Here is a 242,896-nt window from a genome sequence, read left to right as displayed (position 1 = left end):
TTTCATTAGGCTCCCATTTCTTCCTTTCTTTCCATCCCCTTCTTCTCCTCATTCTCCTAGCCAGCTCTTTAATCCACTCGATCCCCCCTTTTTATTCAATAATCTCATTTTGTCTTTCCCGCATGGGCGGAAATCTGTCCCCAGAGGTAGGGGGGGTGATGGGCTAAAAATTTTGACAATATCACCTATATCTAAAATATAAGGTCATTTTAACCTTTAAAAAAATGACAAGCGAAAAAAAAAGGTTTTCACCCAAATGTAAGGTCATTTAGTACAAAATGTATTTTTTCGACTGAATGTTTATTTTTTTTCTCCGTCATAAAAACAAATTTAGTAGGGGGACATTTTATAATGTGTCCTCCACTATTTTTTGGTGAGGGGCGCGCCCCCCTGGGATTTCCACCCATGGTCTTTCTTTTTTCTATTCTCCTTCATTTCTATATCTTTTTGTTTTCTTTTTCTTTTCCTCTTTTTATTATTTTTATCCAACGGCCACCGCTGTCGGGGAGCCGGGGGATCTCACTTCAGTCCCATGGATTTGTCTTTGTCCCTCTCCTTCCCCTACTCTCATCCCCTCTCTTGCTCTCTCTTGCTTCTTTTCTCTCAAAAGATCTCCTTCCTCGATCCCTCTTCTCCTCTTCCTCTCCCCTACCCTAGCTACCCGGCCCGTTCCTTTTCAATCTTTTTCTTTGCCTCTCACCCCTCTCCCTGTTCCGCTCGTTTTCGGAACCACCGCTGGTCTCGGAAATCTGCAAATGCTCACTTTTCACAAGATTCATTACTCATAAGGCTCAATATATTTACAAGACACATTATTCATAAGATTATTTATTCATAAGGCTAGTCATTATACATTCTGCCAAGGGATTTAAGATAAAATCAGATCGGCTGTGAATAGTGACCGGTCGAATATAAGATTTAGTTTTTAATAGCGATCCTCTTATTTTTATTACATTCCCCCCCCCTCATAATGACAGGGGCTGCGGAATGGTACGTTTTCAAAGTGGGGGGGGGGGGCTGACCATGCAAAAATCACAATCATGTGGTCATTTTTTTCCGTTTTTGTACATGGTTTTGGAAAAAAGTGGGGGGGGGGGGGGCTGAAGCCAACCCAGCCCCCCCCCACTTCCGCGGCCCCTGTATGAATAGTGGGCCTTCAGATCAGCAACTCTCAGTGTATATTGTGATTAGCAAGTATAGTGCCCCTTCTTTATATTTATGAATGACTACCCCTATATCGGATTATGAATAGTGGTCCTATTTTGATCAATGACTCTCTAAGTGAAATGTGAATAGTGACCATCATATCACTAGGGACACACCATTAGATATCCTGGGGGGTGGGGGCTGAAAGATTCCCCCCCCTAAAAAAAAACTTGACTTGCTGAATGAGCAAAAAAAAAAACTTGACTCGCCATCAACTTGACTTGCAATATGAGCAAAAAAAACTTGGTCCAATGACAAATCTGCTGAAAGGGGCCCCCCAAAAAATTGCATGAACACAGAATTTCAGCCCCCCTCCCCCTGGGTATCTAATGATGCATCCTTTATAGCAAACCTTTTTGAATAACTCATTTTGATTAGCAAGCTTGACCCTCTACCCTATAACCTTCTCTTATCTCTTGCATACATCTTGATATAAAAGTGAAACAATAACTCCAGTCTTTTCTAACACGTTTCATATCAACATGTCTTTATACAATGGAATCAAGTCTCCATTAAAGCACAAATCTATAATTATCCTAGTCATCAGATTTCGGCTTGCCCGACCACATAGTATGGACTTTCTCCACTCCCTGGGGAGCATTCGTGGAGCGTTGTGACCCAGTGGATTAGTCCTGTGACTTTGAAACAGAGAGTCGTGGGGTCGAATCCCAGCCATGGCATAATTTCCTTCTGCAAAAAATTCATCCACATTGTGCAGCACTCAACAGAGCCGAGGTGAATGGGTACCTGGCAGGAAATTATTCCTTGAAATGCCACCACGCTGTAAAAGGCTGCGAGGCTAGAGCTATAGGGTAATAATAATAATATAGGGTATTTATATTGCGCACATATCTACCTTGTTAGGTGCTCAAGGTGCTCCTATATTACCTGGCTAAGCTAGGCGTTCATAGCACATAGCATAATATCCAAGACATTACTTTGGAAGTGCATAGGGACGTTATGACATAATGCACTATGCAAGAACTGTGATATCATCATTATTCCAACAACATATTCAAATTTCCATTGCTAGGCATACTGCATTTTGTATCCTATTGTGTATCCATTTAATACCTGGGTGAAGAGTGGCAAAGTGTTCGTTGATATGCCATAATTACCAAAGTCCGCTAGTGGGAACGCATGACCCTCTGATTACAATGCTAAAGTCAGAACCACTACACCAGTGCTTTGTTTTAAGTGAAAAACAAAACTCCTTTCAAAACACCCATGACACACATAAATGACACCAATGCACTACACATGAGGTAAAATATTGATTAATTCTTTATTGTCAACACGTTTCAATACAATATCCAATAAAATAACAGAAATATAAAAATTGATCAGATTCCATATGAATTATAGACATTCAAATTAAAATCATCCTTTTGGTTGGATGATCAGGCTTGTATATAGAATCACATGAACCACGTGCAGCACCATTAAATGGCATTCCGACATCATTTCTTCAAAGAAAAATGATTTCAACTATCCGACTTTTGGTGACAATATAATGTTTTGTTTTGATGTGGTGTTTTATAAAATTGACAATTGGTTACACATTGGAAATGTTCTATGTTTTCATAAATTCTGTAGAATACTAGATATAACATGAATATGAAGAAATATGCTACATGGACCTACACCTATATAACATTGTACATAACATAAGATATAAAACAAAGTTATCAAGGTAATTGTTAATTCATAATATGATGAAATGAAATCATTTAGAAATAAAAATGAAAATTACAATAGCGGGAAAATGTTAATTAAGTCCCATAGTATATTACAAAGAAAGATGTACTAGTAAAGACAATGTTAAAAGTCAAAGATAAACTGATAAAATCTATATATATAAAGTTCTCGAACATGAATACATTTTGTTGCTCTTTTAGAGATCTTTCAAATGATACAGTTTTTTGTTCTACACTCTCATTCTTGTCAGATCTAAAATGCTGTATCCACAGAAAGGCCAGTTGACCCTGAAGTATATATATTATTGTGAGTCCATTGTGACACAAATCTCTAAAAAGTACCTGGGTTCAATTTATAAGCTCAATTTATAAGCTCAATTGACACTCAAATAATTCAGATGAGAAAGTAAAAGCTAAAAAAGAGTTTTCTTCATCACTAAACCATGACAAATGAGTACAGTAATCATCAGAAATATATAATGTAAACAAAGGTGTTGATATTTTGTTGTATTCCACTTATGATTATAAGAAAGATGATTCATCCCTTCCCATTCACTGGCTGTTCATGTGGGACCCGGTGTCCTCAGATGACTAGAGCTCCTGTGAGTTATGTACTGACTGGGTTTACCCCTTAAATTGTCAGTGAACGGGGCAGCTAGAGGGCACTGGGTTCCGCATGATGACGGGCCGATGGATGGGTTGGGGTGAATGAAGCAGATGTCAAATTATTATTCTTACATTGAACTTGTTCATGGTTCTTGTGTAGTATTCATATAAGTTTCTATAAAATCTAATTTTTCCATTGTAAAAGAGAACCGTTGCTCGGCTAGCGCCATGAGCGTCTACTGACGGCGTGCGCGCTCTACAAATATACACTATTATTATCATTATTTTTTGCTCCCCATAATTTCAGCCCAAGGTTATACCATGGTCTAAGTTACACCGTACTTCGGAATACCGGCCATAGACTCGCCATCCATTTGGTAGGAACTTGCCAATGTATGAATACAACACACAGAGGAATAGTAGAGCTTAAAGTTTATAACATAAGTAAATAAACACATACAAGTACACTTTGGGCACCATATTCAACAATATATATATATCATTCATAATTTACAACATTTCCCTGGAAATTTTTGTCATCAACAAAAACTAGTCATGAAAGACAACAAAATACACCAGCAGTTAATAACTTGAGCATTTTATTTTCCAATAAATAACCTTAGAAACGGTGTCTCTTCTCTCGTTTTTTGAAGTTCATAGCTCATCCAATTCCAGGTTCTCAATATCTGTAAGAGAAATGAGAACATGCTTTCAAAAATTATTTATTCTGGGCCAAAATAAAACTTGCAAGAAACATGCAATTGATCGCAAGTCAATTCAAGGGCCCGTATTCTGAAGTGGGGTGTAACTTAAACTCAGGTTTAAAGTTGTGGTTTAAGTATGGACAGCCAATTGTCACATAATCACTAACAGTAAAGATATCATACTTCAGCTCATTCGGTTCTCAAATCATTTATTAATTGTGTAGGAAGTATAAATAAATGATTGTCTTCATCATCGATGAATCAGGAAATAGCACATTAAACATAAGAAACATACAATTTGATGAAATTTTGATGCTTTTGGCCTTCCATACTTAAACCACAACTTTAAACCTGAGTATAAGTTAAACCAGACTTCAGAATACGGACCAATGGGTTTAACATCAATTGCAAGTCCCACAGTTCATTGCAAATTTGCAACTGATAGATGGTCTACCTCTAGCACTAACAAGTAGAAACTGATTTGTTTTAGTTAAAATTTATATATCACTTGTAAATTTTCATCTGAAATTTGCAACTGATTGCAAACATTTTATTGCAACTCCTCCTTAGACTCATTTAAACAAGCTCATGGTTGAACGGGAGAGGTGCCGATGAAAGGTTAGGGTGTCCCTCATTTCAAATTGAGAAAAACTAACAAGTGGAAAAAAAGAGTAAAAGATTTTGAATAAAAGTGTGATGTTACATATAACTACATCCGTAGTTTTTTTTTCAGGGGGAACAATGGAGGGAACCGTCAGTCCACCAAGAGCCCCCACCCCGCCCCCGATGCAAATCTTCCAAACATATTCAAACATGGGACTCAGAGTACATGCTCCACAAACATTCAACATGGCAGAGAGACCTTGTCAGTCAACACCTTTTCCCTACATAATACACGCCATGAGTGACAATAATAATAATAATAGGCATTTATATAGCGCCATCTATCTAGAAATAATCTATTCCAAGGCGCGTTGTTATCATTATTATTACCCCGGCTTTGGCTCGAGCTGCCTTTCAGCGCTCATGTATTCAAGGAATTAATCCTGCCGGGTAACCATTCACCTCGAGTGCAGCCCAATGTGGATAAACTTCTTGCTGAAGGAAATTACGCCATGGCTGGGATTCGAACCCACGACCCTCTGTTTCAAAGTCAAAAGACTTATCCACTGGGCCACAACGCTCCACACTACCAAAGAATTGAAAAAAGAATTAATTTCAAGGAAATGATGACCCTCAAGCAGTGGGAAGAATTAGGATGAATCAGAAGAACTGGGAGAGAGAGAGAGATCCCAGGCAAACTTATTTTCAAATGAGGTTTGTAATCATCTTGAAAGAGAAACACTGTGGCCCTTATTCTGAACTAGGGTTTAAATTGAGCCCTGGTTTAAAGTTGTGGTTTAACTATGGAGAGCCAATTGGGGCACAAATCCTTAACAGTGCACATTCAATTTATCAACTCATATCGCACCCAGAGGATTCATAATTTTCTGGGAATGATAACTGAAGTATGTTTATTCATTATGAAAGCAAAAGGAAACAAAATAGTAAACATAAGAAATACACAATATAAACAGAAATTTTGAAATATTGGCTCCCCATAGATCATGGTCAAAGTTAAACCTGACTTCAGAATACAGGCCTATGTGGCTACTAAGTGTAGACTCATGTCTCGCCAATGTACTTTGTGATGGTGTGAAGCACACTCTTGGAGACTAATCTCTCATGTTTTAACAGGTATGACTGACAGCACAATCAGGGCGCAACTTGCACGCATGTATTCTGAAACGCAAAAATTGGATAAAATATAAGAGAAGGCTTACCAAGTACTATTACGGTGCTATTGAAATAAACATGAACTCAGCAAAGTAGTATGGCGAGTTGCTTATATCACTATCGGTGATGTAGAGTAACGTGAGTGTGCTATCAGATGTGTAGGTCACACTGGCTGGTAATACTATGGTTGCGCCGCAGAACATTGTATCCCCTGCAACAGGAGCACTCAACTACAAGAATAAAAGTGAAAAATATTAGGGATTTCAAGCTGTGATTGGTCAATCCAAATCAAAGACTTATGCATATGAGACATTATGCCAAGTGCTAAGAAATCATATTGATAATGATGACATATAAAGTAACACAGTGCCTGCTAGTTTCATTAACCGATATGTATACACAAAATGTCATTATTACTGCATTTGTGTCGGATTCTAAGAAGAAACATATTTTAAACAAGTGGAAGGCCTCTGGCAGTCTCACCTGCATTATATGATTCGACATAGCAGCAGTGCTTTGACCATGATCATGTGACCTAAGACCTTTGACCATAATCATGTGACCCAAATTGTGTGCCAAGCAATCATTCATACTTGATTACCCTTATGTCTATGTTTCATGAACTACAACATGAAGATCCGTAAAGTTACTTTCTAAGTTATGATGCCAATACAACAAATACCCCTAACATGGCCAAAGTTCACTGACCTTTGTCTTGGTCATGTGAACACAGGATATTCAGGGATATATGGTTACTCCTATGTCCAATTTTCAACAACTTGATCCATAAATTTTCAAAGTTATGATGATAATTCCACAAATAACGCCAACATGGCCAAACTTCACAGGTCATGTGACCTAAAATGCACACAGGATATTCAGAGATATATGGTTAGTCTTATGTCCAAGTTTCATGAACTAGATTCATAAACTTTTAGAAGTTATGAAAATTACACAAATAAGAAAGTTCATTGACTCTCAATGACCTTTGACCTTGGTCACGTGACCTGAAACTCGCGCAGGATGTTAAGGAATACTTGATTGCTCTTATGTCTAAGTTTCATGAACTTGATCCATAAACTTCAAACTTATGATGACCATTCCACAAATACCCCAAACACGGCCAAAGTTCATTGGCCATAAGTGACCTTTGTTTGGTGATACCTGATTAACCTTATGTCCAAGTTTCATGAACTAGGTCCATATACTTTCTGAATTATGATGGCATTTAAAAAACTTAACTTTGGTTAAGATTTCGATATTGATTTCCCCAACATGGTCCAAGTTCATTGACCCTAAATTACTTTTGACCTTGGGCATGTGACCTGAAACTCACCCAGGATGTTAATTAATACTCATTAACCCTTAATCCCTTATTACCCTTACTTAATTACAATGCTGCCATTAATTCTGAAGAGAATTTAATGATATATTGAATGATTTCAATTATGCATTGTGTAAAATAGGGAGTTGGGAGAAATTAATTTCCAAACTTTTGTTCAGGGGTTGGGGAAAGATTTGGATGAGTAAAGTTTAAGGATAAGTTAAGATTGTTAAAGGACAAGTCCACCCCAAGAAAAATGTTGAACTGAATAAATAGAGAAAAATCAAACGAGCACAACGCTGAAAATTTCATCGAAATCGGATGTAAAATAAGAAAATTTAATCTTAAATTTTCACTTATTTTTCACATAACAGTGACATGCAAATGAAACAGTCAATGATGTCCTTCACCCACTTTTCTTTTGTTTTTATTGTTTGAATTATACAATATTTCATTTTTCACAGATTTGACAATAAGGAACAACTTGACTGAACCATATAGTATTAAACAATGCTAATTCCACATGTTCATGGAGAAATTAATCGTTAAGTTTCACTTGACAATGAGGAATAAATTAGAATATTTCATATTTCTCGCAATATAATACAAAAGAAACAGTGAGTGGATGATGTCATCAGTCTCCTCATTTGCATACCGACCAGGATGTGCATATAACTGTTTTGTGAATTTGAAAAATAAGCAAAACTTTAAAATGCCATAACTTTCTTATTTTACACCCGATTTTGATGAAATTTTCAGTGTTATGCTCATTGGATTTTTCTATTTTTATTCAAATCAACTTTTTGCTTAGGTGGACCTGTCCTTTAAGCATTGAGTGTGACGTAAATTTGGCCAACGCCGTGTGGTCTGGGATTAAATCGGTTTTGAAACCTGGATTACTTACAACTACATACATATATATGGAAATGGTTTTAAATGAAAGATAGTTACCGTAACAGACTCGGCTGAGCAATTTGAATTGAGGTTGAATTCAGTAAATCTGATGTTGAGAATGAACCCAGAAGGAATGATGAAATTCACTACACACATTTGATCAGCTGGTGAGGCATCAGGATAGTTGGGGCTTGTTAGATTTCCAGATACGGTTGTTGCTCCATCTATGGTATTGTTGCAAACTACACAAAGATTTAAAAAAATAATCAGGAAAAGTCTAATTACTTGAAAAAAAACCCAACTAACCATCCATTAAGAATAAAGAGCCTGTTTTCAGAATTCTTTCACATATATATTTATTTCTTACTCATGCAAACAAGCATTTGTGTGATACTTTTGTTGGATTCCATTCAAACTCACTTTATAAATGTTTCCAGCACTGGCAAGTGAGTTTAAATTAGCAATCTTGTTCATTAGCTTTCAAAACATTTTATATGATGATCAAAGAATTTAAAGAACAAATATAATGAATAGCAAACTTCTCTTTCACAAGCCAGAAAGATCATTTGAGCTTCTAAATAATGAGATTTAGACATTTATATAACTGATTCTTCCTCTTTCTTCTGTTAAAAATATCAGATCATCATCACCATCATATGAAATGCATATTCTGATTCAGCCCCCCCCCCCCCCCCGGGTCTTATCAATGTCATAATTGCCTGGTAAAAACGGAAATTAGGCCCCTCCCTTGCTATACAGGGTTAGGTCAACAGTTGTCTGGGAGAAATGGAAGTTGGGACTTTTCATGCTATTCTAGAACTCTGTATCCAAAGTTGTTTTAGTTGCTGTCTAGTTAAAAGTCAGAAACTAACCTGGTTCTGGACAGGCTTGTGTGTTACAAAATTGAGTCTCAGTTGATGGACCAGTACAGTCTGCACCACCATTTGAAGGTGGAGGATTGGTGCACGTTCTATTTCGTGTTTGGGTGCCATTTCCACATGATTCTGAGCAGCTACTCCATGAAGACCACTCAGTATAGTCACCATCAACTGTGTAAAGAAAGGGTAAAGGACACAAATTAAAATCAGAATTAGATCTGGAAGGAATATGTGGTATTACCCAAAGAATATATTTACCAAGTATGAACATAACTGATCGGGAAATAAAGAAATGAGAGCAAGATGAATAAAAACTTGACCTTTAACCCCATCACTCTCAAGGACACACATGTGGAAATACCCAAATATCATATGTACCAAGTATGAACATAATTGATATTGAAATGAAAAAATTAGAGCAATTTTTAACAAAAATAATTTTGTAACAGACCAACGAACTAACAGAAAACGGACCAATGGACTAACAGAACAGGAAAAGTGATCAATAGGTCTCTGCCGAACTTTGTTCGGGTGAGACAAAAATGAACTTTGATGTTATATTGTATTATGTTGCACAATTTTTGAAACCATGAGTGAAAAGTGTCAAGTGCCCTCCTCCTCCCCCCTCCTTCCTCTAATCTAATTAAGTTAACAAGTTGGAAGTCAGACACTTACCCGGTGGTGGGCAGGATTGTGCGTTACAGGGTCGATTCTGAAATATCGCACCCATACATCCAGCACCACCGTTAGACGGTGGAGGATTGGTACAAGATCTAGTTCTAAATTGGACACCGGTACCACATGTCAATGTGCAGGTAGTCCATATAGTCCACTGAGTAAAGTTACCATCAACTGTGTAAAGAATGACACGGGAATGAACATACCTCAATCAGAACTAAACCACTTTAACTTAGTGTCCAAATTCTCCAATAAGTAATATACATCCAGCATTAACCCCATCATTAAATTAAACTTGCCCCCACCCCCAAAGTTTCCCATAGTGAAAAATGCCCTTTTTCAAATGAAGTGTCTTTTTTTCAAATGAAAAGGGCTCCATTTTAAAGATGAAATGTATCTCTTTTCTTCAGGAACACACGCAATCTGATGTCTAAAATATATGTTTGTACAAAGATGCCCATTCAACATATATGTACCCTTTTTTGGCTTTGCCCCAAACGAAAATACATTCTGCTGACCCATGTAACTACCATGGCAACGATGATCAACAGCCTATGAAAATCAAGGATTCCATGCAAGTTACCATGAAGGTAACATTTATGCAACGGGGCCCTGGAATGGACCTAACATGAAAACATTGGTTCTAGCCCTTAAAGACTGGGCTATTGTGGTGACTAACAAGACTGGGATATACTGCAATGGAGCTTTTTTTTGTAATATCTTTAACCCTATCTAGGCCGGGGTATTTTGGGAGTTCATATGGCGGGGGGGGGGGGGGGCCTCCCAGGCCCCCCCTAAGATCTCGGCCGTCGACCGCGCGATCGCGCCGAAAATTGGCACGCGAGTTGCCTGGGACATAATCTACAAGATCGTATAGTAATTTATTTCATGCGAATTGCTATTACGTGATTATGCTAATTTATGCGTAATTAGTATGCGAAATCATACTTTTTCCTCTAACTCCCTAAATAAAGCTCCAAATGTACTAATTCTTGGTATAGAAACTCTTTGTGCTGTTCTTAGCAAGTGTACATGAAAAAAATTGCGATATCAAATCATTTTCTTATGTATTATATTGTTTTTTGCAATTTCTTATGTATTTCTTTGTTTTTTGACCTTTTGTTTTTCATTGTTTTTTCAATGAAATTTGTTGGGGACTCTTCTGTGATCATAAAAAGTATAAAATAATTACATTTAGACCAGCAAAACTAAAAATAATCATGCATTTATGAATTTTGGTTGAAAACACAATTTGCATTGACTTTGTACACGAAATCACGTTTTTTAGCAATTTTTGGTCTGACATGCACTTACATGTTGCGTAATTTCGGAATCACGTACCCGGGTGACGCAAAATTGATCTCAAAAGTTGCGCAAGACTTGAAAGTAAAAAGTCAGCGAGCGGCGCGGTAAAAAAATTTCGCACAGCGAAAATATCGCACAATTTGTTGAGGGGGGGGCCTCCGAGGCCCCCCGGCCTAGATAGGGTTAATATAATAATAATAATAGCCAATTTTTATAGAGCACTTTTCCCAGAATGGCTCAAAGTGCGTTACAGCAAATTATTACCCCGGTCATTGGATTCATTTCAATCCAACACAAAAAGTGCACAATATCCACTCCTTGGGGAGCATTCCTTGCCTTCCTCGCAGCCTCATTATGGCACTGGAAAAATCAAACATACAATATCTTTCACATCCTACCGGGTACCCATTTAGCACCTGGGTAGAGAGTGGCAAAGTGTGGATTAATGCCTTGCCAAAAGACGCTAGACCGCGGTGGGATTCAAACACATTACCCTCTGTTTACAAGGAGAGAGTTAGAACCACTACACCGTGGCTCTTATACAATATTTACACGAAAATTGTTTTAGTTGCTACCTAGTCAAATGCTATTCTAGAACTCTGTATCCAAAGTTGTTTTAGTTACTGTCTAGTTGAAAATCAGAAACTAACCTGGTTCTGGACAGGCTTGTGTGTTACAAACTCGAGTCTCAGTTGATGGACCAGTACAGTCTGCACCACCATTTGAAGGTGCAGGATTGGTGCATGTTCTATTTCGTGTTTGGGTGCCATTTCCACATGATTCTGAACAGCTACTCCATGAAGACCACTCAGTATAGTTACCATCAACTGTGTAAAGAAAGGAAGGGATATGGACATAATTGAATCAGAAGTAAATCATTCTTATCCTGGCATTTAATTCTATGTTCAGAGCCTGTACATCACATACTGCACTGTGTAAGATAGATCATCATCCCAATCATCCCAATCATCACCATCATAACCATCATCACCATCATCATCATCAACATCACCATCGTCATCACCGTTACCATCACCGTCACCATCACCATCATCATCAACACCATCATCACCATCAACATCATCATCACCATCATTATCATCATCACCATCATAATTATCATTATCCGTCATAAAAAATGTCAGGGGGCCAAATAAGCCCCCCTTCCTCTCCCTGGTTATAGAGGGTTAAGGTCAAAAGTTGTCCTGGAGAAATGAAAGGAGTGACTTTTCATGCTATTCTAGAAATCTGTATCAAAAGATGAGTAAATTGTTATCAAGTCAAAGTATCTGAAATATTAAACTAACCTGGTGGTGGACAAGGTGCTTGCATACAAACTTCATTCTGAAATAATGGACCTTCACAGAATTGACCACCATTCGATGGTGGAGGATTGGTGCATGTTCTATTTCGTGTTTGGGTTCCAATTCCACAGCTAACTGAACAACTCGTCCATGAAGTCCACTGAGTAAGATTACCATCAACTGTTTAAAGAGAGAATGGGATATGGATAAAATTGAATCAGAACTAAATCATTAATCCTGTCATTTAGTTCAATATAATTATAGAGACTGTACAACACATATTCCACTCCCCTGAGATAAAACAATCGTTGTTATAACTACGATCATCACCCGTCACTACCATAAAAAAATGGGCTTCCAAAATCAATATCAGCATCCAAACACTGACATTCGAATAATTATATGCACAATTCATTTAACTTATACATCTTGACACAATGTTTCTAAGTGCTGCAATCTATTAATGCATAAAACAAGGCAAGTGCTGAAATGAAAACTCCAGAGATTTATCCATTGAGACAACACATATTGGCCAGTTCCTTAAGTGTGATAACTTATCATGTATAACACTATTATCAACACTATGCATGCAGGAAGCATATAGATATAAAAGACCCTTTTCATCAGTTATGTATTTTTTTTTTTTTTGGGGGGGGCAAAGGAGGCATGCCTCATATAATTAGGATTATTTTTGCTTTTCAGCATTTTAACCCCCCCCCCATGGATCCAGTCTTTATTGACAGTGAATTCAAAGGAAGGTATACTCAGGTGATGGAGAGATATTCATAATTAACAAATGAATATTAAAGAAAAGTATCTTCCAAATGAAAAGTACCACTTACCAGGTGCAGGGCACTCGGTTAGATTGCACTGTCGCCTTGTGACATTCATTCCATCTATGTTGCAAAGACTAATGTTAACGGGATTACCAAAGTTGTCTACGCATGATACGTTTCGCTCCTGGACACCAGAACCGCAAGAAACTGAGCACTGTGAAAATAAAATGATAGGGGTCAGCATTATATGGTGGTGTTGGTGGCAAGGGTGGTCCTGTGGAGATGGTGGTTACAGCAGTGTTTGAGGTGGCAGGGGTGATGGTGGTGTTTGTGGTGGTGATGATAATGGTGGGTGTTGGTAGTAGGGGTGGTGGTGCTGGTGGTGGAGGTGGTGATGGTGGTGTTACAATAACGTTTACACCTGCCACAACACCGATCTTGAAACAATCATGATCTGCAATATTTTAGGCTATGTGCACTGACGTCACAATGGATGAACAGGTGATTAATCAGCTATCAACTGATTTTTTCACATGATCTGCATATTAACTGCAGATACTATGTGTTATTTCATAAACCCAATTGGCTGAAAATAATCCATGGACCACTTTTATTGAAATACCACAACAACAATTTCTAAATAGTTTACTCTGAAGTAGAGCAAAGTAGTGCAAATATGACCTTGAGTTCAAATAAATGGGAGAGTGGTCAGGAATTTGTTCCTCACATACATGAAGATACAAAGCCTTTGGCGCATTTTGACACACTTGCTCGAAAAATAGTGGTGATAAAAAACAAGGTAATGGACCCCTACTTAGTTTAGAAGTATTTTATAAGGTGTTATAACCATCATTAAATTTACATATACAAAATCTTTATGAAAACCTGTGAAACTCTCGGAGAATTCTGTGGATTACTGGTATTTTACTCTCAGTATCAGGAATATGCTACTGTATAATACACAATCCTCCAAGGAATTAGCTGGAACCTTGCAATTCTGACGGTTTCACACATTTGAATATTTGAGGCAAATTTAAAGATCCTGATGTTGAATGCATATTTGAATGTTAAAGACACACAATAAGGAATGTTCAAAACAGACAAAACAATAAATAAATCTTTTAAAGTTGAAGAGAATTCCACCCCCAAACCAAAACTATATATACATATTACTTACTGGTGACCACTCTTCCCTGACATTGTAAGTGCAGTTCATTCCGCAAGGTTCTGATGATAGAGGGCGCTGTCCCCAGCAAGAAGAGTCTGGGAGTATACGGCCCATGCTGTCCTCACATGTTACATTACGCGTCCTCTCTCCCGAACGACAAGTGGCTGAACACTGCAAAGATCGAATAAATCAATCCAGACGTTAGATTAACTGGATAAAAACATGCACAAAGAACATTCACAGACCGACTCAACATGATTATGTGTGTTTTTATCTAACCTCAATGGGTCGAGAAATAAATAAATAGATTTGCTCGTTTCACCTGAGTTATAAACATTAATATAACGAACACCAGGCTCAGAACAAGGAGACTCTTCTGCAATATGGCTGTGAACATTCAGATATTCTTGATTTATTTGTCCTTTTATCAAACATCAGAAATACATGGTGAATTTCTGCTTTTTTATCATATGATGGTCATCTGATATCTATTGAAAATCAAGAATGCCTTTTAGCACACTGAAAGATATATAATTTCTTGGTAAATGAATGTTTGAAAACATTGGAGAGAAATTATTCATCATGGTGGAGGGTATATATTATGAATAGTATAGATCAAAATAATGCATTCTTGGTTGTCATGAGATAGCTTAGGGGCTTGAGATGACATTGTTCTGAGTAGATGTGGCATATCACCGTGTCACACACGTAATTGCAACAAGCATACACTCGACCCACTCCCATGACTTGATAAAGCAGACTAACAAAAGCATTGAAATTTGAATTGAAAGCATATGCATATGATTGACTATCTAACACTGATCCTAGGGAGGGCAACTTCTGATCTTCCTTTGCCAAAATAGACAAAAAAAAACATCACTTAGCTTTAGAAACTATATGACTGGGGGAACAATTAGGGCTATTTCATTGTTTCAGAAGATGAATGAGATCTCATCACAAGATCTTTTCACATATGTTGATTTTATTTTCCATAATAAAGCTGTAAGCTTGTGTGCATCACCGATCTGACCAATCAAACTGATCCTCCTATGATAATGTACAAAACGTATGGATGTTGAACGAGATCTTGCTTGCCTTCCATTGTTGAGACTGATTTGTATCAAAATGAATTCAGGGCCCTGTCTTACAAAGAGTTACGATTGATCCAATCAATTGTAAATCTATGAAAATCCACCAGTGTCATAATTTTTTCTACAGGAAATTTGCAAAATGTCCTTTGTAAACAAAAGAGAACACACCAAAATGGCGAAAGTCAATGAATTTATGAATATACATCATATCTGGCAAAAATTTTGCACAAACATGCATAATAGATGTTGACGTTGCTGGCCGTCCATAGTTGTGATTGATCGGATCAATCACAACTCTAAAGTGTTTGTCTCCAAACAAGAGAAAACTGATTATCTAATAGAATTGCCCTTGTGCCAATCAAGTTTTATCCAGTTAAGTCTACCACTTCTACCAAAGTATATTTCATATTTTCAGGATCATGGCCTCACCTCACCAAACTCGCCAACAGTAAATCCTTGCATGGGGCACGGCACGTAGCTGAGGGACAGGTTATATCCACCGTAATTACCACTCTCGTCTGAGGTGAATCGAATGAAGAAAGGAGTCGCACGGCCAACCCAGAGATTGTTTTCAGGAAGCTCGTTTCCACAAAGGCGGATCCTGGTCTCGCTCATGTCAACAGTAGAATCGAATATCTGCAGATAATAATAATATTTTTAGCGTGCTCTACACAGATGCTTCAAAGCGCACAGGTGACAACACTCATGAAGAGAACAAATACATTCAATAAAATGATATAATATCATACTAATAATGAAAAGGCGAGTTTTAAGCAACAAACACAAATAAGGAGCAGAAACAAAGGCATGCATTCTCTATTGGACTTTCAATAAACATGTTGAGATAAATGTGATTAATTCATATGTGCGTAAACAAATAGATCATACCACAGATTCAAAATAATGATCTTGAATTCAGGCCCTAGTTTGTAGTTATTTATAAGATAAAATTGTGAATTTCTTTGAATGTATCCTTTATCCAATAAATTTATATATCCTTACTTCAATATAATCATTCTGGCAGTTGTCTGCTGGTCCAAGATCGATATCTGCAACAACCACAGCCAAGCAAGTCATGATGGATACGTATGTATTTGGACAGACTGTATCGTTCTCGTAAGGGCCTGGGTAGCCAGGTGACGTCAACTCGGTTTCTCCTTCACCGATAAACACTTGATTACAAGCTGCAACAAAGAAAAATCTATGGTCACACAAACTGTTCCAAGAATACATGTATATGCAATTTATGTTCAGATATAGCTGATTTTGTGGGATTTTCGCTTTTATTGTCCACCTTTCCTCTAATTCTTTCCACTTTATCCCCTTTTCCTCCATTTTTATTCCATTCCATCCTTCATTCTTTTTCCTTTTCCTCATTCTTTTCTTTTCAATCTTTTCCTCATTCCTACTTCCTACACTCAATTTATCAGCTCAGCTTTAATCCTTGTTCCCTTCTTTACTCATTCTTCCTTTCCTCCTTTCTTTCTTCCTTCTGTCTTTCTTCTTTCCTTCCTTCTCTCTTCCTTCACCCTGTCCCTTCCCCCTCATTCTATTTCTCCCTTCTTCCCTCCTCTCTATCTTTCTCTCCTTTCCCAGCTCTTACAACTACCTCTCTCTCTCTCTCTCTCCCTTTCCCTTCAGTCTCTAACTCCTTCATCCATCCTTCCATCATTTCTTCTTTCTACCTTCACCAAACCCCTTCATTTCTTCCTTCTCATTCTCTCGTTCTCTTTCACCCTCTCACTGCCCACCTCCCTTGCTCTCCCTCCATTTCATCTCCCCCTCTCCTTCATCCTCCCTTCCAACATCTCATCCTCTTCTTTCCATCTTTCTTCATTCTGTTCCATCTTACCTTGAGGGCAGTCACCCATATCACATGGTACCTCGTCCGCTGGTCGTTCTCCTGTGCAACTTTCTTCTTGCAAGAACCGTCTTCCATTCAGGTTGTTCATACAAAACACGTTCCTCGACTGTACTCCTACTCCACACGTCACAGAGCACTGAAATTTAACAAGTATAAGGAAATACATTTTGCTAAAATCAAATCTAAAGATGATACACTCTACATACAACATGGCAGTGCCCTCTATCCAAATTGGGTTCAATTACAGAAAGATGTCATTATTATAAGCTGCATGTTAATGCCTAATTGCAGAATATTTTTTTTATTTGATGAACATGATACATAGACACATGAAAATCATCCTGGGTAGAATGTGTACATTGAACAAGTACATGCACATCAAAATATCGCAAGAAAGACAGAAGGATGGGTCTAACAATTTAGCCTTCTCTTGTATTAAGTGTAGTACCATTCAATCAAATGAAAATAAGATGGTACCACCTTGCTAATCAATAAAATAATATCTGATGACTGATTGATAAAGACTGTATGCAAGAAGTAGTCTGAACATGGTACATGAATATATATAAACATCTCAATTGTAATGACCATTACCAACATCATCTTTAACATCATCATCATCATCATCATCATTACAATCATCATTATTAACATCATTATCATATTTGTCATCATCATCATCATCATCATCGGCAGCAGCAGCTGCACCACCACCACCATCATTATCACCATTATCACTATCATCATCATCCTCATTTCTTCCATCAAATCCGCATTATATTCAACACTATTTTCATCCTCATCATCATCATCATAACCACCATTGTCATCCTGACTTACTGAGCCGACATTAGTGGTAGACCAGACAACATCCGGGCAGTCAATCCTGTTGGCAATGGCAGCATACCCCATTCCTTCTATGGCTCCGTTGGTAGAGAGTGTCATAGTCAACATGTTGCTAGTACTGAAGATAGGTTGCACAGTACCGCTACCACACACACTGAAATTGATGGCAGTGTTGCTGGGATCAAGCACCTAGGAAAAAAGCACATCACTCATGATTAATAATGATAGTAATAATGGAGGAGGAGGAGGGAGGAGGAAGGAGGAGGATTATAATGTTGTTGATGACGATGACGGTAATGGTGGTAATGATGGTAATGATGATGACGATGATGGTAATGATGGTAATGATGATGGTAATGATGGTAATGATGATGGTAATGATGATGGTAATGATGGTAATGATGATGGTAATGATGGTAAAGATGATGGTAATGATGGTAATGATGATGGTAATGATGGTAAAGATGATGATGATGATGGTAATGATGATGGTAATGATGGTAAAGATGATGGTAATGATGATGGTAATGATGGTAATGATGATGGTGATGATGACGGTAATGGTGGTAATGATGACGATGACGGTAATGATGATGATGATGACGATGACGGTAATGGTGGTAATGATGATGGTAATGATGGTAAAGATGATGACGATGATGGTAATGATGATGGTAATGATGATGACGATGATGGTAATGATGGTAATGATGATGGTAATGATGGTAAAGATGATGACGATAATGGTAATGATGATGATGGTGATAATGATGATGATGGTGATAACAATAATGATAATGACGATGAGAGCAAATCATAACATCTTTAATGATTTTACAGATATATTATTACCCAGGTCATCACTCCCTGGCAAGCATTCCGACAAGAGTTTTGAAAATCAAATTGCTATAAAGCATACTAAATTGGCTTCCTAACCCCACATGTGTGGTGAGTGATAATGCATAATTTATCATCAAGTCCTACAAGCAGAAATCCCATGTGATCATAATAAAGATGACATACTTTTTCATGAATGCTATTTAATGCTAATTATTACAAGATTTCAGAGCAATTTCAAAACATGCTTTTGAGACTCTTCCTTTGTATTTTTGCATTCAAAAGCCAATTTTCAAGATAGAATGCTATACCTACATTTTTTTGTAAACAATGCAAGTTATTTTCATGAATTTTATTCTGTGTGTTAAATAACATCGTTATTTTTCAATTACTTTAAAAGGAAAATCAAATTTGGATCAGCCCTGGAGAAAAGAGGAACGAAAGAACAAATGGCAATGATAATTTACCAAAACTACAATCAGAATATGAGTGAAGCTGACAATACTCACAAGTAATGAATCATTGACGCAATCTTCTGAATCCTCAATATCAAGAGAAGCAAAGTTGACACGGATACACATGCCATCATCAGCCGTTATAGTATTAGTACACATCGACAGGCGGGAATAAGGTCTATCACTGTTTACTATGATAGAACTTGTGGAACTTGACAATGTGTAGTTACGGTCACAACCTGTTCAGAAAAGAAAAACAAGATTGGTCAGGGTTTTTTTTTTTGGGGGGGGGGGAGTTGGGGGGAGAGCAAATGATGCTTGTTTTCATATGCAGTTTGATCTAAATTCATTCCATTTGATAATAGAACAAAGTAATCAATTTTCCTTCAGCAATATGCAAGAACAACTGAAATCGCCCATTCTCCTGTTGTTTCAATACAGTAATAATGGAAAGAAATATCTGCCAAAAATGAGATAATGCAAATTTCACTCTACACTGAGGTCAATCTTTATTCTTTTACATGTTTTCTTGACCATTCATTTACTTACTTTCGTGTCTCCTCCCCTCTTTTTAACAAGGGGAGGGGTATTTCTTTGATTTTATAATTAAGCTCTTGTAAACAAAATTTGTTTCAATTTAACAGTGGTTGTAATAAACCATTGTTGCAAAATGTGGAAAAATCGAAATATCAACTCGATATATTAACAGATTATAAATACAAAATATACATAAAAATAAGAGTAATAATCTCACAATTAAAATGTAAGACTCTTTCATCACAGTAAAAAAAAAGAAGAAATGTTCAGTGCTTTTTGTAATCATCTACATGATTTGTCTGGAAACACGACATGGAATGGCATAGATGATTACGAGAAATACATACTTGGACATTGTTCCAGTTCACATTCCACAGTTGAATCTGGACGTGGGTCATTGCACTGGCTATCTGATGTTACATTGCCTGGTACACCATTGTCAAGCTCTACACAAGAAACATCCCTGGTCTGAACACCCTCTCCGCAGGTTACCGAACACTGTTAAAACAAGACACCAAAAGATGGTGAGGATTCAGTTAATTTTCAATTCACTAACAATTAATCATGAAATACTTCACAAGGATGGTGATAATGAATGATTTCAACACCTACAAACTTTATCATAATTCTTAAAATCTCTTTAATCAATTCTTCAAATGAAATTCCAAACAGAAATAAATCATTACATAACGTTTATTGGTCATAAAATTCAGATTCCACTCTGGGCGATGTCCGAAAACCTGTTAAACTGATATTCTATTATATCAGATTCCCCATTAAAACTGAATAGCCTTTATCTAAAATTGAAATTATTCTTACCCTCAAAAAGAGGTTACTCTTTCACAGCTTCATGACCATAGTTACAATAGCATAGTTTATCAAACAAATCATCTTTTAGGACGCTTTTTTTAAAACTAAACATGCTAACCTCAGAATAATTGCCGTAGATAAACCCATATTGAGGGCATGGTAAAACCCTGACAAAGAGATTATAGTCGGCTCCTTGTTGACCAGCGGAATCATATCTGATCTGAACTTGACCGCTACGGGAGAACCACTGATAGCCGAAAGGAGGACCATCACCACAGAATGTTTCGTCCAACTCGTCTGTGTAAGGAGCAAGGTCTCTGATCTGAAGAAGAAAGCAAAGTATATACACAGTGCTTGGTTAAAGATTAATAAATGAAAATCCATAATTGAAAATCCGTAATTTATTGTTCGAAATAGACATGAAATGAAATACTCCGAAAATTTGCTTTGTCCAATTGATCATGGGCCAGGCAGCCGCTGTGCAGCGCCAGATCAACGAGGCTCTATCCCTTTAATCGTTTGAACGCCGAACAGGGTAGCTGCAACTCCCATCTTTTAACGTCTTTTGGTCTGACACCTGCCAGTTGTGAGACGTACACTCTACCAACTGAGCCAACACACCGGTAGATATATCATCAATTTATTACGTAATTTTTATGTTGAAAGCTTTTAAAGGGTCACTGCCTACGTACATTTAATTAAGATAGAAAGCGTACTTTACATATCTTTTAAATTACCTTTATTTTATTACTAGCGATCAATTATTAACGATCAATATATTATGAATTTAGGTTTTGAAAATACAATGGTCATTTAATTTTTGAAAAGGGAATGCTTGGAAGCATACTAAAATCATTTCATTTCTAGGGCAGCATTAATCAGACTGCCTAACGAACATCTGTTTCATGAAGAATCTAGTCAAAGAAATTTAAATTTGCTCTGAGCTAATCAGATACAAGGATTTCAGTAGCTTGTAACAGTTGTCACTGAAAATTACTGACTGTGAAATACTCCTCTGTTCTCTTTCCAGGGGAGTTTTTCATAAACATCTTGACAGTGATTTCTGAATTTTGCTCCGAGCCAATCAGGTTCAAGGATTTCAGTAGCTTATAACAGATAGTGGGTGAGAATCACAATTTGCCGTGTACAAACATGAATGAGTAGTTGGAAAACTTACATGCACGTTCTCTGAGCATTCTCCATCCATTTCATCTTGCAGGGAAAAGGCTAAGAAACTAACTGCAATACAACTATCCCCAACATCAACGGTATAGACACATTCGTCATTAGATTCAGATGACCTTTGACGAATGATTCCAGTGGCGTTGATATACCGATCACAGGCTAAAGGAGAAAAAAATACCACTTTTCAATAAATCTTGTTTTAATGCACCGCTTGAAATTAAAAAAAAAGGCAAGCTATCAGTAACATTATTAAGTTGTATAAATAATGCAAGAAATCTTATGCTATGTTACAATGGAAAACACTCCGTCCCTCGGATAGGACGTTAAATGGAGGCCCTGTGTAGAGGAGAGTCACCACCTTTGCACGTTAAGAACCCATTGCACTATTCGTATAAGAGTAGGGGGAAACCCCGGTGTAGTGGTCCACCTGCATTCCCACCAATCAGTTATATCGGGAGGAGAGACCTGCGGGTCACAGTGATTCAGTTCGCTTTTTGCCTCCCAGGCACAGGTGACGCCAAACAAATAATAATAATAATAATCATTTAATGTGAACAATCAAAATCTATTTCATTTAAACTTCAGCATGCTTTTTTATATGTGTCTGTCCACTCCAATTCCACAGGGTTAACAGCCTACCTGATCATGTAATCTATTCAATATTGCTCCGATGACATCCTTATATAGCACATCTTTAATTTTGGTATAAGGAAGGTCATATTTAGTCACATGACCAACCACTGAACAAGATCAAAATTAAATATCTTTTTTTTGTCACGTGTAGATGCAGAGAACATGCAAAAGGGCCACAAAAAAAAAAGGGGGAATGACACTCCAAGGATGGTATTAACCTGGTTTTGTTTGTCAAAAAATGGTCTTCTGGGACATGACTCCCCATGAATGGTGATAACTTTTTTTTTAATGTAAACATTTCCCCCTTTTGGTAAATCCTGGATCCGCCCCAATTGCGGCATTTCATGCGTTAGCCGAGAAGGATTAAATACTTACTTGGACAAGGATTCTCATTACATGGTCTGGTATCCTCTGGGCGCTCATCTTCACAGAATGAATCATTAACCACCGTTCCACTAGCTAGCTCAATGCAGCTCACATTCCTCATCTGGAAGCCACCGTCGCAGCTTTCAGAACACTGCAGACAGGGTTACAAAGACAATCCATTTTTATGTCGGTGCAAGTACGCCCTTCACAAAACAATTTTGCACACCCCATCGGTGCAGAAACATCCTAACGCAAAAATGCAGCTAAGGGTATTTTTGTGCGTAAGCCAATCTTGCATTGACATGATAAGCTAGCAGAGGGACCATTGAATAAAATGATCAACATTTTTGAACATCCAATTCCCATTCTTTTATAAAGAGTTTTTTTTTACTTTATAAATTGTTATGAGCCATGAAAGCATAATACTCATTCATACAAACCAGGAAACAGAGAAAATCATTCCAGGAAGATTCCAGAAATAAGCAACCAGAAGCACAAATTGTATGGAATCGCTCCGAGGTGAGTAAAAAAAGTCTTCTCAAACAGGAATCAATTTAAACAGTATATCTGTAAAATACAGTTCTGGTTCAACTTATTTGTCTGAAATAAAATGTTGACCGTTAATCAGCAAACAATAAAACGAGTAATAAGAGACACTAAGATAAAGATTAATCAAATAAAGCTCACTAAAGATAGTGACAATGTTGAATGTAGCTGTAAAGCAGTTGTCGAGGCCTAGATATATACTACGCAACACGGTGAGAGATAAGTAGGCTTACCTCATCATACTCTTCACCTGCGATGAAGCCATACAATGGGCATTCAACGAAGGTATTGATCACTGACACACTGGAAGATCCCTCGCCGCTTGAGAAAAGCGTCAAGAGAGTATTGTTGGATCGCGACGTCAAGCTAAACGACGTGTTTCCGCAGATGATCATCTCCCGTCCATATTCGGCATCCTCAATGTACTGTAACATGAATATCATTGGAAAGCATAGGAATAATACAAGTTTCATGTTTATTTCATACCCGATATGACAAAAATCATACAAACATCTAACAGATATACAAGATTACATCAATATTGTTATTAAACTTTAATTTGAATATCGTTGAATATCAAAGGGATTAATCAAAATCATTTTTAACCTATAATCCTATAGAAACATTTTGAAAAAAAATGCAATCTTACCAAATGATACCTAACATTCAAAATGTGCACAAAAATAAAACATCAATATTGCTTAATGTTGTTGGATAAAATGATTGAATTTTGTTTACAGAGACCCAAATTTGTGGGGTTGTGTGTGCAGCACTATGCAATCGTAAAAACTTGTACATCACTTATCTTCTAAATTTTATTAAACTTTATATCTCTGAATATTGAGAGCATATGATATGATATTCATCATTGAATATTATTTAATACTATGGAATATAACTGAGTAATATACAAGGCTTTGATAGAGGATGGTGGGAATTATTCATCTGAAGTTGGACTGACAATGACCGTTTTCAGATGGAAAAAAAAAACCCTGAGGAAAATAGTAGCATTCCAAGTCCACCAAAGGATAAAAGCTTTCAAAAGAAGCAGATTTGCATCATATTCCTTCTTCAAATTTTGAAAATAAATTTTTGTAATCTTGTTGTAGTTGGTTTGCATGGACATTCTAGACCAGTTTTGTTCAGCTACTGCAATCAGCAGAATAATATTAGCCTCTGCGCTGTTATTTCACAAGGGTTTTCAGTGTCAAATGCTCAGTGAGAGCGTCAATACCCCCCCCCATGTATTACCCAAGTCGAACATAATCCATGATATATGCACAATTTGGTCCAAGGAAACAAGAGTGAAAAAATATCTATTATCACAAGAGCACTAACTGGCCAATGATGCATTTAAAATACTCATGATATTCATGTAAAGGGATATACAACTTAAAATATAATTGAAAACAATTCAATATCATAAAAATAAAACACATAGTAATATGAAATGGCTGCTAAGTTCAATACATCAATCAGAATTTTCTTTTGACACTGGTAGATCCTAACAAAGGTTTTTATTGAAAAAAAAAACAGCTTTTGAAAAATGGGGACTAATTTCCAGCCCCCCCCCCCGCCTACCACACATCAGCCAGCCCCCTACCACACAGCAGCCAGCCCCCCCCCCCCCACACAGCATCCAGCTCCCCCCACACAGCAGCCAGCCCTCCCCTCCCACAAAGCAGCCAGCCCCCCCTCCCACAAAGCAGCCAGCCCCCCCCCACACAGCAACATCAATCGTCATATTACTAACCGCGACATATGAACCATCTTCACATTCTCCTTCTTCATCAGGCTCCGGTAAGTCAAGAACAATATCAAATCTGATACAACCATCTTCAGGATTGAGATAGCTGACCTCACAGATTTGTTCTACAGAATCATCAGTTGCAACTGTTTGATTGTTATCAGTCACAAATAAATCACAACCTTTTGAAAGAAAAAAAGAAAGTATGATGATAGTTTTTAATAATGAAAAAGTTCATTGCCAAATATAATAGAACTGATGTTATACAGGACCCCCTGGGAGAATAGTTCATACATTCATAATGCAAATTTTAATATTACTTGAGATGTGTATATAGACAATTATTACAGGTATCAGACATCTGAGCTGGTCATTTACAAAACCGTATTGCCCTAGATTTTCTGAATATCGGGAAGGGATAGGTATATTATTGTATTTTGCTTGGTCTCTTTGCGTAATGACTTTGCATGCAGAGACGACACAAAAGATACCTTTTATTTCACATCAGGAAAGAGATACCCTTCATTGTTATCCGTGCACCAACAATATACATCACGATAAAGACAATGCTGGATCTAGGCACTTACAAGTGCGTCATAATGGTAAAGTGCAGAGCCTAGACCCTGATATAAACATGACACAATAGACCTCTATTCTTAAATGAAACATTTCGTACCCGATCATCAGCAAAAATTATCGTCTTTTTGACTTACCCATGAATGGAAAGATATATAAGATTACAATACACCACTTGTGAATTCTTTAACATATTGATTCCCGATTCGTTTTTATCTATAGTTATCTTTTCTTATCCAGGCCACCGCGACTGCAGGCCTTTAGGTGTGCCTTACGAGCCCTGTATTTTAGAACACATTGTTGTTTTGTTTTTTTTTTACACTGTAATGTTAAGTTTACATACATCTTGTTTTATCTCTATACATTATGGAACATGTATATTCTGTAATGAGCTACAGTACAATATCAGTTATGTTAGAAAAGTTCATATTGTATTGATGTTGTTTTAAGGAGCCCTATTAGTCGGCTTGTGAAATACAGATGAAATGAAAAATGGTCAGATACTTACCTATTGGACAATCACCAGGATAGCATGGAACAGTTTCTACAGGTCGTATATCCGATGCACAAAATGAATCATTTACAATGCTGTAATTGGCGTTCCGATCCACGCAAAAGATTTCACGGCTCAATTCCCCAAGGCCGCACGTCACGGAGCACTGCAAATCAAAACGAAACAAAAGCTGAATATGCAGCGCAGATCCAAGAAGTATCAACACCTATGAATACACTGGTGATATTCTACTTGTAAAGCCCTTTATGAAGAGTTTTCGTTGCATTAGAAATCCACTGTTTGGGACATTCATACTGTGTGATGTATATAATTACCTGTTTCATATTCAGCAGTGTACATTTTATTTGATGTTGATTTTAAACATTAATAAAGGTAATTAAGTTTGTTCTAACTTCCTCCTTTGTTGCTTAATTTCACTTTCCTCTGCAATAACTTTATCCACACTGTGCTGCACTCGACCCAGGTGAGGTGAATGGGAACTAGTAGGAAGCAAAGCTATGAGCCCCGGAATCAATAGCCTATCTTATATGTAGCTGGGGTAAAACAGGAGCGCCTTGAGCACCTTACAAGATGGATATGTGCGACACATAAATACCTTAATATATTAACATTTTCATTCATTGTAATTTGCCTTCAGCTATACCTTTTTCTGATTTTTTTATCTCTTTCAAAATAATTCTACACAAATCAATGATTTCAAAATGTCTCTTCCTGTATACTTTGTAAAATTCAACTAAAGAACAAAATTCTTGCAATCAGGAGAAAAGGGGTGACAAAGTGGGATCTGTAAACTAATGTTGAAACAGTGGATGGTTTCAAGTACGGTGTTGAAATCTGGTGTTGGTGTTGTGACAACACCAACACCAGCCTCAACACCGTACTTGAAATCAGTCTTGACCTCGGAAAATATGACGTATTTCCGTCGGTTCGTGTTGAAGGATGGTGTTGAATGTCGTCTGCTGAACTCAGCACTGCGGCTGGTGCTGACGATCTACTTGCAATTTTCCCACTCACCAACACCAACCCCCAGGGATTGGTCATGATTTCAAGTTCGGTGTTGGTGTTGGCAATCTCAAGTTCGTGAACAGGCGGCGAACACGAAACATCTCTGTAAAAGTAGCTTTTACAGTTAAGATGAGTACAAATCACTTGAGCTTTATATATTTAGATGAAACATAATATTCACTCTTTGGAATGCTTGAATTAAATAAATAATTGGTATTCTATACGATGAGAATTTAATGCATTTCTCTCCCATTTAATTTTTGTTGTCGAAACTTCTTGCGTAAAGTTGAGATGATTTAGCAGCGCAGCGCAGTGGCGTGACGTCATGTGCTATTGATAACGCAATCGGTATCGTTCGTCTGAACTCAGCTCGGTGTTGGAGCTAGTTTCAGCGGCCTTTTTAAACTCTCAACCCTAACACCAACACCGAACACCATACTTGAAATCACTCAATGTTTTACAATCATAAAGAAGTGTGTTACCTCTCCAAATGGCGTGACAGCATAGAAGTACTGCTGACAATCAACAAAGGAAGAATAGATCTGGTATCCTGGGAATCCACCCTCGGTAGTAAAGAAGGTAAGAAAAGCAATGTTTTGAGCCGAGTACCAGAGAACGGTTTCTTCACTTCCACAGTACACCTGGTCCAAGGCAAAGTATGGAGCTTCGGATGAGATGGCATCAATAAACTAAGAAAGAAAAGGAGATAAAGAATATCAGACCTAGTAGACCAATATACTAGCTTAAGTTTGGTAGATAACCTTCATACTTTTTAAAGCAGTCGATAGTAGCATTATATCCCAGTCTAGCTTGAAAAGTCGCATCCAAAGTTGTTCTTTAAAGAAGCTGATAGTACTAATACATCACAACCTTGCTTAAAGAACTATCTTCCTATTTTCTTAAGCAGTTTATTGCAGCATTATAGACAACTCCAATATGGTATTTATGTCATATTTTCTTTAAAGTAATTCAGAGTAGTCCACTCTAGCATGGAGAATCAGTTACATTTTTTTTCAGGTAGTTGATAGTATATATATTACACCCCAGTCTAGCTTGAAGGAGTAGTTATGTACCAATGTATGCTATTGATAGTACCTACCAGAAGATAATCTGATCCAAAGCAACCCGCATACATGTCAGGTTCAGGAAGCTCCAAAGAGATGATGAAAAGATTAATACACATTCCCGCTGGTGCTGTGATGATGGTAGTACAATTTAGATCACCCTCATATGTATCTGGAAAGTTGGGACTATTGATGTACTGAGCATCCTCATATATGAATGCATCACAAGCTGAAAAAAAAAATATATATATATATGTATGTATATACTTAACAAAGATACAAACAATTAAATGCGGAGTAAACAAAGAAAAAGACTATATGACCATATACATAATTACACCAACAGAAGTAGAGTGGCCATTATAGGCAAGTGAGCTTTAAAGAAGGGTAATTTTAGGCCGTCGATTTTTAGCTGTTTCATTAGATTGCATATTTTTTTTTATAATGAAGGAAAGTAATAACACATGTTTTGTTCCATCAAACCAATAATAAATAAGATGCAGAATTTGTTTCAAACTTTCTTTTGTAACTTTTAAAGTCAGGATAATATAAAGAAAATAATAATTAATAATTTCATGTAATATGTACTTCTGGAGAGTAGAGTGTTTCATCAACATGTTTGTCTGACAAGTTGTCAGATCCGACAACTTTCCTTGATTTTGATTGGCTGTGAACAATGTTGCTACGTTAACTGTTGGATAAAATGGGACTTGTCGGATTAAACATCTGACAAGTCTGACAAATTAAAATAGATAAATAAAGAAGTCCTTTCATGAAATTTTTAGGACTTCCTTGGACTGAATTCCCAAGTTGCTCTCTAATTATTTTGGCTTGTGACGGATGTACATTAATTTATGGAATTTCTGATAATCCTAATAAAAGCTCCATGAATTAGGCCATGTATTCAATCAAACTTACTTGGGCAAGGTCCACGATAGCAAGGCCTGGCATCATCAGGCTTTATATCTTCACATAGAGATTCGTTGACGGTCTCTCTCGTATCTAAGTCCTGGCATGTTACATTTCTGAATGACAATCCTTCACCACAGGTGACTGAACACTAAAAAATATCAAGAAAATTGTCTTGTATGTATTATTTCTTAATAGTACTTTTAATATACAATCAACTTCATCAAAGGTGGACATTTGTAAATCAAGAAGTCAAAAGGGTGAAAAGTACTGATTTTCTTCCATGTCACACACATATCTTATTTCTAGGTCAATGTTTCTTTGACTAATCTATGTTTCCAGAATGAAAAAAAAATGGGTAAGTCAATCATTTTTGTTCTATCCTGAGAAATCTACTTCAGGCAAAGTTCATTATACATTGGGTAGTCATTTCTTACAAGCCTTTTAAAGTTGACTTGCCCATGTGGATGCTCTAAATATATTATCTCAGTGCTCACAGCATACCTTAATTGATACCTTGAAAATCTTGACAAAATAAAAATTTGCACCCACACACTAGCACACAAAGCAGAAGCCATTTACTTTGATTTTGTTACTTTAATGATAATTTTGAAATAAAAACTTGAATTAAAAAAAAAAATTAATTCTGCTTTGTTCATCAGAACTTTGATATCTGCAATCATTCCCTAAATTTGTAAGAAAAATAGTTAGCTTTTCTACTTTGTATAGTACAAAGATTAAAGGGAAAATAATCATTAGAATTGTGCAATTGTGTAACTCATAAAGAATTAAAACAAAGATGGAACCCTTTCAGAATAATGACCCTTAAAAAAATGAGACAAAAATTCTTCTTACCTCTTCATACGGTCCTGCCAGGTATCCATATTGAGGGCATGGAACACTGTTGATACTGACATTGAATCCTCTGCTTTCACCTTCATCATTAGTGTAGAAGGTTATCTGTAATTCCGAGGAGAAGGTCACTAGACCAGGAAGATCGCTACCACATGCTGGGTAAGGTTCACGTTCTGGGAAGCCCACGTCTCTAACCTACAACATTGAATGAAATACCACAGGCAGGTGAATAGAATAGCATTGACATGTGAAAGATATTGAATAGAAGGTTAAACATTGAATGAAATACCACAGGCAGGTGGAGCATATTGAATGGAATAGAAAATAGGCATAGGAAATCGAGGAGAAATGAATGCAATAGCATTGACATGTGAGAGATACTGACTAGGAGACGTTAAATAGAAGGTTTAACATTGAACGACAAAAAAATGATATGTGACAACTCCATTGAATCAAAGACACTGATACCAAAAAGATAAAATATTGAATGAACGCATATTGAAGATTTTACACTGAATGCAAATCAATTAAGATTTAGCAGAGTAAATAAAAAAAAGTCAATGGTTTCTAAAACCATAATATTTTCTTTTGAAGAAGTAAAACTTTTTTTCAAGGATTTTTTGGGGCAAGTGAAATAGATTTCAGGCAAGTATATTCAAAATATTTAAAAATTTACTTGCCCAACAGGGCAAGTTCATCTAAAAAGTTATGTAGCACCCTGTCTGTAAAAGAGATATTCTAAATTAAGATAAAAACAGTACTAAGAGAGGTCCCCTAGATGCAAAACTTACCATTGAAAACACATTCAATGTAACAACACTTTTAACCGAGTCCAATTTACCAAATCTATAGACAGGCTTTACAGGTACATCATCACAAAGAATTAAAGCATAATCAAAGATGCAGCTTTGAATTGAAAAACTTCAAAAGTTTGAAAATTGAAGTCAATATTTCCAAGAAAATCACTTACATAGAAACCATCGCTACAAGTGCTATTATACCCATCATACAGGTCGAAGTCATTAGGAACGATCTCCCAGCATTGACCTTCAGCAGGGTTAGCAAAGGAATAGTTGCAAACTAGGTCTGATGAGTAGCTTTCAGGGTAACCAGGAGATACAATGGTTGCAGACTCATTTGAACGTAAGTTGCAATCTGGCAAAAGAAATGGATTGAAATCATTGTTTCATTATGACATCAAAGGAGAGCATAACTTCAGTGCTTTCATGGGACAAAATAAAATCACGAAAAGAAAAAGATAGGATACTGTTTGCTGTTATAATTTGAAATGGCCCCATTTTATGAAAATGTTCTAAAATCAATTCATTAATAACTATGGACAGCTTGCATTGCCATAATTCACATTTTACTAAGTGGACACACTATCTGATTGGCCAAATCAATGCACAAACAAACATCAACTTTTGAAAGTAAGATACTCAGATAAATGACAGCCCTTGCTTTCCATAATCAAACTCTATGGCCCGTATTCTGAAGACTGGTTTAACTTAGACCACGGTCTAAAATACTGGGAAGCCAGTAATTAAAAAAAATGTTTATATTGTATATTTCTTATGTTTCCTATTTTGTTTCCTTTTGCTTTCATAATAAGGAAAAATACTTCAGATATCTTTCCCAAAAAAATTATGAACAATTTGGGTGTCATATGAGTTAATTAATTGAATGTGTACTGTCAGGGATTTGTGCCCTGATTGGCTCTCCATAGTTAAACCACAACTTTAAACCAGGGTTTAATTTAAACCCAAGTTCAGAATACGGGCCTATGAATCAATTTCTGATTTCTTACCAAAACATGGTTCTAAGATACATGGTTCACGAGCAGGTGGAGGGTCTTCTGTGCAGTTCCCTTCGCCAACCATTTCCCCAGTCTCAAGAAGCGTACAGAACACATCACGGGATCTATACCCCAATCCGCATGTTTCAGAACACTGGTAAAAAATTGATCATAAAAATGATGGCATTTATTCAATTAAATCTTGTAGTATCAGATGATTAGCCAAATTCATTTGAAAGATAATGAAACACAAAAACTTAATATAGAATAATACTACAATCATATGGGTTTTTTTTTTCAAAGAAAGACGGTATTCAAATTTTCTCCACAAATCATATAATAAAATACAAAATGCATGAAATGCATAACAAATAAATTATACATGTAAACCAAAAACCGTTTAACTTGTGTTGATACTCTGATTTCTTTTGAAATGAGGAAAACAATAAATAACCTTTTAAACATTGAGTAAATAATTCATAATATTTAGCACATAAAATATCAAAATTAAATGAATTATTTCCGCCTGGAATGCCAAATGCAAAATCATTAAAAGATAACTTACATGTAATTGCATTTTCAAGGTGCATTTTTCAAAATCAACTAAAATTGATGATTAAAGGGGCATTCCCAAAATAAATTAACAATAGTTTCAGTGTATTCTGAAGAAAAGGAAAACAATTGAAATATTGTTATATTCCAACAGCGTTCAAATATTTGTTGACTACATAGAAAACAGAATACATGATTGATAATATAATGAAGTGTAAATGAAAATCATGAAAATATCAACATCATTGATCAAATTCATCTACAAACTTTTAAAATCTACATGTCAAAGTTGGCTTACAGATATTTTACAACAAAGATTATGACAACTTCTTAAATGCATTTTGGCTATTTTCATTGCCATATACAAGGAAAAATAAATGGTGCTCACCTCTGAGTAGTTGGTAACTGCATAGCCATATTCGGAGCATTCTTCAAATTGGGCGAATATTTGGAAATTTCCTCCATTGTCTACATCATCTGATTCAAAGTAGATCAAACCGGTTGAACCATAGGTGACAGTCTCTAGTAGCTGATCGCTTTCACCGCACACGGTAGCGGATCGATATGGGTAAGCCGCATCAGTAAACTACAAATTCAGAGAATCAGTTAAGAGATCAGATGAAACTGCACGTTCGTCCCACAAAATTCAGAGGGAAAAAAAGAAAGCTTTGAGCTGTCTACAATAATCAATCGAAAGAATGTGAAACATTCGGATGGGAACGTTCAAACATTGCAGCGGCAGATCCAGTCCGGTTATGCCCGGCTCAAACTATGCGATTCGTTGAGACACAATTTTTCATGAAATCACGTTTTGTATTAAATATGAAAGTTCCAAGAAGTAAAATTCTTTTAATTTAAAGTTTGGCATAATGTTAGGAATACAAAAATCATATTTTTACTTGGTGGCAAGCCATGTGGTCGGAGTAAAGTCCAAATCGGCTTCAAGTCCCAGCCTATGATGACCTCATTACCATTTGACTTTGTTTAATTCTATCGGGGAGGCTCAAAATTGGACTGAATTTCAATTTCAGTAGTCCTACCACTATCATGAACTCTAAGCCATAAGATTTTATTAGTTGGAATGTCCATATAAAATGTTATCACAATATATTAGAAATTCGGATTGCAACGAATAGCATAGTGTGAGCCGGGCTTTAGATACAATATAATTTCACAGCCTGTAATGTTAACAATGCTATCCGGCTTGACCCACCCCTGACAAGTTGTTAATACCAATAAAAAAACACTTTTTTCTCTATGCGGATGGTGGTCATGATGGCAACATCAAAATGGTAAATGATAAATTCTCTTAGAAAGGACAGATGAAGTTAATAAAGGGCTGTCATTAACTATATACATGTACATGCATATTACAATGATTGCTGCATACATTTATCTGTTGACACAAACTATTGCCCAGCTTTAAAGTTGAATAAGTTTTAATCAAATTTTCATTGCTTTACTCAAAGAATTTTATTCTAACTATTCAGATATTATCATGTTCAGCCTGGAGTATCCCGTTTGGAGGGGAGGAAACGGAGAAGGGAAAAGAGGGTGAGAAGGGGAGAGGGAAGGGGAGAAAAGGAGAAGTAGAGGAGGAGAAGGGGAGGGGAGAAAGGGAGGGGGAGAAAGGGAAAATGAGAAGGGGAAGGGGAGGAGAAAGGAGGGGGAGAAAGGGAAGGGGAGAGAGGGAAAATGAGAAGGGGAAGGGGAGGAGAAAGGAGGGGGAGAAAGGGAAGGGGAGAAGGGGAAGGGGAGGAGAAAGGAGGGGGAGAAAGGGAAGGGGAGAAAGGGAAATGAGAAGGGGAAGGGGAAGAAAGGGAAGGGGAGAAGGGGAAGGGGAGGAGAAAGGAGGGGGAGAAAGGGAAGGGGAGAAAGGGAAGGGGAGGAGAAAGGAGGGGGAGAAAGGGAAGGGGAGAGAGGGAAAATGAGAAGGGGAAGGGGAGGAGAAAGGAGGGGGAGAAAGGGAAGGGGAGAAAGGGAAATGAGAAGGGGAGGGGGAGAAAGGGAAGGGGACAAAGGGAAAATGAGAAGGGGTGGGGGAGAATGGGAGGGGGAGGAGAAAGGAAGGGAGAAAGGGAGGAGGACAAAGAGAAGATGAGAAGGGGAGGAGGAGAAGGGAGGGGGAGGAGGGAGGGGGAGGAGGAGAAAAGGAGGTGTTGGACTGATACATACCGTCAGAGAATCCCCTGCACATTGGAATTCTCTATTAGGTGGTGGTGATAGATTCCATGTGATAAGATACACCCTCACACAGAGCCCTTCTAACGATGTGATGTTGTAGACACAGTATTCATCCTCCATGAAATCCTCCCTTGTAATACTAACGCCATTAGTTGTGAATGTCTCACTGCAAGCTGTAATCATAATAATAGGCATTTGCATAGCACCACCTACCTAGAAACAATCTATTCCGAGGCGCATTGTTATCATTAATATTACCCCTGCTTTAGATCGAGCTGCCTATCAGCGCTCGTGCATTCAAGAATTGATCCTGCCGGGTAACCATTCACCTCATCTAGGTTGAGTGCAGCACAGTGTGGATTAATTTCTTGCAGAAGGAAAACACGCCATGGCTAGGATTTGAAGCTACTATCCTCTGTTTGAAGGGGGAGAGCCAGAACCACTAGACCACGAACGTGCCCACACAGCTGTTTGGCATGAACAGAAACTTATTCTGGACTTTGTTTAATCTAAACTCCGGGACTGAACTGTAAGTCCCGTAACACAAAGTTTAGCAATCAATCGTACATGTCTTTCCTGATTGATTGTACAGTCAATGCAATCAATCATTTTTAAGATATGTTGTATTATATAACTCAAAAGAAGATTCTTGCCATCTGATTGGTTGAAAGGTGTTCAATATTTGGTCCATTCTTTACTGCATGCATTTTGTAATTTCCACTGCACGGTGACCGTGCATTTTTTATTTTTCCATTGCACGGTAAGCGCGCTAGCGCTCCCTCATTATAATCATGTGTATGTCTGTATGTGTGTGTTTGCGTGCATGAAGTTAGCGCAGATCAAACTGACTGTGCGCACTCGACTCATATCCATGAGGCAATGCGCGTCACAAAACAATGAAAGCAAAGGGCTGATGAGCTGTCGATACATGGTGTAATCCACCGACTAGCAATAATTTTTTATCAGAGAAAAGGGGTTGATGGAAATAGGCCAACCTAATCTCTATCTTTTTTATTCCTTTATTACATTTTTAAAAACTTTGTAATATGAGTTATATAAAACGAATAATGAATGTAGATATTTGTGCAATGGAAAGAATATTTACATTCGATGAAAGATTCTTCCCATTGCACGCATACACATTCATTATTTGTATACTATGATTGCTAAGTTTTGTGTTACAGTTCCCAGGTCTAAGGTCGTGGTTCAACTATGGATAGACAATTACAAAGCAAATCTCTGGAAACTGTACAGGTTTGATTTTTCAGTTTATCTCTCACTAAGATCAAGCATTAACGTCTGGGAATAATAATTGAATGACTTTTCTTCTCCACAATAGAGCGACAAAAGCACACATTCAACATAAGAACCTTAAATGTTAACAAATAACAAATTTTGACATTATCAACTTTCCGTAATTTTAGTTTATAGACCATGGCCTAAGCTAAACCAGATAGTGGTTTATGTAACTGGCATGGATAAATAAAGTCTATGTGAAACAAATATACTTATTTAATTAAATAATATTTCAACTGGGAAATATTGACTTGCTTACTTCCTAAATCTGTATAAATAAATGACAATTGAGTTCTTCCTGTTAACAATAATGATACAACATGTTTAGTTCTTGTTGACAATAATAATGCAATTATCACAAGTTACTTTACCTGTTCTCTACTGTTAAGACACAACTACAAGGGGCATGAGGTCGGTACATAAAAACTATTGAATGGCATTGACTTACTCGGACAAAATTTATTGTTACACTCTCTAGCAGTAAAGGCATTGGGTCAGTGTATAAAAACTACTATTGAATGGCATTGACTTACTCGGACAAAATTTATTGTTACACTCTCTAGCAGTAAAGGCATTGGGTCAGTGTATAAAAACTACTATTGAATGGCATTGACTTACTTGGACAAAATTTATTGTTACACTCTCTAGCAGTAGTGGGCATTGGGTCAGTGTATAAAAACTACTATTGAATGGCATTGACTTACTCGGACAAAATTTATTGTTACACTCTCTAGCAGTAGTGGGCATTGGGTCAGTGTATAAAAACTACTATTGAATGGCATTGACTTTCTCGGACAAAATTTATTGTTACACTCTCTAGCAGTAGTGGGCATTGGGTCAGTGTACAAGAACTACTATTGAATGGCATTGACTTACTCGGACATGGTTCGTCGTTACACTCCATGGCAGTAGGGGGCATTGGGTCAGTGTATAAAAACTACTATTGAATGGCATTGACTTACTCGGACATGGTTCGTCGTTACACTCCATGGCAGTAGGGGGCATTGGGTCAGTACACAAACCCATATTTACACGCTCTCCAGTCGTGAGATCAGAACATTGTACATCACGAGTCTGGATTCCTGATCCACAGGTCACGTCACACTGTCAAAAAAAAAAATAATAGTAATCATATGTTACAAAATATGTACTGTATGTACTTCCACATCTGTGGGTGCGTGCTCAGGGGGTTTCTACAGGCATTCATGAATGAAAGAATTATTTTCACTTTCACCTTGAAATGTCTCCATCCAAAAGATGTGAAAGAGCAATGTTTTGCTCACGGGCATAAGTACCATGGCCAGGTTTCGATACCCGAGTTTTCATGTATGTAGTCAGGCGCCTTGGACCTCTTGGCCAAGGCACTTTACCATGACGCTATAGTGATGGCAAATATTTGAAGCAATGAGTAAAGTCTTTTCCTACAAATATTAGTTTGTGATAGGGAGAACAAGCACCAGTGACTTCACCAACGGCCAAATGGCAAGATAAAATAAAATAAAAAGTGTGGTTATCCTACCCTATTCTTTGCTTCATATTAGCACAAAACTTACAATCGAAACCCTGTAATCTTTAACCATACACATCTTGATAATCTTCCATTGGCTTGAGAGGGACCTTAAAACTATAATTATGCACTCGATACACAAAAAATAGGAATCACTCTTTTTCTTTTTGTAGTCAGCTAATATAAAAAAATTGGACAAGGAGATACAAACACACACAAAAAAATTCTTTGAAATGGGAGAGTGTCTCCCATATGCCTCATGTACACACTGAGATAGTGTCTCCCATGTGCCATTGTAGCTTGATGAATCCTTGCCATAAGATCATTGCAATGCTCACCTCTCCATATTCTCCAACAGTAAACCCATACTGTGGGCATGGAACAAACGCCAGGAAAGCAGTGAAACCCTTGAAGTTATCGCGTTCATTGGAATAGAAAGTAAGAGAGGACTCGTTTGTCCTTGAGCGCCATATGGGCGGCAATCCTTCCCGGCAGTATGTAGCCTCGGTATACTCCCAATTCTCATCAGAAAGCTGGGAAAATAAGAGTGATGACAGGGTAAAACATAATCAAAAGAAAGCAAATCAAAATTTCATTTGAATGTACTTGTAAATGTAGCAAACAATTTTTTCATGGTAAAGTCTTCAAAATCAAGGTCAATGATCATCATGTCATCATAGATCAAGATCTGGTTCATTAAAATACACCAAACTCTGTTTAATAATGGCATCTATGTTGAAAACTGATCACCATGATCGATCACCAACACAGATTAGTGCATGTGGGACTGTGCAGTAATTATTGCTTGGAAATATTACTACACATGTGAACTATATTGTATTGGAGGACTGCCATTTTTGGCATGGTGACTGTCACAATGCAAATACATGTAAGAGCACACTATGTTTCCACATGATCTAAGCTCCGCCCAGATGATATAAGCTCCACCCATTTACGTCATTCAGATGGTCTCCCGATACGTTACTGAGATTATTTTCAAATAGACATAAATACACACCGTAACGTAGTCGCCATTTTCGCAGTCTTCTGTGTTTTCTCCGAGATCAAATGTTCCGATGAATGAGACTCGAACACATTGATCCTGAGGGGCTATTAGAGTGTATTCACATTCCTGGTTATCATCATAGTTGTCTGGGCTATTCGGACTGGTGAAGATCCCCCGATCAGTAAGTACCCTGTCACAAGCTGTTAGAACAAAATAAGATATTAATAGTTACCAGTCTCTTTGTACATTTTCTAACTATCTTTCCCTCTCTTTTACATGCCTTAAGTCAACTTGTCATCCTTTTCTTTTACATACATGTGTATTGGTTGAAAGTTTGATTTTTAACTAGTTTTGTACATCAAGAATTTAATTTGTAAACCTGTAAGTGGTACACAATTGAGATTACAGGGAGCAAGGTGCAATATCAAGAAAGAACTTTTCAATTCAATAATTCCCTCTCTCTCCATCTCTCTCTAGCACACTCTCAGTAAATAATTCATTTATCAATAAACTGATTAACTGTCCCTGAATAAAAAAACACTTACCCACCTTAACATCAAAATACATATGTACATGTCGGAGAGAGACCGTAAACACCTTTACAATCATAACCAAAATCCAGAGCATTTATGAAAACACAAAATTACATTTTTTTCTGTGATGATATTAAAGGTAATGACAGTTGAAATATTTCAATTACTCACTTGGGCATTTCAGACGTCTGAATGACTTCTACAATAGAGACCAAACCCTTTTAAAATCAGAGGACAGGTCAAGTCATTTAAAAACAACAAATCACACTTCATTCTGCTCTGATAATCGAGATGATATATTTAATAAACTCACATGGGCATTCAGGTCGGCTACATGGTCTAGATTCAGCCGGCTTCTGATCTCGACAGATCTCATCGACTACGACTATACCGTCAGAGAAACGGCGACATTCTACCGTACGGTATTCAAAACCTTCTCCACAGGTGACCGAACACTGTAAATACAATACACAAGGATCTATGATTGAACTAGATTTCTTGATAAGAAAAACAAAAGCATGAGGATTTAATCTCTTGTTTACCTGCATGAATCATAAGTTCTGGATGCAGATTATAAATAAAAATTTATATTAATTTGTGGTCTATTGGATATATTGCAATCATTTATAATAATAATAATATACAGTTCTTGTATAGCGCATATCACATTATGAATAATGTCTCTGTGTGCTTCCAAAGGACTTGGATATTATTACCCCAGCTGTAGCTTGGCAGCCGTAATTACTCAGATTACAGCGCACACGCATTTCAAGAAATAAATATCTGCCAGGTACCCATTCACCTCACCTGGGTTGAGTGCAGCACAATGTGGATGAATTACTTGCTAAAGGAAACTATGCCATGGCTGGGATTTGAACCCACGACCCTCTGTTTTAAAGTCCGGAGACTAATCCACTGGGCCACAATGCTCCACAGAATTTACAAGAAAAATGCAATATATATTTTATATTTCTCTCAATAGTTGTCAACATTGTATCACTATTGCATTGATATACAAAATGAGCAAATAATACGTTAAGTTTATATGGCACTAATATTATAAATCAATCTCTAGGTGCTTTAAAAAATGTAAGGCATAAATCAATATAACACAATACAAACACACATGCATGAATACAATAAATACACAAAAGGCATAAATGCACATTCTCAGCAAGGAGGGATAAAAAGCCTTTCGAGACGTCTCACCTCGCTGAAGTTTCCGGCAAAGAATCCAAATGATGGACAAGACGTGAAACCGACGAGGGCTTCAAATCCAGCGTTCCTGTCTTCCTCGTCAGTTATGAAGACAACCTCAACATAGGCAGAGCGAGAATAAAACACAGGAGCAGTGGCATTCTCCTCTAGACCACAATATAAGGCATCAACATCACCTGCCCTGTCGCTTATCTGATGGGAGGGAAAATGAAATGAAATTCCATATTTTATGGCTCGAAACAAAAATCAGAAATAGAAATCCTCCAGACATAAATTTTTCCCAATTGATTAAGCAGCGTCAGATCAATGTTGTTCCACCCCTTAAATCATTGAATGTCAAACAGGGTAGCAGCAACCCCATCTTTTATTCTGACGCAGTCAGGGCTTGAACTGACCTCCCGGTTGTTAGACGAGTGCTCTACAAACTGAGCCAAAAAGCATAACAAACCAATTTTTTTTTAGATTTAATGATGAATATGGAATAAATGTCATGCATGTTTGAATGCAAAATTGTTGGGATAAGAGCAGGAAACTGTTGAAACTATACAAGATTTTAATAAATATGTTTATGTCTTTTATTTGAGAAAATCAAAGAATCATACAAAAACTTCACAACAGTTATTGTCAATGGAATGTTGTTCATGCCCCAAAATCTGCCTGCCTCTTGTGAAATGAACATAGTGTTTGAAGAAAGCAATGAAAGAGAGTTGGTGGGCAATGAATTCTTAATTGGCAATGAGAAAAGGGAGAAGGAAGAAGGCAAGGAGAAAGAGAAAGCAAAAGAATGGGAAGAAAAGAAAAAAAATGAAATAATCTTGCCAGTAAACACTTAACAAGTGGTCGGACTCGTACACTGAAATTTACATCATGATAAACCATGATAAACCACTCCCAAACTGTGAATGAAATTTTTATGCCTAATGAATGACCATATTCACCCTTGCACGAGTTCATTATTTATTCAAACAGCTAATTTTGATATTCTAAGTTAAGATGAAGTGTTATCAAGTAGACCTATGTTATTTCATTCTATTATAATTGATGTTAAACCTTTTTGTTTATACTCACTCTTTTATCTGCTTCTGTTTTATGTAAGCCCCCTCTGGATAGGGTCAAATGGTCTTTATCGACTACAGTAATTCAGTTAACTTTATTTGACCCTGGCAGTCCAGTGGGTGCTTGATCTATACTCTGTTATGGTTATTATGTGTTGAACTATACTGTACCACTTTCTTATAATTTTCATTGCCGAAATAAATAATAATAATAAACAACTCCTCACCTGGATATAATCTGAGCAGTTATCGCTTGGATCACCAAGATCAAAGTTGATGAACGAGATGGTGATGCATTCATCACTATTGGGGTTGGTGATGTTGAACATACAATCCAGGTTGTTCTCATAACCTTCGGCATCCATTGAGAACCCAGGGCTGGTAATCACACCCGGAGTCATTACTTGCTGAAGACAGTCTGTAAAACAAACAAAACAAGATGGCCCGAATTCACAAAGGTGGTTTTGAAAACCCACGGTTGAGTCCATGGTTTATGCCTATTTCCTGTATAAATTACGCTCAATTTAGCGCGCATCGGGCGCGTTTATACAAAATGGCCAATGCTGATGCACGATTTTGTCACAGTGCGCCAAATGGACGCCTGTTGCCGTGGTTTTCCACACTTTTTATTCATGAGTCCATTGTTTTTATTCATGAGTCTACACTTCAAACAGTCTTTAAGCTTAAACATTCCAATGTATTTCTGATTCCTTTTTTTTTTTAAATACATGCACGTAAGTTGCGCTCATATTGTAAAGCACTTCTCCCTACTAATCCCGAGAGAAATATCAACCACTCTGTATTCAATTCAATCATGGTTTATTTTGTATAAAAACAATACATGTTAAACAGCCAAAAGGCTGAAATTAACATGTTTACAATAAAATGTTCACAGGTCATACATGGGTAAAAGCAACAATTACAATTTAAAACAGGTACATGTAGGGATTTGGGATGTACATGGATAATAATGTTTAAAGAGCAAGTGTAAATAAGAATTCATTAAATATGATAAAAAAGAATTTAAAAGATACTAAATTAAAAGGTGATGAATATTAAACAATCAAAAATTCAAATAGTAATTGGATTTAAATGGAGACTTCAACCTGAAAAAGAACATTTTAGTTCACATTTTTAAAGCTGAGAATCGGTATTTTGTTGAGGAAATCAGTATTTCCTCAGAAATACCATAGGACGACACATAAAACTGAAACTTTAGAAATCAGAATTTTGCATGAAACCATCATTTTTTCAGAACTAAATATGGAAAATCCTTTCTACTTGGTAGCGCTGCAACACCATCTATAAATCATGTTTCTCTGTTAAAGTGATTACGAAGCTCCTTCAAATGCTACACTTTGCCTGAGATGTCACTAATATTTTTACAAATCAATCCTTATTCTGTCCTGTGCTTGGGACTCATCGATCAGTTAAATATTTCTTTAAACAAGTGTTTAGTACTGCAAAATCGAGAAATAGCTTTAAAAACAGACATACTGAAGCTTTTTGACATCGGAGTAAAATGACTAAAACACTAGAGCAAACAATATATAATAGAACCGTAACCAGACAATGGATGCTAAATGGCGAGCTATGATTGGCTGTCAAGCAAACAAGTTAGGCTTGTTACCAGCCGTATATTGAAGCAAAGCAACTGAAATAACGCAAGGGTTCTTACGGACTCCTCCTGGCGGCACAGAATCGGGTCTGTTAGCTGGATATACGCTGCCTCGAGCATGCGCAAATGAGTGAAACTCCTTGCTCGGCTGAGCACCTTAAACCAAGATGAAATATTTCTTTCATTTTCAATCTCACTGGCAGCCTGAGTAAATAACTAATAAAAATACCAATTATGTCTTCACATACCCGGACACTCCTCAGTATTGCATTCTTCCTCTTCATCGTATTCCGGTCCGCCATTGCATTGTTCTGTTGACTCCGCCTCCTCCCGGGTTAAGACATTCAAGCAAAGAACTTCACGTGTCCTTGTACCACCCTCACAAGATGCAGAACACTGAAACAAAAAAAATCCCAATTTGACTTGCATGGCATTCAACATTTCAAGATTAAGTACAAGAAAACTTTATAGTGCAAATAAGTTTTTCTATCTATTTCAAATCAAGGCTCCAAAACATACAAATGATACAATTGTGCCAACAGGAAACTTTTCATTTTTTCATTTTGAACCATGTGAGTAAATTTGATATAGCTATTAGTTTTGCAGCACCTTTTTGCCTGCCCCCTCCTTACAATAGCCATGCACTGCCAAAGATCTGACATATTTTAACACTAAAGCCAGATCTGGTACCCTTAAAGGTCAAGTCCACCCCAGAAAATTGATTTGAATCGATAGAGAAAATCAAATAAACATAACGCTTCATTGAAATCAGATGTAAAATAAGAAAGTTATGACATTTAAAGTTTCTCTTATTTTTCACAAAACAGTTAAATGCACAACCTAGCAATTTCAAATGAGAGAGCTGATGATGTATTTCACTCACCATTTCTTTTGTTTTCTATTGTTTGAATTATACAATATTTAAATTTTTACAGATTTGACAATAAGGACTGCCTTGACTTGACCGTAAACTGTTAAAATAATCATATTCCACATGTTCAGGGAGGAATAAAATTCTGTTTCACATGACAATGAGGAGAAATTAAATTTTTTTCATATTTTATGTAATCAAATACAAAAAGAAATAGTGAGTGGGTGACATCTTCAGTCTGCCTGTTTGCATAACAACCAGGATGTGCATATGACTGTTTTGTGAAATTAATTGAAACTTTCAAATGTCCTAACTTTCTTATTTTACAACCGATTTTGATGAAATTTTCAGTGTTTTGCTTGTTGGATTTTCCTACTTTTGTTCAAATCAACCTTTTGTTGAGATGGACAGGACAGGAGTTCTGTTGTGATCCAAGGAGAAGTCTTTGTTATACTAATTTCCGCAACACATTGCTGATAATTACTTATTCTATATTATCCTAATCCGTTGGTATGATGCAAAGGTTATTTTTTTCAAAATGCTTTTTTTTTCTACAATGCCCTTGCTGAGTTTGAAATAGAATTTTTGTTTCTTCAACTTATTATCTTCACTTTCGTATATTTCTAAAAAAAGTTTTGCAGGGCCCTATTGTATCATAGGGCTACCATTCTGAAATAAGAGAAAAATAAATTCTTACCTCACTCCATGGTCCGGGTACGAAAGCAAATGGAGCACATGCGCTGAATGATGGGAAGACTCCTACGCTCTTGAAACGCTCCGAATCTGGAGTCCTGAGCCTCAGTTCTACGGTACTACCAAGACTCATATACGTCACAGTGTTGATACCAGGGGTGCCCATGAAACGACAATATGGTTCGTTGGCGTAAACGTTTTGGGGGTCATATATCTATTTAAGAAAAAACAAAGGAAGAAAATCAGTAATACCGCACAAACAAGGGAAACCTCGATAGATATGAAATCTGTGAAAGAACCTGTCTCCAAATTTCCATCCATTCTCTTTTCTCTCTCACTCACAATCTCTCCTTCCCTTCCCACTCGAATTCCCCTCTCCCCTTCATTTATAGCCAATCTTAAAAAAAAAGGATCTATAATAATAATAGCCAATTTTTATAAAGCGCTTTTCCCAGAATGGCCCAAAGCGTGTTACAGCAGTTATTACCCCGGTCGTCGGATTCATTTCAATCAAGCACGAAAAGTGCACAATTTCCACTCCCTGGGGAGCATTCCTTGCATTCATCGCAGCCACATTATGGCGCTGGCAAAATCAAACATACAATATCTTTCGCATCCTACCAGGTACCCATTTAGCACCTGGGTCGAGAGTGGCAAAGTGTGGATTAACGCCTTGCCAAAGGACGCTAGACCGCGGTGGGATTCGAACACACGACCCTCTGTTTACAAGGCGAGAGTCAGAACCACTACACCAAGGCTCTTCCACCACTACCATACCACTTTGTCGAAGTGTGTACTCTTCTACTTACTGAAAGATAATCACCGCACTCATCTCCAACGCTCTGATCGATGTCAAGAGATGTGAAGAACAGAGAGATGCATCCATCATTATTGGTGATAGTTAGAGTACATTCATCGTTGTACAAATAGTAGTCATTGTTGAATGGGAAATCAAACACTTGGTTTCCTTCAGTGATGGTGACATCACAGGCTGTGGGGGAAATGAAGTATTATCAGAATTAACCTTGTAAATTTAGATATAGACAATCCAGTGGTTGGACGAAATGTAATATAATTACTACATCTTCAACATTCTACTGGCTCATATGACATTACCTTTTCTTTTATATTGTGGCGTCACCTCGGCCCATATATATTGACTGTGTGAAGTCACCTTGGCCTATATATTTGAATGTGTGAAGTCACCTTGACCCATATTGACTGTGTGACGTCACCTTGGCCCATGTATATTGACTTTGTGACGTCACCTAGATATGCACCTAGATATGTTATATTGACCGATTTGACATCACTTCAGTCCATATATATTGACTTTGTGACATCACCTCAGCTCATATACATTGATTGCATGACGTCATCTTGGCCCATACATATTGACTGCGTAATGTCACCATGATCTATTATACTGACCAATATGACATAATATTTGACCATTCCCGCCCTCTATTGATAAGGTAATAATACTGCCCAAGATCACCTGCCCTCTACTTTGAATGATATGTACCCCTCCTAAAATGTCACATCTGTATCTTCTATATTGAATGATATTACATCATTTAGGTGCATTACATTGACCGATATAACTTCATCTCAATCTGTTATAATGGCCAATGTGTCACCTTGATCCATAATATTGACTGATATAAGGTCATCTTCACCTTTTATATTGAATTATATATGAAGGGTTGTATGAGGGAAAGCTTCTTATTGGTCAATTGCCCTCTTTTACCAATTACGTAATCCGGTATATGGCAACGATCGTGGCATATACCAACAATTTCTGCACGGTAACTTGTGTACAAAACCTCGTCATGGTGATGTATCAATGAAAACTTTGAAGAAAATGATTCTGCGATATTTTTTCAAACATCCTTGGAAAAAAGATTTGACGAACAATTTGAATTGGATTTATTTAACGACAGGGACACAAGGAAAGGAAATAAAATGAGAACTTAGAGGAGATTCAAATTCAATATAAGGCAAGAAAATTATTTATGTTCAATACACAATGTCAATTTGAGAAAAAATATAAGCAAGTGCCGACTGAGCGCTCATAAGATAGAAACAGGCAGGTAGAAAAGACTGGAGAAGATACCACCTAACCTGAGATTTTGTGAAGATAGTAATTTGAATTTGGTCGCGGATGAGTTCCACATTATAATGAAATGTAACAAATATAAAGACTTGCGTAAAGATTTTTTTGAAAAGATAATTACCTTCAATATTAGGTTTACTGACATGGAGTGCCAGGAAAAATTTACCTACCTCATGAAATTGGAAACTGAAGCCTTGATTAAATTGTTTTGTTCTTTTATCCAAAACATGATTGCTATTAGGGGTGATTTCTGAGTACTAAAAATATAAACCGGCAAACATTTTGTAATATATTCATAATATTTTTACACATTTTGTTTACATGTAATGCCATTCTTCCTCTCTTTCCTGCTCTCTCCATTCTCAAACTTCTTTTCTCTTTATTTCCCTTTCCTCTCTCACTTTCTTTATGTTTTTTTTATCTTTTCTTGGACATCAGTTTTTTTATATTATCATTGTCAAAATATCTATCCGAATGATTCCTATGTTGATTGTGTATATTTGTATAAATTATGCATATTGTGTATATATGTGTGTATGAATGTATATATGCATGTATATGTATATGTGTATGTATATATGTCCCCTGCATTTCTATCACTCTCTTCTATTATTTAATATTCATACGTAGACATAATTTGTTTCTCTTTTTGACAAAATACTATTTCGTTTTGTTTATCTGCTTATATTCCTTGCATTGTATATTTGTTTTGTATTATTTTGTACTTCTTGATTTGAACAAAATATTGGCAATAGTCAGTGAGGTTCTAATACATTCAATTCAATTCATTACAATAAATAAATACATATTGGCTATTTGTGTTTTACAACACCTGGGAATTTGGCAAAAATATGAAAAAATAGAGTATTTTTCCCTGTATTAATCTATGAAAAAGGAGCAAAAAATAACGAAAGTAAAATCCCTCAAGCACGCATGATATCTAGGGCAGCTGCAGTGCGCAGCTAACCAGCATGCCATATGTGTATACACCTGCATTTTTTATCTCCTAAGGCCGTGCAATTATACATTTTGTAGTTCAGGTAAGTTCAGATATATTTTGATACAATTTCAAGTTGTGTTTCCATGTTATATAACCATAGTACATGCTAATTGTTGTTGAATATACAATATCATTCGTATACCTAAATTTCTAATTTCTCTTGTGTGTTTATATTTCAACTCGGCCTACGGTCTCGTCGAAATATAAACGCACGCGAGAAATTTGAAATCTATGGACACTCATGTTATATATATATATATATATATATATATATATATACGACATCATCTTGTTCAATTACATTGACCAGAATTATATCATATCTGTATGAAATATTGGCCGATACAATGTTATCTCAGTCCATTATATTGACTGAAATGATGTCATCTTGGTTTATCTCCATCTATTATCATATTCACTGAAATAACATCACTAAGTCCATTATAGATACCAATATAATGTCACCTAGGTCCATTTCATTGACTGAACACACACCAGCAAAATATATTTTCTAGCATTGTCAAGTATGGGAAACCAACCAATGGCTACTTACATGGGCATTCTTCTAGGAAACAAGGCTCTGTTCTAGGGGGCTCTTCTTCTGGACATTCACTCGGATCGGTCAGTTCATTGGTCAGTGCGTTGCGACATTCCAACTCTCTAGTCCTGTTGCCGACGCCACAGATTGCTGAACACTGAATGATTGAAATCAATCTTAATTAGCATAGAGCCAAAACAGTTTAATATCAGTCCATGCCTGATGAATATTCCACATTAAATTGGTCAATTACTATATAAATCCATTGCATAGCACTTTTAATTTTCATGTTCATATGCTAGAAACAATAACCGATCAGATTTCAGACTGATATGCCTCAGTATCATCCATTAGACATAAAAGGTCAAAAGTGGCAAAGAAAAGGTGACGAGAAAGTAAACTTCTGATGAGTTCACCATTTATTCAAGGACACATAATGTTTTTGTCAAACTAACACAAAAATTAACATGTATTTATTGTTTTTAATCATTTGTAAATTGAACATTTTCAGCCTGTGAACTGACTATTTTATGTTGTTTTTAATAAAACAATTCAATTCGACTCAATATTCTATTACATGAAGAACAATCTAACATGATGAAATGACAGTAAGATCATTTTGATATCATTAAAATCATGATACATAAAATGTGATTGGAACTTTTTGAAAAAGATATATTTCTTAATATGAGGATTTCTCTATGTATACATGTAAATAATAATAAAGCAATGTCTACATTGAAGTTATTGTATATGCTAAAACAAACAAACTCACATTTCCGAACGGGAGTGGTATCCAAAAGGCTTGTGGACATTCAACAAATCTTGGGATAGCGATGTAACCACTGCTGGTGTTCACACTGTTACTTGTAAACGATACCTCAACGTTGCCTGATGCAGAAAGCCAACGTGATTCCCGAGAAATCTCGCTACAGTAAGTCTGGCTTAGGGACGGGTTGTTTTGATCTGAAATCTGCAAGAATTCAAGACAAAATTTAATTAAATTTTTAAAATTATTTTTCTGAGATGTTATTTACATGAATTCATGAATAATTGTGTGACTAACAATATAAATGATAAATTTCTACATAACAATTCAAATTTATATAGCAATTATAAACACTCATCAATTTTCCCATAATGAAATAAAATGAAGTAAAATGAACTAAAAAAGTGGATCACTTTTGGCGGTCTTACCTGCATTACACAATTCGATATAACAGCAATGCTGTTTTTGAAAACATTGACCCTAAATGGCCTTTGACCTTAATCATGTGACTGGAAAATTTGTACAAAGAGATCTGTGATACACGATTAACATGTCCAAGTGTCATGCAAAAGATCCATTAACTTTCAAACTTATGATACTGTTTCAGAACTTAACCTTGGTTAAGATTTCATTGTTGATACCACAATATAGTCAAAGTTCATTGACCCAAAACAACCTTTAACAATGATCATGTGACCTGAAACTTGTGCAAGATTATCAGTGATAATTGATTACCCTTATGTCCAAGTTTCATGAACTAGGTATGACATAAAAAATGTTAACGTTAGTTTCGTTGACGACGCTGCCATCACCGAAAAGGCGGTGCCTATAGTGTCACTCTGCTATGGAGGTGAAACACAAAATCATGAATAAAGAAAAAATTCACACAAACAGTTCTCTTTGTCTAATAATAGTAAAAATATCAAAAAATTAGTAGCACTTAAGGCAAGAATTATTGTGCACTTTCTAACCATCAGGTAAAAAAGTCCAACTTTCATTATGAAAGTGATATCCTCATATCAGGCCTACAATGCTATTAGAGAATGCAATTCAAAATAATTAAGAGGTACCAATGAGTTGAGGAGGTTAATTTTTTTAATCACTTACCGTAAGGGAATCCCCCCTGCAGATGCCATCAATGAAATCTCCATTGTCAATATCCATGACAAGAAATTCAATGCTGATGCATCCATCATCGTTAATGATCTCCGTAACACAGGTTGTATTATCATCGTAGTTATCAGGGTAGTTAGGAGAGTAGATTGGCTGTCTAGATGTTGTGACATTACTTCCGCAGATATCAACTATGACAATGCAAGCAAACAGAGATTAGTGTTATGATGATGTCTTTGTGTTTCATATCAATTCAAATTTTATGAGTCATTTGTTGAATGTTTCCTATGTGCTATTTTCTGAGTTGGGTTGAGGAGGAAAAGACATCTTACTACCTTTATATTCCATAGCATGATGTAAGGTTGATTATTCACATGATAAAATGTTTGACACAAGCAATAAAGTTTACTACTTTACCTAGTCTGTAAACATGTTAACCATAATTTAACTGTGTTTCATTAAAACATGAATTTATAAGGGGACCATTTCCACCATACCCCACCTCCTTGCCCCCCCCCCCTTACTTTAGTCCTCAGCTTATATTTTAAAGTGGGCACCAAGTAGCATGTGAAAGCCAATGTAGTATGCCAAGTTAAAAAGTTTGAATATTCTCATTGAAATACTCCCCACAGAGTGGAGATAGTGCACACATTGCATGGGGGCAAGCCATGATCTGATGACTGTGTAATTTATCCGGAAAGCACTTCATTCCGATGTATTAAAAACTATATCAAAGTGGATTATGCAATCATTGTCATCAATAAAGCTATGAAATGGAAGATATATACCGGTATTCTATATACATACCTTCAGGCTCAACGAACGTAAAGGAAAGGGAGAATCCAGTGCCACTAGGAGCTGGACTACTATCACTGAAAAACATCACAGAAACCTCATTGGTCAATGAGATTTTGTTTATTAAATCACTGCTTTGGCAAACGATAAGACTATCATCAGAACTTGAATCTTTGACCTGAAGAAACAAAATGAAATCAAAATATTTGTTTCGATGCAATCGTCACCCACAATCCTCTACTTAAAGTACAACACTTTATCAACATATTCTTGATGATATAAATAGTTTCCTTATTTTTATTTTTTTTAGATTGTTCTTTGGGCCTGATGTTGCCATCATAAAATAATAATTCCTTCTTATTAAGCGCTTTTTCAAAAGTTACAAAGCGCTGTACAAATGACAAAACAAATACAATCGGTAAAAACTTAAAACAAAACTACACAAAATGAAAAACTACTTGCAATATATTAAACATGTTAAAACAAATGAGATTGAAGCATCTTCTTAAACACATCAGTAGAAGAACATTGTCTAAGTTTATGGGGTAATCTATTCCAATATTTGGGGGCTTCTAACCTCCCCTTTTAATCATTATTGCATGGATGATATAACATTTAAAAAAAAACATAAAATATATATTTAAAAAAAAAATAGCTCCCAAAAATTTTAGCACACAGTAATGGACATAAGAAAAATGGTTGCAAAGTTTGAATCAAAGACTAATAATCTGTGTTTTTCATATTATGCACCACCAAATTTCATTATTTCCAGAGGCTGTGGGTCAAGCGAGAATTTAAAAATTTAAAGAATATTTAGCTAAACAACGAGTCCCACGTGCAGAGAAGAATATGGATTAATCAGTAAAACTACCCCTGAGATCTGAGGAAAGATTCGGTGTCAAAATAAACTTTGTAATAATTTTGAAAGAGAAACACTGATCAATAGTGCATGGTATTTAGAACCCAATCAATCTCTCAGCATGAACACAGGAGTCCCAGCTAAACATGCATACAGCATTCTAACCACAAATGAAGCATGATCTAACAATAAGAGTTCATGTATCTATAGCACCCTTTTCATCAGATACTAAGTGTTTGAGATGCAATCAATGATCAGTGTAAGAGATGAAATACATGCAAATTACCAAGCAGGGACAGTATTAAGTCCTGTGCATATATGATCAGGATGTTAGAAAAGATAGTTCTTCAAGTTTTGTTTATATTGATCAAATGTTGGTTGATGAAATGTTGGTGATAATTTAAGAAAAGGATGTAGCTTATTCCACAGGTTCGGAGGAGACAGCTTTATCGCCATTTGTATGGAGGTGATGGAATAGACGTCACCAACATAAAAAGACATAAAAAAGATAAAAGTGTGCCTAGAATGGGAATGATGCACATGGTATGCCTTTACATACTCTGGACCTACCTCAATATAATCACCCGACCCGCATGGTAATCCTTGGTTGATAAATAGAAGGAAATCAACAGTGATGTTAACAACCAAACCAGGCGGTGCACGGATGGTATTCCCACAGGTTACATTGTTGGGATAGACCGATGGGTAATTCGGGCTGGTGATAGAGCCTGGACCACGACGCAGGATATTCTCTCCGCACGCTGAAAAACAACGAAATAAAGAGATTTTTTTTTCAAGATTGGTGTTGGAATGTGGTGTTGGCATTTTCTTTGTGTACTTGGAAATAGGTGATAATCAATGCAATTTGATCTCATCAAATAGTACAATAACAAGGAGTTTCGCCTGTTTAAGTTTTCCTTCATCGGTAACTTAGTTATAGTTTTTTGCTATTGTTTTATGCTGGCATATGAATGGAGCCTTTTTCCCAAACCTACATTAAAAAAAAATGGTCAAATGATAGTATATAGTGATTGATGGAGTGTTATACATGTAGTTTGTTATACTACATTTATTTTCTAAACTTGGACATCATTTCACATATGTGAGATAATGGTTGATTCAAAATTCAAAGCTTCTTGGACACTGTAACAGTTAAAAAGCAGCCAGCAACCAAATACCTCATATGGCACCAGTGATTTATGTCTAACGTACCCATTTAAAAATACTAACCATTAGGAATGCAAGAATTTGTGATTTATTTATTACTGGAAAGAGTTGACCTTCATATGCACATTCATATCATGATTCAAAACCACTGAAAGTAGATCTTAAAAGTCCCCTACTTTCATATCCATGTCCAGTCAGTGAACATGACTTAAGACAAAGATACACAATAATAATGATAATACTAATAGTAATAATAATATTGATATTAATAATAACAATAATAACACTAATAATAATACTACTAATACTAATATTTATACTACTAACAATAATAACAATAATAATATTAATAAGAAAATAATAATAACAATAATAAACATTTATATAGCGCTTATATCCAATATCATTTCAGTAATTTATATAACTCCTGGCAGAGAATCAAACTTTTCCAATCACCTTAAAGATGATTTAAAATCCTGACTACAGCCCAGTAAAACAGAGTTTAGTTCTTGATCCATTCAAGCAAAATGTTCATATAGGCTAAAATAATTGACTGGTCACGTGGTTGATTTCAGCCGATCAGATTTGATTAGGATTCATACCATCATGTTATAGTACTTACCACCTGGTAGAGGGCATTCATCAAGCATACATGGTCGTTCAACCGATGGCATCGGTAGACCAACACATTCTGAATCATCTACTTCTTCACCGTCCTCAACGCACGTCAGCTCTCGCCTTTCTACTCCCATTCCACACGTTACCGAACACTAGAGAAACAAAAACATCAACAAAATTATCGTTCAATACATAATTCTAAAGAGCTCAGATTTATAGTTTTGGAATCATAGTGAAATCATAGCTTGTTCGTGGGGGCGCCTTTTTTCTGCTGAAATTCCCAAATCTTGTTAATATTAAATCTCAACAACATACATTCAAAAATATCCATGAATGTATGATATACTTTCAAAGGAGTTTAAACATTCTGCCACAATTATGAATGTCCTAAACTGAAATGTTCAGTTTTGAAAACAAAAATTCTACCAAATACCATCGCTGTAATTTGCTGAAGGAGAGACATGTAGAATGAATAGTAATGATATCACATCAACTCACCTGGCTCCATTCGCCAGTCCTGTACTCGATGATGGTGGCGGGAATGGCTTGATAGTTGGCGGTGAAACCTCGCCTGCTGACTGAGGCATCGGTTGTAAAGAGAACCTCAAGGGTTGAACCGGACGATTCATAAACATAGGGAAGATCAACCTCATCACAGAGACTGGTTACCTCGGAGGTTTCGGCATCAATAAGCTGGGGAGATAAAGATGAACACACATGATACATATGTCCCAATCATAATTTCATAATCATACATGATTCGTAAATAAACAAATCAATGAGGAATTTTCATTTTTAAGTAATATTGGGGAAATTTTTCATTTTAATGACAATAGAATTTCTTTTATGGATTGCACCAAAATTGTGATGAGTTTCTGTCTCAAATGAAGTCATGAAGATTGTAGTTAGGCAAATTATTAGTAGCTTGATCACGATCGATCTACAACTTTGGGTATAAAGTGATTTACAGCATAAAAAACATTGTTTTTTTTACCATTCTTTTTGATGATGCAATTTAATCTATGTGTGAAAAAGAATCAAATTGTTTCCAAAAGGAACAAAGTCTAGAAAGAAAGTTTATAAAAATAATCTGAATATTTCTTGGAAGCTTACCCTCACTGAATCATAAGCACAACCATCTTCAAGCTGAAGATCGGTGAATGTGATTCTGATAATACTCCCTTCTGGAGCAACCAAATTCTTACTACACTCCAGATCAGCTGGGTAGCCCATAGGGTATCCAGGACTCTCAAGAGTATATGTTATACTGCCCTCTGTTGGGTAGGATTGGTCACAGCCATAAGGTTCTGGGCACGCTTCCAAGTAGCAATCCCTGGTTTCAGCGGGACGGGTCATGTTGCCACACTCCATATCTGGAATCACAGTTCCGGATCCTTTGGTCAAGACGCAAGATACACTTCGGGTCTGGACACCTTGGGCACAGGTCACAGAGCACTGTAAATTGGTGAAGATATTTCAGAAGTTTAAATTCACATGTACACATCTTTTTTTTCTCTGTATCTTATTTTAAAAAATTCATGCCTCAAAAAACAAACGGACTGCTAAATAATTTCTTCAAAAGTTAGAAAATTGCTAAGTTGCATGAAAAAATAATTTTGCATCACATTGCCAATTTAACTATTTAGTGATTATTTTCTATAAAATATATTTAGTCTTAAAAGAAGCATACTGATGCAAGACAAATGGGCACATAATGCATTTTTTTTTGCTTTTACTTCCCGTGCACTAGTATTGTGTATCATTTCAGAGCTCTGTATCAAGGTTTCAGGCAAGCATGCAAACCACAAAATGTGACAAACTTGTTTGAACGTTTGTCTTACTTCACTCCAAGGAGTTGCTTCAAAGACTCCTCCACACTCCTCTAGAGCACAGATCTCTTCACTGGGTGGCTCCAACAAAGGGTCGCAACGTGAAGCATCAACAACCTCAAAGGTACCACCAGAGATGGCATAACAGAGGACATTACGAATTCTCACACCCTCACCGCAGGTTACAGAACATTCTCCAAAGTTCTCCGACACCCATGTGTACCTGTGAAAATAAACAAGATCAATAGATGATTATTTTTATAATCATTATTCATTTGGCATTCCAAAATTGCAAAGTAGGTGAAAAAGAATAACGCGCATCCAAACTTTGAAGAAAAAAAACCCTACAAGTACCCCCCTTATTCTTGATTTGGGGACCTCTATCACCAGAAATACTTCTGACATTTTGAAACCCTTATTGTGTCAAAACCAACATTAAAAAAATATATTCGACTTTGCATATGAATACAACATAGTTGAACGCTCTCAATGCTGCATCTTTTCTTGCTACTCATGAACTGAGCGCAAGGGAAGTAATTGATATTCTACTATTAAAGATATCCATACTTACGTGATGCAATCACCCTCATTACAGATATCAACACTGGCTGGTTCTTCAGTAGCATTACAGGAAGTAGAAGGTACAATCACGTTAGATTCCTCAGATTCCACACAAAATACAACTCTACTTCGTACACCGTTACCACAGGAAACAGAACACTGAAGAAACAAAGTAGACATGGAAGAAAAGTTATTGTATCATGACTGCACAAGGCTTGTGAGATTAAGAGAGAGAAGAGTTTATAATAATAAAAAAATAATAAAAATAAATTGATTAAAAGGATGGATGGATGGATAAATAAATATATATATACATATCCATCTTGCAAGGTGGTCAAGTCGCTCCTATATCACTCCAGCTAAACTAGTCTACCGATCCTGGTGCTCACAGCTTTCTGAGGAATTTCTTCTTGCCGGTACCCATTTACCTCTCCTGGGTTGAGTGCAGCATGATATTTCTGCCATGGCTCAGATTGAAAGAATGGGGTCTTAACCACTAGACCACAATGCCCCCAAAACTTGTGACTTATGAAAGCATCAAATCCACTCTGTAAAGTACTCAGTACATTAGGCAGTGAATAGGAAGGTTTTAAAGCCAAAATATATTCGTCTATTTATGCCCTAGATTATATATTTTTGAGCAAGCTTGAAATCTTTCTCATAGAAGTTTGCGGTTCTCATAGGTGTGAGATGTGTACACTGTGCCATCTCAATGAAACTTCCAAGGGATTTGTAAAAAAATAGTGTTGAAATCTTTATCATAGTATGCATTGTGGTGTCAGCAGGTAGCATTTTAAACATATACTTACATCGCTCCATTCACCGAACCTCCAGACCGGATTACAGGAGATTGGCACTTGGCAAGACTGTGAATCATTTAACCGCTCTATACCGGCGCGCTGACAGTCCACATCGCTGGCTGGTACGGGAGCTCCATTCACGAATGTTATACAGATCACAATACGAGTCTGGATTCCAGCACAGTTACAATCTGAGTACGGGGACGTGAGATAGGAGTACCTATACAACCAAAGAAAATAAATAGTACATAAACATAACTATACAAGATTTGAATATAAGTCATTATATTCACCAGGCTACATTGTAACATGTCTATAAAGCCCACCTTAGGAATACAAGAAAATTTTGTTGTGATACCTGGGAAAAGTTTCTTAAAATTTGTCAGCAGTAAAAAGCTGTCATTATCTGACAGTTACCATGGTGACAATCAGTGACATGCGCTTCTCAGCCAATAGAATTTATACATTGATGTCATCACGCCACAATCTTGAAGTCAGTGCCTTAGCCATTATGTGTTGGTGATCTTTAGCTGGAGGATCTCTAACAAGTCTACTTTACACATATTCCTATATCCTCTGAGGGAGGGTGCTATGAGGTTATGATGTCACATGCATAAGGTCTATTAAAACCATGAAACAGTCAGATCTCACAACTTGTCACATTGACAATTGTTGATGAAACTGAACCTGTATTGACTGCACATGACTTATTTGAGTATACGAGACATAAGAAGAATACTTACTCTGTTGGGCAGTCTCCTTGGTCACATAGGATAGCTGAGGTTGGTGCATTCTCAGAGCACAAATTGTTAGCAACTGTCGCATTGTCATTATCAAGATCAATACATGTCACTGAACGTTGCTGAATACCAACACCGCATGTAGCAGAACACTAGAGAAGGACAAAACAACAAATATTAAATCAATCCAGTTTATTTTTGCTTCTTCAGAGTAATGTATTTTAGCAAAATATCCTACTAGACTAGATTAACTATAAGCTGCCATACTCAGCTGTTTATCTTCTTATCAGTAACGAATACACCCTGTATTTCACGGCAGTAATACTTTAACAAAATCATCACCTTTTTTTAACGTTTATGTTAATCAGAGGTTGCAAACCATTGATATAACTGCTCAATGTTAACATATGGATCAAATTCAAGGGACATATACTATTCATGGTTATCCTTATCAACTTTTAAATAAAAGCATTATACGATCAAAAGAATGATTACAGTTTATGGATCATCGGTCCGGTTCAGACTGACAATGATGGTAACATTGCCATGCTCAAATGCCAGCACACACATGATATGTAACACACAATCTCATTGATTAATACATCGCATCCTCTTAGCATGATTTGACCAATATGGCGGTTCCTATAATACCGCATAGAAACTGGGAATTTAAATTTTTAACTCTTCGTCCCACTTTACTCTTTGTGAAACGCCAGGTCTTACCTCTCCATATTCTCCTACAGAGTAGACGTAGTTTCCGCAGGGTTCCAACTCACAATCAAAGGTAGTGGGAGGAGCCACCAGGCCAGCGTTCACACAGTTAACACTGCTGACAAGATCACCTTCTGAAGAACGGCATGACACAGTACGGGTAAATACTTGGTTACCACACGTCAGGGTGCACTGCATAAACAAATATAAAACAAATGATACACTGGTAGGACTCAAAATATTACATATTCAGATTTCATTTCATTTCATTCATTTCCACTTAAAAATGAAAGCATTTTATACATACACAAAATTATACACATGAAAAAAAGGTAATACAAATATATTGGTGGGATCAAAGAAAGCACATGAATGGCTTGTTGGAAATTATTATGGATATATACGCAGAAAAGTGAATTTTGTGCAGCTAAGCATAAACAGTCATAAAAAATTAAGACTTCATTACATCATACAAGATGAGTCTCAATCACAGACAAATGATATTCCATTTTAATACATTAGAATGATGATCCTTAGCAATTAACGGATATGTTGCCATTATTATTATCAATATTGATATTGACAGATAAATCAATGTAATGATTTATGTATGACAAGCAGTTCATATTGGCATATGCGTTAAAAATGATTTCTTGTCTTCAATCAAGTATGTCATATATATGTCCTGTCCTGTGTATTAGGCAAACACAGGGGCCAATGGGAAATGAGGTGGAAGGTAGGAGGCATGATAGCTCAGTCGATAAGAGCAGTGCTTTTTCATTCCGGATTCTCAAGCTCATTTCACACTTGATGCACAAGTGCCCTTTGGAAAGATATTTATCCTCATTTCCAGGTCCCTCAGAAAAGGACCATAAGTCTTTGGTCCTCTGGTCGATTCCTCGCAAGCAATTATGCTTTCTTAGCAATCGGGTAAAAAAATTATCCCAAACACCAGTGTAAAAAAAAAGGAATTGAAAATGTACAAAACAAAACAGAGAACTAAATTGATGTTTTGATTCATCCACGAAGAAGGACAAATCAGGAAGAAAAAATAAATCTGTCAAACAGAGTAATATTTTACCTCGGGAAAAGGTTCTGCTACATAAAAATAAGTGATTGAACATGCTTGCAGGGTACAGCTTTGCGATTCTGATGGCCTTTCAAGATTGGAGCAGAAAGCTTCATCTACGACTCTGTTTGCTTCGTTCAAACAATACACTGTACGAGTTTGCATTCCAGTTCCACAGGTCACTGAGCACTGCAGGAGACAAAACAAAGGAATATTGACTATCATAATAATCTAAAAAATGTGATTGGCCTAAACCCCATCAAGTGACCAAAAATAGTTCCAACCAATGTCACAAAATTGGCAAAATTACCATGAATTTCTTCAGCTGACATCACAACCCGGGGATAGTAAACAGAGCTGTGACAACAGATGCAAATATATCAAAACCATGTACAGCTATGGGCGGAGCTTAAACCAATTCAGGCCTATTGACTATAATGTGGTTGAAAGGATGAATAAATAGGTACATGGTTCAAGCCTAGGCATGGGCCCTGTGTCTTGGCTCTGATTGTTTTTTTATCCTGTGATCTTATCATATACCTCATTTCAAGACTCATTCTTGACAAAATCATTTAACTTTGCAAGACGAAGATACAAAATAGATGTCAATCCCTATCTAGAATGAAAGCATTTCATTTTCAAACAAACTGAATGTGAATTGAACAAATCATTTGGTTTTACTGAATTGCAACAAATCTAGGTATGTTCAAGAATTTAAGCAATCTGCCAAACTGAATTACAACATCCATTTCGATATCGCAAGTTGAATGGGTATATGTCAAAAGCTTAGTCCTAAATAACTGAAACCAATGACAAAGTAAAAAAATACTTACTACACTGAATGTGGTGGCTCCATATCTGTAAACTTCAGAGCAAGGCTCTCGCATGCAAACCTCAGATGAAGCAGGTCTTTGGAGACTAGCACAGTTAGCGTCATCAACGGTCATACCATCCAGGTTCTGGCATGTTACTGCCAACTGCTGGATACCGTCACCGCATGTTACTGAACACTGGAATAAAACATACACACAATTTAATGGGTGGGACTGGGCAACTTGAGATATTTTGTTGTTGTTTTTGTGTATGTATTTATAAAGCAATCATGTTCAGGAGCATAAACACTTATTGATGAAGATTCTTCTTCATTATCAATGGCAATATGCAATCAATGGTCTCCATATTAACGACAGCAGACCATGAAAAAAATAGTTGTGGAAATGGTTATTTCCAGCATTCATATTTTATGCATTGGGAATTGTGATGGATGTTAGAAATTTGAATTACTCTTAAATACATGCTTTCTTTACTGGTATTACATGAAAAAGGTCCAAAGCCCCTGAATAGCGGATAACAACATTTTTGAAGCAAAACCTTGTATCATAGTAACCCAATATGTAAATATAAAAATATAATATCCATGTTCAAGGATACAGTGGGATAGCTACAACAGAAGTTAAAACCTGGAAATTATCAAACTTACGTCTCCAACTGGATTCGTTACATAGAAGAATGTATCAACCACGGTTCCTGGACAGGTGCCCAGATTACAATCCCTCTCTGTAACGACCGATGGGAAGACAGATCGGCAGATCTCAATGGATTCTGTGGCTCCCTGAGAAGTGCTACAGAAGGCATCACGACTCTCGACTCCATCTCCGCACGTCACAGAACACTAAGGATGCAAATGGGTAGGATAGGATTGATTCAACAGGTCACACATTTTATGCGATATTCATCGTATGAATCCATGCTATGATCAATAACTAACCTTTGTGTTACATGGTAATTATTAAGTAATGAAAATCAAAATGAGATGTCTCTCCAGGGCCTCTTTACACAAAGCTCTGCAATCAGTTAAGAACCAGGGAAAAATAATGGGGGCTGGGGGAGATTTATGGCCCCAATTTATCAAAACAGCCCTGAAAACTAAAAAAAAAAAGGAGCCTTGGAAATCCCTATTCATCTCAATGTTAAAGCTTATCCGATGTTGCAGATCTAGGCAGTAAGTTGTGAAAACCCCCCCCCCAAAAAAAAAAAATAAAAAATAAAATAGAATAAATAAATGAAATTAATATTTGCCTAGAGGTGAGGGAGAAGGGAAGAAAGAAGAAAATAAACCTACCTCTCCATATGCCCCATAGAAGAGAATATAGGTGACCCCAGGGCAAGGTGTAGCACACTCCCCCATCTCAGATGGGCGCTCATCGGTACAGAATGTATCGTTGACCACTGTGCCCTCAGAATCTACACAAGCTACTACCCTTGTCTCTACACCGGTGCCGCACGTCACTGAACATGCCCTATTCAAGATCTGGTATCCGGTTCTGGAGATGAACAAAAACATTGTCATGAGAAATTGGGTAAAGTATGGATGTCCTATTTCCTGCAAATGAGACTTCCTGAAATCATTTTTCTCTGTTTTAGAGAGCATGTGAGAGACTGTAATGGTCTCAAATTATTATGGTTTGAGTCATGGAGAAAAATGGGGGATGGACCTGCACAAAAGGTTGATTATTTATGAAATCGCCCCATCGTTAAGATGTATTGCACATTTTCATGAATAAGTGAAGCCCTCAAGATATAATAGCAGATTGTGCCTTCTACAAAATGTGTTGTAATCTTCATTACGAGTTCGTTCCTCTCAGTTTTTTCAGAAATTGTCTTTGGTCTGGTGAGAAACACTGGAACATCACATATAAATTCATGAAATAAACAGTGATGTCCGGCCCAAACTTCCAGTTGATTTAGGCCATCATTGAATTGTAAGGGCATCTGAGTAGCAATCCTTGGCAGTGGACGTTTATAATACGATATTCTCCCGAAATTTGACGTGTCTAAAGGACACACAGTTGCCACTGCTTAACGCGATCAGAAATTCATTCATGTGATGGAACTTAATTATATCAAGCAGAAACCAATATGCATATATATATATATAATGAAAAAATTTTGACCTTCAGTAGCAGTCACCATTCTTTGACTACCTTTTTACCTGTTTCACCAGAGAACAATAGATTCAGTGGACCAAATCTATTGTTCTCTGGTGAAACAGGTAAACAGGTAGTCTACGATGGTCTAATGGTGACTGGTAGTGTTTGACCTAAAGACTCACCCTTTCCATAATAATCTCTGACAGAAGATATGACAGTCGGGTCGTTTGATGTGACCCGACTGTATTTTGGTGTCATCTACCCAGACACTAAATATTTTCAATGTTTGGTGAATATTTCTAAAGTTATGCGAAAAAAACTCGCATATATAATGAGCTGTGACATTTAACCTGCAGATTCCAAATTTGAACTTAGCCTATTTTTGGCAGTCATCTACCTTCATACCAATTTTTTTTTAATCCGTTGAATATTTCATCATAAGTTATCATGCGGAAACCAACTCGCATATTTAATGAGCTGTGACCATAAAAAAACAGGCTGTTAACAATTACATATTCTATCCAGCAGCAGGAGCTCACCTTCAAAGAAGAAAGATTTAATAGTACTTACTCTCCAACAACAGGTTGTGTTTGACAACAATATTCCCTTTCATCTGGTCTTTCCAAAGGACACAAGGACAAATCAGAAATTAGGACTGTGGTACCATCGTCACGACGCTCAACACAGAACACGTTACGGTAAGCAAAACAATCATCCTGACATTCACCAAATGATCCAGGCAGCCATCTGAAAGTAATAAAACATCCATAGGATTCAGGTCAGGTTTCTTGACGGTATAATTAATTATTTTCATACACAGATTTTAATAAAATTGTAGAATTTTCTTCTACACATTAATATTAAAATGTCAGGTATTGTGTATTGCTTCTATTTTTTTTTTCTAAACATCATGACAAAGTAATTTGTACAAATCTAGACCTGCAAACCTTCTACAACAAAAAAAGTATTCTTAGAAGGACAAAAAGGATTTTTTGACAAAAAGACTATTTTTAAAAATTTATTTCAACGTAACAATCTCCAGTCTGTTGTAGTGAGATCGGTGGAATAACATGTGAAATGACTCAACTTCAAAACTTGATAATTCGCCCATTTAAACATGCGCTCCTAGGCAAGAATTTACTTGTTTTTTTTATGCCACAAGCTACTGACCCGACACTGATTTTACCAGTCTGGGACTGTCAGACCGGTGCTAGTGTCACACACTGTGCATAATACATACTCCATGATCGGAAATTTCAAAACAAGTAACAAATCATACAAAAAAAGTATTGACGTATTCAGAGCAAAAAAGAGGAACAAATACTACGGTTGGTATGTCTGTACAATCATGAACCTACTACTATAGGTTCATGGTACAACTAATGGTTTTGAGCAGGGATCAACAACTTTAAAAATATGAAAACTAATTCCAACGTCTTATTTTCCTGATTATGGATGTTTATTCATTTATAAATGTATGAGAAGCATCATTTTTTAGTTTTAGGATTAAAAGAAAATTGTTATTGTCCTCCTTTGTATTCATTTGTGTGTATATCCTGTTGATAATGATAGGTCAGGGAACATAAATATTAGCAACTGACAATTGGACTTACTTTGCAATAGATTGTAATGGTGACCAGTCATGTACAATCATTCATAGACACAAAGGCCACCACACAACTATCGAATGGTCTGCGACACAATTTTGGAATCAACCGTAACAAAAATTGATCTAATAATATCGAGACATGAAACACCTCCTGTGTAAAGTTCTAAATTATCATACAAATACTTATGTTCAAACCTGTGACTATGCTATCATCTTTATTGAAATAAAAAAGCAAATTGATTATCTAGCCGTAATGATGTTATAGCAGTCGTAGGATTGGCTTTTATTCGAAACCAACTTGGCCTTTACTCTATAGGAATTGCTTGCAATCATTAAAAATTGTTATATATGTATTCTTACAACTAATTTGAACCCCAAATAAAAACATACATTTCATTCCCATTTTCAGAAAAAGAGCAAAATGTGACAAGTTCAAAAATTGGATCATGGACCAGTCCTACGGTGTGCAGTGAACGAAAGTTGTTGCGGTTGTTGTTTGGTTTTCTTTTAAAAAAGAATACAATTATGCACCACTGATATAATCATCTCATTTTACTTTACGCTAAGTTGTATGATCAATTACTATACTTTGTGTTACAAGACTCAATACAATTATAAAGTGGATGAAATTATTTTTTGATGACTCACTCTGGCACACATTGTCCGTCTGAATTGCCTTCACAGTCGTACATACTGACAACCTTCAAACACTGGCCATGAACACAAATCTGAAATAGAAAATAACAGAAATAAAATGTAAGTAATCTAGAAACTTTGAGATCTTGTATCTAAATGAAATAATCACTTCAAGCTGAGATGAACTAGTACATATATTGAATATCATATATAGTCGCACGCACCACGAACCGTCCTCTCTGCGCAGATACAGTGCGCTATCGCGCCTCACGATTTCACCACGGACCGTCCTCTCTGTTACGATGCCCACTGTGGCGTAAATAATTCACTTCAAGAAAACGTAAAGATATGGGATGAAACTTTGGAACCTGAACTATCGAACAAAGGCACCGGTAAATAACTTGCTCTCCTTGTAGGTGCACTTATTGCTGGTTTAAAAAACTTTTTTAAATGCATTCTCTGCAAAACTAACTTTCGCATCGAAGTGCGCAGAGAGGACGGTTTGTGGTGCGTGCGACGATATTTTAATTAATGATAAAATAAACGACTTAAACATTCAAATGATTGAATAAAGTTATCAATTCGTGTATTCACAAAATACTTCAACGATTAAATACTTGATAAATGAACAAAAAAAGGATCAATAATGAAATAATCTGTAAATAAAGTACATCTTTTTAATCAAAATTACTGTGCTTTTTCTCAAAGTTAACGTTCAATAAAAGCGGATAGCCAACTTTCTAGAAATGATCAACTTACTGCTCCTCTTGCAGTGCTACACTTAGTACCATCCAACGCTGGGATATGATTGGTGACTGACTCAGATTCACCTGGGAGGACACATTGAAGCTCCGCACACATATCCTGTACAATAGAAAAAAATATCTTGTAATCAACACTTATCATAGCATTCTTGAATATAATGCATACAAAACTTCACTGAAATTCATTGTATACTCTAATTTTTTATCTTCCCTCATTTCATAACAAAATGGTTTTATAGGTTTTCACTGCAGGATGGTCTATGAATTGGCAACAAGGTTGTCTCAAGATCACTCAATCCATGAGAACTGAGTTTTAAGGCCTATCTACCTTTGAATAGAGGTATCCATCGGAAACAGTAGCCTCAGGGCCAAAGGTCATCTGACATTGCTTGAGTGCATCGTAGAAATGACCAGGCATCAATACAGTCTCACTGTTGTAAGCAGGGAAGTCATCCACAACCTCATCAAGACATTGCGAGTCATCAGAACTTTATGAAGGAAATAAAACGATAAACATCAATGGATTTTGCATCATGAATGCTACTTGGAATACATCCATTTATACATTTATAGACTTTTCAATGCCGGTACTGGTACCGCACACACACTGTGATCATCCCAATCTAGTGTCTTGCAAATCCCACGATCTAAAAAATCCTGGGGCGATCGAGCCTTTGCTCATGCCAGACCAGCCCTGTGGAATTCACTACCACAGGAGCTAAAGAACTCAAACTCTGCAACATCCTTTAAGGGCAACCTAAAATTGCATTTGTTCACCAGCAGGTACTAGGTTTTAAGACAGTCATTTTTCCTCATTTTTAATTTACCCTTTTTGTACTTCTCTTAGTTCTCTTAATGTTTTGCTCTCTTCTAAGCGCCTTGAGCATTTAATCAAAATGGAATAGACGCTATATAAATCGTATGTATTATTATTATTATTAATATGAAAAAACAAATGGAATGCCATTGGCATTAACAAAGTTACTCAGTGCATTTCAATCATTATTAAGAAAAATTTTTTTTTTTAATATGAGACATATGATTGACTTTAATATGAAATTCATTAGTACCTCAAGAACTCAAGAAGATCATTATTGCTGCACCGAGACCACTTGAAAGCTTCACTTCCTCCTGAGTTCCCCGATGCCATGATGTTCTTGTTGTCGGTACACTCACTCTCCGAATCATCGTGGTACATTCCAAGACTATGACCAATCTCATGAGCCAATGTGAAGATGGTACCGCTTGGACCATGATCCTGGACAATGATGCATCGTCTGCTGGGATCACAGGCTCCCCCGATGTCCTTTGACTTTCCTGTGACCCCATCGTTGCCACCAATCTCCAAGTCACGCCTGGAGAATGGAAAAACATTAATATGAAAATCATTACATTATATTTCAACATGCCAAAAGGGTACTGGTCTTGTCATGGATTCAACAAAATTTTTATAACTATACGACCCCCAACAGTTAAAGGCTAAAATCAAACACAAACATATTTAAAATACCATCGGTACAAAAAAAAATCCTTCTCAATCATGAACATATCAGTCAGAGACAAACAACAAAAATAAAAATACATATCCAACTTCGTTCAAAGGACTTTAACGTTACAATTATGAAAATGTTAACTCATTGATCGTGATCCAACAAAATAATGTAGGTGTGGGACTGAACCCGACTTACCTTGTAAGAAGAATAGAGATATCTGAGTTTTCGCCCTTTTGCCATTTACAGAAGCTCTTCAAAGAGTGCGACAGTTCATCAGTCAGGTCTAGATTGATCTGTGGGATTAAACAAACATAGATGGGAGTGTAAAACTTTCTAAATTACACTGAATCTTTGCCGCGCACGATATCGACTGCCCATCGACTGAGACTGCGGTTTTGGTATATATAGCAGACGCTTTTTACGATTGTAGCGTCGATGCGCTATATATGCAGGACGCGACGGGCAAGAACCCGCAGGCGGCCCGCAGTGGGGCCACGAAAAGACGTTTTGAGATTGGGGCTTGTTCATAAAAAATGGGTTATTCGAAATTAGGGCCTATATCTCTTGCTAACGATGATGATAATTTGCAAACACTTTGATTTCACTAAATTGTATAACCCCCGTATAACCCTGAAATGTCATGAATGTGAAATATTTTTGTAGCTTTATTAATGAGCCCTTGAATATTAAATTATTAAATATCAAATAATAAGTTTCTATAAATTGCAATCAATGAAGAGATATAGGTATGGTATTATACCTACCTGGGGTTCCTCCATAATGGTGATACTGGTAATGAGTAGTCGGAGATCAGTTGACAAACTCCTATCACGGAACAGACCTGCAACCTATATAGGTATCATTGAGAGAAGAAATTGAAAAAGAGAGCGTATTTTAACCATAATTATAATTATATAAACCATTCAGTGGTGGATCCAGGGGGGGGTACATTCGGCTTGTGAGAGCCATGACCAATAATTTTAATGTGAATATGCCGTTCATACACAAGTTTGCCCCTCCCCCTTGATTGTGAAGACCATAGGTGAACACCGCGATCTCTTTGTGGGGCATGGGGGGGGGAGATTGTTAATCCCCCCGGCCCCCTTTGAAAATCCCGGATCCGCCCTTGTAGGCGTACTCATTCGACATGGTCAAATCGGCCTTTAATCATATATCATTATTTCAATGACAGTGTGCTTAGTTTTTCCGGTAATACCCCTTTGCTTTGCCCTTCCCAGTTTTCAATACGAGATTTTGGTTAAACATTATTAAAATTTTCAACCTGTACATAGTTTATACAATTGGCACCAACAGATTTCATCACAACAATCAAATTTTCTCATGTAAAAAAGGTGAAGATGTTCCATGCTCCATCGTATAGCAACTTCTATAAATTCCATGGTAGACAATATTTTCCACAATTGACATATCGTAATACCTGAAAAAGTAATAAGCACAGTAAATGAGGAAACTATTCTCACGATTATAGTGTCATCAATAATTAATGAATATTTCAACTTGTTAGAAAATAGAGACAACGTCCGACCAATTCAATAATATTATTTACCTGATTGAGGATCGTGAAAAGGTAGAACTCTGTATCATCACCATGGTAATCAAACATTTTACTGTCTGCAACCACCGAGGTTTCTAAGTATTTTGTTCCACTTGTTTCCCGCCTTTCTGACTTTGAGTCTTTCCGCCTTTCATCTAAAGAAGTAAATGAGTAATCATATTGAATTTCATATTATATTTATGTTTTTATATTGTATGTAAGGTTGACTGAACTAAAGGCTTCACAATTTTCCAGCGAATAAACAAAAAGCTTATTCAATAAATTGGTATTTACTTGACCGTATCATAGTCAATATTAATTCGACATTCTGCTTTCCAAATTAAAAATTTGCACAAATCATACCCACGCCTATACCTACCGATTTCCATATAACAAATATGAAGAAATATCATGTGATACTGTAAATTACATCATTCAGTTGGCTCTCATTATATTATCAAAGTTTACTTACAGCTTTGTATTAAAAACTGTTTGTTCTTTCTATAAATGCAATAGAAAATTGAAATATTCACAACGATAAATCGCGTCATTTACAAAAACTGCAATGCAAATCAAGTAAAAAAAATCAAACTTAGAATAATATAACATAATAGGAGGCAGATTTAGAAAGAATCATTATCATATCTACATTGAAATATTTTTAAAATGTTTTGTTTGCAAGAAAATGATAGGCAACCTACTTTCTGTGTTTACTTGCTGCGCTGCCATATCTGAAGGAGATAGTTTGTACATGATGTGGGACGGTACCTCATTGTCCTCTGATTTCATCTGCAAAATGTGTTCTTCTTTAAGTGGTTTTAAAGCGAAGTCAGCTTCCGGTGTTCTGATCATTCCAACCTGATTTTGAATTATAATCAACAATAATATAATAATCGTTCAAAATAGATCATGTCTATAGAATCACGGGAATATACTTATTCCATGTAAATTATTCTTAGGCCAGTTGTAGAAAAGTGTAATGGCACGTGAATAAAAAAAATCGAAGATATCCTTTCCAATCAGAAAGATAAATTTGAGGCATAACAATTCCAAAGTTTATTAAAAATATGAATCGCAGCTAAATGGTTGAATTTGTCATGTATACAAAGCTCATACAGTTAAAAGACTCATTACATATTTCAAACATTAAAAAGCAGCAGTAACCTTTTCAAAAGTTACTGACATAAGTGATTTATTTTCTGTTATTTCTTATCTGTTTAGTTACGTTTAAACCCACTCTTTATACTATGAGCCCAGCGCAACTATAATTGTTGAAAACTATATATACCAATGCATCATGATTAGGTTTTTAGATTTTCTTGTATTCACTATAGGCTAAATCAATCAATTAAACACTCGTCAAAATTTCCAAAAGTTGACAAACACGTCATAACGACACCACCAGGTTAATTGTACATGGGAATGATGTGACATGTATATACAAGATTGAAATGTAGTAACACAACCCAGGACTCTCTCTTGATATTTCTTTCTTCTATCTTCCCATATCATTTAATATTAGGTTTTTCGATTTTTTTGTATTCACTATAATTTTCCCTGAATTGAGTACACAAACATCAGGAATAAAGACACCACCATAAGTTGGAATAGTGTGACATGTCTATTCAACTTGTGACGTCGTTTTTTGCTCAATAAAATATAGGAACACAACTTTTTGAGATTTCTTTCTTCTATCTTCCCATTTCCCATTTATACTTCAAAATTCAAAGCCTAGGCCCCCCCCCTCCCTCCTCATAGCACCATCGCTCATCTGAATGGAACATTTTTAAATACCATGCATGCTTTTATACGCTTTGCAAAAAAAAAAATCAAAGTTGAACTTGAGATACGAAATTTAAACATACATTTTTTCAAAATGTATACGTTACTTTACAAAATTAGATGGTAAACATGAATATCAACTGATCGAAATATCAACCCATTTTGATCTGGTTTTCATTATTTAGTGACTACTTCGATAAGTACATATGTAGCTATATATCCTACAATTAAGTCACCAACATCTTTAGAATAACGATGCTACCATTATTTTTGATGAATTCTTTTGATTTTCATCGAGAAATAAATAATTGCACATGCGAAAATTGGTATTAAAATGTTACGATATATGAACCAAAATATTGGCCTTCTTGATATAGGAATACGTATCGAAAGTAACTTCACTTTTAATTATGAACAACATTTGAACTCACATTATTGTACCAAATTTATATAAATCAATTCTATTTGTGTGTGTGTTTTTTCAGTATAGAGTCTTGTACATCATGGTTCTACACTGTTAGAAAAAATAAAAGAAGTTCCTGCAGCAGAGTCTCGAGAACACCTGAAATCTTACCGAATTGCGTAATCTTACAGGAAATTGGTATTTGATGTATGGAATCTTACAAATTTCCTTGAATAAAAAACCCTTTTCCCCTTTTTAAACAGACCTATTCTGTTAAATTGCAGAAAAATTCTTGTTTTATGAATTTACAGAATGATTATTACGCAATTCGGTAAGATTACAGGTGGTCTCGAGACTCTGCTGCAGGAACTTCTTTTATTTTTTCTAACAGTGTAGGATATATACACGATACCAGTACGGAACATCGAGTGTGTGTATGTGTATTTGAGTTTTGTCAGACTTTTATCAGTCAGATATGATCATACGTCTGGGACCGACTTTTAACGTCACCATCCGAAAGACGTGACCGGGGCTCGAACCTCTGCATTAATTTGTAACTTCCCCACGATTTGGGATTACAGGCGTGCGCCACAACGCCCAGAGTAAAACCCGGATCAATTTCAACCTTGCGCCAACAACGGCGCCATCGATTTTCTATTCTCTGTGGTTTTATAACAGGAGCATAGAGTCAACCCGTTCAAGACCACACCCAACACTCAATATATTGTTAACTTCCATGAATCAGTTCGACAACTAACTGCTATAGATTCTAGGATACGAGGATGGTACAGGATGGCCGATCGATGATGCAAGGTATACTGACCTCAAATATTTCAGGACATTTTCAAATACTTTCGCCCAATGAAAAATGGGACGTTATCAAAAAGAGAAACTTGTTTCAATTTGTACCCAGCCGGAAAGGATCCGACCGAGAAGTGTAGCTCTTCATGGTGACTGTGGCGCAGTTGTTTGTTTTGAAAACTCTAAAGGACTAGAATCTTTTCTTCATGATTTCTTTTTGAAATTATCCAGAGTAAAAGGGAGACGACTTTTTCTTTTCAAACCATTTTTCATGGTCGTTCAAAGAGATTCAATTTCGGTTCAGTGATTCTAAATGAATACCAATAGTAATCGGATTATTGCTATATAACAATTCTGCCCGGTTTCACAAGACAGTCTCTTGAAATAATGGTCTATCAATGAATCATTTCTTTCATGTTGATTGATAATTTCTTGGCTACGCCCAGCCCTTTGTAAAAGACAATAACTTCCAAAACTGTTTGCCTGTTCAATGTACCACGTTCTTCCAAAAAAATTGTTTTTGTTGGGGTCACTTGGATTGGTGTTCTTTAAAACGAAAACTTGGAAATTATTGTATTACTGATGGTTGACGTATAGGCTAACACATGACTTTCATGAAGAAAGATATGGTAACAAGTTAATGGGTGTTACTATAATTATGTTTGCCTTGACATTGCATACATTCATTTAATTGTGTATTTCATCAAAAGCAAATGTTCTTTTACTTCAGTACTACTCGTTTGGTACATGTATATGCGTGGTTATCGGTATTCAATCATTTTTCAATCGTCAACATTTTAAAGCTCTCCTTTTGATTTACTCTCAATGTCTTTAGATGATCATTCTAAAACGGTCAGTAAGTACAAAACAAAAAAGTACATTTCATTTTTACAAAATAATAATAAATGACTGAGGATGATTTCTGACAGCATTTCTTGCAATTATTATTTTCACAGTTTCTTTTTAAAAATATAAGCTTGAAAAAATCCACATGCCGGTAAACAAAACGTGATTTATCTATTCAATAACAAAATAAATTCTTATCAAATCGTCATGATTTCAAGTCTTTAATTTTTGTTCTATCGCATTCGATTGAACATGTCACATTGAATAACTTCACGTGCATTAAGCGTTCTGCATGAACCAAATTGCAATATAATGCTTTACGGCACAATTTATAATGCTGTGAAATGTACACTCTAAAAATATTGGGTAAAAGTGCTCCATGAGGGTTATTATGTCTCCAACCAACCATGGGCATTTTATTTATCCAAAGTGATGAAAATTCAGCCCATTCTAAATTAATTGCTGCTTATTTTTTTGACCTTACTGGACAATATGCTTCCCGCATTGGATGAAATACTGCCCCAAATTGGTTGGACACATGATTACCCTCGTGATGGTAAATATTTTACCAAATATTTTTTACAGTGCAGCAGGCAAGGAATAACGGGTCATTCCTTTATCATCACCTGTTATCTACAGCTCAAACATCGTCGTGAGAGTCGACCAATCACCACTCATTATAAAGGAACGTTAAGACGACGTGTTATACAGTATATCAGAAATTATGATTGATAGCGCTATCCATCACAAGTGTTGACAACGTCTGAAAGGGGTGTTTTGAGGGTTAAACAGTTAACACAGGTGTTGTGTTTATTTCATTTGTCCGACAGTAACCATAATAATTGTGCTTCTCAAGAAATCAAAATCAAGGAAGGTTTTCAGATCCAACAACTTGTCTAACAAAATATGAAACACCCCCAGGTGTCGGTCAGACGCTCCAGTGATTGGGAGCGTTTCATCAATATTTTCATCCGACAAGTTGTCAGATCTGACATCTTTCCTTGATTCTGATTGGCTGAGAGGCACTGTTCCTATGGTTACTGTCGGATAAACTGGTACTTGTCGGATAAAATGCCTTTCATGAAACGCCCCCAGGTCTCAAAAAAACGAAATGTCAGGGATGACGAATGAACTCACCAAGTCACTGCAGGTACTCAGTGATACTGACGTGGTGTCCTCACTGTCCTTGAGATGACCTTGATGATAGCACCCTGTTTGTGGCTGTTCTATCCTCACATCACCCTCCCCACTGATCCGCCTGACTAGGAGACCAGCATTGAATAGATCCATGCTCTCTGAGAGCTGGATGTTGAACACCTGATCGAATCCCTCGACGGTGTATTCTGATGTCGACCTCACCGAACTCTCTTCGATCGATCTCTGATGTCTCGTCCCTAACCTAATAGGTTTGACGTAGGCATAGTCTGCGTTGGAAATAGAATTAAACATGTTTCTTAAAGACATATAGATGTTAAAACGGAGTACGCAGAAAAAAACACCTCAGTATATATTTATCAGGTTTATTAGGATCTTCAGAGCTTGGGTTTTTTTATTTGTACTTGACTGAAACTGACTATACAATACACAGGGCCCTGGAAACTATTTTTTCTTTACTGCGGGTGCTGACGTACAGAAATGGAGGTCAAATTGGTCTCGAGAAATTTGAAAAGCAAAAAACAAAAGTTTCACTACGAATGAAGGACATTTTGGTTACATGTTTTTTTTTTCATTTTTACACACCTTCCAGAATACCGGGGGTGCCTCGTATGGAGAATGATTCACGCAGCACCCCCAAAGAAATGTTTTGGGTGCTAAAGCAGCAACTCCACTTTCCAGGGCCATGATAATACAATTGAAAGCAAGGGACATGAGATGAGTGTGAAGATAGACGAGGGGGGTAAAAAGATATAGCGACGGAGAGTCAGGGACAGAAGTGAGAGGGAAAGAGAGACGAAGAGATTGATGATGATGAATAAAGAACAAAAGTACCATAAACATATCATATCAAATTGATACATACCAGTATTTTCTGTTACTGAATATTTTTCCATTTGAATTCGATAATAGTTTAATATCTTCATTAGATCGTAAAACGTTATATTTGATTACTGTGCATATTAGAAGGCCATCTCATTATTGGTCGTGGTAAATGCCCTCTAAGTATAAGAATCTTAGATATATCAATTGTTCTTTATAAGTATCCCACAAACAAGCCTCTTATGGAGCAGGTTTTGCGATGCTCATTACACGGTGTCTATTACCAACTTGGTCGTTACAAAAAGGATTGAACTATTTAGGGTTGGTTAATTATAGGCCTACCCTTTGTGATATACGAGGCTTAAGAATCGCAAATAGAATCAATTCACTGTTCACGTTTAAATCGAGATGGGGGGGGCACTTTCTCAATACTTCCCTCAGCCTCAATTCTTGCACAACCTTTTAGGATCGTGGTTACATAAAATTGTATCTATGATGAGATCTGCGAACGAATATTATGTGATGATTCTGTGAAACTCGCCTCTGAAAATAGATTACGTGAAAAAATGGAAGACGGGATGAAGATAGTATACATGTAACAGAAGAGGTTTAGACCAATAATCATGGTATAGTAATAATATAAAAATGTGATTAGCGTATCAAAGCATATGTTGACGTGAAAGCATAGCTTACCTGGCGAAGTTGTATAATACTGCACATCAGCTTTTGATAATTTGAATTCCTTCTGAAATGTAATATAAGAAAAGAAAATTTGAAAGTTGATATAACGTAAATTTCATAGATCAATATCAATAATAATAAAATACAGGTCTATGCACAACAAAATAGGTCTATGCACAACGAAATCGCTCCATGTGAAATGCACGGTATCATCAACAAAGTATACAAAATTAAACATTAACTGTTCTAAAAATTAATACAAAAAATGTGTATAGTATTTGATATATTTGTTCCTCTTGGAGAGCGAGCCCCTCCCCTCGTAGGCTGCTGTGCGAATTCGAAATTCGAAGGAATTTCGCCCACATCCCCAAAATGACTGCTAAGGTAGCTTAGGTATGAAATATGTCAGAGAAATGGATAGGGTTGTAAGGAGATGGGAGATTGGGGTAGAGATTAGAGTTTAGAGGAGGCAGAGGTGAAGAAAATAGATACATCGCAAAAGGGGGCACATAAATACTTCACTCTTTAATTGTAAAATGGTTGATAGAGGTAAACCATCACCCCTTGAGAGAGCAGATGAGTGACAGTGATATTTTTGTTTCAAAAGAGTGGAATACAGTCACCTCTCAACCATTTTCCATCCTTCCCGCCCTTTGAGGTTTTAGAATGCTCTTATGTCCATAATACTCACATTTTATTCTTTCGCAATACTTATTTCAACAGAAAACGTTGATTCTTACATAAAATGAGTACATCGTTAGAAAGATATCCTGTATATAATCATCCATCCAATGAAATCTTTTATGACATGCTTAATGCCCTAAGGAATTTTAATCATTCATCACTCTCAATCTATACAACTGACCACACGCAAAAAAAACCCGAAATAAAAATAAACGGCGGGGAACATAACAGATTAACGGTTTGAAAATGATATATTTTTTTTCATTTTCGCAATATGATTTTTCTTCATATTTCGTCAATGTAGCATTGTACATACACAAAGGGTGATTGGTCTCTGCACAATGGATCAACAATGTAAAAATGGCTCCAATAATATGCCCATTGGTGAATTATTCTTCGATCTATTCAATCGGATTACTGATGGAAAGGTATTCTCCGTAAGATGAGGGGAAAAAATGAACAAAAATCATTCCCTCAACGCATTTAAGTCTGAATTCTTGTCATCGAATTAAAGTGAAATTTTGAAAAGCATCCTTAACAATGCTATGTTTCGGAATGTAAAATATTCCTCTCTCTCTTAAAAAAAATGTTCTTAATGTTTTTAAATCCACATTCTACCTCCAGTCAGATATTATATCTTTTCATTCATTCATTCATTTATTGATTCCACTTTTAAAACAAATATCATAGTATACGTAACAAATGTGGTCATAAACATAGTGTATCGATGATAAAATTAAGTATCTAACATAAGTTTTTAAGCATAAGGTACACTACAAAATGTAAAAAAAAGTGAGAAGCCTAAATAAAAAGCAGAGCTTGTAGAAAATTAGGCTCCCAATGGGGAAAAATATAAGTTGTTACTTTGAGCGAACAAATGTGGAAACGGAATACATATTTATTACATAGATTGTTTTACACAAAATGATATCGAAAGGCATCAAGTTACCAGAAAATGATGAAATAGAAAAAAAAGAATAGAAATAAAAATAGCAAAATAAAAAGAAATTGGAAAACGACCAAAAAGACGGGGGGGGGGGGGGGTCAAGGGATATAAAGAGTATAAGAAAGAAAGAATAGACAAAATTAATTGCAGTCATCAGTACGATCCAGCATTGTACCTCTCCAAGAGGTATAACTTAAGCTTGCGTTGGAAACAATTGAGAGATGAGCTTTCAACCAGTTCGTTATTAAGACTGTTCCAGAATTTGGGTCCTGTTGTAGTAAAGGTGCTATTAGCAAAAACGTTTCGGGCTTGTGGGAGATGGTAATGATTAGCTTGTCTAGTTGAATGGGAATGTACAATGAAATTGCGTTGAATCGGATCAAAGTCTATGCATATTTTAAGAATTCAGAATTAAAATTGTGGCAAGATTAGATAACGTAATTTTACGAATTAAGAGACAAAGCAAATGATCAAGTGCCAATGAAGATAAAAGAGTTTGGGGTTATTTCCATTCGCCAACTCGGGGGATCAATTTGTCAAAAAACAAAATCAGAAGCCGCCCATAAATGATATAAGAAAAGGATGAACCATACATCTTTTAACTGCCTTTGCCCCCCCCTAAAAATACACAAATATCCCGGATAAACATTCAACACAAATCCTTTGCAAAAGTAAATATATAGAAATGATGAATGCTTAAAATTTTGTTTAAGTTTTGGTGTCATCAATGCAGGAGGTTTATAGAATCCTGATTGTTTGCTCGTTATGCAACATGCAAAACTACTACAGGCAGGGTACAATAAGACAGTAGTATTGGTCAATAGACACAGTCGTCGTTGAAACGTCCGCATAATGAACATTCTGAATGAAATGTTTACTTCTTAACACGGCTCTGAGAAGTTCTACAAGATTGTGATCAAAAGGATTATTGACCACTTGCAAGTTTGGTGTATTTAAACGGTCCCTTGTAGTAGGAGTTCGCAATATTTCGTACCCCCCCAAAAAAAAGGAAGTGACAACTACATATGCTTTGAAATAATTTCACATCTAAAGCTGATAGTGTTAAATAGATTTGACCCCAACCTACTTTTTTCCGGATGTGAACTTGATTTTGTAAGAAAAAAACAATTATTTTGGTTGCTTTATTGTTTCTTATGAAATGATATCACATTCTTGACGTGTTCGCTGTTTAAATGATTATTTATGTAAAAGCGAAGTGGCAATTTAATGTTTTATTTTGTTGCATACGATTTAGAAGACCATTCGTGTATCATCGACCCCAAAACAAAAACTGCAGCGCAACAATTAATGTAGGCCAATGAGGAAAATCATGTAAAATTTTAATAAACAATTTCCAAATATTTCATCTGAATCATTGTTTTCATATATATCGTTTTACATGGGATTTCGTGCTTGAAGGTTGATTTAATTGTTTTTCTGTGATACTACTGAACTGTTTCAGTCATTTCATGTCTAGAAATCCTATTGATCATTGTTTTCCAATCAATCATAGAATTGCCAAGTACTCTACACGAAACACCATTTAAGCGAAGCCCATCTTAGTTGGTTCCATATTTCAGAACTAATTTTCTTCGCATTCATCAACTGATTAATCGAAACAATCGGACCCTTCACTAAACTAACAAGTAATGGGTTGTGGCTCCACCACTTTGGCGGATTTCAAAAGAATGTCAAATGGTGTCAAAAACACCCAAAATGAGGGTTACAAAAAAGAAATCCCTCCGGGACTGGATCAAGCTCGGACAGTTCTTCACCTGAGTGGTTTTGAAAGCACTGTCCTCCATAAGTGATCAAAACGACTAAAGGCCTATTCATGAAGATTTGAGGTTTGGGGAAGTCAGGCGATTTAAAATGGAAACGCCCATAGGGGGCACGTTCATACGACGTGACCCATGTGAGATAACCGATATACAGTCTACCTATAGGCAAACGGTGATATCAAGATCAATTGCATGAATAAACATGTTTACACTTTAAGCCATTGTGCTTGATGATAATGAAATTTGCCTGATCTAGCAACAACTAATTGATTAATATTGAACAAAATATCTATTCATGATACTTGATTATTTACACGTAAAGAAGTTGCCATCGGTGACTTACTGGTGTGGAGCTCATTAAGCAGGACTTGGACTTGGATTCCTTAAGATAAACCTCTCTTTAAGTATTGTCGCTTAAATACCGTTCTATAACTGGGTATTACATGGATTATTCCCAGAGGACGTTCTCATTGACTTCGTTCATGTAATGGTTCTATTTTTGAAACCCAATCTGATTTATGTAACTCAACAGTACGATTATTACATAAGTCAACTTCTCGTATTATTCAACTTTTGTTTGGGAAGTGATTCTATATTTTTGTTCGATTTTCGTAAGTTTGATGATCGAATATAAACATATTTTGTAAACGAAAGGTGATTTTCTTCCACTCTTTCAACATCTTCATGCTAAATCATCATTTAGAGTTGTTTATCATTTATTTCTAATATATCTTTCATAATTATCATTGAGCATTACCACCATTATTTTATTACAGCAAAATCAACATCAACATCACAAAAATAATAACAAACAAAATGGTAGTACCAATATAATAAGTTGATAGTTGCTTTTGCCTTTGACATTATTTCAAACATCTTATCACCAGGTTGATGTTGTTTGTGTAAGATTCCAACAAATTTCTAAATATGTACGACAATATATCATGGACAAATGGATACTTTCAATGGAATAATTCATAACTACATTAATTCAAAGGCGACTTTCGTGTTAATAAATGAATGGCATGACTAGCAATTAGAACAAACTTTTACTGGATTCCAACAATTACACTTACTCCATTGGAGCACTTATATAAACATACTGATGGCAAGAAACAAAATATCTACAACGAAAGAAAAAAAAAAGAATTGGCGTTTCTTTCGACAATAGCTTGACAATTTTCATATTCAAATTTACAGACATTATCAGCTAGGATGTTATCAATAAATAATACACAGAATTAAACTGCTGAATTCTTGTCACGGTGATTATTAATAATTGGCATGGAATATCAGATCACCAAGTCATGTGACATATGATGAACCGTTATCTTCCTGGTCCAAGAAAAGTTTTTGTTCCATGTTTATCTTACCACTTGTGACCTTCACACACTCCTGCTCCATTCAAAAATCAATCGGATGTTTTAAGATGGTTCTCTTTATTGATTCGACCAGCTTTTGTTTAAAACTTTCCGGCAGAGTGAGATATAGTATTATTCCTGTTCGTGTTACACAAATTGCCGATCGATATATCGAGGATGCTAACGGCTTGAGGATTATATGTAAAGCATGTAGACAAACTGTTTAAAATCAAAATTTGTACCTTCTGAAAATTGAACGTATTAAGAGTATTTCATATAAAGATATGATATTCAAGAGAAACCTTGTTCTTTAAGTTTCGGGGTTTTTTAAAATTGTTTTGTTTTGGAACTTATTGTAAGTAGACACTGAAAGTTGCATTAAAAAAAATTTTTTTTTAATTTAGTTCTCTTCTATTTTCATGTACTGAACCTCCCACTTGAAATCAACACAAATGCATTGGATGAAAAAAAAAATTCTTAGAATCAACACTAACGCACCTCAAGAAAATTACTTTAAACTTTATTTAAAAGTGATTATTAGTTTACTTCTTAAGGTTTCCAAATAAAGTTGCAATCTTCAGCAGATAGGTAAACAATAATAATCATTTTAAACTTTCGATTTCATCAGAAAGTCAGTCAAAATACAAACATCCAAGCACGCCGGCAACCTGAAAGGCGCGTGGGTGTGGTCGAATAAGGGGGTTGATCGAAATTCACGCGTGGCCGGAGCATCGCACTCCTGTCAAACAAGCCAATAGCAGTGCTTAGATTACATTAAAATTCAAGTATTTTGTTTTACTTACCGAAAAGAAAGGTTTGGCAAAGATAGATGGAATGAACACTGTTGAGAGGATGATGCAAGCAATCGGCGCTGTTCCCAGCGTTCTCCAGCACCGAGACGCCATCTTGACTTGATTTAGGACGATGGCTGGCGGTTAAGGTAGGGTCCTCTGGTGGTGCGACCCGAAGAGAAAGTGCTGATGGGCTTACTCAACAAATACCCTCCTCACACCGAAAACTCCTCACTCACTGTCACCGCTTCACTGGGTACCTCTAAAAGATCACTTCTATAATCATCCTTCGCTGATGAAAAGCATCAAGAGAATCGTCCACTGACTACGCTGTGGAACCAACGCTTTCACGTAAGACCATTGAAAAGACTTCAACCACAAAACTGTTTCTTAACTCGATCACAGTTTGGGCTGGGCCCATTCATCGTGGTACCTATTTGCACCCATATCAGAAAGCCATTCAAGAATGTATGGAATCGGCATATACACTGAGGTATCATAAAGGATACACAAACTTTCTTTAACTCTTTTCTTCCGAGGCATTGGGATGGAGAATCTTTTGATGATTACGTAATAGGGGAATGCATCCTCTTTGTGGTGATGCGCTCAGAGAGACAATGGGTGGTGTATCAATGAAAGGTTACGGCTGGTGACTTTGAAGATTCGTTCTATTCAAAACAGACTCATTTCAAATCTCTGAGATAATCGCCTCTTTAAAAGTTTTGTAACGGCGAGCCAAACCAAATCTCTCTCTCTCATGCCCCCCTCTCTCTTCCATTCTGTCTCTTAACATGCCCTTTCCCCTCTACATTTCTTCTGGAAGTACACTTTACCCTCGTAAGAGAACAAGTTGATAAATGATGACGATGAAGAGGATGAAAAAGAAGAAGTCGAAGGAAAGGAGACACAAAAAGAGCAAGCCAGCCAACAAGGGGAAAAATAAAAGAAAAGAAAAGAAGAAAAGGCAGGAAAATGTAGACAAAAAGGTGAAAAAAACATAATACAAAGTATAAGAAGAAATAGAAGTCGTATAAATTGTAGAATCTAAAAATAGAGTACTCAAAATGAACTGGCACCACTTTCCACTGGCGTATGGATTGGTCATTTTATAAAATGAATGAAGTGATTAGTAGAAGCCAGAATAATAAACAAAAAAATCAAGTAGTTTTAACGAATCAATTGGTAATAATCAACCCTACCCTACTTTTCAAGCAATGGCAAAAATAAAAGAAATGAAAAAAGACGAGAAAAGGAAGAAAATGGGGATAGAAAAATGGATGAACGAAAGAAGAGTATCAATATATGTTTAGGTTTGTGTATAACTCTGTACTCCTGGGATCCGTTGCATAAAAAGTCTGGCAAACGAACAAAAAATCTGGCAAACAAAATTATGCCATTGAAAATTACACATTAAAAAACTCTGGCAAAACATTTTCGAGAGGTTTTTATTGAAAAATATTGTTATGCAACGGTCCCCAAATGTTATCCAATGGAGAAAATGACGTCATTTTGCCACTTTTGAAATACCAGGGCGTATACCTGTCAGGACACAACTCAAGGATTATTTTACCAATTCTTTATGAAATATGCATATTTTGGGAGGGGCTAATATTCATCAGGAGTTGCCATTGCGCTGGTGAGGTTTGCAGGTGTTGTTGTGTTTATTTCCTTAAGATAACCTAAGTCCTATCAAATTAAAAAATCGAACGTATGCAAACCATAATGTAAAATTACGGTTGATGGCATATTCAGCTGCAACTACAGGCCTACATAACTGTTACTGCTGCAGTCTTCCACAGAAACGAAGATGTAATTCCCTGACCCCTATATTTGTATTTACAATTTTATTTTTAAACGAGTATAGGCCTACACTTTGCTACGTTCAATTTTCTCATTAAGTCATCGGTATAGTGACCAGGCTCAATTTCATGTAGCTTTTCAGCACTGATAAATCATGATTCTCTGATAGTAACAGTCAGAAACTAGTGCCTCTCAGCCAATCAAAACGAAGAATTTATTCAAAAATATAAGAGCTGATAATTTCATAGTCGTGCTGAAAAACTTTCATGAAACGCCACGCGGCACGCCCTTTATTTTCTCGAAACACATGATACCCATTATTTCCGGTGACTGTCCGAACTTACATGGCAAAAATTTTAGACCTAAGATCTGGAAATTCATTGTCATCATTCATCATCAATGCCCTTATTTTAAAGTAAGTCCATCTCGCCCACCAAGTTGATTTAGGAAAGAATTAACCAAGCATTGGCACTAGTACCCAGCACCTAGATTTTTCTAAGAATTTGATTTCTTTTCTCAGTTTTACATAAGCACAGCCTCCCGGGCGGCAGGGAGATGACGATGTAACTCATTGAATATTTCTCTTCCATTTTTATAACATTCCAAAATTCAAATATCTAATTTCCTTTAATAGTGTGAAAAAAAGTACCATGGCTTGACTCCAAATGGAACGTGCTAAATCAGCAATGTTATAAAAGAATTAAATACAGAGCTCAATTCTTTCTTGTCAGATGTACAAATGTTGAAATAAATTTGATTTCATAAAACAGGCTACAAAAGAATGAGTGTATTACATCATTCCTCCGCGTAGTTCTATGGTGTCATCTCGCGTTTCTTAAAATTTTGAGAGAAATAAGTTATCTCATTTACCACTTTCGTAAATTCGTGGGTGAAGAATATACAGTGCGTAAAAAAGACCCCTTAACTTTTTTTCGAAACGCTGTCAAAATTATGTTTTGAAATAAAGGAGATTCATAATGCTGATAGAGGCTCGAAAGTCGTCTGATTATACAAGATTACACAAAAAAGGACAATTTTCAGTTCACGTTTGACCGAAACCTGACCTTATTGTCCGGGGTATAATAGAGCTTGCGCCCCCAAAATAAAGAATTTGGCCCAGCATGCACAATGAAAGGACTACTAGTAGTAGGATCCATGTCTAAATATAAATAAAAAGCTCTTTGCATTCATTAATAATTATGGACTTAATATCATGATTGTTATATACTGCTTTGCTGGAAAATACTGATGCAGGAACTGAAGGCGGCGGGGGGATGCTTCGGCCCTCCACATTTTCCAGTAAATAAAACGTTAACATTGCCTTTTATTTGTGATCTTATGCATGTTCACCCCGCACCTTCGTCGACTCAGTCCCCACTTTTAAATTCATTTCGCACCCCCGAGATGATTAATTTATAAACTTGCTGGCTGGGTATAAACAAGAGGAGGAATACATAATTACATAAGTGATTTTACTTTAGGATTTTTAATTGCAGTCTTTTACTGAGTACACGGTTCTGAAAAGATGGTATAGAAGAATGGGGAAATATTGATTTTGCTGGAAGATCAAGTGCGCCCATTGCGGTATCAAATACAATAATAACATGGGTCTTGTTGAATCGAAAATTCCGGGACAAATGCTGTATTAAAGAATATCTTTTTAAAAATGCAGGAAGATCCGGGGGAAGATCTAAGCAAACCATGAAAAGGCGTGGATTGGAATTAAATACATTCATCATGCTCTTACTTTTTTCTAATTTCCTTCTTTCGTTTTTGTCTCCCTCTTGCTCTCGTTTATTCTGTCACTTTCATTTATCAACTAATTTTTTATAATTTCACGTTAACTATTTCATTATACTCATTTTCTGTTATTTATTCATTTACTATGCATGTGTTCTGCTTTTCTTATCATGTTTATGTTTCTTTCATTCGTGGAGGGCTCCGTTGTAAAACAGTTTTTAACTGAACCGGACTACCCTCCACTGTTCTTTTTATCGATTTTCTTAACATGAATAAATAAATAAATTAATAATTAAATCTATTTTAGGGTGGGATGATTCCTCCAATTTTCCCGGCTAAACCTGGTCCCATATTGATATCACACCCATATTATGCATCGTTTCTTTTTGTGTGAAACCAAACTTTGGTTAATTAAATATGATGAATTTTAAATGTAAAGTTTTTGCATTATAACTGGCAAATAGGGTAGTAAAAGTTAATTTATGTGTTTAGGATGAATTTTGCACTTCTGGAATGTTGTCAATAAGGGGGGGGGGTTCATTAATCATATCTGTCATGTGAGAGAGAGTGAAAAAGGGGCATTTTCAACTTTCTGATCATTGATTTTATACCCCATATAATATAGGCCTATATTGTTTATGTTGATCAGAAAACCTGTTATGGATAGGAAACGGAAGAGCTGTTAAATGTATACTAATCTTAGAAAGGGTATGTGCGTATAGTTACTCTCCGTCTTTATATTTCTTAAAAAAAAAACCGATACACTAAGAGGGTCTAGTCAAAAGTTTCACAGTATAATATAATTAAAAGGGAACATGTATGTTTGTTGGGTGATTAAAAAAAAATCTCAAAACAAAAACGCATTTAATGGGTAATTTTCTCCAAAAAAATTGCGGAAAAGTATCGGGCGTCTTTAGAACCAACAAACATTCATGTTCACCATTTGACCCATTATACCCATATTGGTGTATTAACTATTGGTGTAATAACTATGCCTAGCTTAGAAGAAATCATGAAGAATTTCGCTGACAGAATTATCGATTTTGTAAGGTGTTTCCAAAACATTAATGACTGATAAGAAAATTGAAATTCTTTATTCTTCGATAATTGGTTCAAATTTCCAAAGTACGACGAACCTTCACATAAAACACCGAAATGATTTATCAGCCGTTCTTAATACTTATAACGAACCCTTATTTTGAGCGATTTGGGGATTCTTTAGAAAGTTATCATGAATAGTATCTAAGGTGGTAGGGGAATGGAATGTGAAGAATGGGTGGTATTCATTCTATTAACTATTGTCATGCGAATTTATGATCCATGGGCGATGTTTACACGGTGGATCTTGTATAGAAAACTATTCGGCAACTAACCCTCCCCAGTAATGCATCATCCTCTAGTACTACACCAGGGTACTTGCCATCGGATAATTTTGACGAACATGAACGAAAAAGGATGAAAATATTATATGTTTCGAGAGAAATTGAAATGCAAAGTGTGATAAAACACCAGACTCCTTGTCATCCATGACAGGGTGTTATGACAGTGATTATGTTCCTTGGAAGACGCTGCTTTCAATCATAGATAATAGAAGGCGTCTGAACAAGGCTTCTCTGTACTATTATGTACCAGTCGAACAATGCATTGGTTAGGAAACATCTCGTACCATGGTGAAAAGATTCAATGAAGACAGGAATAATATCGTGGTCATCCATCGGTGATTGTACAAAAATGTGATGTTTATACCTTGGTCACATTTGCTCTACGACAACCGTCGAAAACAGCCGTTTTATTAATTTTAATTCAAACCACCTATACGTAGTTGGTACAAAAAATGTTGAAACGGCTGTTTTCGACTCGCCGTATATACGGCCGCCGTAGAGAAAATGTGACCAAGGTATTGACGATTTCGTAAAATGGGGGTGTACGACAAGTGAGAGAAGAGGGGACAAGTTGAGAGGGGGGGTGATACTGGGTGTGTCTTGGTGGATTTTGTTACAAAAAACATAAGACAGGGCAAGAGGCAAAGGAAAAAGGTAAATGGCAGGGAAAATGAGAGGGAGGGCAGAGGTCAAAGAAGAAACCATCGGCAACTTTGATAAAAGGAAGAGCAAAATGAGAAAATATTGAGGAAGGGAAGAGTATGGAAGCAGTTTTGGGGCTTGACATAATAAATAAAATATGGTAATAAGTTGAAAGAGAGATAGAGGAGAGGGGCAGAGAGTGTGAGATCAACAAGGAATATAATGTGTGTGATTTGATGCATGAGGTTGTGTGTGTATTGATATTTCTGATGAACTCATGAAGCATTTTTTTAAGCAATATAAATCAATGTGATGTCATAAAACAACAGAGAACAAAGAGAAATCGTTTAACATATCTAAAATAAATAAGTAAACAATATACTTAGTATAAGAACTAGAGTTTTAAGGCATCCAAATAGTGAAAAATGTAAGCTGAAAAGTAAGAATTCTCAGAACATGGAGCAAGTCTGAAAAGGTCCTATCACAGTGTTTCCTTTTATGTAGGGACATTGAATTTAGATTCAAAGACATACCAAAGACCAATATTTCTTCCCAATAGCTTGTTATTATCATCATTTGTTTGGCGTCACCTGTGCCTGGTAGGCAAAAAGCGAACTGAATCACTATGACCTGCAGGTCTCTCCTCCCGATATAACTGACTGGGGGAGTGCAGGTGGACCACTACATCAGGGATTCCCCTTACTGTTATACGAATAAGGCATTGGGTCCTGAACTTGCAAAGATGGTGACTCTTCTCTATATGGGGCTTTCATTTAACATCCTATCTGAGGGATGGAGTGTTTTCCACTGTTAAATAGCCTGCATCTATGAAACGGGAGAGGCGTGTACACACAATGCAGGTTTCAGTCATCTGCCCATGGTGGACTTGAACCTACAACCTTTGGTTTGACGGGCAGATGCTTTACTGACTGATAAGAGCCAACTGCACTCTCACTTTCTAGTGTATGATTGTATGATGAAAATATAAAAAAATAGGATCTTGTGGAAGTAGAAAAACAGAGCAGGCTTCATGAAGACTTACAGTTATGGTATTACTTTGCTATTATTGTTTCTACTGTGCCATGGAAACCTTGAATTTGATTGGCTACTGAGCCATGTTACCATGGTACCATAAATCACAAGTCTTTTATGAAACAAACCCCTAATAAATCAGGAAGATAAATTAATGGGAGCTATTACAATTTCTTTTCAATCTCAACAATTTTGTACAAAAGGAAAATATGCATACAGTCAGGTTACTAAAAGTAGCACACATTTTAATAAGATATTTAAAAAATCTAAAAAGTTTTCGCACATTATGAAAACTATTACATCGTGTCTGTAGTAATAAATCATACATCAAACATTAGTCCACATTTCTACTTAAAATAGTGAATGATTAATCAAATATTTACTGACAAAGTACACTTTAGCAAATAAAGAAATACATAACAAAATAAAAAAGAATAATAAATCATGATTGAAGGACTGATTGAAAATCCTTTTTCACAATTGAGATTATCAAAAAGGTAGCACCATAACAGCTTTCCCGAGTTAAAGGGATGTTGCACAATATTTTAAAGTTTCTCCATTGAAATTCTACAAGGATACAAGTAAATATGATAGAAGTTTTGTTTGGGTGCAAAGGTAAACTTCTTTGTCTTCTCCCATAACTGACCCACACAAAAAGAACACAATTTTCTTTAAGAATGTGAATTAAACCAGATATCAATACACATAAATAATTCCTACCTACTCCTATATGTCTGTCTAGTATGGCTATAAAAAATATGACACAAAAAACAAAAATTAGTAAAATAAGCGATTGCTCTCCAATGTGTCAAATCACTCAAATTAGGCGATGACTAATGAAAGTAAATTATATGCTACATCACGCTATATCAACATCTATGCCACCTGACAAAGTTATGATGAAGGTAGCATGTACCTTCTGATACCATGCATGCAAGTGAAAGCTTACCCAAAACAGGTAAAATTTTGTGTTTGAGACAAACCTTTCCCTAGAGCCAGAAGATGTTTAAAATGAGAGTGTTTCTTCGGAGTAATCAATTAGTAGGTGACATTTCCCAATTGTATTGGGATAATGACATGAAACAGTAAATACAATGAAAATAGTGTGAATATGCTGAAACGATGATTGTTATTCAATGGCAAGTATGGCAAACACATAGTGAAATATGTGACTACAAAAATGTTCCAACCTCATACATCCACCTCCATTTTGATTAAAAACATTTTCCATGATTGCAGCATGCTAAGGAGTGTTATACTTAACAGACTGGAGTACCAATGGCAGATGGGGTGGGTGGGGGGGGGGGTGCACCCCCTTTCTTTGACAGCCACACAGAATATTTGAGTAAAAAACATTATGCAGGCGAATGAAAGTGAGGAAACTTTCTTTTTTTCTTCTTTGCTAATCAAATGCTTTGCGACAAAAATCACCTTTATTTGTGAGTGAAAATCTAAATTATATAAGAAAAGAAGGAAAATGAGTTAATTTGCTTTAAAAAATATCCTGATGATAAAAATGTTAACAATTCCATACAGCCATAAAGGAATGACAAAAAGGTCCCAAACGACAGTATAAATGTGCATGGTGCATCTATCAAGAAAAATTATCTTATTTTGAGCTTAAAATAACACTAAATCTGACAAATATTTAGGACTTGCAGGCCTGATGAAAAGGAAGATATTTCAATAGGGAACAATACATTTATCTACAAAACATTTTAAATAAAACAATATTATCTGTTCACTTCACTCGGTAATAATAAAACCTACAAACATGTTCAACTACATAAGGCACATGAATAATTTCACATTAAGATTGGAATAACAGAAGGCACATGAAAAAAACCCTCTTAACCGACTATGAATGGTGAACATTTAACCAATAAAAGACCCGAGTTCTGTAATTCCAACAGACTCTGTACAGGGACCACCCATTCTAGTCAGAAAATTTTTTAAAGATAGCGCAAATAAAGGTTATCCATTATAAATGATTAATTTTAGAAACCATCATTTGTGTGTTGGTAAGTTTAATAGCATTACAGGAAAAGTTACTCACACATGATGATACATTAAAAAAATCCTTCTTAATGCCCTCTGTAACTAATGATATCATTTTTAAAACACTTAGGAATGAAAACAATCATTTTCTCTGCTTTATAGTTATCCTATCTACAGTTCACTTAATGTCCTTTGAAAAAATACAGCATATACATGTATTCTAAAATATAGCAGTAAAAGATTATAAAAAAGTCATTTTCAATATCGTGATTGGTAGATCCCACTGATGAGTAAATCTTACATAATTCATTCTGGTGAATGGTGATGAAAAAATATTCAATTGGAATTTTTTGCCCAAGTGAATAGTGCTTTTAATTTTTTTTAGATAAAAAAATGGTAAAATCAAACTTCAGGACAACTTTATAAAGCAACATAATAGGCAAAGGTTAAATAAGCAGGAATATTACTTTTGTATTTTGAATCTACAAATCACTATATATATAATGCACTATGACAGATTAAAAAAAATCCTATACTACAATTCTATGTTACAACAAATTATTTACAGCTTTTAATAAGCAATGTGTAAATGTACAGTCAAGTTCTGAATTCATATTTAAAGTTTATCTGTCTCCCTCTGTTGACAAAAGACATACAGTTCTAACACCAGCAACACACGCATGGCATCTATATTGTATACACAAGTTAAAAATAAGCTGAAAAGCTGCATGCCACATGGTCAAAGAGAGGGATGTGAATGAAAGAATTTTTATATTAGGTTGTGGCAGTGAATGGAAGGTAATGGAACTTAAAACTAGTGATTTCACCCCTTTCTAAAATATAAATAGAGATATTCATTATATGCCACCAATATAGAGGTGCTGTGGCTCAGTAGATAAGTCTCCGGACTGAACCACAAGGTTCGGGGTTCAAATCCCATCACAGCAGTAGTGTCCTTTGGCAAGGTGTTTCTCTACATTTGCCACTCTCGACCCAGGTGTAGTAAATGGGTACCCGGTAGAAATTCCTTGAATGCTTGATGCACCTGATCAGGGTAGCCGTGCTAAAGCCGGGGTAATAGTATGCAGCGCTTAGAAACATTTGTATTAAGCGCTATATAAGAAAATGCATATTATTATTATTTCCATGACAGATATTGGAAGTATTTTGTGTGCGTCATGAATATTTCAATACATCAGTGACCAAGGTTCGGTATATAGTGTTAGCGTTTCCTACATGCATTCATGGGCGGAAATCCCAGGGGGGACGTGTCTCCCCTTACCCAAAATAGTAGGGGGGACACATTATCAAATATCCCCCCTACTATTTTAGGTCTTTAACGATGGAAGAAATAAAACATGCATTTTGGACAAGATGACCTTACTTATTGGGTGATAACCCTTTTTTGGGGGGCTTAATTGTCAAATTTATTTTGGTCGAAATGACCTTACCTTGGGGGTGGTAACCCTTTTTTTTGGCTTGTCAAATTTTCCAGCCCCTGGTCCTCCCTAACTTTGGAGACAAATTACCACCCTTGCATGCATTAACAAAACTGATCGATATTAGGCAAATGCAATATTTTACATGTACATGTAGCTTGATTTAAACTACTGTTGCAAAGATTCGTCTACTACATCCAGGCAACTCACATGCCTCACACTGAAACTATTCTAACTGAATATTGTCTAGATTCATTATAAACGAGCAATATATTGAGAGATGTACACAGCATGAGTAAGTTAGTTTGCATATTTGTACAAGATGAGATGCATAGATAGATTAGCACACACAATGTTGGCTTTAATAACATACAGTACTGCACAGTATACAACTGCTAAAGACGCACATGTATTACATTCATGGTTGGTCATTCAGACATAGTATAACAGACTGTCATTCACAATAGCAAAAATTGATTCAAACCATATTCAAACTATAGCACCAGTTATTCTCAGCCTTTTTTCTTCTCTAAATCAAAGTCAAAATTCAAAGTCATTAATCATAAACAGAAAATGCCATTTTGAACAATGTAACTTCTTCACTTTCACTTATAGGAACGTCTTGAGCATCCTATATCATTATCTATATTGTTTCTATATATAGGCCTTGCAACTATGCCTGGGAAATGAATAATAATTAACCTGTTTCAAAGTTCAAGTAAAAAGTATTTGAACAATACTTCTATTTGGAGCACTCATGCTATTGGCTCTTCAATATGATAATTGAAAATCCCATTGCAGTGTCTGTCCAAGCCCCCAATTTCCTCCAATAGAGCCATAAATTTGAAGACTACAACTTCATCTATAATAATATTTCCTCTGATACATAGCTTCTTCATGAATTAAATATGATGAATATTATTGGACCAGGGGGCTGTTTTATAAAGCTGTTCGTAAGTTAAGAGCGACTTTAAGAACGGCTGGTGAATCTTTCTTACCCATTTCAAACCATCGCCACTGGTGTATACCATTTACCACAAGAAAGGATCACCACTCGTTTTTAAAGTCGCCCTTATCTCACAAACAGCTTTATGAAACACCTACCGGTATTTAAAGAGTGGAAATAATATTCTGTTTCTCATAACTAGAAGGCCAATTTGGATAAACCTAATATTTGAATATAATTCCCAGGCCTACTTGAACCTATTGGCCCATATTCTGAAGTCGGGTTTAACTTAAACTCAGGTTTAAGTATGGACAGCCTATTGTTACATAATCAATAACAGTATAGATATCATATTTTCAGCTCATCCGGCTCTCAAATCATTCATAATTGTGTAGGAAGTATAAATAGATGATTGTCTTCACCATCGATGAATCAGGAAAGAGCACATTAAACATAAGAAACATACAATTTGATGAAATGTTGATGCTTTTGACTTCCCATACTTAAACCACAACTTTAAACCTGAGTTTAAGTTAAACCTGACTTCAGAATACAGGCCCATAAATACAATATCATGGATATGACATGATTAAATACTCTTAGGTGGTAGATGACAATACTAGATCATTTAAAAGGTGGAATACAAACAGTTAGGTGGGGAACTCCTTGATAAAACAATATGAAAACATTCCTATATGTAGCAACTGCAGGTCGATGATGTCTTCAATACAAGTTTTCTATCAAAGATATCAAAGGCCACCAGGCCCCACCAGGATTTAGCTGAGAATTTCAGCGGTGATGATGCAGGATGGCACTTGTAGTGATTTAAGATTTCTATTTATGTCTATATTTTGTAGTTGTTTATATACATGTATAAAATATTTTTATCCAAAATTTAAACCTTATCTAGACAAAAAATCCATTGAAAAATTACATCCAGATCATATTTCCGATATTTAATTTTTATAAAAATCTTGCATATGTTTGAATATCAGTGCACTTACATGTCCATTGTATGTAAAAGGTCATGAGGTTTGATCTGAAACATTAGTTCAGAATCAAATGCATAAAATTATTCATGTTTAATTGGCTATGGACTTCAATATTTAAAAAAAGTTATCAATAAACTTCCAATCTTCCATTATGGCATTGTGGTAAAATTTTGATTAATACTTGGAAAATTATATATCTATTATTCATTTGTCAACAGAAGTAGAAAAAGGATGATGACAGACTGAGGTGAAATATTAGTGAGTTCATTCAAATTACTGCACAAAGTTAAATGAAAACAAGAATGACTGTTGTTTAAAGATACATACTGTATCCAATGAAGGCTTAACATGGTACATTACAAAACAGCTGATAAAAGACCACCTGTTGCACAATATAAATACACTGACATATAGGGCGCTGATTATTGGTGTCATAACTCATCACGACCTGAATGCTTTTGTCCATTGTCCATACCATTTTGGCCTGACCCCGGTGTAATCTGATTAAATTCATTAGGCGTATCTTTACGGCTTTCCGAATGCTTCACCCCCTCGCTTGGTGTCTGATCCTTCTGCGGCTTGCTATCGGTGGTTGTTTCATTCTTCTGTGCCACGCCCGGTTTACCGTTCCTACCCTTATCAACCTCCTCCCATATGCTTGATGTCTCGGTGTCGCTGAAGTAGTTCTTCTCACCGGTGTAATGTGTGGGTGATACCATGAGAGGATCAACTGAGAAGGCTTTCAGGTCGCGAGGTTCAAACTTCTCCAGCCAATCATCCCTGGAAATACCAATGACACACAATACCGGTAATCATTATTGCTGTGATGAAACCCCATGACGCATTGTTGAGAGCCAGAACGACTACAACATAATGTTTCAAAGATCCTGGGATCCATCAACTTCTATTCCAATATAGCACTTAAAGCTTCTCATGTTCGTTAACCTCCTAAGGATGTCTTCCACTGCTCCAATTCTTTACTACAAACATGTTTGTCCTAAAAATCTTTGTAGCAATGAGGATGATTTAAATCAACCACACTTGTTTTCACCGGGCATCTCATAAAAATTATCAAACTACACATATCCACAATTTATTTTTTCGGTTTGATATAAAACCACTTCTCAGGTGTGGAATGGGCTGAAAATTTCAAGATATGGTCTTCGTATGTAATTTTCAGATAGCAAATTACTAAATTTGAAAGATGAATGACAAAGTTGACAAATAGAACCAAAAGAGGTTGCTAGATATCCAAAATCTTAATTCAAACTTTCACTGAGAAACAGAAGCTATTATTGAAAAGTCCATGACCATTACATTTAATATGTATGATTGAAATGTTATATGATACTCAAGTAGACTTCACATTATTGACCATCTACTAAAGCTTTAGAATGGCTTCATATTCATATTCAGAGATTTGAGATGAGTGAAACAAGGTTTAGGTCATGTCCAAATAGCACATGACATTTCTTGTTGCTATATGACTCATCACGTTGATGGGTCAATTGAAGGTAAATGTCTTCAAACGTCAGCAAGTTTATTCTGATCTTATTGCTTTTTTTAAAGTATATTATTACTAAGGTATTGAAACACAGGAAGGAGGATAGGAAAAGAGATAATCCCCATGACTATGTCCACCTCTAACTTGACACCAACCCAAAATTAAATGAACTGAAAAGAATGACGAGTGCTCCAGCAACAGGCTTTGTTACTACAATTTCCACAATGACATTATGTTGGTATTCTCATAAGACAGACAAATTACCAGAAAGACTTCATTGAAATTTGCACTAAATTCCATACAGAAATATGAGATTTGCAGTTTTATAAATGTATTGCATGATATACACATTTGAAATATTCTCATGGCTTTTAAAACAACTTGTCTGTCATGACTGTACCTTACATGAACAAAAAAAAGCTATAAAACCTAAGCAGATATATCTATAGAGCCAGAGATTGGAATATAGCTGATCAATCAAGGATTCAAATTATTTATTTTCTTGAAAAAATGACTGGTTTGTTTGACAAAATGTTCATACACATATGAACTAAATAATTTAATAAAATTAAGACTTAAAGACTGATGATTTAAATCTTATCTATATCTATCTATCTATCTTTCCATCTATCTATCCATCCATTTATCTATCTATCTATCTATCCATCCATCTTTCTATCTATCTATCTATCTATCTATCCATCTATCTAATCCTAACTTACTCTGGATGTCTATCAAACATGATAGGTAAGAATTCATCAACCGGGACCATCTTCCCAAGTGGCTCCTGAGCTAATAACTTCTTAGCGCCCTCTTGTGTTAGCATGTAGCTCAACGTCCAATAGGAGTAGCTAGGCTTCACAATCTGACTTGACCCCTCCAAGAACTTCTCTCCCTTCATGTTCAGGATCTTACGTCCAACATATCTGAGGAGAGATTTATAAAAGATAATTAGTTCTTTAAATTAAACAAGGCAAAAGCAATTTGGTGTCTTGCCCACTTATGAAAATAACCAGAAATATCATGATTTGTGAAGGCACGCAAGAGGATTATATCTAACTTCATTGTGAAATGACTGGGATGGAATAACACTTGTCATAAGAGTCTTGCACGTAAACTTTAATGTTGACCTGAAAATGACCTTTGACCTTACCATGTGACCTCCGACTGGAGCATAACATGCAGGTCGCCTAAGTACATCTACCATCCAAGTTTGGTTGAAAAGCGACTTACGGTTGCGTAGTTAGGTGTCATGAGAGTCTTGCATGTAAAATTTAGCGTTGACCTGAAAATGACCTTTGACCTTACCATATGACCTCAGACTGCAGCATAACATGCAGGTCCCCCAAGTCCATCAACCATCCAAGTTTGGTTGAAAAGCGACATAAGGTTGTGGAGTTAGGTGTCATAAGAGAGTCTTGCATGTAAACTTAAACGTTAACCATGACCTTTGACCTTACCATATGACCTCCGACTGCAGCATAACATGCAGGTTCCCTAAGTCTCGCCTTTACCTCTGGTGGGCGAGACAACAAAATGAAGTAGGGAACCTAGGCCTAATTTTATGGAAGAAGACCGAAGCAAAAGCTGCAGCCCAGAAGGAGAAAAAGCAGAAGGCAGCCGCCGCTAAGAAGGCAAAGGCAGCACTAATGAGAAGAAAAAGACACCAAAGAAGAAAGTCCATGCCAAGAAATCGACACCCAATAAGGCAACCAAGAAGGCGGTAGCCAAGAAGCCAAAGTCTTCGAACCCCAAGGAAGAGCCTTTGGAAGGGTCGACTGAAAGCTATGTGATTTTTATTCTTGTTTGAGATAATCAAGTAGAATAATAATCCTTCATTACCAGTATAACTATGAACTTGTGTTTAAAGAAACATGCACTGTATAAAAAGTGTAAAAATTGCAGGCAAAGTTTAAAAAAACAACTTACATGAGGTCCCAGTCTAGTTTCCTTGCTGCAACTTCTGCCATGATATTTGCCATACGAGGTTTAAAACGGGCACCAAATCTTATATCGTCTTCAAAAATCAGGATTCGTGAGAGGTTTCTCTCCACAACCTAAAAAATACAACAAAAAAGAGAATGACATGATCAATAATTAGTTATTATATTTCTACAGGAATTTATCTGTTTAATAGTACAATCAATTGCAGAACAATTACATTTCAATTCAAAGTAGTGCATCTTCAGTCAGTATATGCTGAGACAGAAATCTCATCACAATCTTTTATGAAAGTACACTCTGACCCGTATTCTGAAGTCAGGTTTAATTCAAACTCTGGTTCAAAGTTGTGGATTAACTATGGAAAGCCAGTGATGACATAAATCTCTAACAGTAGAGGTTCAGCTCATTTGACTCTCAAAACATTATTAACTGCCTGGGAAGGACAAGTATAACAATTATCATCACCATTAAATAATCAGTAAAGAGCACAGTAAATATGAGAAGCATTCACTGTAAATAAAATTTTGAAACGTTTGGCTTCACATAATTTTAGCACAGAGTTAGACCATGGTCTAAGTTAAACTTGACTTCAGAATACAGGCATCTGACTTCTTTCCTCTTATTTCACTGGGCCAAAGAATAATACATCAACATAATGTACAATTTAATAATGGATTCACACCTTTGCTTTAAGGCTTCTGTTTCAGCTAAATTCACAAAAAGGACAATATACTGTATTAGCTGCAATTTTTCTTACTCCATAGGGCATTATGTACAATATTTCATAGTAGTATGGTAAAGATATCACATTGATGGATATGACATAAGTCAAAGGGTATAAGGTAATGGTCTTACATCTTTCCATATGTTGTAATGGCTTAGAAAGCAACCAATCTCTCCCTTGGTGAGTACTCTTCCCCAGTAAGGATCAGCGTAGCCTGGTAACATATCAATACCCATCTCTCTCAGCATATCAGGTGATAATAGCCTGAATCAAAATAATATTTCAAAAATAGGCCTACATAACAACTTGGAGAAAACAATCATGAAGCGAATACTAGTATAAAATATTAGTGAATGCAACACGCTTCAAGGTAATCACATACTATTCTTAGCCAAGAAGTACAGATATCACGTACCAATAATTTGTTAACAGAACACATTTTAAAGTCGGGTGCCAATCAAGAGGGACAGGATTGCTTCCTCCCACATTTTCAGGACTTTTGTTGCTTGTCAAATAGAAATCACAGGAAAAAGCCCCCTGTGAACTCATGGAGATAATATTTATTTTTGCTTGTCAATCTGTTCGTTCACCCCCACCTTCCTGGTACATCCCGATAACAAAGTTTCAGACATGATACCATTTTCAGTTTATTCCTCTTTTAAGAAATACAAAGCATAATTACAGTCACATAATAGAGTCTACTCACTTTCCATCTACAGCATTCCAAAGTTTGAAATCAATTCTTAGTAGTTTAAGAGCTGCTTGCATGCGAAGTCTTCTACCGGGTCTCCTCTCAAGGTTGACAAGGTAAATCTCATCAAAACCCATCTTATTTGCTGGTTTCTCCTCTGGTAATGTGATGTAAGGTGACGTCGCCATCGGAGTGTGATCTTCCACTACCAATGAGAAAAAAATATTGAGATAATAAAGAATAGCTCTCAAATGACTGATGAATTGTAGCATCTTGTCCTTGATATCTGATAGAAACTCTCTCATCCAGATTCTTCACAGATGAAAACATCATCTTGTGCTCTGGGTTTTCTCAACATACCGGTACATCAAATATGCTTATTAGTAAAAATGATTGTGAGGTCTGTGCTTTGTAATATTGCCTGACATTACTTTCACATACATGTGATTTGTTAAATATTGCTTGCAAAGTTCTTGAAATTGACATTTTGTCTGTGAGATCATACAACTGATGCAGAAATATGAAGTAATAATTAATAATAGTGTATATTTGTATAGCGCACACACCGTCAGTAGACGCTCATGGCGCTAGCCGAGCAACAGTTCTCTTTTACAATGTAAAAGTTTGATTTTATAGAAATTCATTTAATTACTACACAAGAACCATGGACAAGTACAATGTAAGAATAATAATTTCACATCTGCTTCATTCAGCCCAACCCATCCATCAGCCCATCAAGATCTATCCACAATAACAAATTACAGTGATAATGATACTGATGATTGTAAAGGTGACAATATGTTAAAGATGTGAAGATATTAAAATAATGATAAATATAATTATGAAGATTGATGATGAAGATAATGATACGATATTAATAATATGATGATGATGACAGTGGCGATGACGAGGATAATGATGATTATGACGATGATGTGATGATGAAGATTATGATGACGAATATAATGATTATAATGATGATTATTATGATAAGGAAGTAGATAACACTAATGATAATGATGTCGACGGCAGCGATGACGAGAATAATAATGATGATGACGATGATGAAGAAAGTGATGATGACATTCACATGAAATTATCTTGCAGTAATAATAGTCAAGTTATTCTCAGACAAGCAAATACTTAAAGGAAACAATAAATTATTAATCATAATACATTTTAATAATCACCACTTTCCAACAAGATCATGCTATCAAGTCCTCATCATTCATTGAATAAACTTACACATAGTTTCTAGTTTAGTGTGTAACATCTGTTCTACTTCTTCTTTCAATGGATGATGAGACTCAGGGGGATACAACATGGCTCCATAATGATCTTTATTCAGTATGTGGAAAGGAATACCTGTAAGGATAAAATGGGAAAACATGTCATGAAATTCAGTAAGACTAGAATTACTTTTATCTATAACTTGTCAGATTGGGGATATTTAAATGACACATTATACAATCTAGTTCAAGTAAAAATTTAATGTATAATACCTTATGTAATCCATAGTTGTTAAATAATCTTATAATAATTATAATAATACATAACATTTATAAGGCGCTTACTACTAATGTTTCTAAGCGCACTGTGCTCTGTTCATGGTTTGTACTTGGGATTAAAAAAAAAAAATTTGGCAAGAAAAAATGACACAAAAAATATACATGAATTTATTTATGTTTTGTCAGCTAGATGCAATATTCCCTGTGATCTCTCTTTATAAATATACTATTCCAATGACTTCACGCAAATTATAAAAGAAAAGTTGTTAAGTTTTGTTTAGTCAAACCATGTAACTCTGAGATTTGATCTCAGCTGGACCTGAAATTGATCAAAATCAGTCACAAATCTTATGACATCAAAGTCAGTCGTGGGGCTAGGAACAGGGTAAGAAAATCAGAAAATATCTATGATAAAAGTGATGATCATCAGTCATATATCCATGATCACATGCTCAAAAAGGTGAATTTCAGACTCGGTGATAATTTACATCTTTTGGAGTTTCTTTTTATTCTCTTTATAATTGTAGGCTAGTGATTTAAATCTGGTTTTAATTTCATGCTTAAAGCCAGCTCTGGGCTGGGTTTAAATGTCCATGCATGTATAAACAGGGGGTGGAGGTCAACGTATTGAGACCGAAAGTCAAGTTTACTTAACAGTAGGGCATCGCCAACAATGCCAGCAAGATGAAAAACAGACGGCAGCCTCTTTACCTCGTCCGCTTAGCACTAACACATCATACACACTCTACCATTTCACTGAAACTATTACACATGACTCAAGAGGGAGGTAGTTCAAGCTTATAAAGGTTTAGAATAGAAATTATTAGGGACATGTCTTCTCTTTCTTGTACATGTAGCTGATTACATCACAAAATACAAGACTTAAAAACATACTTAAAGGAAGTTGCATGTATTTCCAGACTCTTGAAATAAAGAAGTGCAAATTAAATCTAAATGAAATGAAATAAAGTGCAAACTATAATACTGCAGAAAGTTACTCATTGTTAACAACTACTATCAAACAAAGCTCGCACAGTTGAAAGAAATTCAATTATCTGTTTTACAGTGTAAAAGTTTCACATGTTAAAGGCATACCCAAAATCTAAATTTAGAAAACTACTGGTAAGTTTGAAATCAGGAATTCCATATGGACTTCTGAAATCTCTTTAACCTTGTTTTTCACAAAGCTATCACAGACAGGTCCAGGAGGGGTGTATGACCTAGATATGACAATTCTAACAAATTTTCTGTTTCATATTCCGGGCATAGCTCTGCCTTGAATAACAACAATCCCACAAAATCATTTCCGAAAAACAACCCACAATGAGATACTGGATCGCGGCTAACACAATTTCAAGATCTCTTCTGCACCAGTCCAAGTTTTCAATTTATCCTGCTATTTCTGATCCGCCAAATATTGCAAGATTACTTGTAATGGAGATGCAATCATATTGCAATTCCATGTAAGCTTACCAATATGTGTAAAATAGCAAACTATTATGTCAATTTGAGAATCTCAAGATTGAGCAAACTTGAGCTGATGTAACACAGTAATATAGGCAGATTGCAACAATATAGCGATTGCACTATTTAATTTGAATGATACATCTGATACTGCAATACTACACACCCGGGGGGCCACTTACATTGACGTGTGGATAACATGCGCGACCAAAAAACAAGTAAAAAGGATGTCTTTCTCACGATAGGGCACGTCACATACGTAACGCGATAAGGGCGTCAAAAACACAAAAATAATGAAAAAAGGTATCTATTTCGCTAGGAAAATTACGTGTTTAGGGTCAAATTTACGGGGATGATAAAACAAAATTAAAATGTTTTATAAAGGATGTCCTTTTTGCCCCACACTACGTGTTTAGAGTCCGATTTGCACGAGGTGTGGAAGGTGGGGTCGTACGAAATCAAATGATGTGTAAAGGTAAAACCAATGACCGAAGGACCCGTGACATAACAATAAAATATTCCTGTACTTGTTTAGGGGTTCATTTTGGGGAATACTTGGCAAGAGTATCATTTTGTTCCCAATACTTGTTAAGGGTAGGGTTTCACACGCCAATACTTGTTAAGAGGTGCATTTACAAAATATGGAAAATATGTGTTTAGGGTGCTTTTCGAGACCCCCTGGTCGCGCATGGTATCCATTCGTAAATGGAAGTGGCCCCCTCGGGACTACACACTGTAAACTGTGCAAAGCACCCACCCTCAATACCCTCTTGTTGGGGGGTTTTCACCCGGGGGGGGGGGGGGGGGCACTCGACCAAAAAAGTGGTTGGGGTGTGCCACGGGCGAGACAAAAAACGGGGGCCTTGGAGCGGGCTTATTGTAAAAAGGAGGGTCCTCGGAACAGGCTTCGGAATGACAAATGTTTGTGAAAACGTGGGACCTTGGAACGGATCGCCAGCCTGTGAGTGCATATGCATCCCTTTGAAACGGTCATGTGTGCATGCTGCAGCTAGCGCCGCCTCCGCCAGGGGAGCTCTGCGGCCGCTTTTCACCAAAATTGCGGCTCATTCAATGCGATCGAAGCGGCGTAACGAAAAATATGCGAAGCTTTGGAGCGGATTTCTCTCTTCTTTTTTCTCGATAAGAAGAAAATGCTATGCCTTGGAGCGGCTTTCTTTGATCTTTTTCTCAACAAGGCAAAAATGCTATGCCTTGGAATGGAAATTTGAGTGTGAAAATGGGGGTCTCCTCCGCGGCACATACCCACTATGCATTATATACTGAGTGCCCCCCCCCCTCGGGTTTTCACAAAGATTTAAGAATGACTTAGAGTCACACTTAAATGTCTAGTTGCATGTGGTATAAAAGGCATGACAGCATAGGTCAGATCATGCCAAGAGGACGTGCACTACTATGTTTTGATCAATAAAATTGCATGTTTCATATCAAGTACGTATCGGCATTTAAGTGCAACCTAAATATTTGTGAAACACGCCTGATCTTTTAATCTACTACAATACTCAATAGGGTTTCATGTACGCCAATACAAGGGGTGCATTTTCAGAATATGGAAAATACTCGTTTAAAGGTGCTTTTCGAGACCCTATGGTCGTGCATGGTATCCACTCATCAATGGAAGTGCCCCCCCCCCCCCCTCTTCCGCCACTGATAGTCTCACTGAATGAGAAATATCACTACAGTTTGCAAAAACGATATCGATAATGCTGCATCCTCTGTCAAGGTACAGCTGATGGAGCACGAGCTACTGTACATTGTAAGATGATGTGGAACCAGAATGGGTTTGACCTATGACCTTTGCTGTCTGGTGATGACTCATGCACAGTTCCCATTAATCCTAGGAGACTGGTTAAATGAACCCTCAATGTCATCGTAAAAACACACCCTTGGAATGACTACAGTTGTTAGCACACCAAAATTTATAAATGTTTTAAGAGCTGGTTCATCGCACTTTATCTATTACGAATCTCATGACACAAAGATAACATTATGGTTGACAATAAACATTTGATATGAAGTAAAAATGCAGTATGTATTATGTAAGCATCAATGAAGGTTAAGATAGTATTTGTCTCCAGGTAGCTAGCTTGGAAAGTGCATCCTATAACTGGTTAAATATAAGTACGATCAGAGTAAAATTAATAAACGAATCTAGGCCTAAAACTCAAGCTTTCTCAATGAAGCAAAATTTAAATCACAACTCTTAAAATCCAACAAATAAGAAATACTTTTAGCTATTCTTGTGAACAGTACCTTCTGGAAAATGTAGAGCTACATGTATTTAGATCCATATGCATACATGACTACATGTACACTGTACTTCTAAAATGATTTTAAGATTGGTACATCAAATTGATTTTTTTCTATTCTGCTTTTAAATAGTCCTAATTTCACAACTTGACTCCATCCAATTTCAACTCTTGTAGCCCCTCACATATTGAAAAAAAAGTTTTTTTTTAAAAAGATTGATAATGTTTCAAATATTGATTTCAAATATAAAACTTTTACAAACTATAATACTGGCTTCTAATTGATAGTAAATATGAGACTTAGAGATAGACCTGTACTTGTAAACCATCTATACATGTATGTAAGGGCCAAATATGATATCATTTCCAAATTTAGAATAAAAAAACAGATTATTCATAAAAAAAATCTCAACAAATTTCATTTACTGACCTGGGTCCTGTAACACAAAGGTTAGCAATTGATCGTATGCTTGATTTTTACAACTGATTGTACTTTGTAGTTAATGCAATCAAACATAGAAAAATGTTCTACGATCAATGCTAAGTTCTGAGATACGGGGCCCTGGTTGACTTGATCACAAAATTGTGTTAGGGTCTGAAAACTGGGTGTCAACAAAATGTCTGTTGGTTTTATTTTTTACCAGTACCAGTAATGCTGACTCAGACAATATCTGTTATTCTTAAAAACAACAGTAAGTGACAATACTAAACCCACATCATTGGATTTATTTTTATACTGAGTTAAAACTCATCAATTAGCACTAGGTTCACATGAAAACAAATTGATGACAATACCAGGGGTATCGTTTTGAACTCTACCAACCTCTAAATATGAGAAAATAAAACTTTTATAATAGATGCTGAAAAGGGTGGTAAAAAGAAAACACATCTACTTTGTTTTATGCCAGTCAGTCAAAATCTCAACAACTCAAAATATTGTTTTTTCTGTTTTTTTAATGCCATCATGTGGATGAAATATTCAAAATCTGAATTTTTCTTGAGAATGATCATGTACTTTGCCTATTACAAACTATATTGTCATATTGGATTGGATGTTATTCAGAGGGCATCTGTTTGAAATAAAAAAATAAAAATAGTTTATACTAGTCTTTTATTACCCTGGAAACTTAAAAAAAGTTTTTAATGTTGAAATCAGAAAATATGGCCCAATTATTCAAATCATTATCAAACCTGTAATGTTTCAGTATTTATTAAGGCAACTAGATCATGCAACTTAATATCATTAAAGTAATTCCCAAATGTTCAATGAAAAGTTTGTTGTATATAAAAAAGAATCAAATTTTGTATTCTTTACCAATACAAGACAATTATTCAAATCATCAAACCTGCAATTTTTCATTAAGAAAAATCAAGGCAACTAGATCATGCAACTTAATATCACTCAAGTAATTCCCAAATGTTCAATGAAAAGTTTGTTGTATATAAAAAAAGAATAATTTTTTTTATTCTTTATCAATACAAGACAATGACTCTTGCTAAGTTGAGAATGGAGTTTTCATAACTTTTAGCAGCAACAAAACGGTTTCCTGTTCACAATTAAAATCAACTAGTTACCATAGTTACACAAGAGGTCAAGGCATGTTCCAGGTCAAATAATAAAGGTCAGACACTGCAAATGTTCCAGAAAAGGCAGAACAAACTTGTCCCAGACAAAGTAAATCTCTGCTAAAATATGCAACGTTTGCATGAAAAACAAGCGCAGATTGGAACACATAAACCCACACCTGTATTTCATAAGTTCTTAGTTTTTTTTTTTATTCTTTCCCTTCTTTGAGTAATCATTAGTTTTGACTTTTCAGTATTGTTTTTATATTTATGTATGCATTTCATATATTCAAAGGTCTGACAACAGCTCAAGCATCTGCTTATTTTGTCATACCACTGCATGTCTGCAAAAATTAACCTTGTTATAATCAGTTATGTTAATGTTATGTTAATCATCATAATTATACATTATTATTATGTAAAATTCAATGTAATCAATTTTGTGATGGTTACACTATGTAAATTATCATGACATGCAGAAACAAATAAATAAACAAATAATTTTATGAATACTTGCAAGCCTTGGATCATTCATATAGCCTACATGTTTGCTACATGGAGCCTCAATGTAAGTTTGCAAAGTCCACAAATAATTTGAAGAGAATGCACAATGGGGATAACATTGTAAAGTTTGATATTGAAATGTACTTTTTATTAGACTAAGGTTGACTTCTAGATTGGCATTTTTTAATAAATAAAAATATTCTTCAGAGGAGGTTGCTTAGTAAAATATAAATGCAGTAGCTTTCTTAAGCACAAAAAAAGGACAGGAATTTTTCTAGTTAGAAATGACCCCCAGGCCAACATTACATGTACATGTGTATGTAAAAACATAGGATGTTGATTTTAGTAATAGTTGCCAGGAAATATGTGAGATCAATTGGAGATAAAGTGTATTTGGCAAGGTAAAAAAAAACCACCTCAAATCAGCTGGGAAGATTCTCTCAAAGGTCAAGCCAGCTATGCTCAGGTCAAATTTGATGTAAAAAAATAACTTGTTCTCCTTCATAAAAATTTCTTATCGTTTTCTAATGCATGCCTATACAATAAATAAATAAGTCTCACTTTTCCAACCATATTACAATGCAAATTTAATTAATGTAATTAATCCTATCACAATAAAACAAAAAATAAAGCTTAATTTACCATCAATTTCTTTGAAAAGTAGAAACCGTAGTGTCCAAGTACCATCAGATTTTAAATGACCATAAATAAAGTCAAGCTTGTAATTGTAGCCTACTTGCACATAGATAAGCCTATAGGCTAAAAGAAATGTCTGAAACTGTACACTAAGAATTTGATCTGTCTAAATACTGCAATCACTTTTTTTTACATTGGATTTAAATAAATCATTCATTTCAGTATAGGCCTACTTGTTTGATTCTGTTTGATTCTGTTTGATGATATGATCTTGGCATTATTGTCTTTGGTACAAGATAAAACTTGTTGCACTGTTTTCAAGTGCACATTACCAAAACACATAATTACAAAGAAAAGCAAAAACAAGATCACCCTACATGTACAAGCAAATTAGGATGTATACCCAGGACAAAGATTTGCCTTGATTTAGGGCTCATATAATATATTATGTCAATTTATGCATAACTTTTTAAGAGGAATATTGCTTCTTTGTTTTCTCACCAACAGTAATTATTTGCTGATCACATAAAGCCTAGACCAATTGGGAAACGAAACATAAGAATGACATTTTACATGGTGCAGTTTACAGCATTTCCAGAATACAAATTACCCAGAATCAATCGTATATCACACTATAAATCCCTTCAATATAACTTCTATCAAATTTTAGGCAAGGCCAACAGGAAAATGTTTACTGTTATGGAGCAATTCTGAACTCAAATGCATATTAGTAGCAGTTATTTGGTGAAAAACATCAATCATTATCCAGCCAACCAACTGCACAGAAAGTTCTAGAGAATGGTGACAAATACAACTATGGTGCTTTCAGACCGACTTAAAACTGAGAATGTCTGGTATTCCCTGATCAGGAAATCTATCCCTGGGGCCCATTTCATAAAAACTTACAATTATTGTTACTTTGCAATTATGGAAAATGGTATAAAATCCAATAATAATTAAAAATTAATGAATGTATCAAGGGTAGATACTTCAAATTTTAAATTCCAAAAACTGTTCTTCGAGCGGGCTATGCTAAACATGATTTACACTGGCTTTATTTTGGGCTGTCTAGGCGCTCAATCCATTCGAGGAATTTCTCCCTATCTGGTAGGCCTACACATTTATTTCACAAGGTTGGAGAGTGGCAAATGTAGAAAAACACCTTGCCAAAGACTCAAGTGCTGCAGTGGGATTTGAACCCTGGACCTCATAGTACATAGTCTAGAGACGTATCCACACATTCATAACACCTCAAATGCTAACCATTATGGGCATAAGAGCTTAAAGGGGAAGTTCACCCTGAAGGAAAATTTGTTGTAAGTAGCAGAAAAAATAATAATAAACAATACTGGTGTAGGATTGAGGAAATCCATTAAAGTCGAAAGGAAGTTACTAAAATTTTAAAGTTTTAATTTGTGACGTCATGAATGAGCAGCTCCCCATATGTTATGGAATTTATATAGCGCAGTTACTATTTGCATATACTCAACTGCAGTTTGATACTTGGTATCATATTATTATCCCGGCTGTAGCTGAGCCGCCATATTAATAGGCGCTATTAAGCATTCAAGGAATAAATCCTACCGGGTACCCATTCAACTTACCTGGGTCCAGTGAAGCACAATGTGGATAAATTTTTCTCGCCAAAGAAAATAACGCCATGGCTGGGATTTGAACCCATGACAAGTCCCGAGACTAATTCCTGGGCCACAATGCTCCACAAATATATAAAATGCATAAATTTCATTTTTTAATGGTTTGTGATGATCTATTACTGTTTTCTTTATAGGAACAGGTGGGAAATGATTTGCCTACTGATATATTGAAGGTACATAAAAACCATTTACAAATTTCTGACAAAAATGACAATTCAATAATTGTTTTTCCCTAGTCCATACAATATGTACATGTAGGAAAGCTGCTTGCATGTGACGTCACAATTCAAATAATTGAAATTCTGATAACTTTTTTTATTTCTTGGTGGATTTTTTTCTCAACCTTCAACAATATTTTTTTTCCTGCTATTATGACAATAAACATTTTGTCAGGGTGAACTTCCTCTTTAATAGTAAAAAAGGGCCTGGTTTGGATAGGTATGAATGTGAAAATTAATTATCAGATATTTGGAGGTCTGACGGTCTGACCAACTTCTTGTAAATTAATTTACTTGTTGTTTGGTGATCGAGTCAGTCTGAAAGCACATCTAAAGAGTGAAACTGCCATTTTGCTTTCTCCAAATACCACTTTCTAAACTCCACAGGAACGGTCAAGGTCACAAAAGGTCAAAGCCAACTTCCATATGCCCTCCAGGATAGCAGCTAGAAGCTACATGTATCTATGGCTATGTTCACGTGAAAATGTGGTAATTTAAAGCTCAAATGTCAATCCACAAACACTAAAGTAGTTCACACAAAACTACAGCAGTTTGGTAAAGTTTCTTCAAGCATGGAGATATCAATACATGGACACGTTACATAGAAGTTTCTATTATGGTAACTTTGCAATCCAATGGTAACTATGATGGAAATGCTGATCAACAGCCAATCAAAATCAAGGATTTAAAGCAAGTTACCATTGGAAGGCAAAGTTACCGTAATAGTACTTTTATGCAACAGGGCCCAGATCTGCATGTTTCAAGCCACTAGCGGCAGTCCTGACTGTTAAAAACTCACAATTTCAAGTTTAGATTTTATTGGAATGGAAATTGTAAATTCTGTGAGATTAAGTTTAAAGGACAAGTCCACGCCAAAAAAACTTGATTTGAATAAAAACAGAAAAATTCAACAAGCATAACACTGAAAAAAATTATCTAAATCGGATGTAAAATAAGAAAGTTATGACATTTTAAAGTTTTGCTTCATTTCACAAAACAGTTATATGCACATCTCGGTCAGTATGCAAATGAGGGATCTGATGACATCACTCACTGACTATTTTTTTTAATTTTTTGTATGAAATATTTTGATTTTCTCATCATTGTCATGTGAAATTAAGTTTCATTCCTCCCTGAACATGTGGAATTCCATTATTTTAACATTTTGTGGTTCAGGCAAGGAGGTCCTAATTGTCAAATTCGTAAAAATTGAAATATTGTATAATTTAAACAACAAAAAACAAAAGAAAATAGTGAGTGAGTGACATCATCGACTCTCTCATTTGGATGTAACTTGCTCGTTCAAATAACTATTTTGTTAAAAATAAGCAAAACTTTGAAATATTATAACTTTCTTATTTTCCATCCGATTTTGATAAGATTTTCAGCATTGTGCTTCTCTGATTTTTTTCTCTTGATTCAAATCAACATTTTTCTGAGGTGGACTTGACTTTTAAAATAACATACTGTCCTGTGAATTTCAATAAATGTTAAATTCAGATTTTTGTGTGAACATGACTTCCCTTATCACCTGAAACTTACCTGCATTGAATGAAACTAAATTAACTGCCATGTGAACATCCCCTGATTCTGTCAAGTCCAATTGTCCATGTATTATTAACCTGAGTGTTTTACATTATGTGTGTACTTCTACAGGGTATATTTCCAGCATGGATCCTACTATTTCCAGGGTATTTGGAAACATTTACTGACCAAATCTACTGGTTAGTGAACTTGCTATCACACCTTCTGAATTATGTGACTTTGAAACAATGCCAATACGGTATACATTCAAAGCGATGGAATTGCGGTTCAAGTCATCAGTAGGTCTTATTCTTTTTCAGACTGATTTACATCTACATTCATATTATGGTGTAGAGGTATCTTGATAATTTATATGGTAAATGGCCTAGAAGGGGTTTTCTTCTGGGGAGCGTTTCATGAAAGGACTTGTCGGACGTTTTATCCGACAAGTCCCATTTTATCCGACAGTTACCATAGTAACAGTGCCTCACAGCCAATCAGAGTCAGAGAAAGATGTCAGATCTGACAACTTGTCGGACAAAAATGTTGATGAAACACTCCCCTGGTATGGTCTTTAGCAATACTTTAAGCTAGAACTACTGCACAGACCAAATAATGTTAGCAATCAGAAATTATCTTATTTTGTACCAACCTAGCATATTCACCATCTTGGTGTTCAAGTTACAGCAATTGGGGTATACCAAGTGGAAGTTCTGGTGATATAAAATGGGCAAAATTTCCCCCAAAAAATCAAATTTATTATGTATCTATAGCGGGATGGAAAATACAGATTTGTTTGTTTGGGTAAAGAAGTTCGTTCGCCTTCTTCCATTGTTTACATTCCTTAAAGGTGTTGATTTCGTTTGCTAGTTTTTCTGGGCCAGGCTAGCGATCGATTGGAATGTGGAAGTGAAAGAGGGCAAACTGACTGGGTTGCTAGGCGTTCAGGACTAATAGAAGTCCATTGGAACTTCAGTTATTTACTACTTTGCTTCTTATTCATGTTCTTCGGCTCGCTTGCATTCTTCAGTGATTAAAGAGAGAGAGAGAGAGCGAGAGTGTGAACAGGTGTGGAAGCAACGGGTGAATTCCTTGGTGGAAGTGAGCTGTGAGTAGGAGTGGCTGAAGTGACAAGAGTCGCAAAAGAGGATTAATTGACTGAGAGAGCAGTTGGGGGAGTGGTTAAGAGAGTTACGTAAGTTGGAAGAATAATGGAAAGCCGAAGAACTTGAATTTGGAATCGGGGTACACAATAATTAAGTTCCGTTTTATATACTTACATTATAGGCGGATTAATTTCGCGCATTACACCAAAAGTGATAGGGTCGATTTGGGGAAAGGCTTTTCTCGCCACGCGGTGTTTGACCCAGAAAGGGATAAAAAGGGAGTGATTAGTTGCCAAGGGGCAGTTTTTTCGTTCCCGATTTGTTTTGCCGCCGTAGGCCATGTCGGTTTAATTTTTGTCTGTCGTCGGTCGTCCAGCCCAGAGATGCGACATTTATTATTATCCAGCATGTAATTTGACTTTGATTTAGAATAAAACCTGATACACAACTCAACTTCATCGAACTTGTCATTCTTTGACTCCCGTCCTTTTTTTGTACGTGGGCAGCGCAAGACGGTGGGCGGCCACCGGCCGTCTTGCAAAGCTGTGCCGCTACAAAATTGGTAGTACGGATGGGGTCAACCGTCATCTTCAGCATGTTCGGGGAACGTTTTAGTCCTTCAGTCTGGTTTTACGCATAAACACAATGTTTATCGGACATTGAGATAAATTCAACAAGGAGAGCTTCACTTCATGTCACCGGTTCCGGCTTATTTTTTGTTCGAGGATGTGAATTGATATTATTTTAACTTTAACGTTGGAGAGAGAAATTCAGCTGCAGGGGTTGGATTGAGCCCCCACATCGCCCGGGTTTTCGACGTTGGGACCTTACATGTGCCGTTGAGCTCAGGAGAAAGAACCCTTCGTCCTGGGACTCACGCGTGGCTGCATTGTAGCGAGGAGTCGAGGGACCTGTGAAAACCACTGCAAATAGACCTGACGGGGTAGCATAGCTGGTTTCCACTAAAACCCTCCGGATTAGTTGGTACCGACGAAGTCTGGTGATTTCACATTACACTGCGGTGAGAGGAGTCGTTTTACTGCGCGAGAATCGTCTTGGAAGGGGCTGTAAAGGAACTCAGCAGGGCGATTGCTTTTCCTTTGGTCGTCTCATGAGGATGGATTGAGGTTAGGTACTGGAGGCCGCAGGCGCTAGTCCGGCTCGGGGAGTTGGACGCTATCGAGGAGCTCCGAGACATCGTTCTTCCAACCAACGCTTCGACACGGCCCTTCATCTTCGTCATCGACGTGGTGTGGTAGACCCTGTCTTCGATATCTTCGACGGTGGAAGCTGGCACTGTCGTTTGGAAGCCGATAGCCTTGGCGAGTGAAGCAGCAGGAGTCGCTGGTATGTAATGAAGCCCTTGTTAAGATTTTTCCAGAACAGTCATTCACATTTAATGTAGACTCTCATATTACAAACTATAAGATATGCTTGATCTGTATCTGAAAAGATATTATGAACTCGTTATCTTCTCAACATGACGATGTGTTAAGATATGTGTGTAGCTATGCAGTTTGTTATTATGTCTGTTTTGCATTAGTGTGCATTGGGATCTGAAGGAGATAGCACAAATAAATTCTGCAAGTACACCACTAGATAGAATAATAATAGTAAAAATCTAAATTCTGTTAGTGTTCTTTGGCAACACATGAAAATACATCTTCAGAAAATCTATATAGAATTTGCAGTCTTTTGTGCTTACCTTTATGTCAGACCCCCAATGTTTGTGATCTGGACTTACACATTTCACAATTTTAACTAAATGCCTTTTTTCCTAGGTTCTGCGTCTGGTTCGATTGGTTACCTTTCTCTCCCAGAGTTAGATAGTAGACTATATAATAAGTGTGTTATAACTGAAGGTTTATCGTAGTTGAGGTTGCATCTCCTTTCAGTAGTATTCACATATACATAGTAAAATTATGGCTGAAAAGTTAGTTGAAGATTTAGTACAGTAACCGGTTTAACCGGAGCATTACAAAGGTGTAGGTTTACCCCTAGTGGTAGAAGTACCAAACTTGAGAGATTTTCTGGACAAGGTGGCATTTCCCTTACCGAATGGTTAGAAGAAATAGATCTTTATTGTGAACAATATCAAATCTCTGAAACTCAAAGTGCGGCATAATCAGAGCAAATTTGGAAGGTGCAGCACGTAAAAAAGTTGTTTTTCGGGGAAATAAGATACTAAAAGTATTGAACTATTTCAAAAACATTTTGGAAAGAAACAAACTGCAATCTTTGCATCAAGCCTTTTATGAAATCCAATCGAAGTCTGGTGTTTCTGACCAAGAAAATTTGTTAGGTCCCACTTTTTCTAATTTGTTTCCTTCCTTTTCACCTGAACAATTCATTCAAATGCAGAAAATGGACCCAGAACTGAGATTTGTGTGGGAACGGTGGAGTGCGCACTGGAAACCGGGGGATGAATTTCCCGCACGTTTTTCAGAACCGGATAGTTTGAAACAATGGTTATATCAATGGTCTAATTTTACTGTTAAAGATGGAATATTAGGAAGGAAGGTTCTTGATCCTTTATTTGGTAATATATTTCAAATTTTACTCCCACAGTGTTTGCGTAAGAGTATTTTAGTTGGATGTCATGATGAACATGATGAATGGGGACATCAAGGTAGAAATAAAACTCAACAATTAGCTAGGTCAAGAGTTTATTGGCCTGGCATGGCTCGTGATATAAAATTTTATGTTAAAAGATGTATTAAATGTGCTAAGGCAAAGGAGATGCAGCCTCGGGTAGGAACCCCAATGAGACATCTAATGGCATTTAGTCCATTGGGAATTATTGCTATTGATTTTGTTAAGTTAGATCCTGGTAAGGGAGGATTTGAGGATGTACTTGTTATTACAGATGTATATACGAATTTAGCTCAGGCAATCCCTTGTAGAAATCAACACGCCTCAACAGTAGCTAAAGCTCTACAAGAGCACTGGTTCACAAAGTATGGAATTCCAAAAAGAATTCATAGTGATCAGGGACGTAATTTTGAGGGTCAGGTGATAAAAGAATTATGTAGGCTTTATGGTATACGTAAGACTCGTACAACACCATATCATCCTGAGGGTAATGCTCAGGCTGAAAGATTTAATGGGACTTTATTTGGCCTAATCAAATCGCTGGATCAGCGTGATAGACGTAGATGGCCTGAATTATTGCCTCATCTTGTCTACATGTATAATACCACCCCCCACGAAACTACGAGGGTCAGCCCTTTTGCTTTTATGTTTGGTAGGAAAGAGCGTATTCCTTTAGATCATTTGTTGGGTGTGTCTGTAGAATGGGAACAAGACTTTGTTAAAGAACAAGCCGAGTTGGTTGAGAGGGCTCAAAAGGTTGTCAGAGAAAGGACCGACAAGTTAGCAGCCCGGAATAAGGCCCGAGCTGATGCAAATATCTCTGCAAGTCCCCCTCCTCTGGGCATAGGATCTCTTGTTTACTTAAAGAAGTGTGCTTTTAGTAAAAGACACAAGTTGGAGAATGTTTATTTTGATGAATTATATGTTGTTGATTGGATAAATCCTACTGAGGATATTTATCGTATCCGACCTATTAATGGAGGTAATCCAAAGATAGTGAATCGTAGGCTAATAAGGAAAGTACCTTCTGAATCAGATGTGGTTGACCAAAATATGGAAGATTTTGGGTTATGAGAGAAGGAAAATCATTGCTAGCTACAAGGATTCTAGAAAAGATTTTGAGGATGAATATGTTTTAGTACCAGAAAGAGTAACTACAGAAACAGTAGGGGAGAGTACTGGTCTAACCAGAGTACGGATGGGGGCGTACAAGTGGGCGTACCAGAGGCGGAACAAGTGTCGTCCAGATGAGATCTTAAAGACAAAATAAAGGCATTCATTCTAATCCATACAACTTACCTAAGTCTGTATTGGAAAAATAAAGTAATAAGTAAAAAATTAAAAAATTTACCTTGGGTCTCTGGGCTGGACTCCGCCTTCAATTATTTATGACGATGACAGTTTTATTATTTGTGAAACGATTAGTAGGGAGTGGGGTAAGGAGCATGAATTTGGAAGTAGGTGGTAAATAACTAATATTGAGAAGTTTTGGAGAAGGGGACTCAACTTTGAAAGAATGGTACATAATACAAATACATAGGGATCTGTTCTGGGTTTGGGAGCACCCTTCCCTGCCGGATGCACCCCATAACAGAAAGGGGGAAGGAGCTATACCTACGTAGAATAGTAAGTTTTTGTCAGACACATTTTTGGATTTAATTAGTTTTTTATTATTGTGGGATAAATGATGTACATTAGTGATTATGGGTTATATGTATGATTGCTTGGTTCTATTGATTGACTGGCCCAGTTTGGTTTGCCGACATGGATCATTTAATATATTTTGTGATATTAATTAATCTGTAAATATGTAATTATATTTGTCCTTACAGGAAAACTACATATCAGACGGCAGGATGTGTCAAACGGAACTGGAGGAGGCATGGGATATCCACCTCTGATGGTAGTTTTGATATCATCCCAAAGTCTTGGTAAATGGTAGAAAACAAGTAATGTTTGGGTTATTTTTTTGTCCATGTAAAAGGACTTGTAAAATTTGAACAAATGAAAAAAGGGATTTTTTTTAAACAATTGTTATCTTTTTAATGTGGAGGTTTACCCTAGAGGTGCACTATGTCATCTGTTTGGAAGCAAAGGATGAATTGTACATAAAAAAAAAACACTAAAGTAATGATTCTGAAAGTATAACACATAAAATAATTGTAACTTTCAGAATAAGCGTCATTATTTGTAAGCATAGCAGAGCGAGGTCTAACATGTGCATGCATGCTGTCCAATATCAAAATATTTATTGTTTACTGTTTATGATGCATGTTCATGGTTGATATATAATGCCTGAAGTTGATTGTTCATGGTTTACAATTACAACCCATCCATTGATTAATGTTCGATTGATTAATAAACACTTTTACTAGGGCATTATACAAGTATGCTGATGCAAAATATTTTTTTAGTATCATTTTGGACATAAAACATGCACTTGTTAACTCGGGTTATTTATAGTTTTTTATATAAGATGACCAGATTTACTGCTGTTGGTTTTTCATTTTGTAAGGTGGATACAGATACGGATATGGATAATTTTACTTTTCACATGTATCATTGCTATTATTACTACTGTACATGTATGTTTATGTACCTGTAGTATTTTGACGTAACTAGTTGTGCATAAGAGGTATAATGAAGGTTTAATAGATGTTTAGAGGTTGAATTTGTAACTTAACCTTTTAATCCATTTTTTCAGGGGTCTGGAGTGTTTATCTTTGAAGGGGTGATGTCATCGATGAAGCAGCAGGAAGCTTGGGTCATCCACTTCCCAATGCCTATACGTTGACATTCCCCTGATAGCTCTCCAAATCCTATTTTTAATTGAAGAAGGTACAGGTACAATGTATATACATGCAATTTATTTGCCAAAAAGGGAAGATTTTGAAAGAACAATATTTGGCATAAATATAGAACGATGTTGAAATGTTTATATTGTTTATGACAAATTGTAAGTGTCATGGATGGACGACCGTCAGTATCAACAAATCTTTTTTTCCTTATTTTTTGCGATCTTATGGAACAGATCGATTCAGTAGGGGAGAGTTATAGCGGGATGGAAAATACAGATTTGTTTGTTTGGGTAAAGAAGTTCGTTCGCCTTCTTCCATTGTTTACATTCCTTAAAGGTGTTGATTTCGTTTGCTAGTTTTTCTGGGCCAGGCTAGCGATCGATTGGAATGTGGAAGTGAAAGAGGGCAAACTGACTGGGTTGCTAGGCGTTCAGGACTAATAGAAGTCCATTGGAACTTCAGTTATTTACTACTTTGCTTCTTATTCATGTTCTTCGGCTCGCTTGCATTCTTCAGTGATTAAAGAGAGAGAGAGAGCGAGAGTGTGAACAGGTGTGGAAGCAACGGGTGAATTCCTTGGTGGAAGTGAGCTGTGAGTAGGAGTGGCTGAAGTGACAAGAGTCGCAAAAGAGGATTAATTGACTGAGAGAGCAGTTGGGGGAGTGGTTAAGAGAGTTACGTAAGTTGGAAGAATAATGGAAAGCCGAAGAACTTGAATTTGGAATCGGGGTACACAATAATTAAGTTCCGTTTTATATACTTACATTATAGGCGGATTAATTTCGCGCATTACACCAAAAGTGATAGGGTCGATTTGGGGAAAGGTTTTTCTCGCCACGCGGTGTTTGACCCAGAAAGGGATAAAAAGGGAGTGATTAGTTGCCAAGGGGCAGTTTTTTCGTTCCCGATTTGTTTTGCCGCCGTAGGCCATGTCGGTTTAATTTTTGTCTGTCGTCGGTCGTCCAGCCCAGAGATGCGACATTTATTATTATCAAGCATGTAATTTGACTTTGATTTAGAATAAAACCTGATACACAACTCAACTTCATCGAACTTGTCATTCTTTGACTCCCGTCCTTTTTTTGTATGTGGGCAGCGCAAGACGGTGGGCGGCCACCGGCCGTCTTGCAAAGCTGTGCCGCTACATATCAACTGATCTTACCTGCTTTGTCTGTCAAATGGGCAATGAGAGATACATGTACTTGTACACCAGTAAAATAGAATCTGATTGGATGGGACTATAAGAAACATGATTCTAAATACCATGTAATCTGATTGGTTTAAACCATTACGCTTCTTGATTTTGTGTAAAATGAGCAAATCACAGGTCTCATAATCTTAACAAGGAATTTGATTGGCTAATACTCAAGAAATTAATCTGTGGTCCTCTGTAATATTTAACCTGATTAGTTTCTTACCTGCTTTCCTTGCTGAATGAGCGAATGTAAGCATGTCATCAAGATCTTGAAGGAAATCTCTGAGGGGTCTGTAACAAGGAATCTGATTGGCCAATTCACAGAGAAATACATGATGGTCCATATAACATGATTGGTATCTTACCTGCTTTCCTTGCTGAATGAGCGAATGTAAGCATGTCATCAAGATCTTGAAGGAAATCTCTGAGGGGTCTATAGGTAAGTTGGTCCGTAGCATCATGATTGAGATTGATCAGGTAGGTAGAATGAACCATTGGAACCTTAAAACATCCTGTCACGTTACGCTTGACAATCTTCACATACTCCTTGGTACGCTTGTAATATCCCTGTAATAAAAATGAGAGAATAATGTCATAAGAAAAAAGAACTATGAGCACCTTTGACAAAATAGGTGTATTATTTAAAGCATCGCAATTGGCCAATATGCGTCACATGACATAAAACTTTTTTAGTGCATTGCACGGCAGTGCAAAAAGGTGTGCAACGAAAATTGACATTGCACGCTCAAACAGAACAGTGCGGTACAAGTCCCGGAAGAAGTCCAACAAAAGAGTACTGTAACTTTTAAGAATTTGTTTCTGTGTTGCTATTTTATTAAACAAATAATGCACTTGCTCTGTCGTGTGTGAGAGTAAATGAAGAGAAAGCTTGGTTTCTTCAGATGGTGCACACTGGGTACTCGCCCCCAGCGCCTCGTGCAGTGCGGCACCTATCTAAAGAAACCTCTCTTGCTCTGCATTTCCACTAACGCACTCAGCTGCATGCATTACTTGTATAATAACATTCCAACATGTTACGCCTGGCCATCTTCTCATTTTCCATGGTAAAGTTAAAACCCCAGAATAAGAGAGAATGAATGAATAACGGGAAGCTTAAAACATCCCATTGTAGGCTATCTGATTTTAAAACTGAAAAAAAAACACACGTACCTACAAGTAGGGTAGATTTTTAAAAAGTAATTTCAGATAGGTTGGAAAGAAATTGATTAACAGAAATACATTAAAGCTGGTCTGAACAGGGCATTAAGAGCATCTGAACGGGTCAAAGGTCATGAGATAGAAGTCAGACTGGACTGAAATTGATATTCATCAATCTATATCTTGCAAGGCAATCACTCAATCACCCAGTCCTAATGGAGAAACCTGTACTAAGATCAGTTTTCATCCAACAGATGGCAATAACTTCCATTGCTACCATACATGTAGGGCCTATTTCAACCTGTCATGCTAACTACTGCACTGCAAAAACTCCAGTGTTGATTAACACCAGCCCGGAATCTATATCTGTCCACACCAGAGAAGTATTGAAATAACACCAGTTTGGAATAAAACCTATGCTGGTTTAATACTAATTGGTGTTGTATAACACATATGCTAGACGAAAACCGAACTGATGTTGTTTAACACTTCTCTGGTGTACTGGATAGATATAGATTCCGGGCTGGTGTTAAATCAACACCGGAGTTTTTGCAGTGTGACTCCAGTATCAGCCAATGCACAAATTTCTTGATCGTCATATCCTCCTTTGCTTCACAAGTGGCATATAATGATACTAACAATCATATTAAAATAATAATATTATAATAAGTCTCTTAGCACTCTAAAAAGGTGGAATGAGAAAGAACAACAAAAACAGAGTGAAAACTATCATAGTGAACCTATGTGTACAGGCATCATTACAATTAATAAACATACTGCTTGATAAAGTTATAAGATTAATGCTTCTAAATGTTCTAAAACTCTGTGAGGTTAAACACATTAGTCTAAAATGTTAGAATATGAAGAAAAGAAAGTAAATTGAAAAAAATATATATTACTAAATTTTTTGCCAGTTTGTGAAACATAGGCCTTACATGTATGTCTTTGTAATGAATAAATTGCATTCAAGTGCTCAAGATATTTGACAAACATTTTCAGTTTCAGATCAATACACTTGATCATACAAGTAGATTGTTAATAATGACATTATATCTGAGACAACAGGTGCATATATGTCTACAGGGAGAATGTGAAAGTATCTTTAGCTTTGATTTATATTTCATGGCACGTTAATATCAATCAGACGTGTTCTTACTCACAATCTGAACATTGCCTTTTTTCCTTCTTTTGATTTTTATTTAAAAGAAAGGATCATTCTAAATGCTTGTTTACATGTACATAGGGAAGAAAAAACATGGTACAAAGAGTATACTGATTCTCTACGCCAACATGAAAGGCCTTTTACAATACACTATCAAGCTACATGCAAACTTGTGCATGTACAGTATGTACCACAATAAAGAAAATTTATAAATAACAAAGTAACATGCAAATTATGCTTCAAAAATTAAAACGAAACTGGTTTGAATTAATTTCATTGTGTAAGCTACAGACTATGAATTGTGACTATGAAACCAAATAAAAACCACAAAACTGAAGACTAATGTTCAATTTTTCCTAGTGTAAGCTTTATCTTTTTTCAGCTACAGCCTACATGTACACTTTTTTTAGCAGTAGAAAAGAAGACTGATGATTACTTCCAATTTCCGAACTCCTGATGAGAAATCGTTAACAAAGGCACACAAAGTTCAAACGACTAGACCTGCCTCAGCTGGGATCAATCAGAATATTTTTTGTTGTTGAAATATTGCCCTGAATATCCTTCCTATAAATATATTTTCTATACATTACTATTGGATTGGTATACTTTTGATATTTTTTTTGAGTAATTTTCAATTTAATTAAGAGCAGAATCTGAATATAAATAATAGAATATTTCTCCAATGAGAAGTAAAATGAATTAAAATGTATCTTTTAAAGTTTAAACCTATTTTGTACTTTAGTAGTGAATAGAAAATAGAAAATTCAACCTTTAAATTTGTAAAAACAATAGACTATTATTACTATACAGATTATTTTGAAGATGAATTTATGGTGCTAGAGAGGGCATTGGCTAAACCAGGGATGTGGTCATTGTGCCATAATGTATGCCTACATGGAGTACATTATAATAGGCATACATGGTACAATTACATGTATATGTAATAATCATTTTTATAATGCTTTCCATTTTGCTAGTTTGCAGGGGAGTTTTGAAATGTTAAAAAGGAGACATTATTGGCCTGTACACAATAAATTGAAAATAAAACAAATGCATGGAGGTCCTTTGGGGGAACATTTCTGCACAATCAAATCAAGTATAATTGGAAATGTCAAACTTGAGCCAAACATTTACTGTAGCAGTGGTAGATAATCATATCAAACTATGCAGGCTTTTTTCATAATTCAATAAAACCAATCAATGCATGATAGGTTGCTAGTAGTCTAAATCTTAAATTAGCCATGGCATTTTGAAAGTAGCTGCATCAGCAATTTTATCTTTCCCACAAGTTGTCTCCTTAACTTATAAAATGTCATTTAATAGAACCTCATTATCAATTTGTCAGTCAAAGGAATACACTATGTAATCTGACATGTACAAGTTCTATTCCCATTTGTAGAAAAAACAACAACTAAGATATATAAAAGTTCCATATTGTCCATCTTGCATTGAAAATAATGGCTTAAGAACCTTGATCATAATATCATATCTATGACTATTTCCCATAAATTCAAGAACTAGATTATAATATTTTGTACACAAATTTTTGGTATAACTCCTATGTGTCTGCTCGATCTTCGCCTTCGTAGATTATAATAATTTTTTTCACAAAAACTGCAAGTATTGTATTTGTATATGTACTTGATGATAAAAGCAATTAAAGATGAATTCCAATTTTGCCAGACGAAGATCCAAAAATCAATATGACAAACTGGCCACTATTTCTGCAGGAATGGAGGGGGGAGATATCATGTGCCATATAATTCTGGTAGAAATTTAGAAAATAAAGAAATGGCTGATTGATTATCAGAATGAACAAATCATTCAGACATTATAGGCCTACAGGTCTTTTGAATAATAATGATGTTCAAAATCATGCTATGGACATGTATGTGTACATGTATCTCACACAGCATTTTACGACATTTGGCTTGGTCAAACTCTGTCAAACCAAACTGAGTTACTAGGGGCCCGTAACACAAAGCAATGATCGTAGAACATTTTTTCTATGATTGATTCTATTGGCTACAATGTACAATCAATCTTAGAAATCAAGCGTATACATGATTAATCACTAACCTTGTGTTACAGGACCTAGATCTTTATTCATGATAATGTAATAACATTTCACCTACATTCATAGACTTTTGTTAAAATAAACAGGTCACTGCTGTGTTTGGTGTTAAATAACATTTTGCTGCATAAAGACAGACATGCATACATGAAGCCTCAAATGGCCTGCAAACAAACAGTTCTAGTACTGCTACCATCAATTTCAACTGAAGGATGAACAAATATTATGACTTACTTTAGATGTGACTCCACCCCAGAAGTTAGAATAGTATGTTGTAGACTGAAGCATTGGTGCAATGATGGTTTTATTCTCACTCATCAAAGTATCCAAGATGTCCTGATCCCAAACAAAGTTGTCAACATCCATGGTCTTATGAACAAAAAATAAAACAAATAAACAGATTTATTGTCACATTCCTTTGAATATTTCTCAATCGTTATTTACATATAATTTCCAAAGTTAATTTTGCAAAGCACATACAAACTAGAAATTTGACATGTCCAAAGGACACAGATGCCCCTGCTTAACACGATCAGAAATTCATTCAATATGATTTAACTTAATATGGTGGAGAAACCAATAGGCATATACATGTATATAATGAACAAATCAGACCTTCGAACCAACTTGCATATTATACAGTGCATATCAAAAAAAGTTTACACTTTGAAAAAGCCCTGGGAATTAAAAAATATACAACATGTGAGTAATTATTTCACAAATAATCTTGGGTTTGGGTTTCATCTATCAAATGAAAGTAAAGGTTTTGACAGAATGCTACACTTGAGTGAGCACTGTCCATTTTTGTAAAGCTCGCAGAAATCTGTTTGCGCAGAAATGCTTGTTTGTACGCTGTGTCAAGGGGAAAGGGCGAAATCAAACTTACCCTGCGAAACATTTCTCATACATTTCCCTTGCACATTTAGTCAATTGAAATAAAATGGATACATTCAAGCATTTTCTAACAACTTTGCCACCCAAATTTAAATTTCAACACTTAGTAAACACAACCTTTACCCTTTTTGTGCCAGCTGGATCTGAGGACATAACTGAATCTGAACAAAAGTTTATACCAGACATCTCTAGCATTTTTTCACTAAGTATTTATCATTTAAAGTGGGTATACATTTCAGTTTTCATTTAATACTTGTTTCTCCACACTTTTCCCAAGCTTGACAATGATTAACAAAATGAAAATCAAGCCCAAGCCATTTTATGTAAATCACAGCCCAGTGTAAGGCAAATATCGTCACAATAGCCTCGGTGTATCACTGTACGGGGTAGTGGGGTGGGGTGCAATGCACTCCTCGAAGTGGTTTGGGCAAGGAAACAAGTGTAAAAAGGTAAAAGATATCTTCAAATTAATTTTACTAGCTAAATTCCATGTGTTATTCATGATAAAGGTCTACTTTTATTCGCATAACTATTTCAAAGTTCTGCACAAATCATTTTTCACTAACTTTTCAAAAGTAAGTGGTGCTCACTCAAGCGGAAATATTTATCAACAGTTATATCGTCATTTGCTTAAATGGATCTGTACCAATATCAAAATGTGGAAAATCTTCAGGATATTAAAAATGTATAATTTTACAGGATTTTTTCTAAGTGTAAACTTTTTTTTGATACGCACTGTATAATGAACTGTGACTTTTGACCTGCGGACTTCGAATTCGAACTCAGCCTGTATTTTGGTGTCATCTAGTAACACACAAAAATTTTTAAAATCCATTAAATATTTTTCGCGTTATTGAGCGGAAAACAACACGTATATTTAATGAGCTGTGACCTTTGACCTGTGGACTCCGAATTCAAAGTTCTGCATTTCAAAGCCTGTATTTTGGTGTCATGTACCTACACACCAAAAATTTAATAAATTCATTTAATATTTTTCGAGTTATTGCGCGGAAACCAAGTCCCATATTCAATGAGCCGTGACATTTGACCTGTGGACTCCAAATTCAAACTTAGCCTGTATTTTGGTGTCATCTACCTACACACCAAAATTTTTTTTAAATCCATTAAATACTTTTCGAGTTATTGTGCAGAAACCAACTCCCATATTTAATGAGCAGTGACCTTTGACCTGCGGATACCAAATTCGAACTTAGCCTGTATTTCGGTGCCATCTACCTACACACCAAAACTTTTTAAAATCCATTGAATTAAATATTGTTCGAGTTACTTTGCTGACCAAGTGGGGGACGGACGGACAGGGGCAACACTTAATGCCCCCTCCAGACTTCGTCTGTGGGGGCATAAAAATATGTAATGCACCTAAGAAACAGAATTAGTGCCTCACATACAATGCACTGATTTGTTCCTAAAAGAATAGTTTGAACACATTGACATAGTATGAAAGTCTGATTAATGTTAATTTACTAGAAATCAAATGTTGTTTATGCATGCAATTTTATAAACTCAGATTCATGTAGATGTATTTAAACACAAATTCCTACAGATCATGTTTATCAATATACTTTTTTTCTCTGCCCTAATGATTTCCATTATATATTGCCAGATTCATCAAAAGATAATAAGTTTATCAATCCTTCTCTGTCATGGCACATTACAAGTATCAGTCAGATATTCCTTCTTAGTCTTGCAATCTTTCTCACTGTTCAGAGGCTGAAATGGATGGCATTATGCAATGTAATGTGTTACAATCATTATCAATATGATAATCAAGATAATTTCTAACTTACATAGAAGTAATCAGCCCACACATTACGAGCTTCTTGGAGAGCATCATCTCTGAGAGTGATCAGATGATTAAATCTTGCAGCAGGCCAATCATGAGGGCCTTTCTCCAAGGCATACACCTTTGGGTTCTCCTCAAAGGCATAATCAACAGTGTGGTAGAGATGGGAAACTTTCTGAATCCATTCCTTCAACATAGGGATGGTGTTGTCTACACTGTGATCAGCACGGATCCTGTGTGAAAGATGTAATGAACAAAAAACAACATAAGGACATTACAATAATGGGAACACAAACGAAAATTGTCAAGTGAAATTCTTGACAGACAAATCATTCAAGAACATCATTATAATAATGACAACAACAAACAAATGGTGATGGCCCTGTAACATATAGCTCAGCAATCTATTGTAGAACTTCTCTGTACACTGACTGATCATACAAAATAATCAATGAAATCAATCATAAAAATCAGCCTATGATCAAATACTAAACTTTGTGTTACAGGCACTGGTTTTCATCCCACCGCTGCCACCATAAAGTGAAGTTCTTGAGAGATCATTAATAAGGACAAGAACAACATTACAATAACAACAAATGATAGGCCTACTTCTGTACTGATTTGAATCACATTACAGCTACATGTACATGTATGACATTATTGACACATTTTACATGGAATAAGATGTCACTTTAAAAGTCAACAAATATTACATGTAACTTTGTTATAAGTAACGCTAGGTGATCAAGCATTTTCTTGTGTAGCCTACAAGCTCTGGAATAGCTTACACCTGGATGTTAGGAAAGCACCATCCGTGAACAACTTTAAATCAAAGCTCAAAACACATTTATTTAATTAATAACAAGCATTTTAGTAGTCCCATAAAGCGCAGTAGGATATATACTTCATGGAATCGTTTCTGCGCTCCATAATTATCATTATTATATAATTTCTTGCGTATTTTCATCAAACTTTCATTAGCATGTTTCTCCTGCTCTCACAAGGAACAACAACTTGGAGCCAGCTTGGGCCTCCCCATATAATTCACAATACCTTTTTAATGTAAAACTATTTCAAGAATTAAATTCACTAACTTGATATAACCTTTACATTACAACACACATCATTGGCCCTTTTTATTACTAATACCCATGTGTGCAAACTGTATAGTGTATAAATCAAATGAGAAACTTTGCGTTTAATACGGGCACCGGTACATCCCACTGCTGCCACCATATTAACTTATTAAGTGAATTTCTCAAGAGACAAATCATTAACATTATCATTTAACATTATCATTTAACACTGTCATTTAACAAGAACAACAATATATTAAATACGCTTGTACGGATTTGAATCACATCGCTTCCACAACATTGGTGACATGGAATTTACCAAGATGTCACTTTAAAAGTCATCATATATTACTGGCAACTTTGCAGTAAATTCTCGTGGATTTTCATCAAACTTTCATTGACATGTTTCTCCTGCTCTCACGAGGACCTACAATTTGAAGCCAGCTTGGGCATTCCCTTATAATAATGAATTCATAATACTTTTTTTTTAAATATTAAACTATTTCAAGATTCAAATTCACTAACTTGACATAAACTTTACAACACCCCTTGATAAGAGTACACTGTTAAAATCCGTGACCCTTTTTATTGCTAACCCTCTTGTGTGCATACTCACTGTGCAGTGTATAAATTACCTAATTATCTTTAATTTCCTTTACTTCCTTGCCTCTCCACTGCATCCCTCACTTATGCAGTATATGCACATATCATCACATCTTTCAGAATGAAGTTTAACTATATACCAACCATATGATATATAACAATAAAATCTGACAATATAGAGAAGGAAAAATGGACTCGAATGCAGTGAAGTAGACATAACAAAAGCCAGACACCAATCGGAAACAAGAGATGGGAGATGACCATCCTAACTACAAAACGTTTCCTCTAACTGATCTCTTTTCCTGTCATCATTATCAAATGGTACCTAGATAAACCAGGTTCAACCTTTCTCTACACTTTGAACTTGACCATGAAAAAGGCATGCTCTGTTCTTATGACTACAGAGGGGTATTGATATGAGCCTAATGAGGAATGTCTAGAGACAAGTGTGAAGATTCCAGTCTAGACTAGTATGGACTGTGAATTTAAAGGGGTTTGAATTGATATACCAATAGGCTTCTGTTGCAACTGATTAGTCTCAAAACCTTCAAGGCGAGTAACGTTTGTAAAATCTTGGCAAGATTTTCACCATTAAAGCCCTGTACACACGTAAATAATCATTCGCATTAAAGTGACAAAATGACAAAATAAAATACAATTAGTAAGAATTATAAATGAGAGAAGTCAACAAACTCATAATAACATTAATAAATGATGATGATAACATAATTACAAGAACAACAATAATACTTATAATAATAACAACAAAACCAACAACAAAAACAATAATAATTCATAATAATAATCATGATGATAATTATCAACAAAATAATAATAATTGGTATATAAATAACAGTTATGATGATGATGTTTGTGATCATGATGATGATGGTGATGTGATGGCTCAGTTGGTAGAGCGAAGAGCGTCCGTCTCACAACCGGGAGGTCGGGGGTTCAAACCCAGACCAAAAGACGTTAAAAGATGGGAGTTGCTGCTACCCTGTTTGGCATTCAACAATTAAAGGGATAGAGCCTCGTCGATCTGGCGCTGCACAGAGGCTGCCGGGCCCACCGTTGGGCAAAGCAAATTTTCGGAGTATTTAATTTCATGTCTATTTCGAACAATAAATTATGGATTTTTTATTTTTGGGATTAAAGAAGCATGAGGATATAGTTAATCATAATAATAGTAACAATATAGAGTGAAGAAAAAAAGAATGTAAGAAAGAATTAAAATAATGACAATGGAAGAAAAGTGTGAAAAAGGAAAGGATATATGAAGGATTAATTTTTTGTTCAAAGTAATATGGAAAAGAAGATGAAGAGGAAGAAAGAAGTTGAAGAAAAGGAAGATGGAGAAGGGGAAGGAAAAGAGGAATGTGAAGGAGAAGAAGAATGAGGAGAAGAATGAGAAGAAGAAGAACAAGAAGAAGAAGAACAAGAAGAAGAAGAAAGAGAGAGAGATGAAAGAAGAATGGGAATAGAATTGGAACGGTGATGGAAACAGAGGGAAAGATGCAGATGGAGAGGTGTGCAGTAATTTAAATTGAAAAGGTGTATGGTGTAAAAGAGCTAGACTATAAGAGAGCAATCATAATGTACATGAATTATGGTGTAGAAATAAAACGTGGAAAAAAGGTGATGATGGGAATAATACTCACCACAAGTGAATGCGATCTTTTGGGTAGTTGAGTCGTTCCAGGTACCCGAAGAAATGGGGCAGGGTATGTGCCTTGTTCCGAGCTAATATCGGAATGAAAACAGTCGGTTTCTTAATCTTTATTTCGGCTTCAAATTCCGGCGATGATGTCGCCGCTAACACCCACGTAATCCTCGTGAATAATCCCAGCAAAATACAGCAGAAGAGCTGTAAATAGATACAAGAACTCCACATTTTCGCCATCATAATGACAGATATTCCAGAGGATTCTGGCGTACCTACGTGGCGTAAAATATTCTAGCAGACAACGATAACTTTGTTCGGAAGCCAGCTGGAGTTCCACCCTGACTTGCCCGGCTGGGTAGATAGTGATACATCTAACATTATACTTCCTTTCTTTACGGCTGGAGCTGTAGCAGAAAGACGTGCTATAATAAATGCAATCAAGTAATTGGACAAGTGCATTATATTATGGGGATAAATATATCTACCGTATAACTAAATAGCAATGATGATAAAATCTAATTGAATTCATATAAAAAAATATAAGGTTTATATATAAAGTGATTGAAAAATAAGAAAATATTCTTATTGATTATCACTTTCTAATACTTTTTTTCTAATTCTAGGTTAAATAAACACCCCTAAATAATAGACGCGTCTGAATTGTCTTTGAACAATGTGTGGGATATTAATCGTAACTGCATTGATATAACACACAGCCCGTTTGCCGATGTCAAAATGAGCACAACAATCAGTTCGTCCAAATAAAACTCGCAATATACGGATACCTGGAGCTGAAAAATTATTGATCATGTGTCATAGGTATCAGTAGGCCAACATCATTAATGATTTAAATCATTTTTTAGCTATCAAAGGGGGCAAATTCATCCCAAAAGAGATTCCAAGACCCATTTAAATACTTTTTCTTATATCATCAAATATCTGGACTATAAGGCTTGAGAAAATAATGAAAATCAATATGAAAATTTTTCGAATTGCTTCAGTCTCACAATGCATGTGAATTCATAATGAATTTAAACATAAAATGGGCTGTAAAATGGTATTGTGTTTAACCCGGCTGGGTCACTGTGTTCATACCACCATTCCTTCCCGCGATCCGATGTATATGCTTGGCATGTGATCAGTGCCCGCTCAGGCGGCTGCCCCTGCATGGCTCTTCGGGTCAAGTCTACCTCAGAAAAATGTTGGTTTGAATCAATAGAGAAAAATCCGACAAGCACAATGCTGAAAATTTCATCAAAATCGGATGTAAAATAAGAAAGTTATGACATTTCAAAGTTTCCCTATAGTTATTTGAACGAGCAAGTTACATCCAAATGAGAGAGTTGATGACATCACTCACTCACCATTTCTTTTGTTTTTTTATTGTTTGAATGATACAATATTTCAATTTTTACGAATTTCACGATTAGGACCTCCTTGCCTGAAGCACAAAATGTTAAAATAATGGAATTCCAAGTTTAGGGAGGAATGAAACTTCATTTTACATGACAATGACGAGAAAATAAAAATATTTCATATTTCATATAATAAAATACAAAAGAAATAGTGAGTGAGTGATGTCATCAACTCTCTCATTTGGATGTAACTGGCTCGTTCATATAACTATTTTGTTGAAAATAAGCGAAACTTTAAAATGCCATAAGGCTTATTTTACATTCGATTTTGATGAAATTTTCAGTGTTATGCTTGTTGGATTTTTCTCTTTTTATTCATCAAATCAAGCTTTTGTTGGGGTGGACTTGGCCTTTAATATAGACCATGTATTCAGATTCATGTTCCATATTTTATAACATAGAAATTGCACTAGCAGTATACACAAGGAGCTAAGTTCCTATACACAATAACATAAATACGTGTAAATTGGGCGATACATAAACACTGAAGGAAAGCAGTATCATGAAAATGCCCATTGGTAAGCCTTAAGGTCAAGAATGAAAAAAAAACACCTGGAATAATGAAATCCTGGAATGAAATACGACTGAAGGTTAGCAGAGGAGAGACTGAGAGAGGGAGAGATTTACCATCGCGGACTTAGTAAAGAAAGGGAAAAAGATCGAGGGAGCCCGAGTTTGAGAGCCTGGGCCTAGTAGAGGGCGGGTGGCCTGCGCCGGGGGCTAATAAGGCAATTCAACTTTGGGAGAAGTTTGCGTAGTCAGAAAACAAATCATAAAAAACGGCTTGATTCATGCATAACTTGAAATGACAGAGACAAAAATGGGAAGGAGATCTATAGCAAAATAGACAAAAATACTGACAATAGACCACATAGTCCTATAGCACTTCCCCCACTCTGCATGCGTACAATAGAAGATAAAACATATAAAATTACAGACAGAGAACGTTGAGTGCCACTTAATGAGCCAAACTGCATCGAACGGTCCGACACGAGTATAGCCTAATAATAATAATAATAACAACAACAACAATAATAATAATGATAATAATGATAGTAATAATAATTTATAATAATAACAATAACAATTATAATAATAATGATAATAATAATAATGATAACAATAATAATGATAGTAATATTACAAATGTTTTTAAGCGTAAGCCAACAAATACCGAGAGTACATACATATCATGCATTTTTGTGTCACCTGATCACTGCTCATTGTTTCACTCGTAATATGTCTGAGTGTTTTTTTCAATAAATTAAAACTTGAACTTTTACAGGTGAAGATACTTTCCGTCGTCAAAATAATTTTGGGGTCGATTTTTTTTTACCATTTGTTTGCAGGTCGAACTGTCTTTATCCAAAATATTCTCAATCACGTAAACTATATTGATCTACAATATGCGCGCTACACTACTACAGCTCGAATATTATCAGGAGCTAGGAGCCAAGTCAACCAGCGATATTCTATTAACCACTGCTTGATTATTGTATTTAATGAGAGATATTTATCAGATTTTATGCAATTATGGCAACCTTTGGAGTAGTAGAAGACTGCGATGGAAAGTTTTTAGAAGGAGGATCGACGAATTCGGCAGACGAAACAGATTTCCCCCGGGCTGTTATTGATTTGGTGAAAACCTGTGAAATCCCACTGATGTATTTCCGGAATAGGATATTCTCTCCCCATTCACAAGATATGTGCAGCTTGATGCCTGCGAGTAAACCAGCCTCAAGGCACAGACTGGTAAGATCATTTTCATAGTTGTAATACAATTAACATTAAATATAATGTTCATTGTCTATGCATTGTCAACTGTAAATAAATAATTAATTAGGCCCTTGCTTTAGCCTTAGTCTTAATCAATTTTGATCATGATGGAGATTGGAGGCATCAAACCAAAGTGATATATTATAGAGGTGATATCTCCTTCGGGATCAAACTAAGAATTTATTTTTGGAATACATGATGCCTATGCGGCATAGCCTATGGACCATCATGAAAAACTCCCAGAAAGAAGAGTGGGTGTAAATAATGCATTTTTCAACTCGTTTATTTTGATTTTTTTCTTTTCTATTATTTCTTAGATTTTCTTTTCATTTTTATTGAAATATTGAATTTGTTTTCACTTCATGTAGGCCTGTATACAGGGCTTTTTCAGGCTGATATTAGTTCAATTCCACATCCGTACAAGGAGAATGAAACCATTGGAACAAGATAGATTGGTGGGTGGGTGGTACAAAAACCAATGTAATTAAAGGGATAGTCCAGGACTCCAGGCTGAAAATATTCATATAAAATAGAGTAAAATTCACAGAGCAAAATGCTGAAAATTTCATCAAAACCGGATAACAAATAATGAAGTTATTGAATTTCAAGTTTATCAATGTTTTGTGAAAACAGTTATGCTCAATGTCATGAACATTAGGTGGGCTGATGATGTCACATCTCCACTTTCCTTTTTCTTATTTTATTACATGAAATCATAAATGTTTCATTTTTCATACATGTGGAAATGATGTGTCCATTATGATGAAATAAGCTGCGGCAATAAATAACTAATGCACTTAATCAGTTGTCAATCCAATTATTTTAATTCTTGGTAGAAAAAATTGAAATAAAGCTAATTTCATATAATAAAATACAAAAGAACAAGTGGGGATATAACATCATCAGCCCATCTCATGAATATTCATAAAGACATACAGTTTCACCGGAATAATGTAAATCTTAAAATTCAACAACTTCTTTACTTGTTATCCGATTTTTGATCAAATTTTCAGCATTTTGCTTTGTGAATTTTACTCTATTTATTGAGATATAAATTTCTCCAGCCTGGACCATCACTTTATAGACAAGCTGACGTCCATGGCATAACAATAAAAATTTTGCTGTACTTGTTTAGGGGGTTGGTTCAAGGTGTCCGTTTTGTTTCCAATACTTTTTAAGAGTTGGGTTTCACACACCAATTTTGTTAAGGGGTGCATTTTCAGAATGTGGAAAATACTTGTTTAGGGGTGCTTTTTAAAACCCCATGAATGTGCCTGGTATCCACTCGTCAATGGAAGTACATGTACCCCCCCCCCCCCGATAAATGTAGGGTAAAGCTTTGGGTGTCTGGAGTCTCTGGACTGGAAGAACAAATATTGGAAAATTCATTTATTCATGGTTTTGTTTTTTAATACCAGTAGTAACTTCCATTATATAAGCATATGGCCTTTATAAATTCATTTTAAAGTTATAAGGGCTTGTCTTGACATTTTGGGCAAAGCAGTAGGCCTACAAGAATATTTATTCAAACATTGGTAATTTTCATCATTTACACCATTGGTCTGTCCAGGTTTTTATTAATAATATGGCAGCAGTGGGATGAAGAGGTTATGTCTCATACACATGCACACATTTCTGTTTACTTTTCATGAACAGTCATGTTATGATTCGGCACTCAGGTGCCTGAAAATAGATTGCATCTGGAATTGGTGCGTTGTTTGTGTGTGTAATTCAGTATTTTTTTATCAGACATACAAATCGATCAGATTATTTACGTGTGCGTTTTGGGTCCGACCTTTAACGTCACTATGCGAAAGAAGTGACAAGGTCTTGAGCCTCGAACTTCTGTCAGAGTAACTTTGCCACATGGTGTAGCTTTGATTACAGGCGCACAACATAACACCCACTTGGGCATACATGTAAATAACATTTATTCTTCACTTTTGGACATATTAAGTTGACTGTCTAAAAAAAATTGTCACTACTCCTATAATTATTGTTACTTATTGTGTAATAGTACACTGATGCAGAGAGGACAATGTGATTTGTTTCTCTACTTTCTCACTGCTTTCACTGATGCTGTGGCAGCGGTGGGATGAACACTAGTACAAGTTTCCAGTGATACCATTTAAACCTTGGTTATTTTGCCATTCCTCTATTGGTCTGGTAAAGATTTTTAATGATGACATGGCAATATTAGCATCAGGGTTTAAAGTTCATGTCTGTCTGTGGGCAGTTCAATTATTTTTAGATGTATTTGTTAGAAAATGTAGAATTAATTGCTAATAACTCTAATCTAATATCAGTTTTACTTGACACATGATGAGATACAATGTTAATAACTGCCATGAATGAATGAGATCTAGTTGACATCAAAGTTCAACTTCAATCATTTATGTTTGTGAAACCTCCCCCAAACCTTTTATATTTGCAGTATGTTTATCATATTGTTTCATCTTTTACAGATTCATAGGGAATGGGGAAAAAGTGTATCAAGCAGAGTAGAAGGTCGTGGTGTAATGGCTCTCTTGACGATAGATGACCAAGCGTTGGATGAAGATAAAGCTAAGAGAATAGCACATTACATTCAACATCTACTCAAGGATACTCAATGTGAATTTCTAAAGTAAGGATCGTTCTGGTGTTTTGATTTTAATTAGAGTTGATGTAATGTTTTACATTTAGCCTTTTTGAAGGATCTCTTGTAAAAGAATATATTTATTTTTAAAAGTTGTATATATATTTTAAGTCAATATGTACAAACAGACATTTTATAAGGAATATATAAATGATAGGGGTAATGTGTGGCATATTTTCATTTAGTGCATTATGACCTGTTAAATACATGTACATGTAGGCCTACATTGATGTTCATTTTTATTTTCTTTGATAGAAATATCACCTATATTGGTACTACCAAATTTATTTTCCTTGGTCATATCCTTTTTGTACTCTAACATACGATGTTACATCTGACTATGATAAGAGCTAACTTCTTTTCACCATTACTTTATTATGATTTCATGTTATTTGAATGCTAGAATGAACATTCTGTAAAGAACAAAAAGAACAGACATTGGTACTATAATGAGGTTCTTCAAGTGGAACCAAATCAAGAGAACTCAACCCTTACACGGGTAGAAGTTTCAATAGACAGTTACATGAGATGTCTGAAATCATGCAAAGAGAAAGAGTAAAAAATAAAAACATCACAGAACACAATACATGTACATTGTTTGACTGGTATTTGCAGTTTGTCGTGGGAAGAATGTACATGTTGTACATGTAAATAGTCAGTTAAAGGCAAAGTTCCCCATGACAAAAAAATTAAATAAAATAGCAGGAAAATGATTTTAAAAATATTGGTTAATTTTTTCAGGAATCCATGAAAGAATTGATTAGGATTTCATTTTTTTTATTTAGGGGATAACATAGTTATTTCAAAGGGATTTGTTTTGCTTTCTTTCATATAGATGGGATCAGCAATGTCTTCTACTATACTTTAGCTCATGTAATGATTACCAACGTTTAGGAGATCATTTTATGCGCAAAGAACTGGATGACTGTGCAGGATCAAAGGTTATGCAGGTAGAAGGTGAGAACATTGTAAATTTTGTTAATTTGATTGCTCTTTTAAAACTAAAAGGAAGTTGGAGCAGACAATGATTTCCTGAGAATGTCTTTAAAATCAAGGTTAATTGTGACAAAATCATTGTAGATCTAGATCTGGTTCAGTTTATATTTAAAACCTTAGTTTGTGGAATCCGGAAATCTAAGCTGAAAACATCCCCACTAAAGATTGTCAAAACATTTGGAAAGAACTCAAATGGCTCAAGGAACTCAAAGGGCTCAATTTGCACAACTCGTTGATATTTGCAAGAACAGTACATGTAGAACAATAACAAATATTTTACTTTGAATTTGCAAACAATTTTAAACTACTTTTATGTTAAATGATTTCTTATCTATTTTTTTCAGCTGCCAAACTGACTAACCCGCCACGTAGTCTGATAGAAATCTCTGTGCCTCGTGCCCAAGGTGATTCTACAAGGGATACCATATCATCCTTTCTCTCACACTTCTCTGGAGCTTTCACTCATGCAACCATCATGGAGGAAGAGAACTCTCCTGCCATTGCCGTGTCCCCCGATGGCATTCCGTCAATGGGCGTGGTCATGATGTTTACGTCAGGTGCAGGTAGAGTAGAGGAAGTCCTCTCCAACCCGCCTTGGAAACGCCAGTCCCTATCTGATGAAGTCTCCCAGATAGAGTTTGCAACCAAGTTCTGTGTCCACACGGAGAGGGCGCTGCCGTTCTGGGGGGTGCGTACAGGAGCGCCCTCACCTGGCGTGCGACTTCTTCTATTCGTCCGTCATCCAAGCAAGTTTGATGACATGGACAAGTTCTATCAAGAATTCACTGGCGTCACTCCTCTAGAGCATAAATCTACGTCCAGCTCACTCCGATACAGTACATATACCCTCTCAACACGCTGTGAGTTCACACTAGCTCATTATCCCGGTTTGAAACCATATCCACTAGACTCATTATCATTGGGATTTCATATAAGGAATTTGAACAAGGCTGGAACGGCAGAACGACTGAATGATGATCATTGGTCAACAAGAGATCCCGAAGGCAACAAAGTTACACTATTCTCTGTAAGAAGATAGATTATCTATTCAAGAAGTACTACGACAGTGTTCTTTTTAAAAACAAGTTTATTATAGATTCACCTTTATAGTGTTGATAGTTATTTCTTTTCACTTGTTTTGGATTATGCAGCTCTATTTTATTGAGCTATTATTAGAGAGGTACCTGAATTTAAGTTTAAGATACAGTATGTTTCATTTGTAATTCCTAAATCTCCATTCGTTCAGCATGGAGGCAACAGTTGATCCACTGACTCCTAGATATTACAGGAAAGTCAATTGTGTTTTTAATGAGCAACAAAGGTGTCCAGAAAACTGAATTTATGAATGGCTTGAGTATGGTAAGCCATACGGGGGCTAGGTCCATGATATAAGGCAAGCCAAATGGAGGCTTACATATGTAAGTTATTAGTAGGAAAGCCAAGCGGGGGCTGAAGTTGGTATATACAAACCTGTCAGAAGTTAAGGTTAATATCAATGTATGGCAAGCCAATTAGAAGCTTAAATTTATAATTGGAACTAGCCAGGTGGTGGATTAAGCAAAAGATGATGTTTGCCATGATATTAATTTATTTGAAATTACAGTCATACTCTAATGCAAGGGTCATGGGAATATATTGGCTTGCATAATTGCAATCCATATTTCAGCCATTCATAAAGCCATTTGTAACTTTACGTACAAATTGAATCGTGGAACACCTCCCTGCTTTACCAAAATAGAAAAGAAATTACCCGTGTTTGATTTTCAATATTTATTTTGAACGATATTTACAATGACTTTATTTTCAACTCTTACTGTCTGGTATATTTGAAGAAAGTTTTCTATGATGTATGTATGGATATAGATACAGTCACATATCTTTATTTATTCGTGGTGTTGATGAAAACACAAATAATAAAAATCAATAGGGGAAACTAATAATTGTACAAATTTTTCAGGAATTTTATGCAGCTTGATGATTGTTCTCAATTCACAAAGTATTCTTTCTTCTTACCACCATTTTCTAATTCTGTAGCTGCTATTATTTATGTCGTCGTAATTTTAAATATACATATTTGGTAAGATATTCCCAGTATATTTATAGCTTTTGAAAGATACATTTAGATTAGTTTTGAGCAGTCCATTTACTATATGAGAGCTATATACATTTCATTTGAACAATTAAATCCCTAGGACTATGCTAATCTCAAATTGGCAACTTGATGAATAGATATTACATGATGACAGATTTATAGGAAAGTTAGGCGACTCTGATTTGTCATGGAAATGATTATCGCAAATTTACTTATGATTTTCTCCTTTTATAAGCAATTTTCCTGCAGTAATGAAAATTTGTAACAGCATGTATTTACGGGTTCTTACTCTTTGAACATGTTTAACTTGAATAGAAGGGCAGTTTAATCATTTTGTGCACAAAAGGAGAAGACTCAGGAGTGCCTAACATTGTAGATACCCGGATAAATAATTGACCAATTTTGGCTTTAGTATATAAAGCTCTGGCCCTTCTTTATATCGGACTTAAAGGTTGAGATTATGATCAATTTTGTTACTGAATCATTTTCATTTTGAATCCTCTATCAAAATTCCAAGGGGGTTTGCAAGAAAATATTTGCAATCAATTAAATTGCAAATTTAGATCTACCTGAAAGCAAATCACTTGTTGATGCAAGAAGCAGGCTATCAATCTATTGTAAATTTGCAATGAAATGTATGACTTTCAATTGATTTGTCGGTCCTAACATTGACCTGCAATCAAATGAAATGCAAGACTTTCAATTGATTTTGGGGGGTCCTAACATTGACCTGCTAACAATTGCAATTTCTTGCAACACTCCAATAGTGATTTTTCAGATGCATCTTTCAACATGTATTTTACTTTCTAGCGTGCTTTCTTTCCAAATCCCATTTCAACAAAACAACAAGGGAATTGGCAAGTAACCGGGGATACCTTAGTCACGTCCTATGGCGGCCGTACGGCGAACCGAAAACGACAGTCTTAACATTTTTGTACCAGCTACATGTAGGTGGTTTGAATAAAAATGAATATAAAACGGTTCTTTTCAACTCGCCTTACAGCCGCCGTAGGGAAATGTGACTGAGTTAGAAATATTGCAAAAGACAAGGGAAACATGTTCGGTGGCACTACCTACTTGTTACAGCAAAGAGATGTACACTGCAAGACGGAAAGAATATTGATGTTAAATATATTTGTGAATCAATAAAAAAACATATTTATAATGTAGAGGGCAATGGAGACCCTAACCATGTTCTTGTTTTGTTGGTTTTATGTGCATGAATGATTAGTAGTCTTTTAACATTCAGACCTTTATGTAGTTTAGCAGAGATAAGCCAATAATATTTTTTTTCAAACTGAATCGTCTTCCTGAATCATAATGCCAATTTGAAATCATGGTGCGAAATTAATACTTTAATTTTTTCAGATCATGTCACACCCCTTGGTTAGAAGAAATACCGAAATCAGTGAATGATTTATTTGTTGCTACATGCACTTTTAATGTTTTCCATTTTGTCTGTTCATTTGATCAATTGCAGGAATAATGTTTCCTTGTGACTTTCTCTAGGTAGGATACATTGACAGGTTTTGTACATGTATATTAGTTAGGCTGAACACTATTATTTACACTTGAAAAACTTTCAAAATTATAGGCATGGCTCAGATTTATCATTGGAAAATATGTGATCTGGAATTGATTAGTTAAGAATGATCTGGTAAGGCAGACAGTGAACCTTTGATAAGATGAAAGTCATGTTCAGATATGAGCTCAGCAATATTTTCATAGTGTTGAAACATTCTGAGACACATCATCCCACCAACATGTGTGATATATGCTGACAAACCACCATTTTACGTTTCAAGTCTGAATTTGGAAAAAAAATGCAAAGTAAAACTTGTGACATCATAAAAAATTCATTATGATGTTATGACTTGTATTATGATTCCATCTGTCTTCAAGAAAATGTCATGCAATTTCTGCAGATATCTAAAAAAAATAAATTGTACTCAAAAGAATCTGAACGGCATGCAGTGTTCTGTTGCTATGTTGTTTTGCAATATATTTTTTATTCATCATATCTCATTGACTTCATTCACAGAAAAATATGGCTGAGCTTTCTTGCACCAACTCTTAACGAGCCTTAATTATATTGATCATGTAATAAACTGGTATTCTTCACTCTAATGCAAAATGGTTTGGCCCAAACGACTGAAGGAATTTTTTCATGCTTTTCCTTGTTGAAAAAAAAATCAATTCTGTGGATGATTTTGAACTGAAAACTATATTCATGTGCAAAACAAGACAATTTGTTTTTGTTTTACTGTGAGTCATTCTATATTTTGTACAAGAATATAAAGTAATTATAATCCCTTAATTTATGTAGTCAAGACGGTGATTCAAAACTAGTTAAGTTAAAGAATGTGGACCAGTAAGCTCAAATATTTTGGCCTACTTTGAAACACAATTTGGATTTGTCAAGAAAGACAGCCTTTCCACAAGTTTGCCTGATAGTGCACCAAGCAACGTATGAATACTCAATTGCATGAATTGTAGTTATTGAATTTCCATTAATCTGACTGGTCTACTACATGTAGATATAATCATTCATAAATTTAAGATTGTTAATAGGGATTAAACCATTATTGGTTTACAAGAAAAGTGACATTTTTACTGTACTTTGAAAAGTGCCAAGACAGTTTGGTAATGGCATTGTGATATATTCTTTAAAAAAAAGTTCTGCCACATCATGGTCATTGTCATCATCATCATCATCACCATCAATTATAATTACTATTATTTTTAAAATATTTTTATCAGTATATATTATTAAGTGTTATTCTTATCACTATTTTATAAAGCTTTGTCATTCAACTGCACAGAATAACTTCTCAATCTTGTCCATTTATTTCTCAGCATTATGGTGAAATCTATCCATTTAAAATATCTGTAAATAGAAATGACATAATCCCACATTCCGAGATTTAATACAGGTCATCAATATTTTTTAAGTACATGTTGATTTTGTAATTTAATGCTCAGCGTTAAGAATCCATGACTTGGTGATAGTTATAACTAAATAAAGTTTCATGATAATTTATTTCTGATATCTGCCTCAATTTTTTAAAGTCATTTTTAATGTTGTGTATTTATAGAGAGGAAGATGTAGGAAGAGAAGAGAGAGAAGGGGGGGGGGGGGTGGGGAGGGAAATGAAAGATTGATAAAGATAGCATACAATGAAAGTCTTCCACTTCACGACTCAACTTTATGAACTCACATCCAAGGGAGGATTTCACAAAGAATATTGTTGATGAATATCAGCAACTGATTTGATCTCATCCTATCAGATGCAAGGACTTTCAGTAGATTATAACATCTGCCAATGAAAATCACTGACAAAACCCTTCATGAAAAGCTACCCAGGTGCTTTTATCGCCAAGGAATCAACTCTTACAAAAAAATCTAAAATGCCTAAATTTTCAATGAAATCATGTTCGGTAAATTAGTCCCTCATAATTAATGTTCTTTACATGTGTATCTTAATGGCAGAATGAATTATACCAAATGCATTTAAGAGTTCTTTCAGGTGTGAAAGGCATTATGAAAAATGCATTTTGTACAGTTTATTCATAGTTTGAAAAAAATTCTAACTCTGTCATAAAGAGCTTTATGACAAAGGGATTTTCAAAGCTAGTAAAAAAACTAAGGTAAATGGTCGCACCATCTAACACTCAAATCTTACAATGCATCGGAATGATGACATGCACTTTGTATGGATTTTGTTTTGAACTGAAGTTTGAGCGATGCTCGAACATCAAATAGTTCTTTTATGAATTACACTAAACAGAGGTCTATATAAACCAAAGAAACTAATATTATATGTATTGTGAAAGTAAATGCTTTATGTACCTTTTGAATTTTCCCAAAGAATAGAACATGGGCAACAGAGATGAACCAAACAAGAAAAAAAAACACCTTTCTCATTCATTTAAATGTTCAGGACATTTATTACAAATATATTTCAATATGTAGGTACATTTGTGTATCTTAATGGCAGAATGAATTATACAAAATGCATTTAAGAGTTCTTTCAGGTGTGACAGGCATTATGAAAAAGCATTTTGTACAGTTTATTCATAGTTTGAAAAAATTTTCAACTCTGTCAGGGAGGTGCGATAGCTCAGTCGGTAGAGCGGGGGATTCGTATTCCGATGACCCAAGTTCTATTCCCACTTGGTGCGCTAGTGCCCTTTGGTAAGGCATTAATCCTCAGTACCAGGTCCTTCGGAGAGGACCTTAAGCTGTCGGTCCTCTGGTTGCTCGCTTACAAGGATTCATGCTTTCTTAGCAATCAGGTAAAAAATCACCAATTTATCCTCAATGAAAAACTGATTGAAAAAATTGATTTTCATATGACATGTGTACAGTATACATACATCAATGCTGCATTATGTTGAAATAAGGCACATATTGCTGTATATTTTGTAGAAAACTATTACCTGTACACAACATTACGAGGCCTCTTGAAATTCCATAACAGTGAATATGGAGAAACAGTCAATCATACACCGTTGTGACGTTGCAAGAACACCCTTAACACCACACTTTCGCGCACTACATACGCACAAAAACGCCTTTGTCTTGCGCAAGGGCGTTTCTGCACAGATGTCTTGTGCAAAAAATGTTTTGCTAAGGACGTTCTTGCACCGTCACAACAGCATATATATATATATATATAAAATGTATTCCATTTTGGCTTTACATCCTTGTGTACATCAATAGAAAGATAATAGTAAAAGAAATCTTTGTCTAAACAAAATTACAGATTTTACTAGGAATGATGACCTCTTATTGGGCAAGACATAATACAAGGAAATATACTGATATTTACATTTTCTGTTTGTATAGAGTTTGTATAAAGTATTGAGAAGGAAGATATGTCATATATATATATATTTTTATTTTGCATAGATTTAGAATGAAATTGTCAAAGGCATACTTAACAATATGAAACTAACTTATCTTAAATCACAAAAATATATGTAAGAAGTTTGTGACAATTCAAACAATAAAGAAAACATCATCTTTTATACTTCTTTATTTTTCAAATATATCAGTTGTGAAACAAATTGAAAATGGAGTAAAAAATATGATCACATATTTATATTCAAATCATTTTTTTCATGTCATTAACTTAAGTTATACAAATAAAGAAATGAAAGACAATTCTACTAATCTTGAGTTGTTCTACCATGCAAGAATTAACATATAGTTGATTTGTCCACAAACATTAACAAAATCAAGACTTATAGGCTCATATTCTGAAGTCGGGTTTAACTTAAACTCAGGTTTAAAGTTGTGGTTTAAGTATGGACAGCCAATTGTCACATAAATCACTAACAGTAGAGATATCAAATTTCAGCTTATTTGGCTCTCAAATCATTTATATTTGTCTAGGAAGTATATATATATAGATTATTGTCTTCACCATCGATGAATCAGGAAAGAGCACAGTAAACATAAGAAACGTACAACTTAATAAAAAAATTGATACTTTTGGCTTTCCATACTTAAACTACAACTTTAAACCTGAGTCTAAGTTAAACCTGACTTCAGAATACGGGCCTTAGTCATTATCATCAAGAGCAGTGGTGTATTGTGAGGAATGACATAATTTCTGATTGAAATGCCAATATGACACATACATGTAAATTTTCAAAGATTTGTAAGTTTTTCTTCCATTAATTCCGAGCATATACAAAAGAATGGAAGCTATCAAAATCAGGACAAGATTATATGAGTATGGTAAGAAAATGGCATCATCATTATTACTCACTCTCACTTTTTTCTTGTTTGACCCTCAAAATCTTCCAAATTCATCAATTTATATCATACATACTGTATATCTATGCGTAGCCATGCTCAGAGTTTAAACATAACACGCACATCTAATAAAAAAAAACAATGGCTGGAAACTGCTCTCAATATTTTACAAATATTACCATGTGAAGAAAATATAGCATATTTAGGAACATGAATTAGCTCACACTGTGAAATAATGCTGCATAAGAAAAAAAATTCTCAGAGCTACATACATATTGCATATAAAGAATCACCTGGTACCAAGTACCAGCACAAGCTTTCCTTATTTTCAATGGAAGGAAATATTAAAACAATTCACCAAACAACTGACCACACTATCAAGAAAGATTATTACCATCTACACAGGGCAGATCTGCGATTTCATGGGAAGGGGGAGGGAGGGGGGGGTAGAAATTTTCAAAAGAATTAATGAGCTAAAATGAATTAGTTCTCACTCCCTGGAAGAACACAATCGCCTCCACCAAAAACAGCATGACAACCAAAGGGATACAATCATCAAAGGAAGAGAGGTGGAACATTTTATGAGAAAATGTATATTTGGAGGGCAAAGGGGCGGGGCACACCCTACTTAAGTCCCCTCCCTGAACCTCAATCTGCAGTTGCAGAACCAGGATTTAAAACAGAGGGGAGCTAATATGAAGAAGGGGGCAAAGATAACAATAGATTTGACTATATCAATATGTACTTTGATTTGTGATTCTAAAAATATAGAGGGGGTGTGTTTTCCCTGAACCACAGGCTAGATCCAAACCTGTATGTAGTATATTTACAGAATGCAAAATTTTACTCTGAGTATCAAATATTTCATGGTAGTTTCTCTAACATCTGAAAGACTTCCTTGTGGTTACCCAATACAACCCCACCTTACTGCAGCAACCTTGTAAACTGAACACAAAGTAAGGTATCCTGGAGTTCAAATAGAAGTGTGGTTTGAAAAAAGATTGAATGTTACTCTTTACATGACTTTACACATGACAGGTGATAAATCAAATTCTCAACCATTTTGATTAATATCAGCTGAAACTAAAATGTGATGTTTTGTACATAATTCTTTTTGCAAACAAGAATCTGAATGCAACATTCAGAATTTGATGTATAACTTGATTAGGGTTAAATCAAGAAAATACATAAATAATAATAATATAGGATTTGTATAGAGCACGCATCCACCTTGCTAGGTGCTCAAGGCGCTCCTATATTACCCCAGCTAAGCTAGTCTACCGATTCTGGTGCGCACAGCTTTTTGAGGAATTACTTCCTGCTTGCTGGTACCCAATTACCTCATCTGGGTCGAGTACAGCACAGTGTGGATAAATTTCTTGCTGAAGGAAAACACACCATGGCTAGGATTCAAACCCACGACCCTCTGTTTGAAAGGCGAGAGTCAAAACCACTAGACCACGACAAGCCCACATATTTTTCTTTTTGGTAGAATAAGACACTGGTACTGTGTAAAGTCATGTATAACTTAACTAACAGCTGTTTGAAATGATCTCATAATAAACTAAATGGTTATTAAACCAAATGAGGAAAGCAAAATGAACAAGAGGAAATTAAATCACTTGATCATTATAAAAGAGCAAAAATTGGCTTTTTGATCAAGTAATGACTGGATAATTTATACCAAAATGATGGTAGACCAAAAGGGTCTAGCAGACCAGTCTAGCCACAGAAGTGTTAATCTGGAGTTAGAAATGATAGCCCTTCAACCTTGAATCACATGTTGTTCTAAACTATTTGTTTATATAAGAAGGTATAAAAACAAATAGCCCCTCCCTGGAGTTATTTAAACTAAAACTGAAACAACTTCAATAAAAGTCATTCCACATAAGTTGCGCTACTCTCTTCACTAAGTTAGCATGGATGTGTCTCCCAACGACATTTTGCTGACCCAACTATTCAGATTCAAGGCAATATCCACTGTAACAGACAGGCAAACATTATGTGTGTGATATGCTATCAATGAGAAATAAAATTTTGGGTAAAACTTGTCAAAGCTTGATAAAATAATCTTAAGATACTAGGCTAATCAAGAACATTTGTAAGCAAATGTTTTCACCATTAATAAATAATAATAATACAAAACCAAAGTATATATACAAAAAAAGGTACAAGCAAGGCACCAGGGGGAGCACATTATGACATCAATTAAAAACATTAATAACAAACATTTGCCAAACATAGTAAATGTCATTTTGGGGGCTTATTAATTTTCCATTAATAAATCATGAATACACTAACAGAATGATTATATCACCCACAGAAAAGAATAATTTGTTCATAATTTGACTTCACATATATAAAATATTAGGTATGCAGTTCCATGATACATTATACATGAACTAGCTTAATAAATAAGCAAACACGGATACACATTTTTGGGGGAAAATGAAAATTCATGAACAGTGGTCACATTTCAAAATATTAAGTCACAAATAATATACACATGGGTGGGAATGCCACTTCCTTGAGTTCAAACCATGAATGTCCTTATTCATTCAATACATAGAAAAGAAAATAAACATTGGCCTTTGGAATATGGATATAAAGTGGTGCTCAATAATTAGAGAACCCCACCAGAAAATTGACACATTTAAAGTGCTCAAGTTCAGCCATGTTTTAGATAGTTAGTTGTGAAGTCAGATTATAAAATATTGCATTCAATAATTAATAAAGTTTGTTTCTCTGGGCTCGCCGAACATTGTAGTGGTGTTGTCTACATTCAACACTTGGCATGAAGGAGTGCATTTTGTGGTAGGGTTCACATACTTTTCAGCACAACTGTATGTGTAAATGATTTAATTATATAACAATGATCTTTTTGAATGCATCGTATATCATTAATGAATATTACAGTAACATACAGACATTCATTGAGATAGGTTTTCTCTCATTACAAGCTGTAATTAAATGCTAAGCCAATTCATGAACAAAAAGATATGAATAAAATGATAAAAACCTCACAAGCATTACACTGAAAATTTCATCAAAATTTGATGAAAAATAAGAAAGTTATGACATTTTAAAGTTTCGCTTAATTTCACAAACAAGTTATATACATAGCCTTGTCAGTATGCAAATGAGGAGACTGATGACATCATCCACTCACTATTTCTTTTGTAATTATTATCTGAAATATGAAATATTCTTGTTTTCTCTTCATTGTCAAGTGATACAAGGATTAATTCCTCCCTGAACATGTTAAATTAGTATTGTTTAATACAATATAGTTCAGTCAAGTTGGTCCTATTGTCAAATCTGTAAAAAAGTGAAAAAATGTATAATTCAAACAATCAAAACAAAAGAAATAGTGAGTGATGGACATCATTGCCTGTCTCATTTGCATGTCACTGTGTTGTGCATATCATTATTTTGTGAAATATAAGCGAAACTTTAAAGGGTCATAACTTTCTTATTTAACATCCGATTTGATTACATTTTATGTGTTATGCTAGTTTGATTTTCCTCTATTTATGAAAAATCAAAATTTTTCTGGGTTGGACTTGACTTTTAATATAAAGTTCAAGCTGTCCCTTCACACATCTGGTGACCCATTCTTGCACTGAAATCAGACTCTCAACACTTTGAATTCCAATCAGATAGAGTCAAAATCTGAACTTCCAGATGAAAATTCTTGTTGATATCAAGCATTTGAATACAAAGATTGTTATTTGTCAAAATCTGATGAGATGAGAATGAACTGGTGTGTTGGCTCAGTTGGTAGAGCGTCCGTCTCACAATCGGGAGGTTGGGGTTCAGACCAAAAGACATTTTTTGCTGCTACCCTGTTTGGCATTCAACAATTAAAGGGATAGAGCCTCGTCGATCTGGCGCTGCACAGCGGCTGCCGGGCCCACGATCAATTGAGCAAAGCAAATTTTCAGAGTATTTCATTTCATGTCTATTTCAAACAATAAATTATGGATTTATCATTTATCATTATAGAAAGTTCTTTCCCATTATTTTAAAATGGAAAATCAGGATGTCTCATTTGGGGCAAGAAAAGGTCACCAGACATAGATAAATATGTGTGCAAAGTTAACAGCTCTTTTAATTTAGCAAGCATCATCTTATAAGACTGATTATCATGTTTGTATTCTTGCCCTTGTTTTGTAAATGATTCAGCAATTCAGCAACTGGCAGCATATTATTTTTTTAATCAAACATTCCCATTACATTACCCCCCTCCCTTCCCCTTGGTAAAATGCATTTCTAAGCAATAAGGCACATGATATACAAGGTATGATATGTGCTATTGGTATTAAAAAATTAAAGCACTTTGTTCTATTTCTGAGGTTATAGTTCATTGTGTTGGATGACGATGTTTGGGTTTTTATGAAAATGGTGGTCATTTCCCATGAAAAGAGCTTCACTCTGAAGAGCTTCTTCTAAGCTGATTAGATCATCTTTATCGGTATCAGCCATTATTATTAAATGATCAACCTGGTAGGAAAAAAAGTACAAGAAGGAAAATGTCACATTTAAAAAAAAATGATTTTGCTAATTCATTCATTCATCCATCCATCCAACCAACCAACCATCCATCCATCCATCCAACCATCCAACCAACCAACCATCCATCCATCCATCCTTCCATCCATTCCTCTGATAGCTGGACCTAAACTGACCAAATCATATCTATCGGCATCAGCAATTACTATCAAATATTCGCCCTGGTAGGGCAAAAAAGTAAAGAATGCAATTAATCAATTTGTGAGTCATTCATTTTTTCATTAATTTACTTACAGAATAAATACATGTCATTCCCTAATAAATTTGAAATGTTATATTACTCATAACAAACATTTTCCAACTTATGATATCACATGTATACACTGCTTGTTGACTCCAAGACTAATGTGCACCAAGTTTCAAGAACAAATGGTGCTGAAGAAGAAGTTAGATCCTCAAGATTTTTCGCTGACCAATCTTATCCTAATTCCTATTCCTCTCTTCACATTCTATTGTGCAATAAAGCTAACTGGATCTCTGTCAAATCTTTTCAGACCACAGAAATCTCTTAGATTTAGGGAAAATTCATCATAGAAGAGGTATATAACTTGATCTGGGCCCTGTCTTACAAAGAGTTACGATTGATCCAATCAACCACAACTATGGAAAGCCAGCAACATCATCATCTAAAATGCATGTTTGTTTTGAAAGTTTTTTTATATGATGTATATTCATAATTTTCCTTGTGAATACAGTATGATTCTCTGTTTACAAAGAGAATTTCCTGAAGAAAAGAATTATGACATTGATGGATGTACTTGAGGTTGATCAGATAAAACGTAACTCTTTGTAAGACTGGGCCCAGGTCTAGAAATTGCTTCGACTTACGCAAATATTTGACTTACGGAAGGTCAGCAAGTTCACCTGTATTAAAAATAATCATCCACTCACCTCTCTTTCAGCCTGCTCTTGAAATGATTTTTCCTGAGATTCTAATTCAAATATTTCATTTCCTTCCAGTTTCCCGTTCCCATCAAGATCATGCTCCGTCTCAAACACCCTTCTCTCTTCCAATACCCAATCCGGTAGGTCTTCCTCTTCTAGTCAAAACAATAATAAAAACATAATAAAGTCTAAATATCTATAATATATGCAATGTCACTGCACTAACAAAGGTCACAGATTAGGCAAAATACATAATTATCAATACTGAAACCAAAGAAAGTTAGACAAATGGGAAGAGAGACATTGTGGATTTTCTTTATATTTAGTATGCACAGATTTTCATGAAAGCTGTTCGTAATAAGTTAATAATGTTCTTAGGTGCTAGGTCAGATTGGAAATAATTTGAATGCCCTATTAGCTAAGGTTTATATGTGAATGTGTACATTTGATTTTTTTTTGGTGGTTAAAACAAATTTGAGAGCAGAGGTACTACTTTGTCAACAATTAGGTAAGAATTGTATAATTCATCTCTCTTTGATGAAATACCAGGAAAAAATGGGGATCTCATTTAGCACAAAAGCACATTCTAGTCACATGTAAAACCATACATAATTTACCAACAACTTTATGAATCACCAAATAGCTTTATTCTTGGCTAGGATTGGATCTGAAAAGTTTTATACCAATCAGGGATGGACATGCAGTGCTTTGGCCAAGACAAGGAAGTTGGATGATATTCTCTGATGCAATATATTGATGAAGAGTTCAGATTTTTAAGAATGGAGGAATTTGTAGGAAATTTGAAGCAACTATGTAATAATCCAAGAACCATTTTTTAAATGATTCCATGACATTAGCTACATTTACTTTTTCAACTGCTCCTGCATATTACAATCTGAACATTACATCTGATTCTCAGCCCAACCTTAATCTAATCCTGACATTGTTCTAAACAAACACCTTTCAATAACTCTAATCCTCAGAGAAATTAAGGCAGGATCTATTGCCTCAGGACCAAATGATGGGACATCATTTTCAAACTCCAAACAATCTATATCATGTGACTTAAGCTTGAACAATTATGTTCTGGAAATCTGTATCATCCACAAATACTCTTTTGATTCACTGAATTAGCTACTTCATATATGCTTTAAGCTGAGCTCACTGGAGCAAAACAGGCAATAAAATCACCTCAATTCAATGATGGTTTTAACTAATCCCTATCTTATCTAGGTGCCTCCATTCAAATTAGGGTGTGTTTATGCTTCCAATACAGAGATAGAAACAGCGTTTTCAAATGTTTATGCTTCCAATACAGAGATAGAATCAGCGTTTTCAATGGTCGTTTTAGAATACCGATCTCAAACATGGTTCTGGGAATGCTGTTTATACTTCTTTTTTTCAGAGGCGAAATTGCAATCTGCAGCTGGCTTCGCATCGTAATTTTCGTTGAGCAGTAAAGCGAAGTCAAGTGGGGCGCGCCCTTTTTAATTTTTTTTCTAAGTGTTGTTATGGTTGACTATTATTTTAACTTTGAACAATTTTTCATCTTTTAGTAATTGCATGGAGCTCCTGACATATCCATAGAATTTCTACCCTGGAAAGGATAATAGAGACAAAATAAAGTATATTCATATATATAAGTCTAAGACATCAATTTGTTTATGCTACTGCAGGTCTTCGGGCTCAGCCATGTCTCCTCATCATAACTCATGTTCTGTTTTGTTTCCCTCAACATTCATTGTGATAGTGATTCATTTAATATTCACACATGCAAATGTACATTGGTCATTATGAAAACCAGAGAGCCGAGAAGTAATTCGGTGGAGGTAACTCCCTGAAATAGAACCATGCAACTGTATTTGCCCACTTATTTTCATCTCACTAGAAGCATGTACAAAATGATGTCATTTAAACATGTTTGGTTCTGTTTATTCTTCCCAGAAGCCCTGATAGTGGTCAAAAGACATTTAGAATCACACCTTTTTGTAAGTTTATGATTGGCGTTCTGAAATGTTGTTTAAATGAAAGTAAACATGGACGCAACCGTGTTATGGACTAATCAAGTATAAAAATGTGATTCTGGCCTGAAAAGTGGAAGCATAAACATGCCCAAAGTTGGCCTAAAAACAGAACATTACTGGGTGTATTCTCACTGTCATAGTCAATTGCCATTAAATGTGCTCCTAATATGGCACTTTGGATTGGAATTTGAATAAGATTTCGAGTTAGGTGAAACAGATTAAGAGAGGATGTTTTTTTCTTCAAAATCTGAAAGATTATTAGGGTTACCCTCGCCTCTCTGTCTTTCTCTCTTACCTTCTTTCAGCAAAAAGTCTCCAATAAACTCAGTAACTTCAATGCCACCATCTTTGTTTGTATCAAAATCTTCCAGTGAATCCATAATGACAACTTTCTATGAATAAAAGTGTCAAATAAAGAGGAGTGGTAAAAGCATTTCAACGTAATTTAACAGAAAAATGAAAGATTATTACATACTTAAACTGTATTTTAGTCTATACTGTATAGAGATGTATAGGGTTTTTGTTTAAACAGAGACACTGATGTTACCATTATAAACACATGCTTCTTACAAGAACAGAAACTACTTCCTTTTCACCCTAGAAACTTTCTTTCATGTGATATAAAATATAACTATCACCACCACCACCTCCACCTCCACCCCCCACCACCTCCACCACCACCACCACCCCAACCACCACCATTACCACTACCTCACCTACCACCATCACCACCATGACTCATCACCACCACCACTATCACAATGGTCACCATGCATTACCATATCACAACTGACACCAATAATAACATCACATCTACCATCACTGGTTTCAACATGCACCATAGCAATCCCCACCACCACCACCATCACCACCACTACCACCATCAGTCCATCACCATTATCATAACTATCCAAACAGCACTACCATCATCATCATCACCATTCACTAAATGGTATAATCCTAGATTGAAAGATATAAAATACTCAACATTAGGTGCAATTACATGTACCACCACCAATACCGTCATCGCTACCACCATCACTACCACCACAATCTTCATCACCACCATTACCACCACCACTACCATTTCTCATACTATCACTCCTACCTCCATTTGTTTGAATAATCTTGGATTGTGAAACATATGGAACTCATTGGGTGTTAAGAATCCATCGCCATCACTGTCTGCTAGATCAAACGCTCTCTTGGAACGCTTGATATGCTGTATAAAGTAAGAGGAAGAAGGGGAGAGAGAGAGAGAGAGAGAGGAGAGAGGAGAAGAAGAAACAGAGAAGTGGTGAAAGAGAGATGGGTAGAAGCCAAGACACAAAACAAACAAAAATAAAAATTAACAAGTTGACTTTCATAGTCTCATCTCAAAGTGACTTTAATGAATGCATAAAGATCAGACAAAGTTGTGTGAAAGATTTCATCTTATTGACTTCAATTGAGCAAAATAATGTGCAAAATTGCCAAGCAAGGGCACTGTAACACAGCAACAGATTACCAGACCGGTAGTCAGATCGGAACTAAAAGATTTTACAAAACAAATCATATAGATGATTATTATCAGTTTTTTAACTCTTTTATTGAGCTACTTTATGCATGAAATATATAGTAAAATTTTTTTTTAAATTTTTTCTAGTTGTATAGTATGTTTAATTGAACATTACTGACAATATCCTACTATGTCTACCCTATATTAGGTGGTGGCAGCTGTATCTTTGCCTAATGTGCTTGATGCAGTGTGACTACAGTATGTGTGAAATAACCACTGCCCAATATACCCTCTCATCTTGCTTTAGTCATTCTTTTCTTGTTATAGAATAAGATTTGGAACATGTTTTTTACACAAAAAACAACAAGCACAAATTTGTCGCTAAAAGAAATAATTCAAAGCAAGACAGGAGAGCATGGGCAGTGACAGCCATTGTTTGTAGTCTTGCTGCATCAGACACATTGCTTACATTTTGCATAACAACATCAGACTCCTAAAGACAAGTCTCCGCTAGATTATAGGCTATACTATTCCATCATACCTTTGTATAGGCTTCCCTGTTTTCCTCCACATCGTCACCCATTGCATAGCCAAAGACATAATCATGATACTCAAACCATGAAACCATCTTATCTTTGTTATCATCGATTGGATCCATGGAATTGATCGCATCTTCTTTATCTACTGTGAGCAAGGCATGGTAAAGCCATTCAGTCAACTCATCTAGTGTCGTAGAGAGAATGGAAATTAGGAATCATTTAAGTAGAGTGAAATGTTCAATCTTATTTTCTTTTATCTGATTGTATTTCTAATAGTAAAATTACCTTTTCATGGGGTTCAAGTTAGTTAACTGCACCTCTTTTAATGGACTTCCTACAGACCTTCACAGTAAATCATAAATCAAATTATCAATTTTTATAGCACTTCATCTCTAGAAGATCTTTGCATGTACATATATCATTAACAAAGTTATAGGAATCCAAGAAATTAAAAAATACCAAGAAATAATAATAATATAATGTTTAACACTGAAGTTTCAAATTTTTACAAAGAATAATAAATTTTGGTAAGTGAGATGATACTCCAGTACCGTATTAATTGTGTTGTTCCGATTTACCAAAAGCTTTTCCAAAATAATGTCCATTATCATCCGCCTTGTGGTCCCTTGGCCTTGTGGGAAAATAATCGGCCTCGTGGACCTACCCCATATATACCAACCTTTACTGATATGTTCATCTCCATTCTTGTCCACCAATTTAAAAACGTCTGAGAATACTTCCTTTCTCTTTTCATCTGATAGACTTCTAAATATCTTGGCTTTGGCCTGTGGGGTCACAATTTAATATGAATTAGAAAAAAATTGTCTCACTGGTGGCATACTCGCTTGAATGGAATCTTTTAATGCAAATTATAGAATGCCAATATGTATCTTCAGATTAAATCTCTATAATATCATGATATGTAGGCCTAACTTTTAAAGAAATGTAAATGGAAGAATGTTAGTTTTCATGTCATTATAATATTAGGAGTAAATCAGATATATTTATATGGATGTCCAATTTTCAGATTACAACTGAATACAGTTAATGAAATCTCTCTCTCTCTCCAGGCTACAAACTTTGGTGCACTCCCTGCCAGTTGGCTTCTACAATACGGTGTTGGGCAGTATCAATAATGGAGAAGTAAATATATATATATATATATATATATATATATATATTTTATATATATATATATATATAAGTTGGAAGTCGAGGTGTTATTACTAAAGAAAACAAGCAACAGATTAAGAAGATTTTCTGTCTTGTAAATAGTAGAGTATGTAAGGACACCATTCGTACTATTTCCCTATCTTCACCTTTCCCCTATCTTGTCAGCTCATCTAGTCATCTGTATAAGTAGGTAGATGATCTTTGTAAAGAAATAAATTACATACTAATAATGCAACATCTCATTCACAAAACTTTGTATTGCACTCCCTTAATTCTTCTTATTCCTTTTTTCTTCATTCTCCTCTGCCTTCCCTTTTATCCTGTTTCCCTCCTTCTTTTCGCTCGTCACACTTGCCCTCCTCCTATTTCTCTTCATCAAGTTCACTCTTTCTATCTCCCGTCTATCCTCTCTTCATTTCAGTTGTAAGGGTGTATGCTTGATCTATTTCAATTTTGTTTTCTTCACTAACCAATGTATTATCGTTTTATGTAAATTTGATTGTGATATGTTATATATTGTGTATCTGTAATTCTTTTATTAGTCCTGTAATTCCTCCTAAAAAAAACAAGTAAGATGACTTATTTTCATTGTTTGTAACTTCCCTTTGTTTCTAAACATCCAATTCTGTGTTAGTTATGTATAAAAACATTTTAAACAAGTGGAGCACCTCTGGCAGTTCACCTGCATCACACGATTAAAAAAAAGCAGCAGTACTGACTTTGAAAACTACTATAAAATAATTATTCACACGAAACACCATTCATATAATGATACAATACTACGTTCAATGACAATAAATGACATTTGACCTTGATCATGCGACCTAAGACTTGTCAGCGATACTTGATTACCCCTATATCCACATTTTATAAACTATATGTATAAACTTTGAAAGTCATGACAGCAATCTAATAATTACATGTATCTCTAAAATGGTCAAAGTTCAATGACCTTAAATGACCTTTGAATTTGGTCATGTGACCTAAAACTCGAATGAGATGATCAGTGATACTTGATTACCATACTCTTATTTCCAAGTTTTATGAACAAGATCCACACACTTATGATATAGTTATGATGGTAAATGCAACAGATACCCCAACATGGCCAACGTTCACTGACCTTAAAGGATACACACAAAGAAAATTCACGAAAGTGATGATTATAGACAAATTATATATGAATGGAAAGGTCTTGTCTTTTTATACACAAATATGTCACTAAAAAGTCTTACAGATGTTGTGGAAATGCAAGAAATGAAATTAATAGAGACCCTTCTCAGCCCCCCAGCCGCCCCCAGGCAGACATTCACGCGATCGAAAACAGTCGAGAATAATGACGTCACATGATCGACTACACACTATCTCTCTGTGCATAATACACTGATGCACCTTCCTGGTCTCTATTTTTCTTCGAATTTACCGTTTTCTTCATGTGTTGTGATATCCGATTTCGACATCTTCAGACTATAAGAGAACCAGAACTGTGTTACTTTGTCCATTTTTATTGAATTATGAACTGGAAAGACCGATTTTGTCCACTCGACAGTCTTCGTTGTGTTGCTCTGATTCCAAGCTGTACGGTCCCATTCACTTGCTGCCGATGCAGGTTACGCTGTTTGATCCAGTCAAAAGTCAAGGTAAGCATGTTTGGAAACTGTAGTCTGTACTTGTTCTGACGATGCATTCAGGTCAGATGACAGATACAGATCTGATATAATTTTAGAATCATGCATTTTGGCATGACTACTATTAAAATTAAAAAGTCTTTATTTTAGAAATAATGTTTTTGCACAATTCCAGCAGATTTTTCTTCACAAAGACTTCAGTCAGATTTCTAAATAAACTGGTCAGGACTCAGGCGATTAAATTATTTAGGAGCACTGGCATGGACCATGGCTGAAAATATGCTGTTTCAGAGGAATGTTTGGCATTATCGTAGTTTTTGTCACCAGTCCATTCACTGCCGTTTATTTCGTCAACGGCGGTGATCCACTCCCATTGACTTTGTACACAACGAGCGCACAAACACCAAATTTCACGATAAGGCCGAATGTTTTCACGATAAGGCCAAATGTTTAAGTTTTTATTATACACAGGTCTAGTACCCAATGCGTTTATGCTCAGGAGGGCCCTGTATCGTATACATCCAGATACACAGAATTATATCACCATAATGCCGATGTCATGAAGCAAGACAAATTTTCAGCAGTGGTTACCCTGATCATGCTGATTCCTGGCCAAAACTAGAGTCTGGTGTTTCTTTCTGATTAGAGTGCTTCTACATATGAATGCGTAGTGCCTTCAACATAAAACAATGAAGATAAATGCACTCTTTGTAATGACACAGAGTACCGTACCTCAAGTGATTCACTACCGCTAAGCGGTAAGTAGAGTGGGGCCTACACAAACATCACTTGAGCGTTGAGGTAGAGCACCAGTGTTCTGAGTGGAATTTTTCAGGTGTCTAAACCTACTATTATTTGTTGTTGACTGGGAATTACATGCCACCGCACGTCGTCAATCATCAAGATAATGAAATTCATACTTTGATTTGATTATTTAAATTATTTCTTTATTTTTTCTCTCTTCTACACACAGATCTGCACACTTGCTGACTCTGGTGACTTCTGGTCTCTGCTCGCTACTTCAATCTGGGAGATTCCATCATGTCCTCTTACTGATTTGGATATAGCCATTTTTTTCTTCACTCTTTCCAGGAGCTACGGTGCAAGTTTTGGACTGATAATGATGCAACAGAAAATGGATCTTTATCGATCTTGGAAACGATTTTGAGCACAGTTTTGGAGAGAACTAAAAAAATTGACTTGGACAGGAATACAGCTTGTCGAAAATAAGAACACACAACTTAAAACGAAAAAAACAATTTTAATGTTATTAGGGCATTTTGCAAGAAATTTTCTAATCAATCACACGTCCCAAATCAAGGGTAAGTCCTTTGATTAAAGACAAACATGTACATGTAGTTGAACTGCTATTGCAACTCGACCTTATTACGCTTGAATTTGAATTTAAGACTTACGCTTGATTTGCAATGGAACATAAGTTTCTTGCAGTGCCCCATATTTGTGTTTTGTTATCAGATATCTAACGTGCTGATTTTTCTCGAAAGGTATAATATATTTGTCCTTTTAAACGGTATTTGAATATGGGTACGCCTTTTATTTGTTTTCCACAATATTTATTGCATGTACATGTATGAACAGAAGTGAAATATTTATTGTGAAGCACTGAATGTTGTGTGCTGTTGTGTGATGGTTCATCATTTTTTTTGTTCTAAGACTGTAAGCCTGGTGGGTGTGAGGAAGTGGCCTGGATGAAAGAAAAGTGAACATGTGCCCAATTACAGATTTGCATATTTTAAGACAATTTTGTTTCTGGATAAATATTGCTATGCATTCCCTACATTAAGAGTAAAGGAGAAGTCCACACAATCAAAAATTCATTTGAATTTAAAGAAAAATAAGATATTGCAGGAAATTTCATAAAAACTTTGATTCAAATTTATATAATTACTACTCTAACATTGAGAAATTTTGCCTAATTTATAAAACGATGATATGCTCATCTGTGTCGATGTGCAAATTACACTAACCGTTATGTCACACGCACTAAGTTCTTTTGTATTTTGTTGTTTGATATATTTACATGACATGTAGATTTGATATTTAATTTTCTATTTATTTTCTGAAAAATTTTCAGAGGGATTTTAATTCCTCCAAATAACATTTAGAGTTACAGTTCCGTAAATGTAACCTATTGTGTTTGGATGAAGAAATTCCTATACTCAAATCTGCAAAGAATTAAAAAACAAAATGCCACAAAAAAATTAGAAACAAATGTGATGTGAGTGACAACACTAATTTGCATATCATTGTTTTGTGACTGTTTTGAGTAAAAACAGCAAGGGAAATTACTCTATTCAAATAATTTTTAGTTGATGTGGACTTGACTTTTAACTCATCCTGTACCCCTCCCATCCCAAATAAGAGTAGAATCTAATCAAGAACTTGAAAATCAAAAGCAGCAATTAAATAAGATTTGATAAATACAGGTCTGAATGGGATTTCACAAGAAAAAAAAGCTGGGTAGGGACGAGAAGGAATAAAAAAAAAAAATAACCAAGTTAATCCGAGTTTTGAACCAGGGTCCTCGCACACGACAAAACGATGGCGAACACGTTTGGCCACAGACCGTTCCCTACATTATTGTGGGCTTTTAAGATATATGAAACAAAGTCCGCTCGCCGCAGTGGGCTAATCATGTTTCGGCAATTCAACTGCAATTTCAATCATTTCGCGATGGATATTGCCATGTTATTTTGTGGTTCCTGACTTTGTTACGTAATGAAATTTCATAATTTTTTTTCAGTCGTGACGAAGAATGTCTATGCTTCATATTGATTATAATATCAATTTGTCGCAAGTGTGATTTCTAAGTGAAAATATGCTTTGTTTATTCAAATATATTTCTTGAAAAAAAAATCATTTTTTCTAAGCTAAATATCGGTTACCAAAATACGTTAAATGTGCACTTTATTTCACTGTCCAGTAAATTCAAACTTTTATCTATCACAAGACCAATCTTGTGAGGAATAAACAATTCTAAGAGCAAAAAACGCTGATTGGAAAGATCGTCTTCAATGGGCTGCTGTCAGCTCAGCTGCTCACGCTCATTGTGTGACGTCACTCAGCTGGAGCTCGCAAGAGGACCGATGGAAGGCAGAAATATGGCATGAAAATAAATCATTTTTGAGAGCTGATTTCTGCAAACTCTAATGACTATTTTGAAAAGTGAAGTTATATATCTGATTAGTAATACTTCCCCTTTACAATGATGACCACAAAAAGGCATTATAAAATACTTTGGATTCTTCGGGTGTCTCCTTTAATGATATTTGGTCTTGATCATGTGACCTAAAACTCGCACAGAATGTTGAGTGATACATGATTACTCTTATGTGTTATGTCCAAGTTTCATGAATCAGATCCATAAACTTTGAAAGTTATGAAGGTAATTCAACAGATATGTACCCCAAACTTGGCCAACATTCACTGACCCTAAATGACCTTTGTCATGTGACTTGAAACTCAGGCAGGGTGTTCAGTAATACTTGATTAATGTTATGTCCAAGTTTCATGAACTAGGTCCATATATTTCCAAAGTTATGACATTTCAAAAACTTAACCTTTGGTTAAGATTTGGTGTTGACGCCGCCCGTTGGAAAGCGGCGCCTATAGTCTCACTCTGCTATGCAGGTGAGACAAAAGCATAACATGAGTGAAAATCTCAGAAAATAACAGGGATTTTGAAAAAAAAAGTGTGGGGGGGAGCTGAAGAACACCCAGCCCCCCCCCCTGAATAACAATACATGATACACCTGCACTTCAGTATGGATAGAGCTTGGCAAACAGATGCTAAACACTGCAAACAATTGTGATCAGAAGATATTCCATTGATGTATCCTTTTTGCTTTATTGGATTTTGCTTTGGATTTTGCTTTGGATTTTCAGCTACAGAGCTTTCTCGTTGTTCAACTTTTTGTCCTGAACAATTGCGTTTTTAGGAAATCTTTGAAAAGGTAGAATTAATGTAGATCCATCTTACCTGTCCACCAAGGAACAATGTTTGATCAAAAGAATCAAGATGGCGGTCATCAGCATAGTGGGGCAGGATATCCTCAATCTTATTAGCTTCCTCCTTCTCATTAACAGCATTCTTTGTTTGGATGACATTCACCCCAATGCTTAACATCACTCCAAGTATGATGAGAAGATGCGACATGATTTGGCAAACTCTGCAACAGAGAAAGGCTGCAGGGAAGAAAGGAAAATGTTTACGACTAAGCATTGGTGTAAGGAGTCAAACTACTTGAAGGGGGGAGGGGCAGAGAACATGACATTAGACTTAGTAGCCAGCCTAAATTCCCATTTTTAACCTACTGGTGCAAACAAGTTTTAGCTCAATTTACTCTCCAATATCTAATCATAAGTTTCAGCTATATCATAGCTCTGTATTGGATTTGATCCCAACATTGTGGTGAAAACTATCAGTCAGCCTTTATCCTCATGATAGTTTTAAGAAACCTACATTAGTTGACAATATGGCAATGAATAGCATTTAAAATCTTATTAATTGTATACAAAGCACTTCTTGGTCAAGCTCCTGGCTACATTACATAGTTAATCATGGTCGCAATTTATGCAGTTCATCGGATATGCTTTTACAGATCCCATCCTTCAAAGCAAAAGTAACGCTAGGTGATCGAGCATTTGCTAGTGCGGCCTCCAAGTTCTGGAATAGCTTACCCATTGGAAGTTAGGAAGGCACCATCCGTAAACACTAAACAACTTTAAATCAAAGCTAAAAACACATCTATTTGATTAATAACAAGCTCTTTAGGAGTCCTAAATAGTGCAGTAGAATATACACTTTATGGAATAGTTTCTGCGCTCTATTAATTTATATATCATAATTATTACAATATTTGTCAAAGAGTAGCGTGTTCACGCAGTGTATTGTACCTGCAATCCAGTCCCCATAAAAAATATCAATAAGGTTAAGTCAATTCAATTGCCACATAAATCAATGCTTTGAATGCGGGCAATAAAACTCTAGGGGACACTAGGACCTCAATAAGATGGAAAAGCTGCCAGAGTAGTCAGACTTTCAAGTTGTTACTGTTGTTTGTTGTAGGTTGTTTCCACACCCAAATGATCTCCTCAGTATTCTCTTAGTGTGTTTGTCACAAGGTTGACGAGCTGCTAGGTACTATTTGCTTAGATACTGTTGCTAGAAGTTGGCATTGGTGTTTTTGATGATGCAAGCCAAAGAAGATGCTATTATAGATTACATTTGAAGTGACAATTTGGGATTAGTCCCAAGAAAGGAAAAGAGAGATATATCTTGAAGATAGGAAGGGGTGCTTGTCCTCTTACATCCAATGTCAATTGATTGCATCATCTCCGCTCTATACGACTTGTGAAGTGGGCAGTGAAGGAGGAAATGTTTAAAGGACAAGTACACTCCAACAAAAAGTTGATTTGAATAAAAAGAGAAAAATCCAAAAAGCATAACACTGAAAATTTCATCAAAATTGGATGAAGAATAAGAAAGTTATGACATTTTGAAGTTTTGCTTAATTTCACAAAACAGTTATATATGCACATCCTGGTCGGTATGCAAATGAGCAGACTGATGACGTCATCCTCTCATTATTTTTTTTGTATTTTATTATATGAAATATTTTAAATTTTCTCCTCGTTGTCAAATGAAACGTTTAATTCCTCCCTGAACAAGTAGAATTAGCATTGTTTAATACTATATGGCTAGGTCAAGTTGGTCCTTACTGTCAAATCTGCAAAAAATTAAATATTGTTTAATTCAAACAATAAAAAACAAAAGAAATAGTGAGTGAAGGACATCATCAACTGTCTCATTTGCATGTCACTTAATTGTGCATATCACTATTTTGTGAAAAATAAGCGAAAGTACTAAAAGTACTAAGTAGGTTTTGGCGAGTTGTATGAAGGTTATGTAGGAAGTAAAGAATACACATATGCTATTGAGCTTTAGTGTCATTGTTGTACAAAATCCAGAGATATTTTAGTAAAAAAAAATGGAAAGAGTTCCATATGCACCCCCCACTAAAAATAACAAGATTGTTGAGACTTCCAGTTCGTTCATTTCAGATTTTTCTATCACTTTTTTACTGTTGCTTACCTTGGTTGGGACTCGAACTCATCTCGATTTATCTGCAGTCAAGACCTTTCCCGCTATGCTAGCGAGAAGCGCTGATACCGGAAGGGGTATTTTAACGATTATCAGCCGATAGTTTGACTAGTCTTGACTCACAGACCCTTTACTGACTAAATAAACTGATGTCTATGGACAATTACACGCATTAGATCCTGCTCGAAATTTGACGGAATAAAGCCATATTTTGGTATGTATTTCCACTTCCCCATCATATATGTTCTACATTAGGGCTAGATATATTATTCTGAAATTTCTCCATGTTTTTTTTTTCAATTTTAGTGGGGGGTGCATATGGAACTCTTACCAAAAAATTTTACATTAGTCTAATTTTTCATATCAAGACTGCAATAAACAATGACTTATTTAACTCAAAATTTCATAACTAAAATAAATCACCAGACAATTTGCCCTGCTCAGCTGACAAGATTCATTGTGTGTATTTGTGCGTTAATTTGGGCAAATATTTTACTAAAATTATACAGATGGCAGCCATCCGTTTCGAGGAGTTTTTTCATGTATTTTATTTTTTTTTAATTTCTCCTCGTACATAGCCGCCATTAGGGGGTTAACAATGCAAAATCCCCCCTGTGGGGCTCATTAAATTTGGCTTTATTTCATAGAAATATATGAAAAGAACTGGCCCAAAATAAAGATTATCCCTTTTGGCCTGAAATGCACCGCAACAGGAAAAAATAAACTTAAAAAGGAAAAAAAAAACAGTGACTTACTTCCGCTGTCGCACAACTCCCACTTCCCTGGTTTATCTGCACTTAATACAACATATGGCCATTGAGTCTCTGTACAGATTGAGTTAGAACTTCGGTCTCTGTAATTGGTAAGTGGAGCCTAGCCTTGAGTACTCCGTGATGATATTTAAAAATATTTTCACACATACTTTTTCATCACTGCACCTTGAAACCCTTCCCAGGTTCATAGATAAATAAAATAAATAGATACGAATCGATTTCACCCTCTAAATATGGATTTCCTAGGGAAATCAATCCGGTTGTATAGGTCTCGCTTATCCATGTATGGGAAGGGTTTCAAGACTCTGTGATGAAAAAGCATATGCAAAAATATTTTTAAATATCATCACGGAGTCCTAAAGGCTAAGTGGAGCCAACGGAGATCAGCGGAACAACCAATATAACAGAGACTGAAGCTTTTTAGTCTAGCTATAAAACTCATAAAAATGGGCTAAAAAAAGCTAAATTATTTGCAATGCCATGGGCATTATGATTGAATACAGAGCCTAGTGCCGAGACCAGAAAAATAGTTGTGAGCAAGCAAAAATAATGAGGGTATATTGTTATTCAAAAATCAAAATCAAATTTTGTGACAGTCGATGAGTCACGTGACAAGTCGACAGTCATGAGTCAAGACAAGAGTCAAGACCAAGTCAAGCAAGAGTCAACTAGACAGCTGGCAGCCGTCTGTTTCGAGTTTTATAACTTTTTTTTTTAAATTTCTCCTCGTACACAGACGGCTCGCTATCATGCAGCCACCACCATTAGGGGACTTGCGATGCAAAATCCCCCCGTCGCGGCTATTCAATTTTTGTCTTTAATGAATAAAAATTTTGAAAATTAATGCAACCAAAATGCAAGTTAATATTCCCTCTTGGCATTAATTGCCAAAAACAGAGAAAAATCAAGTAAAAAGTAACAAAAACAGTGACTTACCTCTGCTGTCGCGCAAATTCACTTCCCCGTTTTATCCGATCTTAAGTACATAAACATATGGCCATCGAGTCCCCTGTACAGATCGCGCTAGAACTTCGGTCTCTGTATTTGGTGAGTGAAGCCAACGGAGTTCAGCTGAACAACCAACATAACAGAGACCAAAGCTTTTGGTCTAGAGTCAACAAGTTGAACAAGACTCAACTTTCATATTTTTAATTTTTCAAGTGATTTACAATTACAGCAGTCCATCAGTTTCGTGTTGTAATATCTGTATGCCATCTTTTGGTGTATTGTTGGTAAAAAATAACATATATTGAGTGCTTATCTTGTGTCCCTGAACTTCAAGGCCACTCTGATCAAATAAAACTGAAATAAACAAAGGTCACCATGGACCTGACATGAAAACGAATGCATAGGACTGAACTATGACCAATATTCACATTAACAAATACTAAAGAGGCACGATATGAAATATAGAAGTTCAATGAGAAATATTGTCAAATGATAATGTTCTCAACAGCATAATTTTAATCGGCACCATGAAAATAGGGTAAAATGTCGATAATAAAGGTGATACTCACAGAAAACAGCGACTCTCATCCCCCTACACTTTTGCTGATTCTTTATTTCCGGTCGTCCGAAACGCGTGCGCGTGCGTTCAAAAGTTTACCTCTCGATTTGAAACTGAGGTGAGGTTCTTACAGCTTATCACCTTTTTTTATTTTATATATATTTTTAAAATATAATTTGAAAAAAATAATATGTAATTTGTATTAGTTTTATTACAAAAAAGACTAATTAGAAAAATTTTGCCCAAAATAAATATTTTTATTTATTTTTTGATAAATAGTAGTGTACTTAAGTCGTCTGCTACAATTGGGTCTGCGCGTACGTCTCATAGAGTTGCTCTCTCATTCGCTCTCATCTTATGATAATACATTAGAAATGCGTGCGTCTATGTGTTTTTTGTACGTGCCAAGCCCTTATCCAGCTGCTGGGTCAGGACCTTTTGACAGTAAATTGACGAAAGAAAAACCTTTATTTCTTCGAATCACGGGGTCTTTTGCATCTCGAACTCCTCTTGGGATTTCTTTTCGGCATTTCATTTTATCTGGTAAGTTTTTTAATCTTTATTTCTTCGTCATTTCACGGAAAAATGGGATAACACATAAACAAAGAAAAAGAAAGACGGGTGGAGAGAGTGAGAGACAGCAACAGTGCATAGCGAGCATGTGTTGTGTTGAGTGTGTATTGATGATGTGTATTGTAGTACGCGAGCAGATGATGCGAGTTGTGTTGGATCATCATCTCCGAGATTGGAGAGCATCGTGAGGAAGATCTCGGGGAAGATTTATCTTGATGTTTTCTCATTCCCATATTTCTCATGATTCTGGTATCACTTGTTCATCATTTCGACTTACTGATTAAGCATGTTAAGTGGAATCCGACCTGGCGTGGGAAATGCGTGTTGATATATTGATGTGCAATGCCACGATTGTGCAGAATATTCGTGATCTGTGATCATGTTATTGTTGCAGAATTTTGTTATGTTCTCTTTTGTCGTTTTTGCAAAAAGGGATCGGGAGGATAGTTTATTGTTGTGAAGTCAGTTTACTCCATTTAATATTAAATATCTGTTCTAGATTTTTTTTTGTTGGTGGCATAACTGTGAATGTGGGTTACATGCCCTTGACGTTTAATTCAAATCCCGAATAAAATATTGAGTACTGTTGGAGGTATATCACTCATGGTACATAATACCAGCTCCATAGATCCATGTCACTCTTGCATCTACTTCCAGGTTTAAGGCAGGGGTTTAATCATAGGCGGCGGAAGCGGGGGGGGGGGGAGGGTAGGGGTGAGAAATTTTTTTTTTGCTTCTCAATTTCCCCCAAAAAATTCAGGTGGACCCCCCTGAATTTGTTATGGTTTCCCCCCTGCCTCATTTTTTTTTTGCTTGTCAAAAAATATTGGTTGATAACCAAAATTTCAGGTGGACCCCCCCTAATTTTTTTGCCTTCCGCCACCAATGCGTTTAATGCGATACTAATTTGGTTTGTGCCATTTGGAAGCAGAACAGGATGGAGCTGTGTTTTGTTTTTGTTTAATTTTACAGTGTATGCGATCATGTTTGTTTTAGGGTTGGTGTTGAGGTGAAGGGGGTGGGGAGGGGTAGAAACTCCCCCATCATTTTTTTCCCCTTTTCCCTTAATATTCATAATTTATATTTGTGAACAATTGAAATAATTTCATTTCCTGCATGAACTAAAAGCTGTAGGCCTGTATATAGTGGCATTCAGAGGGGCGGGGGCGGCTTGGGGTTACTTACCCCCCCCCCAAAAAAAAAAAAATCACAATGAAGAAAATAAAAAGTAAAAGAGAGAAAGGTGAAATATGATATGATTTTCTGAATATTATTTCAAAATCTATCATAAAATTGTATTTAAATTGTAATAAAAATATTGTTGCTCGCTTCGCAGCTGTTTATATTTTGCCCAATATGCAATATCTGGCCCCCTCAAAATTTTTACCTCATTACGCCACTGCATGTATATAATTTAACGCTTCCCTTAGAATTTTTATTCATTCTGGTAAACCTACCCCCCCCCCACTTTGATTAGAATAGAGAACAAGTTAGAGAAAAAGGGGAGAAAAGCAAGATGAACTTGACAAAATTTGAAGGACCTTTTGTTCTGTATATTTTTGGGCGGAACCAGGATTTTCCAAAAGGGGGGCCACATTTTTTCGGAGGAAAAATTTGACAAGCACAAAAAAGAAATACAAAAAGGTTTTCAACCAAAAGTTAAGGATCTTTCGTACCCGAAAAAATTGACAAGCAAAAAAAAGTTCTTCACCTTCAAGAGGGGGCGCACCTCTGCTTAAATGGCATTTTTACATTACAAATTTTAATTTTGCTTCTCAAAGGGGGGGGGGCATGGGCTGGCTGTTCCCCCCCTGGATCCGCCAGTGAATGTAATGAGATCAATCGTTGATTTAATTATTTGGGGGAGCTGTAATTACATGATAAAAAGTGAAAAAATGGAAAGGGGTAAAAGTGTGTCACATTTCTTTCACTTTCTTAAACTTCCCATTTCCTGCTTTCTCCATGTATATGTAATAGTAGTACATGCATAGTTTTTTTTCTCCATTTTTTTCTTTTTGTGTGGGGGGATGTTGTAGTTATGACACCGTTGGTTGGAAAAAGCAGTGTGTGTGTATGTGTGCACTATAGCAGTTGAACGTTTAACCATACATGTACCGGGTGAATATTAAATTTCAACATTCAAATCACCAGCTTCAGTTCACAAAGATCCATATATTTAGAAGTAATTATGTGTGCTTAATCACATTTAGGTTTAAGTAATGAATGATTATCCATGGAAAAATATGCATGATTATTGCATCTAAATGTATTTTATGCAGTGGGATAATGATCAAGCCCAAAATTTTTTGGAGGCCAACATGGTGTATGCCTGGGGCAATATATCTTAAAGTCACAAGCGAGTGAAGTGAGTGAGCAAAAATTCAGACATTTTTAGTATGGAAAGCTCATTTTGCTGTAGATTTTGGCAGTATATCATGAACTCATATAACATGTTATAACCTTCCTTTTCTTTCCTCAATATAAATATGGGAATGGGTTTTGAACCTTCAGCCACACAACCCATCCAAACCAAATCTAAGTGCCCCCTCCCCCCCCCTGTTCTTTAAAACTAATTTAATTTGTTTTGCAGCTTTTTTCAGCCATTTTACTGCCACTTTACTAGTGGTCGTCCAAACCGTTGACCTATATAAGTTTATAACCAAAGACAAACATGTGTAAATTTCATGACTATAACCTGAAATCTTTTATAATTCTCTGCTTAAATTTTTGACAAGACCATATAATTTCTGTCAAAACTTTGTTCAAATGTTTTATTTCATGCATTCCTTTCTTTTTTTTTCAGGAAGAAAGGTTTTCACAGGTATTTTTTTGTGTGAATAAACCAAAACCCAAGAAGAGAAGCAATCTTATTTAAAAGAGGTTTCATGAAATTATTGAAGTTATGGACATATAAAAAGTCTTCTTGTACTTCCTATGGGGATCCTCAAATTGGCAAACGTGCTTCAAAATTGTTGATTTTGTGGACAACTCTCCATTTGTTTTGGACACAAATTTTCCATATTATCTTTCAAATTGCAACTTGCCTCCTGAGCGTAACGTCATAAAAAATAAAATTCACACCATATATGTCAAGAGGAGATTATGTAAAATAAAGGGGGGAAATCTGAAAATTTGTGTCCAAAACAAGTAGAGAGTTGTCCACAAAATCAGCCATTTTGAAGTGTGTTTGCCAATTTGAAGATCCCCATAGAAAGTATAAGACTTTTCGAACTTCCATAACCCGCTTATTTTATAACCGATTTTGAAGTGTGTTTGCAAATTTGAAGATCCCCATAGAAAGTATAAGACTTTTCGAACTTCCATAACCCGCTTATTTTATAACCGATTTTGATGAAACAAGTTTTAATTTGCTACTCTCATTTTATTCTTCCTGACAAGATGGATTCCTCCTTTTATTTCGGTTTCCTTTAATTGATATAAGTTTGTCTTATTTGTCTTTCCATAGTTAAACCATGATGAAGTTGTTTTCCATGGTTTTAGCCCAACTGCCGCAATTTGTCTTTCTCTCATACAAGTCTCTCATACATCTTTCTCCCGTTTCTTCTTTCTGTTCTTTCGTGATCCTGCCTAAATTTTCCCCCAAGGGAGTATCTAGCTTTTTTCCAAGGAGGGGGTTTGACCAAGAAATACGACAAGCAAAAAAACAAGTGGAATGCCTCTGGCCGTCTCACCTGCATCACGCGGTTCAATATAGCAGCAGTGCTGACTTTGAATACTACTCTAACTCGCACAAGATGTTCAGTGATACATGGTTACTCTTATGTCCACTTTTTATGAACTAGACCAATAAACTTACAGAGATATGATGGTTATTCACCAAAAAACCCCAACATGGCCAAAGTTCATTGACCTTACATGACCTTTGACCATGATCATGTGACCTGAAACTCAAACAGGATATTCAGTAATACTTGATTACTCTTATGTACAAGTTTCATGAATCAGATCCATAAACTTTCAAAGTTATGATGGTAATTCAACAGATACACCCAATTCGGCCAAAGTTCATTGACCTTTGACCTTGGTCATGTGACCTGAAACGTGCACAGGATGTTCAGTGATACTTGATTACTCTAATGTCCAAGTTTAATGAACTAGCCCAATAAACTTCCAAAGTTATGATGGTAATTCAACAGATACCCCCGATTCGGCCAAAGTTCATTGACCCTAATGACCTTTGACCTTAATCATGAGACCTGAAACTTGCACAAAATTTTCAGTGATGCTTGATTACTATCATGTCCAAGTTTCATGAATCAGATCCATAAACTTTCAAGTTATGATGGGAATTCAACAGATATCCCCAATTCGGCCAAAGTTCATTGACCCTAAATGACCTTTGACCTTGGTCATGTGACGTGAAACTCATGCAGGATGTTCAGTGATACTTGATTAACCTTATGTCCAAGTTTCATGAACTAGGTCCATTTATTTTCTAAGTTATGATGACATTTCAAAAACTTAACCACAGGTTAAGATTTCGATGTTGATTCCTCCAACATGGTCTAAGTTCATTGACCCTAAATGACCTTTGACCTTGGTCATGTGACATGAAACTCTAATAGGATGTTCAGTAATACTTGATTAACCTTATGGCCAAGTTTCATGAACTAGGTCCATATACTTTCTAAGTTATGATGTCATTTCAAAAACTTAACCTCAGGTTAAGATTTGATGTTGACGCCGCCGCCGTCGGAAAAGCGGCGCCTATAGTCTCACTTTGCTTCGCAGGTGAGACAAAAATGGGGGGCGGTTCACTATCAAATGAAAAATTAATGAAGGTTATTTTACTGTACACCAACACAATTTTTTTACTAGTCCCCCCCCAAAAAAGGTTCACTGTAAAATGAAGATAATTTGGGGTTTCAAAATGTAGGTCATTACTTTTTTTTAATTGGCAGCCCAAAGGGGGGGGGGGTAACCCCCCTCCCCAGTAGATCCATGGTCCACCACTGCCCCCTTTCTCTCTCAAGCTCTTTCTTTTCTTTCCCATTTTCCTATTTTAATTGACTCGGCACCAATTTGTCTCACATCAATATTTCTTTCCATCTCTCTATGCAAGTTTTAGTTGTATTTTAGAAATGGAACTCCTCTCCATTTGAGATTATTATTCTTTGTCTACCTGTTACCACCGAATCTATTGTTCTCTGGTTTGAACAGGTACCCGGTAGTCAAAGAATTGTGACTGGTACTGTATGTTATGATTTCATTCTTATGCTATCAGTGCACAGTAGACCAAACAAGACTCATACATGTACTTTGTACTGTCAATCCAACCATGTGTACATTACTGACAAGTACATGTAATGAACTCAAATAGAGATCATATATGAAATTTGTTAACAGGTGAATTCTGGATATAATACAGAAAGCATGAGGTAAAATGATTTTTACAAAGGAAATTATGGATTAAATATTCACCCTAGTTTAAGCATTTTCTTTATACCAGATTATGAAAAATAAGGTAAAGGAGTTATATACCTCTGATAAGGTGAATTTGTCATAAGTCCAACAGATTTCTGTGGTACTGTGATATTTGACTTGGGCAACACGATCTGTTTACGTGTAAATCACATTTGTACAGAACAGTACGAAAATACTTCAATTTTCTTTTTCTTGTGATTGACAAATTCATTGAAATCAGTGTGTGTCTCAACACATGAAAATAATGAATTCCAAGGACATGTGTACAGACAAGGTAAAGATTTTGAAAAGGTCTTTAAGTAGATTATAATTTGTGTGTGCATGGGAATCAACTTAGATCTAATTATTCAGTGAGAGGTTTAAGAACATGTACTAACAGGTACATCGTACATGTACTTTCACAGTAAATTTCCAATCAAAAGAAAACTACATTGATTAGTCGATTACATGATTGGAGAATGGAGATAATGATAAAAAGTAAGAGGTGTATGGTATTATACAGTGTACCTACATGTATGACTGAATGAGTTTGGATTTCTATTCTAAATTCATCAATATTTTCATTCATAAATTAAAAAAAAGTCAAAGAGTAAAAATAGACTTATTGAAGAATTAAAACTATTTTGGGGACAAAATTATTTCAGATAAAACACATTAAAATAATGAATTGGGAATTATAATCGTGTTGCTTTTACATGTGAGTTGCTCTGAGGTAAACTTGATATTTAAAAAAAAAGATAAAATGAAATCAGAAAAAAAGTTTGTAAAACATATCAAGTTGAAAATAAGATGTGCAAAACTCTCTCAAAATAAATATTATCATGTTTATTTGGGATTACAAAAAAAGCACCTCATAAAATTATAATTCCCATGTCTGCATAATCAAACCAAATGATATTCCATGCTTCAGTTTTGGATACTGTGTAGACTCAGCTGTTGCATGCAACCAATTTGTTTTAAAACTTCAGCATCATCTTCCAATATTCACCAGATTCAATCCAATTACCATTTGACAAATCATAGTGTATACATATTGAATCAACACTGGCATTGAGATAGTCTATTTAACAAAAGCAATATTATTAGACACTCTGCTGTGCATTGCCATGATCTTGTCTTGCAGCAGTTCTTCTTTGCACTGAGCCCAAATGTTTCCTAGATGCTCTTGAACCAGTTCCTCTATTCCCTGGGCTGTACTTGACACTGTTGTCTCAAGTTCTACAGTAAAGATGATGACTGCATCCTTGTGTGGTGCATTTTCATTATCACAGTAGCTGTGGAACAGCATGATGGAGCACGGCGGAAGCTTGTCAAATTGACGAATTAGGACTACTTTCTTGCCATTGCTGAAGCCATTCTTGAGGTGATTGTCCATATCTAACTTAGCCTGGTCCGCTTCTTTCATGGCTTGCCAACCGCCATCGATGTACATAGTGCTGTCATCCGTCATGCTGAAGACATTCGAGTACAGTCTGGCCACATCATTGGCAACCACATCGAGATTAGCTGATTTAGGTTGTCCCACAAGGAGCAGCACAACTGGTCGCTTGAATGTCACATCTCCTTGTATGTGGCCCCAAGATGCCCCTGCGATGACATCCCAGAAACTGATGTCCAAATTAGCATACTTTGCTGTTAAATGTTCTAACTCGGTGGTCAAGTTGCCCAAGCGATATGCCACTGGCCTGTCAGAAAATTGGTTCTGGTTTTTTGAGTGAGCAAAGTTTAACTCATTGATGCCAAATATAAACTTGAAAACGAAAGGAATGCATATTGCAAGACATAAGACGATAATTTGTAGCAAACATGAGATATTTTTGGATTTTTCTGTGCGGCCCACTGGAGGTGAAAATGGGGTACTCTGGTTTTCTTTGTACTGCCTTGAATCGTACTTCTCTGTGCTTGCATACTTTGTTTTGATATCTGATTTATCAGTATGATGGCTTTCATCTTTAACAGTTCCAGCAGATATGCAAGAAACCCCAGCGTCTGTTTCATCGGCTGATGTGTCTGTGGACTCAACGTCTTGACTTTTGACAGCTATTTCATTAAGATCAGGAGTTGCCTCTTCTGTGTCTGAGCCCTCTGACTGACTGTTGGCCTCTGAAGTTTCTTTCCCAAAGGTTGGCCTCTCATCTGGAGAGTCCTTCCTTGGGCGGAGGTCATAACGACTAGTCCTCGGAGAGCTAGACATCTGTTATAACAAGGGGGAAAAAAGGATATCCCAGTTGAATTTGTGAATCTATAACATACAAGTTGTAGTTGTTAGGTTTGTGTAAAATTCTTTATAGTGCATATCGTCGGCCTTATGCCAAAAGGGCCTTTACTGCTTTTGGCCATTCCGAGATAATGGCGTTTATAAAGGTTTTGGCCTCTCTAATAATCAAAAGTTTGTGGTCGTTTTTTTGCTTTTGAAGCCAATTTTGATAAACGTGTTAAGTTATTAAGTTTTACATGAAATGTGTTAAATTTATTATAAAATATTCAGAACCCCTAAAATCGGGTTAAGGCCCTTTTGGCATAAGGCCGACGATATTTGGTTGAAATTAATTTACAAATTTGTTACTCCCAGACTCGGTGTCTATGATATTTTGGGGTAAAACTCAAGGTTGTTGACCCAGTGAACATGGTAGAAGACACACAGGGAAATCGCCCTTAAAATTTTCAATGAAAGGGGAATCAAATCCAAATAAAAACTTGTTTCAAGAAGAAAAAAAAATCAGACAAGTTGATACATGAAAGTTTGAATTTTCAATGAAAGGGGAATCAAATCCAAATAAAAACTTGTTTCAAGAAGAAAAAAAAATCAGACAAGTTGATACATGAAAGTTTGAACAATATCAGACAAATAATAGAAAGTTATGATTTTTTATGAAGTTGTAAATATTGGTAATCACTATGGAGACTTCAAATTTGCTGTATATTTGATGTCTTAGTGATGTAAGGCGAGGAAGGACTACTCTTCCATGTACTCCAAATGGCCAAAGTATTATTTCATTAAAGTTTTACTTCAAATTATATCTTTCTTTCCAAGGATGTACATGTAAAACAATATACTACCTGGGTTATATTTAGATTTTTGCCACAGGGGAATAGGAACTTGGGAGAAAACCACAAATCCCTGATAATTAAGTACATGGCCCATGGGAAATTTGTCCTTGTCCCTTGTCATAATTTACTTACCCAGTTGCCAATTTTAAATCTACATAGTCGTGGAGATCTTTATTTTATCTTTCTTATTTCTTGTCCGATTTCTTTCAAACTTTCACCATTCGGTCTTATTTATCTTTCTCCATTCCAACACATTTTATGAACAAGGCAGGATTCCCCTTTAAAAAGCTTCAAATATTCCTACCTCGAATATTTACTTCATTGATTTAAGATTCTAAGCTCATATTAATGAGAAAGAAAAGAAGAAAAATTGACATACAGACCAATTAATAATAAGCAACTCACATTAGAACGGTCACATGCCAATTTTCTTCTCTTTTTTTCATGAAAAACTTGGAATCACAAATCGATGGGTATGTTTTAACAGATGCAGAGAGACTTGGAGTAAATAATCATTTGTTAGTGCAAACTTGAGATTTATATTTCAAGTACCAGGGGGGGGGGGGTAAGTGAAAAATTAAGAATGGTTACCCATAGCCCTATACGTCTTCACCATGTTCACTGGGTCCACAATCTTGAGCTAAAGTTAAAATGCCTAAGGCAAAGAAGAGATGAACATAATGATGACAGATGAAGCGACGAAGTGGAACTAACGGTTAGATCTGACAGTAGATTCAGTCTTCTATTCATGTTATTTTCAGAAATTCAGGGTAGATCTAAACTAGACAGCTGGCAGCTATCTGTTAACTTTTGAGTTTTAACATTTTTTTCTCATATACTATAGGGCCTACACAGACGGCTCGCGATTAAGCAGCCGCCATTAGGGGGTAATGGAATAAAGTTTATTTTGGTACGGTCCTTTTTATATATATTTATGAAATAAAGGCTAAAATCAATGAGCTCCGTTGGGGGATTGTGCATTGTTAACCCCCAAATGGTTGCTGCATGATAGCATGCCGTCTGTGTACGACTACGAGAAATAAAAACAAAAATGTACTCCTCGAAACGGATATCGGATGGACGGCTGCCAGCTGTCTTGTCTAGACTGAAACCAGCTTGAGTCATATAGAATCAAGATGGGTGCATGATTTCCACTTCCTAAATAACTTTGGGGTGTTTTAAGGTACATTTGTGGTACCTCTAATGGAGTGTAATGACCCCCCCCCCCCCCCACGTTTTCGTGCCCCCTTCATACAACATGAATTAGCGTCTTTGGGACTGATATTAAAATATTTAGGCCTACAAACTAAGCCAGGATTCGACCATCTCAAACTTAACTTTGAAAAAACCCCATTCTTTATGGACTTATGGCCCACTTATATGTAATAGCATAATTACTGTACATACCTTTTAGATAATTATTGACCACATAAGGTGAAAAAAATGCAAAACAAGATGTCTTGCCGCTCAAAGGCAAGCCTAAGTGAAACGCTGGGTACCGAAACTCTGAGCCTAGCGTGTTTCGAGCTAAAGATGGCGCTATACTTATGCGCTGTTGAGTTCTTCTGAGGGAGGGTCACAGAAATGTTGTATTTTTATGGGAGGGATACAGCGGGTAAATAAATGGGGTTTTCATTCTTTGGAAATGGGACCAAATCAGAAAAAAAGTCAAAAGCGAGCATTTTCTGGACGATAATGCTCTCGTTTCTCAGAAAAAAATCTATAATATACGAGTAGTCCTATACTTTCGAAGGTGTTTTGCCCCCCCCCCCAAAAAAAAATATGTTTGATAGAATGGTGACTCTCGGATTTTGAATAAATAAACTGTCAGTTAACGTTGCCTTAGTCAGGGACTGCTACAAAGGGGAGAGAAAATGAATTTATGACTCTCATGCATTTTTTTCTTTTTGTAGAGCACATAGAAATATAACTCTGCATTAAAATAATGTAAAAAAAATCATTTAGTTGGATTTGGACATTTCAATTCTTGTTGCAAAGTGTTTAATGAATGACTTTGAACAATTTTGCTTCTTAGGAAGAATGAAAATTGAAAAAAAGCACATCACGAATATTTTCATCTAGATCGGATGAAAGTAGGCTTCTACATGTACATTAAATGAATAATGTACATTTTACAATTAACATTGTTTCAATAAAAAAACGGATCTCACAAAATATGCAATGGGTTGCATGATGTCATCTCCCCAACTTTTGTTTGTATTTTATGATATGAAGTTACCATTATTCACCGGGGTCGTAACCCCTGGGTCGTAACAGGGGTCCGTGTCCAGGGGGAGCAAGAGCCAAAACTTTCACGGTCATATGCAGTGGTGCAATGAAGCTAAAATCTTAAGGGGGCCAGATATGGCGTAGAGGGAAAAAAAAATTATGCAACGAGCAAAACGATCGAGCAAAAATGTCTCCTTTTTTTCTTTTACAAATATCCAATTTTGTGATAGATTTTGACATATATTCAGAAAATAATATCATATTTCACCCTTCTCTCTTTCATTTTCTTGGTCTGTACGCCACAATGACAGCATATTTTAGGGCGAAGCTTTATGCGGCAGTAGCATGATGAGTAAAAAAAAAAAGAGGGGCAAAGTCTGGTGCGTGTTGCAAAAAGTCCCGAGCGTGCGGAGCGAGCGAGAAAAAAAATCACATTTCATGGGAATCTAACTTTGATTTTAAAAGATTTTGACATGATATTTAGAAAATAACATCATTATCTTACACTTTTCCTTTACTTTTCTTTCTTTTTTCCTTTCTTGAATGTTAGTTCTTGGTTGTAGGACATTTGGGTGCCGTGGCCCAAACCCTTCCATCTGTACACCAGTGCTATGCGGGTGGGAATAGGGGGTCCTGAAACTTCTTTATGTTTGAGCCATTTTAAACCTTACAGATGGCCGCTATTTTAATCAAATCGCGGGTATATAATTATATAGCTTTTACACACACAGTAATTCAACGCAGTTGCATAATAAACCAAATATTTTGAGGGGGCACAACATAACAAATGTTGGAAAATTTGTGAAAAATAAATAAATAAAAAAAGCCACGAGCCAAGCGAGCCTGAAAAAAATGGCCTTTTAAAATGAAATTTTGATAATTTGATTGATTTTACACTATATTCAGCAAAATTAACAGTCATATTTCATTTTTTCCATTATTTCATATATCGTTGCCCCCTCTATTCGCCCCCTTCCCAGTGCTTCAATTTTCAATCCTCGGCAGCCCAGTCGTGTTATTTAGTTTTTGTCTTTTTTTTTCTTTCTTTTCCATTTCTTCATTTTCCAATTTAGCTTTTGGCTTATTCCATTATACCTTCATTTCCCGCTTTTGTTTGCCATCTTTTAATTTATTTCCCTTATTTATCATGGTTATCATGCTAATATGTTTGCGGATTTTTATTCTTTCTCTTATTTTCTTCTGTTGCTTCCTTTTCCCGCATTCCTTCCGTTTTACCTTTTAATTTTTTCTTAGTTTTATTTTCACCTTTTCCTCTTGCCCTTTCCTTTCCCCCTTTCTTTTTTTTCTTCTTCATTTTCTTTTCTCTCTCGCTCTTTGTTTCTTTCTTTCTCTCTATCTCTCTTTCCCGGTGAAATCCGCCGGGGGGGGGGGGGGGGGGGTGGGTAGCCTTTCCCTCCTCCCTAAGCCTGTTTGCCCCAGGCCCAGTGAACAATTTTTAAATGGGTTGCTGATATAAATTTTAAAAGGGGGGGAAAAGTTTTCAATACAAAATTATTGAGATCAAATTGATCCAGAGAACTTTAAAAAGCCCCCCTAAAGGGTGTTCACTACAAAATGAAGGTCATTTTGGTTACATATTTTTATTATTTTTTTTACATATTTTAGAAAACCTTGGGGTGCTGCATGTGGAGAATGATACACGCAGCACCCCTAAGGATTTTTTTGTGCCCAGCACCCCCTCTTCCCAGGGCCAGGTTTACCCCCCCCCGCCTGTTACGTCACTGTTATTCCCATCTCTTGATCAAAGAAATTAAAATAAGATTGGCAACAGATTTAATGTGTACTTGTCAGATGGTCAATGATGCAACTTAATTTATATCTCACTGTATGTACTTGTCTGAAGAAAAATCTTGAAGATAACTTATCCGTGAAAGCTATAAGCCATCACATATTCATGATGTTTAATGTAGACTCCTATGCAACATTTCATCGAAATAATGCAAACTTTACAAATATATTTTTTCTTCCGATTTAGATGAAATTTCTAGTAATTTGCTTTTTATTTTTATTCCATTCATTAAATTCATATAATTCTCAACCTGAAGTACCATTTTCTCAAACAGAGCTTAACCAATCTAATTCTTATTAGATGCAATATGGCGTACACTGCTCTGACAGATATTAAACAAAAGAATACCAATATTGGTTTAATTAACTTTGCGCGTGGACGACTGTGCGCCATCGGTATAACATGTATAATACATGTAGAAGCAAGCGCACTCTCTCGTCATCACATATTCAAGTTTTCCGTGATTATTTCCTACTGTAACAACACTGTCACACCACATTGTAGTTTCAGTAAAATTTTATTATTTTTTTCACAACGCTAAAGCTTTTTATGGGTAGAAAAGTGAGCTACAAACATTTTGAAAGATAACTGTCGTTATACCAGAAAATTACAAAATTTTATACATTCCACATCGAACTGCTTTAAAAACAAATTCTCGAATATATTTCTGAAAGAAATGAAATCAAAATATATAAGATCACCACAATATCAAATAAAACACCCCACTATAGGGCAAATTGTGTATGGGGGGGGGGGGGGGTAGGTACCCCTGGCACCACTCCAGGTGTGGAGGGGGCGCAAGAAAAAGAAAATATAACAAAAAGCTTTGAAAGTTCTATCTCACGCACATATAAAAATCTGTAGGGGCGCAAATTTTGTTGCTCAAGTCTAAGATACGCCATTGATTGATATACATGTAGTATTCGTGTACATCAACATGTCATTTTCTTTTTTACACAGAATATGTTTTAATAATATCAATAACATCATGTTACAGCATGATGTACAAATAGTAACTCGGTACAATGCAAAAGAAAAAATATATCGTATGAATGAAATCGTTTAAATCTTATTATATTTTGATGCTTACTGTAAATGCACGTTTGATCAGCTTTTAAACCTCTATCCCAGCAAAAAAATATTATTCCTTGCCAGATATTTCTGAGAAATATCTGCCAAAATACACTGAAAAAATAGTTTTTTTATAGATTTTATCTTGAAAGATTGAAGGAATTAATCCAAAACTGTAAAAAGGTTTCTTTATCTTATTTGGATTTTACCTTATATCCGGATCCCCAATTGATTTCTAAACTAAAACAGTAAAGAAAATGAAAAAAATACACTGAAAGTAAAGGAACTGCATGTGCCTTTTTCTTCTTGTGATAATCAAACTTTCAGACCTAAATTTGAAACAATGTACAACAACAACAACAAAAACAAATCAACCAATTACTAGTATTCAATCGTCACCAACTGAGGACATTCGTCATAGAACAGGTGAAGAATTCGAATTCGAATTCATCAGAATCTGTATTCAAGTGTTTTCGGGTGGGTACCCAGGGGGAATTCGAGCTATTCCGTAATATATCATTTGGAGGGTTTATCCAACTTTTTTTTTTACCTATGTTAACCTTCATGTCTGAGTTGTTTGTCCATGAAATCTCTCATTCTTAATCGTGAAGTCAATGGAAATCTGTCTGCTGTTTACAATGAGTTTTGAGGTTTCATAGAACATTTCAACAGTTTCTTCACAAAACGATATTATTCAGGGGGCTGGGGAGGGGGCTTTTGCTGCATACACGCGTGATAATCGATCAAAAAAGAAAAACATGCTTGAGACCTAAGTTTTATGCCAAGAAAAAAAGGAAGAAGAAGAAGAAAAAGGGAGAAGAATAAGAGAAAGAAGAAAGGACGACGAGGAAGAAGAAAAATGATGGTAAAGAAGAAGACTGGGTAGAAGAGGAGGAGGAGGAAGAAGAAATATTATGAAGAAGATGAAGACTAAGACGAAGAAGAGATGGAGGAGCACGAAGATGAATGAAAAAAGGAAAGGAAAAGAATGATAAGAAAACAAGGAAAATAAGAAGGTAAAAAATGAAAAACATTAAAAGGATGCTCCAGGCTGAAGATATTCATATTTCAATAAATAGAGTAAAATACACAAAGCAAAATGCCGAAACCGCTAGTCAAAACATTTTATAGAGTGCACATAAAAATCAGATTCAACATGAGGGCATAAAAATGTCAATAATTTGCATTATTCCGGTAAAACAGTTCTATATTCGTTAGGTGGACTGATGATGTCATATCCCCATTTGTCTTTTTGTATTTTATTATATGAAATTGGGTTCGTTCAAAAAATTTCTACCAAGAACTAAAACAATTGACAACTGATTAATTGTATTAGTTATAAATTGCTGTAACTTTTTTCATAACGGAGACACATTTACACATGTATGAAACAATTATGATTTCATGTAATAGCATAAGAAAAAGGATATGACATCAGCACACCAAATCAATATTCATGACGACATGCATATAACTGTTTTCACAAAATGTTAACTTTCACATTAAAAAAACTTCGTTATTTATTATCAGATTTTGATGAAATTTTCAGCATTTTGCTCTGTTAATTTTATTCTATTTATTAAGATATAGATATTCTCAGCCCGGAGCATCCATTTAAGAAAGGGTGTAATGTTTCTGAGTTTATCAATTGCGTTGACATTTTTATGCCCTCATGTAGAATACGATTTTATGTGCACTCTATAGAATCATGGATCCATGATAGAATGTTTTGACTAGCGGTCTCAGGCAAATATTTACAGGGTTCAACCTGCTTGGTGTATAACATTTGTGAAGAAAGAATGCAGGAAATTATTAGAATAGAAAAATACATCAGTATATTTCTATGTCGGTTTTGACTTTTGAAATACTGTGGCAAATCAGGTGTTTAGCAATATTGATGAGACCACCTTACGGAGTTAGCTTTGGCCAGTGAATCCTTACATTATAAAGAAACCAAAACACTAAACAAAAACATTGGAATCTGGTGGGAACTCAATGACATTATATCACTCTATTTTGTATTTGATTCTTAACTTTTGATTAATTAGATGATGACTATGTTATTTGCAACGCGGCTGTGCATTGCTACAATCTTAGCCGCTGAAAATTCTTCAGGACATCTACTCCAACTATCGCTGAGCTGCGCTTGGACTGCTTTTTCAACTTCTGAAGTTGGTGCGTTTTCTTTCAACTCGGCATTAAGCGTCAAGGTAAAGATGAAGACCGCGTCTTTATGAGGAGCGCTGTCGTTGTCACAGTAAGCATGGAACATCGTGGCTGAGCACGGAGGAAGTTTGTCGACATCGGTAATGAGGGCGACGCTGGAGCAACCACTGAAGCCTTTCTCTATGTGGCTTTCTACTTCTTTCTTCACTTCATCTGCAGAGGACTCCTCGAGGTATGCGCCGACGATCCCTACAACGTCGTTCTCGTGACGCTCTGATGAAAAGACGTTGGCGTACATCGTAGCGACGCTGTGAGCGACGTCATTGACATTGGTCTTACCGCCGTCTTTCCCGACAAGTAGCAAGACGACCGGTCTTGCAAGTTCATGGTGGTCATTTACGTGGTCGAAGGAAGCACCGGCAATGATAGGGAGAGCTGATTCATCAAGGCTCGGGTACTGTTTGAGAAGATTGTCTTGTTCTTGCATCAAGATATCAAACCGTTCAGATCGCATCCTTTTCACACACTCGGAGGAAAACACAGAGGACCCAACATCTTTCACCACAGTTGGCAAATCATCCATCTTTATGACATCATTCTTAATTACGTAGGCGAATATAGCAACGACAAATGCAGCAAGAAATATCAAAATTAAACAGTACTTTCGACACCCACCATGCCCATGAGAAGATGTTTTTGCTTCCTTGCTTAGACCAGAAGTTCGCCCTTCTTTCATGTTCCTGCTTGTGACTGATGAACTGGTGTAAGTTCTTAGGGTTTGAAAAGATCTTTGTCCAGGAGGGACTGACGAAAGAGTCTGATTCCTGTACCTGGCGGAATCTTGCCGCGATTGCTGTGAGTACCTCTGTCGACTTGTAGGATAGTACGATTCTTGTGTAATATTTACTTTCTTCTCCGTCCTACGAGGAGAGAAGGCTTTATTGCCAGTGAGTCTTGGTGCATTATCTTTTTGGTCAGATGCGGTCGTGTCATGTTGGGTAATGGGTGTCGTCTTATGTGGCCGGGTGAGTTCCTGCCTAACTGACTGGAAATTCATCGAGTTTCCACGTTGCGGCTTGGATCCTTCGGGCTGGGTTTCATTGCTGATATCTTCAGTTGCCTCTTCTGCATAATCCATGGGTTCTTCCTCATCTGCGTCGTCTTCTTCGGATGCCGAATTGAGATCATCATCGACTCGATCATGGCCAGAGTCATCTGATCTGGTGGAAGCACTGTCGATCCTATCATTCTCAGTATCATGTCTCGCGTTTGACTTTGCCTTTTCTCCCGCCTTTGACCCTTTCCTTTCTTTCTCCTTACTTTGATCATCAACCTCAGAATCCGATCCTTCATCCGTTTTCGGTTTTTTCCTTTTCTTCAGCTCTTTAGGGACGGGCCTCTTCCTCTTACTACCCTTTTCAGCACTCGTATCCAGCTGTCCTGGTCCACCTCCTTGTTTCTCTTTGCTCGCCTTTGTCCTTTTAGGTTCAGGTGGTAGATCAGCATCTGTGTCACTGTCTCTGGCGTCTGTCTTTCCTGTTCTTTTCACTTTTCGGTCCATGGTTAGATGAATATTTTGCCTGTGTGTGGGATAAGAAGACATGACATGTTATATGCGTCGGTGTGAACATTAATAGCACCAAGACTCGTACAGAACAACAAAATCATTCTTGAACTATTATGTTAGGCTTGCGTATCTTTAACATACGGAGACAGTCATTATAATGTGGCTATCAAGTCCCAGAAATTTTAGCAAATTTAGCATTGAAAATAAGTTATTGTCTTTTTATATTTGCGGTCAATGACCCCCCCCCCCCCCCTCAAAAATATGATGCCAATATGATGCGACTGCCTATATAGCTTGCTACTTTCATGTAAATAATGCTTTATACACCTAAATGATCTGGGATAGACTTGTATTCTTGCATTATAGAATCCAAATTTCTCTTTGTCGACTGGAAACATATTGATAGATTTTTTTTTCTACAAGTGACAAGTATGAAATATAATCGGAATGCCGACAAATTGGAAATTGCGTGCATATACTTCACGGACTGTTTTTTTTTCTCACCCCCTCCACCCCCCCCCCCTCTCTCTTTCTCTCATAATGAATAAGGACCCAAAATCACATATATATTTGTATTTTCTCTACAAAACAATTATTTTGCATGGCATAATTACAAGTTAATATTTTGATGATTGCAAATTCATTCAAAAGTTCCCTTGATTATCTCAAATCGGACTTTTCTCATATCATTATGTAAGTGAATATCATTAATTTTAATACTTCTACAGTAAATTAAATATATCATTATTCTTCTTATCATTATTAATGTATGAATTAAATATCGGGATGAAATACCCTAGGTGTTACAACAGGCAAAGTGAATAATTAAATCTTTACAGTGCTTTAGATCTTAATTAATGACAGACATTAATAACAAGGGATGCCTACGCATAAATGCAAGTTCATTGAGGATCCCCCGCTGCACCGAAAAGTCATATATAGGACATTGATTGGCGGGAAAACCCACGAGTCCCAAACAAAGTCCATTGCAGAGAAAAATATTGTTTTATTAACTTTGCTATACTAACCAACATGAAATGCATAATTTTGATTGACACCTTAGTTCTGTAACCGTAGTAGGCCTGACATACGCTCTAAAATCGGGGGGGGGGGGTGGTAGACCTCTACATGTCTACATACATGTAATTTCGTTTGAAAACAGTTTTATGCTACGAGGCCCTGCATATTACACAATCCACTCAGTAAGGAATCTATCAGGACAGCCGGACACCAGTTATGAAACCATGAAATCATTAAACTATTATAATCAGATTATTAAAAAGAATAGATATCCTGTCATTTCCAGTGCAGATTGCTCGGCGGGAAACAAGTTAGTTATAAAAAACGGATTCCCCCCCCTCCGGATTTGCCCTTCCTTGCGATCTTATACATCCACTTTCATTTCACGCCACTCCACAGAACGTAGGCCTATTCAATCAAATTTCTATTCCGTTATCAATACTGAACACATCTACACATCCACAGGATATAAAGCAGACATAGGCCTAGTATCCATGTGCCCTGGCTCCCTTACACCCTACATGATTTCGGATCCACCCCTTGTGTCACATGCAAAAATGGCGGGCTCTCACAAAATGGATCTAGAAATGGGGAATCCCCACGTTCTCCTTCCGCATCATAACGCGTACACGCGTATTCAGTTTGATAAACGATCTTCACGTTTTAAATATGGTAGCTTTAGCTCACTCGGGTTCTCATTCAAATATGTCAATTTACCAGACATGTTATGACAATACAGTAGATGAGACACGACATATGAGAGTACTTACACTCAAAATAGAAGTATGGTCTTGCTGCACAGTCGTTCACTTTGTCGACACGTATACCACATTAAGCCCTGTATGGATGTATGTAGAAGGAATCAACATACACAGTGTTACAATTTCAAGTTCAGGGTAGTACTGTGTGTAGCTCGAAGTGATTCGTGTCTGCTTGGGGATGTTCCGCGGGTTTAAGGGGCTGCTCGACACCCCCTCGCTATATATACCACAATGCATTCATCGCGTCTGTCCTATACCTGGGATCGCTGCAGCCGCCACCGATGTAAAAGTGGACTATGTTCTTATTTATCATATTGTCTAGTCGATTCACTCTGAAAATTAATGCACATAAGCACACACAATGCTAACACGTTCGTCGGGGAGAATCGATCATAGTCCAAACAATAAAACCATCTATACGTGCGTGCATGAAGTATAAGCCGGATTAACAGATTAATGTGATTTTATGAGGAATCATTTCAGTTTCATATACAGATATAAAGAAACACAAATACACCATATAGTTAAGAGACGGGTAAAGGCTTGAGGCAAACATCATAGACCTATATAATTATTATGGGTAGGGCCTAGCCTATATGATATAAGCTTTCGCACCTGTGTTGACCACGCTCACTATCGCGAGTTTTGGCGCCAGTATACATGATTTTGCACCCCTATAGCTGTACCTATCTCGACTCTCGAAATGGCTTATCATGCCGACTCGTGATTATTGACGCCAAGTTATACATTTTACGACGTTGCAATAAAAAAATTATTGTTTATTTATTCCAGGCGTTGAAAAAAGTGACCTTTGTCAAATGTATATTACAATCCCCATGTTTACCTGGTGGATGTAACACAAAGCTACGATTGATTGCATAGGCCACAATGTACAATCAATCGTACATTAAACTGTACGATCAATATCCCAACTTCATGCTGCGGGAATATTTATCCTTATGCATATACTTATACCGACACTAGGCCTACTCGTCCACGCAGGAGTCCAATGAAAGGTCACAGTACTAAAATTTATAAGTGTTGTATATCGTAATTCCTAGCGGCATTAGGACAAAATAGGCAATTGGAAAGATTGCGTGTCTGGTAAAAATCATCCCAGCAACAATGAGCACGGTGATTGGTACAGGGAATTCTCATTGTTAGTGACTAACGTGTCCCTGATATTCCTATATCTATGCCATAAAGAGAAAAGATATGTGTGTACTGGAACGTTTACAGACGTGTATCAATATGATTACTTTTGGGAGTTAGGACCGACATGTTATAACGTCACCATCCGGAAGACGTGACCATCCAGGGCTCGAACTTTGCATTAGTTCTTGACTTTCTTATGTAGTGTGGATTACAGGCGCGCCACATCGCCCTTAAGGGGATACGAACTTCCAGTATTACTTTAGACCAACTGACACAAGTTAATTAGACCAATTCGAACCTTGGTTACATAGCTGCATTAATTAACTGCGTTCAAGCTGAGAGAGCAATAATTGATTGACATGGACCGACAGGAGCTGCACCTGATTGTTTCGACTGATCTCTTTACAGTCAAGTCTTACTTCCTCAACTTTTTTTATTTGGGGTTCCGGGTAGAGTTGTCCTTTAAAGCAAAACTTTTAAATGTCGCATCTTCTATACTTCACATCCTTCACTATACTTCACATACTTTACATCAGATTAAAAAAATAATAAATTTTCACTTTTAACGTTGTTGGAACTTTCACCATTCATTCAAATCAACTTTTGTTTGGGTTGGGATGGGTTGCCCTTTAATAAGTGATGAAATTATATTATATTATATAAATTATACATGCAATGACTTTCCAGAAATGCTGTCTGTACTTGTACATGTATCTATATTTCGTAGTAAGGTTATAGTACTATTACTCAAACAATCTTCTTAATCGTGTGACAAACGTTTTCAATATTATCTACACAACAAAAAATCACCGCGTTTTGATTTAACACCAGCCCGGTATCTATATCGGAAAACAACAGGGAAGTGTTGTAACAATACCGGTTAAGAGTCAAACCGATATTGGTTAGTGTTGTTTAAACGCCTATCTGGTGTTGGGCCTTAAGCCAAGTGGTGCTGTTTCAACACATCTGGTGCTTACTACATAGATATATACCGAGCTGGTATTAAATTAGCACCGGTATTATTACAGTGTATGTGAAAGGGGGTGATCAAAACTGAAAGAAAATTTATCCATAAAACCCATCTGCTGTTCTTGATATCAAAAACCATTTGTGTTATTAGAAAAAGACAAATCTCAATATCGAGAAATAGGATTCTGAATGATATGAAACGCCATGTAGTGACTATATAGGCCGACTTATATGTCGACATCTGTAATATGCGAGCTGCCATATCCGACAATCTATTGGATTCCTTTCTCAATGTCTGATTTCCTTCCCTCTGCCCTTTACCCCCAACATATAAGTATTTAGTGACTTTAACATGCCCAAAGTATTTCGCTTTTCCCTTTTAATGATTACCTAGCGTGTTTGGGCCCTGTCATGTGCAATATTTCTTTCTTGGCATGCATTCGTTTCTAAGATATTTCATCATTCTTCTGTAACTCTGCATTTCAAAAGATGTAATTTTATGTGTTATAACCTTACTCATTATCCAACCCCTCATGTCACACTGGTCACAGCTTTCAAAAGGTGAAAGTATTGCTCCAAACGTGTAAATACTGAATTCATCTAAATTGATAATTTCTTAGAGTTGTCAATTATGGGCAACTCCATTTAAATTTCAACCTCTTTGTTCGTACGACCCCCATGTTTTTCAAGTCTTACTTCACTTCATAAATTGACCAAGTCATGGTCAATTAGAGAACATTACAGACTGTCAAAAAAAAAAAGAAATCAGAGACATAAAAATTCATGAAGGACCCACATACTAGGGGGTCGGAGGTACATATTTATGGAATTGCCCATATACGTTAATTGAGATAATTATGCAAACTGAAAAAAATGATTAATTCTTACTCGACCGTATATATGTTATCAACTTTCTGGTAGTATTGTATATTGTTGCTGTGAGAATACTCATTTCTGACGTCATGTTTGATGTATTGAAGCAAAATATGCAGTTTATGGACAGCTTTGAAGTATTGATTATTATCTGAAAACGTTGAGGAATTTAGGTTAAATTTCGTCGGAGGTGTTCGTTGCGATATGTCTATTGTCATATTGCTTTTTATGTCTGTAAATATTTGCACATCGTCCCCGATCATTTGTTCACAAACATGTATTATTTTCCAATAATGAGTCATTTTACCATCCCTGATCTCACCGTTCCGTTTGCAGAATATCTCATGGAAGTATTGTTATTCCCTGCCTTTATCCCTGGTAATATTTTGTATGCGTTTTCAAAATCAAATACATTCAGTCTGGTCAGGTTTAAATTAAGTAAAATACTCCACATCGACGAATGTCAGTGGTTCCATTCCCTGTCTGGTTTCATTTGATTTCCAGTATTAACTATTGACTATTACTTCGGATCTCTGGACCTCACCCTGTCCATCCCAAGTCTATCTTTTATGAATAGCAATAAACTGTTTTCTTATAATTCTTATCTCTTTTGATGCCATGATGATGTGATTATGAATTTATTCTAAAAAAATATTATTCATTCTCATTTTGACTTTCGAAATGATTCAATAAAATCCAGTCAATCTTTGAGTCTGATAATTATTTGCAACATGCTGTCACAATTATTTTAGAGTGCATTATTTTTTTTTCATCTCTGATCATACTTTTTTTCTTCTTTATTTCATTTATTCTTTATAAATGTAATTTTGATTCATCCAAATATTGATAACTTCTTATTTTTTTTTCAATATCTAAGAATAGTGAATTCTTCAAATACACATTTGAAATGCATACTTTCGGGCCTTGTTACATTTTTGAAAAGGAATATCCCTAAATCTATGCAGAACGGGAAGATTGCTTTGTTATTTCTTGAAGTGTTTGCAGTCGTGTTGAGCATTATAGGCTTATGTAGGCTAAAAAGTAAAGAATTGGTAAAGAAAACGTCCTCCCCCTTTGATGATATATTGACGCTATAGAGTCTAATTGTCATTATTTTGTCCCCGAGTCATTTTACACCACCATCCTGATCTCAATTGATTCTTTCTCCTGTTTTACATATTTTTTTTCTTTATTATACTCTTTATTTCTTTTCCTCTTGCCTCACTTTCTTTCACTTTTTCTTTCTTTATCTTTTTTTCCAGGCCTGCCTGTCTACTTTGCCAATGTTTTTATCCCATTTCATTATCTCTCCCGCTCTCTTTCTCTATCCATCTTTTGACTCCTCAATCTCCATACACTGCAAAAACTCCGGTGTTGATTTAACACCAGCCCGGAATCTATATTATGTCCACACCAGAGAAGTATTGAAACAACACCAGTTTGGAATCGAGTCGATGCTGTTTTAATACTAGTTTGGTGTTGTATAAACACCTTTCTGGTGTTAGACTAAAACGAAACCGGTGTTAATTACCACTTCTCTGGTGTAGATTCCGGGCTGGTGTTAAATCAACACCGGAGTTTTTGCAGTGGACCATTCTCCAGTCACCCTCTGTCTCACACCCCACACACAGCCCAATCCAAGGGCTGTGTTAGGACATTTTGATAAACATGATAAAGGGCAAGATCAAAGATGACGTCATATTTTTCTCCTCCATGATGAGTGGAGTTTAATAGTTAAATGACACAGACCTCTCTCCTTTATACTCTATTTCTTCCTTCCCCTCTCACATTTTTCTTCACTACTTAAAAAACCAAAGGGGGCGTCGCCCCTGCCCCCCCCCTCATGTGGCACCTCCCCTGCACCTATCATCACTATCATTTCCCTTTCAATAATTGATGGCTGTTTTCTTTAGAGGGACCAGAATCAACACCTTCGCATTCACAGTACACCATCATGCATTGCTTATGCCGCAGTCACAATAACGAACGCGACTCCAAACCGACCGATATGCCATTCGAATTATAGTAATAGCTTTGATCGGTCTGGAGTCGGTGTCGTTGATGTGACTGAGGCATGTCTATATAGATGACATGACGAATGATATCACCAGTATACGCATATAGTAATGAAAGCAAGTCATGTTATTTTTATTACTACATCAATCAGACCAGCATTGTAACCATTGTAACTATGAACAGGATGAATATAATGGGTGTCTTCATATTCTGACATGTGCATACAATTAACTTTCATAATCTGATAATGCCGCCAATTAGTCGGATTCGCCTTGCATTTGGTTAACGTGAACGGTATATCATTGAATGCGGAACAACATGGTATAAGCTGTAAATGAGCTGTTTAGGCCAACCAATATTGACAAATAGTTTCGAAAGTTTGAATTTCCACTCTTTGCTTAGATACGCATTGTTATCACATTTGAAAATAAAGACTAATACAAGCTATAGAATGATAACTGCATGATTTGGGTCCTGGATATAACATACAATTATTTTTACAAAGTGAGCTTTGTCTATGGCAAACCTTGTACAACAAGCTACATTCCATTGTAATTAAATATAATTTCTCTTTTTAATACAGCCCCTTGAAATATTTGGCGTATACCCTTTGTACTTTCAGTATCGAACGAGATTATGAATGCGAAATACATAAATCATTGATAAATCATTGTTCTTATGTGGTAACCGTAATAGCTTGATATTCTTTAGTGACTATTTAGAGCAGTGAACGAAAAAATACATTGAAGAAGTCTAGTCTGTGTAATTGCTAGCTTTTGCAACGGCATAAGTATTTTCATCTACATTCTTTTACATAGCAACAACGAAAAAATAAGCTATTGAATCAATAATACAGTAAGATATGAAAATCAAAGTTAAAAGTATTGCAAATAAAAATTAAGAACGATTCGTATCTATTTATGAATTGAATATGATATTCACTACATCATGTGTAACATTGTTTTTTTATCAATATTATCTATTTTACTATCATAAATGCCATCTCCATCGCACATACACATCACCATCATCACAATCTCTCCAATGCATCTCATTAAAGTCACTCAATTGTTGGTAAAGTATTATGGCTAATGGATATATCAGTTACATACTTACTTCATAATATAAATCGAAGTAATAACGAACTTTTTAATGTAGCTTATATAGCAGTCATAAATGTAAGTCATGTTCTTTTTGATGAAAAGATAAAATATAGTTCTAGAATAGAATGAGGAAATATCACTTTTTTAACATGAATAATCATTAAAAGATGATAGTTTCTATGGCATTCTATGGCAACAAAACTCTAATTGAAAATATGTCATTATTTTGTTGAAAAGCTTACACCAGCGACAATCTTTAATATTGTGGTTGTATATAATTGAAAATGATTTGTATTGATAACCATATTTCGAATAAAACAGAGAACAACGGCAACAACATGAACAATCTTCCACACCAACGCCATCTTTCTCCTTTCTCACATTCAACCTCGGTGTTAAACATTGATAATGGTGATCTTTAACTCTTATAATATTATTAACCAACGTGATCATCACTGTCAATCATAATAATGTTATCATTACCTTTTCACTTACGCAGTACATGCACTGCCTCCTATATAATCAAGTATATCAAATTGATCATTCATGTTGAATAAGAAATTACATTTCACGAAAGAGATTACGTCTACAATTATAAGAAATCCTGAATATGTAGATCAAAAACAAGTTTTTTAATTTTTTTATTTTACAGCGTTTCATTCTCCCATTACCGGTCATAATTATGCTTGAGTCACACCGAAAGAATCAACCCCAGCCAGACCAAATCTAATACGTTATTTTCAATGAACTGACAGCATGAACAAGGTCAATAATAATTAAGATAACTACTTAAGCATTACAATGTTGTTCGCGACCCGACTGTTCATCGATGCAATTTTGTCTTCTGGAAACTCTTCGGGACACGCTATCCAGTGTTCCCCAAGTTCTTTCTCAATCATCTTTTCAGTGTCCAATTTATCGGCGTCTTCCGGGATGGGATCATCGAGTGTCAAGGTAAAGATGAAGACAGCATCCTTGTACGGGGCGCTATCGTTATCACAATATCCATGGAATAGAATGGTCGAACAGGATGGAAGTTCATCAAGGTCCTTGATGATTACCACACGAGCACATTCATCCAATCCAGTTTTTATTCTCGCGTCTATGTCTTTCTTCGCCTGGTCGTCGGTAATGTCTTGGAAGTGATCACCTTCAATCCTGACGATGTCTTTACGCTTTTTATTTTGGTACACATCGGCATATATGCGCGCTACTTCCTCTGCAACATCATTGGCTTTGGTTTGTCCTGGTTGGCTTACAAGCAGTAAGACCACAGGTCTCACCAGCTCCTCTTTACCATGGACGTGAGCCAACGACGCTCCAGCTATCGTGTCCAGTGATCTCTGATCTATTGATGGGTACTTTTTAGCAAGAGATTCCATCCTCTTAGAAAGAACCTCGCCTCGTTCCGATCGCTTTCTAAACCCACAGCCAGGTGAAACTGGTTCCTCAGGTGTTTCCACTTTCGGTTGTGTTGTAGGAGACCTAAAGAAACTAATTACTAACATTATGACCAAAATCGCAACTATTGCAATAACCATGTTAACGGATCCACCTGATGATGGTGCTGAATCTTTGCTTGTACTTTGGGAAGTTGGGGGTTCAGTTTTACCCTGGGATTCTGCGGTAGCTACCTTACGTCTTGTAAGCTCTGTACCTTCAGGAATTTCAACATCTTTCGATATGGCTTCTGTTTTGTCCGTTTCAACGCTACCTTTCATTTGCAGTTGTTCAACGCCTTTTCTTTCTTCCTCGATTTTCCTTTCCTCCTCCCTCTGCTTTTCTTCCTCTACTCTTTTCCTCTCCTCCTCTTGTCTTTCTTCTTCTGCTTTCATCAAATCATCCACTCTTTTTCTTTCTTCCTCATCTCTTTTCCTTTCTTCTTCCTCCATTTTTATTTCTTCATCTCTCGGCCTTTCCTCTTCCGCTCTCCTTCTTTCTTCTTCCTCCCTTCTCTTTTCCTCCTCTCTCTGCTTTTCTTTCCTCTTCCGCTCTCTTCCTTTCTTCCTCTTCTGCTTTCTTCAAATCCTCCAATCTTTTTCTTTCTTCTTCCTCTCTTTTCATTTCTTCCTCTCTTTTTCTTTCTTCTTCCTCTCTTTTCCTTTCCTCCTCTCTCTGCCTTTCCTCTTCCGCTCTCTTCCTTTCTTCCTCTTTTTGTTTTTCCTCTTCTGCTTTCTTCAAATCCTCCACTCTTTTTCTTTCTTCTTCCTCCCTCTTCCTTTCCTCCTCTCTCTGCCTTTCCTCTTCCGCTCTCCTTCTTTCTTCCTCTTTTTGTCTTTCCTCTTCTGCTTTCTTCAATTCCTCCACTCTTTTTCTTTCTTCTTCCTCCCTCTTCCTTTCCTCCTCTCTCTGCCTTTCCTCTTCCGCTCTCCTTCTTTCTTCCTCTTTTTGTCTTTCCTCTTCTGCTTTCTTCAATTCCTCCACTCTTTTTCTTTCTTCTTCCTCTCTTTTTCTTTCTTCTTCCTCTCTTTTTCTTTCTTCTTCCTCCCTTCTCTTTTCCTCCTCTCTCTGCCTTTCCTCTTCCGCTCTCTTTCTTTCTTCCTCTTCTGCTTTTAATTCCTCTTCTCTTTTTCGTTCTTCTTCTTTCCTTTCCTCCTCTCTCTGCATTTCTTCTTCAACTCTCTTCCTTTCCTCCTCCATTTGTCTTTCTTCTTCTGCTCTTTTCACTTCCTCTTCCCTTTTTCTTTCTTCCTCCTGTCTCTTGCGTTCTTCATCCTTTTGCATTTCTTCCAATCCTTTCTGCTCTCCTCTTTGCTTCTGTTCTTCCATTATCATTCTCTCTTGCTCGACAAGAACTCCATTCTCATCTGTTGTTTCTAATTGTTCTTTTGTATTTTCACCCTTATCGTTTATTGTTCCTTCATCCACCTTCTCTACTTCTTTTTCCACTGGACCTCCATCTGCTTTCTCTTCTTCCTCTCCCGTTGCTTGAGTGTTTGCTGTATCTGCTCCTTCACCTACCCCAATGTTTTCTGATGATGTACTATCTTCAGGTATTGCATCCTTTGCATCGACAGCCACCCAGTCATTATCTTTAGGATCCATGTCAATGGCTGGTTCTCCTGATGCTTGAGGTTCCGTCACGCCCTCTACGGTCTGTTTTACAGCTTCATTGACAGTTGAGTCAGACATCTTAGACTCAAGATATTCTCTTGTTCTGGAGGGGGAAGTTATAAACACAAATCTGAGTATATATTATGTGTATTTTACAATCTCATTTTGTTGAATGACTCGCAGTTTAGAGAGAGAACCTGTATAACATCTATGCATTCAAAGCAAATTGGCAAGAGCATGGACCTACTGGTAGGAGTGGTATATGCCCAGGTTGTGAACTTTTCATGTCTTGCGGTGTGCATGTCATTTAAAACTTTTCAACTGAGCTACATGGCCCGGCAATAATTGTACAAATAAATGTGTAGTAGTATTGGGGCCGTTCAAAAGGAAGGTAAATTACACAACGGTCAATTAGACACACAGGTTGACTGGTTAATACAGGAAGGGCAATGGCTTCAGGTCATGAAATACCAGCACACAGGTCTTGTTATATCTCTTCCTAAAAAAAGTACATTTAACAAATGGACCCCGAATCATGAGTTCGTCAAAATAACCAGTTACCAAGAGACAATATTGGATGAGTGTACAATTTCTTCTCAAATCTTAAACCGAACACGTTTATCTTAAATTAAGGTGGATAATGTTATTTTATGTAGAGAACAAGTTTGTCACAAAAAAATAAAATAGCATTCGTACATTCAATCGCCCCCCCCCCTCAACAAACAGCGTTTCCTTCCTGAAACCCTTGTGGATAGAGTGAATGAATAATGGAGTTGACAGAGTCGTTTCCGCTCTTACAATCGGCTGATGAAGGAACTCTGCATGCAAATGTCTTTATCTGTGTCCTGTATATTTGTATATTGGCTGGTTACACCTGACCAGAGTGATATCAAATTAACAATGTCCCAATGCTTCAGACCCTACACATAAGAGACGAGTCCTTACTGGAAAAGTGGATGTTTTGGAACATAACATACACTTTTCAATCAAAACGTCACTCTTGGAAATAAAAAGTTAGGCCGTCTACTAGAATATTGCGCTCAATGAAACCAGACGTGTACTAATTTTATCCATGTGAAAGGACACTTCTTTTCATCTGGTGCACAATATACTTTCGTTCGTCCTCATAACTTTTTAGTAACAAATGAATTACGCTAACAGCTTCCCATTTATAAAGAAGCACCGAATAGTATAGGAAAATATTTTGGGCACTGTCAGTGGCCTTTGATGGCCCGTTTGATGGTGACGTGTGATGCTGCCAATTTCATAGAAAAAAATGAGAAGTGGTTTGTGTTGACAACAGGAGATTGTGAATATTTCTCATTTTATTTAAATTTAAAACAAATATAGACATCAATCATATTATGATGCAACATTGTATTCGGAAATCTGGCTAAATATTGTAAAATAACGTGAAAAATACAATTTCGTCATTCTTAAATCTAGGTTAACATACTTCCGATTGCTTCCTGCTTACAAACAAAATGAAGACGATTTTGTTGGATTATATTTGATGAATGATCGTAGCGACATGCTTCCAGTCGCTTAATTAAAAACTGATATTTCCATAGTATTAATAAATGACAAGTAAGTAAATAGCCACGCAGAAATGTTTCTGTCTACAACCTCCAAGTAAAATCCATTTCTCCTTGGTGCAGTAATCATGGACCTGTTATAGTCTATAAAGGGGGTAACTACATCTTTTAAAACTCGACTTTTCCCATTGATATCACACTTTCCAGACACATAAAACCCAACGCTTGTATAATGATAATTTTAAAACTATGTACTCTCCTCGTTAATTAAAATGATAGGGATTTGGACCACAGGAAAGGGTACATTTTACCGCCCCTACCCCCTCCTACTCGCTACATCTAGGTATACCTCTCCAGACATTACGTCAATAATAATCTCAAAGGTTATTGTTCATTGGGTGAAAGGTGACGACGGGGAATACCCGACCCCCGTCGCATTTATTGTCTCCCTATAGTTTATGTTACTCCTTGTCTTAACATATGTGTACAAACTGAAGATATTGTAAAATTATGTAAAATTACTCACCGATTTTGTTGAGATTTGTTGAGATTGTCCGTATATTACCAATCGGAATAATAGTTACCACGGAGCATATGTACTGCATTCGCTCTGGTTGAAACTAATACTGCGATCGAGGAGTGGGCTTACATTCTACGACGCGTCATCGGTTCATCACGTCTGGAATGTTACAAGTCTCGCCAAAATAGATGGCGTAGTTTGAATAGAGAGAGCTCCAGAAAGAGAGTAGAGTCTGACCGTGATATCAATACCGAAAATAAAGCAGCACTTTGCTGCTGAGGTTCGTACAACGGGGTGGGCGGGTGCGGATCCAAGATAAAAGTGGGGGCACTTTTTTCTAAGAAAAGAGGATAGGGGGGCAGGCCGCTCTCCCCGGCCCTATCAGTGTCTAATGTAACTATAGTATACGCCGTTCCAATGGATGGCGCTTTTCACCATTAAAAAACGATTTTGGTCTTAGACGAAAGGGGATATACCCGGGGATATATTGGTTCTTTGAGGTTGGAGTTTTGAAGTTAAAGAGTGTATAATTGATAAGGATGAGAGGCGTAAGTGGGCTGGGACCACAAGGGAAGAGAACTCAACATTCCTTCCCATCCTCTGTCCATATGCATGACCACATGTTCCCAGAACCATTACAAAATTACAAGATTATTTTATTCATCAAATATGATATACCCTTATCACAGTCATATTGCCACGTGGATTTACATTAAATTTAAAACTGCAAATGAGTGTCAACAAAACATGCCCCTAATCAAACACTCGATGTTGCTTGAAAAAAACACAACCCAGACCAATATCAATGTGAGAGGGAAATACCCTTTACAAATTTGATCAACTCAGAAACTTTCTCAACTTGGGGCTTCAAATTTTCAGATTTGTCTTGTATATCCGTACTTCCCCTATCCCATCTCTAGTCTATAAGTAAAAAGACCCCTAAACCCTTTAAACCTTTTCCCTGATCTGCTCCCATGCAATAAAGTACTGAAGTCCCGATTTAGCTTTATTGGAATACTAGTCTTTAGTGAATGAAGTGGGAGGGAGGGGTGACAAATATCATAGTGCTACTCCTACTGATCTAGTTATCTATATTTATTTCATGTCGTTTTTGGTTTGCTTCCTATGCCCCTCCCTTTTCTTTCTTTTGTTGTTATTTTTTTTTCTTTCTTTCTTCCTTCCTTTTTTCTTTTGTTATCTTTCTTTTTTGCTTTCTTTCATTCTTTCTGTCTTTTTTCTTTTCTTTCTTTATTTCATTCATTCATTCTCTATTTCTTTCCTTTCTCTTTTTTTTTCTTTCTTTCCTCTTTTCTTTCTTTCTTTTTCCCTTCCTTTTTTTTCTTTTCTTTCCCTTTCTTGTTTCTTTCTTTTTCTCTTTCTGTCCTTTTTTTCTATTTTTTTTAAATCAATGAGAGAATTAATATGTTCAGTTTGATATAGTAAATGAATAATAGTAATTTCAAATTTTGCTTCTTTTACTTATATGAATCATGGAAAATAAATGGGTTATTATCAATCTATAAGGTATTTGGTAATCAGATCAATTCCCAAAATAAAGCATTATCCAAATAAGCTCAGAATTTAGATATAACTTAAAACAAGTAATTCAACACAAGATAAGTCAACAAAAAATACACAGAATATATATAATCTGATATTCTTGTGGTCATGATCATTTTTTATTCAATTATTGAATGTCATCACATGATATTACATAAAAGTGCAATATAGGTATGAACAGTGGCGTAACTACGGGGGGGCATGGGGGGGCACGTGCCCCCCAATCGGCTGGCCAAAAAAAAAAAAAAAAAAAAACGGGAGAAAAGGGAGAAAAAGAGGGAGAAGAAAGAAACGTAGTGGGAAAGAAGAATTTATTGTACATTATAATGTTTATGTTGTGTTATATTACATAAGAATTATTTTTTTTCATAAATTTATGAAACATAATGTGCTCAGGGCCTATTTGTTCATTATTCCTGGTACTATAGCATTGTCTGTTTAACGAGATATACCTGTACAATCATGTTGTACCAAACGTCCTGTTTTCAAGTCAATATGCACCAAATATATATCATCGCACTTCGAGTTATTATTGTTTTATGTAGTGACATATGCTTCTTTTCATGACTACTTAAAGTGATAGCCCCATTTTAAGGTCTGCATATAAAAAAAATCGTGTTCGTGCTTACGTTCGAATTAGTGGATTGATGAGATAATGTCTGCTCTTCATGAATTCCTGAAATCGGTCCTTAAAATGTCTCTTTTTCTAATGTAAATATCAAAAATTTTCAGCTCGCGCTTCGCGCTCGCATCATTTGATTAGTAAAATACGTATGGTCATAGTAGATTCCTACAAACAAGCCTTAGAATGCCCCTCTTCAGATCTGAATTTCCTATATTTTCAGCTCGCATTTTGCGCTACTGAGATGCGGATGATAATCATGATTACTATGACTATAAAAAGCTCTTCATGTGTTTGAATGTGATTCTAACAAAATCAGCAATCGCTTGGCACTCGCATTGGATGACTATGGTGAGATATGTATACTCTTAATGGATTCAAAAAAATAGTCCTTAAAATGTCAGTTTGGGGTCAATGTATACAAAATTTTCAGCTCGCGCTTCGCGCTCGCATCAATTTGTACGTGAAATACGTAAGGTCTCCGTAAATTCCTACAAACAAGCCTTAAAATGCTTCTCTTCAGGTCTGAATTTCCTAATTTTTTAGCTCGCGCTTCGCGCTCGCAATATTTGATTAGTGAGATGCGTATTTTAATCATGATTACAATGACTACAAAAGGTGTTTCATGTTTTCTAACAAAATCAGCAAGCGCTTGGCACTCAAATTAGATGAGTATGGTGAGATATGTATTCTCTTATTTGATTTCTAAAAATAGTCCTTAAACTGTCTCTGTTTGGGGTCAATAAATACAAAAATTTCAGCTCGCGCTTCGCGCTCGCATTGTTTGTTTAGCGAGACAGATACGTATTTTTTTATTTTTATTTAATAGCTTATTTTGACCCTTTTTAGGTATGAATTTCAAAAATTTTCACATCATTTGATCAGTGAGATACATTACATATCCGTTTAATGGCACAGTCCTTAAAATGTCTCTATATAAGGTCAATAGGCCTATACCTGGTAATTGAGCGCGCTTTGCGCGCTCACTGAGCGACTCAAAATTTTTGCTGGTGCCCCCCCAATGCCGTGACCCACGGTACGCCACTGTGTATGAATGTATAATCATAACAGAATGTACAATCATAACAAGTTAATCATAGAACAAAAGATCCTCATAAATTGAAGAAGCACATCGAGTAGCTCATTAACATGTACATGTTTATATCAAATAAATTTAAAAGGTACTGTCATTACAATAAAAAATCTCAAGATTCCCCTCCCCACCCCCTAAAAGATGAAAATCTAATTTTCATGAGTTATGAGATATTAGTGAGATAAGGAATAACCAAATTTAAAAAGAACAGGAACTATCATCTACATATAGAAAACAATAATAATTCATGTTTATATGAATGTTCAACGGCCTGAGTTTGAGCTATGATCTGCAACTCAAATCCCTTTGAGCAGTAATTTTCATGTAAATATGCACTATTTGGAGACTTAATGTGTCACAATTGTTACTTTTTTTAGGGCAGTGAAAAACATGTTATTCAATAAGGCAAACATTCAATATGAACAATCGTATACACATTATAAGCTGCTGTTATCGTGCATGTACATTTTTACATAATTGATATTTACAAATTAATATTTACAAGGAATCTTTCTGTAAGTATAAATAACCTGTGTTCATAAATTTAGCACCATACAATTTCATAACTTGATTCATTGGAACATACACCTATTCATGCGAAAAAGGTGAATTTTATGAAGAAATGATTGATAATAGTTAATTATCATTTTTGGTTAAAATATACAAGAGAAAGAAATGTTTTGATGACAATTAAGATATACTAGTAACATGTCATCTGTTAATGATGTAATGTCTTTACTGACAGATTTAATTAATGATACATATTTGTAAAACAATAAGCACAACAAAATAAAACAAATGTATAACAAAAACAAGTGGAATGCCTCTGGCCGTCTCACCTGCATCACGCGGTTCAATATAGCAGCAGTGTTGACTTTGAATACTACTCTAACTCGCACAAGATGTTCAGTGATACATGGTTACTCTTATGTCCACTTTTTATGAACTAGACCAATAAACTTACAGAGATATGATGGTTATTCAACAAAAAACCCCAACATGGCCAAAGTTCATTGACCTTACATGACCTTTGACCTTGATCATGTGACCTGAAACTCGAACAGGATGTTCAGTGATACTTGATTACTCTTATGTACAAGTTTCATGAATCAGATCCATAAACTTTCAAAGTTATGATGGTAATTCAACAGATACACCCAATTCGGCCAAAGTTCATTGACCTTTGACCTTGGTCATGTGACCTGAAACGCCCACAGGATGTTCAGTGATACTTGATTACTCTAACGTCCAAGTTTAATGAACTAGACCAATAAACTTTCAAAGTTATGATGGTAATTCAACAGATACCCCCGATTCGGCCAAAGTTCATTGACCCTAAATGACCTTTGACCTTAATCATGAGACCTGAAACTTGCACAAAATTTTCAGTGATGCTTGATTACTATTATGTCCAAGTTTCATGAATCAGATCCATAAACTTTCAAAGTTATGATGGGAATTCAACAGATATCCCCAATTCGGCCAAAGTTCATTGACCCTAAATGACCTTTGACCTTGGTCATGTGACGTGAAACTCATGCAGGATGTTCAGTGATACTTGATTAACCTTATGTCCAAGTTTCATGAACTAAGTCCATATATTTTCTAAGTTATGATGACATTTCAAAAACTTAACCTCAGGTTAAGATTTCGATGTTGATTCCTCCAACATGGTCTAAGTTCATTGACCCTAAATGACCTTTGACCTTGGTCATGTGACATGAAACTCTAATAGGATGTTCAGTAATACTTGATTAACCTTATGGCCAAGTTTTATTAACTAGGTCCATATACTTTCTAAGTTATGACATCATTTCAAAAACTTAACCTCAGGTTAAGATTTGATGTTGACGCCGCCGCCGTCGCCGTCGCCAAAGCGGCGCCTATAGTCTCACTTTGCTTCGCAGGTGAGACAAAAATATCCCAACTTTTCACACACACAACAGTGAGTTGGAATTTGGTTCTTTCTTTACATTGCAATACAATTTGAAGAAGAAAAATATTACATTAAAGTTTTACTTTTAATTTCATTGCCATAACCTGTCTTTGCTTTGTTTTTCTCATATTGTTTAGGTCCAGCTTACAGCAGTATCAGTCTGGATCAACAAACACCATCAATCTCATTAATCTGGTGAGTCCCTTTCCCTCTCCCCACCACCCCCCCCCCTCTCTCTATCTCTCTCTCCTACTTCTTCCTCTGGTCCTACTGTTCTTCTTGATAATTATATTCAGCTTTTTACTTCTTTTGATTTTGTCGGCGGTCACTCTTCGAATTGTTACCTAACTTTACTCATTTCTACCTGAAAACAATGTATTTTATCAAATTATTTTACACAAATTGACTCACTTTTACTATCTAACATTGCACCAAACATGAAATTCCCTGATTTTATATAAAACTAATACCCTCAGAAATATTATTATATTAATGTTATGTTCCTGCTTAAAATCTGTTCCCTTTATTTGTACATTCCTCATCATTTTTTGGCTTCCCTCATTCTAGCACATAGTTAGATCATAGCTTCAGTTAAACTGGATTTAAGAATACACTCCAATGAGCTTTTACACCAGAGCAGCATGCAAAGTACATTAGACTAAAATATGAAGTACATTATATAGATGTATATATACATATTTACATTTAATTGATTGAAAACAAAGGTAAAACCCTCAAAAAAGTTCTGCAATTGAAATCCAGTAATATTTTATTCATACATGCCAGAGAAAGCTGAGCTGTGTATTAAATGTCCATTGGTAAATTTGGCATGTTTGAGATTCATTAGCAGTACTACATGGGAAAGGGGGGTGACTGACTCAAAGTATAACTTTTCGAGTAGTGAAATAAGGAAAGAGAAAGAAAGATAAAGGAAAGAGAAGGAAAGAGAAGAAAAGAGAAGGAAAGAGAAGGAAAGAGAAAGGAAAGAGAAGAACAAAAATACAATCATAGTCATCAATTTACAAAAAAAAAAAAAAAAAAAAATTTTAGTGAGTCTAACACAGAGAGCAGCCATCATCAGAAGTTATGTAGACTCCAATGACTGGATACTTATTTCAATATTTCACTTATGAACTCATGAAACATGAATTGGTTTACTGTACAAGCATGATAAAGCATCCATACTTGTCCACTTATGCAAACATTTACATGCATACTGTCTTGTCCTGTTGAGCATTTGGAATGACCAAATACTCTTGCAGAAGAGCACCATCTATTGTCAGAAATGAGTGCATTGTTCACTCATGCACTGCTGTGCTACTTGGCTTGCATTTCAGCACATTTCAAGAGTATACCTGGAAAGGGAGGGGTCAGAGATTGTAAGGATTGCAAAAGTTTCTTGAAGGGTTTATGTCCTGGCAGTCCTTTTGGTTTACGATCAATATGTATAAAAGAAAGCAAGTTTTAAATGTTTATGGTCTGAGCTTGATCTCAGCTCAGTGTCTTGTATCCTATTCTCTCATCCATACTGTCTGTTGACGTTGTAAAGACTTCAGAGGGTTCCATCAGATAAGAATCGTCCAAATACATCACATCAACATCATTATAGTCCGTAAACGAGACCTGATCATCTTGCTTAAGCTCGATCGTCCATAGCGGCATCACTGGCTTCTGTAAGCTCTGCCTCTTCTTGACAAAGATGATGGTGGAGATCAGGGCTGTGCATAGAAGAGCGCCCCCTCCAGCTGCCACATAGATGTAGTAGTTCTTAAAGGCTCTGTTCCCACTGCCGGCCTGTGCGGGTTGTTCACCAGGCGATTCTAGAAAAGGGAAAAAAGAGGAGACGGAGGTGTAATAGGCATGAGAAGTTTGAAATGGATAGCGTAATCTTATACTATCATGAAACTAAAAAAAATTGACTTGGAGCCAAATCTTTTCTCTTCCGCAAGATGAATTTTGCTTCATATTTCTAATGTCATCCTTTGGAATATAATATTTGTATGTTTTCATCGTCATGGTCACCAATTTGTCAGGCTTATCAGGAAAATAATGTCCCATCGTTATGTCCACACTGATTAGATCATCATGGAGTGGCTTCAGGGAGTGCCCTTACTCCCTAGTCATTAATAACTTTAAGTCTTCATTTTTGTTAGATATTAATTCAAACTGTTAACCTTGTACATCTCTATTCTATGTGGAAAAAAAATAATGAAGTAAATTACAAAAGGACTACTCAAACGGCCATATAGCATATCATCACTATCCCTCATCAGGGAGATCATCTCTCTGGTCAAATAACTGGCCATTCTTTTCAAAGTGTTGATGAATGATCATTTTGTTGAGAGATGTGTAAATGAATTCAAGCTTCCAAACGGTCCATAGCCCCGGGCATCGTAGAATAGATAAAACCAGCATGCAACCCGCAGACAAGCTGGAATGAGTGTGTATATTAGAACCATGGGATACCTTCGGGCTAGGTTTCCTGATCTTGAAGTATCCACGACATTTCTCATAAGGTGGGGTTTCCCAGTCTTTCATTACTCATCTATACACGTGTGTTACGACACTTCATAGAACAATTGCGTTATTCATCACCCATTGTCAGATTATTGCCAAAGATAAGAATATGACTATGAAATATCACCCCCCTCCAAAAAAAAGAAGGTATCATCATAAAACACTCATCATCCAATTAAAGTTCCCTTTATAGGTCTTAGTGTTGCAGTCACACCGAAAACTGTTCCCGGGGAGTGTTCAATGAAAAGCCTTGTCTTTGATTTTTACCGACTCAACTGTTATGAGCCAGTCAGATGCAAGGATTTCAGTAGCTTGTAACTAATAGTCAGTGAAAGTCACTATTTAATTCATGAAACGTTCCCCAGACCTATGATAATATTAAGATATATCAATGACATACTATCAGTTGGTTTAGAGTTTTTTTATTTGAGTGACCGTGATGTTACAGCTATACAAGGTGATGGCCAAACGCCAGCTCAGACAATTGAAATCATTTACATAAATTTTAAGAAATAAAAGAATTATCTATTAAAGTCATGGTCTTACTGCTGGTTTCTGTCCTCGATCCTTTCCCTAAATTCACTTTCTAGATTTTCCTTAAGAGATCCACAATTTCTTGACAGTAGTATAAGAATGTATTGGTGAATCATGGTCTATTTATGGCTGCAAGATTACCTTTGTAAATTATTTCATTAGTGGTGATTTATTTTAGTCTTGAGATTAGGGTATTACAGCTGATAATCAAATTAAATGGGCTATTTATGATTTGGGGCCCTTTGCATATTTGACTGTGTTACTGTCCAAACTCAAGTACATTTTTTTGTGTGAAAGTTCTTTCTAAAAAAAAAATTGGAGTTAAAAAATTATCTCTGCATAAGTCTCCTAAAGGAAGTCATTTCTATGCAAGTGATTTAATCATATATCTCTATGAGCATTGCTGATTTTATATTCAAATGTATGGATATGAATTAATCTAGTTTATAGATTTAATGTACTCCAAAACTTCAGAGCACAACTTTGTCTTTAGCCAAACAACATATCTTTTGATTATCGCAAATAGTTGTTGAAATAGGAGAGTATCCAAGAACTTGTAAGTGATAGATGATTTTTTTTTCCCTTTTCCGTTTGTTTCCTTTTCATCACCTTCACCTGCTTCTTCTGCATCCTACATCTTCTTTTGTTTTCCTTTTCCTCATCTTCTTTCCATCCTGGCCCTGATCTACATAGATTATTTCTTATTTCTGCTTTTCTACTCCTACTTCTTATTCTTAATTTCCTTATTTTTCAAGATCCTTATCTTCATTTTTCCCTAATTCTGAACCCTGTCTGACATCCAAGATCGGAATAGAATATTTAGCTTAGAGTCGCCCTATAATGATGTATAGAAATGGGGTGTTTCACAAAGATTTAAGTATGACTTAAATTAAGAGTCACACTTAAATGCTATGTATACATGATATGCAACGCGCAATCTTATTGATCAATATGCAGTAGTGCACGTCGTCTTCGCATGATCAGACCACGCGGTCATGCTTTTCCTAACGTATGAAACTAGATGAAGAGTTTCTTGAGAGCACTGACCCCATCCCTCTTCTCACCCCTCCACTCCTCAAAAAATATAAAGTCATCCCCTTTCCTTAATACAATCATTATAATTTTAATCTGAGCTTGGTAATGAGACTATCAAACAACCTTGATCTTTTATCTTCACCTTAAAGATATCGGCCAATGACATGAAGAACAAGTGTTTCTCAAACTCACACAACTGTGACTCATTACAAAGTTGTTTACCCGTCGTAAGACTTCTCTGACTCAATAAGGTCTGACTGGCAGGGTTTTTTTTTCTTTACCTTTCTTCGTTTTGATGAGAAATTCACATCACATCTCGTTTCCATGGTAACATTTTCCATTGAGAATCATTCATGTGCTCTTGCAGAGTTCCGATACTGTTTTTTGTTTGTTTAGGGTGTGCCTGTGGGGGTGAGTAGGTGTATGTTTCACACTGACAATAACAACCTGGGGTCAAGATGTTTCCTCATCATCAAGGTTTACACCAACCTGGACAACATCAAGAAACTATAATGGCATAACTTCTAATGCCAAACACATTTCTTGTCCAGACATAAAACAAATTAGAGAAACTTACTACAATATTTCAAATACAGTCCGACCTCTCTTATCCGGCCTCCCCTTATCCGGATCTCTCTATTATCCGGACGCACACTTGCCGAGATTTTTTTTTAAATCTAGTACAGGTACGTGAGGAAATGAGATTTCAATCTAAACTCAATCCTATACATAAACCCACTCTGATTACATATATTTCCCAACATAGTCACCCTACACCAAACATATTTTTCATGAAAATATCTCACCCAAATCACCAAAAGAACTTTAGGAATGATAATTTCCAGTAAATCAGGGTGCAGCGCAAACATTTCATCACGTTTCTCTTTTTGATTCGCGGGAAAAACAACACATGTCTTGCTAGCTAACTTTAGGCCTCAATACGGACAGCGCCATCTATCATGTTTGAGCCAACGAACGTAGAGGGCAGCAACACACAAGCGTGTTGCTCTAAGGAAGGTCAACTCCACTCGAATTTTGTGACCACTCTAAAAAATAAGGGGGACTTTTCGGAAATTTGTCGAGTTGATTTTTTTTTCATTTGTTAATTTCTAATATTTTTAATGAACAATTATTAGGTCGGTTATTCTAAGTAGAAATATTACAAATATTACTTTTATTTTTAAAGAAATTATTTAGCTTAAATAATCATGATTTTGACATATTTTCTCAGTTTGGAATATTAAGTCTATGACGAGGATACCTCTTATCTCTTATTTTCCTCTGCTGAATTTCGCTGCACCTTTAATAAATGCATAGCAACCACCGTAATAATCGAGGTCAATTTTCTGGCCTGGGTGCGCCGAGTCTGGGCCGGTCGCGTAGCTACTAGTAACGTTGATGATGCGCTGGGGCTTCAGTCGACTCGTCTTAGATCTTCTAGCAACATACACAATGACGTCTAATTTGCCTGGTCTGATTTGAAGTGCAATTGCTTCAGGGCTGATGTTTATCAACGATGATTGTTCAAGGTCAGATTTCAAATTTTAAATTGCATTTTACTTTTAAGTCTATAAATCTTCATACAAGGCGCCGAATCCCCGAAATCCGGGTCTAAATTTCAACTTCGAGTCCGAGACTATGGACGGCGAAAAAAAACTCATGCATCGGATGCATTGCATTGGCTGCGCGCTGCGCTGCAGCTGAGCTGCACAGCCAGGCGCTGCATGGCGCCGCGTCGAAGGTCGATAATCATTGAGCAACCAAACTTCCAAAGCCAAATTAAAGCTTGAATAAACGGCCACCTATTCACATTTTCCCTGGTTTTCTTCAATAATTTCTAAGAAAAATCAGCCAATTCTGGGAAATTGATTGCAATGTTACATCGTTTGCAGAGTGCCATCATCGTTTTGCCTTAGACCTTAGTTATACTTAGATCTAGGCCTAGACTAGAAGAAATGGGAGCTAGATAGATTTTACACCATCTTAATTTATGATTTTGGGCAGAAAGTAGATTTGATTGACAGCATCCATCTTAATTTGACCATTGATTCTGTGCAATCAAAGACTTTTACATAATTTGTTTGCCATATTGCAAGAATTAGTAAATTTTCCTGGGCCTGCAATCTGCATGGCCTGGGCTTGGCTGGCAGAACACGTACTTTTTTGGAGAAATTTCGAAAGTGAAAGAGCAAAGTGACTGCATGAGCTCGTCGTGATTTTATTTTTATGCATTTTCTAACTGAATTTTAAAGATTTCATGCCTAACGGTAAGGCCTAACGGTAACTTTTCAATCTTCTAGTTCTAGATCTAGACTTTACCCTGTAGTGTAGGCATTTAACGGACTTATAAAAAAATCATAACTAGCGGCTAGCCCATGCAGGCTGGCATTAATTGAACCAAACTTAGCTTGCATGGACCAACCCTCAAATGGTCTAGATTTAGGCGTCCTATACTATAAAGACAATGTGGAATTCATCTGTTTTGAGTTTATTATTATTTTAGTATTTTTTATTGTTGCATACACTATCTCATACCAACAAGTCGTGCTAGATCTATATATATTCGAGATCTACTTAGATATCCAGTGTGGAACAACATCTTCAACAAACAGGTCGAGACTGGTCAGAGCATTTGTCTAGTTAGACAAATAAAGTTACATGTAGATCTTTAGACTTGAGTCTATCGATCAACTAGACAGGAATAACCGTCGTTTCTGGGGATTTATTCAACAATTTCTGACATTTTACTATATCTCCATCGGTGAGTGAGCCAGCGCAGTTCAGCAGAGCAACCAAAATACAGAGACTGAAGCTTTTGGTTTATCGATCAACATGATCAAGATCTATCATCTAGGTTAGATGTAGACTTCACTTGATTGGAATGTATTTCTAAATTTATGAGTTTGGGGGAAAATGGTGAAAAGAAATGATAACATACTACTGATAGATACGTGAATTATTTTTTTAATACCCATTGGCATTGCTGCCCGGCTGCTCTAATAAATAAATAAATAAATGAGTCACGGCCTATATGGACTGCAGATAAATGCTGATCGACGCCTAGCAAAACAAGTACCAGTGCTAGACTAGGGGGTTGAAATCTAAGCAGACGACGGAGCATAATGTAGCTTATGCATAGAATGATGATGGGTTCAGCGAAGAGCCCAGAGAAAATAAGGGGGACATATTCAATCCCGAAATGCTTTGCGAGTGGTCACAAAATCGTCTCGGCGCAAATCACCTAATTCAGCCGTCTGGTGAAATCGCTGATAACAACAATCACCGATTTGGTAATGATTTTAGTTTCCTGAAACTTGCATTTGTAAAGTTTTAAATATCAAAGTATGTTTTCATATTTATGTATATCCTTCAACATATTTTTTAATGTTATCTTTGATATCGTTGTAGTCATATTCTTTCATATTCGTTTCTTGATCACTACTAATTTGTTGTTGTATTTGATCGGCATTTGATTTCGTTGTCATGAACAATAAAATATGCGCGCAGCTCAGTTGCATGCGCGTATCGAGTTGACCTTCCTTAGAGCAACACGCTTGTGTGTTGCTGCCCTCTACGTTCGTTGGTTTGAGCCTACAGTCAGTGGAACAATGGCTGACATTGCGAAGCTGCGATACCCGCCGCGATGATCTCATTTTAAAACTTGGTTTCATCGAGTCATTCACTTTCTTTCGAAGTATGCTCGATGTATACCTCAGTCATTTTAGCAGGTAAATTATCCAAGAGTTTTGGCCATCGATCGATTTCATTTCAATAAAAAACACTGCCTATAATTTGCACTGACTCTGCAGTGAATATTGTCTTTACCGTACGCCCACTACAATAGTGCAGTGTAGCTACCGCCGGTGGCCTGGGGAGGCAGCCGGCAGCGCAGCTGCGTGTATTTAATATTGGGTCTCCCAGATCCGGATAAATCCCTTATCCGGATTGGTGCTGGTCCCAACGTGTCCGGATAAGAGAGGTCGGACTGTACAAGAAAAACTTAAATAGCAAGAAATATTCACGGGGCAGATGAAACATGTAGTGAGGCTACACTTAAGACTAGCATATGCATTTTTAGATGACCAGCCTCTGACCAGTATTCAGGTGAAATGGATATTAGACCATTGACCATTGTCCAGTATCCACTTACACATACACATATATATTCAGAAGAGATAAATGATGGATACCAGGCAAGATTGACCATGGTCCAGCCACTGTCCAGTATAATTGGTGGTCCGGTCACCTGCTAATGCATTTTAGATGACCAGACATAGACAAGTAGTCAGGTGCAATGGGTACTAGATCAGTTGACCATAGTCTAGTCATTGTCTGGAATCCTTTGACCACCTGCCGTTGCCAGACCAGGGACCCCATTTCATAAAGAATTAAAACTGTTGCAACTTTGCTGTTATGGCAACTACCATGGAAACCTTGATTTTGATTGGCTGCTGAGCCCTGTTACAATAGTAGTTGCCATAATAGCAAAGTTACAAGAGTTGTAACTCTTTATGAAACGGGCCCCAGATTTCAGGTGGATACATTGACAGGTACTGGGTTATTTTGACCATGGTCTAGTCATTGTCCAGTCACTATCCACCATCGCAGGTAAGACAACTTGCTAATGCATTGTAGAGCCTGGCCTGACATAGAACACTTTCAGGTGGAATCTAACAAGCCAGGTCATCTTGACCATTGTCCAGTCACTCTCAAGATCAATTCACTTGCTAATACACTGTAGAGCCTGGTCAGACATAGAACACTTTTAAGGTGGAATCTAACAAGCCAGGTCATCTTGACCATTGTCCAGTCACTCTCTAGATCAAGTCACTTGCTAATACACTGTAGAGCCTGGCCAGACATAGAACACTTTCAGGTGGAATCTAACGAGTACCAGGTCATCTTGACCATCGTCCAGTCACTATCCAGGTCAAGTCACTTGCTACTGCATTGTAGAGCCTGACCAGACATAGACCAGTTTCAGGTGGATTGGTGAAACCCCCAGGTCACCTGCTCTACATGTATAGAAGGATGTACCTGTTTTAATTGACGTGTCTGCTGTCAACTTAATTCACCTCTCCCCCACCGTAGTGACACTTAGACAGGTATTACTCACATACAATGCCCCGTGTCAAGGGCTTTGAATCATCAACTGTTTTAAAGTTGAACCTTGAATCGTCAGTATGTTCAGCTTTCTTCAAAGCCTATATTGCCAAATCATCACATTGATGAAGTAATTACCTTGGAAATTACTTTGTTCGCTACCCTGGCTGACTGACGGAGGAAAATAAAGTGAACTACCATATTAGTATTGGTTTGCTTCGGTTCAGTTAAGTTTGGTAAATAATCACAGATTTTTATAATCTGTAAATTGATGGCTTGAATTTACTATTTAATTTGGATAGGAAAGATATACTTTTATCCCTATAGACCAAAAATGTAAGCCCCTATTTCTAATCCCATTAACTGCAGCATCCCCTTTGAGCAAGGTAGAAGTAAAATTAGTATTTTCTTCATTTTTACCACCGTACTATCATCAGCTATAATTCTTATTGCATAGTCTAACAGAACTTGTAGAACTGACCCTCATTTTTTTGACGATTTGATTCTTTTCAATCAAGTTTTCAAGTGTTCTCAAACTTCCCTCTCACTAATCCAACACAAGGAAATACAGAGTATATTTTTGTCGATAATCACTCACAAGAGTTCCAGACAAGCCTTCTGCTGCGAATGTGGAACTCCCTCTTCAGGTCCCATGTTATTTAGACTTGTCATTAAGATTAAAAGTATCTACTAAAGCAAGAAATTTGAGGAATACCCCTTCAATTCCCTGGCTGGTCTCTGACTCACTTCCTTTAGACTCCCTCAGACTGCTCTCACATATCTTATTCATTTTCAACCTCCTCTCCCTCACTGCTAGATTTGTCTCTCTTCTTGTATCTTTTAAAGCATTCAGAGTAGATTTCTAATCTTTGTGTTTTCTCTACCTCCAAGTGTATGTTTGATTGGACATGTCACATTATTTCCCTTCTAATTTCAGTCCCTCTGGTCCATACCAAATGTGTCTTTTTTTCTCAAATACAATTCAAAAGGATTTTTTTTTTATCATTCTACTGCAGCAGTCAGTTTGTTTTATTTTTTAACAGCATGAAAGAGATTTTGAACATTACACACCAGCCTGTAAAAATTGTATCTGGCTCCTATCAGTCACATTTTTTCAAATATATAAAATGTTGATTTCTGATACCAAATATTATTTCCTCAAGTGTATACAGTATTTTAAATAGATTTTATCATTAATTATTTCATGAAATTTCTTATTGTTGTTTTCTGTCTTAAAATAATTATTTGTTCTCAATTTGTTTTAATTTGAAGGATTTGAGGGGGCTGGCTGATATAGGTAAGAGCAGGCATGTCATCCCCTTATCAGGTTTTTTAAAATGTCCATCGATACAACGATGAACCTCTTCTTGAACTATGAGTATAGTATATTTTCCATTCATGGGGTTTGCATCTATTTTAGGTTCCTGTCAAAACGAGTTGGAAACCTGTTAGCCTTACTTTGATCCATCCTTGGGATAAACAGATTATGTGCGATTTGAATTCGGTTAGGTTGAAAGTCTAGTTTATTTCTGGACTGACTTAAGAGGTACGGTTTAGTGAAAATCTGTATCAGAACAGACTGAGGGAAAGTCAAAAGACTAGATACAAAGTCTCTGACAGATTGCTAGGCCTGTATTCAATTCACTTCTTGAATCTAATATTTGCTTGGCTTATATATAGTAGGTTGTATTGAAATACAACTTAAATATGAAAGTTCTTCTCACGAGCAATATGATGGATTGCCAATGCAAAAAAAGACAAAGGGTAATGCAGCATTCATCTTTAGTATTACATAATAATAGGCATTTGTATAGCGCCATCTATCTATTAAGCAATCTATTCCGAGGTGCGTTGTTGTTAGTATTATTATTACCCCAGCTTTAGCTCGAGCTGCATTTCAGCACTTGTGCATTCAAGGAATTAATCCTGCCGGGTACCCATTCACCTCGCCTGGGTTGAGTGCAGCAGTGTGGATAAATTTCTTGCTGAAGATAACACGCCATGGCTAGAATTTGAACTTACGACCCTCTGTTTGAAAGGCGAGAGACAGAACCACTAGACCACGATGCGCCCACATCATACGTGTTTCACCTGTAATTATTTTCTTCAATTTTTTGACTGAATGTATAGTTTTTTCTCTTGAATTTTTAGTTTTGTCTGGTGAATGTAGCAATATACTGGTCTGGCATACATGAAGAATATGCTTGAGGTGCAGATCTTTTTTACTTAAAAGAAGCAAATATCACATGATTTTACCTGGGCCCCGTCTTACATATCAATCACAACTATGGACGGCCAGCAAGGTCAATATTTATTATGCATGTTTGTTCAAAATATTTTCTACCAATGATGTATATTCATGCGATAATTGTTTTCTTGAAAAAATTAACTGTGCTTCTCTTTCTTACAAAGGACATTGTGCAAATTACCTGTGGAAAAATCAATGACACTGATGGATTTCAACAGAGTTACGATTGATTAGATCAATTGTAACTCTTTGTAAGACAGGCTCCAGATCTGACAAATTTCTTTCTTTGATTTAGGATGATAAGGACTCAAGTTGTTGTTATATAAAGATGTAGAAAATGAGAGTATTTACTTATTCTAGTGCAGTTCCATACTGAACTTGCTCTGTGACATGATCTGCAGTGTTGAGACTGTGAAGATCCGCTGTAAGAACACCTCTGAACACACCAATCGGTAAATTTCTGACATTCCGCCGGTGTGTTTGTCGTTGATGAATTACTGCTTGATTTCTTACAGTCTGCACACTTTGTGCATGTTCCGTTGCTGTCCCTGTATAGGCCGGGACCACAGAGGGCGTCACATGTTGACGTGAAGTTTGGTACGCTTGAACAGGTTATACACATCTGGTTTGTTGTACCTGTGTGTACATGGAAAAAATAAATCATATAAATTGAGGAAAAAACAACTGAAATTCATTTTAGTTCCTATTTGCAATCTTCAATGAAATAGAAACCCTTTTACATGTTAAATTATAAGAAAACTGTTCCTGTGCGTAATGAAAAAAAATCAAATAAAACTAGAAAGCATGGGAAAACCTTTTGTTGATCTGCATACACTTCTAAGAAAAGTTGTAAAAAATGTTCATATAAAAATGTGTCATATTCACAGCTAGCATTTTTTTCAAATATCTCTCAAATTTTCTCAAAAGTATCAGGACACTGGGTAAGTAAATATGGGCAATTGAGTTGAAGTAAAGGCTGGGGTGAGATTAGGAAAAGATTAAGGGTATGGGTCAAAGTTCACAGGTCAGGTTAATGTAAATGAAAAGGGATATAGTCAGTTCAAGATGTAGTAGTCCTGGAACTGTTGTAAAAGGGAAACTAATGAAAAAAGGAATTGATTTCTTGATTTCTGTTGATGCAATGTAGTGCAACAATTGCCTTCTGAAGTCAGACAAAACTAATCTAATTAGAAACAGTGACAATTTTCACAAGAGTTGTCTACCATTTCACTTCTAATTAAGCAGTCACAGCATAAGATCTCATCACCTTTCGTGCTTGATAATTGATCCTGTTATGAGAGTTTGGCATCCAGATTGCCTTCTCGCAACCGGTGTGGTTAGCTTATCACTTCTTAAGATCATGTCCACCCACAAACCCTTAGCCACCAGAAATCCAGAACACGTACAGGTCACGGGCAGGATGTGAGTTGGAGAGTCAGTCCTGAGTAATTAATTTACTTTAATTGGTTTCTGTGGTCGCTGTGTTTATCCCCAACCAGAACTTGGATATGGGAGAGTTTGTGCAAAAAACTGTGATTCAGCAAATTTTGGAACATTGGGAAAATCAATATTTTTATTTATCTACCACTAATTGGATGGAACAACCTATCAGAAAAATGCTGTTTTTCATCAGGGACCATAGATAGAAAAAAGTTTAAAGATCCATTCTTACCGTTGATATTCTTGCATTTGTCAAGATATTCATAGCAGTCACATGACCTACAATGCTTTCCATTCCACCAATGAGAATGATCCAGGCATCTGTCACATTTAGCTCCGCCCACACCCGGTTTACATGAACACATGCCAGAACTGTCAAATAAAATTGATCAAAAGAGAAAAGAATGGCTTAGACACTTTGGCTCAGGTACATATACTTGCCTGGTAAAAACTAAAACCTTGCAAAGATCAAAATAGACAGAATTTCACTCTTCTACGTGCATAATGTTGTCATTTGAACCAATTTCTGTTTGAAAGAAATATAAAATAACTCAATGTTAAGGATCACCTTCCTTTGTTACTTGCTTTGGCCTAGGATAGCTAGAATCTATGGCCCAAGTTCACAAAGGTGTTTTGAAAACCCACGGTTGAGTCTATGGTTTATGTAGATTTCCTGTATAAATTACGCTTATTTTACCGCGTATGATGAAAAATGTCCAATGCTGATGTGCACTTTTGCCACAGTGTGCCAAATTGACGCCTGTTGCCATGGGTATCCACGCTATTTTATTAATGAGTCCACTCTTCAAATAGAGGACTCCTGAATAAATTAGCCATCTAACCATGGTAACAGTTGTCAATTTGGCGCACTGTGACATAAGCGTGCATCAGCATTGGACATTTTTTTATACACGGGCCCGATACGCAGTAAAATAAGCGTATTGGGCAGGGTATTTATACAGGAAATCTGCATAAACCATTAATTTAACATGGAGTGTTCCTGTAAATGAAATATTGTATTTGTAGTGCAAATGTAAAATAGAAAAATATGCTCAGTATTGGTAACATTTGAGGCACAGTGTATCTGACATTTTTTATATTAAGAAGCTCACTGTAATTCTACTCACATACAAAGCTTGTAACATTCTCCAAACTGTGTGTGACTTGTTAAGTAACATTTGTACCATCTGTGACTAATAAGTAACAGCTGATCAATGTTCTAGGCACATTACATTAACCATTCAGGGATTTGTTATACATTATTCTTTGATCTCCATGACACATAAGACCATGAAGAGAGAAGAAAACCTCCTTTGAGAACAGTTGGCAATAGATATGTCATTAAGAAGACATATGATACAAATCCCTAATTGCACAGTAATGATCTTATACAACAATCAGAATATACAGTTCTCTTTTCTTGTTAAGTGACAGGAAAGATTTAATTGGATTCTAAATGTTGGTTTTGATTACTAAAAAGTTGAAGAAAAAACTAAAAAAAAATGTTAAAGTGGATGACTTGTTCATCTTTGCTCCAGAGCTTAGTTTCCTTCTTGGATTATTTGTCTACATTTAGTTTGTAGTGCACTTGCACTTCAATCAATATGTATAATTTTCTTGGGGGTTCATTCTTTTACAAAACTTGTTGACAAGTCCCCATCCACATTACCCCCCCCCCCCAAAAAAAAAAAAAAAATGAGAATTTTTTTTTTTATGAAATTCAGTTCCAGATATTCAAGTGATATTCACTGAAAACAATTTCCAGACATTTTGTCATTCAAGAGAATCAAGACTTTTGATAAGATATAAGATGAATTAACACCCAGGATTCAGGAATCCTCAATAACTTCAGACCCCTTTAATAATGAACAAAGGAAGAGAAGAAATGAAGGATTCTACAAACCAATAATTTTATGAGGAAAACTTTGTTAAAATCATCAGTGATGAACAAAAACAGTAAAGTTCCATTTCAAAGTGAATATATTGGGGAAAAACACATTTCTTAAAATTAAAGGAACAGATATGCATTTTAATTATGTTAATCCAAGTTAATTTGTATTGTCTCATTAAAAACACACAACAAAATTGCTTAATTCTTTGAGACACACAAGCAAGACGTCATTGCATGGAAATTATCCGGCAGCAGCTAGGGATTAACGATGAGGAAAGTCAAAATATTTAACTGGAAGTTGCCAATTTCTTAAAGTCAGTCCAGGTATTTCACAACATCCTCTTATCATCTTTGACCACATTTTCTTGTCTTGGTCCATTGTCTTGAGGGGTTGTTATCCTCCCATCCCTGCTGGTTCTTATTGATCAACCCAAACCGCATCATGGTTCTCAATCTGCAGAGTCATGTCAGGGTGTATGTGTTATTAATGAAGAGATGACCAGTCATTTATACCTGGGGAGTTTTTCATGGAACACATTGTTTGTTACAAGCTACTGAAATCCTTTCATCTGATTGGCTGATTAATGAAGAGATGACCTATCAGTTATACTGTGGAGTTTTCCACGGAGCACATTGTCAGTTACGAGCTTCTGAAGTCCTGTTCTGATTAATAAAGAGATGGGCTGTCAGTTGTACCTTGGGGAGTTTTTCATGAAAATGATTCTTGTTTTTAAGCTGTTATAAGCTACTGAAATCCATGCACATGATTGGTTGAGAGCAAACTTGTCAGTGAAAATAATTGACATGTTTCAGGAAACTCTCAGACCTGGAAGGAAGGTATTTGTCGGAGACTTGACGTGACTGTCTGCTCCAAACCTGCTGGAGGTCACTATCCCCTTCCTACCATACCTGTCTATCTTGACCTCAACATAATAAATAAATGATATAGGATTTGTATAGTATCCACCTTGCTATGAGCTCAAGGCGCTCCTATATTACCCCGGCTGAGCTAGTTTACCGATTCTGGTGCGCACAGCTTTTTGAGGAATTACAGTACTTCCTGCCAGTGCCCATTTACCTCACCTGGGACGAGTGCTGCACAGTGCGGATAAATTTCTTGCTAAAGGACAACATGCCATGGCTAGGATTCAAACCCACAACCCTCTCTTTGAACCACTAGATCACGACGCACCCAACATCATAACGTATACCATTATCTGGTTTTGAATAGCAATCCTCTTTTGCCTGTCAGAATCAGATCGTTCATTTGGATGATTTAAACTTTATCCTACTATATCTATATCCTTAAATTTTGTCCAATCATATTCATTCATTTGTCTATTTATTATTTGTGTATTTATTTCATTAGTATAATTTTTATTGGGGAAGGGGGTGACTGACACAAAATTGCATTACACTAAGACGTAGGCCTATCCAGCTGGACCATGAAGTTGGTGCAACTGTACTATTTCAATTCTTGAGAATATTTAGTATTCTGTATAACCAGATCACTCTTATGATCTTAGAAATGAATTGGTAAACCTAAAGAAAAGACCTAACATCTTCTTCAATAAAAGTCACGGATGATAGCTAAAATACAATCTCAACTTGTTCAAAGTGTAGCAAGTTCTTTTTGCCCCTGGCCTGGCTGAAGTCGCAGGGGAAACATATGTACTAATGTGATAAAAACCAGAGGCAGAAAAACAATTCAACCTGGACATCTTCCAAAAGCTGGCATTCAATCATGTAAAACATGTCTTACATCACCAAACTTTTGAGAAACTTCTTCAGTCTTTAAGAAGATGACGCTGATGTTCTCTGATGAATCATGGCGTTTACTTCTTAGAGGAGCTCACCAACTGTGCACTCAGCATGGTCATGTGGGTGTGATCATGTGACACGTCACATGACCTCACAAACCACAGACCTGTGCTTTGACAGTTGACTACTGGGAAGCTTAACAGGTGAATTAGGTAGATGATCAACCAATGAGATGACTCGGTGTGAAAGCAGAATAGAGAGGTTACCATGACAAATCTGTGGTCAACCACAAACAGCATTGAAAAGAGGGGTTTTCATCAAAAATTTCAATCAACAGGGAGGCCTACACATGTACATCACCTAGTTAAACACTTAGGAAGAGGTCATGTAAAGACTGTTACCATGGTAATTGGTGATGCATCAAACCACAATAGATGTCCAGAAGAAGGTTGAGGGAATTGTCCAGGAGGGGTCTCCTAACAAGGGCAAGAGAGAGACAATGAGCTCAAGGACTTTACAACAATCACTGACATCATCATCATAGTCATCATCATCATTGAGTATTGATCTTTCTCTCATTCTTTTAACAGATAAAGGAAGATGCTTTTTTCAACAAATACATAAACTATATGACATATTGTTTCACCTCTAAAAGCCAATCAAGAACTAATAAGTAACATGAAATCATTGAAATTGCGATTCAAATGTATTCATGTGAGACTCAAAAAAACTTTTCCTGATTTTGGAGGAATGTGACTTGTAACTTCAGTATGAGAGGGCACCAACTTAATTTGCCTCTTGATACTTTGAGCTATTGTACAGTCATCATATCATAAATGGTTTATTAGAGGTTTTTCATTGGATGATTAACCACCTAATGGAATTTACAGTTCCCCTTTCTCGGATTTAATATTCAGAGTGACAGCAGTGCTGTGGGCCATCTGACTTTCTGCCAACATAACTACATGGTAAAGAGATATTATTCCAGACTTGAGTATGATCGATTCAAAGACAAATTCATTGGGCTTGAATAATGGCCTTATTTTCTCAATCTCTGAGCAAGACCCAACTGATATCATTTTGGAGAGAATATATACCGTTAACTTCCTACTGCATGCTTTCCATTGTTCATTTCATTCAAACCAGCTTTAGAACTTCCAATTTTGCATAGATATGACATTCAGTCATAAGTTATTTTATATTTCTCTATAAAGTTCAAATACAAGTTCCTAAGACAATATGCTTAGTTGAGATGCCAACAAAGAGTGATTAATTAATACAATTTTACAGAACATTATTTCAAAGGACCTTTCTCCTTCATCTTCCCTTCTTGACTAACTTAACCTGGTCAGATTATGTTTGGAACCTCAAACTGCTAACAGACATGTACCTCTCTATTCTATGGTTGCAACACCCCTCAAACCACAATATATTACAAGAAACATGGTTGTGGCAGTAAAACAGGTTATACTGATGAAATATAGGCTAAAAATCGTAATTTCAAGAATTGAAACGACTCGACCCTCCTACTGCACTGAATCATTTATCTAAGCTTGGTCAGACTGTCTGGGTTTGGCACCATGAAACTACTAACAGACAAGGGGTCGGTCGCAAAAGGAGTTGCAATCAAATACAACACCAGAAATCAATTGTAACTTGATTTCCACCAGATCAGAAGTGAGTATTTTGGACTTGCAACTGATTTCTAACACCTATCTCTCTTCAAGGGGGCCCAAGATCTGCTCCATTTCTCGGGATGCAGTCTGAGATATCTCTCTCAGACCACAATTAAAACATGGATGCGGTCAGAGAGGAGTTTCATTTCACAAGATATCACTCAAGACTTCCTCAGTGTTCACCCTGATCTTGTATGACTAAACCTCAGTGAGGTCTACCGTACTATGAAAGATCCATTCCTACAAGATGGTGTGAAGACCAACAACCAAACAGCTAGAAACTCTTCAGTTTTTCATCCTCACATTTGCCATTTCTTAAATGTCAAAATGCATTTAAATTTAGATGTCCTGAATAGTCTTTTCATATATATTCAGTGTATATAAAAAAAAGAAAGGATTAGCAAAGAATAATGTAAAGCAAAGTTTAGCAAGATTTTTTCTTGCAAAGTACTAAGAGAAAGACAGACAAAAATTTGACAGAAACAAAGGTTCACTTTGAGAGACATCAATGTAAATGCAGCATCTTTAGAAAATCAAACTTTTGACTGAGCAATCAATATATAGTGCCTTTTATTTAAATTTAATTATGTTTTCATGTAATTTTTACCAAGTGATCACCAATGAAGTAAAAATTCTTCATTTGTATCATACATGTACATGTCCTATTATTTTCATATCTGAATTCTATAACTGTACATTCTCCTCATATCTCAGGGGCTCAAAACTGCAAGCTCATGACAGGCCTGTCCAATTAATAATTAAAGAGTTATTTCAGTCTGAAGATCATTTGGGTTTACAGGACCCTTGCATGCCCTGATGATTCACCCCATACAGTCAGGGAATCCCCTAACCCTATCCAACCACATATGTCTCGCATAACACGATCACACCTAAGCTTGTTAACCACAGGTTGTGTGGTGTGAAACACTGGCCATGTCTGAACAACCTGCTGAAATATCAGATCACGGTTTGTGGTCAGGTTTAAAGTCTTCTCTGATTTGAAGTTGTACTTATGAATTCTTGGATATTGCTCGGTTTGTATTTGTGGGTGTGTCATTGATTTTAATCATCTGTTACACTCAGAATCCTAGTTTAGTTTTGATGTCTGTGAAATAAGTGTGTGTTAGATTAAAGCCAAGAAAAATCAATTACACAGCAAAAGGACAACAGAATCGACCAATAATGATGTATATGTCAAGTATGCTTGTGGAGTTATAGACTGCAACTGCAAGTAATAAATTTGTTTTCATAAAAAATATAAAAAGAGGATGATAGCAAGACATTTGATAATTAAATCCCACTTTAAGATAAATTACATTTTGTATATCTGATTTTTGGCAGCTCCAATTTTCAGTTGCTATTTAACTTCAAAACCAAAAGCAAAAAGAACAAATAAGTAGGACTATTATAATTTTTTTCTTATCTGACCTTTTTGGTGGGGAAATATTTGTAAACCTTTAAAGAGTAGAAGAGGACCTGTCAAAACTCCACACAGATTTCTTGCAAATCTAAATTTTTGCTTTATTTCTTTTAACAAGTGAATGTATCATGAAAATATTCCACCTGCTCAAAGTATTTTCTACCCACTGACTGACCGATATATTGGTCTGCCAACTGATTGACCGAGGTATTGGTCATCTACCACTCCAGCCCCTCAACGGCACCAGTAACCTGCCTCTGTCCTTATGGTGACATACACGCTTCCTGATCTTGGTCCAGCAAGGAAATTACCTTAAACTTTCTGCCAGGTTTCCTTACGTTTTCAGCAGAATTATAACTGGGTGGTTTTACTTAAATTGGTTAATGAGTTTGTTATTCACTTACATCTTGAAATTGCCGATGTAATCAGAGAGAGGTGTACTCTGAAATGATGCTCTTCTCTTATTCAAAGAAATGACGTAAAAATCTCAAGTGTTGCATATCATTAGATTCACCTCAACTTCTGGTATACCTTTCCTTTTACTGAAAACAACTTGATTTTGCTTACTGTCAAAATACTGATAAGAGTCTTTTTGAGGAAAAATAAAATTAAGAACAACTCCTTTTTGACTGAAGGATTTGCTTCTTAGCCAATATTGAAGTTAAACCTTATGCAAATGATGATCAATGGACTTTACTTGGGTATTGACACTTCTGAAAGTGAATTATGTTTTATTTAAACAAAAACATCTGATGAGAGGCTTCCAAGGATTCCTTAAAAGCATCTTCCAGTTCTGTAATCATAATAACCAACATAAAAAATGATATTAAACAAATACTAAATCAGTTTGAATTTTTTATATTCATTTATGCTGTTTATTTAATGTTTCTACTTTTATTACATCTATTTTTTTTTTGGGGGGGGGTGTTACAAACCTATCACATTCTTGGCTGGTTGACCCATGTTGATTGCACTGACATGGTTGACATTTATATGTTACATCATACCGTGTTCTGCACGGACATCTGAATGACGTACTGTTACATGATGTGTAGTTTAGTGTGTCTGAGTAACATGGGCAACCTGTAAAATAAAAAAGAAAAGAAAATATGAATAAGTGAATATTGTAAAAAATTACATCTATCATTCATGTGTTCATACACAAATATTTGTGTTTCCACTGTAATGCAAAGTTGAACATCCTGACAGAATACATTTCTGTGGCAGCAGTGGGATTTGAATCATAGTGCTTGAAAAGCCTTCTTAAATGTTGTAGTTTTATGGCAATAAAACTATTGAACATAGATAGTAACGTGTACATCAAACAGATGACAAGAGCAAAAATTAAGTAGTGAATAATTTTTTTTTTACGATTCATATTTATTTTTCATACTTTGTGGCAGCGGTGAGATTTGAACTCTACAGAATGTTGTGCTTGGCTTTCCTTCTTACCAATGGTGTGCTTTTTATCCAATTTTATTATAAATAGTAATATCATTGAATAACCATTATTACTTAATACAAATAATGAAACAAATATATATATATATATATCTTTGAATTCAAATAGACAAAACTAAGAGGTTGATATATTTCTTTAAAATTTTAAAGTCGTGTTCAAATCACATGTTCGTGTTGGCCTTGCCTTCCTATCTATTCAGAAGTATGCAATGAATTGAGGAATGGAGAAAGAATAGAGTGTAATCTAAGATGTACAGTTTCAGATTAAGATGGATTGAACCTAAAAGAATGTGACTGGAATCTTCCAAAGATACCGGCATGTATGAATTATCATCAAGCCGATGAGTCTTGGCATTGGCCATCTGAAATGCAACCAAAAAGAGGGAACTCTTTCTTCATACCTTTCATCCATTCACCCAAACATCCAGTAAATTGCATTGTTATGAGCAGATAGATTTAGTTTCATTACAACAGGGCAACTTCCATATTTCCCAATCCACGCTACATTCATTCCCAGTAATGAATCCTGCTTGCTGTAATTTAAGTTCTTCCCCTGATTCTTGCCTTATGGTCTTGTCTTTGCTCCAACTCTCATCATCTTCATAAGATTTATTTTTCCATCCAATGATCCAATCTTAGACTTCTTTACAGAGTGATTTTCAACCCTGCATATTCAATTTGCTTATTTACTGATTGTAAATCTTCATTCACTGCGGGTAATATAGAATATTACCCAGAGCATGGAGCTTTGGCCCTCCAGGACTTCTTAATAAAGCTATTGTTTGTATGTTTCCTCATTTAGCTTCTTACAAAGAGAAAGTTATTCTTTAAACAATAATTCCCTGCTTAATCTCTAATAAACTTTCATTTCTTCACAGGATATTGCAATTTCATTTATCTTATTGGCATCTTTTTTGTAAACATCTCAATATTATCTTTTTATTCCTTTTGTCATCTTTCATTCATTTCATTTTGAATAATCATATTTTTGTTTCATCAAGTATTGTTTATCATTTTTACCTTGTTCTGTTTTATTCTTTATCTTCTCCCATATCTCTCTTCATCTCCATCCAACCATTTTCTCTCTCTCTCTTTCTTACCATCATAGTTGTTACAATTCTACCTTCCTTAAATTCAAGTCAAACGCATGATCTCTCCTATTTCTTCTCCTGCTTTGCTCATCCTCTTTTATATTATCCATTTTTACCATTTCTAAGCTTCCATCTCTCTCTCTCTCTCTCTCTACCCTTCCCTGATGTCACATCATCCCATCATTCTGGGAGATGGGATTATATCTGAAACAAGATTTAAGAGACGGCTTGCATACCACATCCTCTACCAGCATTTTAGCACTGGATGCAAACTCGGTTCAATTATGCATATTGTCTGGCTCTCGAGTAAGCCTGAAATTCAGACATGCTGGCACTCATCACTATTTTGCTACTTTATGGATTAGTAGAGAGCATGTTCAATCTTTTATTTGATACATCAGGAATGCATTTTACTGTCAGATATTTTGAAATTGGCAATAAGGTCATCAAGGTCATAAAAAAGTGAATATGAAACTAAATTTCAATTCAATTTAACACACTCAATTATCAATCCTTGATGGACTCAGCTCCTCGGCCAAAGGAATATTACAAATGTTTGTAAATGGTCTGTATTGACAATATTCTGCCTTTAATCCTTCCAATTATATTGACCAGTTCATGCCATGTCAGTGTCACAAGTACCTTTTTTTCTGTCTGCTTCTTTTTTGAACTCAGATTAATCTCAGTAATATATCAAGACAGCAGGTTACCATCAAATAGTGACCACGATGGTCAACTTGATAGACAATTATCCTTATCCCTTGATCCCCTAATGACCACATGGGATTAAATATTAAATGTGAATGGCACCATCACTGCCAGGTCTGTGGTTTAGATCCTGTTGCATCTCATTTAGTGGAAACCTCAATCAAAGTGTTGGATAATTTTCAAAATTTGTGACCACAAAAACAGAATATGTCGAGAAAAAATGTAAACGAGTAAATAACTTTGGGTTTGGTGAAATATTACAAGAATTCTGACATGCATATTTGTTTCAGTGTAGATTTGAAGTGCATGTAAGGACTAAGGAACAGCGAGTATTATATACACAACAAAAAAAGTAAGTCCCCCCTAAATCAAACTGCTGTAACTTTTGAACCGAGTTATTTTGAGATATGATATTTCATGGGTGGTTTTATACACTCATTAAGCAACTCCTGGGGAAAAATGAGATTGATCGGTTGAGTCATGCATGAGTAATTAAAGATTGAATTAAAAATGACCATTTTTGAAAGTCACAAGAGTCGTTTTTCAGATTGTGCAAATACAAAGTTGGGCAAAAATTGTTTTTAGGTGAACTTTATAGTGTTACGCTGTTTTACTATCCATCATTTAACCATTTCAGACAAAATTTTGATATCGTATGTTCATGGTTGAGTGAGCACGATGTATTACAGGGGCCGCGGAAGCGGGGAGGGGGGAAGGGACTGGGGGGCTTCAGCCCCCCCCCCCACTTTTTTCCATAAGCAAGTTCAAAAATGTAATACGATTGTGATTTTCGGCATGGTCAGCCCCCCCCCCCCACACACTTTGAAAACTGCTCTGCGGCCCCTGTATTGTGACGTGTCATCATAGGGGTTTTGGGGTATTATCTTTTACAACTTGTTAGATCATGTTAAAATTTGAAAAAGTTGATGGCTCCCCCGATTATAGGCCCCTCCCCCATTTAAAATTCTGGATCCACCACTGATCTGTCCATACATTCAACTGATCCTGAGAAATTGTTAGGAAAAGAATACATTTATGCAGTATAAAGAGTATTCATTCCTAGATTTTCGAATGTGCTCGCTCATCCATGAAATGGCTAAAGTTCGGAAAGTGTTTGGTGATAGAAATGATGGATGATAAAAACAACAGCAATTAAAGACACCTTTCAAACCAAATTTGCCCCCAATATTCACTTTATTACCCTTTAAAATGAGTCTGTGGCATTGAAAATACCAATTTTCCCACTTTGATGCGTGCTCACTCATCCATAAACGAACAAATCGATTTCATTTTTGCACATGATTCTGCCCATAGGTTGATAAACATTACTGCCAAACGACATTGCTAAAGACAGTCTTGAAAAAAAGTTCCACCATATTGAATAAGGGGCTTACGTATGCTAAACATATGCACCCATAATGTACACAAGTCTATGAGAGAGGAAGTCAAAATTTTAACAAATATGAAATGAGGGTTTGTTTCATGGACGGTTTTTGTTACTTCTGCCAACAGTTATTTCATGAAACTTCGCACATGGCTTCAGAGTAACACTATCCAAAATGTGCGCACACCAAAATAACCATTCGATTCGGTACAGAGTGGGGCCAAGGCCTTGAACTTTCTTCTCATTTGCATAATTTTCGAATATTGTGTGCTCACTGATGCATTAAACATCGGGATTTTCATAAAAATCAAATCAAATGTTCTGTGCAAGGAGTTGTGTGACAGATATCCATAGTTACAAATTGCAGTTTTTCCAATAACGTAAAAAAGAGCTAATCACATTCCACATGTTCATTCAAGCGTAAATGTTTAATTTGACACCTTTGAATCATTGAAGCATGTTAATTGGTCATGAACATAACAAAAAAGTTGAGAAAAGATCATTTTCAGTTAGAAAAATGAAGCAATACTTGCCTACGATATTTGAAAATCGCATATTTTGTTTCCAATAAATGTTCATTGAACCGTGAAACGGTGAATATTGTTGGAGATAGTCTTCCCCAAAATAACTGTCATCATATTCTAGCATTTTTTATTGAAAGAAATGTGTAAAAATCCAATTATAGCAAATTTGGACTTGAGTTTATTCAACCGTGAAATTTAGCTTAAAAAGTTGTATTGTCTTTTAGAAAGTACCCTTTCCAAGCCTTCTGACTAGTTTTCATGATGAGAATGTGGAATTAGTTCCAGTACAATAGAATCAAAATCGTGATATTTTGCTTGTGACTTTTGAAAAGTGACATTTTTGCCTTCTGACGGTGCTCACTGAAGCATGACGTAAGATACATCCACAACGTTTACTCAGAGGTTAGCTTATAAAATTACCTACACGCTCATGTAAAAATATATCAAAAACTCGCATTGGTTCGGAAATTATTGATGTTTGTTTAGGGGGGGACTTACTTTTTTTGTTGTGTATATTTTCATGCAAAGATCTTTGACTCAACAATGACATCAGAATAAAACTAGCAATAAGATTGACAAAGGATATTGTCCAAAAAGGGAAAAATCTAAATAAAAATAATTAAAATGAATCCTGAACAATCCCATTGACTATACAGGATAAAATCATTTGTGTCAAACTTTGGTAAATGATAATACAAATCACTGTTTTGGTAGCATTTTAGCCTATAGTATTAATGTCACTTATGAAATTTGTGTTAACTTAGGCCCAGCGTACGCCCCCCACCTTTCTGCCATACAAACCATTCAGAGATTTTTAAACATAAATTCACGTAAGTTGTGCTAGATATGCTAATGATGGTCGATAAAAATGCAGAACATCCCTCTTTGGTTTCCGCTCTGTGACAAATGGGATATCTTAAATGGAATTGGTTGTCATGTTCTTTGAAAGCATTGGAGTGAGATCCTGGGGGTTGTTAATGTGTGGTTTTGCAGTATGTACTTTAGGTGGAACATGCATGTAAGCCTAGTTGGTTTATAGGGATATGAGAAAAGTTCATTGTTCATCCGGTAGACTGTAATGTCACAATTTATTATCATATGTTTTTATCAAATAAGTAAATTTCTTTCAGTAAGATTAACAAAACATGGAAGGAAAAACAAAATATGTATATACACAACCATTTTCAATATTTGCATCTTTCTCTTGATTATCAATCATAAGTAAATCTATTTTGCTGCTTGTCTAGAAAGATTAATGTAGTACCACTGACAACAAAATATAGGTCCTACTACTTTTTAAGCAGATGTGAAGCACATGGCAACATAATTATGTTAATAATGGGCACATATGAAACAAAATTTATCAAGCATAACCAGGCAAAAGATGCAGCTATGTACTGTATTTTCAAGATGTTTTATGCAGGAATCATTTCTATACAATTCTTGCCCAATCACTCATTCATTTTGTATTTTATTCTAATTTCATTTTCAGTTTTCTACTCCACCGGTTCTGAATGTTAATGCCACTGAAGATGCCGCCCAAGTATCGTCGTAAGACATACACCAAGATAGAGAAACAAATCCTCATGGAACTGATCGAACCAAACCTTCCAGCCATCACCGACAAACGCCGCGAAGGAAAGGTCCTCTTCAACCACGACCGGGCCTGGCGAGAGATCGCGCTCCTCTTCAATGCTCATCGCGACACGGTGACGGTGAGGACCGCCACTGATCTGAGAGGGGCATGGAAGTACGTGACCCAGGTCCAGTTCCCGAAGCTACCTCCTATGCAGATTGTGATGGAGTACTTGAACGGTAGAAAGAGATTGGTGAACTATCGGGCGCTTCTTCTGGATGCTTCACACTGGAAGATGGAGGATGGAGCAGGTAGGTTATCTCTAAAACCTCTATTACCCATTCCCTTATCCATAAAGACCACCTATCTCAATAAAGATCACAATTTATTTTTTTGGGGGGGAGAGGGACTTGAATATAATTACTTCTTTGATCACTACTGACAAACTTGACAGACTATTGTTGAACCTTGCAGATTTATGTTTACGTCTGGGACAATTTTTCACCAAATGAAAACATCCATAAAAATACTGATGTTTCAAATGTTTGAAAGTGCATGGTAAAAATAAATTTGAGAGAAAATATTGGTTTTGCTGCGACATAGGATGATTTTGTTCATCTGATTAGTGAGATCTCTATGATCATCAGATCTTGTTGTTGGCCCTTCTGCTTTTGAATGTGTTGCATGAAATATCCATCCCATGCTTATATGACATATGGGGCTGTTAAATGAATCTGTTTGTTAATTTATGCATGACTTTACAAATGACAAGAGTATGAAGTGCCACAATCTAGGCAAAGAGTATTTTTTACTGATTTATGAACATAGTAAGACATAATAATATCATGTGAATTGTGGCAAATGATATACTTGCATGATTAATGTGTTTGATTGTAATTATGTAATAATGAATTTAATTCAACTTAAATTAAAAATGATTGAAACCCTGCCTGGCTTGCCGTATATTCCAATCAATCATAAAGTCATGCATTCATTTTACTAACAGCTTGCAATACAGCTCCTCATTCTTATTTTTTCATATCTATATTATTATGATAAGTCTTTGTAAAGTCTTAAACAAGTAATAAGAAATTGCTTCCATAAAGGAATATGCTCTATTATTCATAATCAAATCATTGCTTTTATTTCAATTCCAGATCCACTATATTATATAGAAATATCCATTCATTTAATTTAAGTAAGAAAATGTATGAAAACTACTTTCATTTGTAATTTAAAGACAACTTAACAAATACAATAATCCCTGTATAAAAGAAAAATTACACAAGTTTAAGATTAAATTAAGATCCCTCTGCCTAGTGAATTTAAATCAATTTGATTAATTTTCTCAATCCTAATTAAAAATCAATTATAACAATAATCTGAAAGAATGATTTTAAATAGAATTTGTAATTCCTGGCTGTTTTCCATTTCCATTTATGATTTGTCATATTTTGTTTAACATGCATGAATTCACCCTGCCCTTAACTTCCCCCTTGACTATCCTGTATTCAGGAGTGTCTATGCCTCTCACAGACCTCCCACCGGTCAAGGTACGAGGGAAACGCACCGTCTACAAACTCTACGAGAAGGAACTACTCCTGGAGCTAGTCACCAACCGTTGGTCTGACGTGATGTTGACCGGTCCAGAGCTGACCTGTGAGCTGCGTCGAGATGGAGCATGGCAAGAGATTCATGATAACTATAATGAAGACCCAAGAGCTGTCACTCAAAGGTAGGGGATTCTTTTAAAACTTATTCCACTGTAAGGGATATTCATTACCAGATTCTAGTTTCATTCATCTTTCAAATGTACCGCTATATGGTTATTTTTATATTTTAAAAAAAGATTTCCTGCAAATTAGAAATAATAACCCACTGCCTGTGTAAAATAATTGTTTACTCTGTTCTGAAAGCTACCATTCACTTTCAGCTGTTCTGATACTAAGGAATACATAAATTTCATTTAGAATATTAAAGAAGTTGATTCTAAATGTCGTCACTAGATAATGTTTATCTCAATTCATATCTTTCATTTTTAGAACCATCTCAGATTTGGGTTACAGCTGAAAGATGAAACATGAATGCCACCACTAAAAAAGTTTGATCTCGATTCTTATCTTCCACTTTTAGAACCACCCCAGGTTTTTGTTACTGCAGGAATGAGAAATGTGAAATTTCATCACTAAACAAGTTTGATCTTTAAATCCTACTTCCCACTTTTAGAACCATCCGAGATCTGCGTTACTGTTGGAAGTACATGGTGCAGCAGGGCCGTCAGGTAGAGGCTAAACTGAAGGCACAACAGCCAGGTGATCCTCCATTCATTCCTTCTCCTACCGAGGCTGTCTACCTGAGGGTTCGTCAACTAGAACTGGACTGTGGCAGTCGCTTCCTACCCTTCTACCTGCAGAGCCCTCCTCATCAGCCAGACGACATGTCACCAAACCCTGATGAAAGTCCATCTGGGCAAGGTCAACCACTGCAGAGCCCACAGCAAGGACAGGGACGTGGGAGAGGGCGCCGCAGCAATGCAGCCAGACAGGAGGCTGCAAGGCAGGAAGCAGCGAGACAAGAGCAGGCCAGACAAGAAGCAAGACAGGCTGCACAACAGGCTGTCCAGATGCATCAGGATGCTGCTGCAGCTGCTGTACAACAACAACAACAACAACAGCAGCAGCAGCAACAACAACAGCAGCAACAACAGCAACAACAACAGCAGCAACAACAACAGCAGCAGCAACAACAACAGCCACAACAACAGCAACAACAGCAGCAGCAACAGCAATCACAGCATCAGGAAACCCAACCACCACACCAGGGATCAGCTCTGCAGCACCAAGGAACTACAGGACAACAGCCACACCAATCTCCTGTAGTCTCTCAACACCAACCCCCAGTGGTGTCCCAGCATCAGGAGCAGACTCCACAACAACCACATCCGGCCCTCGCACTCCTCCACCAGGGTCAAGCACCTCAGCCAGGACTTCATCATGGATCATCACCTCACCAGGTTCCTGTGCCACACCAAGGGCAGAGTCCTCAAGCTCTGCAGCATCCTGGACCGCTGCAGGTTCCGCTGGCTCAGCAAGGTCTGGCTCTTATCCAAGGTCTTGCCCTACACCATGCTACTAGACCTCAACACACTGGATCCTAAAGCCTTATTCTCTCCCTTCTCTTCTCTCTCTATTCTTCTCTCCTGTCCACCTTTTGCTGTAGATGTACAGTGAGTATCAAAACATTCTTCTATTCCTCTTCCAGTTGATGGTATTTTGTTTTTTTTAGTCAAAGACCTTGATAATATTGATCTCTTGGCATCAAATGATGCTACATCCCTTTGTGTTTGTTCTTAGATAAACAAATGTTTCTTGCCTGTATTCTTGCTTTTTATATGTTTCTTCGTAGTTTAACAAAAATGTAGGAAATAAGATGACTCTGATAATTACACGGTGTGTAATGATCACACTAAATCCTGTTATTGATCAGAAACCAAATTTTATCAAAAGAAAAATTTTATTACTTTTACACTGCCTTTAAGACATATCACAGACCTTCCTCCCGTTCACTATTGCTTTTGTCAAGTTTTGAGGTAGGTTGTGATCTTGTAAATTTTTAAGAATAGAAATCACAATAAAATAATCTCCATGTTATTGCCAGAGGGTGATGTCAATGTCATAGGATTCAGCAACTGAGGACTCCATGATGGTGATTCATTTGATTGTAAATGTATTGTAAATATTTATATGGTGCTTTCTAGCTGCTGTACATATATGCTAAGAAGCTTGTAGAAGTAGAAGCTGTGACCTTGTAAACTGTTGTATCATAGCTAATTATGATCAAACAGTTGAAATACTACTCGATGTTATCATGACATTAATTAAATGTCTTTTAAGTTTTTGTATGTTTGTAGCATTGTGTAGTTCACTTAAGTGCCAAAAAGTTTCTGGCATATTCCATTTATGTCAATTATACCATGTTTTTAGTGTATAATTTTGATGATTCTTTAACAAGTTATGACAACCATGTCTTGTGACTGGTTGGTAGATTAGTAAAGTTGATAATTTTGTACCATATTTATGTTTTTATTGATCAGAGAGATAATGCAACTCCATAATCAAAAGCTTTTACCTCTGTTTATACTGCATTGTGAAACATTTGCCATGTTTTAATGTAAAAAAAAATAATGAACATCTCATCTTAAATTTGCCTCCTTTACAAAAGCAATTGTTATGTTATTATAGTAAGCATAGGATAGAGCCATGCTGTACTTAATGTGTAACCATTTCAAATATTTGTTCTGCAACATTTAATAAGTTATATGGTACATCTATCTTTTCTGCAGTTGAGATATATATTCCATCATGTGTATAATGTGGTAGTTGACATGTACGGTCAATATTGAAAGAATGGACATGTTATTAGTCTATTTGTTAGTTTGTTTTGCTGAAATTCTGTAAGATGGCTCTGTGAAAGTTTTGATGGAAGAAAATGTAAATATTATTCAAATAATCAACCAAAGAAAGAAATAAATGTTTCCTAGATTAAAAAACAACAACTAAAATCCCTTCTACATATCATGTATTACTGTATACACGTATCTATTCTTTGTTGTTACTAAATCAACATATGTGATGTTAGTATAGCTGGAAAATCCTTTATATATTCCATTTTATTGTGGTGCCATAAGCAATCATGAAGTGCATGGAAGACAGGAATACGGGGCTAAGTAAAAGAAAAAAATACCATGTTGCAAAATCAAATTCATTCAAAACGCTATCTCAAATGCAGAATTACCAAATTGATAACACCAGTTTCTAATAATATCAATCTCAAATATTATACTAGTACAATGCGAGATAATAGGGCCAAAACATAAAAATGACAAGGTTTTTCAAGATATTTATATACACTTACAAAAACTTGTTTTTGTCTGCATGGTTCTATTATCAATATTAAAAAGGTGGTAAAAGTTTGTAGGTTCACTGTGAGCATGAAGGCAGATACAAAAATCTATGCTGTGAGGCTCTTGCTAAAAATAGTCACTGAGGACCTTTAGGATCCATTTTCACGAAAAGTCTGTACAATTATCAATACCACTGATTTATGATGAGATACTGTATGAGGCACAGTTTGTAATTTATTACCAATCTATTGGAAAATTCTATAATTCATTCATAATTCATATAACATCTAAATCTATTTATAGATCGAGATCAGAATATGAAATTTGCTATTATTTAAAATATTGGTTTGCATAAATGAATAATTCTAGAAGTTAATAATAAATTTACAGAATAAAATTTTCTTCAGCATTTCGATGTAAATCATGGATATAACAGTTGGTTCTTACAAAGACCATTTCGTGAAGCTAGGTACTGATGTTCAATGCTAGGGCATTATCTCTGATTATATTAAAGTAAGAAAGCAACTGGTTCTCAATCTGAAACACCTAAATAACTTCTGATTTGAATTGTAACTAAATAACTTAATGTACATGAATGGGAATTTAGGCAGAGTTTTTAAAGCTAAATTTGTAGTCATTTCAAGATGTTCTGGAAGAGCTACACCATCAATGATATATCCCCCAAAACAAGTGATCATGGATGACTTTTCTACATTTTCTCCTAAGAATGTTACAACAATTTTTGTACTACTTCTAAACCACATTTGATTATCATGCATAATGGAAATTATTCACAGCATCTCTTTGCTCACCCAAGTTCCATACCATTCCATATTCTTGATTTCTTCTGGCATATAGCTAGGTTTTTTCATAATTCAAATATTCCATGAGTACCACTGTATCAAAATCAAAATTGTGAAAATATATTTACATAAACCTGATCAGTGTTTTGCCATTACAATATATAGTTCTCGAGTTATTGTTGATAACTTTTGGTATGTTAGCTTGAAAAGCCTTCCTGTCATGTTTTCCACGGGAACATATATGGAGGTTTTCAGTGTTCTTATTCTGACTACCGGTATATAACATTAGGTCAATGTTTATAATTATTGAAAAGTTGTTGTTGTTGTTGTTGTAAGCCATTTTAAAGTTCATAATTCTTGACCATTAGTAAACTTTCATCTTGTGAGTTTCATGTATGCAGTAAAATTCAAACTGCATACAATTAGCATGTGGACACATGTAAAAGTATTAGAAAGAAATAAAATATAGAAAACAAAAAAATGGAGTGTATCGGATTATTCACTAGTCGTCTTTCTCATGATGAATTGCGTTTCATGAATATGATTCTTAGAAATATGTTAAAGGACAGTGGAAACTCATTATACATTTATCGTTTGGGTTATTGAAAACTGATGACAGAATAAGTGATTTCTTGTTTTGGAATATTTCATTTTGTGACTTTACACGCAAGCAATCCCTTATACTGTACATGCATGCATGACATATAATAGAACATCCATACTAAATAAAGTGTCAATTTTTCGAAAATAAAACTAAAGAATGATTTATCTATGCAATCAATAGATAGACCTATTCAGACAGTTTTGTACATACATGTATGTCTAATTGTCTATGAAAAATATTACCAAGAAGATAATGGATGGAGTTCTATTGGAAATTATATATGGGGGAGCTGTTCTTATTTGGTGTCACAAGATGAAAGATTCACAGCTCTTGTTATTCTTTCATGAATTTATGCAATCTTCAACTAATTTCTCTCATTTCTCACAGAGATGCCAAGTTCAAAGACCAGCTATGCGTGAGATTTTCTGTGAATCTGAGTGAGATCACAGACATTGTGTACAATGTATATGGGGATAGGCTGTGATAGTTGCGTGAGACAGAGATTTGAAGGAATGAACAAGAGTCCAATATGCTCGAGTCTCACACATAATGCTTGAGACTTGGTAGCTCTGTTCTCATTACATGTAAAACTTTGCATGAAGGTAGACTTCCCCTAGAACTGCTAGATATATTTAATATCAAGCAGGGGGGGGGGCCCTCACATATATTGGTGGTACAGGGATATGCCGCTTTGATGACCCCCTTTTTCAGACCCAATTTTCAGTTCTCTAGACACTCCGAATGACAAAAGTTCAGTTCAGAAGCCGCCCAGCCCCACTCGCAAGACCCCCGTTATGAGACATCTCAGTTCCCCAACCCTGCCAAAATTGTCAAGCACAAGCACCGCATGCAAGAGATGCAAGCATGGCTTTACAACTCCCTATATATAACTAGTAGCCACTCCATGCATGATTATCACTTTCACAGTACTATGGTGCACCGTACCTACAGTGCCGTGATCCCGTTCCGTAGACCATTTTTCACACTGCGCAGTATATATTTAGTTCCCAAGACCCAATACTTTACCCTTTTAGTCAGTTCCTTAGACCCCGATTTCAGAGTTTTGTGAGGCACACCCCCATCAAAAAATAGTTTGAGTGCCCCCCCTACTTGATTTGGGTTCACATGAGCCTTTCCTCCTTTATAAATTTGATAATGAAATGTACAAATACCCTTCAAATTTATTAAACCTTGCATTTAAACACTTAAAACAGGTATATCTCATTACAATATCCCTGTTTTAACCACAGACACAAACCTAATTTGCTTAAGAAATTGATACATTTTGTAAAACACCCTCACACATCTAACCCATGAATTAATGCCAGGGAATCGGGTTTAATGCACACAACTGACACCCAGTAATGGAAGCAAATTTTTTAGATGATTTTGCCCGCCCTTCTGATCGCCTAACCAGCTGCATTACAAAGTACGTTGACATGATACACTGTTACTATGGTTGATATGCCGTCCGTCATAACAAAGCCTTAATGTATGCTACACATCTGTCAACAATACAGGTAAAATTTAAAGGTAATAATCTACACTCCAATTTCTTATTTCCCTTTAAAGGTGTAAATCTATGAAAAGTATATTGTGTATGATATGACACCACAACACACACACACAAATACTTTGCTTTCATACCCCGGGTTTCATACATATTTTTTGTCTTGGTTTAAGCATAATCTATGGGACTAACAAATTTCAAAATAAAACCATATTAGAATTTTTGTTTTGTGTTAGCTAGTTTGAGCACTGAGATTACAAATATTAGAATCATACAACATTATTTGTTGCATAACATATATATTCTATAATCTTCAGATGGCTATGCAGTATATTCCACTTTCAGTTACATTTCTCACAGGCAATTATAGGGGCTTTTTGTTCATTTTCTTTTTATTTTAATCTTTTCATTAAATTCATTGCATAAACAAATTTGATGAAAAAAGAATTTACAATTAACTTCATGGAAGAAGAGCAGAATTTTATAAAGTATGAAGGATAGATGATGAGTGTCTATTTTTTCCAACATATTCAGACAATGGTTAGGCTTAAGCCTTAACTACCAAAAATATATTCCAAGAAATTCAGAAATTAATGAACACAACTTCAAAGAGCTTATTATTTATGTGCTCTGTTACGTACATAAAAAGGAAAGATATTTCATGCCAAAGTCCTGAATAGCTGGAAAATGGTGTCTGGAGATTAACGACTGCAACTAATCGAACAAAGTCCAAAGAAAAAAAATCAACATACACAGGCTATCACAACATTCTTGATGACATACAATCTTTCATGAAGCAATTAAAAATAACAGTGGCAAAGAATTCATGTGTAAATAGAATCATAATTGCTAACAAAGTAATATTTACACAATAGTTAAATTCCTATCATGTATAGTTGGCACAGCGATTGTGTATTCAATTCAATTTGTATGGCTAATTGACATTGCTTTGATCTAGAGATTTGATAACTAAGCCTTCTATGATATTTTTGTAAACAATTTTGTGAACTTTGCCTTTCCAAACTGATTTGAGAAACAGATATACACAAGTTCTTATTACAACTGACATTGCTGGCAAATCTGTAAGTTTGAATAAATATCAATCATAATTCAAAGTTCCCTAGGTTTTTTTTTCAATTCTGGTTTCCTCTTAGATATTTCTTTAACCATTTATCTCCATCACTTTGCCTTGTTCCCATTTACAATTCCAATTATCTGACTTCTCTTGGCCTTGGTATGTATTCTGCTGCAATTTCCACTTAACTTTCATTCACTTCACTCTAAATTGCTGGTTTCCAATTAATATTCTGCCATATTTCGACCCCCTCACTTTCTCCCTCTTCCATCTCTTATTCTTTCTCCTTTTTGGTCTATATATATCTTTCCTCCTCTCTCCCTGTCTTTAATCTATCTATCTCACACTTTTAGTCAATATTCCTGTGTTCTTATGCAGCGCAGTTTCTCAAAATTTCACCCAAAATCAGCACAAGATCCTTCAATTCAACGGATTAAATTTTTTGAAAATTCCTCATAATCAGCTTGTTCACCTCACTCCCTCACTTCTACACTCCTTAATATTTAACCACCCCCCCTCCAGAAAAAAAAATCAACCATGAACTTGTGCACTACATCAAATGAAGGCACAAACATTGACTCCTGGTTGACTTCTTGCCTCAAGACTCCACTATCCTTCATTCACCATAGAATCAATCTACCAACAAGCACTACTGCATCTTGCCCAATTGTTACTACCTCGTGCGGTTCATTTGTGCAACTTATTGCCAATTTGCGGAGCAAATGAACTGTGTCACGAAGAAGCCAGCTATCAGGCCAATACAGCATAAGTACATTGAACCATGTCCCATACGAGAGACCTACTTCTACCTTTAATATCTCCCCATAGACTCTAATTCATTTCCCCCTTCTGGTGAAACGTCCGGCAACCTGTTCACTGATAAACAGAAAAAACACAACTCTGAAGTCAAATATCTCTTTATCTAGCTCTTAATTTCATATCCGAACTTTGCCAAATTATAATCTTATTCCTGCATACTACATTAATTAGATAATAAACACACAACAAGTCTTAGCTCTGTTCTATCATAAACCATTTGTTTTGATATATTTCTCGATTTTTCAATCATGCATGTTCACATATACCATGCAGAACTTATAAATTTAAAACTTCAATGAAAAGAAATTAACAGTTTTTGAATCGTAGAATCATGAATAATAAAAGTTAAAAACCACACTAAAATTAAATTTTGATCATGATCATATTCTGCAAGTTTCAGCCAGTCTATTTAAAAAAATAATAAATTTGAACACGAACTTCAAATCAAAATTGCAGCAACATTTCCCTATGCCAAGACCATGGGGGTTACAATACAGAAAATACTATTTAAAATCTGATTCAAATATAGGAGCATAGAATAAGAATATTTATTATATACTGCACTTTTCCCAGAATGGCCCAAAGCGCTTACAAGAAGAAAAGGAGATTATTACAACTATACAAATGAAAACGTACAATGCTAAAAATCTGGATTGGAAAAAAGAAAGGTTTTAAGTCCCTTTTTAAGTGAAGGAACAGATGGTGATTGTCTAAGAGTAAAAGGTAAGCGATTCCAATATTTTGAAGCGGTTATGGTAAAAGTCCTATCTCCAGCCAGTTTCTTAGTGATATTATATGTGAGACGGAATGGGTCACTGGAGGCTCGTACATTCCTGCGAGGGGTGTATAGGGTCAAACAATCACGCAGATATAAAGGTGCCTGCTTATTGAGACTTAAAAACTAACAAAAGTAACTTAAAAACTATACGATGTCGTATGGGAAGCCAGTGTAACGATTCAAGGAGTGGTTTAGAGAAGTGAAATCTTGTTACTTGATAAATTATTCGAGCTGCCCAATTTTGAAGCCTTTGAATGCGATCTACTTGAGTAACAGGAATGTTAGAGAGAAGACCATTGCAGTAATCTAAACGGGACAGAACTAGAGAACGAATTGCATTGTTACAGGCAGATTGAGTAATATATCTTCTAATTCGAGAAATATTCCTTAAATGAAAAGTTACAGTAGTGCATATTTGAGAAACACGGTCAACCATTGACATTTCTCTATCAAAAATTACACCAAGATTTTTAACAGTAACTGAAGGGCTTATGGATATATCGCCGACTGTTAACTTCAGATCTGGCAGATTGCGTAGACTGTGTGGAGAGGCCGCTATGAAGAATTCTGTTTTTGAGTCATTCAACTTTAATTTATTAACTGTCATCCAGTTTCTAATATCTGAGATACAGTTCTGAAGTCGAAACAGAGCGACAACTAAATCTCCTGGGATTTTCGGATTAAATGAAATATACAATTGGGTGTCATCGGCATAAAGATGGTAGTTGATACAATGATGTGTAATAATATTACCAACTGGTAGGGTGTATATAGAATACCCGATAGGGCCTACTACCGAACCTTGCGGAAGACCAAAATCAAGGTTAGTGGGTTTGGATAGTTTACCAGTAATGTTAACTCTGGAGGACCATCCTGTGAGGTACGACTCAAACCATGACAGAGCTGTAGATCTCACACCTATTCTGCTGTAAAGCAGACTAGGTGTGGATGACAGTTAATAAATTAAAGTCCTCTTCTTTTTTTTATTTAGACAGATAAGCTTTGCACTTTGGGACATGATAATTAGCTTTCCCCTGCTATATGCTTGAACAGTAATAAGAGACCTACAAATTTGATGAACCGGAATAGAATAAATTAAACCTTGAGAACAGTTCAATTCAATAACATTCATGCCTTCTGACTGCTCCATAATTACATGGTCTTAAAATCAATATGGCAACCTTCATTGTCAGTTAAGTCACCTGGACAAATGTCAGTGGCTTGAATTTAGATTGGACATAATATTACTGATTGGGAATTTTAGCTGGATATTGTATTTCTAAACGAATTGGTGTAAACTCTACAGGACTTTGTGACTCATATACATTCATATTATGCAGATGTGTAAAGAACTAGAAATAAAAAAAATCAATAAAGTACCAAGAAGGAGATAGAACTATAGAACATCTTTCTGCAGTTACTGGATTGTGACTTGCTTGCAAACATTACACACTGCATCATGTCTTACACTAGACAGTGATTCAACAAACTATACATTGCATTCCTTTTGTAAGTTTAGTTTATAGGTAAACAGTGGTGAACAGATGGGCTTGGGGCGCCTCCCCCTCCAAAAAAAAAATCAGGACCAAGAAAAAAAAACGAGAGAAAAGGAATGACAGAAGGGTGAAATATATATTTTTCTGAATATCATTTCAAAATCTATCACAAAATTTGATTTTTGTTATAAAAACTGAAATTTTCGCTCACTTCCAACTTTTTATAAATTTTGTCATTTTGTCAAAATGTTTGGCTCATTGCACCACTGTAGGCAAAGATAGAGTAGAAAATAATGCAGGATATCAACATAGTCTTTGACATTATGATATAATTTCTAATACCCATTAATCAAAGGTTTGCAATCCTATACACTCAGTGTCAATGAACAGTAATCTTGCATATGTATTTTGTTTGAGAACATGATAATATGATTGGTTTCTAAATTATCAATCAATTACAAGCCTTTGTGTCACAGGGATCTGGTCAGAATATTTAAAAGGTCAAGTTTGACCATCTGGTTTGGTGTCAATTTTAAAGTGTCCAAATTTTTTAGACCATCTCACAACCTTCCATTACATCTCTTGGAGGAAACAAAATATGATCAATCTTTGACTCCATCAACGAGATTAGAAAATGTAAATCCCTCTAACCCGCCACCACCCTTCCTCTCACGTCTCAAGGATTGTGAACAAGGATTATAACGGCACGCTTTCTGACTTCTCTAAGACAATGGATAGAAAATTAAACTTGGATTCAGTGCTAAGCCTTAATGATCTCCTTGTTCATATTCTCCATGACAATGGATAGAAATAGAACTGGAGAAAACATTCGATTTTGAAGCTCGACTAAAATCTATTTTGATAATTGCTATGGCCATGGCTTGAAATGAACTAAAATAAGGACAAAATATTCAGTAATGAAGCCTTACTACATTTATATGACTTCTTTTGAGGATTTCAAGGCATGAGGCTATTGATGCTAATCTGAAAAAGAATTGAGAACCAAATGCTTGCAGAAGATAAGGAGATTCTGAATTCTCTAAAGGTGGTTTCAAACCGCCTCGATCACAAGAATCCCCGTTAAATTACGAGAACTTTTTAAGGCTAAAAAATACCCGTTAATTATTCCTGCATTCACACCGCCCCAAAACACATCCTTCGGGATAAGTTCCCAAAGTTACGAGCATGTGCAGTATGGTCTGATAAGCAGGCAAGGCGCGAGATTCAAAATCACTAGCCCAGCAGCCACCCACGCCGCCGCGCCCAACGACACGCTGGGCTAAAAGTTCCTGTAATTTGCTTTCACATCGCCAAAATACCCGCGACCTTGGAAAAATCCCCACGAAAGTTCTCGTAATTTCGCCAAGTACCTACTATTTAGCGGGTATTTTCTTTCGGGGAAATTACGCGTAGTTTGCTTTCACATTACCAAAATACCTGGTATTTTCTGATCGGGGTAAATTTCCCGATCAGAGAATACCTGGAACTGGCGAACTTCGAGGCGGTCTGAAACCACCTATTGACTCAAAGTAGTAACCTAGCCTTATGACAAAGCCTCGCGACTTGGCTCTATTCCTTGTTAAGCTGTGGCTGAGATGAGACTAGCGGCTGACGAAGAGAACTGGCAATACCCGAGTGAGCACGAGGGCGATCGCGAGGCCTTTTGGAATCTGGTGAAGATGTGAATATATGAAGTATTCATGAGCATGCAGATGCGGCCAATGCGCCAATCCTCGCACTCAATCGGCTTTTTGCGAACAGTCTTTTTTCAGTCGGTAGGTATGTGATATAAATATCACAACAGACACAGGGCCTTGTTTAAAGGCTAACTTAAACCCTACCCCACCTCTGCGGATTGCATTCCAATATGATATTAACATACAGAAAACTGGATATTCTTGGAAAACTAAGTCTAGCCACAAAGCTCCTTGCTGAAACAGAACTCCTTTTGAACAAACTTTCCCAAGCCCTTCAAGGGGCTTAAACCAAGGGATAAAGTATCATCTTCTATAAATCAATTTGTATGTATGTATCTTTATAAATATCGGATGCCAAAAAATAGGAACTAAGTGAATATGGAGAAGATGAAAAGAAAAGATGTAAACATAAGTGAATCAAGTCTAAGTAATATTAATTATCCAGATTAAGCTGTTAAATCAGAATTTCATCATTTCGTGGTGTACAGGTGAGAAGCGCCACGTCTGGAGATGGAAGCATACTAATCCTGGATAATCTCCATAGTAATTGAGTGAAGGAGGGACATAGCCGCTATTAATCACTCCATCGGTATGAACGATCAAGTCAAATTATACCAATTAGCAGTTATGCCCACAGGCTAATACTCTTAATTATGACTTTGCATCAAGTTTGTCCCATGCCAGAGGGAAAGAAGAGACTGATATTAATTTTAAACAGGTGAGAATTAGAGTGGGTGTTCTTATTGATCCTTAGCTATGTGGCTATCTTGTCGTGTATGACTTGGGCCATGCTGTATATAAAATTTAGTATTATGGCAAATTTTGCCATCAAATTGTAACTTTTTTTGAAACCCTTCATTTTTTTGGCTGCTATATATGCATGGTTGCCATGGTAGCTACTTACCGTTAAATGAGTAAATGAATCTAGATGAGTAGATGAATCTAGATGAATGCTAAATAATCAACATGAAACCTATATTTCATAGATTCTAAAGGACCTATCAAAAATTGGTTATTGTATTTTGGATAACATTTTTTTTATCTCTTTCCTATTCCTCATGTTTTTTTTCCTATTTTCTTTTAAAAAGTGGATCATAAGAACTAGATTCCACAAACTGCTTGCACTTATATTTAATCATAAGCACAATACATGCTTATTATGTCTATGATTTAATTGAAGTACTACCACATCACTCATTTGCTCAGCAGCCTGACACACTTTATCCATTTTTTATCAACATAACTGGTTTTAAAATTACATATTGCCATGGTGATAGCCATGCTTGGCAATGGCCATGCTACCTTGATAAACTTGCTTTTACCCTAAATGCTAATCACCATCTGTTTATTCCATCAAGCATGTTTGGTATTATCTTCCTGTTAGGGTGCGTTTATTCGACACTTTTTTACCCTAGAATCATGATTAGAATCATGATTCAAATCACGATTCTGCAGAATCACGATTGCGTTTAGTCGAAATTGAATATAATCATGATTAGAATCACAAACATGAAACACGAAAAAAGGGGCGTTTGGAAAGACGTTTCTGTAGAATCACGAACGAAAAAGGTCGTATGAACGATATCGTGATTTGAATCATGATTCTATGACGTCATTGTGTCGTGCTTCTTCCGGGTTCGACTCAAAGGCGCGCGCTGTGTTTCGTGCAGGTTAATTTTCGTGTAGCAGTATTGCCAGCATTTAGGAATTATCATTCTGTGTATTGTACCCCCGGGGTTGTACTGTAGCGTCATTTGTATATTTCATTGTTTTCATCCATCATTTCTTCAAGTTCCAAAGCCACAAATTGGACTGACGATGAACTCAGGGCTCTGCTTGTGCTTTGGGCTCAGCCTGAAGCACAAGCATCCCCTACCGGGATTCACAGAAATAAGACGATCCCTTTCAGCGGCGCTTGCGAGGGAGGGATTTCAACGGAGATGTGGCACCGCCTGTCGAGACAAAATTAACAGAATTCGTGCCCAGTACAGGACCATCATAGACAAGAAAAATCGATCGGGAGGTGGGAGGGAGGATGATGACCCCTTCTGGTTCCCGATCAAAAACAATACGAGGTACAATACACGGAATTCTGGAAGTAAAATATTTATTTTTCGGAAGCCGAGTAAGCGTTGCACTTGCACAAACGTTTGCTCGTTAGCTCCGGCGGCAGCAAAAATCTAGCAGCCGACGTGAAGTTAGAAACACGTGCGAAAATGTTGACCTATACTTCCTGGGTCAAACTGCGCACTGTGATGCGCACTGGATCGGCCCGAATTCAGGGAGAAACAGCGTTAGAAAGATGGTCGTATAAACGCTGATTCTGTCGGATCGTGATTCATGCTGCTGTTTTGAATCATGATTCAAATGGTGATTCAAATCATGATTCTGGGTCGAGGTCGCATAAACGCAGCCTTACAGTCTTCATCATAATGATTTAAGGATAGGAGACACTATGTTGTCATCATGTTATAATTATAATATCACATTTTCCAGAATATGATATCTTGCGATTGAATGATTTTCAACAATGACTCTTTTTCATTAAAATGATTTTGAGACAAACATTATGTCAAGGGTAATCAAATCCTAATACATAAGCCTACATAAAAAATGTTCATTTCCTCAATTTGCAAACAAAAATGTGCACAGTACTCTGATTTTTTTTCATGACAAAATTTAAGCACATTTTTCGAGGTGAACTATCCTAAACTTAAGATATTATTAAATAAAACATTTTGCTAGCAATTACCCACTTTATTTTGTTTTCACTAATTTGTAGAATTTCCCCTTATTATATTATTTGCATATAAACTTTAATTAATAATCTAGAATCTTAACATCTTGAAAGTAAAACAATTATTAAAATGATAGAAATGAGTAAAACAAGAGGGAGGGTTACAAATTTCTAAAATGTGAATTCATCATGCTCAAACTAGCAACTTGGTTGTGTTAATAAATAAGTAGTTCTTTTTTTCCAAGTACTATATTCCTGGGGATATATTTTTTTTCTTATTGAGACTGCTAAACTAATCATTTTTAATAAACACAATTTAGTAGGCCCAACCAAGAAAAAAATGAGCAAGAAAAATTACCCTTTTTGTGGTATGGAATGCTCTTCTAACCACAAATCGTAATATTTGAGCCATTATCTCTTTCAGGCCGAGCTAAGGAATAGATAATATTCTCTCCTTGGAAACATGAATTATTTACCATCTAATCATCATATAGAAAGTCACGTTCCCTATATTATCATGAATTTTCGTCAAGAACAGGAATTGAGAGATCACATGTTTATCTGCAGACTCTAAGATGTGCCGAACTGAAACTCGCTTTCTTCAAAACATATGAATAAATTATCAGTCTGAGAGGGCGTTAACTGAAAATGTATCATATATTCTCACATAATCAGGACTTTATTCTGCCAATGGAAATCTGTATGATGGATGAGGGATCACAAACATCAACTAATGATTCTTCACAAGATTAGGGAATTGGAAAAGAAAAATAGCATCCAAAAGAGTTATTTCATGCAGTTAAAGTTAAAGTTTAAAACCAAAAGAGGAAGAGGGTGAATGATTAAAGATAGCAAGGTACAAACAGGAAGGGAATGACTTATAAAGATAGAAAAATTTACCCAGTATACATTTTTTAGTCCTTTGCAAAAAAAGTTAATAACATCACAAAAAAATATGCTAAATTTAATACAAATAACAATACTGACAGTGGGTTCGTATAATTATACTTTACAAAATTACACTCTTGGCACACCATAATTATTACACCAGCTTTAGCACAACTGCCAATAATAAAATTTTGTATTACAGAGAATAATAATCCATAAACAATAACAATATCAAAAGTGTGCTCAGAGAGGACCAGACTCTATAGAGTGTTACAAATACACCATGCATGGGGTTTTAACATAACACCAAATAGGGATTGATATCATTCAGAATGTGTTATAATCACACCAACATATGTGATGAAATAATAATCATAACACCATAAGTTTTTAAACTGGTGTAAAATACTTGGAGTAATCCTCCTAACATTGACCGGTGTATGTTTACACCCTAACACCCACAGTTGGTGTAGTATACAAATATTGACAAAGTCCAAAGAAAGAATCCAATAAAGGTGATGGAGAGGGGTGTGATTTAAAAGGCTACAAAAAACAAAGGAAGGATGTTTGGAAAACAGGATCTCTGTGGAATGAATTTTTTTTTTAATATCACATTAATGACTCCTGGTTTTTTCATCATTACCATCATTTCTGACAGTTGACGTCCAAATTATGATAAATTGCCAACTGTTTTACCATAGGTTTCCTTCATAACAAACTAAATGCATTCATCATCTGGCTCAACTAACAAAACCAGCATTGGGCAATAATATAACATGGACCATCAGCTAGTATGTAAAATAATTCAATATGGTAAAGTGTTCTTGAAGCTTTGATTTGGATTAATCTAATAAAGAGAAACGGGTCCTACTGCAAAATTGATTTAGACTAAGATGGTAGGCACTAGCTTTGCTATACTGTATAATGCCAATGGAAAATTAAGCAAGCTCAACTAATTTGTAAAGTGGGAAATCATATCCATACAGATGCATGTAGTATGTAATAAAGAGAAGAATAGAAGAGAAATTTGAGAAAATTGAAAAATGAAAGTCTCAGAGAACAAATTTGGGGGAAAAAGATTGTTCCAAAAATATGAAGATGATTCTGATTCTGGGGTAGATGAATAAACACTATAAAGGTGGAGGGGGTTAGAAAAAGTTTGAAAATGATT

At 36.0% G+C, this 242,896-nt stretch overlaps 9 protein-coding genes across 18 annotated transcripts; 2 read left to right on the top strand and 7 right to left on the bottom strand.

Annotated features, from left to right (window-relative positions):
- Positions 1 to 2,472: 2,472 nt before the first annotated feature.
- LOC121429044 lies at positions 2,473 to 80,592 on the bottom strand. Of its 7 annotated transcripts, none has more exons than XM_041625941.1 (67): positions 80,222 to 80,591; positions 74,659 to 74,707; positions 73,126 to 73,412; positions 68,858 to 69,014; positions 68,169 to 68,311; positions 67,366 to 67,449; positions 66,797 to 66,894; positions 66,179 to 66,463; positions 65,437 to 65,596; positions 65,104 to 65,208; positions 64,357 to 64,436; positions 62,670 to 62,846; positions 61,292 to 61,493; positions 60,650 to 60,841; positions 60,003 to 60,179; positions 59,182 to 59,358; positions 58,113 to 58,292; positions 57,393 to 57,541; positions 56,659 to 56,869; positions 55,860 to 56,008; positions 55,301 to 55,511; positions 54,573 to 54,914; positions 53,958 to 54,152; positions 53,464 to 53,611; positions 52,245 to 52,435; positions 50,828 to 50,993; positions 50,015 to 50,211; positions 48,914 to 49,111; positions 48,154 to 48,295; positions 45,294 to 45,475; positions 44,489 to 44,698; positions 43,169 to 43,316; positions 41,530 to 41,720; positions 40,239 to 40,439; positions 39,343 to 39,484; positions 38,509 to 38,696; positions 37,829 to 38,023; positions 36,946 to 37,087; positions 34,679 to 34,860; positions 32,892 to 33,089; positions 31,964 to 32,105; positions 31,127 to 31,311; positions 30,157 to 30,351; positions 29,311 to 29,452; positions 28,428 to 28,621; positions 27,811 to 28,017; positions 26,318 to 26,468; positions 25,240 to 25,415; positions 23,720 to 23,911; positions 22,950 to 23,091; positions 21,934 to 22,100; positions 20,875 to 21,078; positions 20,294 to 20,444; positions 19,464 to 19,648; positions 18,112 to 18,306; positions 17,260 to 17,407; positions 16,410 to 16,591; positions 15,837 to 16,043; positions 14,326 to 14,487; positions 13,215 to 13,362; positions 12,376 to 12,552; positions 11,719 to 11,895; positions 9,761 to 9,937; positions 9,080 to 9,256; positions 8,265 to 8,449; positions 6,037 to 6,219; positions 2,473 to 4,195 (listed from the first exon to the last, which is right to left on the bottom strand). In XM_041625941.1, exons 1-66 carry the CDS (start codon positions 80,321 to 80,323, stop codon positions 6,046 to 6,048), a joined length of 11,475 nt encoding a protein of 3,824 aa, XP_041481875.1. In that variant the 5' UTR covers positions 80,324 to 80,591; the 3' UTR covers positions 2,473 to 4,195; positions 6,037 to 6,045. The 7 variants fall into 7 exon arrangements, with proteins under 7 accessions (XP_041481875.1, XP_041481874.1, XP_041481877.1 ...); XM_041625940.1 differs by having other exon boundaries at positions 74,659 to 74,710; positions 80,222 to 80,590; XM_041625943.1 differs by lacking the exon at positions 9,761 to 9,937 and having other exon boundaries at positions 74,659 to 74,710; positions 80,222 to 80,592.
- An 11,903-nt stretch (positions 80,593 to 92,495) lies between these two features.
- LOC121428467 (procollagen galactosyltransferase 2-like) lies at positions 92,496 to 126,931 on the bottom strand. 2 transcript variants are annotated; one of them, XM_041625095.1, is made up of 11 exons: positions 126,509 to 126,931; positions 123,173 to 123,401; positions 120,705 to 120,839; positions 116,499 to 116,643; positions 116,300 to 116,356; positions 98,289 to 98,408; positions 97,059 to 97,248; positions 96,484 to 96,616; positions 95,614 to 95,741; positions 94,407 to 94,610; positions 92,496 to 92,960 (listed from the first exon to the last, which is right to left on the bottom strand). In XM_041625095.1, the coding sequence occupies exons 1-11, from the start codon at positions 126,751 to 126,753 to the stop codon at positions 92,612 to 92,614; spliced, it is 1,935 nt and encodes a 644-aa protein (XP_041481029.1). In that variant the 5' UTR covers positions 126,754 to 126,931; the 3' UTR covers positions 92,496 to 92,611. The 2 variants fall into 2 exon arrangements, with proteins under 2 accessions (XP_041481029.1, XP_041481028.1); XM_041625094.1 differs by lacking the exon at positions 116,300 to 116,356 and having other exon boundaries at positions 116,442 to 116,643; positions 126,509 to 126,930.
- A 2,395-nt stretch (positions 126,932 to 129,326) lies between these two features.
- Positions 129,327 to 138,470, top strand: LOC121428338. The gene is made up of 4 exons (XM_041624912.1): positions 129,327 to 129,680; positions 132,170 to 132,330; positions 133,178 to 133,299; positions 133,683 to 138,470. Exons 1-4 carry the CDS (start codon positions 129,462 to 129,464, stop codon positions 134,375 to 134,377), a joined length of 1,197 nt encoding a protein of 398 aa, XP_041480846.1. The 5' UTR covers positions 129,327 to 129,461; the 3' UTR covers positions 134,378 to 138,470.
- A 6,683-nt stretch (positions 138,471 to 145,153) lies between these two features.
- Positions 145,154 to 162,008, bottom strand: LOC121429194 (reticulocalbin-1-like). Its single transcript, XM_041626141.1, has 8 exons — positions 161,928 to 162,008; positions 157,514 to 157,719; positions 151,392 to 151,497; positions 150,715 to 150,896; positions 149,784 to 149,897; positions 148,971 to 149,067; positions 146,658 to 146,806; positions 145,154 to 145,697 (listed from the first exon to the last, which is right to left on the bottom strand). The coding sequence occupies exons 1-8, from the start codon at positions 161,944 to 161,946 to the stop codon at positions 145,551 to 145,553; spliced, it is 1,020 nt and encodes a 339-aa protein (XP_041482075.1). The 5' UTR covers positions 161,947 to 162,008; the 3' UTR covers positions 145,154 to 145,550.
- Positions 162,009 to 167,843: 5,835 nt separating this feature from the next.
- Positions 167,844 to 172,487, bottom strand: LOC121428822 (torsin-1A-interacting protein 2-like). 2 transcript variants are annotated; one of them, XM_041625673.1, is made up of 3 exons: positions 172,394 to 172,471; positions 171,578 to 171,641; positions 167,844 to 170,129 (listed from the first exon to the last, which is right to left on the bottom strand). In XM_041625673.1, exon 3 carries the CDS (start codon positions 170,127 to 170,129, stop codon positions 168,996 to 168,998), a length of 1,134 nt encoding a protein of 377 aa, XP_041481607.1. In that variant the 5' UTR covers positions 171,578 to 171,641; positions 172,394 to 172,471; the 3' UTR covers positions 167,844 to 168,995. The 2 variants fall into 2 exon arrangements, with proteins under 2 accessions (XP_041481607.1, XP_041481606.1); XM_041625672.1 differs by lacking the exon at positions 171,578 to 171,641 and having other exon boundaries at positions 172,394 to 172,487.
- Positions 172,488 to 177,638: 5,151 nt separating this feature from the next.
- LOC121429214 (torsin-1A-interacting protein 1-like) lies at positions 177,639 to 183,981 on the bottom strand. Its single transcript, XM_041626174.1, has 2 exons — positions 181,620 to 183,981; positions 177,639 to 179,842 (listed from the first exon to the last, which is right to left on the bottom strand). The coding sequence occupies exon 2, from the start codon at positions 179,821 to 179,823 to the stop codon at positions 178,141 to 178,143; it is 1,683 nt and encodes a 560-aa protein (XP_041482108.1). The 5' UTR covers positions 179,824 to 179,842; positions 181,620 to 183,981; the 3' UTR covers positions 177,639 to 178,140.
- A 4,496-nt stretch (positions 183,982 to 188,477) lies between these two features.
- LOC121429095 (golgin subfamily A member 6-like protein 22) lies at positions 188,478 to 193,036 on the bottom strand. The gene is given in 3 exon segments (XM_041625997.1): positions 188,478 to 189,693; positions 189,695 to 190,883; positions 192,842 to 193,036. Coding segments are annotated over 2 exon segments (2,346 nt in total). The 5' UTR covers positions 190,859 to 190,883; positions 192,842 to 193,036; the 3' UTR covers positions 188,478 to 188,511.
- Positions 193,037 to 199,482: 6,446 nt separating this feature from the next.
- On the bottom strand, positions 199,483 to 218,757 carry LOC121429097 (laminin subunit alpha-5-like). Its single transcript, XM_041626001.1, has 4 exons — positions 218,607 to 218,757; positions 211,156 to 211,295; positions 209,835 to 210,119; positions 199,483 to 199,866 (listed from the first exon to the last, which is right to left on the bottom strand). Exons 2-4 carry the CDS (start codon positions 211,286 to 211,288, stop codon positions 199,538 to 199,540), a joined length of 747 nt encoding a protein of 248 aa, XP_041481935.1. The 5' UTR covers positions 211,289 to 211,295; positions 218,607 to 218,757; the 3' UTR covers positions 199,483 to 199,537.
- LOC121429096 (glutenin, high molecular weight subunit DX5-like) lies at positions 208,516 to 230,049 on the top strand. Of its 2 annotated transcripts, XM_041625998.1 has the most exons (4): positions 208,516 to 208,532; positions 224,332 to 224,726; positions 225,931 to 226,150; positions 226,642 to 230,049. In XM_041625998.1, exons 2-4 carry the CDS (start codon positions 224,354 to 224,356, stop codon positions 227,570 to 227,572), a joined length of 1,524 nt encoding a protein of 507 aa, XP_041481932.1. In that variant the 5' UTR covers positions 208,516 to 208,532; positions 224,332 to 224,353; the 3' UTR covers positions 227,573 to 230,049. The 2 variants fall into 2 exon arrangements, with proteins under 2 accessions (XP_041481932.1, XP_041481933.1); XM_041625999.1 differs by lacking the exon at positions 208,516 to 208,532 and having other exon boundaries at positions 224,305 to 224,726; positions 225,952 to 226,150.
- Positions 230,050 to 242,896: the final 12,847 nt, after the last annotated feature.

The sequence above is a fragment of the Lytechinus variegatus genome, chromosome 15, assembly GCF_018143015.1.
Source record: "Lytechinus variegatus isolate NC3 chromosome 15, Lvar_3.0, whole genome shotgun sequence".
Classification (NCBI taxonomy): Eukaryota; Metazoa; Echinodermata; class Echinoidea; order Temnopleuroida; family Toxopneustidae; genus Lytechinus; species Lytechinus variegatus.
The sequence above is the reverse complement of the archived record's forward strand: the minus strand, read 5'-3'. Positions and strand labels throughout refer to the sequence as shown.

Coding starts and splice junctions, on each gene's coding strand:
- LOC121429044 (XM_041625940.1), bottom strand. CDS start 80,323: ATGGCGTCTCGGTGCTGGAGAACGCTGGGAACAGCGCCGATTGCTTGC. Junction 20,445..20,874: donor TCTACGGCAATTATTCTGAG/GTTAGCATGTTT, acceptor TTGTTTTAACAG/TGTTCGGTAACCTGCGGAGA. Junction 9,257..9,760: donor ACAATCCTGCCCACCACCGG/GTAAGTGTCTGA, acceptor TTCTTTACACAG/TTGATGGTGACTATACTGAG.
- LOC121428467 (XM_041625095.1), bottom strand. CDS start 126,753: ATGATGGCGAAAATGTGGAGTTCTTGTATCTATTTACAGCTCTTCTGC. Junction 95,742..96,483: donor ATTACAACATATGGAAAGAT/GTAAGACCATTA, acceptor TGTATTTTTTAG/GTTGTGGAGAGAAACCTCTC. Junction 94,611..95,613: donor AAACTAGACTGGGACCTCAT/GTAAGTTGTTTT, acceptor ATCTCTCCTCAG/ATATGTTGGACGTAAGATCC.
- LOC121428338 (XM_041624912.1), top strand. CDS start 129,462: ATGGCAACCTTTGGAGTAGTAGAAGACTGCGATGGAAAGTTTTTAGAA. Junction 132,331..133,177: donor ACTCAATGTGAATTTCTAAA/GTAAGGATCGTT, acceptor TCTTTCATATAG/ATGGGATCAGCAATGTCTTC. Junction 133,300..133,682: donor AAAGGTTATGCAGGTAGAAG/GTGAGAACATTG, acceptor TATTTTTTTCAG/CTGCCAAACTGACTAACCCG.
- LOC121429194 (XM_041626141.1), bottom strand. Junction 149,068..149,783: donor GATTATTCAAACAAATGGAG/GTAGGAGTGATA, acceptor TTTTATTCATAG/AAAGTTGTCATTATGGATTC. Junction 146,807..148,970: donor AGACTTTTTGCTGAAAGAAG/GTAAGAGAGAAA, acceptor TGTTTTGACTAG/AAGAGGAAGACCTACCGGAT.
- LOC121428822 (XM_041625672.1), bottom strand. CDS start 170,129: ATGTCTAGCTCTCCGAGGACTAGTCGTTATGACCTCCGCCCAAGGAAG.
- LOC121429214 (XM_041626174.1), bottom strand. CDS start 179,823: ATGGACCGAAAAGTGAAAAGAACAGGAAAGACAGACGCCAGAGACAGT.
- LOC121429097 (XM_041626001.1), bottom strand. CDS start 211,288: ATGTGTTCATGTAAACCGGGTGTGGGCGGAGCTAAATGTGACAGATGC. Junction 210,120..211,155: donor CAAATGCAAGAATATCAACG/GTAAGAATGGAT, acceptor ATGTACACACAG/GTACAACAAACCAGATGTGT. Junction 199,867..209,834: donor ATGGAACTGCACTAGAATAA/GTAAATACTCTC, acceptor TCCCTTTTCTAG/AATCGCCTGGTGAACAACCC.
- LOC121429096 (XM_041625998.1), top strand. CDS start 224,354: ATGTTAATGCCACTGAAGATGCCGCCCAAGTATCGTCGTAAGACATAC. Junction 224,727..225,930: donor GAAGATGGAGGATGGAGCAG/GTAGGTTATCTC, acceptor TCCTGTATTCAG/GAGTGTCTATGCCTCTCACA. Junction 226,151..226,641: donor CCAAGAGCTGTCACTCAAAG/GTAGGGGATTCT, acceptor TCCCACTTTTAG/AACCATCCGAGATCTGCGTT.